Source organism: Leptopilina heterotoma, unplaced genomic scaffold (genome assembly GCF_015476425.1).
Source record: "Leptopilina heterotoma isolate Lh14 unplaced genomic scaffold, ASM1547642v1 Lhet_245, whole genome shotgun sequence".
Classification (NCBI taxonomy): domain Eukaryota; kingdom Metazoa; phylum Arthropoda; class Insecta; order Hymenoptera; family Figitidae; genus Leptopilina; species Leptopilina heterotoma.
Genome location: NW_025110961.1, coordinates 817071 through 1105428, shown reverse-complemented (window position 1 = coordinate 1105428; position 288358 = coordinate 817071). Strand labels below are relative to the sequence as shown.

The following is a 288358-nucleotide window of genomic DNA, read 5'->3' as shown; positions in this document are numbered from 1 at the left end:
TTTGTTTTTATGAATATATTTTATACATTTTACTTTTATTTGTAAAGTAAAAGTAATATTTATTTTATTTTAATAATTCAAAAATTTATTAGTTAATTTTTAGTACATTTTTTAAATAAAATGTTTTAAATTGGTAAAATTAGATGATTCTGTTTCACAGTAAGTAACGAATTTTATATTCTTAAAAATTATTGTGTATATTTATCTTGTGTTGTTTTTAAAATATGTTCATTTTGTTAAATATAAAACAGTATCATTATATGCAAATTTTTTATAGATAATATTTAATTTTTACTATTTTATTTTTGCAGATTTATACAAAATAAAAAAAATTACATGTAGGGGAGAATGGGGCAAGGGTAGTTAGGTAAGACCTTTTCGGATCTAGCTGCTAAACTTGAATATGTATCTACAAACGAAAAGTATTTTTGGAAAGCCTGGTTAGTTTTTTTTTCATCTCATCCAAACGATTTACATGAGATCTTAAAGTTTCGAAATTTAAATTGAAATCCTTCGCTGTTTTCGAAATTGAATTTCCATTTTTCACAGCTCTTATCGCTTTTGTCAAAATTTCGTTATCAGTAGGCTTAGTTTTTCTCTGATAATTACGAACCATTATGTATCAATCTAAAAAGGACAATAAAAAAATTCGTTTATAATTTGTAATCGCATTAGCACGGTCGTGCCGTGCCGCCTAACCTCTAACTATCCTTGCCCCGTGAGATCATTTTTCAGTTTTCGCTAAATATCGTTAAACAAAGTAAATGAATTTGAAAATAAATACGATATTCGTGTTCAGCAGGAACTTTCGCCACGGGAAACACTTACATAAATAAATATTTGAAAGCTTTAATATAAAAAACAATACGATAAATAGCACGTTTATATTTTAGCAAAACATATGTTTTATACAAATTAACTCGTAACTTCTGTAGATCGTGGGAGATTGAGGTACTTAATCTACTCGTCATTAAGTATTTAATATCAAAAGTTTGTTTTAAGTAGTCAAATAGTTCCAAAGTAGCTTTAAATGTTACAGTTAAACCTACAAAAGTACTTTGACTTAAAACTGCATGCTTTTCCACTTTAACTCCCTGCTTCCACAGTTTCAAAAAATGTTGAAAATTTGTTATTGCATGAATAAAGAAAATTAAAAGAAATATTATTATAATGGACAAAATGTAAATTAAAATAAATTATTACAGGTCAAAAAATTTATACCGAAAAATCGAAAAAAGTCCAAAGTACGAAAAATCAAAAATGAAAAAATTCTTTACAAAAATTAAATTATATTTGTAACGAATCAATAATCCATTAATTATAAATAAATTTTAAAAAAGGAGAGAATCCCTATTATAAGAAATATGCAAACAAATCAACTAAATCATTTTCTGAAATGAGCTCGTATGTCAATTGTTACACCAACCAAAATACTCTGTAATGACATTCCTCCTTAAAATCAGAATAAGTGCAATTACTTATTGCTGCAAGGTTGTTAACCCTAAGGACACAAATATACAAAGATTAATAATGATTGCCAAATAATGAAGCAACAATTGTTGCAAATAATTTCGTTTGACTTTGGCAATCATGAATTAATATACTATGGACTTGCTTAACCCTTTAACGCCCGACTTTTTTGTAGCAGTGCAATTCACGTCATTGCCCGTATATAAAGGCAAATGTAGATTCATATTTTATTCGGATCGCGTTGTCATGTTAGGCTTTTGTTTTCCGATTTTCACAAATATAGTCAAGCATTTTAGATTGATTTCGTCTTTGCGTTAGGCATTTGTTTTTCTGATTATTACGAATATAGAAATGAATATTTCATTAATCATTATGATGCCGGTTTTGCGTTAGGCAATTGTTTTTCACATTGTCACGAAGGTAGACAAACATTTTATTCTGATCTCGTTTTTATTTGGACATTTTATACACTAAATTGAAACCGCTATTTTACATTTTAAAAAATTAAAATCAAAATCGTAATTAGCGACCCTGAAAACCCCCGAGTAACAATTTTTAGGCAAATTGAATCAATTTTTATAAAAGATGTCCGACATATTGGATACGCCATTTTAAATTTTTTAAATCTGATATCAAATTCGCAATCAGCGACCCCGAAAACCCCCGAGTAACAATTTTTTTGGCAAATTACATCAGTTTTTAGAAATGACATCGGCCATTTGGATCCGCCATTTTAAATTTTTAAAATCTGGCATCAAATTCGTAATCAACGACCCCGAAAACCCCCGAGTAACAATTTTCAGGCAAATTGCAATAGTTTTTAGAAATGATGTCCTCCATATTGGATCCGCCATTTTAAATTTTTAAAATCTGGCATCAAATTCGTAATCAGCGACCTCGAAAACCCCCGAGTAACAATTTTCAGGCAAATTGAATCAGTTTTTAAAAATGATGTCCGCCATATTGGATCTGCCATTTTGAATTTTTAAAATCTGATATTAAATTCGTAATCAGCGACCCCGAAAACTCCCGAGTAACAATTTTCAGTAGCTTTGTTTCCTTTTATTTTCGAATTTGTAATTTTGTTGCAAATTTTGCAACAAATTTTTTTTTATTATTGTTGTAATTACAAAATTGTTAATTATTTTTAAAAATTTAAATTTTTTTAATAAAGGTTTATAAATTTGTGGGTCGTGAGCGTTTAGAAATCAAAAATATCTGAATTTTTGTCAAAGTTATAGATTTTAGAAATCAAAAGTGGTTTCGATCGAAACTGCTGGGCGTTAAAGGGTTAATTCAAAAGAAAGCAAAGTCAGCAAAAGCGATCCAAAGGGGTACTCCTTTGAAATATAGAAATAATAAATTATTTCAACACGGGACAACGATCCCTGAGGAATGTCAGAGTTGCAGATTTTCCCTCCAACAGAAATATAGTTTCTGGTATAAAAATTGACATCACAGTTCGTTCAAGGCAGTATTAATCGGTCATTCATAATAAGAAGACGCGTTCTTAACTGTCCCTTAATTAGTTTTCTACACTAATTAAGGCAAGTTTTAACAACTCGGTTAATCGATAGTGGTGAAAAAGAATCAACACAAACGTAGAATTAACGCGAGTAAAATCACGGGCGTAAGAATTGTGTTTAAAATAATTGACATCTCAAGGGATCAAGCGAAGAATTATTGAAAATTACAATTGAGGTGATCAACACTAAACAATTAAACAAGGCCCATCTCTACGAAGTGGAGGTGGTAGGATAAGTTTAGCGGTAAGCGAAAATATAATTATTGTAATGTTTACGCTTAAATTTTAAAAAGAAAAGGGAAAATAAATTTAAAACTTATAAGGGAAATAAATGCTTATTAATTAAAAACAACCTATCCTGCAACCATTTTTAGTTACTATTTTCTAAATTCTAAATTTTTAGTAAATTAAACGAGGAAAAACGAATATCGCATTTTAAACAATCAAGGATAAACCCTTGATTGGTTGTTGCAATTCGAAGAGGAAAACGTTAAAGAAACATAAAATAAAAGTAATTATTATTATTTTATCAATTTTTTTAAAACAAATGTGGAACAATATTCATATATAAAAAAATTCACTACACAAATTAAATTATTTTCATAAATAAAAAAATTTCTAGAAAAATTCCAATTTTACTTAACATTTTTATTATATCTATTACATAACTTGCAAGTAAAATTACTAGAGTTTAATTTGTACTTTTCAAGCATTTGCTGAAAAGCTCCAAAGCAGTACATACAATTATTGTTAACTTTGTCTGATTCTAATAGTAATGTATGAGCTATATTGAGTCTATATTCTACTGGATCAAAATTTAAATCAAATTGAATATTATTCACAATATTATACACACCACAGTTACTACTATCACTTTCTTTCTGATATGGTCTATTTACAACATCCACTCTTTCCCATTCTATGCCTTTTAATTTATAAAAGCTGCTTGATTCTTTTAATTTATTGTTTATAAACTTACAGAAATCTGTAAATACTCTTTCGGTATCAAAGGATTTACGCTTTGGATCTAAATGTTTAAAACTTTTTTCTTTTTTGTCTAAAATTATTATTAATGCATAATGGCCATAATAGCAATAAGGTATTATTAATTTGGTCTTTAGTGCTGTGCAATTCGTTAGTATTCCATTCTTTGCATTATTTGTTCTTTTTTCTAAAAATTCTCCGATCACATAAGCAGATAAATCAAAAAGCATATAAGAAATGTCATTCCACTTATTCATGTAAGTAGCGCAAAAACAGTCAATTACTACAGATTCAACCAAGATTTTTCTGGAACAATATCACTAATCTCATATGCATTCAATCTACATTCTTTAATTTTTAAACATATATCATTGCTTGATCGATACAAGCCCATTTTTACAGATCCTGCATGTGACACTACATAATAAATAAAAAATAACATTATTGGAGCATACGATAACAATTGTCTTACTAAATATTCACCAAAATTATATGTTTCTGAACCGTCGTCATTTAGCACTATTACATAGTTGGAATTAGTTACATCTTCTATATCACTTACATCACAAGATTCTTTAATTCTGCGCCACAGCTTCCAAAAATGTTCATAAAATAAGCTCTGTTCTTAGGTCGTTTTCGTATATCTATGTGCATATATGAAAAGATTTCATGTCGATTACTATCGTCAGTTTTAAGGAACATTTGTTGTATGTTTTGTTGACATTTGTTTTCTCGTGATTCTAGAATGTTTAAATGTAAGTTAATATTATCCACATTTTTAGTATAAAAAATTGTGAAAATGTCTATCATCAATTGGTCTAATTCACTCATACTTCTACATAAGATTATAAGAGCTACACTTAAGCAAAAACGTTGTCTTTTCTTCCAACTCGGGCATATATTCTTTAATACTCAGATGTTATAAATTGGAATCTATTGTTAGATTCTGTTCCATCAGTGAACAATAAATGGCTTTAATGTAATAAATTTTACGAGGCTTTATTAATTGCTTTATTTCTTTTTAAATGACTAGCTTATTTTCCGAAAACAATACCTACAATTCTTATAGGTATAGCAACTTCTTAAAGTATTTGATCTTTAAAATGTTGTACTTAAGAATAATTGCATAATATCTCCAATACCTTTTGAGAGTAGGAGTCTCTCTTCACGTCGACCTTCTTATTTTATTTGATCTAATACGTTTAAACGTGTTGCATTTTGTGTGTTTCCTTCATGTGCAAGTTCTATGTCAATATTTCAAAGGGTTATTTACTGAGATCCGCGAGATCCAGGGACGACGCAATCTTTTTTTTGTTTATTATGATCTTTTGTCGTCCCGAGTCTCTAGCACGTCAGGTTAAAGAGAAGAAAAATGTTGAAAATCCTCAAAAAAGCGTTTTTGGGGTCTTTACCCCCACTTTTCTCAAAATCCTGACGTGATGGGCAATTTTGGAATTCGGGATCGTGTTCGGCGTCCAAAAATACATCGGAAACCATTGCGATACCTTATAAAAAAAAGTAAGTCTTTTTTTGTTGACCTGTGTAATTATGTTTTAAATCTGCATCGGTATTTATGTAAAGTCCGGTAAATTGCAAAATTAGAGAAAAATACAATTTTCTAGGTACAATATGTAAAAAGTTAGTAATTAATAATAATAATAATTTGTTTAAACAAATAAAAAGAAAAATTGAATTCGGTTAAAATTTACGAATTATAGGTGATTTTGAACATTTGTTTGTATGTAGAATATAGCCCGAAAATGTACTTTTTACGGTTGCGCACAAGGACAAAAAATGCAATATCTCCTAAAGTTTCAGACCCTCCATCAATTTTTTTTTGAAAAATACTCGTGAAATAAGTAGAAATCAAATCATTGTTATTAAATGCAAAAAAATTGCACTTTTCAAAAAATTGTTTATTTAAAAATATTTTTTAAATAATTTGTTTTAAAAAAAATATTTTTTCTTACGAAATATTTTTCTAAATTGTAAGTAAATAATAAGCATTTCCTAAAAATTTTATTAAATTTCATTTATTTTTCTTTGAGATATATCATTTTCAAAAATTTAAAAACCTCGTAAATCCAAAATTTTTCGAAATCGATTTTGGGCTTTTTACTGGCAAGTATTCCACTTTAAAATTTTTAAGTTTGAACAAAATCGAAGAACTAGGGGACAACTTTGACTTTTTAGGCATGGACCTACCCAAAATTAATTTTCATAAAAAACTGATAGCGCCATTCGATTCTACGCAAAAAACTACTACAAGAACGTATATTACATAATTTTTAAAAAAGAGCTATTGTTGTAAAAATGTTATAAACAATTAGCCTGCATTTATACTGTATGAGGTATAAGTATAGTTTTTGACGGTAAAAGTTTTGTTTAAAAAATTTTTAATGTCAAAAACTCATAACACAGCCACACAAAAAAAAAAGTTCTGATCTGGGAGTCTCACTATGTAGACTTTATGTTTTTTTGGTCGCTGAATCCGAATCCGAGGTCCATTTAACCCCATCAGATCAAGATTTTGACATAACCTCAAAAAACCAATATGGCGGACACATTTTTGGAAAGTTCATTAGATTCGCTTCAAATTCGTTACTCGGGGGTTTTTGGGGTCGCTGATTACGAATTTGAAGTCTGATTTCAAAAATTCAAAATGGCGGATCCAATATGGCGGACACGTTTTTGAAAAATTCATCGGATTCGCTTGAAATTCGTTACTCTGGGGTTTTTGGGGTCGCTGATTACGAATCTGATGTCGGTTTTTCAAAATTCAAAATGGCGGATCCAATATGGCTGACACATACATATTGGATCCGCCATTTTGAATTTTTGAAATCTGATTTCAAATTCGTAATCAGCGATTACGAATTTAACTTCAAAAACTATCCTTATACCTCATACAGTATAAATGCAGGCTAATTGTTTATAACATTTTCACAATAATAAGTCTTTTTTTAAAAATTATATAATATATGTTTTTGTAGTAGTTTTTCGCGTAGAATCGAATAGCGCTATAAGTTTTTTATGAAAATGAATTTTTCTTCATTTGTTTATAACAAATTGTTGAAAAAATTTTTTTAACATTCCTTTGCCTATAGGCAGAAATGGGTTAATGTAAAAAATCTTTTCCTTAAAGCATTTTTTCAGTTAGTAGAAAATAAAGACACAATAACGTTTGACTTTTGATCCATTGAAGACCATCAAAATCTAAAATTATAAATATAAGCCTGGGTAAACTGTGGAGGAAAAGATTTTTTACATTAAAAAATGAAAATAATGTTTATAAAAATGTTTAAAATATGTTGTTAAACTGTTTATAATAATAATATATATACGTATATAATTAATAAATGTATTAGAGGCGAACAGTAAAGGTCACATCGTCTTTTAAAACACACTGTTAAAGCCGCTGATAGGATAGCGTAACACACAAAGACTCGTAGCGTAAACTTCAAAATTTTTTTCTCAAAAACATCAAAAAGCACGTCTTCAAAAATTTAACCTCTTATTAATGTAACATGCACATTATCGGAACTTTACAAGATTTTATAGAAAAGACTACTTTACGTTCATGTTGTTTAAAATGTGTTGCTCCTGTATTAGGATGTTTCAATACATCGAGATATTTCGAGTTCGAGGATGTCGTGAGATAGCTAGAGGGAAAACAAACAGACGACACAATGCAATTTCCATGAGAGGTAAAATTTTTGCATTTTCTTTTCAATGCTTTGCAAGTTTAATGGATTTTAAACACTTTCTATCTACATATGAGATATTCTCTGAAAAAAAGCCACTTAAAAAAAAGTGCTCAGTTTTTTCGGCAATAATATGTCTTTTAGTACTTTCAAAATTACTTCAAAATATTCCTTTTTTTATTACCTTTTCATCCCACCAAAAGAAATTTTGGGACAGCAATATTTGTATGAGTTACAAATTTAAAACTAGCTCAGCGCACTCTCTCAATTCGAGAAAATGCTCTCGCGTATAGAATTCGAGTACCCAAAAATGCCACTAGGTGGCACTGATGAATGCTTTCTGTGGGGATTTTGGAGTAATATATACGAAATAATATAGATCCCCAAACTATAAACAATATTCCTTAATGCCACCATAAATAATCAAATACTTCAATTGTATAAAACATCATTTATTAACTTTAATTATAATTTAATATTTTTATATACATAAGTATATGTACTTAACAGCGTGCCAGTTAAAGCAGAACTGAACTCCCTCGTGCAGTCTATGCGAACGCTTAGCCTGCATAGCAACCGTTGCTGAGGCTCGCGCCAGCTCATGCTTATAACATATCTGAGGGGAAAGGAAAGTATTCCTCACATACTCCTCCCCAAATGATAATGATATATGTATAATAAAAAAATAACAACAATATAAAAATTATGTGAAGAAAAATAACAATTGTAAAAGAAATAATGATACTGTAAATTACAAATAAAAATATTAAGCTTTGATTAAAAAAAAATTTAAATAGTTAAATATTTATCACATTTTAGCATGGCTGGTAATAATAATAATGTCTAATTTAAGTTTATAATTAATCTATCTGAAATATAATACTGTTTAATTTTACGCAAACACACATTCATATCACACATTGAAATTTACCTTTTTCTTACGAGAGTAAGTTCTTAATGTCGCTGGTTTATTAAAATTAAAATATACATGATCACTAACCAAAGTCAGTGCCACATCAGAATTCGACGAAGATGTTTGATTTTCAGTCGAGGTGCTCGGGCCCTTTTTACAGGATTTGCTGAAGAATTATTTACATTAGTCTCTGCTTCTCGTGCGAAATATGCAGGCTTGAGCAACTCCACCGAAACATTGCGTGAAGATGCATTCACGTCGACTTGAAAAACACGATCAGATTTTCGTTCAATGATTCGATGTGGACCAGAATAAGGAGGTTCTAAGGACTTTTTTATATGTCCGGCTCGCAAAAATACATGAGAGCATGTATATAAATCTTTGAACACGAATGCTCTCTTTTTATGACGATGCTCAACTGGTATGGGTTTGACCTTCCTCATTAACTCGCGGAATTTCTCAAGGAAAACTTTAGGATCAGGGGAAAAATCGTCATTGACGACAAACTCGCCAGGAATACGAAGCGTTGTGCCGTATAAAGATTCGGCCGGAGAAGAACCGCAATCCAGGACATTTGATCTTAATCCGAGAAGGACTGTAGGGAGAACACGGGTCCATTTGCGAGTAGCGTGACACATAAGAGCGGCCTTGAACGTTCTGTGCCAACGCTCTATCATGCCGTTTGAGGATGGATGGTAAGGAGTAGTACGAACACGTTGGAAACCTATGAATTTAAGAAGACCTTGAAACAGCATCGACTCGAACTGACTTCCCTGGTCAGTAGTTATAGTTTCGGGAGACCCAAAACGTGAAACCCAATTATCCATAAATGCACGAATAACTGTTGATGCTTCCATATTTTGCATAGGAACAGCCTCAGGCCACCGTGAAAACCGATCGATTATTGTTAAACAATATTTGAAACCTGAATCGACAGGAAGGGGACCGACGATGTCCATGTTAATATGGAGAAAGCGAGAATCCGGAGCAACAATCTGCGAAGGAATAAGACCGACATGCCTAGATGTTTTTGAACGTTGGCAATCAATACAATTCTTACATAATTTAGAAATGTCTATGCATATTAGGCCATACGTATCTTTTCCGGATAACACGATCTGTGACCCTGGCACCTGGATGTGCTGGAGAGTGAAGCAAACGAAAAACACGATCACGCAAAGAAGCGGGAACGAACGGACGTAAAACCTCGCCAGAAAGGTCACAAAAAATAAAATCGCCTCCCCTACCAAACATAATTTTCTTTAAATTTAATGATGTATTTTTATCTTGTAGAAAAGTCTTCAACTCTGGGCAATTACTTTGAGCTTCGGCAAATTCAGCTAAAGTGATCTCGGAAGGAAACAAAACAGCATCCACCCTGGACAATGCGTCAGCCACGACATTCTGAGGACCTGAAATATACTCAATTTTTGTAGTAAACTGCGACAAGAACGATAATTGATTTAACTGTCGAGGTGAGGCCTTATCAAGACGTTGTTTAAACGCACAAACAAGAGGTTTATGGTCAGTAACTATCTTGAAGTCTCGTGCCTTGAGGAAGTATTTGAAATATTTTACCGCCTCAAACATCGCAGTCAGCTCCCGATCATAGGCACTATAATTACACTGGGCAGTAGTGAGCTTACGAGAAAAAAAAGCAATGGGTTTCCAATCATTCTCGATCCTTTGTTCAAGAGCCGCTCCAATACCGATGTTAGAGGCATCAGTAATTAGCCGGGTTTCAGCATTGATAGAAGGATGAGAAAGCAATGCAGCATTTGCAAGCTCGTGTTTAACTTGCTCAAAAGCTGCCTCAGACAACGAATCCCATGGAATGACGCGCTTATCATTTTTTCGTGAATCTCGAAGGAAGTTGTTAAGTGGAGCCTGAATTTGGGCGGCATGTTTTATATTTCGTCGATAAAAGTTAACGAAACCCAGGAATCGACGCAATTCGACGATAGTCTTGGGACGTGGAAAATCGACAACCGCCTTAACTTTTTCAGAAGTTGGTCTAATACCTTTACTGTCCACCAAATATCCTAAAAACTCGAGTTCAGCCCTTCCGAAAAAACATTTGTCCAAATTGAGATGAAGATGAAACTTTTTTAAGCGTGTAAAAACTTCATGGAGATGAGACTCATGTTCAGCAAAAGAGAAAGAAGCAATGAGTATATCATCAACATAGGCATAGACATAATCAAGATCTCCGAGCGCCCGAGAGACATATCTTTGAAAAGTCTGCCCAGCATTACGGAGACCATAGGTCATAACCGTAAACTCAAATAACCCAAAAGGGGTAATCACGGCCGTTTTCGGGATATCCTCAGGGGCGACGGGGATCTGATTGTAAGCTTGATGGAGATCCAATTTGGTAAAAATGGTTTTGCCATTAAGACTTGATGAAAAGTCATATAGATGTGGGACAGGGAAGCGATCAGGTTCCGTAACACTATTGACGCCACGATAATCACCACAAACTCTAACTCCTCCATCCTTTTTATTAACAACATGAATTGGAGACGCCCATGAAGCACTAGAGTATCGACACTTGCCTTGAGCCATCATCGATTGAAAAAAAGCTTTTACGCCGGATAACTTTTCAGGAACCAAACGTCGAGCACGCGCAGCGATCGGAGGACCATGAGTGATAATATGATGTTGAACGTCGCATGTAAGATCAGATAGACCCTGCGATGGTCTAGTAATTTCTGGGAACTTCGACAATATGTTTGAAAACGGTAAAGATGTGTCAACCGAACTAATACCGTGAAAATTAACCTCTTTGATTGAACAACCGGCAGAAATATGCGTTAAAGGATCTAACAATCTACGCTGACGTAAATCAATAAGAAGACCAAAATGAGCAAGCAAGTCGGCTCCGATAATTGGATACGGTGTTGCTGCTAGGCAAAAGTCCCATGAAATGTCACGTCTAAGATCGAGATTTAATTTTAAATGTTCAATTCCAAATGTAGAAATTCGCGTATTATTCGCTGCATAAAGGACAAGTTCCGAGGGTTCACGATTTTTCGAATTAGATATTGGTAATAACGACACATCTGATCCTGAGTCAATCAGAAACACCAAACCAGATTCGCGGTCTCTTATATGGAGACGCTTTGATGACATGTCCGATTCGACGGTCTCAACTCGAAACGGCTCAACTAGTTTTTCGAATTCCCTTTATCCACTTAAGAACAAGAAGGTATGCATTTTGATGCAGATTTTGAAAATTTCTTATGATTCCAACATAAGTTTGATTTGTTTTTATTTTGAGAATTATCACGAGACTGACTGCGAGATTTATGAGATCGAGATCGTGATTCCGAACGATTACGTGAACGACGATGACTATTTCTAGATTTATCAAATTTTGACTTTAAAGATTCAAGTTGAGAAGTAATTGCATTCAATTTTGATTCAATAATACTATCGATTAAATTCGAGGGAGAAATAGTAGCAACATAATTGTTTGATTAAATAGTTACATTTGAAATTTTATCTGCAGTAGCAGCGAGATCATCTAAAGTATTAAATGATAAGGAAGCTAATATTGCTTGGTGCTGAGACGTTAACTGATCAAGAAAGATAGTTTTAAGGATGTCATCAGAACATTTACCATTACTTAAATGACGAATACGTGCAAAAATCTGCGAAGGTTTTCCAGAATTTAAAACTTCTCCTTTTAATAATTTTCGAAGTTGAGCTTCTGAAGAAGCTGAAAATGTCGAGATAAGTCTAGCTTTAATACGCTTCTAAATATCATTTGGAGTTTCTGCCAAAGATAATAAGTCAGCAATACACATCGCGATATCATTCAGCGATCACGAAGTCAGCACGAGATTTTTCTGCACGAATGTTGTTGTTTCTAAATACCGCTTCGACAATATTGAACCAAATAACAGGGTTATTTTGGTAAAACCCCGAAAGCTTAATTCGGCGTCTACATGCGTCGACATGAGCATCGTTGTTCGGGGGATTCTGAGCCTGGGTAAGCAATGCATCCGCATTCTTACGAGCAACTTCCGCGGCCTCGAGCTGTTCCATCAAAAGGCGAATTTTCTCCTTAAGCTCCTCCATGGTTACCGAAAAAGAAAAAGATGAAAACCAGTAGTGAGCTCGAAAAAGGAAATAAAAAATTTAAAAAAAGAAAAAAAAATTTATTGATAATATTAAGGTTCTAAAATTTAAATGTCGATTATGCTGGACCATTAAAAAAGACAAAATGTAAAACAAAACAATAATCCTGTCATAATTTGTAGCATTATCAAAATAAAATTTTAAATAAGAGAAAAAAATTTAAATTTCAGAGCGCTGAAAGAAAGAAAAAGTACAATTATAATTCTTTAAATCACACTCAATACCCACACAAATACGCGCGGAAAGTTTTACAATACGCTGAAACGATTATACGTAGCGTTTAATTTCAAAAATCATAAAAACGACGAAATAAATTTCTCTGAATATACACATTACGATATAGCAGTGAAAAATTAAAAATTCAAGCAATAAAAGACCTAACATGAACTTAATATTGCGAAGAAACATTTTTAAAAACAATAAATTAAATTAATGTTTGAATAAAGTGTTAATACAATAGAAAGAGAAACAAAAAATTTTTGGTTTATTTTTAAATTATAAAGAAAATTTCTTAAAAAGAAAATGATTTTATGTTGAAAATAAAAATTTCTAAAGTAATCATCGAAAGAAAAATCTTGATGATAAATTTAAATAATAAGATAAGCTACAAATTTATAAGAGTAAACACTCTCCTCAACAGCTAATGATGACATCACATACGGATACTTAACTTTTATAAAGTTGAAGTACTTCGATTCCTTGAAGTGATTGGTGGTAAATATCTGGCATCAGTGGAAAGTGTTGACAGGATGGAGACTCTTCATACTTTAAAAACAGGAAGAGAGCATCCAATTGCTCATGCGTACTGGTTTGATAAAAATGGCTTCCATCAATAATTTTGGCGGAAATTTCCCGGCGTCACATGGTTACCGGCATGGAAAAATAATTCTTGACAAACATGGAAAAAATATGCCTGGGAGGTCCACAAAAATCCAAAAAAATAGTGCGATTAATTCCAGAAGTCTCATCCGAAGAAAATTTTGACATCAACTCGTTCACCGAGAAAATCCTTGGCGGTAATTGGGTATGAATGCACTCTCCGCACGTGGAAAAAAAATGTCGCTTCCTTCAATAGAGAAATCCCATGTTTTAGGCGCAGTTTTCGGACTTGTAGTATTCCAAATCAACAAATATTATTGGAAACTCATGAAAAGATTTACACAATTTTTTGCAGAATGATAATATGGTGCATTATTAGATTCGATTATTCGAATTTGAACTGATTCGAAGAACTTGTTCTCGATAGTCGAGGGTCACCAATGTGGGGATTTTGGAGTAATATATACGAAATAATATAGATCCCCAAACTATAAACAATATTCCTTAATGCCACCATAAATAATCAAATACTTCAATTGTATAAAACATCATTTATTAACTTTAATTTTAATTTAATATTTTAAAAATATACATAAGTATATGTACTTAACAGCGTGCCAGTTAACGCAGAACTGAACTCCCTCGTAAAGTCTATGCGCACGCTTAGCCTGCATAGCAACCGTTGCTAAGGCTCGCGCCAGCCCATGCTTATAACATATCTGAGGGAAAAGGAAAGTATTCCCCACATTTCTTACAACCGAGTTTATTTACGCATATTATAAGTATCGCGACTTTTTGTACCTGTAACATTTTCTACTATTAATGAATGGTAACTTTTTTCACAGTAAGTACATTTATAATTTTTTTTTCTTTACTATTAATTGTCTAAGTTTTCTAAAAAATGCCTTTTGTTGAATGTTTTATTCCATTTTAATTTAAAGACCATAAAAATAAAAATGTACGGAAAATCAATAACTGCTAAATTATTGGAGTACCTCAAAATTTGTATTTGTGCGACAAATGTTGCAAACAGGTTTCCACAGAAGGTTGGCCCGAGATTTTAACTGCTGTACCTAAACATTCTACTTCTTCAGGAAATTTGAGTGAATTTTAAGTCGAAAACGAATTTGAGGAAAATAATAAATTTGACTCTGAAAACGAATCTAATTCAGATTAAATGTATGATACGGTCAATAAGTCTACTAATGAAAGTAATACTTCTGCTGATTTTTTCAAATTTCCTGAAGAAGTAAAAGGTTTAGGTACAACAGTAAAAATCTTAGGCCAACCTACTGTAGAAACCTGTTTGCGACATTTGTCGCACAAACACAAATTTTGAGGTACTCCAATAATTTGCTGTTATTGATTTTTTGTACATTTTTATTTTTATGGCCTTTGAATTAAAATGGAATAAAACATTTAACAAAAAGCATTTTTTAGAAAACTTAGACAATTAATAGTAAAGAAAAAATAAAATTATAAATGTACTTACCGTGAAAAAAGTTACCATTCAATAATAGTAGAAAATGTTACAGGTACGAAAAGTCTCGATACTTATAATATGCGTAAATAAACTCGGTTGTAAGAAAGCATTCATCAGTGCCACCTAGTGGCATTTTTGGGTTCTCGAATTCTATACGCAAGAGCATTTTCTCGAATTGAGAGCGTGCGCTGAGCTAGTTTTAAATTTGTAACTCATACAAATATTGCTGTCCCAAAATTTCTTTTGGTGGGATGAAAAGGTAATAAAAAAAGGAATATTTTGAGGTAATTTTAAAAAAAATCGAAGGGGGCATAAAGGGTTAAAAATTGAAAAAAAAAATTTCAAATGTTTTCTATGAAATATAAATTAAAAAATTTTTGGTTATACATGGTTTTAAAGTTTAGGTAATTCTGCAGAAAAAACTCTCTAGGCATTTTGAAATCCATTCATTTTTTTTAAAGTTATAGCGCACAGTGGGACGAAATCACCAAAACGTGGCCAAAATTAAAAAAAAAATTTGTTTATTTTCCACTATAAATGGTATGATTTATTGCAGTGATTATCCGAGCTTTAATACCCAGAAGGACGATATTATGTAAGGTTTGATTTCGCTAGTGGATCATCTCAAAGTTCACTTTCTTTCCGCGTCCACATGACGCGTTGCACTAGTTGTGATTTAGGAAATTTTAAAGTGTAGTGAAACAAAGTTAATTCGTGTTTTTAAATCGCTCTCAAAATGGAAAATCTTCCTAATGGTATGTATAAACATTTTATATAAAGTTAATATTAATTCACGTTTACGTAAGTGTAAATATATATACGTATATATATGTATCTCTATAAATAGTGAATGAAGAAAAGACTATTTTAAAAAATGTTTTTAAAAAAACTTATGCAAACTTATGCTTTTATTCTACCGGGGATTTGAACCTTATAATATTACTTTTTGACTTATTTTAATGACAGCTGCCATAAACTGCCTAACAAAGAGTAATAAGAATTTTTGTGCCTAAGCGCAGTGGTACATAAAAATTAATGAAAAGTTAAAATCTAAAAGCGATTTCAAAATCAAATGAAACTTATTGCTTAGAAGTTTTTAAGGTCACAGATTGGAAATATGAAATCGAAAATTAAAAAAACAAAATGGCGGATCCAAAATGGCCGAAATTTTTTTTAAAAAGAACTTGTTAAGGGGTTTTTGAGGTCGTAGGTTACAGATCTGAAATCAAAAAGATTTAAAATAAAATAACGGATTCAAAATTGCCGCAAAATCTTTAAAAATATTATTAAAATCAAAAACAAATACATGTTAAGCGGTTTTGCAAATGGACAACAGTTTTTTTAAATTATTTTAAAACTAGAAATAAATATTTGTTAAGTGATTTTTGGGGTTGCAAGAAAATATTTTTTAAAAAGAGTTTATTCTTTAGCAACTATTTCATTAAGTTAGTTAAAAAAATATGTGTTATTAGATAAGCTCTTGTATCGTTTTGTTAATACAGTTTTATAATTATATATTTGTTTTCTGTTTTACGGGTTCTTCCAATACAGAATTAATTTTTTTAAGAAAGGATGTTTTTATAATGATAAAAGAAAACCTAAAAGACAATATTCAAGAAATTATTACAGTGTTACAGAAATCTATTTTAGAAAAAAGTGGTAGTTCTATAGATGTACGAAATGATTTTAAACAAACGTTGAATATGTTACGTTCTGAAATAAGATAAAAATGGGCAGCGTCAAATAGAACAGAAACGGTGTTTCTAAAAAATAATGAAGAATGGCTAAACGGTACTGTGCGATTTCTGACGTTTTCTGACAACTCAAGTCCAACATTGAGTTTAGTAGAATCTATAAAAAAGCGTGGTCGTCCTTCACAATCCTTTGATGATTGCAGCGATAGATCAAAACGACAAAAGACTGAAGAATCACGTAACAATCACATTGTTGAAGAATTAGCATATGCAACTCAAATGTCTCTCAGGTTATCAGGGCATTTACAGGCTGCTAAGGTTGTAAAAGATGTTACTATGAATACGTCAAAAGCTTCGGAATATGTTGCTGCTGTAAATTCAGAAAGTGAAGAAACATTATCTCCCGATGAAGCACTTTCGGTACTAATCGAACATCGGCTTTCTAAGTGCATTTACCAGTCAATGAGAAATATAGGTAAAGAAAATAAGTGCAAATTGTATCCTTTATATATCAAGGTAGTAAATGCAAAAACACTTTGTTCTCCACTACCTTCTACCACCACTGTAACTGAGACTTGTGCTGAGGTAAAATTACAGGCCTTACTTGACCATACGACAGAGAAACTTTTACTCTTTCAAAAAGATGTAATTAATTCTTTAACTTTGGAAATTCTCGAGAATGTAACATTGTACTGTAAATAGGGTTGTGATGGAAGCTCTGGGCAAAGTGTGTACAAACAAAAATTTTCTGAAGACGGAAAATCTGATGAAAGCGTCTTTTTTTGTTCACTTGTACCATTGCAACTCATAGGTAAAGACGTACAAACAAATAAACAAATTGTCATATGGAAAAAGCAGAGGCCATCATTGAACACGAAAATGTCCAATCAACAGTGAAATTAATGACATTGAGGAACAAATTGCAATTCTTCAACCTTTTACAAAAGAGATTTCTGGAAATTCCGTATCAGTGACCTATACAACATGTCATTTACGATGATAGATGGTAAGGTTTGCAACGCCGTTACTGGTACTAAATCAGCGCAACGCTGCTTTTTGTGCAAAGCTACTTCAAAAGAGTTTAATAAAATCGATGACATGATTAAAAGGGAAATAGATATAAACAATTTAAAATTTGGTATTTCGACATTACATGCGTGGATACGCCTCTTTGAATGTGTTTTACATATATCTTACAAGCTCGATAGTAAACAGTGGCAAGCACGTAAAGAGGATGTAAAAAAACAAATCGCAGAACGCAAACGAGATATACAAGAGAAATTCAGATCGCAATTGGGACTTGTCGTTAATCGTCGAAAGCCAGGATATGGAAGTTCAAACGACGGTAACACAGCACGTCGTTTTTTCGAACATCCAACTACTTCTGCTGCAATAACAGGTATCGACGAGTCTTTAATTCATCAGTTTCACATTATTCTACAGACTATTTCGAGTGGTTATGCTGTAGATTGTGATAAATTTAGAGAATATGGTTTACAAACTGCACGAAACTTTGTCGAATTATACCCTTGGTATTACATGCCGACTACTCTTCATAAAATCTTGATTCATGGGCCGGAAATTATTTCCCATGCTCTACTACCGATTAGGCAACTATCAGAAGAGGCCCAAGAAACACGAAATAAGGACATAAAACGATTTCGTGAGAACTTTGCGCGCAAAAGCTCTAGAGTAGCAAATATGCAAGACGTTTTCAACCGCTTGTTAATCACCTCGGATCCATATATTTCTAGCATTCGAAAATTGCCTCAGAAACCTTTAAAATCTTTGTCACCGGAATGTGTTGCATTGCTAAAACCACCTGAAGTTACTGCTGACCTTTAAAGCTGAGTCCAGAATGAGAGAGTCTGTGCACCGATGTTCATAGCTATAGGTATACTACAGCATGTTTAGTATATCTATAGATATGAACATCGATGCGCACCCTCTCTCATTCTGGACTCAGCTTAAGATCCTAGTTCACTAGATGTTTTAAATTTGTCTGACGAAGATACCGATTCAGTTGCAATGTACTCTTCTGATGAAGATGAAGATTTTTGCTTTTAAAATGGAAACAGTGCAATCGTAATTATTAATAATTTAAAATTTTACGATTTTAAAATTGTCATCTGCGACTTTAAATATCTCTTAACAAGTATTTGTTTTTACATTAAATAAATTCTTATTTAAAATTGTCGTCCATTTTTGATCCGCTATTTTCTTTTTTAAATTTTCGATTTTAATACATAATCTGCTACTTCAAAAACCCCTGAAGAAGTATTTATTTTTAATTTTAATAAATTTTTTATAAATATTGTCGGCCATTTTGGATCCGCCATTTTGTTTTTATAGTTTTCGATTTTAGATTCATAATCTGCGACTCTAAAAACACCTTAACAATTTTTTTCTTAATTTTAATAAAATTAAAAAAAAATGTCGGCCATTTTGGATCCGCCATTTTGTTTTTGAAGTTTTCGATTTTAGATTCGAAATCTGCGACCCTAAAAACCCCGAGTAATAGGTTAAAATTGATTTGAAACGCGTTTTCATATTTTGGCCACGTTTTGGTGATTTCGTCCCACTGTGTAGCGGTTCAAAAATTATTTTGGTTAAAAGTTTGACCCCTGACAGTATGGCAACCTCGCATTGCACGGACCTAAAATCATGTTTTTTCTCTTATTTTTTAGATGTACTAAAAGACATATTATTGCCGAAAAAACTAAGCACTTTTTTTAAGTGTCTTTTTTTCAGAGAATGTCTCATAATATGTGATTAAAACGAATTCCATAAAATAATTGTATAGTGAAATTAACAGTTTACACTTTACAGGAACTTGAAAATATGCAAAAATGTACGTTTTTAGGTTAACCCTTTAAGGACAAAATGTACAAAAATTTTATCCGAACTTTGGGAGAAATTTTTAGTATGAAAACGGATTGCTAATAATTTTGCAATAGACATTTCTTAAAGCTCAGGAACTGCTTTTTCGAATACTGCAATAAAAAATATTGGAAATTTATAAATAAACAAATTACATACAGTTATTTAAAAAAAAACACAATTTTTTAAAGATTTTTTTTTGAAAATCCAATTTTTTTTATTATTTATGGCAAAGGAATACGTCTCAAAGGTAAAAATATCGCGTCAAAAATGTCTAACCTAAAATGTTGTAAAATAAAAATTAAAAAAAAATGGCGGATCAAAAATGGCGTTCAAAGTTGACTTTTTAATAAATAATATACTGCAAGTGCACATTTTTTAAAAACCTCACAGATTCGCTTAAAACTGGTTACTCGGGGGTTTTTAAGGTCGCTAATTACAAATATGATAATAGTTTTCAAAAATTCAAAATGGCGAACCCAATATGGCAGACACTTTTTCAAAACTTCCTCGGATTCGCTTAAAACTTGTTACTCGGGGGTTTTTGGGGTCGGTAACTACGAATATGATAATAGTTTTTAAAAATTCAAAATGGCGAATCCAATATGGTGGACACTTTTTTCAAAATTTTAACGGATTCGCTTGAAACTGGTTACTTAGGGGTTTTTAAGGTCGCTGATTACGTATATAATAATAGTTTTAAAAAATTCAAAATGGCGAATCCAATATGGCGGACACTTTTTCAAAACTTCATCGTATTCGCCTAAAACTAATTACTCGGGGGTTTTTGGGGTCTCTGCTTACGAATATGATAATAGTTTTTAAAAATTAAAAATGGCGAATCCAATATGGCGGATCTTTTTTTTAAAACTTCATCGGATTCACTTGAAACTAATTACTCAAAGAATCTTGGGGTCTCTAATTACGAATATGATAGTAGTTTTTAAAAATTCAAAATGGCGATTCAATATGGCGGATACTTTTTCTAAAACTTCATCGGATTCACTTGAAACTAATTACTCGGTGGTTCTTGGGGTCTCTAATTACGAATATGATAGTAGTTTTCAAAAAATAAAAATTTCGGAGCATATACATTATTCAGGTTAAAAATTATAAAAATTTAAACCAATTCAATATGGCGGATACTTTTTTTAAAACTTCATCAAATTTAAACAATCGATGTAAATAACTGGAATACATCTTTTTAAAAGTAGAATTGTATAAACAATTGTTTAAAAAGAACTAACACTTTATCTTTATTTTTATAAATGATATTCATTTGTTAATTAGTTTTTATAAATAATTATTTATAACACGTCAATTTATCCAAAATACTTCATATTGGACTTGTTGGATGCGGATTTTGTAATGTTTCACAGTAGTAACTTCAGAATTGCGTTAACTTTATTTTGTTGTAAAATATTTCAATTTTTATTAATTAATTAATTAATTAATAATTCGAAAAAAAGCGTCTTTTTTTTCCTTTGAGACATTGAAAGTACACATCTTAAGCTTTCTTTTGGTACAAAAAAAAATTAAAAAAGGGTCCTTCTTGAAAAAAAAATCAAAAAAATTTTATACCAAAAACATACTTATAGGTAAATTTTTTTTTTACTTTATTGTATAGAAGCTGCGATTGTTTAGAAAACTCACTGTTCATACTTATCCAAAATCTTCAACCCCCTTCTCCTCACTACAATTTTTTATAAAATCTTATATTACTTGGTGGTTAATTAGTCATACATATTACTAAATACTGTGAAAATATTAGCCCGATCCAACAACTTGCAATTTTGACTTTGGTACACTCGAGAAAATTTGCCCCTTAAACATTATTAATCTTTAATTATAAGGATTCAAAGACAGAAAAAACTTGTTAATAACAAAGAACAGTTCCTATTAGTATTATTATTATAACAAAGAAATAGTTATGATTAGTATTATTATTATTATGTTTAATATATTACTATTATATTTTACACAAATTATTTCCTTTCTTAAAAACGAGGTGCGTAAGATCGACTAACTTCAAGTGTAGAACTTTTTCTTGATTGGCTATTTTTTCAAAATCCTTTATTCCTTTATTTTGATTGGATAAAATTCAAAATCCTTTATTTTGATTGGATATAATCGAGACGACATTACTTACTGATGTCAAAGCAGCTAACTTCAAGTGTAGAACTTCTTTCTCATTGGCTGATTTTTGGCTGATTTTATAATGAGTGTTCCTCATTGGCTAAATTTTATAATGATAGTGACCTCACACTTTTAAATTTTCGTTTTTCTCTTTTTTAAAATTAAAATAAATTAATTAAAATTTATTTATTAACTAAAAGTTAACCAAAAGTAGTTTAAGATAAAAATAATTTTTATTTATGATTTGGTTTGTAATAAATGAAAAGTTTTTTAATAATAAAATATATTTAATTTTATGATTCATTTTAGACGCTTCAAAATTGTTGCGCGCGCATCTTTTTTTCCAAACAATTGTTTGTTCGCTACGTAACCTCACCTCAGTGTAAAACGCATAGTTTTTTTTGGTTGGTATGAAAAATTACAAAATATTACAAGTGTCAGCAACTGTCAGCCATTTGCAAAGTGTGACAAGTGTATCGTTTCGATAAGAAGTATTGGCTGTTATTTGCTGAGTGATTTTTTTCTGAAAGTGTTGATTGTGAATTTTGTGGTTTTGTTTTTTTGTACATTTGAAAAAAGTTAAAGTACATTGCATACGTTACGTACGTAAGTATTAAAATTAAAATAAATGTAAATAAGGGAAGTGTTCCGGTTGTGGGCACCTTTTTGTTTTTGCCTCATAACATTTTTTCATGTGCATATTATACAAATATATGTGTACGAATTTAAAGCTAGAGGTCTAAGGTGACGGTCAGTGAAGTAATTAAATTTATTCCTTTAAATAAAAAAGTTTTATTAGAAATTTAGTGAAATGGGAATTTTTTGACTAAAAAATTTTTGTACCCGGTTGTGGGCACCCTTGAAAAATCCGCTAAAAATGGAAAAATATTAAAAGAAACCAACACAAATAAAGAAGAAATGAAAGTTTCTTTATTTTAAGAGAATTTGCCGGGATAAAGAACAAAAATGATGACACGTTTTCACACTATGCTCATCGCTAACAGAAGCATAATGCTTGCATGTGCAGTAGCTAGTACGCATAACATAACGCATTTCGAATGCACTGAACGACTATATTCATTGCATTTAATGGAGTTTGCGGCTGTCACTTTCCTTGGCAGAAAGTTTAGATAGATGAGACAGTAGTCCTCATCATTCTCAGATGGTAGAGCTTCCTTAACATAAAGGTGCCCACAACCGGGAATGACAGTCATTTTTTAAAAAGACCAACACATTTTGTGATGCAGGATTTTGGTTAAACACGAAGGTAAATCACAAAATATAATGACAACACTGCAAAGAAAAAATTTAACCCTTTTTTCTGAACGAATCTACACCAATATGTTGCTCTTTGAAAACAATACAAAATTACTTTTTTATTTATTTAATGCAAATTTTCTTTATCATGCTCACAGCTATTACACAAATGCATATATTTGTTTCGTTATCAATACGAAAAGTCCGTATTGTCAACGAACACGACTTGCAATACTTAGTTCAGTAAAGTCTGCTTGCCGTCGAAGTTTACGTAGGGGTGCCCACAACCGGCGCACTTCCTCTACAAATTAAATTTTTTGTTAATATTATTTGTATATATATTTATTAGGAAGAGTTTATAAATATAATGTGTGAATTATTTGATTTATTAATTTAAAGGATTTAATTAATTTTATTAATTAAAGTTAAAGGTTAAAGTTAAATACATTAATTTAATTAAAGTTAAAGTTTTAAAGTTAAAGTTTAAAGGATACATTAATTTAATTAAAGTCAAAGTTTAAAGGAATAAAGGACATTTGCCTGTTATTTTGATTTCTAAATGTAGAATATTGATTTTTTAAATTCTGATGTTTGTAGGGGAGTCTCCAGTTGTGAGACGGGTTTTATTTTTGACCCGTAAATTGTAAGCGGGTAAACGAAATTGTAAATAAAATACACCGTTCGAAAGGTAACAGAAATACGCAACTTTTATTAAAAGAAAGTATAGTGTTTCAATGAACTCAAAAAATTTTACGATACATTTTCCGAGCACATCGCTTTTTTCAAAAAAAAAAATGTCTCCAGTTGTGAGACACTCATTAAAAATTGCTAAAATTTAATAAGTTTGACATAAAACGTTATGTTTAGTAGAAATAATTAAATATATTAATAATATATATTATTATGTACTGAATAATAATATTTATTCGCCAAAATATGACTACCAAATAAACACAATTTAATAGCTTCAACAAGAGTATTAAAATTGATTTCTTCTGAATCAATTGACTTTTTTCCACTTGACATGCCCAAAAATACTAGAAAAAGAAATCAAAACAACATTTAAATAGTATGCCTGCAAAGTCGTATTTTTTATGCTGCCCAAATGGGTGTTGACACCGTCTCACAACTGGTGATATGCTGTGTCTCACACCCAGAAATTGGCGCTATTTTGAAAAAGGAAAATTAAATTATTTTCAACCGTAGATTGGAACAATGCAATATTGCATCACAAAATATAAGGAAAACACTAAAAGAAAATGCATTACATTTACCTTTTCCAATTAATTAACTTGGAAAAAAATTACTTTGCATTTATTGAAAAAACGCTTTTTAGTCGATTATCACACACAGTGTTGGTATTTATCAAAAACAGTTTATATATCCGCTTCGGCGTACACGAAAAAGTTGGCTCATATAAAAAGAAATGTTTTCATATAAACCAATCGGCTTTTTGATATTGCATGTTAAAAAATTGACTGTCTCACAACTGGAGGTGTCTCACAACTGGAGACTCCCCCTACATAATTATATTATAGTGGTAATAATTATTATTTAATATTGATTAATATTTGTTTTTTTAAATCTTAATTATTGATTTTTTAACATTTTGTTTTTTAACATTTTGGTAGTTAGTTATTATTTTGGAAAAAACTTTATGAATATTAAAGATGTACTAAAAATAACATGTGATTACGAGATACCAGATACTTGATAAACAGAGATTTAGTCAAGAGGTACTAGATTAACAGATACTCTATTAACAGATACTAGATTAACAGATACAAAACAGAAAAATTTACCAAAAATATACTTATATTTAATAATATTAATAATATTAATAGATAAAGATACATTCTTTACATTCTTAATAATCTTCAATAAGAAAGGATAAGATAAAAATTCCAGTTACTGTTAAATGTGACAATAGTAACATTATTTACATGTGTTCTGAATTAATTAATTTTATAAAAAACTATTTTTTAGAAGCGATATCTTTTCAATAAATTGAAAGAAATCATGTCGAACAAAGAAGGAACTGTTAATTTAAGTGTTACAGATTTTAATATTATACTTACTGAAGAAGGAATGTTAAATGATACTCATATTGATAAATTTGAAAAATTATTGAGAAGGGAATCAAATTCTGCTTTTAGCATGCAAAGCACTTTGTATTTTTATACGCTTGAATTTATTAGTCCGATTGAAAAAGGGAAAAAGCATAATCAAATACTTTTTAGTGGACCTATCAAGAAAGGTCATTGGATTTGCACTTATTATGATGGAATGAGACTTTATATTTATGATAGTCTTAATGAAGGATGTTTAAATGAAGATCAAAGGAAATATTTAAGTAGATTATATCCTTTTAAACCTCCAGTAGTTTTCACAACTGTTGATCAACAACCAAACAATAGTCTTGCTTGTGGAATATATGCAATAGCATTCGCAACATCGATATTTTTTAATATTATGCCCCACTCTGTCAATTACTATTATTATAACATGAGAAATCATTTAATGTTAATGTTCAAAAACAATCGTTTAAGTAAATTTCCGCCAGTAAGGTCGACTAATATTAGAACTATGACTGTTGAATGTAATTGGGAGTGTCTTCTTAGGAATCGAGCTAGAGAAAAAAGTTTCCAAAATGAAGAAAATAAAATTGTTGACAATAATTTATCATCGTTGAATTCAATCAGCAATGTTTGTAAAAAAAATTTTGTTGATAGTTGTTTAGAAGATTTGCCTTTAATTTCAGCAAATGATGTTAATAATATTTCTATTGATTCAAGCAATGGAATGAAAGATACAAGATTAATAACAACTGAGAAGCAAGGAGAAAAAAGAGCTATGGTTCATTTTCCTGAAGAAGAGGAAAAATATAAAATCATAAAACATCAAAAAAAAGCTGCTTATCAAAAAAAATATCGATAAAAAAAGCGAGAAAATACAGAGTAAAAGTCATTCTATTCTCCGATTACCTGTTCATTTAATTAATCGGCATACTGTAACCATTAGTAAAGAAGCAAATGATGATGCTATAAATGAAACTTTACAGAAACGGACTATGTTATTAGAATATTTCGATTTAAATAGGCGTGATCCACAAGCTAGACAATATACATATGCAGAAATTCCATGTTATTATGTTTTTAAGAAAGAACGTGGTGAAAATGCATTAAAATGGGTGAAGCGTAAAGGGTCATTTAATGTCATTGGACGGATGTATTCAATTTCGCCCAGTCAATCAGAACTGTTTCATCTTAGATTACTTTTAATAGTAGTTAAAGGCGCTACAAGTTATGATCATCTGCGAACTGTCAACAATATTGTACATGACATTTTTCGTAGTGCATGTTTAGCATTAGGCCTTATTGAAGATGATGGAGAATGGGAACGTGCTTTGACAGAAGAAGAAGTATGGATGATGCCACAACAATTAAGACGTTTATTTGTGCGTATTTTAATTTATTGCCATCCAGTTCATCCAAACGAACTTTGGGAAAAGTTTAAAGAGACTATGTCTGAAGATTATCAGAAAAATTATCCATCTAATGAAGCTCATAAAAGAGCATATAATGATATAATTAACTTTCTGTTGCATGAAGGATCAAATATTCGCAATTTTCCTGAAATGATACAGTTAAATGAAATAAGTATTGAAACAGAAAATCAAGCGAACAACGAAATGTCATTGCAACAACATAAAGAGATTGGTGAAATGCAATATGTGAAACTGAATTCCAAACAGAAGGATATTGTTGATGAAGTATTAAATGTAGTTATTTAAGATAAAAGAATACCATCTTCTTCATGTTATTACATTGATGGACCAGGTGGATCCGGAAAAACTTTTCTTTATACAACTTTATACCATTTGTTAAGAAGTAAAGGAAAATGTGTTTGTACTATGGCATTTACAGGCATTGCCGCAATATTACTTCCCCGTGCTAAAACTGTACATAAAACATTTGGGATGCCTGTTCCATTGTTCTATGATTCTACATCAAATATTAAAAGTCAATCTTAGGAAGCTACATTTTTGAAAGAGGTTGATGTCTTTATTTGGAATGAAGCTCCAATGGCGTCAAGATATGCTATGGAATTAATTGATAGAACATTACGCGATTTTATGAATGTTGATATGCCATTTGGTGGAAAAACTATGCTTTTGGGTGGTGATTTTAGATAATTATTGCCTGTTAAAGTTAATACTACTAGAAGCAAATTAGTTAATTTATCTATTAAATCTAGCACATTATGGAGTCATTTTAAGGTGATATCATTAACAGAAAATATGAGAACTTTACCTGCTGAAAAAGAATTTTCAGAATATTTATTATCAGTTGGAAATGGTACTTTAAATGATAATGATAATAATATACTAGCACCAGAGCAATGTGTAGAAAATGGTGATATCATTCATAAAATATTTGGAGAATTAATTATCAATAATAAATACGATGATTTAGCAAAAGTAGCAATATTGTCTGCTCGAAATGTTGATGTTGATGAAATTAACAACAAAGTACTCGAACTGTTTGATAATAAAAGTGAGCGAATTTATACAAGTGTTGATAGTACCGAAAATTGTGATAATGGAAGTATAAATGATGCTATTTTACCAGAGTCTTTGAATACTTTAAATCCATCAAATTTCCCGCCTTATGAATTACGATTAAGAGCCAATTGTATTGTCATGCTACCTCGAAATCTTAGTATTAATGAAGGTTTATGTAATGGAACGCGAATGCAGGTATTAGAATTATCAAACAATCTGCTACGTTGTCGTATTTTAACAGGTGATAAGGTTGGAGATATTGTATTTATAAATCGTATTACGCTGTATTGTGAGGATATTTATCCTTTTACTTTCAAACGACGGCAATTTCCTATAAAATTAGCATTCGCAATAACAATAAATAAAAGCCAAGGACAAACTTTTGACAAGATTGGTGTAGACCTTCGTAAAAATGTATTTAATCATGGGCAAGTATATGTTGCATTTTCACGAGTTAAATCTTGGGAATCATTAATTATATATTTAGGAAATCAAAGACCTAATTTACTAATCAAGAATTATGTTTACACTGAATTATTGAAATAAAAGTAAATATTTTTTCTATAAAAATGTCTGAGTCGTTATATATTTTTTTTCTTAAAAAAGGAGTGTGTCTCAGTATGGCTGTCTTTACGCGTAAGACTTTCTTCGACGCTTCTTATTGGTAAATTACGTCATTTTTTTGTAATAAAATTCACACGTAAGATTTCTTTACACGTTTCTTTCTTATCAATTGGTCAAAGACGTTTTAATTTCCTAATTTCAAATAATAGTTCAAACTTCAGATAATTAAGACACTTATTTGTACGTATTTTAATGTACTGCCAACCAGTTCATCCAAATGAACTTTGAAAAAAGTTTAAAGATAATATTTCTCAAGATTATTAACGAAATTTTGCATCCCATGAATCTTATAGAAAAGCATATATTGAAATAAATTATTTTCTTCGAAATGACGGAGTACTTACATTTTTTGTATAATATTTACAGAAACCACACTTATATTTCTTTTTTATAGCAAAAGTAGGAACGATTTTAAGAAACAAAAGTAAATTTTTAATTCAATATCCTCTGTTTATGGCTTTCTTTGACAGTAGAGATGTTTTTTTGCTAGCTAAGTGAAAAATAGTTAAAAATTGTTTATTTAGTAACGTTTTTCTTTCATCACTATTTTTTAAAATATAAATTTACTATGGAAGATTTTAAATGTTACAAAATTTAATTAACAAATAGATTACTTTGATTATAAAAAGGTTTTCTATAACTTCATCGTACAAAACTTTTTATAAAATGTGCCATTCTTGAAATATACGCTTTTCTTTAAGCAAAGAAAAGTGTTGTTTTTTTTTATCAAAAACATAAACTTTAGAAATGATACATTTAGAAACAGATAAAAACAGAACTATAAAATGTGCCATTCTTGAAATATACGCTTTTCTTTAAGCAAAGAAAAGTGTTGTTTTTTTTATCAAAAACATAAACTTTAGAAATGATACATTTAGAAACAGATAAAAACAGAACTAGAATTGTAAAGGTATAAAAAATTGTTTTACGCACAACATAGGCTATTATTTTATTAAATTGAATAATATTTAAAAATTCCCATTATCAGAAACTGTCACTCAAATTGATACCTTAACAAACAAAAGACTGTAATTTAAAGAATAAAAATGCAAGAGAAAAAACGCGCGCGCGGCAGCGCGCGATCGTTCTCGTGAAAGCAAAAAACGGTTTAAATTTTTATAATTTATAACCTGAATAATGTATATGCTCCGAAATTTTTATTTTTTAAAAACTACTATCATATTCGTAATCAGAGACCCCAAGAACCCCTCCTAATCAGTTTCAAGTGAATCCGATGAAGTTTTAGAAAAAGTATCCGCTATATTGAATTCGCCATTTTGAACTTTTGAAAACAACTATCATATGAACCGTTCGCTCGAATAACGGCTTAAGTTGATTTAAGCCGTTTTTCAAAATACGCTTACCATCCTGTTAATTAACATCTAAATTATAATGTTTGATTAGAATTGTTTAAAGCAAAACCTATTAAATTATATAGTAATGCTTTAAATTACTTATAATTTATAAATTAGTGTTAATTTTAAGATTTTCCAAAATGCCTCAAAACAGTTAAGCCGTTATTCGAGCGAACGGTTCATATTCGTAATTAAAGACCCCAAGAATTCCCGAGTAACCAGTTTCAAGCGAATTTGTAAGGTTTTTAAAAAAATGTGCACTTGCTGTATATTATATTTATTAAAAAGTCAACTTTAAACGCAATTTTTGATCCGCCATTTTGTTTTTTTAATTTCTATTTTACAACATATTAATTTAAAAAATTGTGTTTTTTTTAAATAACTGTATGTAATTTGTTTATTTATAAATTTTCCACATTTTTTATTGCAGCATTTGAAAGAGCAGTTCCTCAGCTTTAAGAAATGTCTATTGCAAAATTTTTAGCAGTCCGTTTTCATACTAAAAATTTCTCCCAAAGTTCGGATAAAATTTTTGTACATTTGGTCCTTAAAGGGTTAAGAACGCTTGTTTACAGCTTTTTTTTACATAGAGATAATAGTTGTAAACAAACGTTCTTAACCTCAAAAATATACATTTCATCATATTTTGAAGTTCTTGTGAAGTGTAAAGTGTTAGTTCAATTACAATTATTTTATAGAATTAGTTTCATTTGCATATATGTAGAAGAAAATGTTTAATATCTATCAAATTTGCAAAACATTGAAAAGAAAATGCAAAATTTTTTCCACTCATTAGAATTGCATTGCGTTGTCTGTTATTGTTATCCTTCCAGCTATCCTTCATTTAGATAACAGATTTTACCAGCAAGATGAATCTCCTGTAAAATGATAAGAAAAAAGTTGGCAGAATATCTACCCGTAAGATATTACAGTTCCTAACGAAAACCTAGATAGCACTACATACTTGTAATACGGCATGTGGATTACTACCTTACCCGCTGAACATTACATTATCAGTATATTGATTATTCTTTTTTTAATTAACTAACTATCAGTTCATTAATTATTTATAACATCCACATTAATTTTTATTACTAATGTAAAAAATTAATCGTTATTAAAATTAAAACAGGACCAAAGTACAGATAGTGCTATTTTAAATGTTTAGGGAAATCCTTATGTCACAGGTCAACAATTTGCATAGAAGATTGTTTGTAACTTGACTATATGAAAAACTATGGATAAAGTTATATAAGATGTCGCACAGTAAGACTTTAAAGATTATGTATCTTAAATAATTGATGTATGTACCCATACAGTATGATATACATTTTCTATAAGATCTTGCAAGGGACCATATATAAGTATAGGTAGCGGTTATTATCAGTACCCTTTTCGCATACCTAACGTGTAATATCGGTACATAACTTGACTTATCGGGACATTAGCAAAATCAATTTTTCGAATAAATCACAGTGTCAAATATGTCTAATAAGATGTCCATTGACTGTCACTGTCACTCAGACAATAATATCAGCTGGATTGAAAATTTACTATTGAAATAGACGGTGTCCGATGGTCTCTTAAAATTGTAGAGCACTATCCCGTATAAATTTCGCAAAATTCATAAGCAATAATTTTCCAAAAATATTTCTTATACACATAAACACTTTAAGAAAATATACTCACGAGCCATCGACACGGACATATCTTCAAATAACCTAAATCCCAAAACTTTTTTTAAATTAATACAGAGACGCACTTGCATTATTTGAATAGTTGTTTATTAGGTACTTGATTAATGTTACATGCACATTATCGGTACTTTACAAGATTTTGTAGAAAAAATACTACTTTACGTTCATGTGTTGTTTAAAAATGAGTTTGCTCCTGAATTAGGATGTTTCAATGCATCGAGATATTTCGAGTTCGAGTATGTCATGAGATAGCTAGAGGGAAAACAAACAGACGACACAATGCAATTCCTATGAGAGGTAAAATTTTTGCATTTTCTTTTCAATGCTTTGCAAATTTAATGGATTTTAAACACTTTCTATCTACATATGTGATTAAAACGAATTCCATAAAATAATTGTATAGTGAAATTAATAGGTTACACTTAACAGGAACTTGAAAATATGCAAAAATGTACGTTTTTAGGTTAAGAACGCTTGTTTACAGCTTTTTTATACATAGAGATAATAGTTGTAAACAAACGTTCTTAAGGGGACTTTCTGGTTTAGAATTGACAAAAAAGGAAGGTTTTAAAACTTTTATTGTAAGAACAGTATTAAAGAAATTGTAAAAACTATTTTTGGACATTGTAGCACATTGCGTAGAGAAAATTTAAAAAATATGTTTAAGTGTATTTAGTTCAATTTCATAGCTGTAGGTGGCGTCTTCCAAAAGATACCTTTTTTTTGGTACGTTAGATTCCGGGCAACCTGTAATATATAAATTCAAGTTCCAAACGGGAATCTCTTCATAAGGATTTATTCTTGTGCCTAAACCTCAAAAACGATTTTTTTTAAAGGTTTTTTTATTTTATATGTACATTTTTCTCAAAAACTCGCAAAAACGCCGTGTTTTTGGGTCAATTTACCTCCATATAAAAACACAGGCGGTAGAAATATGAGTTTTTAGAGGTTTAGGCACCAGTTTTTTAAATAAAGAATCGAAAAATTTTTGTGATTTCAAAATCGGTTCGGTAGATTTCGAGAAAAGCTCTGTACCAGTTTGAAAAATGAGTTTTCGAGAAAAACGCGTTTAAAGTTTTCATAACATAATTCATTGAGTCATGAATATCAAACAACTTTTTATTACAACAGAACTTCGTATCCCGCTGTTTTTGGGGTCGCTGATTACGAATTTGATGTCCGTTTTGGAAAATCCAAAATGGCGGATCCAATATGGCGGACGAAAAAATAAAAATTCAACCGGATTTGCTTAAAACTTGTTACTCGGGGGTTTTTGGGATCGCTGATTACGAATTTGATGTCAGTTTTTGAAAATACAAAATGGCGGATCTAATATGGCGGACGAAAAAATAAAAATTCAACCGGATTTGCTTAAAACTTGCTACTCGGGGGTTTTTGGGGTCGCTGGTTATGAATTTGATGTCAGTTTTTGGAAATTCAAAATGGCGGATCCAATATGGCGGACTAAAAAATAAAAAATTAACCAGATTTGCTTAAAACTTGTTTCTCAGAGGTTTTTGAGGTCGATAATTACGAATTTAATCTTAAATTTTGAAAAATATGTTTGTCAGTTAATTAAGTTTATTAAAATTCTAATCTATAAAGTTTTTATATCTTCTTTCTTACCATTAATCGGCCATTCCCGGTGAATATTGTAAATCCTCAACCTCAGTCAACAGTTGTAAACGGTCCGCCAATGCCTTTTTCTTCTGAATTCGGCCCTCTTTTACTTTTACTCCATTAAATCAAAATCCAATTAGAATTTAGGATATATACACTGAAAAAATGCTATTGAATCTAAAGCATATGCTATTGCGAGCTACCAAAAGAAGATAATGTTAAATTAATAGCATATATGAACAATTCGACAGTATTACTTTCAAAATTGATAATGAAGTATTTGATTCAAACGCAATGCTTTAAGATTTTGAACATATGCTATTCATTCAACAATATCTGTTTTTGGCAGCCCGCAATAGCATATCTTTAGATTCTATAGCATTTTTTTTCAGTGTATATGTATTTAAAACGTTCCTAGAACGTTAATGTTTTGTGCCTATATTCATAACTAGCAATCTCAAAAGGCCACAAGTAACCATTTTCAACTAAATTTAATTAATTTCTTAATGTTTGTCCGCCATATTAGATCCGCCATTTTGTATTTTCAAAAACTGACATCAAATTCGTAATCAGCGACCCCAAAAACCCCCGAGTAACAAGTTTTAAGCAAATCCGGTTGAATTTTTATTTTTTCGTCCGCCATATTAGATCCGCCATTTTGTATTTTCAAAAACTGACATCAAATTCGTAATCAGCGACCCCAAAAACCCTCGAGTAACATGTTTCAAGCTAATATCAATAAAAGAGGAACGCCAAATATGTAAATAAGATAACTGTAGATTGTTGTTGAAATACATACCGTCATAAATATTGTTATAACTTTTGTTTTTGTACATATTTTTTAAAAATCGTTTTGGGACAGTAATTCTATGATACTAAGGAACATTTTTAAGCAAAAAAATAAAAATCGATTTTTTTGAAATTCTAAACCAGAAAGTCCCCTTAATCTTAAAAATATACATTTCATCATATTTTGATGTTTCTGTGAACTGTAAAGTGTAAATTCAATTACAATTATTTTGTAGAATTAGTTTCATTTGCATATATGTTAAAGAAAGTGTTTAATATCCATCAAATTTGCAAAACATTAACCCTTTAACGACGAGATATGCTACTTTTCAACATGAAATTCAATCTCTTACAATTAGTAGAAAAAAGCCATAAAAGTTTTTAAAAGTCCATACCCTACTATTTTTGGGGTCGCTCTTTCGAATGGTGTGGTCAAAATTTTCAAAAAATGATATTTAACCCTTGTTTTTTCAAAAATACTAAAAAAAGTCAAGTTTTGTTAATGTAATTTTTTTCAAAAGAATTTTTTTCTGTGTCTTAACGCTTTTCAAATAGAACAAAAAGTATCAAAAACGTGTTACCGATAGTTGTACTTGAAAAATATTCATTTCTAAATTTTATTTTTTTCGATTTTGAATTTAAAATGGCGCTTGAAGGACAAAAATTTTTTCTTATTTTACGTAAGATGACAAACTTTTTCAAAATTGCTCAAATCTGATTAAAATTTGTTGCTCAGGGGTTTTCGTGGTCGCTGATTACGAATCTGATGTCCATTTGCCAAAATTCAAAATGGCGGATCCAATATGGCGGATGACTTTTTTAAAAAATTGATCGAATTCGCTTGAAACTCGTTACTCAGGGGTTATCGGGGTCGCTGGTTACGAATCCGATGTCAGTTTTTCAAAATTCAAAATGGCGGATCTAATATGGCGGACGAAATACAAAAATTGTTCAGATTTGCTTGAATCTTGTTACTCGGGGGTTTTTGGGGTAGCTGATTACGAGTTTGATATCAGATTTTCAAAATTCAAAATGGCGGATCCAATATGACAGATGACTTTTTTAAGAATTAATCGGATTCGCTTGAAATTTGTTACTCTGCGGTTTTTGGGTTCGATAATGACGAATCTGACGTTAGATTAAAAAAATTCAATATGCCGGATCCAGAATGGCGGACAAATTTTTCAAAATATCTCAAACCTGATTGAAACACGTTACTCGTGGGTTTTTGGAGTTGCTGGTTGCGAATCCGATGTTAGTTTTTCAAAATTCAAAATGGTGGAATCGATGAGGCAGACGAGGTGTAAAAAATATCCTTACCAATTCTTCTAGCTATTTTATACCAAGCATTTTGAATTTTTAAAAACGAACATCGGATTCGCAATCAGTGGACCCGACTACCCTAGAGTAACAAAATTCAAGTGAATCCGACTAATTTTTTAATTTCGTCTGCCATATTCGTTCCGCCATTTTGAATTTTGAAAAACTAACATCGATTTTCTCATACCATAGATCACTTTTAAATTTTCCTGTCACATATTGTGAAATATAGATAAGTTGATACTGGTAGAGTCAGAGCAAAAAGAGTATAATAATTCCGCCATTTTGAATTTTTGGAATGTGACTTCATATTCGTAATCAGCCACCCTAAAAATACCACACTAACAAATTTCAAGCAAACCTGAGTAAATTAAAAAAATTAGTTTTTCATTATACTTTGGCCACTTTGAATTTGTTGAATCTAACGTCAGATTCGTCATTATCGAACCCAAAAACCGCAGAGTAACAAATTTCAAGCGAATCCAATCAATTTTTAAAAAAGTCATCTGTCGTATTGGATCCGCCATTTTGAATTTTGAAAATCTGATATCAAATTCGTAATCAGCTACCCCAAAAACCCCCGAGTAACAAGATTCAAGCAAATCTGAACAATTTTTGTATTTCGTCCGCCATATTAGATCCGCCATTTTGAATTTTTAAAAACTAACATCGGATTTGTAACCAGCGACCCCGAAAACCCCCGAGTAACGAGTTTCAAGCGAATCCGATCAATTTTTTAAAAAGTCATCTGCCATATTGGATCCGCCATTTTGAATTTTTGAAATCAGACTTCAAATTCGTAATCAGCGACCACGAAAACCCCTGAGTAACAAATTTCAATCAGATTTGAGCAATTTTGAAAAAGTTTGTCATCTTACGTAAAATAAGAAAAATTTTTTGTCCTTCAAGCGCCATTTTAAATTTAAAATCGAAAAAAATAAAATTTAGAAATTAATATTTTTCAAGTACAACTATCGGGAACACGTTTTTGATACTTTTTGTTCTATTTGAAAAGCGTTATGACATAGAAAAAAATTCTTTTGAAAAAAATTACATTAAAAAAACTTGACTTTTTTTAGTATTTTTGAAAAAACAAGGGTTAAATATCATTTTTTGAAAATTTTGACCACACCATTCGAAAGAGCGACCCCAAAAATAGTAGGGTATGGACTTTTAAAAACTTTTATGGCTTTTTTCTACTAATTGTAAGAGATTGAATTTCATGTTGAAAAGTAGCACATCTCGTCGTTAAAGGGTTAAAAAGAAAATGCAAAATTTTTTCCCCCATTAGAATTGCATTGTGTCGTCTGTTCTTGTTATCCTTCCAGCTATCCTTCATTTAGATAACAGATTTTACCGCCCGGATGAATCTCCTGTAAAATGATGAGAAGAAAGTTGGCAGAATATCTACCCGTAAGATATTACAGTTCCTAACGAAAACCTAGATAGCACTACATACTTGTAATACGGCATGTGGATTACTACCTTACCCGCTGAACATTACATTACCAGTATATTGATTTTTTTTTAATTAACTAACTATCAGTTCATTAATTATTTATAACATGCATATTAATTTTTATTACTAATTTAAAAAATTAATCGTTATTAAAATTAAAACAGGACCAAAGTACAGATAGTTCTATTTTAATAATAAAAAATAAATAAAATTAAGATTTTGCTCCAAAATTACTAAATTGCGATTATCTCGAAAACTAGAACCGACAATATGGGCCCTTTTCATGTGAACGTCCACATATTCTGGATTTGCCTTTTTTACTTTTTTTATTTTTATATTTTCCATGGTTAATTTATTAGATGTTAAATAACAATTTTCAAAATAAAAAAATTTAAAAGAAACATATTTATAGAAAATTATAATTATATTATAATTATGACAATTTTAATACTTTTGGCACCTGCTGTAAAATATTTAATTTCATTTGAAAAATCATAACTAACAAATTCTAAACTTTAAATTTTGTCGACATGATTTATTTTCTGTTCTTCTCGAACAATTGTAAACTCTAATTTGAATCACTGCAGCAAGAATGAAAAAATTTTTTTAACCTGTAGATGTGATGGAATTCCTGTAAATCTTTCTTTTACTGGCGTAAATGGCCTTATTTCTTTAACCAAATCTCGAGTTGCAATTCTTGATAAACTAGTTTTTAAAATTATTATTAAACATAATTTTCAATTTTTAAGTTATATTAAAAACAATACATTTTTTTACTATTGATTAAATTAAAATTAATGTTTTATGTCAAAATATCAATTTTGTTAATTACAATTATTAATTAAAAAATAAATGTAAAAAATAATAGAAAATCATAAGAACGATATGATAAAATAAATAAATTGGTGTATAAAAAATTAAAAATAAAGAATTATATAGAATTTTTAATTGCTTGCCGATAAACTCTTCTAAATTCGTTTTCTGGTAATTCAAAGGGATTATTTTGATCTCTTAAACGCCGCCGAAAAAGGATTATATTTTGCTTTTTGTATTCATTCTGTCGTTGAATATCTAAAAGCAAAAAATATTCTTCCATTTTTTCAAGTATGAATAAATAATTGTCACTATTTTTCTGACTGAAAATTGGTTCGATTTTTTAAATAATAAATAATTAACCTAAAAGGATAAATTCATTAATATTTAAGGACTGGAAAGCAGTAATTATTTTAGCTTTAGCAATTTTATATATCTATTAATTTTATATATTGACATTAACATTAAAAATTATTACAATTAATTTGCAGATCTTCTTATTCGAAAAAATGATAGAAAATCTTTAAAAATTGTAATATTTATTAAATAAAAAAAATTACTTTTAATTAGTAAGTTATTGATAAATAACTTACTTATTACTTAATTATTGTTTCTTAAATAACAAAATATTTGTTCTTTATTTCTTCAATAAACTATGTTTATAACTTCTAATTCTGTGACATTCAATGCGATTTAATTTTTTTTAAAAGCATATTCTACTATATGAAGTTATATAATTTTAATACTCAAATATAGTGCATTTGTTTCTTGTCGCCCGTTAAATGAAATTGACAGTTGTCATTATGATTTAGAAGAAATCATTTAACCTAGACTCAATAATATTGAAAAATAGGAATATTTGTCAATAATTTAATTTGATGAGAAGCAACTGCTAAGTGGGTAAAATACTGAAATAATTAATTTTAATCTTTTAATTGTCAATTAACAAAAATAAATTTTTTGGTAATCTTATTTATAGTTAATATTTTCATTTCGAATAGAAATGTCAACCGATATGTCTGTTTTACAACGGGAAATATTGTTACGCTTCATGGCGAAGAATCGCAGTTTGCAGATTAATGATAAGGGGAAAATTACTGTTTCAAATCAGGTTTGATATTCTATGAATTAAATTATGTTTTTAACCCCCCTTCTTCTCTTGAAATTTCAAACACTCTTGATCGGCACCCTTTCTTATGACCATATACACTGCTGTAATATTGCGTCAATATAGTAATAGTTTTAAAAAATTAAGAAAATATATTTATTTAGAAAAAATTATGGAACATTCTAACCACTGTATTGAATATGGATTCGAATGGTCAAATCAATACATTAGAATCGTGGATGAAGGTAATATTAATATTATTTATTTTTTTATTTTTACATCTGAAACGTAAATAGTAAACTTTTTATATAAAATAATTTATATTATAAATAAATGTTAATATTTTTATTCATTTCCGAACAAAATTGAAAAAGGACACTTAATTGTTTCTATAAAAGTAAATTATAAATTGAAGTATTATTTTACTTTCTGTCAGGAGTATTATAAATTTTTTTAAACGATAAATTTATATTTAAGTTAACCAAACATATATTTTTTTAATAAAATAAATGACTATTGAAAATGACAATTGAATAAATCATACTATTTATTTGTTACTCAGGGTTTTCACAATATTTCTATTTTTAAATTTCCCAGACTTTTCCCGGTTTTTCAAAAAAATACATGTTTTCTGAAAAAAATAATTATAAACTTAAGTCAAACACTTATTTATAAAAATGAAATCAAATAATAGTGGAAATCTTTTATGAAGAATAATAATTTTTGTTTTCTGAAAAATTTTCTTTTTAAAATTCTTTATAAAAAAATATTAAAAATTTTTTTTAAATAAAATTCAAATAAAGTTATAATAAAAAAAAATAATTTAAATTGCAGTCATTGATTATAAACAGAAAATTCAAATTCGTAATTTTTAATCCCATTTTCTTAAAAAAATAAGTCTCATTTTTAATTTAAAAAATTGCCAATTTTTAATTTATTTTTCTACATTTTCAACAAGAATTCAAGATTTTTTTAAAAAAATATTTTAAAATAAGGCCTGGAAAATTTTAAGGTTGCGAAAAAATTGAAATAAATAAATTTTTTCGACATTTTTATATTTTTTGAAAATACAGACTTTCACCATTTTTAATTTTACATAGTTTTATTGGAAATAATATCGGATCTTTAATATCAAAAAGAACCAAATTCAATTAAAAGTTATGAAAATAAGACTTAATTTCGAATGTGTTGAATATTTTGTATTATCTTTGCAAAAAAAGTATGAACGATGAAAGAAAAGAGAAAAAGTTTCTATATTTTTCATCGTTTCATTGATGTTTTCCAGAGTTCTCTTTGTTTATTAGATTTTTGAAAACCCTGAATTCTTTACTAAACTTTACTAGAGTAATTTGAGACCTAATTATATAATAAAAAATAAAAAATATTATTACACAAGTAGAAATGTAATTTAATATTGTAACAAAATAACTTTTAGATTTGGAACAAATGGAAGAGTGACAAGGGTAATCTCTGTGAAGAGATACCAGGATGCACTCCCTTTGCGGAAACTTCCTGCTATCTTAGAGAGAAACATCGACCTCCACGTCCGAACATACATGTTCACGTGCCCTTGGATATCATAGACGTCGCATCAATGCTCCGGCAATGCTATAACGTCTATGTAACTAACGGAGGCGGTTCAGGGCCTATCCTGGCCAGATGGTAGTACCCTGTTAAGGCCCGATTGTCCCTCAACACGGGACAAAGAATTAAAAATACAAATGAAATGGACAAAATTTTAAACGAAATATTCCAAGTGGGTACCTCGAAAGAGGGTAATCGCACCACCGATTTTCGCTCCAAGGATTTTAGAGGGAGCCAAATAGATAGCCAGCTGACATGCTACGAATCAAATGTCGCAAATCAGTTCCTGGCTATTCCCGGGATTTTTAAGATAGTACACCAGGCATTCAAGAGCCAAATGCACGTCAGTCGTGACATTCAGGATGGCGTGGCGGTTTTGGAGAGTGCGTTCTATACAATGAACCGTTCAGGGATCAGGAGCCACGGACTCCAGCTGTAGGAACTCCAAGGCAAACGATGAGTGCTGCTGCAACTTTGGATAGTGCAGCAGATACAGATTCTAATAAGGAAAATAACGTAAGTAAGCGCCCCAGAGAAGGTGTTAGCCCGGATAAGAGTCCTTAACAAGCGACTCGGAGCAGAAAGAGGATTAAGCGAAAGGATGCTCCAACGCTTAATTCTGAGTCGCTAGTTGGAGCAAAAGAGGCGTTCTCAAGTAGTCCCAGCCAGACGTATGCTGAGACCGTCTCGAAAGACGGACCGGACAATAAGGACGGCTTTAAGGTTGTTGGAAAGAGAAGGGAACGGGCTCCAAGAAAAAAGCCCCCAGGCGGGAAAAAAGATCTCCCAAAACACCCTTTGAAGCTTAGAACCACAGAAGCGGTAAAGATCACGGCAAGAGACCTAAAATCTTATGAGGGTATCATGCCGCTGATAAAATCAAAGGTTAAACCAGAAGACACTGGTACCGTGATTCAAAAAATCAGGAGAACCTTTAAACAGGAGGTTCTCCTGATAGTGAAAAAGGGTGAAGCGACCTTAAAACTTGCAGAGAGTCTGTCCGTGGCCCTGCATGGCGAGGCCGAGGTCATACCTTTAGTAAATAAGAGGTCTCTAGAAATTAAAGACCTGGATGAAGCCACTACAGAGAGTGAGGTGACTTCAGCATTGAAAGAAAAGCTGGGTAAATCCGACCTGACTATGGAGTGCAAATTATTGCCGCGCTACAGAGGAACTAAGGTTGCTCTAATCCGCTTGGCAGAAGCAGAAAGTGACATACTGCTTAAACTTGGCCGAATAAAAATCGGCTAGATAAATGCTCAAATTCGCGAGCATGTTGAAGTAGCTAGGTGCCAAAAGTGCCTAGGTTACGGACACAGAACCCTATCCTGAAATGGAACAATTAACAATTGGCACAATTAATTAATTGCAATTAACGCAAAGTCGCCAGAGAAGGGTGAGACGAGACTCGACAAGAGAGGAATTCGTATTGGAAAAATAATCTCCAGAAACGACTTATTGGCTGTAAACCGAGGCAATACATGGACTTTTAGACGAGGTGCGATCGAATCAATTATAGATCTAACGATCGCATCGTCTAAACTATTTAGCCGCATAAGCGACTGGCGGGTCTCTGAGGAATATACCGCAAGTGACCACCAGTACATTAAGTTCTCAGTCTCGATTGGAGACACGCGAAGAGAAAAAAGACAGGATGTTCCTAGTCGCAAAACCTCCTCGTGGAATATGAAAAGACTCGACAAGGAAAAGTTCAGCCGGTCCCTTAGAGAAGCCCTTTTAATTGAGGACTTGGGCTGGGTGAAGAGGCCGAGCAGTCTGGAATGTGAGGTGCGAGCGGTAAGGAACATGATAGTCACCGCTTGCAATGCGTCAATGCCACGCAAAGGCGCCACTCCCGTAAGAAAATCCTTGCACTGGTGATCAGAGGAGCTAGCCTCCTTGAGAAAGGAATGCCTTAAAGCAAGAAGGACATATACCCGATCTAAGGGAGATCCCTTGCTGAAAGAGGCTTTCAAAGAGGCGAAAAAGGACCTCAAGAAGGAGATCCGCAAGTCGCGACGCCGTAGCTAGAAGGTATAGACCTTATATAGTTATGAGCTCCCACGAATCGTGATAGACGGATTCGAGGTCAAGTGGAGTAAGCAAATTAAATATCTTGGTGTGGAGTTGGATAGAAGGTTAAACTTCCACCACCACATGGCTACGGCGTCAAATAAGGCGATCGAGTGTGCGGCTAATCTTTCACGGTTAATGCCGAACGTAGGCGGACTCCGTGAACAAAAACGGAGACTGGTGGCGAGTGTCGCCCACGCTAAAATGCTCTATGCAACACCAGCGTGGGCCCCATCCCTGAGGAGTAAAAGATGTGTGACCATCTGTGAAAAGGTACTGTCGGCGCAGAGATCGATAACAACGCGTATCATCTCTGCATATAAGACGGTATCTACGAGTGCTGTGCAAGTCCATGCAAGTGTCCCGCTAGCAGATCTTTTGGCTAGGGAAGGGAAGAAATGTTTCTCTTTTCTAAAGAAAGCAGTTCCTTGGATGAGGAAATAAGACCAAGCAAGGGCTTGATCCGCAAAGAAGCGAGGCACAGGCTAATAGAAAGATGGCAAGAAAGATGGAATAGTGAGGAAAAAGGTCGATGGACTTATCCCTTTATCCCGGCACTCGCCACCTGGATAAATAGGAAACACGGTCAGGTTACCTATTATCTGACTCAGGCGCTCACAGGTCACGGGTGTTTTAACTCGTACCTGTGCCGCTTTTATATTGAAATAGTTATAAATTTTTAACTATTAACGCAGGATAACCGCAGAGTAAAGCAGAAAGTCGCATTAGCGACAGAGTTGGAGCGCTACCCTCGAAGGCTAAAGTCTTATGACAGTACCGAGGGAGGGTAAAGGGCTCCAAAAAAAGGGTTAAGGGTTTTAGTGAGTCGGGCTGGCAGTAGGTCGCCAGTTTATTAAATTTACTATTTTATATATTTATTTTTCTTTTTTTTTATACTTCCGTTCGTTTTATTATACCAACCCCACATAACCTTATAATGCGGAATCCAAGGTATCTGTAGGCAGATTTCCCAAAAGTCCCTAAGCAAAATAATAATAATAATAATAATATTATAATAGTTATATATAATAATATAATAATAATAATATTGGTTTTGAAAATGGCGGATTCAATATAAGAACAAAAAAAAAATATAAAAGAAACAAAATATATAAAAAAGTGTAAAATCCGACCGCATACTTCCACGTGGTAAACTCTGGGGTCGTAAGTAAAGTAGTATACTTAACAACTGACTGCGATGGAAAATTTTGTATTTATTATCGTTTTAAAAGTTTTTCGTAATTAGCGAAAACCCTCTAGTAATGAGTTTCAAATGAATCCGATGAATTTAAGAAAACTTCATTCTCCATATTCGATCCGCTAATATGAATTTTTTAAATCTGAAATCGGTTTCGTAATCAGCGACCCTGAAAACCCCCGAGTAACAAGTTTCAAATTAATCCAAGGAATTTTAGAATTAACTTTTTCTCTAAGAAAGTAAATAATAGTAAGGTTATTAAAGGTTTTTAATTAATTCAGTTAACATAAGTAAACGGTCCCTAGGTGGTGAATATATGCATCAACTAAAACCCTACAAAAAAATCTAAAAACAGTTAAAAAACCCCCAAAAAAATTAAAGTTTCAGTTTTTGTGAAATAACTTGCTTCCAGTAAATCTAAAATTACTACTATATGGGTTTTCTGCAGTTTTTCTCTCCCTTGGCCAAATGTCCACGCGAATACGAGTACTCCTAACCTAAGTCGGCTGCAGCCGCAAAAGTAGGGACCCCAAAGAGAAAAGTTTAGTATTGATGTTGAGGAGATTGTAAAGGCCCGAAAGGGCATACAATGAAATCATACTTTATTAATTAATCATTGGCATTTAACCCGTTGTCTGTTTCCGACCCACTGGTGGGTCGTGAAAAAGTTTGGCCATAACTGTTTCCGACCCATCCGTGAGTCGTGTTCATTTTCACTCAAAATAAATATTATAATTTGTATATAAATTGATAGATATTTTTCTTTATATCAATATTATAAGACATTATACGGGTCATTATTGATATTTTTTACAATAATTGAATAATTAGTTATAATTTAAATATATTATACTATTTGTAAAAGTATCAGATTCCGCTGGGCATTTTGGGACAATCATGTTGTATTTTTCTCAAACAGTTAAAGGATTAAAATTAAAAAAGCGGATAGATGCCTGGCTCGGTGGGCGGACCAAGGGTACTTGGTTTGCGCCCATTAGCCTGGGATTTTTCCGGCACGTGAGATAATCTGAGCGGGAGGTTTGACGTCGAGGTATAATGATGTGCACTGTCGATTATTGTCCAGTACACACCGTTAGAACTCGGCTGTCGATAAACCGGTTGTACTCAGGAGAGGTTTTCTACAGTTTCCCTCTTCTCTGGCGAGAAAACCTATTGACGGGTGGTCCAGGCAAATGCGAGTACTCCTAACCTCAAAAAGTCGTTCTGTAGAAACGCAAAACTTGTTGGTATATAAGTGTGTGTTCTGACAGTTGGCCTAGCTTCAAGTCATTTAAGAAGGAAAAAAAAGGATATTATTTTGAAATGAGAATCTTATTACAAGAGCCATATGTGTCATTTGTGATTTTCATAATAATGTAAAAGAAGATAATAATGTCGAAAACACACAAAAACGCATAATGTAAATAAGCAACAAATTTGCTTGTTGTGCTTTGGTAAAACGAAGAGAATGTTTCCGGTGATTAGACAAGGTAAACTGGAAATTATGGTAACAAAATTTTCATTATGCATTTTTGGGTGAGTTTTTGACATTACTAATTTTTTTTTACATTATTATGAAAATCACAAATGACACATATGACGCTTGTAATAAGATTCTCATTTCAAAATAATATTGATATTCTTTTTTCTTAAATTTTCAGTGATAGTGATTAATTAATACAACATCGTTATACCAAAGATATTAAAAATGTAACGTTATTGAAATAAAAAGAAAATAATGTATTGTGATAAATTTTTTATACTTTAATGGTCATAAATTAGACAGTTTTAAAAATAAATCTGTAAATTTTTGCAATTTACAGATATTTGCATAAGCTTTAATTTTTGTGAGGATCTTTACCAGGTTAAAATGCAATGGAAGGGAGTAATTTTTAAAAAAGCAACTTTCTAACGGGCTTTTTATAGATTTTTTACAGCGTTTTAGTTGATGCGTATATATTAAACACCTAGGGACCGTTTCTTAATGTTAATTAAAGAAATTTTAATCTATAATAAAAACATACTATTATTTACTTTCTCAGAGAAAAAGTTAATTGATATTTTCAAAAAATCAAAAAATGACTTTTTTCAAAAATGGCCTAAGCGATTTTTTTTTATTTTGGGGTTAAAATTATCAGGGGACATCCTAGAAAGGAAATCAGAAAGAAATTTTGATACGCAAGCATCTTTGGGTTGAACTTCATTCAAACCCACCGTGCTGAGTAACAAGTTTTAAGTGAATCCGATGAATTTTTGAAAATGTCTGCCATATTGAATTCGCCATTTTGAATTTTTAAAATCTGATATCGGATTCGTAATCAGCGACCCCGAAAACCCCTGAGTAACAAGTTTCAAGTGAATCCGATGAATTTTTGAAAATGTCCGCTATATTGGATCCGCCATTTTGAATTTTTAAAATCTGATATCGGATTCGTAATCAGCGACCTCGAAAACCTTTGAGTAACAAGTTTCAAGTGAATCCGATGAATTTGGGAAAATGTCCGCCATATAAATAATTGTGCGAATGTGCGAAGAACTTTAATAAATTTTTATAGTTTCGTTTAATTGTGCCGAATCAGTTACGTCTTGACATAACTGGGTTCTCTGTCGAATCCAAGAACAATATTCTTCAATAATTTCAATATAAGTTCTTGCACATAAAAATTTCAACTGGCCACAGTTTCAGTAAGTTTTAAGCTTTCATTCTATGTACTGTTGAATTCATTTTATTAAGGCACTCTTGAAATATCTGCAAGTACGTTTGCAGTTACGGTCCTGACACGAAAATAAGGGAAATTTTTCAAAATTAAATATCTTTACTTTCGAAATGCGTATAATTTTCTAATTACTTTTAAAATGATCCTTAGATATTCATTTACATTTATGTATTCGTCGTTCTATTCTATTTTGATGTGCCAGTAGTATAGCTTTACCACTACGAGCTCATAGTTCCTGCGGCTGCCACTAGATGGTGCCACTGTCGCCTACCTTCGGTCGGTAATTACCCTCAGTCGGTAATGTAGATTCATATATTATCCGTTGTTGGTAAGGTAGGTATCTACTGGTAAATTTACCTCGGTCTGTAGGGTAGTGATCTGTTTTACTGACTGATCGGACACTTGTACTACCCTTGGTGGGGGGACTTTTGATTTAATTTTCCATTAAATATTTATTTAGTGGATTTGAATTTTCGCGCCAAGTGTTAGCTCCCTCTGTCGGAAGAAAAATGAACTACCCTTGGTAGAGGGCTTTGAAATTAATTTACCATAAAAATATTTTTTGGACAATGTAAATTTTCGCGCCTAGAGTCGGTAATGGGTTACCAACAAAATCTTAACTATTTAGTTTCAAGCACCACCGCAAAAGAGGAAATTGATGTGAGTTTGTTTGGTGATTGGTGGGGATTTGCCTATATTAACGGCAGCTGAAGCAAGACCTGGCATCATTTGGAACATCAGCAGTTCAGAATGCAGCAGCCTGGAAGTGAAGCGGACACGCTTATCCTAATCTCCGATGATGAGGGCGTAGATGACCAGGAATCCAACTCCAGGAGTCCTACGTATTATGATTTCACAGATGAATCAAATATTGTCTGGGTTCGTAATGCGTGGACTCACACAGATGACAGCGACTTCGTGGATATAAATATGAGCCAAGCAGAAATCGAAGATCTTTTTCGACAAGCGGGATTCATCCCAAACGAAGTCCAAAATTTGGAAAATGAAAATGTAATTTAAAAATATTTTTTTTCTTAAAATATTCAATAATAATAGAAGCTTATTTAAATTAGAAAAAATAATAATTTATGATAGAAACTAAAATTTTTTTAGTATTATATATATATATATATATATAATTTATTATATTTACTCTTTATTATTATTATTTATTATTTATTTATTTCCATTCATTAAAATAATTATAACCGCAATACATGTGGGATTCTTGATATAAATAATTTAAAAATGATGTTAAAATCCAAAGAAGGGAATCCGCACAAGATACGTGTACTTAGGTTAAAATCGTAATAATCAAAAGATGTAATTTTAAAGGTTAAAACTTTAGATTTATTTGATCGCCATTCAGCGTGTGTAACAAGCGTGGTTCCAGACGCAACTGAACAAATTGTCGCGTACACATAGATTTTTGGCACGTGCACACATTCAAACATACCCGCGCATTTTCTCCTCCATTCGCTGTGTGAGAGAGAAGTTAGTCTCCCTTAATGTAAGAAAACAGAAACCACACTTATCCTGCTACGATCCCCACAGTACTCCCCCCCCAAGTGAAACGATTATTCTTCAAAATCAAAGAAAATTAATTTCCCAATTCAAAAAAAAACCAACACAGTGAGGTTAAGTATTTGTGTGATCGCAGCCCGACGAAAATGTGATAATACAGCAAAATGGTTAATAAAAAGTTTAACAAGAAAAATAATAATTAAAACGTCGATCGACTATCTTTTACCATGGTAAGTTGTAAAAAAGAAAATATATTACATATCATATAAAAACAATTTCTTAATAAATAAATATTTTTCGCATGCTAATAACAATGTTTAAGTATAAATATATCAATATAATTTAAAAAGAGATATCGCTCAAATTAAAATAATTTATCGGAGTCATATCAGTCTTTTTTGTTATTTGTTTAAAATATTGATAAATATAATATTCTATTTTTTAAAAGAGACCTTTTTCTTATTTACATATGTGCGTAACACTGGTCTCACATTTAAATTAACATTATTCTGCAACGTTGATGGTGCAGAATTTGTCGGCTTTGTCGTATTATAATTTGCTTGTGCATTGCTCGTTTGTGTATTAATATTTATATTATCATTTCCCGCGAAAAATGCAGGCTTTAAATTTTCTACAGAGATTTGTTTAGAAATCCCGTTAACTTCTACTTCGAAGACTCTGTCCGAAGTGCTTTTTATTATTTTGTGTGGGCCAGAGTAAGGACATTCCAGAGCTTTTTTGATAGTACTGACTTTAACGAAAACATGAGAACATGTATAAAGATCTTTATAAAAAAATATCTTTCTTTTATGCTTATGTTCTACCGGTACTGGTTTAACCAACCTCATGTTTTCTCTAAATTCCTCTAAAAATATTTGTCAATCCGCGGAAAAATCCCCTGGTAAGACAAATTCGCCGGGAATTCTGAGGGTGGTTCCGTATAGATATTCGGCCGGCGACGCCCCCGAGTCCAAAACGTTATTGCGTAATCCCAACAAAACCGTCGAAAGTGAATAAACCCATTTTCTGTCGCTATGGCACATTATCGCGGCTTTAAGCGTACGGTGCCATCTTTCGATTAGCCCATTGGTTGCCGGGTGATAAGGGGTAGTTCGTATTCGATTACAACCGGTTAGTTTAAGTAGCGCAGAAAAAATCCGTGACTCGAATTGACTACCTTGGTCCGTTAAGAGCGTTTCTGGAGAACCAAAACGAGATATCCAAGAATTAAAAAATGCGCGACAAACGGTCATTGCTTCGATATCTTTAAGCGGAATTGCCTCAGGCCAACGGGAGAATCGATCAATTAAAGTTAAGCAATACCTGAACCCATCGCATGCTGGCAGGGGACCGATAATGTCCATATGGACATGGCGGAACCGACTATCAGGTGCTACGAATTGAGACGGTAATACAGTCGTGTGTCTTGATACTTTCGCGCGTTGACATTGTAAACACGATCTACACCAATCTTTAATTTCTTTATTCATAAATGGCCAAACATACTTTTTTCTTATTAATCTATCAGTTATTTTTCCCCCGGGGTGAGCGGAATTATGTATTAAATTGAAAATTTTTTTGCGGAGAGAACACGGAATATAGGGACGGACATTGTCTCCCGAAATGTCGCAAATAAGTGACACGTTATTCCAGTCAAATCTTTTCAACTTTAATGACAAATTATTATCGTTTGAGATCAGTTTCAATTCCTCGTCATCTTTTTGAGCTTGAGAAAGCTCTGCTAACTCGATTTCTGTCGGAAAGGTAATCGCATCGGCACGAGACAAGGCGTCGGCGACGACGTTGTCGTTGCCGGGAAGGTACTCGATCGCGGACGTAAATTCCGAGAGAAATGAAAGCTGTCTCTGTTGACGGGGTGAATCCTTTTCGCTGCTTTTCTGGAAGGCGTAAATCAACGGTTTGTGGTCCGTGCATATTTTAAATTCGTGACCTTCCAAAAAGTAACGAAAATATTTAACCGATTCGTAAATCGCGGTTATTTATAAATTGTTGGAGAGTTGCTCCCATCCCTAAATCCGAAGCGTCTGTTACTAAACGTGTAAGTGCGCTAGAGGATGGAAAAGCGAGCAAAATGGCTTTAGCCAACGCGTCTTTAGTTGCTATAAATGCTCGTTCGGCCTCTGGTGTCCAAGCGATTTCACGTTTATCATTTTTGCGCGTGTCGTGAAGAAATGCGTTTAGAGGTTGTTGCAATTGTGCAGCATGAGGGATATTGCGGCGATAAAAATTCACCAGGCCCAAAAAACGTCGCAAGTCCTGGATTGTACGAGGCTTCCCGAATTCGGTCACGGCCCGTATTTTTTCATAGTCGGTCTAAAACCGTCCTTGTCGAGTAAGTGACCCAGAAATTCTATCTGGTCCTGCCCGAAAATGCATTTCTATAAGTTTAATTTAAGAGAATATTCTTTTAAGCGATTGAAAACAATATCGAGATGATTCTCATGTTCGTTAACGTTGGGAGAAGCTATGAGAATATCGTCCAAGTAAACAAAGATAAAGTCCAAATCGCCATGAGCCTTAAACATGTACCTTTGAAATGTTTGTCCTGCATTTCTCAAACCAAAAGGCATGAACAGAAACTCAAACAATCCAAAGGGTGTTGTAACAGCGGTTTTTGGAACATCATCCGGGAAAACGGGTATTTGATGGTATGCCGCATGCAAGTCAAGTTTTGAAAATATTTTTCTACCGTTTAAGTTAATCGCGAAATCGTGTAAAAATGGTATTGGAAATTTATCCGGAATTGTTGAAGTATTTAGTAATCTGTAATCACCACAAACTCTCCACTGGCCATCGTTTTTTAAAAACATGTGGATAGGCGAAGCGTAAGCCGCGCTCGAAGGTCGACATTTATCTGCTTCCGTTAAAGTTTTAAAATGAGCTTTTGCTACTGAAAGTTTCTCGGGCGTAAGTCGACGCGGTCGTTGAGAATTTGGCGGTCCTTTTGTCACGATGTGATGGTATACGCCGTGTATTTTACTATTCCCCTGTTGTGTTAAATCTATTATTTCCGGATATTTACTTATTATATTATAAAAAGGTAAAGATTTATCAATAGAACTAATGTCAGTGACTGAAGCTGTTTTGAAATAACAAATCGCGTTAATCCCGGAATTTAAATCTATGATTTTACGATTTTTCAAATCCACCGATAATCCAAAATACGTAAGAAAATCGGCACCGATTATAGGATACGGAACCGAGGCAATACAAAAATTCCAACGTACATTTCGACCAAGTCCAAAATCAATGGATAATTTACGAGTTCCGTATGTATTTATCTGTGAATTATTCGCTGCATAAATGACATAATCGGAAACTTTCGCGTTGCTATGGGAATTTACTGGAATTATTGACAAATCCGACCCGGTGTCTATTAAAAATTTTAATCCGGTTTTACGGTCTTGAATATGTAATCGTTTAGAAAAAGAAAGATTATCAATAGTATTGACTTGACGCGGCTGTTTTAGTTTCCCGAGGAAGTACTAGCCTGAAATGCGCAAGGTGGAACGCACTTGTGTGCTTTATTACCGAATTTATCATGATAAAAACATAATTGACTATTATTTCTCGGGTTGTTATTTTGATTGTAAGTTCCTTTTCTTTCATTTGTATTTTTGTTAACATTATTGTTATTATATTTTTTATTGTTGGACGACTTACTTCTGTTCCGATTATCGTAGGTACCGGAGCGCTAAGGTGGACGAAATCTATTTGTAGCGGAAATTGCATCAATCTTATCGGACAACGTCTCGATCATTTTCAACAATGCATCGTGGGAATTTTCTACTGCAACTGCGGTAACTTGAGAGGTACTACTTTGACCCGCGGCTTCCACGAAACGATCTGCCAATTCTGCCAATTTATCGATTTCTTTAACTTCGCTTAACGCTAAGGCTGCACGACAATTGTTAGGCAATTGTTCCAAGAAAACTGTTTTTAAAATTTCGTCTCCGCATTTACCTTGACTAAGGATTCTAATTCGGTTAAGTATTAATGAAGGTTTTCCTTCACCCGATAATTCCCCCTTTAACAGCTGTCTCAAACGCGCCTCGGATGAAACTGCAAAACTGGAGATAAGACGTTGTTTAATTTGTTCGTAAATATTTGCCGGTGGGGTTGCTTGAGTAATTATATCACTTACAGTCATTACTGTTTCAAAATCCAGAGCAGCCAGTACTGCACCAGCCTTGGTTTTTTCCGTGGAAACTCCCGCATAATCAAAAAGCAATTATATTTCCGCGAACCATACGCTCGGTTCTTTATGAAAAAAACTCGGTAATTTTAACATTTGTCGAAATCTACGGCTTCTTCTGGAGGCGTCGACGCCCCCCCTTTCATGATCGGAACCATCGTCAGTAATGTATTCGTCACTACCCACGTTTGTCATTATTTTTTAGGATTAGCCCCAGTAGAACAATACAATCCAGAAAAATAAAACTTTTTGAGCTTAAATTCGAACTAAAAAATATTAAATTTTATCTACTCAAATAAGCTATAAAGTGTTTCGAAATAAAGTGAAATTTACTATAATTTTTTGATAAAATTCGAAAAAGTGATGTCAAGTTTTTTAAAAATTGAGAAATAAGAATTTATTTATACAAATCACATTCGTTAAAATTTGAAATTTAGTTACATCGAAACAGCAATGCACCAGCAAACTAAACTGTCACTTAATAAATTAAGACGAAACAAGTGTTGAACTTTGAATATTTACGACATGGACGCTATTACCGAAAAAAAATAAAATAAAAAGTTCCTGACAGAGTATGTTACACAAGGGAGCAAAAAAAATTTTATTTCTTTTTTTTAAAAGAAGTAAAAAAAATTTTGATAAAAAAGAAATATAGAAGAAAGAGAAAAAATTACATATAAATCTCAATTGAAGAGACTAGTAAAATATCACAGCTTTTGTAAAAAAAGATAAAATTACAATTTAAAAAAAATGAAACTATAAAATATAACTTTCGTTAATCGTTCATAAAATCTACACCGAAGAAGGTCGGGAACCACTTACGTCAATACTCACAAAATTAATAATGGACCCGACATACACAACGGAAGGTGATGTCGATAATGCTCCTGTGAATATGTTCCTTGACACTTCCTGACTGCTTCCAGGCCTTCAATGACAAGAGTGAAACGCAGCCTTGGCGCCTTATGGCTTGTTCCGTGTTGTCGTATAGAGGTGGAACAGCATATGAAAATTTTTCTAAATTAATGGGAGGAAAACTGTTACTGGGGTGCTATTCTGTAACTTCACTTCACATTCACTTCACTTTCACTTCACTTTCACTCCACATTCACTTCGCATTCACTTCACATTCACTTCACTTTCACTCCACATTCACTTCACATTCACTTCACATTCACTTCACATTCACTTCACTTTCACTCCACATTCACTTCGCATTCACTTCACTTTCACTTCACATTCACTTCACATTCACTTCACATTCACTTCACATTCACTTCACATTCACTTCGCATTCACTTCACTTTCACTTCACATTCACTTCACATTCACTTCACATTCACTCCACATTCACTCCACATTCACTTTACATTCACTTTACATTCACTTCACATTCACTTCACATTCACTTCACATTCACTTCACATTCACTTTCAATGTGAAGTGAATGTGAAGTGAAAGTGAAGTAAATGCGAAGTGAATGTGGAGTGAAAGTGAAGTGAATGTGAAGTGAATGTAAAGTGAATGTGAAGTGAATGTGAAGTGAAAGTGAAGTGAATGTGAAGTGAATGTGAAGTGAAAGTGAAGTGAATGTGAAGTGAATGTGAAGTGAAGTTACAGAATAGCACCCCTGCATCAGGTAATAAAAAGCGTTACGCACCTGTTGCATGGGCTCAGAATATCCTGCCCATGCGCCGTTCTCCAAAGCGTTTGTTTAAAAAAATTTCAGCTTTTTAGGAAGCAGGTGTCTACTGCTTGGCGTCAGGAACAGCAAGTCTATCAGTCGATAGAAAAAAAATAAGGAAATGGCTTCAATGAAGTATCATAAAAATAAGATGTCCTTGTTCAGGATAGACAGGATGTGCCTTAATGTATTTTGAACATCTTCCTAAGCGTCCAAAGTTGGCTGGAACCAGGCTGTGAAAAGTTTTAACAATAAGCGCAAATTCAATTTTTAAAACTCATTTTTTATATAAAAAAATGAAGGAAAAAATATATTTTGGAAGGTGGACTGATAATAAAGTAAAAATTTATATTAAAATTGGTAAAAAGGAAGAGATGTGTCGAAGCGAAAATGATGCCGTCTCCACTGGTGTGCGATGGCGTGGCGTCTCTCGAACATGTGCTTCAACGTTTTTTCTCAACTCCAGTCCAAATATTCACTTTTTCGTCGAACTTTTTGCACAACGAAATTCGGATATTTTTTTAAAAAATGTTCACTATCCACCTTCACTTTTATTGTTCACGATGACCACGATATTTTTCGATTTTTGTCCTCACATGCGACGAAATCACGTCGTGGTCACCAATGTGGGATTCTTGATATAAATAATTTAAAAATGATGTTAAAATCCACAGAAGGGAATCCGCACAAGATACGTGTACTTAGGTTAAAATCGTAATAATCAAAAGATGTAATTTTAAAGGTTAAAACTTTAGATTAATTTAATCGCCATTCAGCGTGTGTAACAAGCGTGGTTCCAGACGCAACTGAACAAATTGTCGCGTACACATAGAATTTTGGCGCGTGCACACATTCAAACATACCCGCGCATTTTCTCCTCCATTCGCTGTGTGAGAGAGAAGTTAGTCTCCCTTAATGTAAGAAAACAGAAACCACACTTATCCTGCTACGATCCCCACATACATACCTATTATGGTTCCATCTATTAACAACTTTATAAAATTCACTTTTCAAAATTACCGACATTTTAACTTTTTCACTAACGTTTCACGTCTATATAACTTGTAAATCCAAAAGCTTTAGTATATAGTCTGAACATTGTCAATAGTGGTAAAAAGAAACTAGGGTAAAACGATATTAGGGCGATTTGACAGAATATCCTTAAGCGTGAATTTTCGCATTCTAATATTTTTTTGTTAATTTTTAGTAAAAAAGGAAGGTTTAAAAATCAAGTTTTGCAATTACAAATTTGTTTTTAAACAAATTTGAATCTCAAAATGTGTATGTAATATATAAGGGGCAAATTTTCTCAAGTGTACCAATGTCAAAATTGCAAGTTGTTGGATCGGGCTAATATTTTCACAGTATTTAGAACTATGAATCAGTACTTAAAACCACCAAGTAATTATGAAATTTTATAAAATAATGTAGGGAAGAGGGGGTTGAAGATTTTGGATCAGTATAAACAGTGAGTTTTATAAAAAATCGTAGCTTTTATATAATAAAGAAAAAAAATTGTGACCTATATGTTTTTTCTGCTCTATCAAATGGTGAGAATTTTTTTAAAAAATTCAAAATTTAACTCTTTTTTGAAAATTAAAAATTTTTTTTCTAAAAAAGCCCTTTTTTCTTGTACCAAAAGAAAGCTTATGATGTGTACTTTCAATTTATCAAATGAAAAAAATGAAGTTTTTTTGAATTATTAATTAATTAATTAATTAATAAAAATTGAAATATTTTACAATATGAAGTATTTTGATTAAATTGACGTTTTACAAATAAATATTTATAAAAATAAAGATAAAGTGTTAGTTTTTTTTAAAACAAATGTTTAAATAATTCTACTTTAAAAAAATATATTTCAGTTATTTGCAACGATTGTTTAAATAAAATATTCAACACCTTATGCGTGTATGACGCTTGATATTGATATTAAAATAATAAAAAATTATTCAGATAAAAAATAATCATCTCTTCTTACATCAAAAATGTAAAAATTAAAAAAATGTACTTTAGAAAATGTCAAAAAATATTAAGCCGGGAAGTATAATTAAAAAAAAAAAAAAATTTCAAAAAAATTTTTAATTTTTAAAAGAAGGGTTAAATTTTGAATTTTTAAAAAAAGTTCTCACTATTTGATAGAGCAGAAAAAAACCTACCAAAAACATATAGGTCACAATTTTTTTTCTTTATTATATAAAAGCTACGATTTTTTATAAAACTCACTGTTTATACTGATCCAAAATCTTCAACCCCCCCTACATTTTTTTTATAAAATTACATAATTACTTGGTGGTTTTAAGTACTGTTTCAAAGTTCTAAATACTGTGAAAATATTAGCCCGATCTAACAACTTGCAATTTTGACATTGGTACACTTGAGAAAATTTGACCCTTATATATTACATACACATTTTGAGATTTAAAATTGTTTAAAAACAAATTTGTAATTGCAAAACTTGATTTTTAAACCTTCCTTTTTTACTCAAAATTAACAAAAAAATATTAGAATGCGAAAATTCACGCTTATGAACGTTTGGTGCACATCTGAGGCGTGTTTACGCGAGATCAAAATCTGTGCTTCTCGAGACAAAAAATTCGATATTTCGGTTAGTCTTAAAGTCTCCAGGGATTTTTTTTTGCAAAAAATTCTGGAGAAGATAACGAATTCAAATATTATAGTTACAAAAAAATCAAAGGGGAGCTTATGCCCGAAAAAATGAAATCAAAATTTTTTTTGACTTTTTTTCCGGGCAAATTTTGGATTTTTTTTTCTGTAATATTGCACTTTAAATTGTTAGATAACACAGGCACACAAAAAAATAAAAAAGTCAAAACCCAGAGGTCACACTCCCCTATCCCCATGTTTTTGGGGTTGCTGATACCGAATATGACATTGAAAATTTTTTTTCATTGGCTATTTTCCCGCTTCCACCCCCTTGCACCTGCTCCCGGGGGTTGGAATTTCAGTTTAAAAAAAAGTAGAGTAGGGTGTCTATTCCTATGTTTTTTGGGTCGCTAAAACCAAAAAAGACTACCAAAAACAAATTCTTCCCTCCCTTAACCCCTTACAACCCCGGGGTGAGGGGTCGAAATTTGAATTTTCACGAAAAGTCGATTACGGTGTCTAAACCTACGTTTTTTGGGTCGCTGAAAACCAAAAAAGACTACTAAAATCAAATCCTTTCCACCCCCGGCCCCCTACAACCCCCTACAATAATGTTTTTCAAATAAAACAAACCGATTTTTGGGAAATTGAAAATTAAATATTAATTATCAAAAATTATTGCAGGGGGTTGTAGGGGGTCGAGGGTGGAAAGGATTTGATTTTGGTAGTCGTTTTTGGTTTCAGCGACCCAAAAAACGTAGGTTTAGACACCGTAATCGACTTTTCGTGAAAATTCGAATTTCGACCCCCCACCTTTCGGGTGTTAAGGGGGTTGTAGGGGGTTAAGGGAGGGAAGAATTTGTTTTTGGTAGTCTTTTTTGGTTTTAGCGACCCAAAAAACATAGGAATAGACACCCTACTCAACTTTTTTTAAAACTAAAATTCCAACCCCCGGGAGCAGGTGTAAGGGGGTGGTAGCGGGAAAATGGCCGATGAAAAAAATTTGTCATGGTCATATTCGGTTTCAACGACCCCATAAACATGGGGATAGGGAGGTGTGACCTCTAGGTTTTGACTTTTTTATTTTTTTGTGTGCCTGTGTAATCAACTATTATTACCTTAAATATAAACAAAATCTAACTAAGTGGATATAAGTTATTCGTTTTTCAAAAAAATGTGCTTTAATGTTTCATGCCCGGTAAAATCCACAATTTTGAAAATTTTTAAAAATCTTTTTTTCCTAAAATCTTCTGTCATAAAACACTACCTTTATACGAAGTTTCACAAAAATTAAAAGACCCATGACCAACTTTGATTTTTTTGAGAAAATTTGACCCTATAGTCAAACACTTGAATTTTACGCGATCTGAGACTCTGTTGCTCTCTGCGCAAGCGCAGAGCGTACTAAGAATGCATTGACAGCACCATATGGAAGTGCACATTTTCTTTTGAATGAAACTTAGTTGTTTCCTAATTTTTTTCAGCTATGCAAGGCGTAGTTACCAAATAGAGTACGTCAGTTCAGGGGTTACATGGGTCAAAACGACCTGAAAACGTATGTTTTTTTAATAATTTTTTTTTCATAAAATAAATAAATTTTTTTATTTGAACACTTTGGTATCTGAAAGTACACTATTAAATGAGAAAGATATTAAGTTTTTGATAAAAAATATTAAAAATCAGGCCCGTAGCAACAGTTTTTCGGGCCCCTTTCAAAAAAAATTGCTTTTGCGGTGGTCAAGATATCTTTTGACTGCTTCATCTAAAATTAAAATACAAAAAATTTTCTGTTAGTGGGTGAATATATCTCGTGATTGAACGAAGGGTTTTGAAAGAAATTGAAATTTGGATGTTTGACAGTGTCTTTTATCAAAAGTTAAAATTTTTAGAACCTTTAAGACCATGTAAAATCGGTTCTAATCAACAAAAAAAATATTCCTTCGTTCAATCACGAGCTATACTCATCCACTAACAGAAAATATTTGGTTTTTTGATTTTCAATGAACCGGTCAGAAGATATCGTGACCACCGCTTTTTTGGAAGTGTTATCAAAGATCCTGTAGGTACGGCCCTGATTTTAAATATTTTTAACGAAATTTTTACAAGTTACTCTTTTAATAGTGTACTTTAAGATATAAAAGCACTCAAATAAAAAATTTATTTATTTTATAAAAAAAAATTAAACAATCATACATTGTCTGGACGTTTTGACCCATGTAACCCCTTCACCATTTTCATAAAGAAAATGTGAATTTATATTTATGTACGAAAATGAGACCTCGTACAAAAATGCTTCAAAATAGCGAATAGTGAAGCATTTTTGTACGAGGTCTCATTTTCGTAAATAAATATAAATTCACATTTTCTTTATGAAAATAGTGAACTGACGTACTCTATTTGGTATTTAGCCTTGCATAGCTAAAAAAATTAGAAAACAACTAAGTTTCATTCAAAAGAAAATGTGCACTTCCACATGGAATTGACAGCAGTCAATGCATTCTTAGTACGCTTTGCGCAGAGAGCAACTGAGTCTCAGATCGCGTAAAATTCAAGTGTTTGACTATATCAACCGCACGGACGATGAAGAAGTTTTTACCCTTTCTCTTGTAATTTCAAGGAGGAAAGGGAAAAATTTCCCTTTCCACATGTTGAAGGTCCAGTCGCTGACATGAGACTTCTTCATCGTCAGTGCGGTTGATATACTCAAACAGTTTATTTTTCGCGACGCGTCAAAAATGCTATTTTACTGGTCATTTTAATTAGTTATTTTACTAATTGCTTTTTATTGCTTATAGCAAGAAATTTTAAAAGTTAATAAATTTGTCTAAAAATATATATTTTTGTGAATTTTTAAAGTTATTGAATAAAACAAACAAAAAACCTAAAAAGATTGAGTAAACATTTTTGAAAAATTCGTCAACATGCAGAAAATTTGTTTGCCATATTGAATCCGCAATTTAGCATTTAGAAAAACGAACGTCAAATTCGAATTTAGCAACCCCAAAAACCCTCAAAAAACGAAGTTTGATCTAATCGCATCAATCTTGAAATTATCAGCCATATTGAGTCTCCATTTTGGATCCGACATTTGAATTTCGAAAATTAGACATCATATTCGTAATCATCGACCCCGAAAACTCCGGAGTAATGAGTTTCAAGCAAATCTGAATTTTTTAATATTTTTGTAGTCGCTATTTTGGGTCCGCCATTTTGAATTTTGAAAAACTAATATCAGATTCGTAATCAGCGGCTTCGAAAACCCCAGAGTGACGATTTTCAAGAGAATCCGACTGATTTTTAAAAAAATTTGTCCGACATATTGGATCCACCATTTTGAAAACGCAATATCACATTCGTAATCAGCGTCCCCAAAAATCCGCGAGTAAGCATTTTAAAGCCGAATTTAAAAAAAAATGTATATCGAACAATAAATTTTAAATTTTTTAGTTTTTAGGCGCCATTTTCAAAAATCAAAAGTTTATTTTTAAAAGGACGATATATATTTGGAAAGTGTAACAATCGAGTGCACGATTTATGGAAATTTGAACCGTTAAAAAAAAAATTTTGACATTTAAATTTAAGATTAAGGGGACATTCCAGTTCAAAATGTCAAAAAAATCGATTGTTTTTTGTTTTTATTTTCGGATTTCTTATAGTGTCAAGAATACTCTCCTAAAATATTATTGCAAAATTCGAAGTAAAACAAAAGTTATGCATATACATCCTTATTCTTCGCCATGTCAAAGATTTTTTTGTATGCGGATAAGCAATCGAATGATTTAAATGTTTTCTCATTTGCATTTTTTAAAAAAGATAAACAAAAATGTATTTGGTGTTGCTGATCAGAAATTAGATATCAAATTTTCAAAATTCAAAATGGCGGATCCAATATGGCGGAAAATAAAATTTTTTTATTTTAATTTTTTTTCGTTTAATTTTTTTTTCGTCCACCATATTGCATCCGCCATTTTTAATTTTGAAAAAATGATGTCATATTCGTAATCAGCGACCCCAAAATCCCCCCCGTAACGATTTTCAAGCAAATCCAATGATTTTGAAAAAAATGTCCGCCATATTGGATCCGCCATTTTGAATTTTAAAAATCTGATTCCATATTCGTAATAAGCGACCCCAAAAACCCCCGAGTAATGATTGTCAAGCAAATACGATGATTTAAAAAAAAATTTCGATACTTATGAACAAAAAACTTTAAATGCGTTTTTCTCAAAATGTCTTTTTTTGATCTGGTAAGAGTGATATCTCGAGTTCTTCTGAAGCGATTTTAAAAAATCAAACGGCTTTTGATTCAGCGTCATCATGCCTATAAGTGGAACCTCAAAAACTGGAAAATTTTTAATTCCCTTTTTTTATAAGAGAAATTCTGAATAAAAACACCTTTTTTTGCATATTTTGGGGAAAAAGTACTCTTTAAAAAAAGGGGGGGGGAGAAAATTCCACTTTTTTCAGGTTCCACACCTAAAGAAATATCTAACGAAGAGAATGGCACTTCGTTTTTGGTTTTATCTGTTTTAGAAAGTTTGGAATCGATCTTACCACAAAAAATGGGAATTTTCGAAAATGGCGTATATCGCCGCCATTTTAAAATAAAAATAAAAAAATTTTGTTTTACAAATTCTTAAATAAATTATTTATTACATGTAAAAGAAATTTTTTAAATAAATGTCATAGTTATTTTAATAATATATACTAAAAACGTCTTCTTTTTGCCTGTTTTGAACTGGAATGTCCCTTTAAAAAAATCATTAAAAAATCGTGCAATTTTTTTATTATATGCAAAAAATGTCATTTTTGATCCTACTAACTTTGATTTTTCGATGTTGGATTCTGAACTTAACGATACTCTATTTTGGTTGACTAGAATATATGATGGACAAAAATAATAGTGGTCGAGCAGGTGGATGCAAATTTTAATTTTCACTAGGTGAAAACCGATAGGCAGAAATAATAAGAAATTTTTTGTTTTTGTTTATTCTTTTCTCAAATAAATTCTTACAACTTTAAAAAGTTAAAATATTTCAAATTACAAAAATAAATGTTTTAACATAACTTAAAAAATATTTGTAATGAGTTCTGCCATAAATTATATACTTTTGAAGACCAAAAAAACATATGAACATTGAAGGACACCACTGACATTTTTGAAAGATTTCACTGATAATTTTTTTTGAATAGTGAGAATAAAATCAGCTTATAAATTACAATCCATTATCAAATCTTCATTAACTGCATATAAGAAGTAAATTTACCGGTCAAAATTGAGAGACCACCCATTTTCAGATGATTAAAAAACATTTTCAAACGTAAAATGTATGTAAACTATAGTATATTAAGCAACAAGAGGATAAAGGCAGCCATTTCTTTACGGTGATTTTTGTGACACGAGTGAAGGTCGAGGGCGCCAACGGCGCCCTCGACCTTCACTCGTGTCACAAAAATCATCGTAAAGAAATTGGCTGCCTTTATTCTCGTGTTACTTACGATATTTTTTATTCCTAATGCACAAAAGCGGCGATTTCAGATAGCAGACGACAGGGAGTAAAAGTCATTCACTTGTTCGATTTGTATGAAAATGGCGGCCGATTTCTCCCTCGGGCAAGAAAAATGCATGTGAACAGCTAATTTTCTTGCCCTTGGGAGAACACGGCCGCCATTTTCATACGATCGAAGAAATGAATGACTTTCCTCCCTGTCGTCTGCTATCAGAAAGCGTCGTTTTTGTGCATGTGGGATACAAAAATTTTTTTCTTTTTATTTTTTGAAAGATGTTAAAATTTTGAAAAGAACAAGATCTTTTAGAAGTCATTTGTCCAATATTTTATTTAGATATTTTTAAAAAATCGTAATTTTCAATGTTTTACAAAAATTTGAATAACTTCTAAAATAATGAACGCTTTTTAATGATCTTAGGCTTATTTTAAAAGTCATTTGTTACACTATAAGAATTACTTATAGGCATTAACGTGTAATTTTTTTCTTAGAAAATGCAGACCGTCAAACTTGGACCAAAAAAATTCAAAAAATTTGGAGCATTCTTATTAACAGAAAAATAATTTTTAAAATTCAAACATAGTTTTTTTATTAAATTTCCTTGAAAATTGTACACCATATGATATTTTATATATTTTCTAGAATAGTTTTTAGTACAGAAAAATTGTTCCAAATTTTTTGAATTTTTTTAGTGCAATTTTAACGGCCTGCATTTTCTAAGAAAAAAATTACACGTTAATACCTATAAGTAATTCTTATAGTGTAACAAATGACCTTTAAAATAAGCTTAAGATCATTAAAAAGCGTTTATTATTTTAGAAGTTATTCAAATTTTTGTAAAACAATGAAAATGACGATTTTTTTAAAATATCTAAATGAAGCGTTTTGTGCAGAAACAGCATAAGTCCATAATTCGAAATTGTTCAGGAATCAATAAAAACTGTTTTTCTCGTAAATGTTAAGATTTTTTTTAATTCGGCTTTTTGCATTATATTCTACTAACCTATAAGTTAAAAAATCCAATATGATTAATTAATTATCTACTTAATATAAAAAATTGAAAAATAAATTAACATTTGGACTTATGCTGTTTCTGCACAAAATGAAATGAAAAACACAAAAAATTTATTAAATCCAGTGAAATATCAAAGTTTTATGAAATATTTAATAACATTTATTTAAAATATTAAATTTGGATAATTTTTAGTAACATTCTATAAATAATAAAATTGTTTTAAGAATAAATTTAAACAATTTTCAATATTTTCTAATTTTAAAATAATTCAGTCACCACTGTCACTTTTTGCTTCCCATGAGTGTTTTTATTTATAATATAAACTGTTTAATATAAATTATTAAAATACGTCAAGAATATCACAAATAAATATAAAACTTATCATGGACTTGTGCTGTTTCTGCACAAAATGATATTTTAATTATTTTTTTTAAGGGTTTAGAGTTTAGTCACTTATGGAATATTTTACCAGATTGAAAAGCTTCATTTGAAGATAAATTTTTAATAAAAAAGTAATTTTCGAAAAAAATGGACTTATGCGGTTTCTGCACAAAACGCTTCAAATGAATTATTGGCCAAACAACTTCTGAAATATCTTGTTCTTTTCAAAATTTTTTCGTCTATCAAAAAATGAACAGAAAAAAATTTTAGTTTCAATAAATCTTATGTTTTATAACGTTTATTTTTCGCCTGAAAATGGGTGGTCTCTTCACAGAAAAAACTTGGGCTCATTTTTGTTGCAGCTCAATTTGAGTAGGTATCAAATTGAGTAAATGACTAACTTCATGTTACTCAAAATGATCCCAACAGTAATTTAACATTTTTAGATTTTTGGGTTGGCATCATTTGGAGTTTTCTCCATGATGCGCCATCTCACTAAAAAAGATTAATTTGAAATTGTCAACGTAACCTCAATATGTCATGGAAAAAATGTAAAGAATTTGTTAGAAAAATACAATAAATAAAATATCTTTTACCAAAGTCACGTTTTCATACTGGTTTAATCATAGAAATATTATTTAAATACAGTGAAAAAGAAGAAAATTTTCTAAAAACTGATTTATGTCGTATTATTAATACTCGAGAAAATTTTAACTTTATAAAACATTTTACAGAATGTGCTTCAAAATATTAAAATACATATAATATTAAAAAAAAATTCACATAAAAAATAAGGACGCTAAACACCCTGGTGCTTATTACTAAAGAGAAGGATGGAAATAGCAATATCACCAACAAATTATTTTTACAAAAATCAAAGTCAATATCTTTTAAACAGAAATTTTTTTCCAATTATCAATAAATCAGTAAACATAAAATTTAATAAAAATAACAATTTTTAAAATGAAGATAAGTTACTTCTTAAGTAAAAGAACGTGATTTATAAAAACGTCAATTTTATTAAAAATTGTTTAAAATGTGATAATTTTAAAACGTCACATTATTGTAATACTAAAACAATTATCTATAACACTGATTTGGATTTTTCATTAGCAAATCTTTTTTTAAGAGCACTTAATTGATATGTATACATTCTTAAAATATTATATTCCTTGAAATGGTTTTCTTATAGAAAGTAATAATAAAAAAATGATTTGTTCATTAACAAATATTTTAAGGTTATTTTTAACGTTTTAATATTATAATATTTACATATTGTATTATAGACATATGTTAAAGAAAACATAATTTTTTATATTATAAAATCACAAATATTACTAAATCTTGTTTTAGTAATTAGTTATGCCTACTTAAAAAGAAATAAAATACAATTTGTATTTGACAACTTTACACTTTTAGAATATAACGACTGATTATATTCTTACAATTTTGAACGTACAAATGAATGAAATTTATCATATTTTTAAATTAAATTAAATTATTATTATATTAAATTTAAGTCATTATAAAAAAATAATTACAAAAAAAAAGTTTTAAAAGTAAAATTTTTATTTGTTATTCCTATTAGTAATTTACAAAAATATTTTTAATTATAACTATTTTGTTCATTTGATCGTTCATAAATGGATCATTATATTTTTGATTCTTTAGGAAGTTCTTTAACAGTAGACAAAGTTGTCACATCTTTTGTAAGAATTTGTTTCGGTTTTTCCCTAAAAGAATGTTGATAAAAAGACTAGCTAGATAAAAGGACTAATTTTGAACAATCAAATGAACGAAATATAATATTTATTTTTTAATTAAATTTGTGTTACAATAATTTTACATCATTATAAACAAAATCATTTCAAAGTTTCGAAAATAAAATTAAAATTTTTATTTGTTATTACTATTAGTAGTTTACAAAAAATATTTTTAATAAAAAAACAATGTTGATAAAAGGACTAGCTGCTTTTTTAAATCTCTTTCTCGATATATATTTAAAAAAACATTTCTTATATAATAAAATCACAAATATTGTTACTAAAACTTTGTTTTAGTAATCGGTTATTCCTACTTAAAAAGAAATGAAAGGAAATTTGTGTTCGAAAATTTAGAACTTTTAGAATATAATCTTATGCTCTTTTGATCAGACAATTTTGAACGATCAAATGAACGAAATATAATATTTATTTTAATAAAAATTTGTATTAAAATCATAAATAAGGAATGATTATTGAAAATGAGGTTTTTAAAAATTTCCAAAATATTCCTATTGATAGAATTTTGAGTTCAATATTTTATTTTAAATCTTTAGAAGATCGAATATAAACATAAAAAATTTTATAAAATATTGAATTGCTTAGATGAAAATTTATTCTCTGTAGTCAATTTCTGAAGCATCGATTAAAGTTTTGCGCGAATAGTAAATGTAGACAAAATAAAAAATTATATGAACAATTTGAATCTATTACACGTATGTAACCTAAAGAAAAAACATTCGTCGAGAAAAGAAGTCAATATTTTACAAAACTAATGTTTTATCGAATTGACGTTTTAAACATTACAGAAAAGGAATGCATATCAGAATTTTAAAATTTAATTGAAATTTTCCTATTTAAAAATTTGTTTACTTGAAATATTACTGATAAAAAAACTAGGTTGCGGATATATTCATGTTAAATAGAATTCTTGGAAAATAAACTTTCGAAAATTTTCTTGCGCCCTTATTAATAACAACTATTAAATTCTAATTCATTTTAAAATTTAAACCTGAAATGGAAATTGTTTAAAAAAATTTGAATCATAAATTCCTGTGTTTTTAAATGAAACAGTATACTTACAGCATACATTTTTAAAAGAGCTTTATCTGTTGATTGTTTGCTTGGTAGCAATTCTGGAAGTATTAATATGTATAAGAAGTTATCAATCCTCCAAGTCAATCAATAAAAAAAGGAAAAAGAAAAAATCTTTTTTTAACGTTTCGACAGCACAGCCGTCCTCTTCAGAAACTGCAAAATTTATTATAAATTACAAACAAAAAAAATAAAACAAAAGAATCACAAAAATACCACCAAAATTTACACAAATAAAAAATATATAAAAAAATTTTTTTGTTTGTTTACCGTAAAAAAATAATAATTAAAAAAAATTATTTATAATGACATAGTACGAGCATTATCACTCTTCGAACTCAACTGACAAACTAAAAGGCGAATAGAAATTAAACAAATTGAAACACGTGTAAATTTGAAGTCAATGAACTCGTTGCAGAAGTACATAAATATTTACAAAGGCATACAAATATATATATATATACACCTAAATGGTAAAGACCGATCTCAGAGATATTGCTATTTAGTATTAATTGAGAAAATAATTTTAACAAAACAAATCAAAATTTATTAGAAAAGAAATTCAAATATTGTTTATTTAAATATTTTATATCATCTTTTTTGTTAAGAGGTTTTTGTTGTAGTCCAATATGAATCATCTCAGAGATCAATCTTTTCCGCCACACAGGTTCGTTGTCAAGAATTGAGAAACCACTCCAATCGAAATCGTGGTTGAATTCGCGTTTATGAATGGCTATGACATTAAAAATATACTAAAAAGTTACAATTGTTAAAGGATAGGACAAATACTTATGAAATAAAAACTTATCCAAAATGGTTTAGGAATATTTCTGATTGTGAAATCCCCATGGATATAGTTAATATTGTATCATTGGGTGAGAAATTTAATTTTGTTAATGACATTTCAACGAATATGTTTATTGACTATATAAAATCTATTGAGTATTTTTTTAATTATAATGATTTTGATCTTGACATTAGTAATGAATTCAGACAAAAAATGTTACACATTTTTTCATTGAGTAAAAAAATAACTAATGAACATTTGGACATAAATAGTCGAATAATTTTAAAGAAACTTGACGACACGAAGAAATTCCTAAATAATAATAAAAATGTAATGTTCACACCGGCTGACAAGGGAAACACTACTATTGCAATGAACATAAGTGATTATAATGCGAAGATTGAGAATTTGTTATCTGATGAGGAAACTTACATGATTGTTAATGATAATCCGTTACCGAAATTACGTAATGAATGTTATAAATTGTTGCAGTTTTTGAATGATAATGAGCTTCTTGATAGAATTTATAATAGTAAAGAATTGACTCAGACTAACACTAATTTATCAAAATTTTATGGACTTCCCAAAATTCACAAGGAGGGTGTCCCAATGAGACCTGTTGTTTCGACGATTGGTTCTCCTACTTACTCGTTAGCAAAATGGTTACAGTTGACTTTAAAGGAATCGTTAAAAAATCCAAAATCACATGTTGACAATAGTTTTAATTTTATTAAAAAAATTGAAAATTTAATAATTCCAGACAATTATGTTCTTATTAGTTTGGATGTCAAATCGTTATTTACTAATGTTTCTTGTGAATTAGTCTTAAAGAGTATTGAAAGAAGATATTCTTTGATATCAAAAAATGTTAACATTTCATTGGACGATTTATTGAATATTGTTCATTTCCTTTATGACCACACTTTTTTTCAATTTAATGGTAAATTTTACAAACAGATATATGGAACACCTATGGGTTCATCAATCTCGGGATTGTTTGCTGATATTGTTATGAGTGATCTTGAAGAGGAGTGTTTAGATGTTTTATCTTTTACACCAATATTCTTTTGTCGCTACGTTGATGATATTTTAACTTGCATTCCCGAAAATAAAATTGATGAAACTCTGAACATTTTTAACTCCTACAATGAAAGTTTACAATTTACTTATGAGATCGAAAATAACAATTCTATTAGTTTTCTTGATGTATTGGTTATTAAAGAAAATGGTATTTTAATTACGGACTGGTTTAAAAAACCTACTTTTTCTGGACGTTTTTTAAATTTTCATTCTCACCACCCTTTTTCACAAAAAATTGCTATTATATATAATTTGATCGATAGAGCAATGAAACTTTCCAATGTTAGGTTTCATCAGAAAAACATTGATATTGTTAAGGAGTTATTAATAGAAAATGGTTATCCGTTAGATATTATTGAAAAATATGTTAAAAAACGACTTCAAACTATTAATTTAAACCAAAATGTCAATAGTAAAAAAACGCACTATTCAGGTGTTAAAAAAATTGTTATGCCTTTTTCGGAAAAGATTTATTATAAGTTATCAAATTTATTACATGAGTTTAACACTGTAGCGATACCTAAAATAAATAATAATAATAATAACAACGTAAGAAAAGGCAAAGATGCAACTAAAAAGACTGAGAAAACAAACTGTATTTATAAAATTAATTGTAAGGATTGTTCTGCTAGTTATGTGGGTGAGTCAAAGAGGATGCTTGGTGTGAGAATTGATGAACACAAAAAATCAAAAACTAATGTCATAGCCATTCATAAACGCGAATTCAACCACGATTTCGATTGGAGTGGTTTCTCAATTCTTGACAACGAACCTGTGTGGCGGAAAAGATTGATCTCTGAGATGATTCATATTGGACTACAACAAAAACCTCTTAACAAAAAAGATGATATAAAATATTTAAATAAACAATATTTGAATTTCTTTTCTAATAAATTTTGATTTGTTTTGTTAAAATTATTTTCTCAATTAATACTAAATAGCAATATCTCTGAGATCGGTCTTTACCATTTAGGTGTATATATATATATATTTGTATGCCTTTGTAAATATTTATGTACTTCTGCAACGAGTTCATTGACTTCAAATTTACACGTGTTTCAATTTGTTTAATTTCTATTCGCCTTTTAGTTTGTCAGTTGAGTTCGAAGAGTGATAATGCTCGTACTATGTCATTATAAATAATTTTTTTTAATTATTATTTTTTTACGGTAAACAAACAAAAAAATTTTTTTTTTTATATTTTTTTATTTGTGTAAATTTTGGTGGTATTTTTGTGATTCTTTTGTTTTATTTTTTTTGTTTGTAATTTATAATAAATTTTGCAGTTTCTGAAGAGGACGGCTGTGCTGTCGAAACGTTAAAAAAAGATTTTTTCTTTTTCCTTTTTTTATTGATTGACTTGGAGGATTGATAACTTCTTATACATATTAATATAATTTCACCAAGTGATAAATTCAATAATATTAAATTCTGGAAGTATATTCAAAAGGTGTAGAGTCATTCCATTTTTGCTGAACCTCATTAGGTCTTCATCAGTCATGAACAAACTACATATCTTTGGTAGTGCATCGAACCAATTTTTTTTTAATATGGAGACTTCGATATTGACTAGCTTCGCGAATTCCCAGAACATCTAAAAACCGAGAATAAATGTTATAACAATAATAATCATGTAATAATGTATTACATTTCATTATCAATATATTTAAATCTTAAAAAATAATTTACGAATTCTTACTAAAATATCTTTTTTTAAAGCAGGATATTTTTGCAATGTTTCCTTTGCTGATTGCTTGCACGCCTCGACTTTCGCTTGCTTCGAGTACAATTCAACCACGTCTTTAATAACGTGATATTTTGCTTCCGATCTGATTTCTCCATTTCCTTCTTCATCCCCTCACACGACTCTGAAACGCTTTGCTGTATTGCATCATTTTTCTCTGTATTGGTGCAGGCTCTATTCGCATTTTTTATGCATCTTCTAATCTTAGTCTCCATGTCCTTCCAAAAATTAAGGTAAATATATACTCCTATAATTCAATCTTCATATTTTGTAGTTTACCTGACGAACATAATAATAAATAATAATAATGATAATAAATAATAATAATTAATACTTCAATGGAAAAAAATTTGATTTAAATAACCGTTTACTAGACTATTATAGAATAATTATTTACTGTAATCAAATAATTTTTATTTGAATAAATTATTTTAGTATTTAAAGCAAATAACGTTCAATTGATTGAATTAGTAATGATTTGATGTAAACATTTACTTAATAACAGACAAATAATCTGTTATTTGAATCAAATAAACATTTTTTTCAGTGTTTAAATTACAAAAAGTTTAGAGAGAAATTATAATAAGCATATGAGTTGTTCAAAAGTTAACTCAAAAGAAAGATCTATTTGATCTGATAGATTATAAATTCGGTTTTAATTTTGAGCTAACTTATTTTTATTTGAAAGAACTGAAATAAATTATGCGACATTATAGTTTAGAATTAAATTTAAAATTTTGTCGGAGCAAATGAAATACTTCTATTGAAAGTAGGTTTGGTCAATTATTCTTACATAAAACAGTCTTAGGTATTATGTTTTTAAAAAATTATAATAAAGAAATTCTTACAATTAATTTTTAACAAATACTTATAATTTACAATTCTAAATAATTTTTCTCTGAAATGTTAATAAGTCTAAAAAAGTAAATTTTCATAAATTTTTATTTACTTTGTTCGAAAATAATTGAATCTTAAAAAATTATGAAAAAACAATTCTAAGAATAAGTTTTTAAAAAATTTTAATGTAATTTATCGAAAATAATTGAATATTAATTCACATGATTTACTTATCCAAAATGTTTAAAAATTATTAAGAATTTTCGGAAATTTTCAATCGAAAATACTGCAAATAATGAACTTTAAGAAATTAGAAGCTAAATTTGATTAATTTTCATGTTTAAAGTACATTTAAAGATTTTTCATTAAAAAATTATTCAAAAATAATTTTTGAAATATTTTTTATAGTTATTTTTTGTAATATAAAAATCAAAATAAGTTACATATTTAATACTAAAAAATATGTTTTTTTGTTGCAATATTTGAGAAAAGTAGAAAAAGTCGCAATTTCTGAGAATAAGTAGAAAAAAATCTCTTTTTTTTAATTTCCTTACAAAAATTTTTTTTCTTGTGATTTTCTTGACACTGAAAAGAATGTTGTTTTACTGACATTTCCCTGACTTTACTCACATGTGGCCACCCTCAAAATTTAGATCTAATAAATAAAAATTCTTACATTTTCAGTTTTTCTCAAATCTTTATTTTTCACTGCTTTTGAAACTTTCTTCAAATCTGTTTTGTCCTTTGACGATCCAACACTTGTTGGAGAGACTTCCCAGTAAAAAAAATTCGATACACGGACCGCGGAGTTCGTATACGAGCTTGGTAGCTCGTATGAGAAATATGAGAAAACTCTCATACGAGCCTTTTCCGTAATGAGAAGTGTATAGATGCTTGTATACGAGGTGACTTTTAAAGCATTTTTCTTAATATAACACTATTTTAAAGTAAATGTAGATAATAGAAAAGAATTTTCAAAGTAAAACAAAGCTAAATTTATAAGGGAAATGAAGTTTAAAAAAAAAAGTATAATTTTATTCAAAAAATTTATTCACACTGAAAACAGGTTAGAATTTGATAATTCCTTGTTACTCTAACTAACCGACATTAGATATTTCTCGTATACGGTAAGCAGATTTTGTATTAAATTTAATTATTTTATATAAGAACATTTATATAATAAATAAATAATAATATATTATTAATAAGTAATGAAAAAAACTTATTAATTCTACCGCCAATACAAAATCGTGCTTACCGCATCCGAGAAATATCTAATGTCGGTAAGTTAGAGTAACAAGGAATTATCAAATTCTAACCTTTTTTCAGTGTGAATAAATTTTTTGAACAAAATTATCCTTTTTTTCTTAAAACTTAATTTCCTTTATAAATTTAGCTTTGTTTTACTTTATAAATTCATTTCTATTATCTACATTTACTTTAAATTAGTTTAGTTTACTTTTTAAATTTCCTAATGTAAAAAGCATTTTTATTTACATTCTTCACCGAAGAAACGCAAAAAATAGAACATTATGTTTGTGATACTTGTAGCTTAATCAAAAGTTTTTCTGTAAATTTGGACAATATAATCGAAATCAATTGATAATTAATATTTCATATGTGAAGAAGGCGTAAACATCTTTTTGTCTTTTAAAAAAATTAATATAAATCTTTATAACATGTTGCTAAGGTAGTCTTCTTTAGCACATAACATTTTAAAAATTTTGCGATTTGTATATTAACTAATGTATTAAGCAGAAATAAAAAATTTAGATAAATGAAATTTACTTACTGTTTTAAAATTACAATTTTCTTCCTCTCTTATTTCTTTTTTATAAATGTGATGACCACGAAAAACACACTGTTGAACAACAACGGTAAAACACATTTTCTCCATGTTCCTTTACAAAGAGCATGAACTTACAACAAAGTCACGAAATCGCATGTTGAAATAAGAATTTCTGACATTAAGGTTCAGTCCACAATAGTCTAAATTAAATTATCCTTAAGACGATTCTATGTGCAGTAGTCCCATAAGGATGAGTCCATAATAAAATAAATTGTCTCGATTTCGATGCGCAGTAAACAAAAATGTATGTACGCGCATCGAATCGTCTTGAAAGTCGAGACGATTTTTAGCTATTCTTGAATCAGCCTAATGAATGCACGCGCATCGTCTCGTCTTAAAAACGATACGATTATCGATTATATTATATATATTATTAATTCAATCTTAGAAATATTATTTATCTTCATTTTGTTTCACTTGTTGAATACACAGCGTTTTCAAATATCAGTATGATCTAACCCTTAGGATACTTAAGGCTGGTACACATGTAATAAATTGTTGAACTATATACTATAAGGCGAACGCACAATAGGTTCGCGAACGAGATGAATGATTTAGAAAATTCCACAAAGATATCTCTGTCCGTCTGCGTTTGCGTCGAGTCCTTTTTGAAATGAGCCTTAGTCCTATAGGAAATGGCATTTAAAGGTCTTTCTCTAATAGGTTCCTAAAAGTATATTTCTTAAATCGCACATCAACGCAACGCAGTCATTCGCAGTGCAACACAGGCTCTTGGCATTCTATTAGAGAAAGGCCTTAATAACGATTTTGACTTTGCGATTATCATCAGCTTTTTCTGTTTGTGTACACAAAAAGTTTTACCATTTTCATTTTGGAAGTGAACACACAATATTGTTGAAAATATAGGCTATTAAACTATGTGTGGAATAATTATTTTTGTTTGAAAGTTCATGATTTAAATGGTAAGTATTGTTTAAATCAAATAAATATATGTACTAAATGCTTTTAAATATAAATACTTTATCATCATTCTTGAAACAAATTTTTAGGTTATATTATGTGACTATTTTTATATAATTTAATTAGAGTTTATAGTTTACTTAAATACATTTTTCTATTTGACGTGACATTGTTCTACATATCAGAAATGCAAATTTAGGAATTTTAAAACATAACCAACACTTCAATTTTATTAACAGTGTTTTCTAACTTTAGTAAGAAAAAATGGTAAATGGCTGTCATTTTACTTCGAATTTATGTTGAAAGATTATTTTTTGTTACAACAATTTATTTTGTATTTCTTAAAAATTTGAACCTAGAAGGAGTAAGATTTACTTACTCATAGAGCATATTTTTTCAATCAAAAATGTCCCTGAAGCTGCAATCGGTGCTCGACATCGAACAATATTTATTTCATGAAACTAAAAAATCACTCCATTTTTCCCATGATTTAAGATTAAAAAGTGTTTTATTTCCTAGGTGAATGAATGAAGTAAAATCATTAAAAGTTTTATAACTAAAAAAAAGAAAAAATATTTTTCGATGCTAAGCATCAATGCTAACTTTAAGAACCTAATCAAGAAAATTCACTAAATTAATTGTTTTCAAAAAAGTAGTTTATGAGAAAATTTTTAGCCATTACTTATTTTAGTGAATTGAAGAAAATGATCTACAGAAGACTTATTTTAATTTTCTCAAATTTTATTGTTTAGTAAAAAAGTAAGAAATAGAAAGATTATAATAATATTACGTGAAATTATAAATTTATTAATAAATTTTCTTTTTTTCAGAAACACAATTTATTTTCTATGCTTTAAGCAATTTGTCGGAGGAGTAACCTGAAAGTGAACCCTGCGTTTATTTTTGAAGTGGGTGTATTTAGTAACAAGGTCTCTGAAGTTGCCATTGATACTCAGCGTCGATAAATATTTTTCTCTCGATAACAAAAAACATCAACTGAAATTTGTTACATTTTTATCACTAAAAATAAGAAAAAATAGTTTTCAATTCTGAGCATAGATGACAACTTGAGGCACCTTAGTAAGTTGGCGTTTAATTTTATAGCATTTTAACTTGTATGTAATAAAATGTTTTATTTCAAAACTATTCTTTATTATATTTATTCTATTAATATCTTTATTTATATACTTGTTATTCATATATTTATTAAATATTTATAATTTTTAGACATCAACCGAAATGGATATTCGGAGACATCAGTGTCGTTATTGCTAACTATCATTTGAGAGCCAGGAAATTGAAAATCACATAAAAAAGAGTCATAGTCATCACCCAGAGTTTCAGATCACTTGTGGAATAAATGGCTGCGAAAATACATACAAAAATCAAAACTCTCTTCGATCTCATAGACACCGACAACATTTTCTTCCCCGCAGAGCTAATAATAGTAAATTATTTTTTATTTGTTTAAATTATGTAGGGTAATGTCACCTTGAGTGGACCGCCTAAGCTTTTTTTCAAAAAAATTCTTTATGAAAGCAAATTAATCGGAGGTTTCTATTCCATGCATTAGTTTAGATCCCTAGGTAAGTGTTTACACCATAATAGCTTTGTTTTATTTTTATTTGGAAAAAACAATTGACTTTAAAAAAATAGCTAATTTTTAAGGAATGAAAAAAGTGTAACCTTGAGTGGACCACTCCTAAAAAATTGTAAAAGTTATTCTATTTTCTTTAATTTATTTAATATTTCTGATATATTAAAACAAAATTTATGCTTATGCAGCTTCAGACCATGATTGTGTCGCAATGTTTACAAGTGAAACCACTTTTAATAATTTTGGCACATATCACATCAATATCACAAAAAAATTAATAAAGAACATAAAACATAGTTTTAAACCAATTTATTGTCAATTTATTTCCTTAAAAATGGTAAACTGACATTAAAAATATAAAAAAACAGGCAGTCCTCTCATGGTTATAAACAGTGGTCCACTCATAGTGAAATACAACTTTTTATGGCAGCCACCTTAATTTTCTTTGAGTCAAAATTATCACTTAATTAAACTAAGACAATCAATTGCAATGTCCAAAGTAGTAGGAAAAAAATAAGTTACCTTTTAAAACTTAAATTTTACACTACTTTTACACTTCTAAATCACTTTACTCATTGTAAGAGCGACTTCTTTTTTGGTTTGTATTCTTAAAAATGCGTTACATCAAACAATAACGTACATGTTTATCGCGGAACTTAATTTCTTATGGTTTCTAGGTGCGGTGCTGCTATTCGTTTTATTTATTTCATGTTTCCGCTGTCAGATAACTTAAAAACTCAGGTGGTCCACTCAAAGTGGCGGTCCACTCAATGTGACATTACCCTACTAACAAGAATTATTTTAAAAATTACGGAATTTAAAAAAACTTTTACTTTCTGCATTATTAAAAAATAGTAATTGTAAATAAATTTAATTACATAAAATAATGCAAATAAAAAATTAAATTTTTTAAATTAATTAATTAATTGAAAAAGTTCACCATTTTAAGTTAGTAGACTGTAATCACGATTGAGATTTATTATATTCAATTTTTCAATACAATTTATTTTTAATTAGATACTAAACAGAATTATTTTTAAAATTACGGAATTAAAAATACTTTTACCTTCTACATTGTTATAAATTAGTAATTTTAAATTAATGGAATTAAATAAAATAATGCAGATAAAAAATAAAATTTCTTAATTAATTCGAAAAGTTCACTATTTTAAAATAGTAGACTGCAATGGCATATTTAACATTTTGTCACATCAATAAATATATTTTTCAAGAAAATTCAAAACTTAAAAAATGTAACTTTAAAAATTTCCCGCTATTATCAAGGTCATTTGAAAGTGGCGCCGATAATTATATTTTTTGGTTGGTATTGTTCCTGCTGTCAGAACACATGTTTCTGTATTTATAACCTAAAAAATTGATTCTTCTTACTTACAATTTTATAAGATGATTAGAAGCAAATATCTTTAAAAGTAATCAATACATTGAGTTGTAATATGTAAGTTTTAAGTGATAATTAAGGTTTTCAGTGGATTTGTACAAAACTATTTCATATTTAACTTAATTTTTCCTGTTTTATTTTCACTCAAAATAAACCTTACCTAGTTCATTTTGAAACAAATTAGTATATGCTCAAAACGAACCGAGCAGGTTCATTTTTGTTGCGTTTCAACTTGAGTAACCTACGTTACTCAATTTAAACCCAAGTTTTTTCTGTGTTAATTGTGACCGGTAGTGTAACACAAATTTATTAAAAATAAAATAATAAGATGCAAGAAACAGAATTTTAAGGGGACACCACTGACAAGGGACACCACTAACATTTTGCTTCATTTCTCAATTTCGAAAAAGAAAGACTTTATTTTTAAGTTAAAGTCGGTGCGGTTTTTAAAGTACGTGTAATACCTGAAAATGAGATACAATAATATTTAAAAAATATTAATATTATGAACAATTTTTCAATGGGGACACCACTGACATGGTGTGCTCGACAAACTGATACTTGCTTTCTGCCACCAACCGTACAAGTTACAGATGTGATAGAATGATGTAATGTTTTTTCTTTAAGAAGCTATGCATATCACCAATACTATTAACGCTTAATAAGGCAATTATCTGCACTAGGTTATTTAAATATCAGGTATGATATTCAAAATTTTCGATAATTAGAGTAGAGGGGGGTAATGTAGTGCACTGGCTTTACTGACTAAACGAATGAATTGAATTACTTGCCGTTGGTATGGTAGGGTTAAGGTATCAAATTATAGTAATGTATATTATTTTGGCTTTATTGTGCTTCTTCTAAAAGAAGTTGTGGCGTCACTTCAAAAACACTAGATTTCGAAACCATATTTCCGTTTTTTTAGTGACTTGAAGAAAATGTAAGGTTCGTTAAAAAAGTATCAGGTAAGTGCTTTTTCCATGTAAAATTTACTTCTAAACACTAGTATTGTTTTGGGGGTTGGGCGCAATGTAGTGCAATTATACAGAGTACCGTAAATATGAATTATTTAACCATGTTTGCTTTTTGCAAATTTTTGCAGTTTTCTTTCAATTTTATCTAACACAGGACCAGAGAAATCTCTAGTTTATAGTGCTGTCCACGAGACGAGATGATATTATGCAAAGTCTAGATCTCGTCTCGGTTTTTACATGCAAAGTCTCGTCTGGTGGGCATCACTACTAGTTTATAGTTTTTTAAGTTTCTTATGTTCCTAATATTATATCTAATAAAATAAAATCGTTTATAATATATTCTCTGCTTTTTATTTCACTAATAAAGTGGTGCACTACATTGCCCCACAAATTTTAGAATCTCGAAAAAAAGTGCCTTCAGTTTTTTGGATATAGAAAGCTCCATCTACATCTACAAAAGAATAATGTACACCATAAATGTAGCTAGAAGCATTGTCTTTCCAACGAGTCCTTATTGATCAAAATTGGTTGAAAATTGCGACCACAGGAGTCTTCAAAAGAAAAGTGCACTACATTACCCCCTTCTACTCTACTTAAAAATATTAAACTTACGGACAGGCGATTTTTATTTTTTTTTAGCACTGGATGAAAATTATTCTGTTAGCATAATTACTATATAAAAATATAGACTCTTATCTGTACAACATAATTTTTCTGGTACTAAAAATGTGAGAATCAATATTAATTTTTGGGCAGGACATGAAAATGACATTTTAATTTTAATCACCCTAGGGGTGACGAGTACTAGTACAAAAGTTAGATTTTAACGAAAAACGAAGTTAACAATAGTTAAAATCTATTGCAATAATTGTCATTTGACAAATATTAAGATGTTGCACAACTCCCCACTCTTCCCTACAAAATGTAATAAGTGTTACGAGCGACTACCATCTCGCTCGTTAACTTTCGATATATCGATTTACGAGTTATCGAAGCGCGAATTATAACATTTCGTTAATAAACTTAATTATTTTTAGTATTTTCTCACGACTTTAGACAATTATTGACGAGACTAAACAAGAAAGTTTGACTATTGTAAAATATAATACTTCACGGTTTAATAGTTTCTAAATTCTGAATATGTATTTGAAAATCAACATTTCTTAGAATTGTCATAAATCAAGTAGAATAGCGAAAGAAAATGTAATCTCTAGTTTCTTTAGAGTCATAAAACCGAGAAACCCTCGAAAGAATATAAAAAATATCTCAAGTGTCCTTTTCCATAGGACAATGCAACATGTGTTTACCATACTTGTGACCACAGAAATGGCTTCGAAAAGTCACGTACACATAGACTTTCATTATGCGACGAACTTTAATTATCAATTGTATAATATGAACATTATGAACAATTGACAATAATATTATATTGTTGCTAATTATGCAATATGAATGTATTATTTGAAAATGATATTATTAGTAAACTTCATCTAATTGAGTGTTGTAATATTATGGTATTGAATATAAATATATATTTGTAACGTATTAATATAATAATAATATTATATTATGATATATTATCAAATTGGTTATCGTTGTAATTGTTATTTATATTTAAATATGATGAGTGCAGTATAAGAGATTTATTGTTACTAGATATGATGTAAATAATTAATAATTGTGTAATTAGTGTGAATGAAAAAGGGTTATGTTCACTTGTTGTGATACATGTTTTCAATACGTAGAGTATGTTTATACGTGTATTAGTGCAGTGCAGTGTTGGTGTTGTGATTCTGAACACTCCATAGACTTTACAAACTCTATAACAGGGCATGCGCAAAGATTTTGCCATGGACCAAGGGCTAAATGCTCCCTCACGAATTCAGTTCTACTTTGGAGTTCTTTCGTAATGTACTTCAGAGTAGTCCCAAAAATAGTCATAAGAATAACTTCGACTTGTGTAATGTTTTTGACTTTAATAAATGTATTGGGTTTACTGCGAATTTAGTTGGATTAATAATTAATTAATATTATTAATTATTAATTAATATTATTAATTATTAATTGATCCTTCTTATTCGTGAGGTTTTTCCCTCCGTTTTAACGGAAATTAACTTGTTTTATTTGAATATTTCCGCCTTCCTTTTCAAAGGATTAAACCAAGATTGAACATCAAATCAAATCGCGGATCTTACGCCTGCGCGTAAATAACGTAACTCCGCACGTAACATAAGGACAAAGACAGTGACGCCTGTAGTGATTATGGTGGAACCAATAAATCTGTGAAATTAAGTGATAAACAGACAAAGTCGGACGCACTCTCTGTTCCTTCATCTGTAACACCCGATCTTCTTTCAGCTGTCATCGATGCTATTCGGGTAGCAGTTGCGAAGGGGGAAGTTAGTGCCTTTAATTCTTTTTAAAATCAGTTGGCGAAAATGTTTACAGATTTTTCTAATAAACAGCAAGAGTTTAATTTGGAGCTTAATAATACTGTTGCTACTCTTAGAGATAACATTAATTACAACAAAAATAAAATAAATTCTCCTGAAATAATTGTCGAAAACAAAATAAAATTACTTGAGTGTCCGTCACTTTCGCCAAAAATGCAACTTTTTAATTTTGTTTTTCAATACTTATTTCAAAAATTATTTTCAAATTTCGAGAATATTCTTTATCAGCATGCTTTCCTCTAATTATCTTAAGGTAGGGGAGACCGGGGCTAAACCGGACGGATTTGGACTTTGACCAAAAAACTCATAGAAACAAATATTTTTTGTTAAAGAGTAATATACCATTTTGAAGCTTGTTCCTTCACCTACAAATCGCACTTGTTCGTTTTTAAAAAACTACAATAGCTTTGGAGATATATTGCTTTGAAGGTGGCTACCTCAAAAACGAAAATCTGAAAATTGGTGGGGCTAAACGACATTTTTATATAATTATTAACGGCAACTATTATTACAAGAAAAATGACATGTCCCTAAAACCTCATGCAATATATGCTTCACGAAATAGCGCGTTCACAGGTTATTAACATTATTTGAAATTCTTCATGGTTTCGGAAATATTTGACTTGTCCGGTTTAGCCCCAGTCAAAATTTTTTCTTAACTCCTTTATTATACATATGTAAAAAACTTTTTTGCCTATCTTAGTACATATTTGGAGAATAAAAATAATGGTTTGTTTTTAATTTTTATTTAATATCATAATCTGCAGACAGCATCCAGATCAAATCTCCAAAAAGTTAATTGTCCAATTGCGGACAGTTTATCTCAAGATTGACAAATCGGAAACAAAAAATCCAAACTGCTTTTTAAAAAGGAAGGTGTTTTGCATAGAAATCCTACACCAATAAAGAAAAATCGACTAAAGTAAAAAAATAGCAGATGTTTCAATAATTTGTTTCAAAATACACTATGTTTTTCACTATTTCTCTAGTCTGCAAAAATGTTTTTTTTTTAATTTTTTGACTATTTTCTGTTTTAAACCTTATATGTATAGTAAGAGGCCATCAATAAATTACCTAAAATTCTTTTGCAAATTGAAACCCCTCCACTTTTTTATATCAGACACTGTTACATACATTAGCACTAATGTTTCTACTGGTCATAACTAAAAGCTGGACCCCACCATCACCTTAAAGACTTACTTAATTTGTCAATGGCTCTTTATACTTATTGAATACTTTTTAAAAAATTTAGTTTTATTTTTTACAATTGGTTATGAATACTTTAGGAGGTGTTTTTTGAAGTCTTAAGGAGTTAAAAAATAAAATAAAACGACACGCGGGATATTTATCGAAATAATAATAAAAAAATAAAACAATTTCCATTTAACCCTCCGTCACACACCTTAGAAATAATAATAATTACACCATTACACACGTTTAGAGGAAATCCCTCACCACATTGTAAAATAAGCGCCATTACAACATAAACGAAGGAATCAACAAAAATTTAGTTTTAACATAAACTTACAAATATGTAGTAAATTATTCTCAATTATAAAATTAATTTTCGGTCTCAAAAATAAACATTAATTACACGAATGCACATCTTCGAAGGAATTCAACTTTACATGTAAAAATAATGTAACATTAACAAATAAGCAAAAAAATTATTAAATAATTCATTTTAATTATATATTTATAGTATAATTTTGTCATTAACCAACAGTGGAATAAAAAAGGTTTTGAAAAGTTGATTTTTTTACTTAACAAGACCTCAATTTTTTCGAGTTTTTTCTGCGGCTTTGAATCCTCATAACACAGGCACACAAAGAAAAAGTGTCGTGGCCGAGACACTACACTAGTATATTCCCATGTATTTTTGTCCGCTGAATTCAAATGCGAAGTCCGAATGCTGAAATTGGATCTTTTTTTGAGATAAACTCAAAAAACTGAATTAAGATGAAAAAATTTTTTTATGACACTACACTACTATATTCCCATGTACTTTTTCCCATTGAATCCGAATTCGCAGTCAGAATTGACAGATTTGCTCAAAATTTTAAGATAAGCGCAAAAAATTGATAAAAATGCAATTTAAAATGAAAAAAGGAAATTTTTTGCTATGACACTACACTAGTGTATTCCCATGTATTTTTTCACTCTGATTCCGAAGTCAGAATTTTCAAAGTGGCTCAAAATTTTGGTTTCATTAAAAGTGCTCAAAAACATGCATGTAAAAGAGAATTTTTGTCATAACCTTGTTATAATAATGGAGGGTTTTGGTATTCAGTACGAATCTAGAGTTACCTCACTCAAAAGCAAGAAAAGTAGAGTTCCTTGACTTTAATTTTTGTAACTTAACAGATTTTCTTGTGTGTCTCAAAATTTTAAGCTATTTGAATAATTCTGACTTCAAATGCGAGATCCGAGTGTAAAAATATATGGAAATACTGTAGTGTAGTGTCATAGCAAAAAATTTCCATTTCTTTATTTTAAATCGCTTTTTTCATCAATTTCTTGAGCTTATCTCAAAATTTTGAGCAAATCTGTCAATTCTGACTGCGAATTCGGATTCAGTGGGAAAAAGTACATGGGAATATGGTAGTGTAGTGTCATAAAAAATTTTTGTATCTTAATCCGGTTTTTTGAGTCGCTTTTTGAGTTTATCTCAAAATTTTGAGCAAATCTGTCAATTTTGACTTCGGATTCAGTGTGAAAAAATACATGGGAATATTCTTTTGCAGTGTCACGGAAAAAATGTTTCATTTTCGTCATTTTAATTCGGTTTTTTGAGTCGTTTTTGGAGTTTAGTTCAAAATTTTGAGTACATCTGTCAATTCTGACTTCGAATCCGGATTCATCGGGAAAAAATACATGGAAATATGCTATTGTTATGTCACAAATTAAAAAATTTTTTTTTTGTTAAAATTCTTGTTTTGAGTCGTTTTTTGAGTATAACTCAAAATAAACAACCAATTTGAGCATTCGGACTTTGGATTCTGCGCACAAAAATACATAAGAATATACTAGTGTAGTGTCTCGGCCACGACACTTTTTTTGTGTGTGCCTGTGTAATTAAAGATTAATTATGTTTAAACTAAATGTTGTTTTAGAAATGTGTTGAGGAGAAAACCGTCGAAAGGTATAGAAACTGATTTTATTTTGGAATGAGGAAAATAAAAGTTATTTAAAAAATACTGAAACCAAAGAGGGATTCCCTCGCTAGGTGTGTGACGGGGGGGGGGGTAAAAACAATTTTTGAACAATATTTTTGGTTATTTTCAAATAGGGTATAGTTGCACCAGTGAAAGAATTGACACCAGTAAAAGAACAAATTGATTATCATTTATCACGATATTATAACTTTTGCACTATAAAGAAAATATTTTTTAGTTCCTTATTTCTTTAAAATATAGTTTATGATAAAAAATAAATTCAATATGCAAGTTTATATCTGAAAATAATTTTTTTAAATTTTTGTTAGGTTTATGAACATAACAAATGAACGAATTACATAAACAGAAAAAAGGTTACATGTTTCAGGTGCCATTGAATAATATTTCTTCAAATTCTTTAGTTACCATTCTCAATGGTAAAAAAGGCATGAAGTTGGGGAATTTTTTTTTCATATAAACAAATATTTTTCGAATTGCGGTTTTTTTTAATTAAATAGTACATAATTATACAAACTGTTTACATATTTATATTAAAAAAATTAAAAATGGCGGCTGTAGTTTAATTTATATAGAAGACCCTGCGCGCCGTATTTTTCTTGCGCTATACATTCCACAGCCTGGCTAGGTTATCGGAATAAAAAATTCTTGATAAATTATTAAAATAGGATAAATTTAGGGGGCCATATCGTTTTGCTTTTTTCGAAAAACGTTTTTTTTGCAAAATGGCGGCTATTTGAAGAAAAAACTCAGTTTTTAACCTGTTATTTTTTACGTTATGGGTCAAAAAAAGTATTAAAATTTTTTTTTATCCCACATGCACAAAAATGTAGCTTTTCGATAGCTGACGACAGAACGTAAAGTCATTCATTTGTTCGACCGTATGAAAATGGCGTTCAATTTTTTCCTAGAACAAAAAAAACAGCTGTTCTCATGCGTTATTTTTGTCCTAGGAAAAAAATGAACGCCATTTTCATACAAGTCGAACAATTGAATGACTTTTACTCCCTGTCGTCTGCTATCTGAAATCGCCACTTTTATGCATTTGGAATAAAAAGTATCGTAAGTAATACGGAAACAAAGCCATCCCAATTTCTTTACGATGATTTTTGTGACACTCGTCTCGGTCTCGGGGCGCAAAACATTAAGGCCCCCTAAATTTATCCTAGTGATCCGGGTTCAAATTTGAAATGTTTGAGATCAGGTTAAAACTTTGCACAAACAGTAGTCCTATTAGATACAATGAAAAATACCAAATATTATTAATTTATTTAAACAAATGTAAAAACTGGAGGAGGTCAAAGTTTAAATTTTTGGTCATAAAGGTGAGGATTTTTCTAAAAAAAATGTATAGGTCAAAACGTAGGACTAGAACTTTTAACTGGTCAAATTAAGTTTATAATTTTTTTAAATCAAAGTTAACAAATTAATACACTTTTTTAAAAAAGGACGTTTATTTTCTTATTCCGTTGCTGCACATGATCTAAATCAATTCAAATTTATCGAATATGATAATAATACTGACTTCAGATTCATGATCAGCGACCCTGAAAACCCCCTAGTAACAAGTTTAAAAAAAATTTAATAAATTTAATAATTTGGTCCGGCATATTGGATCCGCCTTTTTGAATTTTGAAAATTTGATTTTAGATTCGTAATCAGGGACCCTCAAAGCTTTTTAGAGAAAAAGAATTAACAAAATTAGTAAAGAATTATCAAATCTATCTACAATTTGTTAAAATTCAATAATTTTTTTGCAAAGATTAAGACCGTGCAAAACAATCTACGTAGCTTAAACTGAAATGATCGCACCTCTGTCCTATACCCTATTATATAAGCTGTATTTTAAGCGCAGTCTCTTATCGATGCGATAAAAATTACGCCGGAGAAAGAATTTTGACGTCATTTTTGTCATTTTCGCCCACTGTGTGTTACATCCCGAGATATAACTTTTTTTTAATTATTCAATTAAGACGAAAATGATGATAAAATGTTACTTTTAATGACAATATAAAACATGGTATATATATATATATATATATATATATAACAAGTGCAGAAACCCTGCACGATAAAATAGCAAGTTGCGTAAACGAGTTACCATCTACGACAATTGAAATTATAATCGACTTGTGTGATAAGTGGGCGGCGGTCGGTTCATTGCCTGCACTTATGGTAAATAATCGGTTGTCGCTTGCTTATCATAAACGGCTATAAGTAGTGTGAGCATAAGAAAGTTCGTAATTCAGACACTAGAGTCTTAGATTTAAAATTATAAGTAGGAATGCATGTAAAGATGACTAAGTATATGAAAGTTATAACAAATTATTGAAAAAGCGAGTGTCATATTACTTGTCTATAATCGAGCGATTAATGTTAAGGAAAAATGATCCAACTCGTACGTGCTTTCTACATTTTAGCAAAAGTACGTGACTTCTACATTTTCGCACGGGTACGTGCCTTTTGACCGTTTCACCCCCAATCAAGTAGACTTTTAGCTACTATATAAACCCCTATCTTTCTTAGAGCAGTTGTCAAATACTCCGGCCCAAGCAAAAATTTCTGTCAAATGCCAGTATTCACAACAGGCGCAGTATTGCACCAGTACTGGCATGCCAGCAGTTGGCTTGCCAGTACTGGTTTAGTACTGGCATCAATAAAATTTTTGTACTGCGCCAGTACTGCCCTTTAATACTGGTATGCCAGTACTATACCAGTACTGTGCCAGTATTGCGAAAACAATACTGGCAAACCAGTACTGGTGCAGTACTGGTACAATTTTTAACGCCAGTATTGCAGAAATATTTGTGTAAGTGAAAAAAGGTCTTATTTTACTATTTAATTTATATAACTATGATATATATATATATATATTTTTTTTTTTGTACAACCAATAGTTTGAGGACAGCAATTTTTTTAATAAATACCAATAGGGCCGAGCCCCTAGAGTTAAAATATGCAAAAAATTTTGTTTATAAGGCAAAACTATGAAAAATTAGCTCTTTTTGCATGTGAATATATAGTTTGAGGTTGTATGCAACAAACGATATATTTTGAGGACATTCCTTAAACCATAGATTGGACATATAAATTGTAGTAAACATTGCAAGTCCTCAAACTATGCATTAGATTTTTACGTGATTTATATGCCCAACACATAGTTCGAGGACATATAATATAAACACAACCTATACTTCAGAGACAATATGAATATGAACTCAGGTTAGATTTATATTAGTGTAATGCGTGGTTGCTGTACTTTCAGGGGCTAACTTCTGTTCTTCCTCAGTTCTAACTAAATATATAGTTTGAAGTCTTGTGTCTCAATGAGTACTGATTTCTATACGTTATTCATGGTACTAAATAGCTAAATAAATATTTTAGGTTAAAATTATTAATCTTTTAAGTCAATTAATGGTTCTAATTTTAATTATGCAACATAAAAAGAATTATTATTTAAATAATTCTGATTAAAAGAATTTCTTGAATCTTTACAGAACTTGGTATTTAGGTGTTTTTAAGGTCACTGACCAGGAATTCTTTTGTGGGCCTGTATCCAGGGCAATTCCACGTTGTAACGGCGGGCAACGGAGTTATTTTGTTATATGTCAGAGTCCAAAAACTCACAGATACTAAGTTCTGTAAAAATTCAAGAAATTTTCATAAATCCGACTGCTATATTTGATCCGCTATTTTATATTTTGATAATCTGCCTCTAAGTTCGTAATCAGATACGTATTTTGAGTTTAGGAAAAATCGTGTCGTGATGGAGCAAAACGGACTTTAGATTCGTTTTCAGCGACCCCAAAAACATATAATACACCAGGTTTGATCGAAAGAACCTTTCAACGAATTTTTTTTGTGGACCTGTGTAATCAATTGTTATTATTAAAACATTCTGCTCTTCATACAATATGATGACATAAATATCAAAACATAATTAATTGTTTTTTCATACTTGAATTTTGACAATTGCAGAAGCATTATCAACACTTTACCAATTTTAATTAAAATACATTTTTAGGTCATGTTCTTTTCAAGTATACATTAGGGTTATGCATATTTTGAGGACATTTTTTTCTAAATATATTGTTTGAAATCTTGTGTCTAAATAAATACTAAATTCTGTATCTATTCATAGCACTAAACAGAAGCTCTAAGGTCAGATTTCTTTAAATTTTTACAAGAAATAAAAAGTATTCTTTTTTTAATAGAAATGTTAGAAAAACAGAAGCTCTAAGGTCAGATTTCTTTAAATTTTCACAAAAATAAAAAGTATTCTTTCTTTAATAGAAATGTTGGAAAAACATTTTTATTTGGTTTAAAGAATGTGTCCACCAAAAATAGGAAAACATTTTTTATATAAAAGTTATTGCATAATAAATTTTTTTTGCAAGTTTTATGCAAGACTTTATTTTTCCTAACTGAATGAACTGATTTAAATGATCCTGATGCTTTTTCAAGTGCTTAATCTCATATCTAAATGCACATCTAAAAGTGTGTTAATTTTTTTAGGCTAAGTTTGCTTTGTTAGACAGTTATACAACGAAAAAAATGCCTAAGACTCATATACTAGGAATTGATTAGGTTTTCTATAGGAAACTATAGTTACGAGAGGAACCCACTATAGAATCCTAGTCAAACTAATAAAATTCAAGCCTACTTAAAGTGACCAGGAAATTCGTCAAAATGACTAGAAGAATAATATTAGATTTACACTGTGTATCATAATTATTTGAAATTGCTAATCAAATTCTTATTATCAAATAAAAGAGAAAAACTAATTACAATAAAAAAAATTAATCACTGTATTTGAACATATTTATATTTGACTTTATATTTATATACCTTAGAATTAATTTAAACTTATGAAATAAATATAATTCTCTTAATACCTGAATCCAACGAATACACACTTTGAATCCCGGAACGATAACCACTACACTAAACACGCACATGGTATCTTCACTTTTTAAGATATACATAGAAATATACATAGAAGAAATGCATATTTCAGGGACATTTTATGTATTGAATATATAGTTTGAAGACAATCTTCAGAATAAGGACAAATTTCTGTAAGATACCTGTCATACTGCATCCAAAAATAGACTTAGCTGAATAAATGTTTCAGGTTAAGAGTTCTAATGATTTGAAGAAAGTTAAAAGTTGTATGCGATTATAAAAGCACTCAAGTATTTTATTGCAAGACTTTGAGAAGAATTGATATTAATAATTTTACAAACAGAAATAGGAACACCATAGTAATCAGTAAGTGCTATTTATGTAAAAAGTTTAAGGGTTTTTAAATAAAATTAGGACACAGAGAATATTAAAAAACTTTTTAAAGTTATCCCGTGTAGAAATTTCCCCATTTGTCCCTATCTCTAGTAGGGACCTCGCTAGATTATCTAACTAGAATTATTATTATCAATTATTATTATTATTATTTAATTATTATTATCTGACTAGAATCTCTAGTCTAGAAAAACTAGTCGGGCTTCAATCAAATTCTAGTTAGATAATTCAGACTGGAAAAAACTCACTAGGACCTTATCGATTTCAAACTAGACAAACTAGTGTAAAAGTATGACATACATAAATTATCTTTCTATAGATATAAATAATTCAGATTAATAGATAGAAAAACTTACTAGCATTATTTATTAAAAAATTTTGCATATTATTTAATTATTTAATTTTTTAACATTTTTTAAACAAAATTTTAAATATTGTAGAATATTTTTACAAAAAATTCCAATAAAGCAATTTTATTAAATAAAAATCTTTTATTTAATATGTAAATTAAAAGAATAAAACATAAATAAATATTAATTATGTGGGTATAACTAATTTTTATTACCTAAATATTGTAATATTATTCGTAAAAATAATTTTTTTTTAAAAAGATATGTATGTGCAATTATACTTTAAAATGTTTTTCACAATTAATGCAAGTATTTAATAATAATTAAAAAGATGCTATAATATTATAATTACAATAATAAATTGAATAATATAATTATAATAATTATAGTAAATATAAAAAGCACTGCAATTAGTAATGTTTAATTTTTCAATAATGTCATAATTAATTATTATTAACTATCATTAGGAATGCAGAGTTAAATAAGAGTGATGAATAATAACTCCCTAAAATTCAAAATATTATGAATTAATTATATCTATAACGTTATTGAAAAATTAAACATAACTAATTTATTACATTACTTTTATATTTTTATATTTACTATAATTGTTTTAATAAATAATAATAATAATAAATAATATAATAATAAATAATATATTACAATATTTAGTTAATAAAAATTAATTATATCCACATAATTAATATTTATTTATGGTTTATTCTTTTTTAATTTACTTAATAAATAAAAGATTTTGTTTAAATAATTAAAAAATTAAGTAATCAAATAATATGCAAACTTTTTTAATAAATAATGCTTGTAAGAATCATCTAACTAGAATTAGATTGGAACCCGACTAGTTTTTCTCGACTAGAGATTCTAGTCAGAATCTAGCGAGAGCCCTACTAGAGATAGGGACAAATGGCGGAATTTCCAAACGGGATGTACTTTAAGCGGAAGTCCATCCAACCTATCATGGCCGAGAGGTATGTGTATCCGTCTGGTGTCCCCAAGGTCCAAGGTTCGAACCCTCATAGGCACGAGATTTTTCGTGTGCAACAATCATTAATAATGTTAATATGAATGGAGAATTCAATTATAAATAAGTTAAGTTGAAAAATAATAATTTTTAAAACCGGTAGAAGTGAACTAGAACTTCTAGTCGGGGCCCTATCAACTAGAGCGTGACAAAATCGACTAGAACCCCACCAGTTTCTCTAGTTGGAGCCCTTTTTCAAATGGGGTAAACTGGTGAGGTCCCCACTAGAACCCGACCACCATTTCTACACGGGATGCAATACCGAAATATACAAAGAAGAAATGCATATTTTAGGGACATTTTATGTATTGAATATATAGTTTGAAGACAGGCTGCGGAATAAGGACAAATTTTTGTAAGTTTCCTGTCATATTGCATCCGAAAATAGACCTTAGCAAAATAAATGTTTTAGGTTAAGAGTTTTAATGATTTGAAGTAAGTTAAAAGTTATATGCGATTATAAAGGCACTCAAGTATTTTATTGCTAGACTTTGAGAAGAATTGATATTATTAATTTCACAAACAGAAATAGGAACACCATAGTAATCAGTAAGTGCTAATTATATAAAAAGTTTTAAAGTATTTAAATCAAATTAAGAAACAGGAAATACTTAAAAACTTTTTAAAGTTATGCAGTATCGAAATATACATAAAAGAAATGCATATTTTGCAGATATTTTTTGTATTAGGTGTATAGTTTAAGGGGACATTACAGTTCAAAATATAAAAAAAATCGATTTTTTTGTTTTTATTTTCGGATTTCTTATAGTGTCAAGAATACTCTTCTAAAATATTATTGCAAAATTCGAAGTAAAACAAAAGTTATATATCCTTATTCTTCGCCATGTCAAAGATGTTTTTGTCTGCGGATAAGCAATCGAATGATTTAAACGTTTTCTTATTTGTATTTTTTAAAAAAGACAAACAAAAATGTATTTGGTGTTGCTGATCACAAATTAGATATCAAATTTTCAAAATTCATAATGGCGGATCCAATATAGCGGAAAAGAAAATTTTTTATTTTAATTTTTTTTCGTTTAATTTTTTTTTGTTCACCATATTGCATCCGCCATTTTTAATTTTAAAAAAATGATGTCATATTCGTAATCAGCGACCCCAAAAACCCCCCCGTAACGATTTTCAAGCAAATCCAATGATTAAAAAAAAATGTCCGCCATATTGGATCCGCAATTTTTAATTTTAAAAATCTGATTCCATATTCGTAATTAGCGACCTCAAAAACCCCCGAGTAACGATTTTTAAGCAAATCCGATTTTTTTTTTAATTTTGAAACTTATGAACAAAAACTTTAAATGCGTTTTTCTCAAAATGTCTTTTTTGATCTGGTAAGAGTGATGTCTCGAGTTCTTCTGAAGCGATTTTAAAAAATCAAACGGCTTTTGATTCAGCGTCATCATGCCTATAAGTGGAACTTCAAAAACTGGAAAATTTCCAACTCCCTTTTTTTATAAGAAAAATTTTGAATAAAAACACCTTTTTTGCATATTTTGGGGAAAAAGTACTCTAAAAAAAGGGGGGGAAGAAAATTCCACTTTTTTGAGGTTCCACACCTAAAGAAATATTTAACGAACAGAATGTCACTTCGTTTTTGCTTTTATCTGTTTTAGAAAGTTTGAAATCGATCTTACCACCGAAAATGGGCATTTTCAAAAATGGCGTATATCGTCGCCATTTTAAAATAAAAATAAAAATTTTTTTTTACAAATTCTTAAATAAATTATTTATTACATGTAAAAGAAATTTTTTAAATAAATGTCATAATTATTTTAATAATATATTCTAATATATTCTTCTTTTCGCCTGTTTTGAACTGGAATGTCCCCTTAAAGTCAGGCTACGGATTGAGGATAGATTCCTTTACTCTACTTATGATACTGCATCCTAAAATAGACCTTAATAGCTGAATAAATATTTTAGGTTATGATTTTTAATCGTTTGAAGTCAGTTAAAAGTTATATGCTTTTATAAAAGCACTCTCTAGTATTATATTGCAATTCTTTGAGGAGAATTGATATAAACATTTTTACAAACAGAAATATGAACAACATAGCAGTACAACAAGTAACAAGTAAGAACAACATAGTAATAGTTGCCACTTAAAGTGTTTATTCTCACACCTAAATGTAAAGCTAAATGTGTGTAAATTCTTTCTTAGGCTCAGTTTGCTTTTTTAAGATAGTTATACAGCAACAACAGAAAATATTGTAAAACTTTTCAGAAATATGTTAAAGGCGAAATATATATAGAAGAAATGCATATTTCGGGAACATTTTATGTATCGAATATTTGGTTTGAAGTCAAGCTGAGGATTGAGGACAGATTTCTCTAAGCTACTTATGATACTGCATCCGAAAATAGACCTTAGCTAAATAAATATTTTAGGTTAAGATTTTAAATCGTTGGAAGTCAGTTAAAAGTTCTCTTTTAATAAAACAAATTATAAACAATTATTATTAATTAAATATTTTTGATTAAAAAAAGCTTTAAAGTCTACGTGTTATTAATATATATTCCTCCCCTCTCTACATTTTTGTACTGCAAAAAAAAACATAACCAATACATCTTATGCTAATATTTGCTTCTTAAAGTGTTTATTGTCATATTTAAATGGAAACCTAACAGTGTGTAAATTCCTGTTTAGGCTCAGCTTGCTTTGTTAGATGGTTATTTTTGCTTACACCGGCTAGTTTGTGAATTTTTTCTGAACATACTTGTAATAGGAAAAATTTTTTAGAATATTTTTCTAAAAGGTTTTTTCGTCCTCTTTCAAATGGTGAATTTTATTTTTTAATATTTTTAAAATTTACCCGATCTTTTGATAAATAATAATTAATTTTCAATTTACCAAAAATTGGTCCGTTTTATTTGAAAATAAATTATTGCAAATGAAAGCTGAGGTTTTTTTCCTATGGTCATGTACGGAAGGGTGCAAAGATGCCTTCTTAGTTTGAACGTGTCACACTCATATGTTTCCATGGAAACATATCAGTGCGACACGTTCAAACTAAGAAAAAAAAAAAAAAAAAAAAACTAGGAAGGCATCTTTGCACTCTACTGTACATTTTCAGAATGCCCTTTTTTGTTTTTAAGTTATTAAATTTCAAAGAATAAATTGCTGCGCGCTGCGACGCGATGGCACTGGGCCGCGTGGCACCAGGCGTGAGGCGAGGCGCCCCACAGTGGGACCAAACTGCAATTTACTGTTCATAATGGTCTAGAGCCTTCATTTTTTTAACCGATTTTACTAAACTTTGTTTTAAATGAAAGATTATTAAATTTGGAAGAGATTTGTCGAGGCCGAATTTTAAATTTCAATTTGTTTATACAGTAGACCCAGCTGGAAGGGTTTCCGGAAAACTTCCGGAAACTTTCCGGAAGAGGCTTCCGGAAGTTTTCCGGAAAACTTCCGGAAATTTTCCGGAAATTTTTTTTTTTTCAGAAATTATTCGGAAATTTTCCGGAAATTTATTTTTTTTGTACGGAAATCTTCCGGAAAATTTCCGGAAATTTATTTTTTTTGTACGGAAATCTTCCGGAAAATTTCCGGAAATTTATTTTTTTTTTTACGGAAATCTTCCGGAAAATTTCCGGAAATTTATTTTTTTTGTACGGAAATCTTCCGGAAAACTTCCGGAAATTTATTTTTTTTTACGGAAATCATCCGGAAATCTTCCGGAAAATTTCCGGAAATTTATTTTTTATGTACGGAAATCTTCCGGAAAACTTCCGGAAATTTATTTTTTTTTTACGGAAATCTTCCGGAAAATTTCCGGAAATTTATTTTTTTTTTACGGAAATCTTCCGGAAATCTTCCGGAAAATTTCCGGAAATTTATTTTTTTTGTACGGAAATCTTCCGGAAAACTTCCGGAAATTTATTTTTTTTTACGGAAATCATCCGGAAATCTTCCGGAAAATTTCCGGAAATTTATTTTTTTTTTACGGAAATCTTCCGGAAAATTTCCGGAAATTTATTTTTTTTGTACGGAAATCTTGCGGAAAATTTCCGGAAATTTATTTTTTTTGTACGGAAATCTTCCGGAAAATTTCCGGAAATTTATTTTTTTTTTACGGAAATCTTCCGGAAAACTTCCGGAAATTTATTTTTTTTTAACGGAAATCTTCCGGAAAACTTCCGGAAATTTATTTTTTTATTACGGAAATCTTCCGGAAAACTTCCAGAAAACTTCCGGAAATTTATTTTTTTTTACGGAAATCATCCGGAAATCTTCCGGAAATTTATTTTTTTTTTACGGAAATCTTCCGGAAAACTTCCGGAAATTTATTTTTTTTTTACGGAAATCATCCGGAAATCTTCCGGAAATTTATTTTTTTTGTACGGAAATCTTCCGGAAAACTTCCGGAAAACTTCCGGAAATTTATTTTTTTTTACGGAAATCATCCGGAAATTTATTTTTTTTGTATGGAAATCTTCCGGAAATCTTCCGGAAAATTTCCAGAAATTTATTTTTTTTGTACGGAAATCTTCCGGAAAATTTCCGGAAATTTATTTTTTTTTTACGGAAATCTTCCGGAAAATTTCCGGAAATTAATTTTTTTTTGTACGGAAATCTTCCGGAAGTTTTCCGGAAAACTTCCGGAAATTTTCCGGAAATTTTTTTTTTTTCAGAAATTATTCGGAAATTTTCCGGAAATTTATTTTTTTTGTACGGAAATCTTCCGGAAAATTTCCGGAAATTTATTTTTTTTGTACGGAAAATTTCCGGAAATTTATTTTTTTTTTACGGAAATCATCCGGAAATCTTCCGGAAAATTTCCGGAAATTTATTTTTTTTGTACGGAAATCTTCCGGAAAACTTCCGGAAATTTATTTTTTTTTTACAAAAATCATCCGAAAATCTTCCGGAAATTTATTTTTTTTGTACGGAAATCTTCCGGAAAACTTCCGGAAAATTTCCGGAAATTTATTTTTTTTTTACGGAAATCTTCCGGAAAACTTCCAGAAAACTTCCGGAAATTTATTTTTTTTTACGGAAATCATCCGGAAATCTTCCGGAAATTTATTTTTTTTTTACGGAAATCTTCCGGAAAACTTCCGGAAATTTATTTTTTTTTTACGGAAATCATCCGGAAATCTTCCGGAAATTTATTTTTTTTGTACGGAAATCTTCCGGAAAACTTCCGGAAAACTTCCGGAAATTTATTTTTTTTTTACGGAAATCATCCGGAAATCTTCCGGAAATTTATTTTTTTTGTACGGAAATCTTCCGGAAAACTTCCGGAAAATTTCCGGAAATTATTTTTTTTTTACGGAAATCTTCCGGAAAACTTCCGGAAATTTATTTTTTTTTACGGAAATCATCCGGAAATCTTCCGGAAATTTATTTTTTTTGTACGGAAATCTTCCGGAAAATTTCCGGAAATTTATTTTTTTTGTACGGAAATCTTCCGGAAAATTTCCGGAAATTTATTTTTTTTGTACGGAAATCTTCCAGAAAATTTCCGGAAATTTATTTTTTTTGTACGGAAATCTTCCGGAAAACTTCCGGAAATTTTTTTTTTTTTACGGAAATCATACGGAAATCTTCCGGAAAATTTCCGGAAATTTATTTTTTTTGTACGGAAATCTTCCGGAAAATTTCCGGAAATTTATTTTTTTTGTACGGAAATCTTCCGGAAAATTTCCGGAAATTTATTTTTTTTTTACGGAAATCATCCGGAAATCTTCCGGAAAATTTCCGGAAATTTATTTTTTTTGTACGGAAATCTTCCGGAAATTTTTTTTTTTTTACGGAAATCTTCCGGAAAATTTCCGGAAATTTATTTTTTTTGTACGGAAATCTTCCGGAAAATTTCTGGAGATTTATTTTTTTTTTTACGGAAATCATCCGGAAATTTATTTTTTTTGTACGGAAATGTTTCGGAAATCTTCCGGAAAATTTCCGGAAATTTATTTTTTTTGTACGGAAATCTTCCGGAAATTTTTTTTTTTACGGAAATCTTCCGGAAATCTTCCGGAAATTTTTTTTTTTTACGGAAATCTTCCGGAAAATTTCCGGAAATTTATTTTTTTTGTACGGAAATCTTCCGGAAAATTTCCGGAGATTTATTTTTTTTTTTACGGAAATCATCCGGAAATTTATTTTTTTTGTACGGAAATGTTTCGGAAATCTTCCGGAAAATTTCCGGAAATTTATTTTTTTTGTACGGAAATCTTCCGGAAAATTTCCGGAGATTTATTTTTTTTTTTACGGAAATCATCCGGAAATTTATTTTTTTTTGTACGGAAATGTTTCGGAAATCTTCCGGAAAATTTCCGGAAATTTATTTTTTTTGTACGGAAATCTTCCGGAAAATTTCCGTAAATTTATTTTTTTTGTACGGAAATCTTTCGGAAATCTTCCGGAAAATTTCCGGAAATTTATTTTTTTTTTTACGGAAATCATCCGGAAATCTTCCGGAAATTTATTTTTTTTGTACGGAAATCTTCCGCAAAATTTCCAGAAATTTATTTTTTTTGTACGGAAATCTTCCGGAAAATTTCCGGAAATTTATTTTTTTTTTTACGGAAATCATCCGGAAATCTTCCGGAAAATTTCCAGAAATTTATTTTTTTTGTACGGAAATCTTCCGGAAATCTTCTGGAAAATTTCCGGAAATTTATTTTTTTTTACGGAAATCTTCCGTAAAATTTCCGGAAATTTATTTTTTTTGTACGGAAATCTTCCGGAAATTTATTTTTTTTTTACGGAAATCATCCGGAAATCTTCCGGAAAATTTCCGGAAATTTATTTTTTTTGTACGGAAATCTTTCGGAAAATTTCCGGAAATTTATTTTTTTTTTACGGAAATCATCCGGAAATCTTCCGGAAAATTTCCGGAAATTTATTTTTTTTGTACGGAAATCTTCCGGAAAATTTCCGGAAATTTATTTTTTTTGTACGGAAATCTTCCGGAAACTTTTCGGAAATTTTTTTTTCATGGAAATCATCCAAAAACTTTTCGGAAATTTTTTTTTTCGGAAATCGTTCGGAAACTTATTTTTTTACGGAAATCTTCCGGAAATTTATTTTCTTTTATGGAAATCATCCGGAAATTAATTTTCTACGGTAATCCTCTGGTAACTAATTCATCTGTCTTTGGTGCAAAGTTTGTCTTTTGATGAACAAAAGACATTTTGTGTATTCGAGTATTTTCGGTAATATTCGTTCTGCCTCGTCTCGATAAAAGTTTCCCGCGCAGTATCAATGCATATATGCATTTTTAGGTTATGTATCGATTCCAGCAGTAAATTTCATCTGAATGAAGACACTTTAAGCGTCTCCAAAATAGTCACATTTAACGTCTTCCTAAAAGACATCCCAAAACGTTTTAAAAATGAGGACAAAAGTGTCTCAAATATGGACACCTGTTTTTTCAGTGTCTTCACTCAGTGGTCACTTTTGCTTTCCCCTATTCCCTATTTAATAACTTTAACAATTATTTTCTAATCTGCTTCAATTTTTTCCACAATTAATATTCAGCATGTTTTTTATTAATATTATAAATTTATAATCGAAAAAAAATTTTATTTTAAACGAAAGTTATAATTTAATTGGAAATTACACAAAAGTGCACTTTTCTCGATTTTACACAAAGAAGTCATAAAGTTTAATATGGTATATTTTACACAAAGTTTATTTTAATCTATTTTAATCTAGTTTTTATTTCTTCCATTCGAAAGTTCATCTCAAATAGTAAGTTTTCTTGTGTTGTTTCTCAATTTTCGTTAATAAATTTGTGTAAAAATATTTTTTTAATACTTTCCCCACTATTTTTTTTTGGAATTGGAGTTTACATTTTAAAATGTAAACTCCAATTCCAAATAAAAAAAACACATTATGAATAATGTGTTTTCTACTTTTCTATATTCACATTCTTATTTCGATTTTTCTTCCAATTTATACTATTAAATTTAAAAGTTGTATTTATGTTAAATTTGGATAAAGAAATATCATTTTTAGACTTAAAACTATAAAAATTACTAATATTTTAGGGCGTATTTTAATGATATGTAAACTCTAATTCCGCGACAATTACTGAATTCTTAACCAATAAAAAAAATAAAAATAACAGTGATTTAGAGTAATCAAATCTCTTTAATATTGTTTAATTTTATTCATTTTTATAGCTTTAATAAATTTTTTTTGCTTTGTAAACTCCGGTTCCTGTAAACTCCGGTGCTTAATTTTAATTGGCGTAATAAAAATGTTTTGTTTTTTATGAGAAATGTTATTAACCTCCAATATATAAATAACAGGTTTGAGTAAAAATAAGTTTTTTATTTATTAATTAAAGTAGTTACAATAATAAAACAAATATTAAACATTTTTTTTGTCGAGACATATTTATTTCTTTTGAATTTAGGCGTTAGTTTTAATAATTATGTGCTACTTTCCAATATTAGTGTTTATTTTTATTTGAAAATTTATTTCTTTACCACACATCGTTAAAAATTGTTTTGTGTTAAAATGTTTTGTAAAATTACATAATTGTCGTTTAATAAGCTTGTTTAGAATATAATTTATTTGTTCTTTACACTATTTATATTTTTAATGGACAAAACATGATTTTTTTAAACTTATTACTTAACCTCTAAACGAAAATATTTTCAATTGTTTATGGCTGTTTTCGGCACTCACCCAGGGTTACCCCGAGTTAAATATTATCTAATCATCAAAAATATTCTGTTAGTCTAACCTGTTACCATTAACCCGGAGTTAACTCGGGGCGAGTGCCAAAAACAGCCTATATAAGATTAAAAGATAAATTTAATTTCAAATATGTACAAAATAATTATTTTCAAGCTTTATCATAAATGATAAAGATCTACACACGGAAAAAAATTGTATGACGCTAACGAGCAATTTTGGGAATATAATTAAAATAAAAGACGACATAACCAACGTTGTGAATTGAGGCTCCGGATCTTAAAAGGGCACACGCGCGAGCACACGGCAAATAAGTTGGCCCCTTTAGATAAAATTTTGAAGTTGTTCAAAATGAATTTTAAATTATTGTTTCTTGTACAGAATTTCAAGGCGAAACTTTTTTTCTAATAAAAATTTTTTATATAATTTCTCGTTTTCACGTAAATTGAAAAAAACGTGATTTTTTGAGTTAAGAAATTTTAATGAATTTTTGACTTCAACTCGTGACTACTTCGTTAAATATTAATATTTCTCCACGAAATTTACACACAATATTCTTCAAACTATTCCAAAAGTGAAACAATATTTGGAAATTTAAAAAAAAATTGTATGTCAAAGTAAATAATTATTTAAATAATTTTGTCGGAGAAATGATTCTCCTATTTTCAATTGAAAAAGTTGAGTGACGAATTTTCGTTTTCGGAAAACTTTCAGCGACAAAAATGTTCATTAATATGTTAGGAAGTTTTTTGGAAAATATCTCGCTATTTGATAATAAATTAAAGACAATAGAGCAATTTTAACATCGTCGCGCTCTGCTGTAAACGTAAACAATGTCTAACTATATACATTGGTCTTGTAATGGCGGCCATGCTACACGTGTGCCGCCACGCCGCAATTTTACAGCAGAGCGCGACGATGTTAAAATTGCTCTATTGTCTTTAATTTATTATCAAATGGCGAGATATTTTCCAAAAAACTTCCTAACATATTAATGAACATTTTTGTCGCTGAAAGTTTTCCGAAAACGAAAATTCGTCACTCAACTTTTTCAATTGAAAATAGGAGAATCATTTCTCCGACAAAATTATTTAAATAATTATTTACTTTGACATACAATTTTTTTTTAAATTTCCAAATATTGTTTCACTCTTGGAATAGTTTGAAGAATATTGTGTGTAAATTTTGTGAAAAAATATTAATATTTAACGAAGTAGTCACGAGTTGAAGTCAAAAATTCATTAAAATTTCTTAACTTAAAAAATCACGTTTTTTCAATTTACGTGAAAACGAGAAATTATATAAAAAATTTTTATTAGAAAAAAAGTTTCGCCTTGAAATTCTGTATAAGAAACAATAATTTAAAATTCATTTTGAACCACTTCAAAATTTTATCTCCAGGGGCCAAATTATTTGCCGTGTGTTCGCGCGTGTGCCCTTTTAAGATCCGGAGCCTCAATTAAGCTTCACTACATTAGCCGAATGTTTAGCCAATTCAGTGAAAGTGAGCTTCAGTTGAGTGCAATTCATCAGCTATATTGAAAATATATGGAAAATTACCGCTCTTACCAAGAAATATCTCTGACAGCATAAATATATAAACTTTTGTGTTTTTTCAGTGTTAAAACTGTATTAATTTCAATAATTTACTTTCAAATGGTTGTAATTTGAAACATATGATTGAAAAAAATTAAAAATGCGCATTTTATTTTACTTTTTACATAATTTTAATTGTGTCTCTCATTCTAGGGTTAGGTTGTCTTTTAAATAAAATTGAATATGGCGATTCTGCTGATAATGCTAATATCGGTGGCTCGTTTTTGACGAATTGTTTTGCTGATATGGCGAAAAATTTCTTAAATTCAGTTGTACTTTTTATCCATGCATTGAAAATTTTCAAAAAAATTAAAATTTTTAGATAAACGCTACCGTAGTTAAAAGTTACTTCTTAGTGGAGAATCACCTATATAACACATTATGCATAATATGGGAAAGATCGGTAGCCTCTTTCGTTTTTGCCCTCAAGGTATCACATCCCCTGTAATCGGAGTCAAAAGTTTGTTGCCTCGTAATGCTATTCAACGCACTATATTGTCCTCCTCAAGTACTCATACTTTTAACTCAACCTGTACTTACTACTACAAATATAGTTGTACATGTGCTAAATCACAGTGATGCGAGGGTGCTACATAATACAAATAACGGCATAAAGTAGAAGCTTTAAATTATAATTGTAAAAAAACAAAATGGTAAACTATAAATTTTTTTGTACATTTTGGTTCGAAATGCATTCGTGTATTATATATTAGTTTTTTGAAAAAAACTATAAACAATTTATGTTTATATTTATAAAAATGTTGTACCCCCCATCCATTACTCACGTTTTAGATGCAAACACCGCAACTTTGATAGTGAATATCTCTGGTTCCGTGCTGTAAAAATTCTTCAAATTTTGCAAATATTTCAGTTGTGTAAAGTTTAGCAAGTGTTAACTTTACATGACTAAATATTTCAAGAATTAAAATAAGAACTTATGGTCAAATTTTTAAAAAAATTTATAAAAAAGCATCAAGGGATGTGATACCTTAGAGTAGAGGCTTTGCTCATCTCAGATCAGATAGTATGAAACCTCGCAGCAATATTGCTGTAAGGTTATGTGTTATCTGGGAGTGTTGAAATCGTGATAAAAATATTCGCCTGACCGTAAACCATTTATATCCCATATGCGCACGTTGACTGAAAAACTGCGGAGTTTACGTTCTCTTAGTGTGTTATAAAATTGTAAATCGTGCATGTACGATGAAAGAATATTTAGTTTATCAATAATGAACTAAATATTTCGTTTAAATTTACAAGTTTTATGGATCATCAAAATTTATCAAGAGATATAATTTATAAATGCTTAAGAAGAGACATAATAAAAGATCTTATTTCTTTTCAACGTCATTTGCAAATGTACATATGTAATCCTGCACACGGAGTATTTTTGACAATATTCTTGAAACTGGAATAGCATGAATGCAATATGAATCATATACATGTTGTATAAATTCATTAAGGGTAAACTTAAGTTCTCTGTTTTTAATTTCTTTAGATTTATCCACAGAAACGACAGCTTGGCGCACTATTGCGTATATATTTCTTTCGATTGTTATGAAGTACTTGATAACACCGAAGAAAATTGCATTGTCATTTTCCCATTGCACATGGAAATTCGATCGTTTCTTTTGTCTAGTATATAGTTGAGATGTATAAATTTCATTCTTTATTGAGCATCTGCTAAAAATAGAAATTTTTGCTTCTAGCAACTGCTGTTTCGTGAGGTGTGTAGTATGCATAATTGCTTTAAGATCGCTCTCCTCTATTTCTACAGAAATTGGTGGACCACATGTGTGCCATTCATGTTCCACAGTCTGTCTGTTTTGATTCATCAAGTATTTTATGCTTTGATAAGCATGGATAATTTTAATTGTATTTGACAATTCGACATCAACATTTTTAGTACCATGTGCCATTCTGATCAGTTCTCCATTGTGGTCTTCTGATGAGAAGGCTGACCAAGCCCAAAGAGGTCCCCACATTCTGACGTGATGTGTGATATGCTTCAACTGATGAATGTTGTAAGAGCACTTGTTAAGACCGTATAGTCTTTCCACATCTATTAAAAAGATGTGTAATAGAGTATTTGCTAAATTTAGTTCAGTAGTGGTTATTTCTTCTTTTGATAATAAATAAATTGATCGGGAAAGCAATAGAAAGTGATCATAATGTGCAGCATTTAAATTATGCTTTAAGACGATTGGTGCATAATATAAAAGAAACCCTCTAAGTTCTGAGGCTTTCCAAACGTTAAGATCTGAAAGTTTTCTTGGTGTACGCGTAATATAATCTGGTGGCGTTATTGACGCTAGAATCTGATCAATGTTATTACGCTGCTCTTTATTCAAATAATAATCTTCATCACTATTAGTTGTACTGCACCACATCGTTAATAACATGTTCATTACACCAAGTAAAACAGCATGCATGTAGTCAGGAACAAATCCATTGGCTCTATCGAAGTGAGGTATTTGAGTAACTATCGAACTACCTTTGACTCCTTTAAAATGCTTTAGATGTTGATATTTTTCTACAATCGTGGTTTGTTTTTGCATTCGTTCAGCAGTCCTTAGAGGAGCAATATCATGAACTATTGGGAAAACCCAATTTGATCCACTTCCTGTTTCAGAACTTTCTCCTTTTTCTTCACAGCTTCCGCAACTATTTTCTCCGTTATATTGCATTGTGTTTTGTGTACCTGCTTTTGCCGGAGCATCTAAACAAGCAACAGGAGCTACAACTTTACTAGTTACGATACGATTCAAAGGTTTATTGTTCCATTCAAATCCATTTTCATATAGATGTTGTAAAGTGGAAACGAAAGGTTGCAAAAATGAATTCATATCTGGTTTTTTACTAGATCGATTAGTATAAAAAATTCCACAAACAAATTGAAAGTTTCTTCTATGTTTTGGTGCTACATTTACTACTTGTGCGTAAATGGGCCACATATGACTCTTTCCACTCTTGGATACTTGTACTCCATCTGTAAACCAAAGTAGGAACAAGTCGTATAACCCTGGTATAGCGTCTATTTTTAGACGACGAAATTCAGAACCTGATGTTATATCGTATAATTTTTGTTGATCTTGATTTGCACATTGATTTCGAAAATCATCCATTAAAACGTGAAGGTTTTGTGTTTCAAAGGCATTTCGAAGTTGAGATTCTAAATTAAGTTCTAAAAAAAAACTGTCAAGTTTTTTACTATTGCAACGTATACATTGCCCTACAGGCACATCTGACCATTTTCCCGAATACAGAAAACATTCTGTACAAATCCTGTGCTTTATTGTGAAATCTGTTTGAGAATTAGCTAATACTTTATCAATTAAAGACAATAATTTAAATTTTGATGTTGGTATTGTATGATAATTAGGTATCAATAAATCAATTAATGATAAAATATCGCTCAAGGCTTTCTTGCTTAATCGGTTTGTAACGTATATCTTTAGTATTTGGTATAAAGCATCTCCGCCATTAATTGTTGATCCTGTATATATTGGTCGATTAAGCCAACTATTTATGTTTTCGTCATTATCAATGTCATCATTCATATCTAATGAAAATAATGACGCAGTACTTAAGAGTGATTCAGAAGATGAGTGCAGGGAAAAATTAAATTCAAAGTGACTTAAATTTGGCGAAGATACACTTTCGATGTCCATTGGTAAAATTTGTTCGTTTACTTCATTATCTTCTCTTTCATCTTCTGAAGAATGTTGATAAAATTATTCAAACTGAAAATCTTCATCATTTAAACTTGATGAAGATGGAATATTTGCAATATCCATTTCTAAAGATTCTGTTGAGGACAATATATTGTATTCAACTTCCAATTCAGGCGGAGTTAATACTCCGGAACTATTGGAACTATTGGAACTGTCGGAACTATTGGAATGTGTTGATGATGAAGATTCATCCATAACGTCATCCTGATCAGAACTCTGAAAGCAATGATTTTATATAAAACGGTTTTATAAATAAAAATAAAACGGTGTTTAGAATTATTCGTAAAACTTCTATGATTTTTTTTGTTATTAAGATTAAATAATTCTTTTAAAAACAGTTAATAAAATTAAATATTACCATTTTAATATTGTTAGTAAACTTCTGAATAGATTTTTTGTCAGTCCAATAATTGGCTCAAAATTTTAACGTTGATTAATCTTATTCTTGCTTGTAGTATTCCAATCAAACCAAAACAATCTGAAATTATATTAGCTAATAAATAAAAATCAATTTCAAATACTCGAATTCAAGTAATAATTTTCATAAAAATTTATGCACAGTCAAATTATGAGAAAATATGCGCTTAATGTTTTAGAAGTTGTATACTTTTTTATAATTTTGGTGCTCATTTCATGAACACTTTGCTTCCTCATAAAGATAATAATAATAGAAATATATGAATAACTTTTTATAAATATGGTAAAAGTGATCAAATCTTGGCTCAATCAATGTATTTTTAAATACCCGATAAGATAGTTAAACAAAAATTTTCGAACAACAAAGTTGAAAAAATGTCATTCTCCACAATTTTTTGTTTTTAAACTATCAATAATTTCTAAATTTATTATCAAATTATGTTCAAAAATAGGTCAATCGAAGCATTTTTTAATGCTCTATAAGATGGTAATGATAATTTTAAAATTACTTTTATATTTTTCAACAAAATTTTTAAAAAAGTATTTTTTTCCAAAATTTTTGATTTTTAAAAGTTTAATATCTCCGGTCAATATGGACGACAAATGGATATGGATCACAAAGTACTCTTACTTTATGTCCGCAGGTGAGATATACAATTTAAAAAAAAATTCAACCCAAAAACTCTTCATGATTTCGAGATATTTATGAAAATGTGATGTTTACGCACACACATAAAGATTGACATTTTTTAAAAATGTCATTTTTGAACTCCTGAGGTCTAATAATATAAAGATATGTCAAAAAATCGAACTCGAAATATTTTGGTATTACTATACTTCCTCTATGAGGAAGTAATTACAATTTTTCGAAACTGTAATGAATAGTTTTGTCATGGTAGGCAAGGTGTTGTCTTTAGCGAGGGTTCTGCCATTGTAGACAAGATGGATTTTTCAGACAGGGTTCTACAATGGTAGACAAGATGGGTTTTTCAGCCAGGGTTATCCAAGGTTCTGCGATGGTAGGTAGGATGGTGCCTTTAGCCTTTGTTAGGCCATGGTAGGCAAGTTGGTATCATTGGTATCAACGTTTCGAAATTTAGACTTGCAGGTTGACCCACCTTGAAAAATTGATAATAATATGGAAAAACTTAAATCAATTCACGAAAGTTTATTAAATTTTACTTACTTTAATGTTTCTGAACCTATGTGGGGGGAGAATAGGGAGTTGTGTAACACCTTAATATTTGTCAAATGGTAATTATTGTAATAGGTTTCAACTATTGTTAACTTTTTTTCATTAAAATCTAACATTTGTACTAGTACTCGTCACTCAAACAAGCATTTATATTGCTGTATTTCGTATATTTGCACAAAGTTTTTGAAGGTAATCAAAAAGATTAGTATACCAAAATAATTAGAAGTAATAACCGGTCAGTTGGGTTTTTTTGTCTATAATATTGCATTTATATAATTTACAATAACAACAAACATAAATAATCATGTAAACAATGGTTGTAATAATGTAAATATAATAATACAGTATTGAATTTTAATGAAATAAATAATTTTTTTAGTAAAAAAAATGTTTGAAATTATCAGGAAAACAATATTAAAGGGTCTAACTTTCATTAAAAGAGAATTATTTTTCATTAAAAGTAAATATTTTTGGAAAAAACATTCTAATTAATAATAATTTTCGTGAAACTTTGATACAATGAAAATATCCTATGACCGGTTTGCCCCACAGGCCAATTTTGAGAATTAATATTTGTTTAAAAAAACGCTTTGCAAATTCATCAAAGTTTTAGGTGGTAGGGGAGACTAGATGCGGTTGTTACGCTGTGCAGTTGTTATAAATGGAATATCTCAGAAACAGTTATGTTATAGAGATCGGGTTCCAAAGAGAAAAATGTTTAGTTTTTATGTACGAACTTACTGCAATATGGTTAAAAATTAAATGCAAGCTTTACAAGTAAAAAAATAGGCACATTGGTTTTTAGAGGCCAAAAGTAAATATTTCCCTGTCTGATATTTTTTAAATAATTACTCAGGAAAAAAGAACGCATGATCTAATTTATTTAATTGGAAAGGGATGTTTCTTAAATAAGAAATTTTCCCCATCGATTGCGTAGCCGAGAAGCTTAATGTAAAAGCGTGCGATTTATAATTATGCGTATATTTAGTTGTATGGTTAGGTAGGTGTTCCATCCCGTATGATTGTAAGATTTTCCGATGCATTTAGTTGTTAATTGTAAGTATGAAGATGTGGGAAGAATAAAACTTGTGAATTAATGAATATGAATATATAAAGAGTAGTACATTTAACATATTTTTCTTTTTTTAATAATTGGTTATTGTTTTTTTTATATAAAATTGACAAAGTGAATAAAAGGAAACACTCGTTTCGCGTCGCGACGGACATTTATTTTGACAGGTTACGCGCCTGCGTTCCTTTATTGTAAAAGTTTCGAAATAGAGGACTGAGTCCAGTTTCTCTACTATGCACACTGCAGCGCGCCTTATAATCTTCGCCTTTGTTTCAATACTCTTTAAAGTGAAATTTAGAACTAAGACCCTCTATACACTATACGCATCACCCTAAGATGCTTAATGGAAATGAATTAATGTACTTTTACTGGACTGAATCCTGTTTTTTCAATATTGACTCCCAGTTTTTCAAACCCCATTTTTCTCCGTGAATATTTAACATTACACATTCATACATACAATCGTAATACATTTAAATAATATTGATTTGAACTTCCTTATATACAAAACTGATGAAATTATCACCGCTTGTGAGAGAAAAAATTAATTTTTTAAGTAGACATAAAAAATATTCACTGGAAAAAAAATTTAATTACCTCATTTTATAAATCTTCTTTAATCTTTATTTTTATCATTGTTAAATAAATAATTTTTTTAAAGTTTAAAACATGATATTTTTATATGAAATGCAATTGCTATTAAATATTAGAAATATGTTTTCATATGGAAAAATCATTTCAACAAAACAATACCTAACATCTTTAATTTAAATAAATACACAGAGAGAAAAATCAAGCATTTGTAGTATGGACAGTTAACCTTATTTCGTAAAAGAATGCACATGCGCAATAGGCGTAAAATGTGTGCTGTATTTGTATCAATTTCTACGTTACCCGTGTGGAAAAATTTTAGGGCGCTGACCAAGCGCTTAATAGACTGTCTAACGTCTTTCTAGACCCAGGGCAGACGGTCTTGTCGAGCGGCTGTTCAGAATTGAAACGAAACTTCCACGCTATAGTCTAGAATAGACCAGCGTTTCTGGTCTGATCAGCAGTGCTAGTAAATTCTAATCTACGTCTATTCAAAATTTCTCATTATATGTTATGACAACTATTCTTAGAATGATAAAACTTAATTATATTTGAAATAATTTTGATGACTTTTTTTTACATAAAAAGTATAAAAAAATATTTTAATTTTCTGTATTTTTCACTTCAACTTTCTTTAAGCGAAAGGCTTTGTGTCCCTCCCAATCTTTGGCATTGGAGATATAGTAGTCTTTTTGTAAAATAAAATTTACTGCAAATCAAAACAGCCGGATGAAACTAGCAGTCGTACTCAGCACCAATCTTTAGGCGTCAACCACTAATTAATGAAATTAATAAATAAAAACTTACTAAATTTGCTATTTAGTGTACAATTTATTCTCAAATAACAATATTCGATGGTTTTTTAAATCATTAAGTATTACTAAATTTGAAGGAGAGGCATATTTGTAGATGACGCCTAAACATTGATGCTGAGTACGACTGCTAGCTTCAGCCGACTAGTCAAAACACATAGAAACACATCAAAATCTATTTTTTTCAATGCACATTTAAAATTAAATTATACAGAAAACAGCAACAACATAGCACATTATTATTCACATAAAACAGAAACCACAACGAATTCTAAAATTCACAAAGAAAATGTACCATACGCTGACTGATCTAACGACGCCAAACGACGCGACGCCATTAGGCGCCATGTTACTTAACAACTGGGCATACATCGACGCATGCGCATATAACATCCTAGACCAAATCTAGACGGTCTTAATAACACCGTACTAGACGGACATATTTGACTTAGATTTTTTCTAATAAGCCAATCTGTTAAGTCACTGATTCGGGACTTGATGGACCGTCTAGAATTAGACGGACTTGATGATTGCTAATCGGGAAATCATTGGACTCTAGACTGCCACAATATTTTTCCACACGGGTATCAGCATAAAAGTTCTACCTTTAACGCATGGGACGTCAGTATACTACGATTGCAAGAGAACCATGCTTTTTTAGTATATGTTTCATGCAACTGAGGTATAAAAACATGCCTCTTTAGCAGGACGTTCATACAAAATTACCATAGGAAGTCTCCATACTACAAACGCTTGATTTTTCTCTCCGTGTATGACTACAATTTTACTGCACGGTACAGTCAATTTTGTAGCATGGCACTGTAAATTCTATAGCATCTGTTTTTGAACGTATTTGAATACATATTTTGTAATAACAAAAGCACATGCTATTGATTCAAAAGCATATTTCATCGTCTAAAATATACATCTATATAAACTGTAAATACTATTTAATAGAGATGTGCAAAAAGCTCGAAATGTCGATCCGAGCCAAGCCGAAATGTTTTCGAACCGAGCCAAGCCCAAGCCGACTCGATGTATCGAGTACTCGAGTGACTTCGAGTACTCGGGTAAATTCGATTACTTGATTAAATTCGAGTACTCAAATTCACTCGAGTACTCGAAAAAATTCGAGTACTCGAATTTTTCGAGCTCTTTACACAGCTCGGTTCGAACTCGAACTGATTAGGCTTGGCTCGGCTCAAAAAATGAAAAGCTCAAAATAGCTCGATCGAACCTCGAGCTTCACACTTTTTGCACACCTCTACTATTTAATAATTTAACAAAATTGTATTTAAAATAATTGCAAAAATTATTTCAAACTAACTACTATCCGTGAGAAAATGATAGGCCCCTGAAAAATGTTTGAGTTTGACTTAAAATATCTCTGTTAAAAAAATTATTTGAAAAAAAATGAGAAATATTTTTTAAAAGCGTGGAATCTCATATGTTTGTATACGAAAGGCCAATATTGAAAACAAATGTTTGCACCGTACAGGTGCAAAATTACATCACAGTGTACCCAATTCTTCGACATTTTCAAAAATGGTCGACTTTGGTACAAGATTTTACATGGAAGCGATTATTCAAAAAATTCGAAAAAAGAACTATTTATTAACTGAATCTGTCCAAACGAATTTGCTTTATAATTATTAAAAAATCTTAATTATTATTTGTATTTATTAACAATAATAGGATACAATGTTATCTTTGGTTCTAATAGTCTAATTGAAATAAATCAAATTGGAAGTTGTAATTTATTAATCTTTTTATTATCTTAGCTCATTAATTAAAGAAAACGAAATTCTTCTATTAATTACATTTTTCAACATTTATTTGAACAGTTTTTTTTTCTTCAGAACAAGTATAAAACGGTTGCAAAAACCCAATTTTTTTCGACAAAATTCTTACCCTGTCATAAATAATACTACGAACTTCTCCAAAATGTGGCCTCAGAATATAGCTTAGAATTTTTTTCACATAGGCTCTACAGTGCATGCCAGATTTTTATTTATGACAGGGTTAAGATTTTGTCGAAAAAAATTGGGTTTTGCAACCGTTTTATACTTGTTCTGAAGAAAAAAAACTGTCCAAATAAATGTTGAAAAATGTAATTAATAGAAGAATTTCGTTTTCTTTAATTAATGAGCTAAGATAATAAAAAGATTAATTAATTACTACTTCCAATTTGATTTATTTCAATTAGACTATTAGAACCAGAGATAACATTGTATCCTATTATTGTTAATAAATACAATAATAATTAAGATCTTTTAATAATTATAAAGCAAATTCGTTTGGACAGATTCAGTTAATAAATAGTTATTTTTGCGAAGTTTTTGAATAATCGCTTCCATGTAAAATCTTGTACCAAAGTCGACCATTTTTGAAAATTTCGAAAAATGGGGTACACTGTGATGTAATTTTGCACCTGTACGGTGCAAAAAATTTTTTTTAGTATTGGATTTTCGTATACAAACATATAAGATTCCACGCTTTTAAAAAATATTTCTCATTTTTTCCAAATAATTTTTTTAACAGAAATATTTCAAGTCAAATTCGAACATTTTTCAGGGGCCTATCATTTTCTCGCGGATAGTAATATTTTATTAATAAAATTGTATAAACCTTACATCTCAATCAGTTTACATGTTTTATTAGACAACATTATGCTTCTAGTTCTAAATGATAAATTAATATATTTTAACATAAATATTTTCTTAATTCAATACACAACATTACAGTGTAACATTGTAATAATATTAAAATTTCCGCCCCAAGGTAAAATACTACATGTAATGTTACAGTAACATTACATGGTAATGGTAATGTTACTGCAATGTAACACTGTAATGTTACTAACATTACATGTAACATGGCTGCAACATTCCAATAATGTTACGTGCTACTTGAGTGATGCATTCTGTTTGAGATTTTCAGTGTTTATTGGTGTTTGAGTTTTACCTTTTAGTAGTTTATCGCAAATAATGGTAATTATGAAAAAAGGGAGTGTTCAACTTGTTACTTCTTACTTTTAAAATTTTTAATTCTTCAAAAACTAGCTAAATGATTAATTCCTTCTTCTGCATAATTACCTAAATAATAATGTATTATGTTGTTTTCTCTGCAAAATATAATTTGTTTTCTAAATGTACACTTAAAAAAATGCTTTTGTATGTTGATTTATATACTACAAAATTGTTTCAAAAAATGTTCTTAAGCTAATTTAATTTCGAGAAATCAATAAAAGGAAATTTTTGCAATTGTTTTCTTTATACCTTTTTTGTTTTATCTATTCCTAATCCAAAATCATTAGTTTATTTTTAACATTCATACACGGAGAAAAAGATCAAGCGTTTGCAGTATGGATATGGTTCATACTTAAAAAGCACGGCGCTGTTTATCTAGATTTGTAAAAATAGATGTTGAAAGAGTAGAAATCTATACTTTTTTAGCATAGATCTCTACAAATCGAGTATAAACAGCACCGTGCTGTTTATACGCTGTTTAAACGTTTGATTTTTCTCTCCGTGTAAATAAACAAAAAATAATTCCTCAAAAACGTTTAAAAAATACTTTTTTTTTCCTTCATAATTTTTTAATGTTCAATTCCATTCAATTCCGTTTATTTCTAAGTATGAACTGAAATATATAAAACTTAACATTTTCTTATGTCTGCCAGTGGAAAAAAGGCTCAGAATTAAAATTAGGAATTTCTAAGACAAGTCCTCAAACTACAAATCCTGAAATATTGCGTACGCATTCCCAATCACAATCTTTAAAACTTTGTTGATACTTTACAAAAGTAACATTTAAAGGTTAAATTATTCATATTTAAAAAAAATTAATTTTCGAGGTTAAATTATCTTGAAATAATTACTTAAAAATAAAAAATAAATTGAAAAATAAATTTAAAGTCATGAAAAAATGTGAGACTAACTCTGCTTGGGCTCGAAACCCAGGACCTATCAATTGCCGGTTGATTGCTCTTCCACTGAGCTACAGAGGTCCACCTCCAAAAAAAAAAAAAAATAAAATAAATATTTCCGTAGTTCGTCATATTTTTACCATGCTCGGAAAAAATCCAATTTTTAAAAATTGGGTCATATTCCAGAATATTTAAAAATTATTTTTAAAATCGGTGAAATATTTATATGAATTTTTTGTAATGGGTATCAATAGTAAAAGTTTTACTTACCTTTAGAAAAGATGATTTATATCTTAATAGCTGCCTATAAGAATCAATTTCCACAATGAGTTTAATTACTTTACAAAATTTTAACACTTGAGTTTGATTTTTCGCAATATAATAAACTTCATGAATATCAAATAATATTAACTACAAGTGTGACTGAAATCCGACTGATTTCCTTAAAAAATAGATTTCCGGAAAAATTCACGATGTTTTCCGTAAAATAAAATTAATTTCCAGAAAGATTCTGGATGATTTCCGTAAAAAAATAAATTTCCGTAAGATTTCCGTACAAAAAAAAAATTTCCGGAAAGTTTCCAGATGATTTCCACAAAAAAAAATAAATTTCCGAAGATTTCCGTACAAAAAAATAAATTTCCGGAAGAATTGCGTAATGAAAAATAAATTTCCGGAAAATTTCCTTAAAAAAGAAATTAATTTCCGGAAGATTCCAGTATAAAAATAATAAATTTCCGGAAGATTTCCGTAAAAAAAAATAGATTTCCGGAAGATTTCCGTACAAAAAAAAATAAATTTCCAGAAGATTTCCGTAAAAAAAAATAAATTTCCGGAAGATTTCCGTACAAAAAAAATAAATTTCCGGAAATTTTCCGGAAGATTTCCGGAAGATTTCCGTACAAAAAAAATAAATTTCCGGAAAATTTCCGAATAATTTCTGAACAAAAATAAATTTCCGGAAGATTTCCGTACAAAAAAAATAAATTTCCGGAAACTTTCCGGAAGATTTCCGTACAAAAAAAATAAATTTCCGGAAATTTCACGGAAGATTTCCGGAAGATTTCCGTAAAAAAAAAATAAATTTCCGGAAATTTTCCGGAAGATTTCCGGAAGATTTCCGTAAAAAAAAATAAATTTCCGGAAATTTTCCGGAAGATTTCCGTAAAAAAAAATAAATTTCCGGAAGTTTTCCGGAAGATTTCCGTACAAAAAAAATAAATTTACGGAAATTTTCCGGAAGATTTCCGTACAAAAAAATAAATTTCCGGAAATTTTCCGGAAGATTTCCGGAAGATTTCCGTAAAAAAAAAATAAATTTCCGGAAGTTTTCCGGAAGATTTCCGTACAAAAAAAATAAATTTCCGGAAGATTTCCGGATGATTTCCGTAAAAAAAAAATAAATTTCCGGAAGTTTTCCGGAAGTTTTCCGGAAGATTTCCGTAAAAAAAAATAAATTTCCGGAAGATTTCCGTAAAAAAAAAATAAATTTCCGGAAGTTTTCCGGAAGATTTCCGTAAAAAAAAAATAAATTTCCGGAAATTTTCCGGAAGATTTCCGTACAAAAAAAATAAATTTCCGGAAATTTTCCGCAAGATTTCCGTACAAAAAAAATAAATTTCCGGAAATTTTCCGGAAGTTTTCCGGAAGATTTCCGTACAAAAAAAATAAATTTCCGGAAATTTTCCGGAAGATTTCCGTACAAAAAAAATAAATTTCCGGAAATTTTCCGGAAGATTTCCGTACAAAAAAAATAAATTTCCGGAAATTTTCCGGAAGATTTCCGTACAAAAAAAATAAATTTCCGGAAATTTTCCGCAAGATTTCCGTACAAAAAAAATAAATTTCCGGAAATTTTCCGGAAGTTTTCCGGAAGATTTCCGTAAAAAAAAAATAAATTTACGGAAATTTTCCGGAAGATTTCCGTACAAAAAAAATAAATTTCCGGATGATTTCCGTAAAAAAAAATAAATTTCCGGAAGTTTTCCGGAAGATTTCCGTACAAAAAAAATAAATTTCCGGAAGTTTTCCGGAAGATTTCCGTACAAAAAAAATAAATTTCCGGAAATTTTCCGGAAGATTTCCGGATGATTTCCGTAAAAAAAAAAAAAATTTCCGGAAGTTTTCCGGAAGATTTCCGTACAAAAAAAATAAATTTCCGGAAATTTTCCGGAAGATTTCCGGAAGATTTCCGTAAAAAAAAAATAAATTTCCGGAAATTTTCCGGAAGATTTCCGTACAAAAAAAATAAATTTCCGGAAATTTTCCGGAAGATTTCCGTACAAAAAAAATAAATTTCCGGAAAATTTCCGAATAATTTCTGAAAAAAAAAAATTTCCGGAAAATTTCCGGAAGTTTTCCGGAAAACTTCCGGAAGCCTCTTCCGGAAAGTTTCCGGAAGTTTTTCGGAAAACTTCCGGAAACCCTTCCAGCTGGGTCAAATCTCGCTATAACGACCTTCTCTATAACGAGCGCTCTCTATAACGAGGGCTCTGTCTCTCGGTATAGCGAGAAAAATTTCCTTCCTATTACCCCCACTATTTATAAACAAATGCACATTCTGTTGATTTAAATTTGGTTAAAATCAATTTTATTTATATCACAATGAGCATAAAAAGTCACTTCTTTTTTTAAATTATATCCATGAGTCGAATATCTTCAAAATTTTAGCTTATATAAATTTTCTGTCTGTTGAAGTTTAAATTAAACTAGGTTACGTTTGTAATTTTGACATTACGTAGATTGTAAACACAAAAAAAATGAATGAAGAATCTTAAAAGTGGGGATTTTTCATTTCTCCTCTTGCGCTCGTAATAGAGGGAGACTTGACTCCCGAACTTCTCGTTATAGCGAGATTCGAGTGTATTATTTTTCTGTAACTCGATTCTGTTCCAAACTACAGCGATTTTACGAAAAAAAATTTTTTTGATGTCGAAAAAAACGAGGGGCGTAACTATTCTTGCAGCTATTAATGATATAATACTAAAAAAATATGAAAATTAATTTGTTAATTGGAGGATTTTTTCTTCCAATTTTTTATCATTCTAACCTGGAAGCAAGCACAAAAAATACACTGTTTTGTAGTTTTTGCTGTTATCAGTGGAAGAATAGTTTTGCCCCATCCGCACATTTTTTTAAAAAACACTTGTAAAATTTTTGAACAATAGAATATCAAAAATCCATTATGATATTCGTGTTCAGCACTAAATTTGACTTTAGAAATAATTTTTCCGACCGTGAAAACTAGTAAGCGAGTATATCAAAATCACATTTGAGTACCTAACTCCTATGATAGATGGCGCCAGAAGCTCAAATGTGGCGTACAATATTCATTTTACATGACAAGTATACAGTGTAAAAAAAACTTTAATCGGATGATTAGTTTTCTCTCCAGGACTAAGAATAGTTACGCCCCACTACTACATTTTAATAAAATTTTAAAAAATAATTCAATTATTTAGAAAAAATTTTTGAAAAAATTCTATGGAAACATTTAATCATTTTTTATTAATAATAAAATTTTTATAGGAATTCAATTATTCGGATAAATTCAACTATATTAAAAAATTTATGAAAATTTATAATAAAATTCTTCTGAGAAATTTAATTATTTTCAAAAATTTTATTGTATGAATTTTTATAAATAATTGAATTTTGAATTGTACGAAAATTGTACGGGAATTTTATTTTACACTGCAAGCGGAGCAAATCCAGTACCGAGCCAGTACTGATGTCAGTAGAAACGCGGATTCGAAAGTCGGAGTGTAGCCTGTACCGCGCGCGGCGCCGGTTGCAATTCGACATCCGAATCGATACGGACTATCAATCTCAGGGATAATATAAGTAGAATAGGCAAGGTGTAGGCGGTAGCAAGAGGGAAGAGTCCTGACATAATTTATATTATCTCTATGCTATCAGTACTGGCGGTCTGAACAGGCGTGGATCCCAGCCGGTTGAAAGTTCCGACTTTTCCGCCTGGGACTTTTATTCTTGACAAATCGTGAAATATCATCGTCTATATAATTATAAGTATTTTCTTACAACATTCAATAGTGTTTTATGAATTTCAAGAGTTTCGGGGCCCAGCACAGAAATTAATATAATGAGACCAAGAAGATGAGACTTTGATGTCCATCCGTCGCGTCGCACAGTGGGGCTAAATGTTTACTAAAACATTCTTGAAGTAAAATTTTTTATATAATTACACTTTTATTAAATAAACAATACGCTAATTAATTAACTTTTAGAAAAAAGAACATGATTGAAAAAATTCAATTTGTAGTATATTTTTTCGAGTTTTTTACCCCAAATTTAATAGGTAATTAACATATAAACATTCAGTAGGGTAATGTCACCTTGAGTGGACCTCCTAAGCTTTTTTTCTAAAAAATTCTTTATAAAAGCAAATTAATCGGAGGTTTCTATTCCAAGCTTTAGTTTAGATCCCTAGATAAGTGTTTATACCATAATAGCTTTAATTTTTTTTATTTAGAAAAAACAATTGACTTTAAAAAAATAGCTAATTTTTGAGGAATGAAAAAAGTGTAACCTTGAGTGGACCACTCCTAAAAAATTGTAAAAGTTATTCTAAATTCTTTAATGTATTTAATATTTCTGATATATTAAAACAAAATTTATGCTTATGCAGCTTCAGACCATTATTGTGTCGCAATGTTTACAAGTGAAACCATTTTTAATAATTTTTGCACATATCAAATCAAAATCACAAAAAATTAATAAAAAACATAAAACATAGTTTCAAACCAATTTATTGTCAATTTATTTCCTTAAAAATGGTAAACTGACATTAAAAATATAAAAAACAGGAAGTCCTCTCATGGTTATATACAGTAAGGAGTACGTTAATTTACTCACCCTCTAAGGAGTAACTGGGGTGTCCCGACACCCCACGCTTTAAACTTGTTTTATAGGGTTTCTATTTGACGTAAAAAAAATTTATTATAATGAATTGTTTGTTTTTTTAGTAAGGAATACAATAATATTATTCATGTTTTGATAAATTAAAAAAATTTTGAAAAGAAACCGTAAAAACCCGAAAAAACACCAAAAAATTGAAAAATTGACTTTCTTCACAAAAAACGTTGTAGTTTCTTAAAAATTTGACTAATTTAAAAACTATTTTAGGTTTTTAAAGTTAAATAGATACACTTTTAGGGGAAAAAATTTCCAAAAATTTCCAAAAAACTTAATTATTTGAACATCTGAAGTGAAAGAAATTAAAGACAATTGACGAATAGTGAAAATCATAAAAATGAACTATAAAATGGACTTAAACAATTAATATTTACTAAAAATGGTGTTATAAATTTAAAATTTTACAAACTTAATATATCTGAATACATTAATATTAAAATTAATAACTTATGAAATGATTCTGTAAATTAATATTTAATCAAAGTTTTAATTATCAATTCTTAATATCTCTAATATATGTTAAAATATTATTAACAATATAGAATTTATAATTTAAATTTGACTGTCATATACTACATTTTTCTGTATTAGAATTTAATTTCTGACTGTAGAGAGAGCACAGAAATTTTTAATAAATCTTAACTGAAATTTCATAAGTTGTTACACATAAAGAATGTCTATTTTTCATAAAAATAGAATTTTTGTATAAAAATATTTCTTTTTTATAAAATACAACTTTTTCATGCATAACCTATCAATTTATACTTTATTAGATGATTTTAACTGATTAAAAACGATTTTTTAAAAAAATTTGAATTTACTTATCTTGACAATTTTTCTAACTTTAGGGAGTAACTGGGGTGTCCAGACACCCCAGACGTATTTTAGCAGGAGATAGAGCTCTTCCTAGAGCAAAACTTTTAGCGGCACATACAGGTGTCAAAAGATAGAGGTTTAAACTAAATTATCAACGGGTTTTGAGCGTAAAAAAATTATTGGTTAAGCCATGGGAATACTTTGAATTTTGCTTGGGGTGTCCAGACACCCCAGTTACTCCTAGGGTTAATTAAACTAAGACAGTCAATTTCAATGCCCAAAGTAGTAGGAAAAAAATAAGTTACCTTTTAAAACTTAAATTTTACACTACTTTTACGCTTCCGAATCACTTTACTCATTGTAAGAGCGACTTATTTTTCGGTTTGTGTTCTTAAAAATGCGTTACATCAAACGATAACGTATATGATTATCGCGAAACTTAATTTCTTACGGTTTCTAGGTGCGGTTCTGCTATTCGTTTTATGTATTTCACGTTTCCGCTGTCAGATAACTTAAAAGCTCAGGTTGTCCACTCAAAGTGGCGGTCCACTCAATGTGACATTACCCTATTAATTTAATAAATTTTTAAAATGTTTAAACAATTCTTTATTGTTAATTGTAAATTTTTTCAACATTGACCAAGAAATTTTTTTTTACATTTCTTAACATTTTACGCAGGAAATAATTAAATACAAAAAAAAGGTATTGGGTAAGTATTTAACAATTGTTTAAACAAATTAATTATGTTTTTTGTTGAATTTTATTTTAAAAAATTAAAATTTCGATTTTTTTTATTCCTGAAATTTTTTCTATTTAAATGAACTAAGCTCAAAAGTGTGGCTTGCAAATGATAATTTTTATAATTATTTAAACAAATTATTAATATCTTTAACTTTTAATAGAATCAAGATACTAATTTACATTTTGTCTTGATTTCTAAAACATTTATATTAAGAAATTGTAAAAATATGTAACTATGAAAATAATTTCCATATATCTAATTTAAAAATTGTTTGAACAAATTATTTTTGTTATTTTAAAAAATTTGAGTGGCTTAAAAAAATAAAATTTTCATGTTTTTCAGTTTTTATATTTTTTTCTCAGTAAGAGCTCGAAATAAAAAAAGAATTAAAAATTTTTTCTATTTAATGTATGTAACATGCAATTCTAAATTCTTTTTTTATTTCGAGCTCTAACTGAGAAAAAAATATAAAAACTGAAAAACATGAAAATTTTAATTTTTTTAAGCCACTCAAATTTTTTAAAATAACAAAAATAATTTGTTTAAACAATTTTGAAATTAGATATAAGGAAATTATTTTCATGGTTACATATGTATTCTTACAATTTCTTAATATAAATGTTTTAGAAATCAAGATAAAATGTAAATTTTGAATCTTGATTCTATTAAAAGTTAAAAATATTAATAATTTGTTTAAATAATTATAAAAATTATCATTTGCAAGACACACTTTTGAGTTTAGTTCATTTAAATAGAAAAAATTTCAGGAATAAAAAAATCGAAATTTTAATTTTTTTAAAATAAAATTTTACAAAATACATAATTAATTTGTTTAAACAATTCTTAAATACTTACACAATACCTTTTATTTCTGTATTTAATTATTTCCTGCGTAAAATGTTGAGAAATGTAAAGAAAATGTAAAAAAAACATTTTAAAAATTTATTAAATTAATATACTGAATGTTTATATGTTAATTACCCATTAAATTTGGGGTAAAAAACTCGAAGAAATATACTACAAATTGAATTTTTTCAATCATGTTCTTTTTCCAAAAGTTAATTAATTACCTAGCGTGTTGTTTATTTAATAAAAGTATAATTATATAAAAAATTTTACTTCAGGAATGTTTTAGTGAACATGATTTCTAATGTACTTAAAAAATTTTTAAACGTTAAAAACTTTATGTTATAGCAACATATCGATTTTTTCATATTTTGTTATAAACAAATAAATATAAATAAACAAAAATTAAAAAATCGGTCTTGAGGAATCGATAGAGAATTTAGTAACGAAGATTTAAAAAAAAATTTTTTAATTTGAATGAAAATTGTGACCTCTAGACTGATTTTGACACAAAAAGTACATTTGGCCCCACTGAGCGTCGTTCATAACCAGTAGCTGTACTTCCGTAGTTAATGAATGGCTATTTAGTTCATTTTTTCGCAGTTTTATTAAATTTTTCAAGAATGCCCATAACCGAACCACATTTTTTTTTTAGAAAAATGATCACTTTATTAAATTTTTAATAAAATTTTTCTAGTCAACGGAGTCATTTTCGTTTCTTTGCCAGTAGTTTACATATGTAAAATCCAATTCTATAATTAATTAAAACAAGGGATACCAAAGTAAGAAATTTATGCTACAGAAATGGAATCTAGGAAATTTTGCTGAAGTATTTAAAGGTACTAAATTCAATTTTTCGATAAAATTTCAATTATTATTAAAATTGACAAACTGGTTTTTTTATTTTTCTTATTTAATTAAAATAAAATATTAATAAAAATAAAAGTACCTTTCCACTCGAATTGCAAATATAATTAATAAAAATGTAAAATAGAACTTTTTTATTTTTAGTATTAAAATTAAAATATTTTGCCTTGTGATTTCAACCTTAAGAACTAAGGCAAAAATTGCCTTTTTTAAAAGAAACAATTGCTTTGCGTGCATTGCTTTTGTTCTTAGGCAAAAATAGACTTAGTACACGAAGAAAAAAGAATAATAAAGTTTACCATGAGGAGTGTCAAACTTGAAGAAGTTGATACTCTTTTGTGTAGAACTTAACCTGAGGAATATTAAATTTACATTTCTTATAATAAGTTTAATTATCCTCAATTACACAGGCACACAAAAAAATAAAAAAGTCAAAACCCAGAGGTCACACCCCCCTATCCCCATGTTTTTGGGGTCGTTGAAACCGAATATGACCATGACAAATTTTTTTCATCGGACATTTTCCCGCTACCACCCCCTTACACCTGCTCCCGGGGGTTGGAATTTTAGTTTAAAAAAAAGTTGAGTAGGGTGTCTATTCCTATGTTTTTTGGGTCGCTAAAACCAAAAAAGACTACCAAAAACAAATTCTTCCCTCCCTTAACCCCCTTAACACCCGAAAGGTGGGGGGTCGAAATTCGAATTTTCACGAAAAGTCGATTACGGTGTCTAAACCTACGTTTTTTGGGCCGCTGAAACCAAAAACGACTACCAAAATCAAATCCTTTCCACCCTCGACCCCCTACAACCCCCTGCAATAATTTTTGATAATTAATATTTAATTTTCAATTTCCCAAAAATCGGTTCGTTTTATTTGAAAAACATTATTGTAGGGGGTTGTAGGGGGCCGGGGGTGGAAAGGATTTGATTTTAGTAGTCTTTTTTGGTTTTCAGCGACCCAAAAAACGTAGGTTTAGACACCGTAATCGACTTTTCGTGAAAATTCAAATTTCGACCCCTCACCCCGGGGTTGTTAAGGGGGTTGTAAGGGGTTAAGGGAGGGAAGAATTTGTTTTTGGTAGTCTTTTTTGGTTTTAGCGACCCAAAAAACATAGGAATAGACACCCTACTCCACTTTTTTTTAAACTGAAATTCCAACCCCCAAGAGCAGGTGCAAGGGGGTGGAAGCGGGAAAATGGCCGATGAAAAAAAATTTTCAATGTCATATTCGGTTTCAGCAACCCCAAAAACATGGGGATAGGGGAGTGTGACCTCTGGGTTTTGACTTTTTTATTTTTTTGTGTAATATAGGTAATATTACTCCGTGTAATATAGGTTCGTAATATAGGTAATATAGGTAATATAGGTTCGTTAATATCTACTTGGGCACAAGTTATTAATCAAAAGCAAAGGGTGCCCACAACCAAATCTACTCCCCCAAATATTAATTATTATTTTTATATGTTAATTATTTTTCTAAAAATCTGAATTAGCTTGGAAGAACCGATTTTATATAAGGATTTGAGAAGAAACTTCAGCCCTCACAGCATAAGATATTGCTGGATATCCAGATTATATCCAATGAATATCCTATATATGTCCCACAGATATCAGAGGGATCATTTTAAGATATCCGAAAGACCGGAAGTTTGGATATCCTATGAATATCTCATGGGTATAAAAGGATAACTTATAGATATCTCTGGGACATTTTGTGGATATTTTTTATACACTCTCTAGATATCTTTGAGATATCCTGTGGACAACTTATGGATGTTAGTTACATAAAAATAAAAAATTGGGTGGATTAAAGAATATACTTCCGAAAGCAACATAGCTCCGATTTTGTTGAAACTTGGTATACTTACGTAATTTTGTGCCCTGATTACGAAAATCATAGTGAAAATTGGCGACTAGGTCATCTTCATGGTAAAAACCATAAAAAACACCATAAAATGTGGTTTTTTGCGTTTAACTCGCAAAAAACGCAAAATTTCAAAAAATGTTATATACAAAAGATATAGATTTTACAAAAATGAACAGTTTTTGTTGTGATTATTTTCCCCTAAAATTGTTAGTTTTCGAGAAAAATGCAAAAAACCATAAAATACCATAAAAATTAGTTAAAATATACTCTCAACTAAAAGGACATGTAATTTTAACAAAATAAAGTTTCTTTATGTATTTTGGTACGCTAATTACAAAAATCATAGTGAAAATTGGATACTCGGTCATATTCATGGTAAAAACCATAAAAAACACCATAAAAATATGGTTTTTTGCGTTTAACTCGCAAAAAACGCAAAATTTAAAAAAATGTTTCATAAAAAAGTTGTAGGTCCTAGAAAAACACATCTTTTCTCTCCTATACGTTTTTTTCAATACTAAATACTTTTCGAGAAAATCGTAAAAAACCAAAAAATATCATAAATTTGTCTGAACCATAAAAAATATCATATGACTGATGCTTTATAATACATTTACCGACACTAGCCGTAACCCAGTTCAAAACAGGAAACCAGTTAAAGGCTCAGTCTGGCTTAAGCGTGCTTGATCAAGACCTGGTGGGGCCAAACTCAAATTTTGATCAAACTGAAACTTAGTTTTCCTGGCTCCGTGATGTTCCGTCCCACCAGGCACTTTAAAAAGGGCTTTTTTAAAAGGAAACGTTGGAAGGGCATTGGGTCCGGGTTGAGTACCTTCTAATACCAACAAGAAAGTTAATTTGACTCTCTTTCTTCGTAAAAAAGGACGAGGACAGGTGCGAAGCCGGGCTTCGCCCGGCTCTGAGATGTTCCGTCCCACCAGGCACTTTAAAAAGGGCTTTTTCAAAGGGAAACGTTGGAAGGGCATTGGGTCCAGGTTGAGTACCTTCTAATACCAACAAGAAAGTCAATTTGACTCTCTTTCTTCGTAAAAAAGGACGAGGACAGGTGCGAAGCCGGGCTTCTCCCGGCTCCGAGATGTTCCGTCCCACCAGGCACTTTAAAAAGGGCTTTTTTAAAGGGAAACGTTGGAAGGGCATTGTGTCCGGGTTGAGTACCTTCTAATACCAACAAGAAAGTCAATTTGACTCTCTTTCTACGTAAAAAAGGACTACGACAGGAGCGAAGCCGGGCTTCGTGGTGTTCCGTCCCACCGGAAAAAGGGCTTTTTTAAAGGGAAACGTTGGAGATGTTGCCTCTTTCCATTGGTTTCGGTAAAATTCTACTTACTCACGCACTTCACCACGAGAAGGTCGGAAAGAGGATTTAGAAGTGCAATTTTTTTGTATTTTTTTTTGTATTTTTTTTGTTTTTTACTTTTTTTGTTTTTTATATTTAACGTTTTTTAAGGTCTATATACAAGTAACTTATAATATAACGTCCATTCTATGGACTAAATATGTCGAATGTCTAACGAACGTGATATCTAACGAACATAGCCAGGATAAACTGTTTTTATGTCCCGGATCAATTGATTAAATGGGTCTGCAGCTAATTTCTTAACTCGGCGTCGCCACAAGAATTCACACAAGTGTTCATCCAGCTTGTCTTTGTGAATTCCACCCCAAAATAAGAAACGTCGCATTGACCGCCATGAGGATTCTATATTTTGGGTATGTGCACCAGTTTCACTATTTACAAACTCAACAGAGTGATTAACTGTTAAATGCACATACCTATGAGCTTCAAGATCGAAGTAGCCCTTCCAACAATCAGTATGGATCTCTGTCCCTACTAACACATGTTTCTTAATTAATTCTAATAAGGTACCTTTATCCCTTTTGTTTTCAGGACAGATCTCCAACCGATAGTTTTCAGGACTACCTCGCTCTATGAAGCCTAGAATCCAGGATCCTTCGACAACAGACTAATCTGTTTTCGTATAATGTCATGGTTTTTTTATGCTTAGGGCAGTATCACTATGTGGGTATTAACCCAACAGCACGAACCCATCCCAAACTGGATTCCCGATTTAACAGAATACGACCTAATTTCACTAAATTATACTTCTCATCCATTCTGCTTTTCAAATAGAAGGAGAATCAGCAAATGACACTATAATCAATTATAGAATTTAAGAAATATAAATCTAACTATGCAGGTCGACGGAGCATCAAACGCCACTGAGGTAAGTATGAACAGTAATGAATTATGTAACTGAAATATACATATACTTTAATTTTTAGATCGACGGAGGAGCAGCAATCGCCACTATGGTAAGTATGAAAAACTGAAATAAACATATACTCTAAATTTCAAATCAACAGAGGAGCAGCAAATGCCACTATGGTAAGTAAGAAGAGTAATCAATTATAAATCTGAAATATACATATACTCTAATTTTCATGTCGACGGAGGAGCAGCAAACACTAAGTTTCAGTTTGATCAAAATTTGAGTTTGGCCCCACCAGGTCTTGATCAAGCACGCTTAAGCCAGACTGAGCCTTTAACTGGTTTCCTGTTTCGAACCGGGTTACGGCCAGGGTCGGCAAAATGTATTATAAAGTATCAGTCATATGATATTTTTTATGGTTCAGACAAATTTATGATATTTTTTGGTTTTTTACGATTTTCTCGAAAAGTATTTAGTATTGGAAAAAAACGTGTAGAAGAGAAAAGATGTGTTTTTCTAGGACCAACAACTTTTGTATGAAACATTTTTTGAAATTTTGCGTTTTTTGTGAGTTAAACGCAAAAAACCACATTTTATAGTGTTTTTTTATGGTTTTTACCATGAGGATGACCTAGTCGCCAATTTTCACTATGATTTTCGTAATCAGGGCACAAAATTACGTAAGTATACCAAGTTTCAACAAAATCGGAGCTATGTTGCTTTCGGAAGTGCACCCTTTTTTTTATTCATTAAAGGTTATATCTTTTAATAATATTTAATTGTTAAAAAATTATGATTAAGAAATATTTTGTGGATAATTTCTATTTCTCAATGAAAATATTGTTCGCAAACTCATTCTTTTCTTTAGGGAATATTCCGCTTCTTAATATTTTTGTAAAAAAATTTTAATTCATTTTTTTTTAAATTTTTTTAAAATTTTCATAAGAAAATAATTTGCATCATTTTTATTTCTTAATTGAGCCTTCCAATTCTATAACTCGCCCGACGCTCCAGCCGGTTTCTCTATAACGACAGTCGGGGCTGTGAAAAAAATAAAAAAATGAAAGTTGAAATTAAAAAATTTTAATTACACTACCATACAAAACATAAAAATGCACGACTTTTTTTCCTTTGACATTTTTTTCTAGGAATTATATTGTCAATAATAATGGACAAACACTAAAAAATTGTGATTTTTCAATTTAATTAAATTTTAAAACATAAATCGTCATATTTTGAACAAATCTGCATGAAATTAATTGATATTTGGTACACTTACTCATTTAGGTCTACAGATGACTACAAAATGATAAAAAAATTTTAAAAAGCTATTGTTTTTTTTATTTTATAATAAAAATGGTGGTGTGTCGGTAAAAATGATTTCTCAACTTCATTGAAAAAAAGTATGCGGGGAAGTTTAAAGTTAAAGGAACTTTTAGTGATTCATTCAAAATTAAACGAAATATGGACTTTTTACCAAAATGCGCCACGCCGCGTAATGACAAATTTCTTCGCTGTGTTAATGGCGTAGTCAACTCGGCGTATTTGTCAACACAAAACATGTGACAGTCAAGAAATTGTTTTAGATAAAATACTACAAGGTTTTCAAATTGTGCTTATTTTATGGATTTACAACAAAAGTTTTTAGTTTTCATGTTTCTTTAGTGTTTTGTTTTCGTGGCAAAAGGATTTACAACGAAATAAGCTCAAAGTATTTGCACGTACGTTTTGCATCATGTCCAACTCGAAATTTTTGGATTGCCGAAGAAAAGGAAATGTAGATTTATGGGAAAAAATGTTAAAGAACTTAATAAATATATGGGGCAAAATGCCTCAACTGTCCAGGTCAAAAAATGAATTTTCTCTAAACTTTGCTAAAATGTTACTATTATTAGTAGAAGTGTAAATATAAATTTTTTTTGAATTTGATAAAATATTTTTTGAGTTATGGAGTTTCAAAATTTTGATTTTTTTGAAAATATATTTTTTTCAATTTAATATATTGATAAGTAAAATTATCAAATTTGAAGTATGAATAGTGATTTTTAAAGGGGTTTTCACGGGCTATAAGCTGGTGATGAAAAAAAAAGTTGTTTTCTTTTAATTTGACCTTAAAATTCAAGGTCAAATTCTTAATTTCAATATATCTCAAAATCGATGTTTTTTATTTTTTTCTAACCTATCCCAATCGAAAGCTTATCTTTTTTCTTATGAGCCATGTAAAAATCAGAGTGGGACAATGGAAATATTTTAGGAAAATAATAATTTATCATTATTTTACATAGAAAATGATGATTTATAATCAATTTCTTCAAAAATTTCCATGGTCCCACTCTGATTTTTACATGGCTCATAGAAAAAAAGGTAAGCTTTCGATTGGGTAGGTTAGAAAAAAATAAAAAACATCGTTTTTGAGATATATTGAAATTAAGAATTTGACCTTGAATTTCAAGGTCAAATTGAAAGAAAACAACTTTTTTTTATCACCAGCTTATAGCCCGTGAAAACCCCTTTAAAAATCACTATTCACACTTTAAAGATTAATTTTACTTATCAATATATTAAATTGAAAAAAATATATTTTCAAAAAAATCAAAATTTTGAAACTTCATAACTCAAAAAATATTTTAAATAATTTTTAAAAAAATTATATATACACTTCTACTAATAATAGTAAAATTTTAGCAAAGTTTAGAGAAAATTCATTTTTTGACCTGGACAGTTGAGGAATTTTGCCCCATATATATTTTTTAATTTAATGTAATAAACAAATAAATATAAATGAATAAAATTATAAATACTAAAATTAAACATTAATTTTTTTATTAATTTCATAATTATTCAAAAATTATTATCAAAAAACAAAAATAAAATAAATTCACAAAATTAAACAATAAAACCTGAAATCATTAAATTATTATTTACGTAATATTATTACCCTAAATAACTGTTCGGAGTTATGTGACATTCTGTTTATTTTTGTGGTGTTCATATTTAAATTTTTTTTTCACCCTACTTTTGAAAATTTTTTCGTTAAAGAAAATATTAACTTTTAAGTATATTTTTTGCATTTATTCTCACCGCGATTTTTTAAGTTCATTATTTGGGTCCCCTGAAGAGATACCTAAAGGAATTTGCTAAATATCTTTAGTCAGATTTTTTAAATAGTTTTAGTAGGCTAAAAATAGAATTTAACATTTAACCCCAGCATGGGGCGAAAGTTAAAAAAACAAAATTTTCAAAAAAGGACAAATGATGTATTTTATGCGAAAATATCAGAAACTTTTTTATTAAAAGTTGTAGGGGACAAGTTGCCCCACAATATTGATACATAAATATTTGCATCTAAGCGGATTATATTGTCGAAAAAAATCATTTATGCGAAATTTAACCTTTCGTCCCAGTCTCCCCAACATTATATTTTATATATATCACAGAAGAATATTAAAATATAAGGAAATAAAATATAAGGTTAAAGATTAGTGCAATAAATTTAAGCTTAATGAATAAAATTTCTAAATTTTTATATAAAATTTATATTCTAACTTTTCATTTAAATAAACAGATTTTACAAAATTATTTGCTAAATTAATTTATTACAAAAATTTGTCATTATGAATAACAATAATGCCAAATGCAAATAAGTACCGAATAATTACATTACACCATTAAAACAAATACGAGACTTTTATACATAAGAACATTATTTAAATATTTACCAGAAGAATAGTAAAACAATAAAGAATATTTCAAGATACAGTAAAAAATGCTTCATGTCAATCATACTCAAAATTGAGATTTGCATATAATTAAAAAATGACAAAAAAGTGATGTTACTTTTTGTGAAATGTGAATAAAAACAATAACAAACCAACAAGATGATTGGTTTTACCAAGTGTTACGTATGAAATCGTAACGATTTATTTTTTTTTTATTATTAATTTAAAAACAATTATTTAAATTATATAAATTCTTTTAAAACTGGTAAGTCTGTAATTAGAATTAAGAATAATGTATAAAATGGTAGTAGGTCGATACACCTATAACACATCAAATTGATTATGTAGTTTTCTGAATAGATAGTTACCTATTTGTTCTATTCATGTTTTAAATAATAAATTTATATTTTGAAATTGTCTCGAAAGTAATGGACAAAGCACATGTTGCAAATTTTTGTATTTCAAAACAATCAATTTAATAAAGACTTTGGAATGTATATCACCAATATTAAGAAACAACACACACCAACATATGGAAAGTGAGGAAAAAGATCATTGAACTCATATCACGCCACCGCAGGAATTTGCAAGCTTGCTAAAAGCTTGCCTGGCAACAAAAGAAGTTCAATGAGCTGTGTGCAACAGCCCTCCCCACTATTGATATTCTATATGATTTCAGGGTGTGATCAATAATGAAAAGCAAAAATCGAGTCAGTTCTTGATTGACGTCTCTTATGAGACAGTCAAATTAATTTTGATTGATTTCGTATTAAACTCCAAAGTGGAGTTTTTCTTATTTTAATTGATTGCAAATTGAAAGAAAAGTGTCCATTTTTTTTAAATAATTTCAATATAAATTTTAACAGTCATTAATAATTTCTATTATCAATATTTGATAACAAAAGTCAAATTTAAAGAGTGAATTTTAAAGCAGTGTTCAGAGTCGTTATATGTTTTGTTGAGATATACAAATTTTTGTGTTAATTAACTTTAATTCGAATTTAAGTTCGGTGACCCCGAAATTTAAGTTTTGAGTTAAGGTATATAAAAATTCAAACGAAAGAAAATAATATCAGCAAGGATTTATCACATAAAAAAAGTTATTATTCATTGAGGAAAAAAGGTGCAATACGGATATTAAAAAAATAAACGAAGGAATATACAAGACAAAAAGGGTCACTATCTTATAACAGGTGTGGATCATAAGACACCTGACTCAACATTTTCTTACTATCAAATTGACATAAATATAAACTTGGTGAGTCGAGTTATTACCATTTGTACTTATATATATATATATATATATATATATAAACACATTAAATAAATACACAAATACATTATCAATATACGCTTTCAATTAAGGAGACACTAATTCATAAAACAAGTTGTTTTGTTTACTGGGAATAAAATTAATGTAAAATAAAATTCAATAATGGGAAAGAAATAAATTATATTATAAAATAAAACTTCAAATATATGAAGTTTAGAGGAATCAATCTTTTGTATCGAAAAAATATTATTGTACTCATCAACCAATTCATTAATACAGAATAAACTTAATGTTATTGTAATTGCTTATATGTTTTTTTTGCTGAGTGTATTTTTCATCCTTTACATTCTATTCTTTATAAATACCGTCTACTCGGAGACGCTGAATAATAGTGGACTTAAGAAAAGTGTCCACTACCTTTATTTAAATCAATGAACTTATTTTATTTTATTTTATTTAACGAAGAATATAACGTTATTTGAGAATGAATTATTTCAATTTTAGTCAATGTACATTAAAGATGAGATTAAGTTAAATATCTAAGTTGTCGAAATTCTTTATAACAAAATTATCATTTTTAATAATAAATTGAATAAATAATTAATTCATATCTAACACCAAGAAGCTTGTGTTAATTTTATTAAATTTGTTTAACTTGTCCAATGAAGTTCGCTTTACCACCTCTCACTAGTTATCAAAATCAAGTACAAAGTAAATTCAACAAAAGTCATTTCAACTATCTTAAAAAATAAAAAGTATATTCAACTTTACAATTTTAATTCATATTGCTAAAAATTTAGTTAATATAAGAATATGACTACAAATATTTTAACTAACGATAAATTGTTAATTTCGTATTGAATTTTTTTTAAGTGAATAATTAACAAAAAAATTATTCAATTTATGAATTTTTAAATTAAGTTCTTAAAAACATATTTACAGTAAGGTTATGTCACCTTGAGTGGACCGCCTTAGCTTTTTTCTTTAAAAATTCTTTATGACAGCAAATTAATCGGAGGTTTCTATTCCAAGCTTTAGATTACATCCCTAGTTAAGTGTTTATACCATAATAGCTTTGGTTTTTTTTATTTGGGAAAAACAATTGACTTTAAAAAAATAGCTCATTTTTAAGGAATGAAAAAAGTGCAACCTTGAGTGGACCACTCTTAAAAAATTGTAAAAGTTATTCTTAATTCTTTAATGTATTTAATATTTCTGATATATTGAAACAAAATTTACGCTTATGCAGCTTCAGATCATGTTTGTGTCGCAATGTTTACAAGTAAAACCATTTTCAATAATTTTGGCACATATCACATCAAAATCACAAAAAAATTAATAAAGAACATAAAACAGTTTCAAACCAATTTATTGTCAATTTATTTCTATAAAAATAGTAAACTGACATTAAAAATATAAAAAACAGGCAGTCCACTCATGGTTATAAACAGTGGTCCACTCATGGTGACATGCAACTTTTTATAGCAGACACCAACATTTTTTTTGAGTCAAAATTATTACTTAATTAAACTAAGACAATCAATTTCAATGTTCAAAGTAGTAGGAAAAAAATAAGTTACCTTTTAAAACTTAAATTTTACACTACTTTTACACTTCCGAATCACTTTACTCATTGTAAGAGCGACTTCTTTTTTGGTTTGTGTTCTTAAAAATGCGTTACATCAAACGATAACGTATATTATTATCGCGGAACATAAATTCTTACGGTTTCTAGGTGCGGTGCTGCTATTCGTTTTATTTATTTCACGTTTCCGCTGTCAGATAACTTAAAAATTCAGGTGGTCCACTCAAAGAGTGGCGGCCCACTCAATGTGACATTACCCTACTAAGCCGAAGTTTACTTGCCAAGATTTGGCATTACTATGGCGAAAAAATTTATTCTGTACTGTGCCAAGATTTTCCTGACAAGGTTTGGCATAACTGTGGCGGAACCATTTATTCTGTCCTGCACCAAGATTACCCTGCCAAGACTTGGCAAAATGCTGGAAGAACAAATGCCCAGGCGGAAATTTCCAACCGGCGCGGATCCTAGCCCGTACTGACGCCGGTGTAACTGTACTGGCTCGGAACCGCCTGCCAACCGAATGTGAACGGGCATTCTACCGAATAGTGACTAGGCCAGGAGCGCGCTGGCAACCGGCTCGGAACTGGCATTCTACCGCCCGCTGACCGGCCGGGAGAAGCCGTTCCGTGTATAATTCAACCGGCTGGGATCTGGCAGTCTACCGACCGCGGATTTTTCATTTAATAGCCAGCTGAGGGCTGGCATTCTACCGACTGACAACCGGGTCGGATCCAAATGATAATTTCAACAAATATCAATACAAAAAATAATAATTAATTGCAAAAGATAAATACCAATGACAATTCATTGACAGTTCACTTTACACATTTTTTTATACACTTAAACGCAATTTTTTATTACATAGACATTTGAAAAATCCTAACGCTTGGGGGTACGAACCTACGCCTAACCGAATATTTACGCACCGAAATCTCGCACGCTTACCACTATGCTATGCTCGCATGGGACTCTCAAATCTTAAATACTCTTAAGTGTCACTAGCTCAAATAAAACTTGCAGAATTACTACGCGTCAATGATGCCGCTATATTTTCAATACTTTATTGAATGTATATTTAGGACTATTTCAATGTTTCGTTAAAAAAGAAACTTGTTATATTTTTATTATTATATAATATATATATTGAATAATTGTTTTTCAATATAATAATATTGAACGTAATAATATTAATAATTTTAATTAATATCTCAATAATAATAAATTTATTATTATTAAGATATTATTAATTAACATTAATATTATTGAGAATTAATAATAAATTATCAATATTAATATTAATTAATAATATATCAATAACAATAAATTTATTATTATTAAGATATTAATTAAAATTATTAATATCATTACCTTCAATATTATTATATTGAGAAACAAGTATTCAATTATTATTGAGATATTATTAATTAATATTATTATTAATATAAATAATTTATTATTAATTCTCAATAATATTAATGTTAATTAATAATATATAATATTAATTAATAACGAATTTTTTTAATTATTTAATTTTTAAAAAAGTCTCAATAAATAATTACTTAATATATATTGATTAGATTTATTTATTATTAATTATTTTCTAAAATAATGCAATTACACGGAGAGAAATTTATAGTAGTGGGTAACATAATTGTGGTTAGGGTGACCATCTTTAATGCTACGTATACAGACAGCTATCTAGATAGTCACCGTTACCATCAATATCATCAGGAGTAACATCTTGGTAGTACGGGGTAGCATAACTATATTTTTTTTAGCATCTGTGATGGTTGGCAGTAGCATAATGATAGTATCGTGTAACATCATCTTTTTAACATCAAAATCTGACTATCCATTTCTCTCAGTGTACTTGTAATAATTATTTAATTTATAATGTGACAATAAATGACGAGATCCGCAGTCGGATCCGCCCCAGTACCGAGCCAGTACAGACTCAACATATCCGTCATTCTTCCGACGCCGCAGAAGAATAAGATCCGCCGGCGGAAGAAATCCAGTACCGAGCCAGTACTGACAATAGTGGGAAGACGGTTCCGACAGTCGGAGCATAATCTGTACCGCGCCGGTTGCTTTTTCAGATCCGAATCGGTACAGACCGTCGGTACTTGCGGTCTGTACGGGTGCGGATCCCAGCCGGTTGTAAACTCCGAAGTTCGTCCGACTTTTCCGCCTGGGTGGTTATGTCCTGTGCCATTTGGCATTGTTGGCATTGTACAAAGATTTCCCATTAAGTATATGCAATAGCTCCAATTTTGGAACATTTTTTTATATAAACGCTTAAAAAAATGTGTTATAGTTAAATATATGAACAACATGATGGAAATGTTTTATTTCATTCAAAATAATTCTTACCTTAAAAAAAAATTCGCGAAAAACGGTTAAAAACAGCGTTCTAATGTGGTTTCCCCCCTTAAGAGGAAGCAAAATTTAAAAAAATAAACAAAAAATATTATTGATAAATCTAAATTATGAAAATTTCTTACCATATTTTATAAAATAAATAAGGGAGACTGGGGTAAACCCGCTCACTAGTGATTTGACGCTATGAACTAAACTTAAGATGGACATATTGATCCTGTGAATATTACTTAACATTCAACTTACATTAACAAACTTTCGTTAAGTTTCATGAATTCAACATAGAATCAGAGGCGATCAAATGTTTTTAGAGGTGTCAGAAAAAAAACGTTTTTTGGATTTTTAAGTTTTTCGATCATTATTTTTGAGTCTTAATTTATTTGACAAATTTTTTTTGTTGATATTGGATGCTTCTTCGAAGTATATATGGGCAATTCCACATGAAATTTTAGTCGACCTCTTAAAATCGGCCAAAAATATTTTTTTTCTATTCTGTATCAAAAAAAAAACGATACGTATTTTTTTATTTTTGTTTAATTGTCCAAATTTTCGAGTTGTGAATTTTCCAAATTTTGGTCTTTTAATTGTATCCCAAGTGCGAAATGCCAAGACTGCAAAAACGGCCCATCATTGGTGCAGTAATGTCTGCCGAGAATTGGCAGTAGTTACTGGGCCATTATTGGTAACCAAAACGTCCCATTACTGGGCCAATGATGGTGCCGATGGTCAGAATTTCAAATTTTTTAAGACTGGGCTAGCTCTCGGCCCAATAACGGCACATTCATGGCAAAGTTTATCAATGTTTAATGTCAAAAGACAATTGCCAGTGATGTGCCGACCATCGGCCCAGTAATGGCTCATTATTGGCACTTTAATGGCAAAAAATTTGTATCGTTCATGGCAAATTATAATTACCAGTATTGGGGAGTAGCTTGGCTCAGTAACGGCATAATATTGGCAAAGTTGATCAATCTTTAATGGCAAAATTCAATTGCCAGTGATGTCACGAAGATCGGCCCATTAATGGCACATTAGTGGCACTTTAATGGCAAACATTTTGTATCTTTGATGGCAAATTATAATTGCCAGTATTGGGGCGTAGCTTGGCCCAATAACGGCACGTTATTGTCAAAGTTGATCAATCTTTAATAGGAAAATTCAATTGCCAGTGATGTGACGAAGATCGGCCCATTAAAGGCACATTAATGCCATTTTAATTTGGTATAATTTTTTATAAGAATTGAAATTTAAGAAACATTCAGGTATTCAATAAATTATTTATTTTGTATTTAAATAATTGAATAAGCTTGAAAAGGATTCAAATTAAAATATTTGAAACTTTGAATTTTCTATATTTTTAACTGTCAATTTTAAAGAATTAATTTTTTTGAAAAAGTTTAATTAAGTATTAATTTAAAAAAGAAGTTATTAATGTTTTCATATAATTTTACAATTAAAGAAATTCGTAAATAAATGTTACAGAAACCTTTTTTTGAGTAAAATTTTTCCTTTATTATCTAAAAATTAAGAAATTTTCAATTTCACTTTCAATTAATATTTGCAATTGACAAATAGAATTTATAAACATTTTTTTCCTTCATTTTTTAAAAATCTTTGAATTTTTCTTAAAGCAATTGTAATTAAGAAATAGAAATGATGCAAATTATTTCCTTAAGAAAATTTATTGAATAAATGAATGTTTTTTAAAATTTAATTCTCATAATTCAATTTTAAGAAACATTTAGTTATTCAATAAATTATTTATTTTTGCATTTAAATAATTAAATTCTCGTAGAATTTTGTAGTAAAAATTGATTTCAAAATGGATTCTAGTCAAATTTTCAGATAATAATTAAATATTAAAAATATACCATGAATTATGATATTAAAATTTTTTTAAATTCAATCGCCAATGATGTGACAAAGATTGGCCCATTAAAGGCACATTAATGGCACTTTAATGGCAAAAATTTTGTATCTTTAATGGCAAAATATAATTGCCAGAATTGGGGCGTTGCTTGGCCCAATAATGGCACATTCACGACAAAGTTGATCAATCTTTAATGGTAAAAGACAACTGCCAGTGTTGTGACGAAGATCGGCTCATTATTGGCACTTTAATGGCAAAAAAATTGTATCTTTCATGGCAAATTATAATTGCCAGAATTGGGGCGTTGCTTGGCCCAATAATGACACATTCACGACAAAGTTGATCAATCTTTAATGGTAAAAGACAACTGCCAGTGTTGTGACGAAGATCGGCTCATTATTGGCACTTTAATGGCAAAAAATTTGTATCTTTCATGGCAAATTATAATTGACAGTATTGGGGCGTAGCTTGTCCCAATAACGGCACATTCACGGCAAAGTTGATCAATCTTTAATGGCAAAATTCAATTGCCAGTGATGTGACGAAGATCGGTCCATTAATGGCTCATTGTTGGCACTTTAATGGCAAACATTTTGTATCTTTGATGGCAAAATATAATTGCCAGAATTGGGATGTAGCTTGGCCCAAGAATGGCACATTAATGTCTATCATTTTGTATCTATGATGGCAAATTATAATTGCCAATATTGGGACGTAGCTCGGCCGAATAATGGCACAGTATTGGCCAGTGTAGTGTAGCTTATAAGAACCCTTTTGCTTCCTCGACTTCAAGTCAGAGTAGCAGAGTGGTCAGAGTGTTAGGCTGTGGAGCGTCAGGTTCAGGTATCGATCCCCGCGAGAGGTAAGAATTTTTCAAATATTTGTAAGTTTGCGTTTAAATTAGGGAAATAAGCCGTATAAATGTTATAAATTAATTAGTTAATTGAATAAAAAAAAATTATTTTTATTTTTTTCTAATTTTGTCAACACTGGGGGAGTAATGGCAGCCAATATTGGGCCATTAATGTCTGCTGAGATCTGGCTGCCAATAATGGGCCATTAATGTCTGCCGAGATTTGGTGCCAATATTGGGACAGTAATGTCTGCCGAGATCTGGCTGCCGACGTCCAACCGCGGTTAACACCACAAGAGTCGGCGCAAAGTCGGGCCAATATTGTCTGCCAAGTCTCGATGCCAGCTTTGCCAATACTGGGCCAGTGTTGGGCCGCGTTGGTTTTCGCACTTGGGGTAGATCTATATTCAGTAGCTTATAAGTCCGAAAATATTGAGTTTAGAAAAAAGTTGTAAAGAAATAAAAGTTTTAGTTTTCTTTCAACTTTTAAGAAATGTAAACAAAAAATTTTTTTAAAAATTTTACGCTGTAGACAGTTTTAAAAAGTTAAAATGTAAAAAAATTCCACTGTGATGCTTGCAAGTAATTTTTAAAAATGTTTTAAAACTCATTTAAGACATTAGGCCCATTTCAAGACTTTTTGGAAAATCTTCTCTATATTATAAGGTATAAATAAATTTAAAAAAAATTTTTAAAATCCGGCCCAAAGTTAAAAACAATTAATTTATTTATAAAAAAAAAATTTTTTTTAATAAAAAATTTTAAAAAATTTTTTGTTTACATTTTTTAAAAGTCGAAAGAAAACTAAAACTTTCATTTTTCGACAACTTTTTCCTAAACTCAATATTTTTAGACTTATAAGCTACTAAATATAGGTCTACAATTAAAAGTCCAAAATTTGGAAAATTCACAACTCGAAAATTTGGACAATTAAACAAAAATAAAAAAATACGTATCTATTTTTTTTCGACACAGAATAGAAAAAAAATATTTTTGGCCGATTTTAAGAGGTCGACTAAAATGTCACGTGGAATTGACCATATATGTATAGTTTAGTCTTATTTCAAAAAGACCTAATTAAATTTATTCTGAAATGTGAGGAATACACTCGAGGTAAAGCCGCTCACTTATTTTTAAATTTAAAATTTAGAATAAAATAATTTTACGTATTATATTTTAACAATAAAAAAATTTATGACTTGTTAAAACCAAAATTATAGCTACATTTCACTTTCTCTTAATAAAATATAACATTATTTTAGTCCATAATTGTAATTCATGAAACCTATATTCATTATTTATTAAATCAATTTGTTGTTTATAGAATTGTTTATAGAACTCATAGTTTATCAATAATAAATCATACTTAAGACGGGAATAAGACGAATTTGAATATTTAAAAAATAAAACTGTTCCGTCTTGAAAAGATAAAGTGAGCGGATTAACCCTGTAAAATTGTGATTTCGAAATTTGCTATAGGGGTATTAAAAAGTTTCTCTAAGTAAAACTAAAAAAGATGAATCAAAAACTCTTTTTTATTTTTTAGTTGAAATCATAATAAGCTTTCAAGTCATATAAATTAGCTTGGATTTAGAGAATAATTTTCTAGATTTTTACCGATCTGAAGAAAAGTGAGCTGGTTTACCCCAGTCTCCCCTATCTTTTAAATTTTTTTTCTTCATAAAGAATAAAAAAATGTGAAGAATAAAAAAATCGAAAAACTGTATAACTTCGAGCTGTCAGGCAAAGTGTTCTGAAAAGGAAAAAACAAAAGCTAACACAAAAACTAACTAACTAACAAATTCAAACATCTTTGAAATTCAAGAACTTATAAGAATATTGTATTTTGATGTTTCGGTTGTTTGGATTAAATATATTACAAGAATATTATTATAAAACATGAAGATATCGATTACTCCGTGCGGTCTTCAACTCGGAGTAATGCATTTCTTCATGTTTTATAATAATTAAAGATGACAGAGTGATAAAATCATTATTTTATATTTTAAAAATATTGTTACTGTAACTTCTTCATAATTATTTTCATTATTTCAATTCAATTATTATTTTCTACAATTTTTAACTAAAATTCGTCTCTAAATAAATTATTTTGAAAAATTTTTGAAAAATGTTTTTGAGAATGTTCAAATCCATTTATTTACAGTTAAATTTTACAAAATTTCGAATATTCGGAAATTCTTCAATTAATTATATTATAAAATAAAAATTTCAAATAATTTCAAAACAAATTTAAATTTAACAAAAATTAATTCTACAGAACTGTCAGCTAAAGTTTAAAAAATTTAAATTTCCAAAGATTTTAATTTGAAATCTCTTCAATTTTCAATTCTTCCTAAAAATTCATGCTTTAATGCTTTTAAAATTCAATTGTTATATCTAAATTTTTAAATATAATTTATTTTTAAATGAAGTTTTATTAGAAAATTCTTCTATAAATCCATTATTTTTAATAATTAAATGAATATTAAAAAATTTAACTAATTTGAAAAGAATTTAAATTAAATTAAAACCTTTCGAAGTTTATCTATTTATGAATATTGTAAACGCAAGTCTTTTAAAATCCAATTAATTTTGAAATATTTAACCCTTAAAGCGCACCCTGGGTGTGATACACCCATATTCTAGCTTTTTACTTTAATATTACGTTTAAATTCGTAAAAATCAAACATGTATCGCTATTGGACGGTACATTCTGTACTTAACTTTATGTTCCGTGAGTGACATTAGTCTCCCAATTGTCTTTATGTATTTTATAACTTACACGGAGAAAAATGGAAAAATGATTTATGCAGTCAGTGTAGTGCTCCTTTATAGAATAATATGTGAAAGGTACACACTATAGTATTAGAAGTTTCATAACTGAACACTTTGGGACTCAACACATGTTATCCCATTCATCAGCTTAAACAAGACTGTTTATATAGTCTAAGAGGGAATAAGAGTATAAAAAAATTGGAATGAGAAATTACTTTCTCATGTAATTGTTAAAAAACGTGGCAATGTACAAAACACAAGTCAATAATAGAAGCGAATATTGAACAACTAGTACTCAGTCCAGTTCTTTCGAAAAATGAACGCCGTGCACATAAAGTAGATACCTACTCGAAAACCACAAGTTATTCTCTCTCTCTCTCTCTCTCTCTCTCTCTCTCTCTCTCTCTCTCTCTCTCTCTCTCTCTCTCTCTCTCTCTCTCTCTCTCTCTCTCTCTCTCTCTCTCTCTCTCTCTCTCTCTCTCTCTCTCTCTCTCTCTCTCTCTCTCTCTCTCTCTCTCTCTCTCTCTCTCTCTCTCTCTCTCTCTCTCTCTCTCTCTCTCTCTCTCTCTCTCTCTCTCTCTCTCTCTCTCTCTCTCTCTCTCTCTCTCTCTCTCTCTCTCTCTCTCTCTCTCTCACTAATGGTCGTTCACTTATCTTACCGTTTCACTTACTCTTACTACTCTCAACTATTATGCAGAGCAGTTAAGTTAATTAAATTATTAAATATTGCTGTGAGAATAATTAATTATACATTTCATTCAAGGTCAATTCACTATTTTGTACCCGAAAAAAAAGAATAATCAAATTTACCATGAGGAGAGTCAAACTTGAAAAAGGTTAAGAAAAAATTAATGTTTTTTATTTATTTATTATTAAATTCTAATAACCGTATCAAATTGAAACTAGTTGACAATATTATTTATTCAATATTATGAATATTGTAGACATACATACTTACATTAATTACAAAGTAAAATCCACGCATGATCTAATTTATTTCATTGGTAAGGGATGTTTCTTAAATAGGAAATTTCCCTCATCGATTGCGTAGCCAAGAGGCTTAATGTAAAAGCGTGCGATTTATAATTATGCGTATATTTAGTTGTATGGTTAGGTAGGTGTTCAATCCCGTATGATTGTAAGATTTTCTGATGCATTTAGTTGTTAATTGTAAGTATGAAGATGTAGGAAGAATAAAACTTGTGAATTAATGAAGATGAATATATAAAGAGTGCATTTAACACATTTTTCTTTTTTTAATGATTGGTTTTTGTTTTTTTTATATAAAATTGACGAAGTGAATAAAAGGAAACACTCGTTTCGCGTCGCGTCGGCCATTTATTTTGACAGGTTCCGCGCCTATGTTCCCTTATTGTGAAAATTTCGAAATAGGGGACTGAGTCCAGTTTCTCTACTATGCACACTGCAGCGCGCCTTATAATCTTCGCCTGTGTTTCAATGCTCTTTACATTGACATTTGGAACTAAGGCCCTCTATACACTATACGCAATACCCTAAGATGCTTGATGGAAATGAATTAATGTACTTTTACTGGACTGAGTCCTGTTTTTTCAATATTGACTCCCAGTTTTTCAAACTCCATTTTTCTCCGTGTTTATGAAGTTGACAGTGAAAAATTTCTGAGTGGCTGACACCCAGTTTTTGGTTTTAAGTAATTTCAGTAGTTATAAAAAACTTTTTTTTAATTGTTAAGATTAAATAAATTATTATAAATCCTATTTTCCTTCAAAATAGATGTACTGAGCTACATAAGATAATTTTCCTAAAAGATAATATCTTATTCCAGCTTGGAGAACACACTTTAAAGTCCCTGGGACTTTAATGGATTCGTAAGTGTGCGCTTTAAGGGTTAAGTAAAATTATCCATTACATAATTTCTAAGTAATAATTTGATGATAGTTCTTTAAGAATTAATTTATTTGAAAAAAATCATTGTCAGAATTATAAAAATTTGAAGGTCCTGTATTTGAATTCATGGTAATTTCATAGTTTATGTGTCAAAGAAAAAAGACACAAAAATTCAGAATTTTCTTATGAATTTTAAAAATGTAATTTTTCTAGTACCTACTTTTAATAAAAATTCCTGACTTTTCCCTGAATTTCCTATCTCAGAATATATGATTATTCTATTTTATATAATATATTTATTTTTATAAAAAAAAATTTAAATGAAAAATTTTTAACCCTTAAACCGCATACTGGGTGTGCGACACCCGGGGACTTTTAAGTTTATTCTCCAAGCTGGAATAGGATATTATCTTTTGGAAAAATTATCTTATATAGCTTAGTACATCTATTTTGAAGGAAAATAGGTTTCATAATGATCTATTTAATTTTAATAATTAAAAAAGAGTTTTTTAAAACTACTGAAATTACCTAAAACCAAAAACTGGGTGTCAGATAAGCAGAATTTTTTTGCCGTCAACTTCATAAAGTTATCAAATACACAAAGACACTTGGCAGACTAATGTCACTCACGAAACATAAATTAACCCCTTAACTGTTTGAGGAATATACAACATGATTGTCCCAAACTGCCCAGCGGAATCTGATACTTTTTCAAATAGCATAATATATTTAAATTATAACTAATTATTCAATTATTTTCTAAAATATCATTAATGACCCTTATAATTTCTTATAATTTTGATATAAAGAAAAATATCTATCAATTTATATACAAATTATATTTATTTTGAGTGATAGTGAACACGACCCACGGGTGGGTCGGAAACAGTTATGGCCATACTTTTTCACGACCCACCCGTGGGTCGGAAACAGGCAACGGGTTAAAGTACAAAATGTACCGTCTAATATCAACACATGTTCAATTTTTACGAATTTAACCGAAATATTAGAGTAAAAAGCTGGAATATGGGTGTCGCATACCCAGGGTGCGGTTTAAGGGTTAAATTCTATTATTTTTAAAATTGTTGATTTTATTTAAATTGAATTTTATTTAAAAAATGAAGCAAGTAGTTAGCTACTTAAAATTAATATTATTCAGTTTCTTATTAGTGATGTACATTGATACGAGATTCTCAGATGTCTCATCGATCTCGATAGATTATTATGAAGTAGGTATGTATTCTTATAATCAAAAATCTCGTCTTTTATTAATACTTTTTGATAAAAAAGTTGTTTAAAATGTTTCCAAAGAGGAGAAAAACTGTTCTATAAATTGTTTCTCTAGTATTTTCTTTATTTTTTGATAAAAAATTGATAAATTATTTTTTCCAGTGGAAAAGGGATCTAAATGACAAATTCACTTAGATCATTTTTCCACGATGCAAACATTTTTTATTTATTAATTATATTATTAAAGTATTAAAATATTCAATACCAAATGGTTTTTTATTATTTTTATAATTATTAACAAGTAGGTATAAAAATTCCTTTTTCGAAGCATTTTATGAAATATAGTTTTTTAAAGAATATTTAATTTTCAATTTATCACTTTGGCACACTGTATTTTGTTTTCACTACTGAAACATTTGCAAATTCTTTAAATTCTTATAAAATTCATTTTAAATAAATTTTATTTATTAATTTTACAAAACCAATTATTTAAATATTAAATTATTTTCATTTTGAAATTTGTGAATCTTTGTTTATTAACAATAATTTGTGATAATTGAATAAAAAATTTAGCAGATTTTTATATTTTTTACAACAAAATTATATGGAAGTAATATTATTTTTAAATTAAATACCAAATTAAATTGGTAATAAATTAAAAACAAATTAATTAATCTGAATTTAGTTTTTGCAATAGATACATTTTTTAATGTTTACAATAAAGTAAATAACACTCCTTTTAGATAGATCCATTTTCCACAATGTTTTCACTATGGAGTTAAAAATAATTTTCTCTTTTTTGACTTTTCGCTTCAAGATTCTTGACTGTATAGAATCTAAAAAAATTTTTCTTTCATTATTATTCCACTTAGAAGGTTTTCTCTTTCATTTTCAAGACATTAATAAAGATAGTAGTTCAAATTAAATAAAATACTTAGAATAGTTATTTTAAAAAACATTTAAAAAAGTTATTGGTTTAAATAAAATTTATTTAATGTAAATAAAAATATTTGATTCAAATAAATTTTTTGTTCAAGGAAAGAATAATAACTTTTTTCTCCAAGAGTTGGCAAGTTTTATTTTATTTTTATTTGTTTGCAAAATAATAAAATAATATAAATAAATCCTAAATTAATAAAGGGAATGTAAACATTATAATTTGAAAAAAATGTATCAAACGAAATTGAAAAAATAGTTTTTGGGCCACAAACGGTTTAAACAAATAAGTAAATATTTAAAATTGATGTTTGCCACATACGATCCGCTATTTTCAATTTTTGAAATCTGACATCAGATATTCAAATGTTTGACTCACAAGAGGTTAATGTTTGAGATATTAAACGATTTGAGAATAGTAATTTATGAGATGAGACGAGACGAGATGAGAAAAAGAAACAAAAGAATAAAGTCTTTCTCAATATCGCTCATTTCTCATATTTCTCGCTCATGTTCATCAATATTTCTTATGTCGATAAGAAGATATCCTGTGTCCAAGTCTGATATTTTATGGATATCTTTTTGCTGTGAGGGAGTAAAAGCATAATTTAAATATAAAATGCTTTAAACAACTTAAAGAAAAATTGACAGTTTTACAAATAAAGTAAACGTGTACATACTACTTCAGACATACAATGGTGCGATTTCTACACGGACTATGAAATAATATTTTTATTCCCATGTATAAAAATATTTCCGGAAGTGACTTACGGAAAACTTCTGGAAACGAGAGTTTCTTATGAGAGTATTGTGCTTAAATCTGCTAACCTTGGATTCTGAACTCCAAGGTCACGTGGGGTTGGTATGTAAGATGTAATTGAAAAAATAAAATAAAGGAATAACACAGCGACCTACTACCAGCCCCGACCCACTGAAATCCTGTACCTGTAAAGCAGCATTTACAATACAACAAATTAAAGAAAAATATATTAATATCAAAAATATATTAATATCAAAAATAAAATAAATGTCAATTTTAAAAAGCAAAAGAAAAACAAGAATTAAAAACAAAAATTTATCAATAAAATTTTTTATGTATAAGTATTTTATGTAAAATGTTGGTTTATCATTTATATAAAATTATTAAAAACCATTTATATCAACTAACTTTTTTCCTCTGTTCTGTGGAATATGCCAGGTATATGGCGGGAAGAAAATTTTTTTATATTTCAGAATATCTTATGCTGTGAGAGTAAAACTAAAGAAAGATAAAATATATATTATCGTATACATAATAAATAAATTATATAAAAAATTCCGCTGTTTATATGCAATTAATATTAATACTATTATTATCATTACACAATACGAATTTCAGGTTGTAAACGAATTTGTAAATCACATTGTGGTCGATTTTTCTATCAATGAACGTTTACAGTCTTTGAACATAATTTTATACTTTTGTTATTCTTTGCTTCTTAAATTAAAAAAAATGTCTGTTACTCCCTTTTACCTAACTTATTTCTTATTATCATTCAGATAATGAAACTTGTATATCATCTGAGTCCAGGTGTGAGACGTTGTTGTGAAATGTGGTTGTAGAGTAAGGGAAAACTATACAGAAAAGGAGTCCAGGAACAGGAGCACGGGGCCTTACCTGTTGATGGTGGGGTGAATGGAACTAAAGTGATCGTTAGTAGGTTACTAGGACGTGACTCGTTGCGGAAACGAGTTCCTCTTGCTTGTCCAGTCAGTCTTCGTCGGTCACGAAAGTTACTTTTATTAAAAGTTATTAACTAAAACTTTATCTATTTTGATGATGCGGTACTAAATCTCAATAAACTTATTAAAGACGGAGTGATTATTTGTTCAAAAAATTAATATTACACGAAAGGAAATCAAAATTAATTTAAATCTTCTGTAAAGTGAAAAAAGGTAAAGAGTGTTAATTTGAGAAAGTGACTTTTTGAGTGTATTATTGGATGTTTTAGAATAGTGATACAGAATTATATATATTCATTTTTAACATAATTCTTTCAATTATTAATTTAAAAATTGATATATTGTACACAGCCTGATTGTACACGAAAAGCAGACTTATTTTAAAATGTTAATTTCTCTTTGAAACAATGCAGTGTATAAAAATTATTTCCTACTTTTTCATAAATACTGTGCGCTTTCACTTCTTATACGCTCTATATATAAAGTAGTGAAAATTCATACCGTTAATGGCTGTCATGAAAAAGGAAAGAAATACTATTATATTATTTATTTTATTCAAATAATTTGTCTTATTGTAAATTGAAAATTCACAATCATACGTATTCCTTCTGTCTACAAATTTCTGTAATAATTTTTTTTAAATTATATATATATATATATATATATAAAGTCTAACGTCTATGCTAAAAGTAACTTGTTAAATTAATTGTTATTTTTAAATTCTTATTCAGCTTGAAATATTATATATATATATATATATATATATATATATATATATATATGTGTGTGTGTGTGTGTGTGACTTTGTTCAGACACTTAGAATTTAAATGCAAATAGAATAAATTATTTATCTATTATATTAAAATGCTGAATCCATAACTTAGAAAGAATTGAAATATTCCATTCTCTTAGCAGTGTAATTTAAGGATATTTTAAAGATATTCTTATTATCCGAATTCTGTTAAAACTACTTTTAATTAAAAGATGTGTTTTTCTTTTAAATGTTATTAAATGACTGCTTGAGATTAAAGGTTTTAAGATGAAGCTAGCACCTTGTTATCAGCATGAATGTTAGTTTTTTTAGGAAATTAATTACTAGTGTTACTATTGCAATCAAATTTATTCTGATATAAAAAAATTAACTGGGTTCTAATTTCATATTTCACTAATATTTGTCGATTAACTTATTGCTGATTCACTTTAAGTGAGATTCCATAGATTCAAATTAAGAAAGTTAACTTTCTAAATCTGAATCACCGATGAGTGTACCACTAATTCCAAACCCGTATGTGAGCATTGATACATTAACAAATTAATACATTACGGATATAAATATCCGAATTGATGATACTTTCTTATTTTATTTTTAAAAGAGGAAAAAGTTTTTTTTCATTTTGATTTTTTATTCAGAATTAACATTTTCACTGGTAATACAATGCTTACAAATAAAACAATTTTAAAAAATTGTATTCTCCTTCTTGTTTTTTTTATTTACAGCAGCACGTGTTCAAATTATAAACGATGGATAAGACGATATCAAGTAAACGGGAGAAGATTCTATTGGTCTTTCTGTCCTGCTTTTTATTAGTGAGTACTATCATTTTTATTTTTTCGAGACATCTTGTTTTACATCCGTATATGATATTCAATTAGTTATTAATGTTTGCTATCCGGAAGTTAAGGTTAAATTTTTAAAGCTCTACTTTCTAATAATAAATGAATTTTTTTAGTCAAATCAATTAATTAAATGATATATATTAAAAAAAAATTTTTATAAATAATAATTAATAGAATCAATGTGATAGAAATATGAATAAATTGAGTTAAAACGTTTGGAAGTAACATTCATGAAAGAGCTGCATGTTGAAGAAGATCCTGGAGAAAGTTGTTGGATTCAGGAAATAAAAAATAGAATACTGAAACTTGACACAACTAGGTCATGTGAAAAACTGGCTGTGAATCAGTGATGAATTCCACTGTACAGAAGACCTTGATATGTTGGAATATGTAATTTTGAAATGAGACCATCGAAAGTTGCATATGTATTCTTGTGTTATAACCCAATAAAATATCCTGTTAAAACTTATGTGAGCGGTTATCACATAACAATTTCTTGAAAACTTATTAGTGTTGTTAGTTATTATAATTTTAAATAATTAATAATATAATGATTATAAAAGAAAAATAAATAAATAATTGTAATATATTTATTTTTTAGTTAGTTTTTCCTCCTCATTGGAAGGAAAAACGTGTTGAATTTTTTAATAATATGTACATTTTAGAGCCAATTGAATATATGACTATTTATATTATTATTATTTGTTAATAATTCGATATAGACTGCACCCTTGTATACATGAGGTCCTCTATAAGCGTTACAAATTTTTATATTAAAATAAGAACATATTAAGCTATATTTATTTATTTTTTCTATTTGTTCGAAGTTAGTATTCAAACTTTGTGTGTATTCTTTTCTATTGTTAAGTTTTGATAGATTATATTATAATTTTTTATTTTATAATTAATTCAAAATTTATATTTTTAATTAATTTTAAAAAAACCTTATTAATTTAAAAAAATTTGTTTTTATTTATTATTTTATTGTTTTTTGTTAATACGTCGAGTTTTCAGATAAGGTACAAATTGTACACATTCGTAAAATAGAAATTCTGTTTAATGAAACTTAAAAAATATTGTGAATAAATTGTCATTGAGAAAAAACAAATTATGCAAATTTTTCTCCTTTAAAAATAATTAATCTTTTTTACAAAAATTGTAATTAACAAATAAAAATTATACAAATTCTTTTTAATTCTATTTAAAACATGGTCAGGAAAAAAAAATTTTTGAATTGAGAAAAATTGGGATTTTTTTCAACTTATTTTCAAAAATTGGGACTCTCTGACTTTTTTTCCAAATATTGCACCAAAATAAATTTTTTTGGATTAAATGTAACTCATTTCGATTTTTATAGTGCAAAAAATAACTATAAACAAATTTTTCAATAACTATTTTTGAATCATTTTTCTATTTAAATTTTCGAAATAATACAATTAAAAAGATTTTGAATAATTAAAATTTAGTAAAATTTAATTGAAAATAATTAATTTTTTTCAAGTATTTTGTTAGAATTTTTTAAAAATCAACTTTTGAAGATATTTAATTGCAAATTTTTAATGAATTATCAAAAAATTTAATGAAAAATCTTTAAACATAAATTTAAAAATGAAAATTAATTAAAGTTAGCTTATAATTTTTTTAAATTTAGTATTTTCAGTACTAGCAATTACATATTTTCGAAAATTCAAATACATACAAAAAATAATAACATTTGTTCAAAATGTTTCATTAAAATTCCTCAAAAAATTAATTAGTTATTTTAAATAATACAAAAACTCTTTTAATAAATTCAATTGTTTCTGAAAAATTATATTAAAATATTATTAAAAACTGCTTAATTCTTTGAATTCTTCTATCATAATTTTTTAAGATTTAATTACATTCGAATAAAACAAATAAAAATTTATTTTATAGAACTTATTAAGACTTCGGAGTAATCATGGTCATACCTATTTACAATTAAAATTCTTCAAAAATTTGATTAGTTTAATTTTTTGAAAATATTATATATTAATAAACTGAAGCAAAAAAACATGGACATATTTTCCTGTAAAAAGAATTTTGTCAGGGAAAATAATTTTATTGTCAGTAAATTGTCAGGGAAACTGATAAACTGAAACTTGTGACCATCCAAAACTAAAGTTTTGTTATTATAATTTTGTTTTACAAAAAGAAGCAAAATATTTGCACAACTTTAATTCACTTTTCTGATTGTATTCATGTTCTTAGTAAAAAATCTATTCTAAACAGTCCTTAAGAGAAAAATTATTTGTAATTTTAGCTTTTTTAAGCTATATTTTTAAGTGTCAAAAATGTTTGTTTAAAGTGATATAATTTAATCATTTCCAATAATTAAATTGTTTACAATTACTTTTAATAAATTAGGACCTTAAAAAATTTCTTCTATAAAAAGTCAATCTTTATAATTTTACAATTGATGTAAAACGAAATTATAATTTTTTTTAGAAATAAGTGAAATAAATAAATATAATTTTTATTTCTTAATCACAATTTTCATTCAAAATTCTCAGTTATTTGTTTTTGAACAAAAGAATTAAATTTGCATCATTAATGTCTTTCACAAAGTTTAAACAAAACTAACAGTCTTTTTAGAAATAAGTAAAAAATTTGCTAGTTTCTATTCCATCATAATTCGGTGAATCTAGTAAAGTTGACATAAAAAAATCTATACAAGTAGGAAGGTCATTAGTCTCTCTACTAAGTCTATTGATTATTGAATGATATTCGTAATTAGTTCTGTGATATAATTAATAAAAATATATTTAATACAAATAGACATTTGGAATATATTTAAATAATACTGCACGGAAAAAAATTAATCTCTAAATTAGAGATTAAATCTGAGATTTAGGCATAAACTATCACTGGAATCGGATGTAAGATGTAAGCAGATCACTAAAACTGAAATTTGGTATTATATCTAATCCGAATATTAGTATTGTGAAGAACACGTATTTCTTATGCCTAAAAATGATATTAGGAATCTCAAATTTTATGACATATGGAACATATGTTCTAAACTATCAACTTACTTGAATAAATTCAAATCTAATATATTATTTGAATAAACAATATTAAAAATTTTAGTCGTATATTTATATAATTCTTATTTTTGTAATAACTCGATGTAATAAGAATTTATAATTTATCACAATTTAGAGTGAGAATTATTCACAAAATATTTATATTGTTTTCCCTGTATGAACTATACATTGACAAGTATAAAAAAGTAGTTGGATATTTTTAAAACACAATACGAATTTTATATTTTTATTTCATTTTTTTGTTTTAACGGCGTTGGAAGGTCTGTAAAAATTGTAGGTTACAATTATCGCCCGACAAAATACGACACTGACTGATTTAAATGACGTGAAATAGGTGAATAAATATTTTTCAACCACTTTTTCTCTAAACACAGACACTTTTTACAAAATAGGCCAACATACAACGAGTAGGAATCTTCTTAATTACCTAAATTCAAAAGATGGTTTAAATTCATGCAGAAACGCGGTTGTAAAATGTAAAATTGGAAAGTGATGTAATGCTAAGAATATAACAGCTGGACCATTGTGCTCTCTGCATGCTTCTGCCCTCTTCTGGCGACTGGCAGTAATCCGCTTCTTGTTGTCTGTCATTACATTACTTTCCAATCATTTCCAATTTTACATTTTACAACCGCTTGACAACCGCGTTTCTGCATGAATTTAAACAATCTTTTGAATTCAGGTTATTAAGAAGATTCTTACCCATTGTATGTTGGCCTATTTTGTAAAAAGTGTCTGTGTTTAGAGAAAAAGTGGTTGAAAAATGTTTATTTACCTATTTCACGTCATCTAAATCAGTCAGTGCCGTATTTTGTCGGGCGACAATTGTAACCTTAAAATTTCACAGACCTTCCTTCACAGACCTTCGCTTTTATTTGGATATTTGAAAATAAAATTAATACTTAATTAATTAAAATGGTTTAAATCATTTTTGTCACTGATTAACTTAAAACACAATGTACCTAATTCATATAAAAAAAGTTGCGAAATTAACAAATCTCTAAATCAGAGATGTGAATTTATGGCGTTTTCTGGTATAAAGTTTGACACAATCAAACACATCTTATCACAGTAATTGTGACTTTAATGTTTAATTTAGATACACTTATATTTCATTGGACTTCAAATTAATATTATTTCAAGTTTAGAGATTAATTTTTTTCCGTGTGAGCAACTTTCTGTTTTTTAATTTGTATTTAAGAAATACTAAAAAGAAATTAAACTTTGTTTTATTTTATAAGAAAATTAGAAATACTTGTAGATATTATTGCTAAAAATGTATTATTGACATGAAAATCAAAAACTACACGCACGATATTTTATCTAGTATTATAATAATTCTCTTATACTTAAACTTAAATTAATTAAAATTAAAATTTTTTGCAGTAAATATATGAAATGGCATAACATGACAAAACTACAAATGTTATCAACCCAACGTTCTAAAAATATTTATCGACCTGTAATGCTTATTATTTTTTGAGCAACTTGAAGTTAGTCGTTTGTCCAAATAGAGTATACTACTCAAAATGAGATACACTCAAATCTCGCTATAACGACCTTCTCTATAACGAGCGCTCTCTATAACGAGGGCTCTGTCTCTCGGTATAGCGAGAAAAATTTCCTCCCGATTACCCCCACTATTTATAAACAAATGCACATTCTGTTGATTTAAATTTGGTTAAAATAAATTTTATTTATATCATATGAGCATAAAAAGTCACTTCTTTTTTTAAATTATGTCAAGGAGTCGAATATCTTCAAAATTTTAGCTCATATAAATTTTTCTGTATGTTGAAGTTCAAATTAAACTAGGTTACGTTTGTAATTTTGACATTACGTAAATTGTAAACACAAAAAAAATGAATGGAGAATCTTAAAAGTGGGGATATTTCATTTCTCCTCTTGCGCTAGTAATAGAGGGAGACTTGACTCCCGAACTTCTCGTTATAGCGAGATTCGAGTGTACAACAAAAATGAGACCAAGTTTTTTCTATGTAGCTGCTACTCTTACAAAATATTTAAATAGTTTACCTACACCCATAAAAAAGATATATTTGACTCAGAAGCAACTAGTTTTCTTAATTTTGTTTTAAATAAATATTATTTGGCTGTAATAAAATTTTATTTGCTTCAAATAAGTTTTGTTTGTGTTAAAATATAATTTGTGTTTAAAACAAATAAACAATTTAGTAGACTCTGGAGACAAAATATACTTTTATTTAGCTCAAATAAGAAATAAATTATACTTCGTTGAAATAAAATTTTTCTCTGAATGTAAATTCTCATCACCTGAAGTGAAAGTTTAGTAAGTTCTAGAAAAAATGCAGGAAGCTGGTTAGGCCCTTTCATTTTTTCAGTGACGCTCAGATCTTGTTAAAAGTTTTAAATAGGAAATTACATATAGTCATATGAGCACCTTACGACGGCCTAAAGAAACTTTCATTTGACAATCATGACTTTATACTACTTTGTACCCAATGGGAAATGCCAGTGTAGTGCTGATTAGGCCAGGTAAATGACGTGGGTTGGGTGGGTAATTACCCACCCGGAATTCAATGGAGTTTTTTCTATCCCGTGTAGAAAAATTGTTAGGTTCTAGTGTGGTGCCAGAAAGACAGTCTATTCTCTAACTGGGCGCTGAAAAGACTGTCTGACCATGGGCTAATCAGACCAGTGACGATCGAACCACGCGTTAGTCCAAAATGGACGTGCTAATCAGGGCTAATGAGCAGTGCTAATATTTAAAATTTTAGGTTCGATTTCAATATTTCAGTTTTTTCATTTTAAATAATTTACCTAAATTTACTCGGTTCTCACGTTTATTCAATGTAATGTGAAAATATGAATTAATAATAATAATATGTAAATATTATTGTTATTCATATATATGTGTGTATATGTATTTAATGACAATAACTTATTATTATAATAATTATATTATTTTCAAATAAATAATATACTGCACTAACAGTAAATATCATTTAAAATAGTAATATTGAAAAATAATTTTAATAAAAAAACAATTTGCGTTAATTGGTACATTTTTTAAATTCATTCTTTAACAGGCCTTTAACATTATTTACAAACATGTTTACAATTTTAATTTATAACACTTATACAGATTAAATATAGTAATTTTATTATTTTATATAACACTTACAATGAAAAATATCCGCTCGCATGTGGGATCGAACTCACGCCCCCCACCCTTGACGACCCGACGCGAAGCATTTAAACCGCACGGCCACTGAAGTCTGGGTGTGAACTCTCCTAATTTACTATATTAATGCCAGTGTCATATATTCTGTTGCTTATAAGGACGATGTGAAAACTATGACTAAAATTATTACACATAATAATCCCGAATTATATTAATTATTATATATGAATATTTAAATAAATAATTCTTACTGCAATTATAATCATTAAACAATTTTTTAAAGTATTACTTTTAGTTTTTTCAAAATTTTTTTAAATAATTGAATTCTTATGACGAATTTCAATAGAATTCTTAAGTATAATTATACACTTTTCGGAGAATTCGATTGAAATTGTATTAAAAATAATTAAGAAATTCTGAGATTAACTAAGAAATTTTTTATAATAAAAAAGTTCTAAAAATTTTATTATTTATAAAAATAATTGAATTAATGAGAAGAAACTTATAAAAAATTTGTAAATACTTATTGAATTTTTGTGAAAGGTTTTTTACTTATGAAAGTAATTAAATTTTTGCTTACATTTTATTTTGCCAAGAATCTTGTTAAAAATTTGAAAAATAATTGAATTTCAGAAAACTATTTTATTATTTATAAAGATAATTGAAATTTTGATGAGAATTTAAACAAATTTTTGAACATAATTGAGCACCTGGATCGTAGAAGGGCACGTAAATTTTTCTCGGCCGAAATCGAAATCCCCTGGACACTCAAAATTCAACTTCTGAATTTAGACATTTTAAATATACATCTTTATAGAAAATTTCATTGCGCATCTTTTTTTCTTATGAAATTTTTTTGTATCTATTACTGTTTTCGAAATATTTGAGAAAAATTGATTTTTTGAAAACTGCAAATTTAATGACATTTTTAAAGTTAAAGTACAAATCAAAGTACCCAGGTAGAAATTGACGACCGGGATGGTACCGGCCCGGTACAAACGGCGGATTATAAGTGCCGGGGCGGTACCGGCATAAGACCGTAATTTTCACCGCCTTGGTACCGGCAAATTGCCGGATGATAACTGCGGCAGGTATCCGGCATACGTACCGGGCCGGCACTAATAAATATCTGACGCAGTACCGGGCCGGCACTAAAAAACAACCGGTGTGGTACCGGGCCGGTTAAAAAAATTATATTTCAGTCTGATTAATTGTTTAATTATTATTATTATTATCAATGTTATTATTAATTTTAAATTGGAAACAGTAAATATATTAAATGCTGAAACAGAGAAACATAAACAATTATAGAAAAATCTGAAGACTCGAGGAATTGAACTCCGGACCCTGAGGCTGCAAAGTCGACACCACATCCGCTAACCTAAACCTGCATATGGAAAGCAAATGCAAAGTGAGCTTATAAAGTCCAACCGACATTCCACCTGGCAGCAGTACCGGGCCGGCACTAATATTCAATCGGTGCGGTACCGGGCCAGTATTTGTATTTCTAATTTATTTTAATTTAATTTAAATTATTAAAAATAAATAAATAAAAATAGTAATTATAAATAATAATAACCGCCCTATTCACCGGTTAAATACCGGGCCGGCACCAATAAGCAACCTACTCGGTATTAATATAATTGCCGGCACAACTAACTAATTAATTTATTATTAATAATTTAATTAATTAATTAATTAATTAATTTTCAAATTTTTTTTCTTTTCTTTAATTCTTTTTCTGATAGTTTAACATTGGCAAACAACTGGGAGGACACTGGGTTAGTACTAATATTTTTGTCGCCAAAACTTCTGTGCCAGTAGAAAGCATTAAGTAAATTTTTGTGCTGGGCCGGTGCTGGGCCGGCACAAATATTATCACCGGAAAATCTCCTTCGTCCGTATAAAAACAAAACCAAATAGTAGTACCGGGCCGGTAAAAATATTATCACCGGCAAATCTCCGTCGGCAGTATAAAACAGAGCGAAATGACAGTACCGGGCCGGTGATACGCCGGTGCTGGGCCGGTACAAATATTATCACCGGCAAATCTCCTTCGGTGGTATAAACCAGAGCGAAATGACAGTACCGGGCCGGTGATACGCCAGTGCTGGGCCGGTAAAAATATTATCACCGGCAAATCTCCTTCGGCGGTATAAAAACAGAAGTAAATTATAGTACCGGGCCGGTGATACGCCGGTGCTGATCCGGTACAAATATTATCACCGGCAAATCTCCTTCGGCGGTATAAAAACAGAAGTAAATTATAGTACCGGGCCGGTGATACGCCGGTGCTGGGCCGGTACAAATATTATCACCGGCAAATCTCCTTCGGCGGTATAAAAACAGAAGTAAATTATAGTACCGGGCCGGTGATACGCCGGTGCTGGGCCGGTACAAATATTATCACCGGCAAATCTCCTTCGGCGGTATAAAAAAAGAAGTAAATTATAGTACCGGGCCGGTGATACGCCGGTGCTGGGCCGGTACAAATATTATCACCGGCAAATCTCCTTCGGCGGTATAAAAAAAGAAGTAAATTATAGTACCGGGCCGGTGCTGGGCCAGATATTTTTAATCAACCGGCCCGGTACACACTACCAGTACCGGTAGAAATCCACATTTACCACCGGGCCGGTACTGGGCCGGTATTTATTTCATATCAGGCCCGGTACCTTTTTGCCGGTACCGGCATATGTCCGACTTTACAACCGGTTCGGTACCATGCCGGTCGTTAGTGCTGGCACACCTCCAACTTTTCTGCCTGGGTACAATCAAGACTTTAGTGCCCGATTTGTCGGTCTTCTTTGAATTTATACATGGATTGTCACTTCAAAATTCAATGGAATAATTTAGTCAATCTAAAGAATCGTTCAAAAATAAATATTGTAGGTTTATATGAATTATTATAAATAAAATTTTCAATGAATTTAATTAAAAATTCTAAAGAACTTAGATTTTTGAAAAATGCCTAATAATTCAAATTCTCCTGAAATTAGATAAATTTTTTAAAATATTGTATTTGATTAATTATTAAAAATAATTTATCTGTAGAAGAATTTTAGTTAAAAACACTATAAACAATTGAGTGTTGGAGAAGTTACAGATAACAGATACAGATACAGATACAGATACAGTAGAAATTTAATTATTTTCAAAAGTATCCAAATTCTACACAGAAATTCAATTGAGCACCTGGATCGTAGAAGGGAACGTAAATTTTTCTCGGCCGAAATCAAAGTCCCCTAGACACTTAAAATTCAATTTTTGAATTTTAATATTTTAAATACACATCCTTATAAAAAATTTCATTGCGCATCTTTTTTTCTTATGAAATTTTTTTGTATCTATAACCGTTTTCGAAATATTTGAGAAAAATTGATTTTTTGAAAACTGCAAATTTAATGACATTTTTCACTTCAACTCGCGATAATTCAGATGATTTTAAATATTTTTCAATGTAACAAAAAAGAAAATACGTCTAAAGATATTCTACGAATGATAAAAAAGGAAAAAATTTATTTTCTTTATAAACAAAACTGTTGTTAATTTTTTTCTTTATTAATGTAAAAAACATAAAATACAATCTTCACGGCTCTCGTTTAACGGGCGAATTTTAAGTAACAAAGAACTTTCAGTGAGAAAGTTGTTCATTATGGACCAAAGAAGTTTTCTGGAAAATCACAGGGTTAATAATTTATTAGTGTTGAAATGGTGAATGTTTAAAGTTGATACTGTCCGAATGTGTAGCACGCGTCACTCGCCACAGGTGCTTAGGAGGCTTGGGAGGGTCGTTTCATAGGTTATGGCCATCGCGCATGCCACACGTTTGGACGGTATCAACTTTAAACATTCACCATTTCAACAGTAATTAATTATTAACCCTGTGATTTTCCAGAAAACTTCTTTGGTCCATAATGAATAACTTTCTCACTGAAAGTTCTTTGTTACTTAAAATTCGCCCGTTAAACGAGAACCGAGAAGATTGTATTTTATGTTTTTTACATTAATAAAGACAAAAATTAATAACAATTTTAATAACAATTAATAAACATCTATGTTAATAACAATTTTGTTTATAAAGAAAATAATTTTTTTCCTTTTTTATCATTTGTAGAATATCTTTAGACGTATTTTCTTTTTTGGTACATTGAAAAATATTTAAAATCATCTGAATTATCGCGAGTTGAAGTGAAAAATGTCATTAAATTTGCAGTTTTCAAAAAATCAATTTTTCTCAAATATTTCGAAAACGGTAATAGATACAAAAAAATTTCATAAGAAAAAAAGATGCGCAATGAAATTTTCTATAAAGATGTATATTTAAAATGTCTAAATTCAGAAGTTGAATTTTGAGTGTCCAGGGGATTTCGATTTCGGCCGAGAAAAATTTACGTGCCCTTCTACGATCCAGGTGCTCAATTATGTTCAAAAATTTGTTTAAATTCTCATCAAAATTTCAATTATCTTTATAAATAATAAAATAGTTTTCTGAAATTCAATTATTTTTCAAATTTTTAACAAGATTCTTGGCAAAATAAAATGTAAGCAAAAATTTAATTACTTTCATAAGTAAAAAACCTTTCACAAAAATTCAATAAGTATTTACAAATTTTTTATAAGTTTCTTCTCATTAATTCAATTATTTTTATAAATAATAAAATTTTTAGAACTTTTTTATTATAAAAAATTTCTTAGTTAATCTCAGAATTTCTTAATTATTTTTAATACAATTTCAATCGAATTCTTCGAAAAGTGTATAATTATACTTAACCCTTTAAGGACCAAATGTACAAAAATTTTATCCGAACTTTGGGAGCAATTTTTAGTATGAAAACGGATTGCTAAAAATTTTGCAATAGACATTTCTTAAAGCTCAGGAACCGCTCTTTCGAATGCTGCAATAACAAATATTGAAAATTTATAAATAAACAAATTACATACAGTTATTTAAAAAAAAACACAATTTTTTAAAGATTTTTTTTTGAAAATCAAATTTTTTTTATTATTTATGGCGAAGGAATACGTCTCAAAGGTAAAAATATCGCGTCAAAAATGTCTAACCTAAAATGTTGTAAAATAAAAATTAGAAAAAAACAAAATGGCGGATCAAAAATGGAGTTCAAAGTTGACTTTTTAATAAATAATATACAGCAAGTGCACATTTTTTTAAAAACCTCACAGATTCGCTTGAAACTGGTTACTCGGGGGTTTTTTGGGTCGCTGATTACAAATATGATAATAGTTTTTAAAAATTCAAAATGGCGAATCCAATATGGCGAACACTTTTTTCAAAATTTCATCGGATTCGCTTGAAACTGGTTACTCGGGGGTTTTTAAGGTCGCTGATTACGAATATGATAATAGTTTTCATAAATTCAAAATGGCGAATCCAATATGGCGGACATTTTTCAAAACTTCATCGGATTCGCTTAAAACTGGTTACTCGGGGGTTTTTGGGGTCGCTGATGACGAATATGATAATAGTTTTTAAAAATTCAAAATGGCGAATCCAATATGGCGGACACTTTTCAAAACTTCATCGGATTCGCTTGAAAATAATTACTCGGGGGTTCTTGGGATCTCTAATTACGAATATGATAGTAGTTTACAAAAAATAAAAATTTCGGAGCATATACATTAATTTTTGTAATGTTTTACAGTAGTAACTTCAGAATTGCGTTAACTTTATTTTGTTGTAAAATATTTCAATTTTTATTAATTAATTATTTAATAATTCGAAAAAAGCGTCATTTTTTCGTTTTAGATATTGAAAGTACACATCTTAAGCTTTTTTTGGTACAAGAAAAAGAAAAAAAGGGTCCTTCTTGAAGTAAAACCGTTCAAATTACAACTATATTATGCTCTAATGATGAGGAAAAGTGATATTTAACATTAAAAAAACAAAATCTTTTTCTTTTAAAACTGATCTTAAAATTGCACAGTTACGTGAAAATCACCCATATATAACCTAGAAGATAGGACTATAGAGAAAATTAAAAATTAAAATGGCGGCTCAAAAATGGAGTTTGAAGTTCAATTTTTTTTCAAAATTTGATTCGATAGTACGAAATTGTTAAAAGTGTTTAGATTAGCTTAAAATTTGTTACTCAGGGGTTTTAGGGTCGCTGGTAACGAATCTGAAGTCTAATTTTAAAAATTCAAAATAGCGGATCCAATATGGCGGACAATTTTTTTAAAAACTCATTAAATTTGCTTGAAACTTGTTATTCAGGGGTTTTTGGGGTCGCTGATTATGAATCTGAAATCCAATTTTCAAAATTCAAAATGGCGGATCCAATATGTCCGACTAATTTTTAAAAACTCATTAGATTCGCTTAAAATTTGTTACTCGAGGGTTTTAGGAGTCGCTGATCACGAATCTGGAGTCCAATTTTAAAAATTCAAAATGGCGGATCCAATATGGCGAACAATTTTTTTAAAAACTTATTAAATTTCCTTGAAACTTGTTATTCGGGGGTTTTTGGGGTCGCTGATTATGAATCTGAAATCCAATTTTTAAAATTCAAAATGGCTGATTTAATATGTCCGACAAATTTTCAAAAACTCATTAGATTAGCTTAAAATTTGTTACTTGGGGGTTTTAGGGGTCGCTGATCGCGAATCTGGAGTCCAATTTCCAAAATTCGAAATGGCGGATCCAAAATGTCGGACAATTTTTTTAAAAACTCATTAAATTTGCTTGAAACTTGTTATTCGGGGGTTTTTGGGGTCGGTGATTATGAATCTGAAATCCAATTTTCAAAATTGAACATGGCCGCTCCAAAATGACAGACGAATTTTCAGTTGCAATTCGATAATCACGTTCTTTAGCCATTAAAATACTTAAAATATTTTTAATGTTTGCCAACTTTAACCACGTGAAGGTAAACGCGAACTGGTAAGTCTTTTTTTGTTATTTTTGAACTTTATATTTTTATTCTTTTTTATTTTTTCATTTTTTGTGTGTTTTTCTTCTTTTTATTTGTTATTATAATTTTTGAATTTAAAGGTAAAAAAATGGAAATGTATGTGCTTTATTTTAATCATTACTTATTTCAAGGTCAAATTGAAAAAAACAATTTTTTTATCTCCAGCTTGCAGCTCTTGTAAAACCTTTCAAAAATCATTATTCACAGTTTTAATTCGAATAATTTTACTTATCAATATATTAAATCCAAAAAAATATATTTAAAAAAAGACATAATTTATTTGAAAAATAAAAAATCAATGAGAGAAGCAGGCGCAATGCGCCTAAATCATAGGGTTTCGTGGCCTACAATGACAAAAAAATAAATAAATAATAATTTATTTATAAATTTGTTATGTACTTAAGATTGTACATTTTTTTATTACTATAGTAACAGTTGCTATGGCAACTATTACTATATCAACGGTTGCCGCGGCAACGGTTATTTTAGCAACCATTAACATTGCAACGGTAGCCATGGCAACGGTTGTTATGTCAACCATTAACATAGCAACGGTTGTAATGTTGTCTTAAGACTTAAGACATAAGACTTAATACATAAGACTTAAAACTTAAGACTTAAGAACTTTTTATACCGAAGTCTCGCTATAAGACTTGAGACTTAATACATAAGACTTAAAACTTAAGACGTAAGAATTACGGACGGAAGTCTCACCGAAATTTTTTTGAAAAAAAAAAAATAAAAAAAAAATAAAAATATTAATAATAATAATAATAAATATTAATATTAATATTAAAAATAAATAATAATAATAATAATAATAATAATAATAATAATAATAATAATAATAATAATAATAATAATAATAATAATAATAATAATAATAATAATAATAATAATAATAATAATAATAATAATAATAATAATAATAATAATAATAATAATAATAATAATAATAATAATAATAATAATAATAATAATAATAATAATAATAATAATATTAATAATAATAATATTAATAATAATAAAATATTAATATTAATATTAATATTTATTATTATTATTATTAATATTTAAATATTAATATTAATATTATTAATATTAATAATATTTTAAAAAATTTTTTTGAAATTTTTTTCGGAATTACACCGAAGTCTTGCTTTAAAGGTTTTGGCCCTTGGCAACGAAACCCTAAAAAAAAGACTTTTAGCGTTTCACTTGGTGAAAGTTGGAAAACATTAAAAAATTTTTAAGTATTTTAATGGCTAAAGAACGTCATTATCAAATTTCAATTAAAAATTTGTATGTCATATTGAAGCGGCCATGTTTAATTTTAAAAATTGGACATTATAATCGTAATCAGCGACCCAAAAACCCTCGAGTAACAAGTTTCAAGCGAATCTAATGATTTTTTAGAAAAATTGTCCGCCATATTAGATCCGCCATTTCGAATTTTCAAAATTGGACTCCAGATTCGTTATCAGCGACCCCTAAAACCCCCGAGTAACAAATTTTAAGCTAATCTAATGAGTTTTTAAAAATCAGTCGGCCATATTGGATCCGCCATTTTGAATTTTGAAAATTGGATTTCAGATTCATGATCAGCGACCCCAAAACCCCCCGAATAACAAGTTTCAAGCAAATTTAATGAGTTTTTAAAAAAATTGTCCGCCATATTGGATCCGACATTTTTAATTTTTAAAATTAGACTTCATATTCCTGATCAGCGACCCCTAAAACCCCCGAGTAACATATTTCAAGTTGATCTAAACACTTTTAACAATTTTGTACTATCGAATCAAATTTTGAAAAAAAATTGAACTTCAAACTCCATTTTTGAGCCGCCATTTTAATTTTTAATTCTCTCTATAGTCCTATCTTCTAGGTTATATATCTATGTCACGTTATTTGTAACATTTGGAATTATTTTTTCTCTATTTCATAGTAGAAAAAAATTGAAAATTAAACAAAAATTTAAAAAAATTGGACTTTTTTTATAAAAAACATTAATAACTTTTTTGTTTATAAATTTTTGACTTTTTTTAACGCCAATCGATAGAGCGCATATGAAAACATAAGAAATGATTATTCGTGAATTTTTCTATTGATTTTTAAGTACCGAAATAAGTCCTCAAACTTCATACCAAAATTTTGTCCATTTGGGCGTTAAAGGGTTAAGAATTCTATTGAAATTCGTCATAAGAATTCAATTATTTAAAAAATTTTTGAAAAAACTGAAAGTAATACTTTAAAAAATTGTTTAATGATTATAATTGCAGTAAGAATTATTTATTTAAATATTCATATATAATAATTAATATAATTCGGGATTATTATGTGTAATAATTTTAGTCATAGTTTTTACATCGTCCTTATAAGCAACAGAATATATGACACTGGCATTGATATAGTAAATTAGGAGAGTTCACACCCAGACTTCAGTGGCCGTGCGGTTTAAATGCTTCGCGTCGGGTCGTCAAGGGTGGGGGGCGTGAGTTCGATCCCACATGCGAGCGGATATTTTTCATTGTAAGTGTTATATAAAATAATAAAATTACTATATTTAATCTGTATAAGTGTTATAAATTAAAATTGTAAACATGTTTGTAAATAATGTTAAAGGCCTGTTAAAGAATGAATTTAAAAAATGTACCAATTAACGCAAATTGTTTTTTTATTAAAATTATTTTTCAATATTACTATTTTAAATGATATTTACTGTTAGTGCAGTATATTATTTATTTGAAAATAATATAATTATTATAATAATAAGTTATTGTCATTAAATACATATACACACATATATATGAATAACAATAATATTTACACTCGACTCTCGGATCTTTTGCATCAGATCTTTTACACTCTCGAGTCTTTTGCAATTTTTCTCCCGCACCTTTTACCTTTTACATTAAATAAATAAATGACTATCAGAGTGTCAAAATATTTATTTCACGATAACTTAGGTTAACTAAAGTGAATTATAGCAGCTCCTCCATTATGTGATTAAAATTACATTAAAATTTCAATTACTATAAATGTAAATATTAAATCTAAAACATAAATAATGTCATTAATTTATATATTTGGTTATACATATTGTTTTGTTTTGCGTTACCATGGCATTTGTTTTGGTAAAAAATATAAGAGGATTTGGTCCTATAAGTGCAAAAGATCCGAGAGTCGAGTGTATTATTATTATTAATTCATATTTTCACATTACATTGAATAAACGTGAGAACCGAGTAAATTTGAGTAAATTATTTAAAATGAAAAAACTGAAATATTGAAATTGAACCTAAAATTTTAAATATTAGCACTGCTCATTAGCCCTGATTAGCACGTCCAGTCTAGACCAACGCGTGGTTCGATCGTCACTGGTCTGATTAGCCCATGGTCAGACAGTCTTTTCAGCGCCCAGTTAGAGAATAGACTGTCTTTCTGGCACCACACTAGAACCCAACAATTTTTCTACACGGGAAAGTCTTGATTGTACTTTGATTTGTACTTTAAAAATTTTGAATTCTAGTGATGCCAATGAAGTCCCATGTAGCATACAGTTAGAAAGTCTACATTAGACCGTCCAGAAAAATCCCATATAGCATACAGTTAGACCGTCCAGATTAGACCGTCCAGATGCGTCTAGTGGGGGCAATCACTGGACTCCAGACTGCCCCGAAATTTTTCTACACGGGTAACTGTAATATTTGGCGGCGTCACAGAAAACAAATTCAAAATAAAAAATTTTTGCTTGGGTATGGATACATTTCACAGGTATATATAAAACCTATTCGCAACCACAAATATGTACTAATAGATATATTTTTTGATAAATTGCGGAATTCCCTCCAAAATTTCAGCTCCGTGGCGTATCAGTTTTTTAAAATTTTAAGTTAAAATGCAGAAATTTTATTGAAAACGCCGAAACTGAAAACGAGAATTTTTGTAATATGAATTGTGTATATAGGTGAACAATTTCTACATAATATAATGCATCTTCTAATACTTCTTATAAAATTATAAAATGTAAAATAGTTTTGTCCACAAATTTTTTCAATTTTGTAATAAGATTTTTTTCCCTATAATTTAACTTTTTATGGCACATTTTAATGTTATCTGAGAATTACAATCTAAAATAAGATCCATTAGCAACAAATATCAGTAAAAAAAAGGTTCAAAAATTGCAAGTTCTACACTTAAAAATAATTTTTTTTGTAAAAATGTAAAGTTCACAAAAAAGTGGTCAGTATCGTGGTATTACTATTCTTTTAATCTAAACACTCTCTGTGGTAATTATTACGATTTTTTTGAAGATTATATTAGAAACAAATTATCTGCCCAAAGAAAAGATTTATTTTGCAAAATTGTCGGAGTTAGGTTAGTTTAAATGTCAAATGTCAGCTCCGTGGTGTCACATAGAATGTCAGTTCCGTGGCGCCTGTGGCGTACAGTGTGAAGGTGCAAATTCATGGATCAACAGTTGCTACAACAACACATATTATCGAGCATATTATAGAAGAGGACAGACATAGTTGTGTCCTTTTATATTACAGTGCTTCGGCAACCGTTGACTTATTAAAAAACACCTTAATATTAAAAAAACACGCCTTTACAACAACCAAGCAGAAGCACAGTATAATTACTGTTGATCGTAACGCTCTTATTTGTGAATACTTTTCTACAATTAGTTTTATACGCTAATTTCGTAATGTTATGAAAATGAAATTCTCTGGTTATGTCAAGCTGATAGTAAATAGTAAATATTTTTGCTGAGGCTATTTTGTGCATGAAAATGCTTTTTTTAACTAAGCGATTTATTCAAATTCAGAATTAAAAGAAAATCAACATTTGCACATGTTATACTTCCTTCTAAAGGTTTCCTATGAATTATTCAATGAAATAAATTTTTTTGTCGGAGTTGTAGTCATTAAAAGTTGTGCACAAAATAGACTCCGGGATGGGGGCTACTCTGTGCATTGAACTTTGTGTTTTTATAATGTTGCATAAACATTTTTTTGATCCTTTCTTATTCATTAAATCTTTTGTGTAGAATTTCAGAGTAAATTAAAAAAGAATAAGATATTAAACAAAATATTTTGTAAATATTATACAACAAAATGTAAAATAAAACACTAAGATTTTGCTAAAATCATGATTTATTAAAAATTAACAACCTTTCTTCCAATTTTATATTACTCAGAAAATAAATAACACTTTTTCTTTTTAAATATACATTTTACAATAATACATTATGATAATTATAAAACTATCATTTAAACACATGTAAATAACTTTGAATCATCATTTTAATAGGAGCTTTTTTAAACGTTTTGAATATGATATTTTTTAAAAACTTGAAATTTATATTTTAAGGTTAAATGAATAACAATTTAATATCTAATACACTTTTCCAGTTATTTTAAGAGAAACGAGAGAAATAGTTTTAAGACTAAATTTCAAAAAATTGTAAATATTAATTAAAGTTAATTTTTTGTCGTTATGCTGCTCACCGGTTGAAATTTTAATCGTTTTAAGGATTTTAATTATCTTATTTTTGGTTTTTTAACAAAGAAGTTCTTTTTAATAATTTTATATATTAAATACCTCGCGTACATAAAGTAGCCCCAGTTGACGGCAGTATTATTCAATGCATATATATAGGGTGGTCAGCTCCGTGGCAGACAATTTTCGAAAATTTGTTGTAATTTTTTTATAATCATAGCTGTAGTAAAACCGTTCAAATTACAACTATATTATTCCCTAATGATAAGGAAAAGTGATATTTAACATTAAAAAAACAAAACAAAACAAAATCACCCATATCCATTGTTAGTCTTCCCAGTGCTGTCTGTCAGCGAAGCTGCCAGTTGTATTTTTCCCATTGGGTACATGGAAAGAAAGTTACTATCAAATTTTATAAAAATATTTTATATGTCAAAGGTAAATTTTGATATCAGACCACAGTGGGGCAGAATGTTAAAAAAGTTTGCATTAAATGTATTTTTTATTATGAAAATTATTAACATTAAAGATTTTAAAGATTTTTTGTTATAGCGGATTATGAATTAATTATTAATTAACTATATTAATTTGAATGTTCTTTCATTGTTTCATTCACTTTTTCTGTCCCTCACACTCTGAAGTTGTCTTTTATTTATACTTTTGTTTTTTTGTTATCTTTAGATAGATTGTATATTATAATATTTATTACTAGAAAATTTTACGCGCGGACATGATATTCAATTTATTATTGTTATGGAAATTACAAATATTTTTAATCTTCAATTATAAATTTTTAAAATAATTTAATAATCAAAATTTAAAAAATTCACTTATTAAGTACAAGATTAATTAATTCTGTTTATATTTTCAAAAATTTTAATAAATCCTTCGAAAAAATTCAATTATTTTTATAAATAGTAAAATTCTTTACAAGAATTAAATTATTTTTAATCAAATTTAAATAAAATTACATAAAAGAATTTAATTATTTTCAAAAATTTCCATAAAATGCAATTTTAACAAGAATTTAAAATTTTCTAAAAATAATTCAATTATTCTTAAAATATTTTAAAAAAATTCTATATAAAAATTAAATTACTTTCAATGGCAATTTTTAAATATATTCATCAAAAAATTGAAAGAATTCAATTATTTTTAAAAAATAATAAAATTCTTGTGATGAATTAAATTATTTTGAATATACATAATTTTAATAAAATCCTTTAAAGAAATTCCATTATTTTCAAAACAAATTTCATTAAATTTTTTGAAAAAATTTTCATTATTTTAAAATATTTCTATAAAATTCTTCATAAAAATTTAATTATTTCATAAATTTTTTAAAAATTCTTGCGAAACATTTTAATTATTTTTATAAATAGTAAAATCCATCTGAACAATTCAATTATTTTTTTCAATAATAAAATCTTTGCAAAAATCCAATGCATTTCAAAACAATTTTAAATAAATTCCTCGGATGAATTCAAATATTTAAAAATATTTCCATAAATTTCATTTATATATGTCCAAAAATTTTAATAAATTCTTCGAAACAATTTTTATAAATAGTAAAATTCTACGCAAGAATTCAATTATTTTCAATTCACTTTTAATAAAATTCTTCTTCATAAAATTCAAAAGCTTTAAAAATTTTCAAATAAAATTATTAAAGAAACTCCATTAGTTTAAAAAAAATCAAAGAAATTCTTCAAAAGAATTTAATTAGAATTTTTAAAAATTTTAATAAAATTCTTTGCAAGAATTCAGTTATTTTCCTAAATAATAAAATTCTTTGAAGGAATTCTATTATCATAAAATTTTTTGATAAAATTCTTTGCAAAAATTCGATAATTTTCAATATATTAATTTTAAAATTGAAAATATTTGAAAAGAAAAATTATAAAAAAGTTAATAATAATGCAATTTATTTTGTATTATTTTCATTTATAAATCACAATTTTTTTAACAAAATTATTATTTTGTTTAAAAAAATGAGAAATATATTCGCAAAATTCCTATTTTTTAATCTTCTTTTTGGAACAGGATTTTCAACAGGAATTAAGACATTCAAAAATTTCAAATTCAAACCTTTTTTAAATTAAGCCAAGTAATAAAATCATTATTTTATATTATTATAAGAATATTGTTACTGTAACTTCATTAAAATTATTTTCATCATTTTAATTCAATTATTATTTTCTAGAATTTTAAATTATTATTCATGAAAATAATTGAATTCCTTAAAAGAAATTTATTATTTAGAAAAATAATAATTGAATTCCTCTAAAATTTTTATTATTTATGAAAACAATTAAATATTTGCATACAATTTTATTAAATTTTTTTTAAATAATTGAATTTTTTTGGGAAATTTTATTAAAATAGTAGATATTAAAAATCATTGAAATTAGAAAAATGCATTTTATTTTTGAAAATAATTGAAATTAGGACAAGAATTTTTTTGAGATTTAGGAAAATAATTGAACTTTGGAGAAGAATTTTGTTATTTATAAAGATAATTGGGATTTTTACAAAAATTTTTTTTCAAATTTTGTACATAGTTGAATTTTATAAGAAGAATTTTATTTTATTTTTTTTAAATAGTTGAATTTCTGCAATTATTTGTAATTTCTCCAAAATTGAATTTTTTTAGTGTTTTCAAAAAAAAATTAAATTAGAAAGTTTTCAAATTCTATTATTTTTAAAATTGTTAATTTTATTTTAAAAAGGCAGTAAGAAGTTTTATTAATATTACTTTTTATTTTATTAATTAAATATGTTGAACATTTTAAAATAAAAATCTTATTACGTTTAATTTTTAAAGGTTAACAGATTTTCTCAAAACAAAGTACATTCATTATTATAAATACATATTTCTGTATTTTGCAATGTGTCCAATAAATCACTTTTTCTCGAAAAATCGCAAATATTGGAAAAAATTTCAAGCAGATTCTGAAACTTGGTATCAAAACATAATAAAATATCCAAGAATTAACGCTTGAACTAGCTTGAAACATAACTAAAATAATTAATGTTTACAGAAAATTTTTTCATATTTTGAATTTCAGAACATCGTTTCTTTTAAGAATTTTAATAAATAAAATATTATAAAATATGATTTTATCTTTTCTATAATATAATTGAGGGGCTGGATGCTATAATGTGTTACGCGCCATTCATTTAACACGGCGCGTAACACCTTATAGCATCCAGTCCCTCAATTAAATACCTGAATTTGAAGATTCCATGATAAATAATTCAAAATCTATCACATTGCACTTTTTAATCAGGTTACAAACCTGACCTTGATAAATAAACAAAAAAGCGCGAACATAACCGTTGAAAATAGGTTGACTTTAAATCATGTTTATATGAAAATCGTCAGTTAAAAAGATCTAAAAATTATATTTCACCAAACTTTGACTTATTGTTTATTAAAATAATATAATTAAAAGTTGGAATTGAATTTTGTATTTTTTGCTAAATTTTTATGCATTCTGCTCCACTATGCAGAAGTATTAAACTTTAAAAAAATTATATGATATATAGTATAGTTATATCAAGTATCGAAAACTTTTAACAAATTTTAATATAAATTTACTAAATTTTATATAAGCTTTTAAAGTTTAATTTGTCTGATATCAAAATTTACTTTTTTTGACGCATTTTGTTCTACACTTGTAAAATACTTTTATAAAATTTAATAATAACATTTAGGAAATTTTCGGTAAGGATGGGATGAAGAGGCCTAGACTGACGGGTTAATTAAAAACGTCTATAACTAACATTTGCCAACAAGCTAACATCAACCTAAAAACAAATAACAATTATAGACTTTATTTTCTACGGCAGTAGATATGGTTTTGTAATAATACATACTGAACTAACTAGTTAACAACTACTATCCGCCAGAAAATGATAGGCCTCTGAAAAATGTTTACATTTTATTTGAAATATCTCTGTGAAAAAAATTATTTAAAAAAAATTAGAAAATTTTTTGGAAAGAGTGGAAACTCATATGTTTGTATACGAATGGCCAATATTGAAAAAAAAATGTTTCTGCCGTACAGTTGCATAATTACATCACAGTGTACCCCATTTTTCGCCACTTTCAAAAATGGTCGACTTTGGTACAAGATTTCACATAAAAACGTTTATTCAATAAATTTTTAAAAATCACTATTTATTAACTAAATCCGTCTAAAAGAAATTGCTTCAAAATTATTAAAAAATCTTAATTATTATGATTTTTAGTAACAATAATAGGAGACAATGTTATCCCCGGTTCTAATTGTCCAATTGAAATTAATCAAATTTGAAGTTGTAAAAAATAAATCTTTTAATTATCTTTACTCATTAAGAAAGACACAATTCTTGTATTACTTGCATTTCTCATCATTTCTTTGGATAGTCTTTTTTTCTTGTGAACACTTGTAGGACCCAGTTAAGAAATTTTAGAGAACATATTACATATGAATTTGAAATATTTGTTATAAATAACTTTTTTGGTTTATTTACAGATATTGTTTTTAATAATATATATATATATATATATATATATATAAAAAATTTAAAATAAAAAATATAAAAAATTTAATGGGATAATTTAATGTTACAAGCTACTTCATTTAAATTATTTACAAAAATAATTGCAATTAAGAAACTTCGTTAAATGAAGTAAATATTTTATTAATTAAGATATTAAATAAAAATTTATAAATTGTTTATATATATTTAGTAGAACGCTTTACAATTACCTATAGGTCGTAAACAACAACCACTTAAAAAATTGCATTCAAATATTTATTTTGGGCGTTCATGTTTTTATTGTTTTTACAAAGATTGTCAACAATTACTTAAGGGGGAGTGACACCTTTGAGGTGCCTTTTGAACCTGTTTTTTATAAATTTTTTTAAGACACAGGAATAAAATAAACAAAATTTGGTTTGGAGGACTTTTTTTTTTCTCTTGCGCATTATTTTTTTTAATATTTTAATTTTTTTAATGAAAAGTACTTACAATGAGAATAATGGCGCAAATATAATAAATGTTTTAAAGAAAAATTGAAAAAGAAATTTTTATGAGAATGATAATCAAGATCACCATCAGCAGTTGTAGTACAAATTGCTGCAACTTTATTCACACTTTGTAAATTATAACGTCTACTATCCATCCCAGGCTTTAATGGAAATAATAATAGCATCTCAGGCTCAATTTCTGCATTATTTTCAGTCATTGTTTTTTTAATTTCTTCATGCATCATACGGTAGGACTGTGCAAATAGGTTACAATCCAGAAGAGCTGTATCTATTCCATCAACAATATCTCGGTTTAATTGAACATTATTCTTACAACGAATTTCGGAAGCTTCGTTTTGATCAACAATAAATAACTGTCCAAATGAAGGAGTATCGTTTCTTTGAGACGCATGCTTATTCCCGAAATCTTTTTTAACCAAAAAGTTATTTGATATAAAACTACTTAACTTAAAATTCACATAATATGCACATTATTTGACATAAATTTCATTGCACACAAAAACCATTTAACATAAATATCATTTGTCATAGAATTTATTAAACAGAAATATTATGTTACATAAAACTCAGATAACTTAATTCCCATTTGACATAAAAATTATGTAACATATATTTCTACTGACATAAAAATCATTTAACATAAATTTCTTTTGACATAAAACTCATTTAACGTAAATTTGATTTGTTATAAAATTCATTTGACATCAATTTCATTTGGCATAAATGTCATTTAACGTAATTCTCATTTGACATAAATACCCAGTAAAAAAACTAATTCAAACGGATTGAAATGAATTAAGATTTTTGTAGAAAGCGGGATTCGTTCAAGCTTTTTGTATATTCGATTGAATTCGATTCAATTTGCCTGAAGTTGTGCAAACGAATTCGTAAGAAATGACCAAGGCATGCATTGAATTCGTGCTGACGAATTGAAAAAAATTAAAGGCCCCAAAACTTGTCCATTGAATTAGTATGAATAGAAGGTTTGGAAGTTCAATACAGTTTGACGAATTCAGGAAAATTGCAGCATAGTTCCAATTCGTATTTGTCACAAAGCGGGATTCACTGAAACTCTTTGTGAATTCTTTTTAATTTATTTCAATTAGTTTTTGTTTACTGGGTATCATTAGACATAAAATTAGCTTGACATAAATTTCATTTGACGTGAATATCATTTAACATAATTATTATATAACGTAAAATTAAATTTATATAAATTTCATTTAGCATAAATTCCATTTAATATAATTCTCATTTGACATAAAATATACTTGACATAAATTTCATTTGGTATAAATCTCATTTAACATAATTTTCATTTGACATAAAGTTCACTTGATATCAATTTCATTTGACGGATAAGTCATTACACATAATTCTCATTTGACATAAATTCAGATGTCATAGATTTCATTTTACATAAAGATCATTTGACCTCGAAATATAGGCGCGAATTTCAAAATTGACGAATCACAATGTTGTTGATAATATCTAATTTGTTACTTTTAAAATTGGCGCCGATATTTTTATGTAAAATGTAATTTGTGTGAAATGATTTTTATGTCAAATGAGAATTTTGTTAATTGACCTTTATGACAAATGAGAATTGTGTTAATTGTCTTTTATATCAAATGAACTTTATGTCAAATGAAAATTATATTAAATGGGATTTACACCAAATGAAATTTCTGTGAAATAAATTTTATTTTAAATGAGAATTATGTTAAATGGTATTTATGCCAAATGAAATTGATGTCAAATGAATTTCATAACAAATAAAATTTACGTTAAATGAGTTTTATGTTAAAAGAAATTTATGTTAAATGATTTTCATGTCAATAGAAATTTATGTTACATAATTTTTATGTCAAATGGGAATTAAGTTATCTGAGTTTTATGTAACATAATATTTCTGTTTAATGAATTCTATGACAAATGATATTTATGTTAAATGGTTTTTGTGTGCAATGGAATTTATGTCAAATAATGTGCATATTATGTGAATTTTGAGTTGAGTAGTTTTATATCAAATAACTATTTGGTCAAAAAAGATTTCGGGAATAAGCATGCGTCTCGTTTCTTTCTGCATACAAAGATGTATTGATTTGATAATAAACCTGACCATGTATTTTGAAACAATATGGTCCTAGTCGTCTATTGTTAAAATTAACTAAGTTAGCGTTGAAAGAAGCAAAACCAAATGAATTATTGTTAGGTCGTATATTATGAAGAAAATGCCCAGATAATTTGTGGGTGCCATCAAATAAATTTTGTAATATGAGTGGAGGAGCAGGTAGATCTTTAAGAATGACTTCGCCATGTTTAAAACAATCATGAAATGAATTTTTTTTATTAGATACTCTTTCTGCTTGGAAATGTTTAGCATTACAATGCTCACCTGAAATGTTCATCGCACCAGCAAAATGTTCTTCTATATGCGAGACTGAAATACTGTCAGAGAAATTTTGATTCTCTGCAGAATTCCGTTTTTTTGGCGATGAGTTCTTTGATAAGCTGCATTTTTTTGACGAACAGAAATATTAGTATTTAATAAATTTGCTGTAACAGTTACATTATCTTTTGCTAAAGATTTATTAACAGTTGTAGAGGATTTTGCTGAATTTATATTTGGTTTAGCCACTGTAATAATACTATCCTTTGTTTGGATTGATTGAGGATTAAGAAATCTATTATTATCTTGTTTTTTTTGTCGAAACTTTCTTTGAAAAGCAGCTTTCTTTTGACGTTTCATGACTTGATGTTGTTCTTCTTCCTCTAAAGAACGTATTATTATTCTTTTTTTTACTTGATTTTCATTTTTTAAATTAGTATATTTTGTAACATTTCTTGAATCAATACGATTATCTAATAATCTCGAAGTCATGCATTGTAATTGTCTATTATTAAAAGTTTCCTCTGAACTGTTGATTTTTAAATTAATTGTTGCATTGTCAATAATTACATTATCTTTGTCTTTATAATTTTCTTTGTGTGTTACTTCTCCTGATGTACTATTATTATTCTGCGCTGATGTTGAAGGCATACTTTGCAAACTTCTGTTTATAATAATTTCTCCCTCATTTCTATTAGTTTTTGATTTTATAAATAATTCACTGTTAACTTTATGTTCACAAAGTTTTACATAAGAATGATCACGTGTAATGTTCATTTCATTACAATAACCTGTCTCTATATGTGACTTTGAAATAATATCAGACTGATTTTGTTTTTAAACAGAAGTATGTTTATTTTGTCGGTGCTTGTAAGCAACATTTCTGTCACGAATTGACGTTTTAACTTTAGAAGTAGAAATATTTTCTTCTGCTGATGATAAAGCTGTGGATATGCTTTGGGGCCTCGTATGTAAAGTTTGCTCTGCACTAATGAATTCATTAGAATCCAATGATTCAGAGCGAACAATTTTATTATTTTCTCGCTTTTTTTTCGATGTTTTTTTTGATAAGCAGCTTTTTTTGACGTTTTATGATTTTATATTTTTCTTCTTCTTCAGAAAAATGAACCATAGCTCTTTTTTCTCGTTGCTTCTCAGTTATTATTAATCTTGTATCTTTCATTCCATTGCTTGAATCAATAGATATATTATTAACATCATTTGCTGGAATTAAAGGCAAATTTTCTAAACAACTATCAACAAAATTTTTTTACAAACATTGCTGGTTGAATTCAACGATGATAAATTATTGTTAACAATTTTATTTTCTTCATTTTGGAAACTTTTTTCTCTAGCTCGATTCCTAAGAAGACACTCCCAATTATATTCAACAGTCATAGTTCTAATATTAGTCGACCTTACTGACGGAAATTTACTTAAACGATTGTTTTTTAACATTAACATTAAATGATTTCTCATTTTATAATAATAGTAATTGACAGAGTGGGGCATAATATTAAAAAATATCGATGTTGCGAATGCTATTGCATATATTCCACAAGCAAGACTATTGTTTGGTTATTGATCAACAGTTGTAAAAACTACTGGAGGTTTAAAAGGATATAATCTACTTAAATATTTCCTTTGATCTTCATTTAAACATCCTTCATTAAGACTATCATAAATATAAAGTCTCATTCCATCATAATAAATCCAATGACCTTTCTTGATAGGTCCACTAAAAAGTATTTGAATATGCTTTTTACCTTTTTCAATGGGACTAATAAATTCAAGCGTATATAAATACAAAGTGCTTTGCATGCTAAAAGCAGAATTTAAATCTCTTCTCAATAATTTTTCGAATTCATCAATATGAGTATCATTTAACATTCCTCCTTCAGTAAGTATAATATTAAAATCTGTAACACTTAAATTAACAGTTTCTTCTTTGTTCGACATGATTTCTTTCAATTTATTGAAAAGATATCGCTTCTAAAAAATAGTTTTTTATTAAATTAATTATTTCAGAACACATGTAAATAATGTAGTAACATTATTTACATGTGTTCTGAAATAATTTGATAATAGTAATTATCACATTTAACAGTAACTGGAATTTTTATCTTTCCCTTTCTTATTGAAGGTTATTAAGAATGTAAAGAATGTATCTTCATCTATTAATCTAATTTCGTCTTATCTCAAAAATGTAAAGAAGGTATCTATTCATCTTTTCATCTAAATTTGTTATGTATTTATTTATACTTTCTCAACAATAAATATAAGTATATTTTTGGTAAGTTTTTCTGTTTTGTATCTGTTTACATTTTTTATTTTTTTATCTTTTATTCTAGTATCTGTTAATCTAGTAGCTCTTGGCTAAATTATATATTTTATCAACAATAAATATATACGTATTTTTTGTAAGCTTTTCTGTTTTGTATCTGTTTTGTATCTGTTTAGTATCTGTTAATCTAGTACCTCTTGACTAAATCTCTGTTTATTAAGTATCTGGTATCTCGTAATCACATGTTATTTTTAGTACTTATCTTTAATATTTATAAAGTTTTTTCCAAATAATAATAACTAACTACCGAAATGTTGAAAAATCAATAATTAAGATTAAGAAAACAAATATAAATCAATATTAAATCACAATTATTACCACTATAATATAATTATGTAATGTACAAACATCAGAATTTAAAAAATCAATCAATATTCTACATTCTGAAATCAAAATAACAGGCAAATGTCCTTTATTCCTTTAAAATTTAATTAAATTAATGTCTTTAACTTTAATTAAATTAATTAAATCCTTTAAATTAATAAATCAAATAATTCACATTATATTTACAAACTCCTCCTAATTAATATACAAATAGTATTAACAAAAAATTTAATTTGTATTTACATGTATTTTAATACTTACGTACGTAACGTATGTAATGTACTTTAACTTTTTTTTAATGTACAAAAAACAAAACCACAAAATTCACAATCAACACTTTTAGAAGAAAAATCACTCGGCAAAAAACAGTCAATACTTCTTATCGAAACGATATACGTGTCACACTTTGCAAATTGGCTGTCAGTTGCTAACACTTGTAACATTTTGTAATTTTTCGTCCGAAAAACTTTGCGCTTCACACTGAGGTGAGGTTACATGGCTGTAGCGAACAAACAATTTTTGTTTGGAAAAAAGATGCGCGCGCAACAATTTTGAAGCGTCTAAAATGAATCATAAAATTAAATATATTTTAATATTAAACTTTTAATTTATTACAAACCAAACCATAAATAAAAATTATTATATTAAACTACTTTTAGTTAACTTTTAGTTAATAATTTTAATTAATTATTTTTTTAATTTTAAAGAAGAAAAACGAAAATATAAAAGTGTGAGGTCACCATCATTATAAAATTTAGCCAATGAGGAACACTCATTATAAAATCAGCCAATGAGGAAAAAGTTCTACACTTGAAGTTAGCTGCTTTGACATCAGTAAGTAATGTCACGATTATATCCAATCAAAGTAAAGGATTTTGAAAAAGAGCCAATCAAGAAAAAGTTCTACACTTGAAGTTAGTCGATCTTACGCACCTCGTTTTTACGAAAGGATAAATTTTTGTGTATTTGGCAGCTGTTTGATGAAAAAAGTCGACTTTTAGGGCGAAATTTTTTTAAAATATCTATTCCAAAAAAAAACAAACAAATTAAAAAAAATCCTCTACGTACTCGAAAGCAACTTTGTCCGAAGTCAATCCGATCAAAACTGTTCTGGCTAGACTGTCCACCGTTTCGAAAAATGTCATTTCGAGAAAAACGCATTTAAATTTAAGTAATGTGAAAACATGGAAAATGAAACCACTGTTAATCTACGATGCCTGCACCATATAAGTGACTTTCTACATTAATATTTCCTTCATTTCCATCCTTTAGAGCAATTTGAAGCTGTCTTCAGTATTCTTGAGCTGCTACGATAAAAGAAAAGATAGCCAATGGCGCTAAAAAGAACTCGAAGCGCTCTTGGACACCTTTTACAGAAATCGATTTTTTCACATAAAATAACATCGAAATTACTTCTCATGACATAATTTCTATTCTACACCTCATAAAGTATCGTTTAAGCAAAAAAAAAATAAAATAAATTTTTTTTCGGGCCAAAGGTGACACTCCCTCTTAAGGAAAATATTTTTTTAATTATTTTGTTGCATTGGTAAACAAAAAGAAATTTTGCATATAATTTAAATGAATAAATAATACAAAGCTTTTTGTAAAATGAAACATTTACATTTAAAATGTATATCTAATAGAGTCTATTTTACTTGTCCAAATTGTGATTCCGATTAATTTCATTTTCTTACTTTTTCATTTATAATTTTAAACTAATACTTATAACATGTATAACATTTTTAATACTTCTAACCATTTAATAAATATATTTAATCGTTATTTTTTATTTTAAACTTAATTCAGGCAGTGTTGCCTACAATTTCCTATTTTTTTAAATCATAAAAATGCAATTTTTGGTAAAACTCAAATTTCTTTTAGGTAGGGATAATTTTAAGAAACTGACTATAATATATGTTAGGTTACATAATTATATCCTAGTGACACGAAAAATTTAAAAGAAAATTGTTTGTGTAAGATATTGTGCTAAGTAAAAGTGAGTCCCACAAAACCCCAAACTCCCCTATATAATATAATAATTGAATATTAATTAATAATAAAAAATTTATTATTGCACATGTAAATTTTTGTTTTATTATTTAATAAATAAATAATTAATTATTGACAATAATAATTTTTGCATATTGAGGTTAATCCGCATTTTATGATCATATTTTAACCAAAAATTCTTTAAATTTATGTTTTAGTCACTACTCTATCTATATATTTTTTTATTTAAATTAATTTTTTGTTCGTTTACATTTTCTTCTTAATATGTTCCCTTTTATGTAAAAAAAATTTTAGTTAATAAAAATATATTTATTTATTTATTTATTTATTCAAAATACACTCCCGCAGTCCAATTTTGGACCATAAATGGGTATCTAAAAAAACATAAAATAATTAAGTAACAAAATAATAAAAGTAAACGAAAAAACAGTTATAAATTTGCAACAGAAAGTTATTCTTTTAGTATACTTAACCATTTTAGGACAAAAATATTTCAAGGCTGCTCACGTAGGCCGATTACATATTTTTTTGCACAATCAGCAAATTTAAGTTGCGAAGCCATAAACAAATCCACATTTGGGTGGAAGTTATTATACATATTATTAATATGGTAACACGCATAAAAAATCGGAGATGTTCTAATCAACCCTAAATCATCACTATTTATATAAAAAGGTAAATTAGTACGGGATGACAAACGAGGAATCCTAAAATTAATTACCTCCAATAATTTTTCACAGTCAAAATGGTAATTTATAATTTTAAACAAAAAAATCATCGCATTAACTATGCGTCGCTCTGCTAAAGTTAAAATTTAGCTAATGATATACATATAATATCATTAGAAAAAACATATTGGAAGAAACCCCCGGTTTGACCAGACTCCTTCCTTAAAATAAAGCATATTGTATAATTTTCGAAAAAACGATTCTACTGTCAGTCTACGGTGTAGCACAGATTTTTTTTATGACAGGGTTGAGATTTAGACTATTAGAACCAGAGATAACATTGTCTCCTATTATTGTTAATAAAAATCATAATAATTAAGATTTTTTAATAATTTTGAAGCTTATTTGTTTAGACAGATTTAGTTAACAAATAGTGCTTTTTCGAATTTTTTAAATAAATGTTTTCATGTGAAATCTTGTACTAAATTGGATCATTTTTAAAAGTGGGGAATAATGGGGTACACTGTGATGTAATTTTGCGTATTAAGATTTACTATAACTACTGTTATAGTAAAACATTTCTGGTAACTTTTACTACTTTCGGTGTAAATTTTGCTACGTTCGAAGTAAATTTCACTAATTTTTTACAAATATGTTTTTAGAACGTAGCAAAATTTACTCCGAAAGTAGTAAAAGTTACCAGAAAAAATGTTTTACTATAAAAGTAGTGAAAGTTACTTTATTTTTTTGTTTTTGTTTACATTATTAAATGAATTGAAAAGTATTATCACAGTTTTAGTTCATTACAATGAGTATTTGAATCTTGATGGAAATTTATTTACTTTCGGAAGTATGAGTTATTTAAAGAACACATAATATTGTTTCATATTCTTATTTCTTGTATCGAATTATCGAGAGTCGACTGTATTGATAATATACAAAATTTTCATTTTAATTTTTAGCTTAGCGTTATATTTTATTTTTGAGAAAATTACCAAAAATTCTTTAAATTTATCCTTTTCCTCTTCTATACGATTTTTACATTTTTTTTCTTTAAAATGTGTGTTGTGTTTTAAATTGTTAAACCCATTACAGTTTGTTGCAATCTGTTTAATTTGAAATAACTTATAACTTCGTTAGTGGAGTCCCTTCACACCTGGATGAGGATTTCTAGTAGCAAAGTTAATAAGGTATCCTGTGCTATTTAACAAATTAAATTTTTTATTTTTTTTTAAATTTGTTAAAAAAATTAAGATTGCAATCGTACCTTAATGAAATTTCATTGAAAAGATTATAGTTATTAGCTTGCAATGTTCAGAACAATTTTTTGTCTTTGAAACAACAAACAAACAACAACAAACAACAAAGTTATTTTCAAAGTAAAAAATGTTTCAAAATTTTTTTAATGTAAATATCTACCAAAATAAAAAAATCACTTTCAATTCTCATGATATGAGAAACATCTGAGCCATCATATGTTGTTTTCAAATGAAACTTCCTAAATATACTTTGACTAAAACAACTAGACGGGCAAGATTTGTTAAAAAAACTTCAATGGATTATTAATTATTCACTTAGAATGCATTTGACAGTATTCCCATCCAGAAGACAAGAAACAGGTGTAACTTGACTGATTTGCTACAAGGAAAAGTGAAGCCACATTGCCACATTCTTTACAATCTGAAGGCATATTGTCAGAAAAGAGTACCTTCTTTAGAAGCCTACTGCACATCCAACTCTCTCTCTGCTTTCGTTCTCCCCGCTCCCTCTAACGAAAAGCCCACGTTTATATGCATTTGTTTTAATTTTAATGCCTTCTGTGTCAGGTACTTTAAGCTAGCCTTCCGGCTATACCACTATTTCACTCATCCCTACCAACTGTGTTACAACTCCTGTTTCACTGCAAAAAGAATTATCTCATTTTAACATGTTTTGTTAGTAACTTTTAAAACACTTAAAGTACATATCTTAATTTAAGACATTAATAGTATCTTTTCGTGAGATACATTCTTTTCAATAAATGTAGAATACAGAACCTAACTTATAACTCTGATACATTTACACCTTGAGAAATTCTACGCCAACTGATCATAATAAATTTGGATGACTTTAGCAATATTAAAAATACTATCTGAATTTGTTCCTTTATATACATAGAGTAAAAATGTATAAAACTTTCTTCAAAATTTTTTGACTTCAGCGCGTCGCAAGGTTTGTTTCAAATCTCTGTACGGGTCACAATTCTTTACCAAAACGCCTTTTCTTTTTTTCTAAATCTTCGTAATTTGATTATAATTAAAAAAATAAATTAATGTTATTAAATAACAATAAGTATTAAAAAATCGTGAAATAAATTTTTTTAGCATTATTGACTAAGAAAATTAATCAAAAAACATATGAAAAAAATATTTAATTGATAAAAAATAAATGATTTAGTTAAACATTGGTTAAACAATTAAGTTATTATTTTTGTCATAAACTGTACTTAGGACTAGAAATTTGTAGTTTATTCTGCATTGTGCATTTTTTTGTAATCAAAACATTCAAGTATAAAAGAATAACTAAAAATCAATTATTTAAACATTTATTTTGTAAATTTTTATATTTACTATAGTTAAAATTAGAAATTCTAAGTTTTTCTTAATATTGTGCAATTTTTTATTTATACAACAGTGCTGTATTATGGAAAATCAATTGCTACAAATGGGTGAATAGTAGCTTGACTATTTGTGCAGTGATAAGTTTGAGTTCAATCTTGAATGAGAAATTAATAATTTTCATCGAAGTTAAAAATTACTAAAAATTCTCTTTCATTTAATGAATTTTTCATTTCTTCGAGAAATTTGATTTGTTCTCTCGCAATAAAACTATGTAAAATTAATTTCTTTGTTCTTCTACAAGATGCTCAACAAACTCTTCGGTACATTTTTTGACTGTCGTAAGATTAGAACGGTCAACTTGAACCCACTGTTTAAAATTTATAGTTTCAATACTATTTTTTATATATGCCCATTCCAAATCGTGTTTTAGTTTTGAGTTCCCTAGACAGGCGGTGGACAAGTAGAATGATAACATTCTACTTGTGGTGGATTGCAAATAGATTTTGCTATCCAGTGTTGATATGTGGGAAATTCCAAATTGTCACTTGGCTAAAATATCTATCTTTCCACCTGAGAACATTATATGAGCCCCTGGATTCTATAACTGCCGCTGCGCGCGGTTTGGAAGGGATAGTACCAGTCAGGTAGCAGTGAACCCCTCTGGGCCGTTCACTGCTACCTTCCCCCTTTAATATGCGCTCTTTAGATTTAAGTCCTGAAAATTTCGAAAATCCTATTTTTCACCTGGGAAAGAATTTTTAAAAGATTTATGCAATTCTTTAAGATTGCACAACATTTATCTTTTTTGTTCCTTTACTTTTTCTCCAGAACACGGCTGTTGCTGTCGTTTCTGTAAAAATCGTCAACTAACTGAGTTGTTGCTACAGAAATAATATTTCCTGCTGCTTTTGGTTAAGGTTTCGCTAAAAATTCATTTCTAGAAATCATTTCTTTAGGTTTACGTGCCATTCGGTTAGAAGTTCCAAATGTCTCTTCTGTTTTTTCAATAGACCATGAATTGGGTAAAGTTGTAAAAATTTTTAACTGAACATTTTTATCAGCATGCAATTCTTTGAATTTCTCTTGTAAATTAATTAAAATATTGTGATCATCAGGAGTTGAATCATCGATTTCAAAAAGCCTTGAATTCAAGACAGAAGTTATTTTCTTTAATAAATTTATTTTTTTAATGTTTGTATACAACTTTTTAAAATCAATAGTTGATTCGCCAAGGATAGATAAACATTCATTTAAATGAAAAATGCAATTTCTTTATCAATTGCAGGAAACTGTACTGCTTCTGGTGTGTCAATTTCGTGTTCTACAATATTTTCCTTCATATTGATGTCATTATCTGTTACATAATTTTCATTTTCTTGATCGTCATTCAAGCCTTTTTTATAAAAATTGGTAATTTTTTTGAACATAATTTCAAAAGTCTTTCTAAATTTTTTTTTAAAAATTATTGTGATTAGGCCTTTGAAAGGGGTTATAGCAATCTTATTTAGGGGTTGAAACTACCCTCTTAACTTTCGAGTTACTGAGGGTTACCCGGGGTGCCACATGCATTAAATAATGTTGTAATGTCTGCTTGTTATTTGCATCAATCGCATCGTGATTTTAAGTCACTGAACAAAATTTTATTTACTTTCGAAAAATAAAAAAAATTAATTTTTTTACATTTGTTCTTATTTATTTATAACACTTATCAAAGTATGTACAAGACCTAGAAAGTTGAAGTTTTTTCCTAATTTTGCAATTTACTAAACTCTATTATAATTACAAACAAAGAATAAAAATTGAATTATTATTAAAACAATTTTAAAACAAATTATTACTGTTATTTACAAACTTTTTACAGAATGCACCTAGAAAGTTAAAGTTTTTTCTAAATTTTGCAATATACTAAACTCTATATGGGTGATTCTCCAAAAACCGGTCACTTTTAAGTTGATAAAATTTTTTTTTTAATGTTTAAAAATTGAACTTTCTTTTATTAATTACTGTTCATTGGTATTTAAATAAACTATATTTGAAGTAGGTACGCTACAAAACTATTTAAAGTTTAAAAATAATATTAAAATTATTTAAATTTCACCAGGATCATTTTGAATTTTTTCACGTCGCTCTTTTTCGACATTTGCTTTTTTCTGTTTGTTTAATTATTCTTTTATGTTAGACAATCCATACCAACTATATTTATTTTAAATTACATTTATTAATAAATATTAGTTTTCGTGTAATTAGCACTTTTCGCGTAATTGAAATGAGATGTGAAAAGTAAACAGGAAAACTAACCTCATCAGAGGCGTATCATCGAGGGGCACTGAAATTCATATTTCTTCTATATAGGTATTATTAATTGAATTAAATGATTTATTTTTATCATTTTTAAAATTATATTTAAAAATATATGAAAAGATTAGATAAATTTCAACTTTATTACCCATTTTAAAAAAAGTTTTAGGCACGGGCACACTTTTTACTTGTTTCGCACCTACCACGTGCAAATGTTTTGACACGACAAAGGACTCCACGACAATGGAAATTTGTACGAAATCCATTAATACATATTTTAAACAAAAGTAAATAAAAAAATGGCTAGGTATACACTTTTGTCCTACCAAACTGTAAGTTTTCATCCGTTTTTTATTGATATTTATATTGAAATATTAAAGTTATGACAGCGCACGACAAAGGAATGAATAAAAATACGCAGTGTTTTTCTAGTGTTTTTTCTTAAAAACATGAAAAATATAATTTATTTTCCAATTTCTCTTGGAGATTTGAAAAGTGACATGTTTTTTCTTTAATTTCCAATTGATTTTTATATAAAAAGTGCACGTCTTATAGTTTATTTATACACGTTTATCCTTTGTCGTGCCAGCATGGAGATTTTTAAAGATACTTATATTTTAATAATTATCAATAACTATATTGATGTATTAAAAAATTTCATCGATAAAAATTGAAGCTTTTGAGTTAATCTTTCATAATATTTATTGAATAATTAAAGATAGTTCTTTTTTTATAAGTAATAGTACTTTAAAGTTTGGTACTCAGAGGTAAAGACATATTGAATTGCTGTTTTACAGCTGTTAAATGTTGTTTTTCACTAAATTTGTGTTAAAAAATTATCGTTTTTTATAAAGGGTATAATAAGTGATGTTTAAATAATATGTTTGTCCAATGTTAATATTTAAATGTTAAGTTGTTTAGAAGATATAATTCAAAGACATGAAATTGCCCACTTTCAGGAGAATCACCCATATATCATTTAAACAATCTTTAAACAAATTATTGTTAATATTAACCAAGTTTTTACAGATTGCAGTTTTTTAGAGAGTTACAGTTTATTCCTAATTTTGCAATTTATTTATCCTTTTATAAATACCGGTACAGAATAAAAACTAAATTCTTATTTAAAAATTTAGAATATTTTTTTTGCAACTTAATCATCATTTTTGGAGTTGCTGATAACGAATATAAAATCAGTTTTTAAATACTCTTGTTCACTTGCTCTTTGCCGTACACAGGAATAACTAACGTGAAGGTGGCGAGGATCTATTTCTTTTTTTTTAATTTTTAAACTTTTTTCTGTAGATTTTTATTTTTTTTAATGGTTTTTAAATATTTTAATTAAATTTGTTAAGGGGTTATACTACTCAGCAAAAATTTTTTTTTCATTTTTTTTATGCGATTAAATGATGCATAAACTATCTAAGAATTATACGTAAATACTATTTTGCCAGGGAAAATCCAATAAACTACTTTTAACATGATAGTTTAAAATTTTAAACGTATTATAGTTTGTTGATAATTTTTAAGGGTACACGGAAAAAATAAATTCTGTAAGAATTCCTGAATTTGTTCCATAATTGAGGATTTGTGCAAAGTTCCAGAAATTTTTAGAAATTCAATGTAAGTATATCTGAATCGTTCCGAACTAATTACGAAACGGTTCTTGTGAGACTTTCAAAATCAGCATTGTAAATAAATTCCTGGAGAAATACAGGACTGGTCTATAATATTATCGAAATTTTGTCGTAAAAATTATATTTCTTCTAAAATAGTATTTGCAAGCGTCTATTCAAGGAGAACTCCAGTTTAAATTTCATAATAATTCCCGAACTTTATCGAAAGAAAAGATGTGCCGACCCCGTTTCTCACAAGCGCTGAATAAAAGTAAAGTCTAGTATATAAGAGACTTCCCAGGTCCCTACAACCAGCGTGCGATTCAATGCGTCGTGTATTTGCGTTTATTTGTGTATAAATTATGTGTGCGTTAGAATATATGTAGGTAGCTATAAGTAAAAGTAAAAGTAAAAGTAAAAGTTCGTAAACAAATGAACCCCAAACGGCTTCAATCCGAAATTCTATACAATATCGAACGAATTCACATAATTAGAAATTTCAACGAACTTAGACCCTTTAATAATTCCAACAATTCAAAATCTTCTAAAACTAGTTAAATTCACCAATATATATTTAACAATTTATCAAAAATAATCGATTTACAGAAGAATTTTAGTTAAAAACACTAAAAAAAATCGAACCTTGAAGAAGCTATAATACAGAAATTCAATCATCCTCAAAAGTAACAAAACCATCATCACATACATTATGTATGTATGTATGTGTGTGTATCCTCCTCAACCAATCACAGTTCGCCTTGCTTGACGAATGTCGATCAAGTATATACGCGTATACACAACTTCTTTTTTTTATTTTCTTTGCTACGGAATTGTTCCGGAACTATTCTGTAGCCCTTATAAGAGCTTCCTCATATATGAAGCGACCCTCTGAATTTTTCCCGAACTCATCGGAAGTTCTACCGTCCAGACTATCTGAAATACTCAGCCGCTACATTTCGTAAAAACTATCACATAAATACCGAGTTCTTACCATATAATTCCTAAATATCTATTTTGAAAGTTCGACATTTCTTCCATATAACAGCTCTATAATAATTACCGACTTTTGCTCATATCCTCAATTTCGGAACGAATTCAGGAACTATTTCCGAATTATTTTTTTCCGTGTTTAATAATTTTTCACTTCGTGTTCCGACATTTTTAATTTGTTCCTCTCAGTTGTATAAATATTTAAAACTTGGTACCTTTTTAAATTTGTGTTGAATTGTTTCGAAACTTTTGAGCTTCTTCTTTCCAGAACGCCAAAATTCAACTGCTTTTTTTAAATTCATTGTCAATATCGAAACTCACAATTAATTTTTGTCTTTTGCGGTCACATTCAAGAACTTAAGAACTATCGTCAATTTCTTCATCGATCATTTTTGCTTCTGGACATACGCTCCTATCATTATATGTCAAGCAATTATAACCCCTTATAGAAGGAATCGATTGATCACGATTTGTAACTATTCACAGTTAACAGTTTGTTTATTGTTTTTAATCGTCGCTAATTGAATTAAAATTTTTATGAAAAATTTCAATAGTTTTCAATCGTATTAAAATTGTAATACAGTGAGTTCTCGCGAGTCGTTCAACTCACGAGTTGTTCAAACTCGCCAGTCGTTCAACAGCTGATCAGTGTCCGATTCACGAGTCGTTCAATTTCTAGCATGCGCGCGGTGCTCAGTGCTGTGTAATTTAAACGGACCAAAGTCATTGAATATTGTGTCTTTCGGGGCGATAAATATGTTTCACACATCCCTGAAATCGCCTTGGAGGCGTGGCTTATGCGTTGAACGACTCGTGAGTTTTATGATCTTGAAAATTTTCGAGAATTGAACGACTCGCGAGAACTCACTGTAGTATATTAAGCAACAAGAGAGATAAAGGCAGCCATTTCTTTACGGTCATTTTTGTGACACGAGTGGAAATCGAGGGCGCGCCGAGACCGAAACGAGTGTCACAAACATCATCGTAAAGTAATTGGCTGCCTTTATTCTCGTGTTACTTACGATATTTTTTATTCCCAATGCACAAAAGTGGCGATTTCAGATAGCAGACGACAGGGAGTAAAAATCATTCACTTGTTCGACTTGTATGAAAATGGCGGCCATTTTCTCCCATGAGCAAGAAAAATCGCATGGGAACAGCTGATTTTCTTGCCCATGGGAGAACACGGCCGCCATTTTCATACGGTCGAAGAAATGAATGACTTTCCTCCCTGTCGTCTGCTATCAGAAAACGCCATTTTTGTGCATGTGGGATAAAAAAGTTTTTGTTGAATTGTTTTCAATTGTAAACTTACAATTGATAAATATATACTCATATAATCTTATATGCGCATGCGTCGATCTTTCAGCTATTATAAGTGTCATGGCGTAGAGGCAGTAAATCAAAAAGCGTGTGTTTTGCACTGTATGATATTAAGGGTTTGTTTAAGTTTAAATTTCACAGTTTTGTAGTTTATTGTAAATATATTTAACCAATAAATATTTATCAGTAATAGACAACATGAATCAACCAAAATTAGTTTAAACCCACACAGCAAAGAAACTTTCCTAAAAATTTATTAACGATATACTTGCAAACTTCAAAGTATTTGCTTGCAAAGTTTAGTGAAAATTGTGTAAAGATTTAAATGTCCCACTTAAATAAATGTTTAGCGTGAAACTTTCCTGAAAATTTTCGCTAATAATAGAGTAGACGAAAATGTTATTTAAATGTTCAGGAAAATTTCAAGCTAAATTTTCAGGACAGTTTGACGATAAACATTTATTGAAGTGGGACATTTAAATCTTTACACAATTTTCACTAAACTTTGCAAGTAAATTCTTCGAAGTTTGCAAGTAAATCTTCAATGATGTTAAGAGACATTTTATTCAATCTAACTAATGTTTATTAAATCACAAAAAAATTAAATAACTTTGATATTAGTCAAATAATCTTTCATTTTTTCAAATCATTTTTTTCTCATTCAGGTTATAATTTAATAATGGTTTTTAACATTCCTGACAAGAAATCCTTCTACCACTCGATATACCTACAATCTATTGAAAACAATTGGGGGCGATTAAAGGCATATTTATAGTAATTCATAATGAATTGGAACAACCCGATTAAGAAACACAATTAACAATAGAGAAAGTTTTTAATTGAAATTAATCGATTTTTTCATAAGGATTTCTACAAAGAATTGACTGTCAATGGAGTCTTTTACCAACTCTTTCAAATGAAGAGCAAGACATTTTTCTTCGTCTGTAATGATTTCACGTCGTATTCTGGACCATTGAAATTGTCGTTCAACTATTTTATAACGTTACTGGGATTCATTGACATGCAAAAAAACTAGATAATTAAAATATACTGACTAATTTTATCTACAGAGAACAAGAAAAAAGTAATAAAAATGTCCTGATCGTAAAAAAATCTTGAAATTATAGGAGTTTTACTGTAGATAAAATTTCGTTCAGTGACTTAAAATCGCGATTCGATTGACGCAAATAACGAGCAGACATTACAACATTATTTAATGCTTGTGTCACCCCTGGTAATCCTCGGTAGCTCGAAAGTTATGATGGTAGTTTCAACCCCTAAATATCGTTTTAGGCCGATATAAAAATTACGTGTCAAATATTTTTCTATATAGTACATGTTCACGGAGTTTCAAACTTTGGTTTCCACTTTGTGTGAGTTTCCACTTTGGTGGAATTTTCACCTTCTTTTGAAAATTTTTTTCATAAGGATTATTTGCAGATACAACAATTGTGAATGGTGGATCGCGAGAAGTTTTAATTAATTTCACGTATTTTTCAGGTGTCTTAATTTTTTCCATTTTTTTTCTGTGAATACAATCCAAAATTCAGGTCGCACTGACAATAAGAATGCCCGCGAACAGGAATAATGTGTCAGATTTCTACATTAAGCTTTACACGGAGAAAAATGGAAAAATGATTTATGCAGTCAGTGTAGTACTCCTTTATAGAATAATATGTGACAGGTACACACTATAGTATTAGAAGTTTCATAGCTGAACACTTTGGGACTCAACACAAGTTATCCCATTCATCAGCTTAAACAAGACTGTTTATATAGTCTAAGAGGGAATAAGAGTATAAAAAATTGGAATGAGAAATTACTTTCTCATGTAATTGTTAAAAGAACGCGGCAGTGTACAAAACACAAGTCAACAATCAATAGAAGCGAACATTGAACAACTCCCAGTGTGCACGTACTATAACTGTTCAAGACCAAAAAAGAACAGTGTTCTAGAATAAGTGTTACAATTTTATTATAGAACAGTTCTAGAGCTTTGTTCTAAATTTGTTCTGGAACAGTTGTTCTGTATCTGTTCTATAACAGACATGTAACATTTGTTCTAAATTAGTTATAGAATTTTGAAGTAACATTGTTTCTACAGTGTTTTAGAACACTGTTACAAAAATTTAATATAACTGTTCTTTCACTATAAACTCGTGTTTATCTTCACTACACGGAAAAATATTATTAAATTTTATATAAGTATTTTACAAGTGTAGAACAAAATGCGACAAAGGAAAATTTTGCTATTAACAAAACTAACACAGTAAATCTTAATTTAAGATCGGTCTTAAGTTCAGCACTGTCTGCTATAATATTAAAGGATATACAAAAATGTTGTATCTTAATATAAGGCTGCTTTCCTGCTTTAAAATAAGACTTTCTTTTTACTGTGAAACTTTAACGAAACGTACCTATATAAAATTTAGTAAAGTTATATTAAAATTTGTTAAAAGTTTTCGATATTTGATATAACTTTACTAAATATAGTATAATTTTTATTAAAGTTTAATACTTCTAATATAATAACTTTCTTTCCGTGTAGAGTGCAGCCGCGTTTTTGCATGAATTACAAAAAATCTTTTGAATTTAGATACTTAGAAAGACTCGTATCGATGATTCGTGAAAAATTAAATAATTTTTCACTGTCAGCTTGCATAAATTTTCAAGATTTTTAAAAACATTATTCACCAACAATAACATCAAATATTTAATTAATTTATCATCAATTATTAATTAATAGGTATATCATAAAAATACAATAATAAATTATTATTATTAACTAATTAATTAAAATTTGTTATTATTTGTAGCATAATTATATATTATTATTTGTAATAAAAGAATTTATATATATATATATATATATATATATATATATATAAAGTTACAAGTTCTGTAACTATGGTGAGGAACAGGCAGGTCAAAATGTCGTCCCCCTGGAGGCACAAAATAGAAACCAAAGTCTGTAACAATTCTAGAACAAAACTAGAACATTGTTTTAAAACAAATATATAACAATTCTATAACAAAAACGATTTATCATAAATAATACCCAAGCAGAAAAAATGTTGTAAATAATAGGAACCAAAGTCAAATTATAAGTCCAATTTGACTTTATATATATATATATATATATATATATATATATGGGGCATTCCAGGCCAATTCGGAAATTATTCTGCTTTTGCATCTCAAAAATATTTTTATTAAAAACTACGTGTGAAAACAAAACTTTTCATTATCAAAACGTCCAATTTGATCAATTTTTGACCGAGTTATAAGGATTTAAAAAAAATTTACGTAAAAAACGTCATTTTTCATAAATCTGTATCTCCTCAACCGCTTTATGAAAAAATTTGAAAAAATTCAAGGTAGCTCATTTCAAAGAGTACTAAAAGAAAAAAAAAGTTTAAAAAAAATTGGAGATGCAAAAGCAAAATAATTTCCGATTTGGCCTGGAATGCCCCATATATAGTTATTTTTTTATTAAGTATGTTACATTTCAATTTATAATTTTAGCACTGCACATAACGGTCCCACAATTCAAAAGGAAGTTGAAGTAAATTCACTTCCAAGCTGGCGTGGCTATGCGGTATGCGTATTCGACTTGTGTCCTGCACGGAGAGAAATTTGAACCGTAAAAGACAGTGTCTAATTCAGAAGGTTAAAAGAGGGGGAAAGTTCACGGTAAATCTGAGTGATTTCACCGAGTTTTTCCATTCACGAATCGCAAGTGGCAGTGACAGTAACCGTCAGAGAGCGCTACATCTTGTAGAAAATTATGATGAGTTTCCATTCATCGCCTAAGACTCTGATCACACCGTGATTTTACGTTCAACCTTCTCTCCGTGTGTAGGTCTAGGTTTCGATTTTCCGTGCGTGCGTGCGAAATTTTTCATTCTTAGTTTTAAGTGTTCTGTGTATAATTCTGAATATTGTTACATAAAGTATAAGTTTAAATAATTATTAACAATGATAATAATAATTTAGTCATTAATTTAAATAAATAAGATAGTCTGTTTAAATTATTAAAGAAAATAAGAAAAATATTTTTTAAAAACTTATTGCAAAAAAAGATATTCTATTAATTATTCATATTTTTATTCATACTCATAAACATTTATTTGTTCTATGCAACTATTAAATTTCTGCTTGGGTATTATTTATGATAAATCGTTTTTGTTATAGAATTGTTATATATTTGTTCTAAAACAATGTTCTAGTTTTGTTCTAGAATTGTTACAGACTTTGGTTCCTATTTTGTGCCTCCAGGGGGACGACATTTTGACCTGCCTGTTCCTCAACATAGTTACAGAACTTGTTCTTTTTGTTCTGGAATAGTTATAGAATTATTCTGTAACTTTGCACACTGGGCTAGTACTCAGTCCAGTTCTTTCGAAAAATGAACGCCGTGCACATAAAGTAGATACCTACTCGAAAACGAGAAGTTATTCTCTCTCTCACACTAATGGTCGTTCACTTATCTTACCGTTTCACTTACTCTTACTACTCTCAACTATTATGTAGTGCAGTTAAGTTAATTAAATTATTAAATATTGCTGTGAGAATAATTAATTATACATTTCATTCCAGGTCAATTCACTATTTTGTACACGGAAAAAAAAGAATAATCAAATTTACCATGAGGAGTGTCAAACTTGAAAAAGGTTCAGAAAAAATTAATGTTTTTTATTTATTTATTATTAAATTCTAATAACCGTATCAAAATAAAACTAGTTGACAATATTATTTATTCAATATTATGAATATTGTTGACATCTATACTTACATTAATTACAAAGTAAAATCCACGCATGATCTAATTTATTTCATTGGTAAGGGATGTTTTTTAAATAGGAAATTTCCCCCATCGATTGCGTAGCCGAGAGACTTAATGTAAAAGCGTGCGATTTATAATCATGCATATATTTAGTTGTGTGGTTAGGTAGGTAATCAATCCCGCATAATTGTAAGATTTTCCGATTCGTTTAGTTGTTAATTGTAAGTATGAAAATGTGGGAAGAATAAAACTTGTGAATTAATGAATATGAATATATAAAGAGTGCATTTCACATATTTTTCTTTTTTTTAATGATTGGTTATTGTTTTTTTTATATAAAATTGACGAAGTGAATAAAAGAAAACACTCGTTTCGCGTCGCGTCGGCCATTTATTTTGACAGGTTCCGCGCCTGCGTTCCCTTATTGTGAAATTTCGAAGTAGGAGACTGAGTCCAATTTCTCTACTATGCACACTGCAGCGCGCCTTATAATCTTCGCCTGTGTTTCAATGCTGTTTACAGTGACATTTGGAACTAAGGCCCTCTATACACTATACGCAATACCCTAAGATGCTTGATGGAAATGAATTAATGTACTTTTACTGAACTGAGTCCTGTTTTTTCAATATTGACTCCCAGTTTTTTAAACTTCATTTTTCTCCGTGTATGGACATTGCTAATAAGAATGAAAATACCGTGTATTTTCGATTTTGACCCGGGCATGCATCTGAAAAAAGAACAATTTTTAGATTACTTTTTTTTAAACTCATTATTTATAACGTAATGAAGGAAATTGCAGACGGTATTTGCACCCTTTTTAACTGTTCCTTCTAAATACGAGAACATGTTACTTTCTTCTGATGCAAAAATACGTTATTTTCCGATAAAACCTGCTTTTTTAGTTCATGATATTCTTTAATTTTTTTGTAATGAACTATTTCTTCAGATTCTACTTCATGTGTTTGACTTTCAAAACAGTCATTACAAACGTCTGTACGCGGCATCTTAAAACTGAAATTTAAATTATAATTAAAATACTTTCTGTAAGTAGACTCATCAATCGGAATTTCTGTATCTTGCGTTACAGCTGCATAGAAATCCAGAAATTCTACATACATGAGTTTTAAATCTACCTCAGAATTTAAAAAAAATAATTTAGTTTCGTCGATTCTCTTGAGTAGTGTGATTGTTGGTGAGGTACTAATTCACTGTGGAGTTTGATTAAACTTTTAAGATCTTCAATTTTTTCACGTGATGTCCTCTCAAATCATCGAAAGTGACAGCTTCTAATTTATTTTTTTGGACAACATTTAATCTTTTTTCCAATGTTCAGAACTTCGTAAACAAACTTTCTACACACACAAATATTCAAGTCTTCAAGAGGAAGAAAGTAACTCCAAAATATATATTGTGGTCGAATTTTTAGATCAATTTGTAGGGTCACTGTACATTTCATTATTGTACTCAATAAGACACTTTGCTGACCGAAATCACTTAAGTTCGAATACGTTTCAAATAATTTTTTATAATTAAATTCTTCGTAGAATTAAATTAATTTTTATAATATCATATCAAATAATATCAATAAATTAAAGAAATTTTTCAAAAAAATTCAATTACTTTCTAAAATTTTTTAATAAAATTCAAGAATTAAAATGCTTAATTTCAATTATTAAGAAAGAGGATTATTATAAAAACTTGAAAGAAATTATTCATATAGAATTCAATTACTTTGAAAACTTGTAATTAAAATGATTAAAGAAAGTCCATATTATTTTAAAGAAGCTCAAAGAAATTCTTCAAAAGAATTTAATTAAGATTATGTAAAATTCTTCCTAAATTCAATTATTTTCATAAACAATAAAATTCTTCCAAGAAATTCAATTAGTATCACATTTTTTGATAAAATTTTTTGCAAGAATTCAATGATTTGCAATTTTTTACGCATTAATTCACTTGTTTTCATAAACAATAAAATTCTTCGAAGAAATTCAATTATTATCAAATTTTTTGATAAAATTCTTTGCAAGAATTCAATCATTTGCAAATGTTTTATAAATTTCGCAATAATTCAATTATTTAACAAAAAAATTAATAAAAGTTTTTTATAAGAATTTAATTATTTTTGAAAATTTTAATAAAATTCGTTGCAAAAATTCAATTATTTTAAAAATCTAATCTAATCTATCAACCGAGATCGAGCTGGATTTTCCACAAGAGGGGAAAGTAAGCACCTAGGTTATAAAATCTCGCTCGTTTATAGCAACCCCTCCAGTACCTCTTCTATCGATAGGTTGCTCACCTGCTTAGGGTCAGTAATTGCTTGACCCCAGCTAGATAGCCTGATCTTAGCTAACGCTGGGCATATAATATGTAATGATAATATGTAAGTCGAAGTTTCGTTACTCTCCCCACACAGTCTGCACATAGGTGAAACTTGTCTGCCTATTTTATGCTGATAGTAATTCAATAGTCCATGACCCGTAAGTAGACGAACTACGGTTCTCTGATCTTATCGAGTTTTAGGAGATCGCTCGCTCGCCTCTTGTTGAGTGCTAGCCCCAACAGAGTTTTCGCTGGCCTTCCTACCCAACGTTCGCCCAATACTTCTCATGCTCCTTTTGACCCCATCTTTCTATGGCTCCCTTAACCAAGCACGGCATTATTGCCACTGCTGGTTCAGGACCTATAAATTCCGTCTCGGAACCGATTTTTGCCAAGACGTCTACTCTTTCATTACCCTTGATTCCCGAGAGACCCGGTACCCAAATCAATGAAAGTTTATTTCCTGAACCCAACTCATCTAGTACGCTGCGGCATTCCCAGACGAGTTTTGATTCTATTGTGGGATTTTTCAGAGCCCCTAAGGCCGCCTGACTATCTACACAAATACTAATCTTCTTGCCCTTTGTTCCATTTCGGATGGATATTTTGGCGCAAGTTAAAATCGCACAGAACTCTGTCTGCCAGACCGTGGCATATTGTCCTAGTAACTCAGCCACTTTAATGCAGCCAGTTTTTCGATAAATTCCGAAACCTGCACCGCAGTCCATCTTGGAGCCGTCTGTATACCAGACTTCATCCCCAAGTGGAAAACCTTTCTTCCAGTCCATTCTGGAAGGTGTAATGATCTTAAAGCGGGGTTTAAATTTCACCCTCTTGATCATTCCATCTTGCACCATACTTAATTCTGGTATTGATAGAATGGAGCGTAGAAGCTTGGTGTGTATACCACCAACCTTCCACCTTACCTGCGCGGTGAACCTGCTCATAGTAAGAGCCGCCTTTTTTACCGCGGCAATATGCAGAGGTACTTCGGCTAGCGTGAATCCCAACGCAGCTGTTGGCGTGGTTCTTATAGCTCCCGTAATACCCCTGAAAATCATTGCTTGCAGTTGGTCCAGTTTCTCTTTAACCGTTATCAGTTGAGTCCTAGACCACCAAACAACCACCGCGTGAAGAAACCTGGGTTTTAAGATCATCTGATAGAGCCAGTTGACCATATTAGGCCTTAGTCCCCACGATAACCCTATTGCCCTTCTACACGCCTAAAAAGCAGTACAGAACCTTCTATACTGATATTCAAAATGTTCCATCCAAATCAACTTTTTATCCAGGATTGCTCCCAGATACTTAGCTGATTCAGAAAAAGAAATTTCTTTTCCATAAAATATCGGTTTCTTCAAACTCGGTACCTTATATTTTCTTGTGAAAACTAATGTATTCGTTTTCTCTGGGTTTACGGAAAGTCCAGTCAGATTGCACCAATCCTTGACAATCCTAAGTGCACGTTCCGTAAGTTCTAAGAGGGTCTCAATTGCGTGCCCTCTTATAATTATAAGGAAATGATCCGCATAACTTTGGGTATAATATCCCTGGCTATTGAGGTTTCTAATTAATTCATCTGCCACTAAGCACCACAATAAAGGAGAGAGGACTCCTCCCTGTGGGCACCTTTTTGAGACAAGGCCTGTTACCTTAGCCTCACCATACTCCGCTTCGAGGGCCCTTTCGCGGAGCATGATGTTGATCCACTTAAGTAGCACACCTCGCATCCTGGCTGCCCTACAGATATCAAGAAAGGTACCAACCGCATAGCCACCACTGCTAATTTGTCCCTCTATTCTGCCTACTGCCGAATGGAGGGCTGTTTCTACTGAGAAGCCTGCTCTATATGCATGCTGTCCCTGATGAAGGGGAAAATCTCTAAGACATTCCTGTCTAATAAAATTATCCACCAGTTTCTCTAACGTCTTTAATATAAAGGAAGTTAATCTGATTGGCCTGAAGTCCTTCGCCGCAGTATACCCTTACCGACCGGCCTTCGGAATAAACACATCCCTCGTCTTTTTCCAAGACTGCGGTGTATAACCAAGAGCTATACATGCTTTCATAATTTTACACAGGGGTACTCTAATACAATCCAATCCCTTTTGCAAGAGAACCGGATATATACCGTCCCCCCCTGAAGCCTTAAATGTTTTGAAAGTGCTTATTGCCCAATCAATTCCTTCCGGAGTTACGACCCTGGCTGCTAGATTTCAGTGTTCCCGATATCCTTGGTTCCTACCTGGTCCTATGCCATGGCTGTTCTCCAAACCTTCTCTGAAGTCCTAGAAGTTTACTTCCATCAGGTGCTATAGACATTCCCTTTTATCCTGGGTATACTGCCCATTAGGCAGCTTAATAGTAGTTAATTTTGCCATTGGGTCTCGAGCTAGTACTTTATGAAGTCTTGAAGCTTCTGGTACACTCTCGATTCCCTCCCAAAAACTTCTCCAGCTGACACCCCTTGCCCTCTCAACTTCTTTCTTGTAAGAATCGCGAGCGGTATGATATTCATCCCATGCTCGCTGATGCCTACGTTTCTTGGCTTTATTAAAAAGCTTTCTTACAGTTTTCCTATGTTCCTCTAAACGGGGGGTACACCATTTACCGCCTCCATTGAAGCCCATTTTTTTAACTACACAGTTCCTTTCAAAGGAACAGATAATAGAATCTCGCAGATATTCTGCTACAAGCTCTAACTCCTCCCTCGTTCCATAAGAAGTAGGGAAGCATGCCATGGAGGCCTTGAGGTCTTCACTATATGAAGCCCAGTCGGTAATCCTAGGATTACGTCCCCATCCTGTTCCCGATCTTTCGATTCCAATCTAAACGTAACAAGCCTGTGGTCCGAGAGGGAATCTTCATCAGACACCCTGCAGTCCCTCACGCCATCACACAAAGACTTGGAACAGATCATAATATCCAACACCTCTTTTCTGTTAACAGTAACGAAAGTCGGCTCATTACCCTGATTTAAAATATTTAAATCTGTATCTAACAGAAAATCTAAGAGTCTTCTGCCTCTGTCATTAATGTATGTGCTACCCCAAACGACATGGTGCGCATTAGCATCATACCCTATTATCAAAAGAAGTCCTTGCCTTTGGCAGTAATCTACCAACCTCTCCACCTCTCTTGGTGGTGCAGGTTCATCCCCTGTTCCCGGAAAGTAAGCGGACGCTATTACCACCTCCCCTTTATTTCCGTTCTTTTCCAAATACTTAGATTTAACTAAAGCTAAGTCCCTAGTAGTTAATTCCAAAAGAGGGAAAGCGACTAGACCTTTATAGATCAGACACGCCCTTGGAACTAGTTCCTGTGGTAAACTAACCAGCTCCCCACAGCCGTTGAGACCTCTAATTCTCCCTTTGAAAACCCAAGGTTCTTGAATAAAGGCTAAAGCTGTCTAGTCTGCATCTTTGTCAAGCTCTTGGCTAAAATCGCCGAAGCGTCCTTACAATGATGCAAATTAATCTGCGTACAATGAATCCCGGAAGCATCCATTTTTTAAGGCTGATTCACGGTCTTCTCAGTCGCTTCCCCCCTGGGTACCTTGCCCAGCAGCTGTGCCAGTACCTTGCCTCGCCACTCTTAGAGTGATTTGACCTAGCCCAAAACACAGTTTCAACTGCCGGGCTTGGAGAGCTTCAATGTCGCTCTCTGGTACTCCTAGCGCGAGAGTCCAGCCCACAGCCGCAGCTTGGTCTTCTCTCCCCTCGCCTCGTGAATACACCCTCCACGCGGATGTATCCACCCCGGTATTTTGTCTACCGAGGTTTTTAAGGATTGAAGCTTGGTTCACTCTAGGACCGGGTACCCAAGCCACAACCCTTACCAGCTTGATCAGCTCAGCCGGGTCAACCACCTTGATGGTAAGACCCCCTAACGCCTGATTGAACCTAGGTATACGGCTATTTAGCCATTTCCCAGATTCTGAGTCCAGGCACTCTACTAGGATCGCTCCCCTAATGAGGCGAACCTCTCCGAAATGAGGATAGGGTCCAACTTAGTCCCCCCAATCTCATCATGAATTGCTACCCTTAATTGGTCAAGATTAGCTTCTTGGTCAGACTTCCACCAGTAAGAAGTCTTCGGAATGGACCCGCGGTTAAGCCTCTGTCCATCCCGTCTCTCTCGATATCCCTCTAAATCCCCGTGCCCTGGGACACTGCCTAACGAAACACAAAAGATTCGGTTTTTGTAGCGGCCGACCCATTTTAAAGGGTTCGCCTACCCAGTCCCCACGAGAGATATCGAGAAGTAGCCTCCCACTGGGTAAAGCCCCTCGTGCACCTCCCACCAACGGCAAGGTCTTGAAACCCCTAGGGAGGGTTATTTTAAAAAAGTTTGATAAAAGTCTTCGAATCAATTCAATTATTTTTAAAAATTTTGAAAAAATTCTCGGCAAAAATTTCAATTATTTTAAAAAAAATTTCCTCAATTCAATGATTTTTATAATATCTACTAAAATTTTCAAAAGAATTCAATTATAAAAAATTTTATTGAAATTCTGCGCCAACATTTGATTATATTCATAAAATAATTAAAATTTCACAAGGAATTCAATTATTTTCATAAATAATAAAATTTTTTAAGGAATTCAATTATTATTTTCATAAAAAATTATTTAAAATTCTAGAAAATAATAATTTAATTAAAATGATGAAAATAATTTTGATAAAGTTACAGTAACAATATTCTTATAATGTAAAATAAATGATTTTATCTCTCGGTCATCTTTAATTTATTAGAAAACATGAAGAAATCGATCACTCCGAGTCTTCGACTCGGAGCAATTGATATCTTCATGTTTTATAAACAATACTTTTATAAGTTGTTTAATTTAAAAAACGTTTGAATTTTTGAATGTCTTAATTCCTGTGGAAAATCCTGTTCCAAAGATAAGATTAAAATATAAATTGTGCAAATATTTTTCTTCTTTTTCTAAAACAAAATAATAATTTTCTTAAAAAAATTGTGATTCAAAAAGAAAGTTATGGAAAATAAATAATAATACCAAATATTTATTAATTATAATAATAATTTGTAAAACACTGAAAGATTGATAAAATTTGACCAATTTTTTAGTTGTTTTTTTCTGATAACCATTAATTTTGTCATTGACAATAAGTTAATTTTAACTGATTGCAGAAGTAAAATGTCAGTCATTTATTGTTAGTTAACCCAGTGATTTTTAACTGATTCAAATTTAGAGAGCACAATCAAAATATAATTGTTCTTGTCGTTTCACGAATATTTATATTTTATATTTTGTGACCCTTATAATGCAAAGCATTTCCTTCTGCATGCTTTTTAAAATTATTTTATTAAACAGTTGGTTACTTAATGAATCTATTGGACTGAATTCAGATTTATAATTGTGTAACCTAATATTAGAAAATATTTACTCGGAAACAAATCCCTGTATTTACAATAAATTCTATAATTATTATTCTACACAAGTAATTTATGCTTACAAATTAAAAACCGAGAAATCTGAAAATGTACTATATAAACAACTTTTGGGAATTTCCCAAACGTAGCATAAGCGCGTAAAGTAACCCTGAACCGCAGGGGTTCTAACTATCTTTTTTTCGGGTTTCAGCAAGTGAGAGAGAGAAAGAGAGTCTATTTGCTCTGCTTTTTGAATGCAATTTTTCTCTAAGCCCAGATTCTCAGACCTCCGAGATGGTCGAGCGGTTAAAGCGTTTTATCTTCTTAATATAATTATAAGCTACGACTTTAATAAAAAAAATGAAATACTGTGTTTAGGAGTGTGTATTTGAGTAGTTCTTCTAGCTTAAAATAAAAAAAAAAATTGGACAAGTGCGAGTTGTACTCGCACTGCAATGGCGGGTTCCGTACACAAATATTAAAACAATACTTGCAACATTTATCGGTAATTAGTAGAATTAAAATAAACAATTAAAAAAATATATTGAAATCATTTGAAAAGAAGAAATAACTAAAAAAAATTAAAATATTGTATATCTAATATTGTAAACAATAATAAGTAGAGGAACTATAATAAATTTTGAAAATTTTGTTCCTCTGCTTATTATTGTTTACAATATTAGATATATACAATACTTTAATTTTTTTTAGTTATTTTTTTTATCAAATGATTTTAATATATTTTTATAATTGTTTATTTTAATTCCACCAATTACCGATCAATGTTGCAAGTATTGTTTTAATATTTGTGTGCGGAACCGGCCATTGCAGTGCGAGTACAACTCGCACTTGTCCAATTTTTTTTTATTTTTAGTTAAGAAATTAAAGTCAGAAAACAATCTCTCATTCATTCTCTTAAAATTTCACTCTCTTCCTTAAAATATTTAATGCCACGTGTTTAAACTAAAAAAAATTTAAAAAAAATTTTTTTTTTTGAAAAAAAAAATTAAAAAAAAATTTTTTTTGATTTTTTTTCAAAAAGTTTCTTAAATAAATTTTTTGTCGTCAGACTGTAATAATACACTAGGATACCAATTTTCAGCTCATTAGGTCAAATAATGTAAAAGTTAGGAAAAAAATTTTTTTTAAAAATTTTTTAGTTTTTCCTTGACAACGCTATGGCCATCATTACATATCAAGTTCTCTATATTTTTCCTGTAATATTCGAGTAAAAATACACCAGCATGCAAAATTTCAGTTCTCCATGTCGAATAGTTTAGAAGTTAAGGGGGGGGAATGGTCACATTTTATGCATTTTTGGCCAAAAATCTTGTTATTTCCTTGACAACGCTATGCCCATCACGTCCAATCACATTCGCTATATTTTTCCTGTAATCTACGTGTGAAAATACATATCTGTACCAAATTTGAGCTCTTTAGGTCAAATAGTTTAGCCGCTAGGGGGGGGGACACGATTTGGCTACGGACAACAGAGTCTCACCAATAGGGTTCCGCCGATACACCGTAGGTGTACGGAACCCTAAAAATAAACAATTTAAAACATTTAAATTTAACTTAAATTTTGCTTTTTGTAATTTATTTTAAAACAATCTTATTCATTTGAAAAATGCCTATTTTATTAATTGCAAAAGATAAAAATATTATTATTGTATTTAAATTAAATATATTTTCAACTAAAAACACAAATTTTACAAAAAGCAAAGCTATTATAATAAAAAGCAAAGCAATGACCAGAAAAAAGCAAGAACCCACGCTAGGTACTGTCGAACGCCTTGTTACCATACGAACAACAGAGAAAATCAAATCTGGTTATATACACGTTTCAGACATGTTCCGCGTTTCAAACCTGCTTTGGCACAGACTTGGTTACCAGATCTAACCAGATCAGTTCCAGACCTGATCTAGCCTTCAATTGCTAACCGGGTTTTTATGATTTATGTATAGTTAAAAAAACTATTTCTTAATAGTTGCAGAGAAAGAAAGAAATTTATACTGTTTTCATACAGTAAAATCAATTTTTAAATAGTTATTTTACCTATTTATGCAGTTGAAAAGATCATTCTTTTCTACACAGAACAAACTTGATTGGTAAAAACATCCACATATGGGGCAAAATTCCTTAACTGTCCAGGTCAAAAAATGAATTTTCTCTAAACTTTGCTAAAATGTTACTATTATTAGTAGAAGTGTAAATTTAAATTTTTTTTGAATTTGATAAAATATTTTTTGAGTTATAAAGTTTCAAAATTTTGATTTTTTTGAAAATATCTTTTTTTCAATTTAATATATTAATAAGTAAAATTATTCAAATTTAAAGTATGAATAGTGATTTTTAAAGGGGTTTTTACGGGCTATAAGCTGGTGATAAAAAAAAGTTGTTTTCTTTCAATTTGACCTTGAAATTTAAGGTCAAATTCTTAATTTAATATATCTCAAAATCGATGTTTTTTATTTTTTTCTAACCTATCCCAATCGAAAGCTTACCTTTTTTCCTATGAGCCATGTAAAAATCAGAGTGAGACCATTGAAATTTTTTAGGAAAATAATAATTTATCATTATTTTACATACAAAATGATGATTTATAATTAATTTCTTCAAAAATTTCCATGGTCCCACTCTGATTTTTACATGGCTCATAGGAAAAAAGGTAAGCTTTCGATTGGGATAGGTTAGAAAAAAATAAAAAACATCGATTTTGAGATATATTAAATTAAGAATTTGACCTTAAATTTCAAGGTCAAATTGAAAGAAAACAACTTTTTTTCATCACCAGCTTATAGCCCGTAAAAACCCCTTTAAAAATCACTATTCATACTTTAAATTTGATTAATTTTACTTATCAATATATTAAATTGAAAAAAAGATATTTTCAAAAAAATCAAAATTTTGAAACTTCATAACTCAAAAAATATTTTATCAAATTCAAAAAAAATTTATATTTACACTTCTACTAATAATAGTAACATTTTAGCAAAGCAAATTCATTTTTTAACCTGGACAGTTGAGGAATTTTGCCCCATATGTGCAGTTAAAAAAATGTAGTTAAAACTACGATATTTAGCAGCATTTTAACAAAACTTTTATAGTTAGTGGAACTAAAATTGAATAGTTGGTTTTATGTTCTTAAAATGACTACTACACGTTATGATTGTGAATGAATCAACAATAGTGAAATAGTATAAACTACTGTTAAAAATAGTTATTTTCGGAATTTGTGAAGTAAAAGTATACATTTCTTGTTATTTGCAAAATAAATTAAAACTTACTGTTTTCATACATTTGAATTAAATATATTATTTCTTTAAAGGAACCAAAAAATATGTTTGAATTAAACTTAAATATGTTTGACTGTACAGCAAAGATATTTTAAGTTCGATTTAAACATAATAGGTTTGAATCAAATAAATCGTTTTCTCAGTGTAGAGTAAAAACAACTGCTGGAAGTTGAAAAATATTTTACTAAATTCTATTTAAAAATTGTGTCCTAAAGTTTTAAAATCTTAATATCAATAAAATTACTGTCTAAGTACTGAAAATTTCTTCAAAATATTTAAAAATGATAACTGATAAAATGCCCGTAGATTGGACGTCGTTAGAGAGTAATTTTGATTTTTTTCCATACATTTGCGATATTTCTGGAGTCTAGTCAATTGCATAAAATTTTGCAAATCTAATCAGCACAATTTCTATAATTGCGTATTATTTAATTTTTAAATTATATTTAAATATTTTTTCCAGGTACCGTAAGCTGGGGCTATTAGGAACAGATTTCAACTTTAAAGTCTTGCAACTTTTTTGTGTATTAAAATATTGCCTTAATTTTTTGTTTCTTTTCTTAATCTTGGCAAGCACATTGAAGGGTTAAATAATTGCCTTGATCAAAGCTGGAATTTTAAACAAAAAAGACGAAAAAAACGAATTTTTTCGAAATTATAAAATGGGGCTATTAGGAACAAGGCTGTAAAAACCATTAGAAAACGTATTTTAAGTTAAAGAAGTTATTTTTTATTAATCGAAAGTAAACACAGAATATAAAACAAATGTAAAAACAAAACTAAAAGAGCGAATGTGTGTTTTAATCGTTGCTGGTATTATAGTAGAGGTCGATGATGGAATCACTGGTCGTTTTTTGCGACTTGTCGGTACCAACACTCTTTTACAATTTCGAACCATCTTTGAACACTAAAAACCAAACTAGATGATAAAAAAAAATTGGACAAATGCGAGTTGTACTCGCACTGCAATGGCGGGTTCCGTACACAAATATTAAAACAATACTTGCAACATTTATCGGTAATTGGTAGAATAAAATAAACAATTAAAAAAATATATTAAAATCATTTGATAAAAAAGAATAACTAAAAAAAGTAAAGTATTGTATATATCTAATATTGTAAACAATAATAAGCAGAGGAACTATAATTTTGAAAATTTTGTTCCTCTGCTTATTATTGTTTACAATATTAGATATACAATACTTTAATTTTTTTTAGTTATTTCTTCTTATCAAATGATTTTAATATATTTTTTTAATTGTTTATTTTAATTCCACTAATTACCGATAAATGTTGCAAAGTATTGTTTTAATATTTGTGTACGGAACCCGCCATTGCAGTGCGAGTACAACTCGCACTTGTCCAATTTTTTTTTATTTTTAGTTAAGAAATTAACGTCAGAAAACAATCTCTCATTTATTCGCTTAAAATTTCACTCTTCCTTAAAATATTTAATGCCACGTGTTTAAACTAAAAAAAATTTAAAAAAAAATTTTTTTTTTAAAGTTTCTTAAATAAATTTTTTGTCGTCCGACTGTAATAATACACCAGGATACCAATTTCCAGCTCATTAGGTCAAATAATGTAAAAGTTAGGGAAAACAAATTTTTTTAAAAATTTTTTAGTTTTTCCTTGACAACGCTATGGCCATCATTACATATCAAGTTCACTATATTTTTCCTGTAATATTCAAGTAAAAATACACCAGCATGCAAAATTTCAGCTCTCCATGTCGAATAGTTTAAAAGTTATGGGGGGGAATGGTCACTTTTTATGCATTTTTGGACAAAAATCTTGTTATTTCCTTGACAACGCTATGCCCATCACGTCCAATCACATTCGCTATATTTTTCCTGTAATCTACGAGTAAAAATACATATCTGGACCAAATTTGAGCTCTTTAGGTCAAATAGTTTAGCCGCTAGGGGGGGAACACGATTTGGCTACGGACAACAGAGTCTCACCAATAGGGTTCCGCCGATACACCGTAGGTGTACGGAACCCTAAAAACAAAAGAAATTACGAAAAACTTTTTGACAACACACTAGCAATTCGGAAGAAATAATTGTGTTCCTTATATACCCGCCGTTTGTGAATTTTGGTTTTTTTTCTAAAATCTTACTGTAAATACAAAATAAACGTATTTATTACATAGTGAACTCAATAAAGTTTACCATAAGAAATCCCATTAATAAAAAACAACCACTTTGAAAAATTAAAAATGAAACAACTTACCTCAGCAATCAAATATTTTCCACGTTTGAAACTTCACTAAAACACATTAAGTCACTTACAAGCTACTATTGTTCACAAAATAATTAATAATCATAATTATTGCATTGAAAAGTGTTGCCAGTTACCGAAGCAACAATTTTTCAAAAGCAAGTAACACAATTTATCGATAAACGGCGCCGATAGCATCAACTCCACCCGAAAACAGAATTTTGTTCCTAATAGCCCCGGTGTTCCTAATAGCCCCAGTTTACGGTACTTTATTTACTGTACCTATTTGTACTTTTTATCTTTAATACAATTTAATTAAAAAACAAATATATATTTGAAAAAAAATATTAATAAAATTTACTCTTTTGTTATTAAATTATTAATAATTTATATTTACACGCAGTATTTTGTCAGTGCTAACCAGTGTCATCAATTCAGTGTCATAGCAGTACTGACAGTGCTGGTACAGTACACGGAAAAAATAAATTTTGGGAATATTACAATTAAGAAACAAATATTTTTTACATTGTTTTGAATTATTGTCTTTAGTGAAGTAAATAGAGTAAATATGGCACTGAAAATTAAACATTTAGAAAAAATTCTTTTTTATCTGAAAAACCTTGGTATTTTATCAAAATTTGTGTTCTAGAAACAAATATTCAATTAATTTATTCAAAAGTATTATAATGACGTAATTATTTAAGAAAAATTTTCTTTTAATTGAATTTAATTTTTCACATTAATATAATTAAAAATGATGTATTAACCAAAAATTTGCCTCATTAAAAAACATTTATGAAGAAAAAATTTAATTTAAAGTTATTGGCGTTTTTTTCTATATTTTAAAAGTGGATATTTTTTAGAAATAACTATGATTAAGAAACAAATATTTAGAAGTTGTTTATGAAAATTATGATTAAAAAACAATTTTTTTTCTAATATTTCTCCCTTATATAAAAACTGTTCCATATACTGTAACTAATTGTCATCGAAAATTAAACATTAACCGCATATTTTTTCTTAAAAAAGCAATACAAATTTTCTTACAGTTTTTTTGATAAATTATAAAGTAAATCCTATAAAGAAATTTAGTAATTTATAATATGATGATATTCGAGTCAATAATAAACTCCCGCATATATTCAAGAATCCAGAAATAGTTTAGTATAAAATAGTGAACTTTTATTTTCCGTGTACTTAGCCAATAAATTGTACTTTTCCCATTGGCCTAGGTAATCTAAGTTCCTTGCAAAACATTTTCATTGGAATAACAAAAAAAAAAGAAAAAGTTGGTGAAGGTAATAAGTGCCTTGTAAGTTAAATATTTTAAAACATTAAAATAATCATGTTTAAGGAGAAAATGGTATTTTATATTGCTTTTATTTGTTTAACCCTTTAAAGCACAGTGGTCCCCAGTGTACCACCTTTTAGATGCAATATTTATATTTTAAATTAGCAAATTACGAACTTTTATGCCGAAATTTGTCAAACCACTGTTCCAAAAATATATTATCAAGAAAAAAAATGTAAAATTGTTAAAAATTAATAAATATTTTACTGCTAAAACACAATGAAAAAGTGTTTATTGAAAAAGTTTTACAATTTTGTTTTATTTTTTTGTATATTAATTTATATTTTTTAGTATATTATTTGTACCTATATTATTTTTATATTTTGTTGTCTATGATTTATATTTCTTTTTATATTATTTTATATTTTTTGGATATTATTTAAATTTTTATAGACTCCCTGAAGAGGAAATCAGATAGATTTCGAAACGTTGGAGTAAACTAATTTTTAAAAACTATTTGTCCCAATGTTTTCGTTTTATTCTCCTTTATTACAATGAAAAAGCTAATAATATTTAAGGTAAGGGACCGTACACATAATACGTCACGCGATTTTTGACAATTTTTAACTCCTCCCTCCCCATATGTCACACTTCGTCACAAATCTTGAACCCCCCTCCCCTACGTCACGTCACACACGTAAATTTCACTGTAAATTTTATACATTGGACATTATATATTATATCCTACACTCTAAATTATTGAATCAGTTAAAAATAACTGATTTAGAAGCAAAAAATCAGACACTAATTCAAATAGTAATATTTTTTCTGACAGATAAAAATAACTGATGTTTCAATACAATTTTTTTTATTAATTCAATTAGTCACGTTTAACTACCTACACAGCACCGAAACTTTTCTAACAATTTATTAAAGATTTACTCGCAATAAGTTTCAAAATATTTAAATGCAAATTTTAGTGAAAATTGTGTAAAGATTTAAAGATCCCACTTTAATAAATGTTTAGCGCGAAACTTTCCTGAAAATTTAACTTAAATTTTCAGGAAAATTTTCACGTAAGTACAGTCGAAAATGTAATTTTAATGTTCAGGAAAGTTTCAAGCTATATTTTTAAGAAAATTTGACGATAAACATTTATTGGAGTGAGAAATTTAAATCTTAACACAATTTTAACTAAACTTTGCAAGTAAATTTTCGAAGTATGCAAGCAAATCTTTAATATACATATATTTGGAAAAGTTTCGGTGTTTTGTGGATAATTTTTCAGTTATATTTTGAACTGATTCAGAAGCAAAAAGTCAGTCACTGCTGATGGTCAGTTAAAACCATGATTTTTAAATGATTCAAATTAAGAGAATATATTATTTATCATATTATAAATAATATACCAATATATAGATGTTAAACAGGTACATAATAGATATTAAATAGTTTAAAGCATTTTTAACTTGTTTTATTTAGAAAAAGTGACATTGTCACATACAATTTCTTATAATCTTTGAATTTAAAAGATTGTGACGTAACACATGAGTTCACCCCCCTCCCCATGTCACACTTAGTCACAATTCTCAGACCCCCTTCCTCCCCCTATCCCCATGTTTTTGGGGTCGCTGAAACTGAATATTACCATGACAAATTTTTTTCATCGGCCATGTTCCCGCAACCATCCCCTTACACCTGCTCCCGGGGGTTGGAATTTCAGTTTAAAAAAAAGTGGAGTAGGGTGTCTATTCCTATGTTTTTTGGGTCGCTAAAACCAAAAACAAATTCTTTCCTCCCTTAACCCCCTACAACCCCCTAAACACACGCAGGGTGGGGGGTTGAAATTCGAATTTTCACGAAAAGTCGATTACGGTGTCTAAACCTACGTTTTTTGAGTCGCTGAAACCAAAAAAAAACTACCAAAATCAAATCCTTGCCACCCTACAACCCCCTGCAATAATTTTTGATAATTAATATTTAATTTTCAATTTCCCAAAAATCGGTTCGTTTTATTTGAAAAAAATTATTGCAGGGGGTTGTAGAGGGTTGAGGGTGGAAAGGATTTGATTTTGGTAGTCTTTTTTGGTTTCAGCGACCCAAAAAACGTAGGTTTAGACACCCTAATCGACTTTTCGTGAAAATTCGAATTTCGATCTCCCACCCTGCGCACAGTGTGTTATTTTTCCATTTTCGCGTTCAAAACCTAATTTCTCTTGAAGGAATTGACCAAAATGAATAAACCTTGGACCAAAATAAAGCTAAATAAGTGTAGAATAGAGGAAAATTATAGAGTATCCTTGATCTAATATTTTGAGCTCCTGGGAGTTGAGTGAAGTTAGCATTTTTTATGAAAAAATGACAAATTAGAGTATAAAAACCTGTAAATCATGACAAAACTTAAAAAAACAACTTTTTTGTAATCATTCAGGATCACTGAATACAAAAATAGAGTTGCTGTTTCGAAATTAAAAATGGCGAATTCAAAATGGCGGATGAAATTTTCAAAATTATAAAAAAAACTTCTAATTTATCCAAATTGTGGTATTTTAATGTTTTCAAAGTCTCTGAATTCAAATATGATGGTAAAAATTCAAAATGGCGGACCCAACATGTCGAACAAATTTTTTTTAAAATGCTTCGATTTCAATAAGACTTGGTACTTTTACGTTTTTGAGGTCGCTGAATCCAAATATTAAGGTAAAATTCAAATATTCAAAATTGCGGACCCAATATGTCAGACAAAATTTTTTTTATCTTTTAATTCGACACATTTTAAAAGTAACAACTTTATTTTCTTACACGCCAAGCGCAGTCAAATTCTAAAGTTAACTTTTAAAAAAAGAATAGCGGAAAAAATGTTAAACAACTGCAATTAAATTTACAAATAAGCACATACTTTCAAGGAATTAAAATATATTAAAACAATCAGTGTAAAGTATTGATTTTAATAAAAAAACACCAATTGCACTATTTTCAATAGCCACAAAAAATTAAATTTTGGTACAAATCGAATCTTAAATAGTACAAAATCATGTCAAAATCTAAGCATTTTTAAACATTTTTTGTCCGCCATTTTGAATTTTAAAATTTCACCATCATATTTGAATTCAGCAACCTCGAAAACATTATAGTACCAAGTATTATTAAAATCGAAGCACTTTTAACCAATTTTGTCCACCATCTTGGGCACGCCATTTTGAATTTTAAAATTTTACAATCATATTTGAACTTTATTTTTGTATTCAGTGATCCTAAATGAGTACAAAAAAGTTGTTTTATTAAGTATTATCCTGATTTACAGGTTTTTATACTCTAATTTGTTTTATAAAAAATGCTAACTTCACTCAACTCCCAGGAGCTCAAAAAATTAGATCAAGAATTCTCTATAATTTTCCTCTATTCTACATTTATTTAGCTTTATTTTGGTCCAAGGTTCATTCATTTTGGTCAATTCCTTCAAGAGAAATTAGGTTTTGAACGCGAAAATGCAAAAATAACACACTGTGCTGCGGGTGTTAAGAGGGTTGTAGGGGGTTAAGGGAGGGAAGAATTTCTTTTTGGTAGTCTTTTTCGGTTTTAGCGACCCAAAAAACATAGGAATAGACACCCTACTCCACTTTATTTTAACTGAAGCTTATAATTTTTTACTTTTTTACTTTTTAATTGTTTAAATTACTTTTCTCTTATTCTGGTTACATTTTGAACATTTATCATGGAAATCAGTGCAGTTTTCATGTAGCCAAAAATTTCAAATACTGCACTGAATCCAATCTTTAATCAATGTCGTTTGATTGTAACTTTCGACTCAACCTACAAATAGATCTCCGTTTCTGGTGTCAATTAGATTAATCATTTTGCTCTCAGACATTTTTAATTGGTTTTTCTTTAATATTTCTTAAGTTTCTAACATTAACATAACAAATTTCAAATAAAAGTCATTATATATATTTGTATAATATGCACATGGACAAATGTTATGAGGCAAAAACAAAAGGGTGCCCACAACCGGCACACTTCCCTTATAATTATTTAACTTTTAGACCACCTGAAAGCCTAAATACATGTAATAAATAAACACATGTGACTGCAATTCTGTATATGATAAATTTAAGATTCAGACAAATTATTTTAAGAAGTTTTTAAAAACAACATAAATAACGGTGTACTAAAAATGTTCAAAACTTTTCCCTCTTTCTGATGTACAAACTATTGAAAACTTAAAACTTAACTTTGCAGAATGTAAAAGGAGAAGCTACGTTGGTGGATAGCAGTGCCCTTCCTTTGGAACACAGATCAGTATATGGATCACCATCAAACTTTGGAAATTCAATATCACATGGAGCAGAAGAAAATTGGCCATTAGCATCACCTGATACACCACAAATTAAACACTTGCAAGTACAGTGTGAAAAAACTCATATGCGAGTGAACATTGAGTTTGATCGACCTTTCTATGGTATGATCTTTAGCAAAGGTCATTACTCAGATAACCATTGCGTTCATTTAAAACCTGGAACAGGACACTTGAGTGCAACTTTTGAAATCTTTCTTAACTCTTGTGGAATGAGTTCTTCAGGTAATCACAATCTTGCTGCATATGGTGCACCAACTCCATCTGGAAGTTATGTGGAAAACACTATAATTGTACAATATGATCCATATGTTCAAGAGGTTTGGGATCAAGCCAGAAAATTGCGCTGTACTTGGTATGATTTTTATGAAAAGGCGGTGACATTTAGGCCTTTCCAGGTCGATATGTTACATGCAGTTACAGCAAATTTCTTAGGTGACAATTTGCAATGCTGGATGCAGATCCAGGTTGGTAAAGGACCTTGGGCATCAGAAGTGTCAGGGATAGTAAAAATTGGACAGACAATGACAATGGTACTAGCAATTAAAGATGATGAAAACAAATTTGACATGCTAGTAAGAAATTGTGTTGCTCATGATGGAAAGAGAGCACCCATTCAACTCGTTGATCAATACGGTTGTGTAGTGAGGCCAAAGATTATGTCTAGGTAATTATTACTTTTAAATAATTTACTTAGTAAAGTGGTTCCTATTAACCAAATTTAAGATAAATATTGAACCCCCCTTTGTATTAAATCTTTGACTTAGGGCCAGTTTCATCTAACTCTGATTAAAAGTTAATGAATTATTAAATCATTCATTAACTGACATAAAGTGAGCGTTTAAATTGACTTTAATTCTACTGATTAACTTTAAATCACAGTTGGTGAAATATGACCTAAAAATATGAAAAATTTATTTCTATTTTGATTACCTCTCTCCCATAAATGTCTAAATTTTCTTTGTCAATAACATTGGTTTTTTCAGTTTTCGGTTTTTCAAAATAATTATTTTTTTGTTTTTATTAAATCGATTTGAAGAAACCCTAATATCACTTGGATAACACAGGCACACAAAAAAAATTTTGAGTGCGAAGAGTGACATATGGTGGATTCTCTTCCTCAGGGTGTATGTAAAGAGAAAAAAGTTTGATGCTAGTATTTTTTTACACGCCTTGTAAGGTGGTGAAGTCTGAGAAATTTATTTGCATGGGAATTTATTTAATTTGTATATCTTAAACAGACTTTTCGCATATTTTCACTACCGTAAACTGGGGCTATCAAGGAACAGATTTCAACTCTAAAGTCTTGCAACTTTTTTGTGTATTGAAATATTGCCTTAATTTTTTGTTTCTTTTCTTGATCTTGGCGAGCACATTGAAGGGTTAAATAATTGCCTTGATCAAAGCTGGAGTTTTAAGCAAAAAATTCTAAAAACACGCAATTTTTCGAAATTACAAAATGGGGCTATTAGAAACAAGTCGGTAAAAACTGTTGGAAAACGTATGTTAAGTTAAAGAAGTTATTTTTTATTGCTCGAAACTAAACACAGAATATAAAACAAATGTAAAAACAAAACTAAAAGAGCGAATGTGTGTTTTAAACGTTGCTGGTATCATAGTAGAGGTCGATGATGGAATCACTGGTCGTTTTTTGCGACTTGTCGGTGCCAACACTCTTTTACAATTTCGAACCATCTTTGAACACTAAAAACCAAACTAGGTGATAAAAAACAAAAGAAATTACGAAAAACTTTTTGACAACACACTTTAACAATTTGGAAGAAATAATTGTGTTCCTTATATACACGCCGTTTGTGAATTTTGGATTTTGTTTCTAAAATCTTACTGTAAATACAAAATAAACGTATTTATTACTTAGTGAACTCAATAAAGTTTCCCATAAGAAATCCCATTAATAAGAAACAATCAGTTTGAGAAGTTAAAAATGAAACAACTTACCTCAGCAATCAAATGTTTTTCACGTTTGAAACTTCACTAAAACACATTAGGTCACTTACAAGCTACTATTGTTCACAAAATAATTAAAAATCACAATTATTGCATTGGAATGTGTTGTCAGTTACCGCAGCAACAGAAAACAGAATTTTGTTCCTAATAGCCCCAGTTTACGGTATTGATTTGAATTCCGTGACTGTAATTACATAAAAATTGAATACATAAAAAAAATTAACAATGGCGGTTACAAAATGGCGAGTTTTTAAAAAAAATTCTTCGGATTTCCTTGAAAATCGATGCTCGGGGGATTTCTGGGTCGTTAATTACGAATTTGAAGTCAGTTGTTAAAAATTAAAAATGTCAAACCCAATATGGTGTCAAAAAGTTAGAAATTAATCAGATTCACTCGAAAATCTTTACTCTGGGGTTTTCGGGGTCGCTGAAAACGAATATAATGTCGGTTTTTAAAAATTCAAAATGTCAAATTTAAAGCAGTTTTAATCTTTGTTTCTTGAAAATCTTATCCTCTTTGATTCAGATGATCTCCGGAGAGGAGCTCTTTTTTCCTCTTTGTATTTTCGGCCTCTGGTATGTCTTTTATTAGCGTCCAACAGTAGTCGGCTAACATGTTTTTCTTCCATTTTCCTTGGTAGCAATTTTCCATGACCTTTATATCTTGGTGAAATCTCTCCCCTTGTTCCTCGCTAAAATCACCAAGATTTTTGGGAAACTCATAAATATGGGAATCTAAAAAGTGGACCTTATAACTCATTAATCAACCTAATCGTTTGTAATTGTCCACCATTTTTGCCACAATTTATCTATATCTGTCGCTTTTCTTGTTTCCCAGGAATTCTAGACAAACATTTACCATCTTTATCCAAGGCTTTTACATATTGCTTCAATAACCCGAGTTTGACGTGCGATGGTGGAATTAACATTTTTTTTCTATTAACTAAAACTTTATGTACAATATTCTTTTTCCCGGGTTCCAACACACACAGTTCTTTTGGGCCATATCTTGCGTGTGTAATGATTTGCTCCATCTCTGCGGTTCCATTCGCACTTATAACATTGAAATTTGGTGAATCCACTTTATTGTCCGAGTAACATAGTTATTATTTTCAGATCCCCGCAAATCTACCACTCATGATCTTTATATTTAATTTATATTTATATTTATATTTTTATATTTTATTATTATATTATTATTATTATTTTATATTTTTTTATATTTTTTTATATTTATATTTATATTTAATTTATATTTTTTTTCAATCATTTTCAACGAAAATTATTTTTGTTATTAGGCATGTAGAAAATTTTCGGAATAACATTTTCTTACGTATTTTTTATCGCTCTTTCAGAATCTGTCACCAAAATTGCAAAAAACAAAAATTCCAAAAAGTTATGGCCACTTATTTGGAAAAAAATGCAAATTTTTGACATTTTTGATTCAAAAATGATTTTTTTTCATATAACCAGTAACCAGAAAAATTCTTCACCATAAAATATCGCGTCCACAATATCCAAGCTTCAAAGTAATGGACCATAAATTTAAAAATTTCAAGATGGCGGATCCAAAATGGCTCCTTTTATCTATATAAAAAAAATACCTGAATGTTTTTTGGGTCGCTGATTACGAATATGAAATCAGATTTCAAAAATTCAAAATGTCGGATCCAATATAGCGGTCGATATTTTTAAAAATTGATCGGATTTATTGGAAAATTTCTACTCGGGGGTTTTTGGGGTCGCTGATTACGAATATGAACTCAGATTTCAAAAATTAAAAATGTCCGATCCAATATGGCTGCTATTTTTTTTAAACTTATCGGATTTGCATGAAACTTGTTACTCGGGGGCTTTTAGGTCGCTGATTACAAATATGAACTTAGATTTCAAGAATTTAAAATGGCGGATCCAATATGGCTGCTATTCTATTTTAAAACTTATCGGATTTGTATGAAACTTGTTACTCGAGGGTTTTTAGGTCGCTGAAAACGAATATAAAGTCAAATTTCAAACGTTCATAATACCGAATCCAATATGGCGGTAAAAATTTTAGAGAATGATTAAATTGGTTTAAAATTTTATACGTTCTTTAGCTATTGAAAATATTTTTATGTTGTTCGACTTAAACCATGAGAAGGTAAATGTACTGTGAGCAATCTCCTTCTCTTTGTTTTTTTTGTATTAACAATAAATTTAATATTTAGATAAATGCATTGTCTTTCTTTTGGTTTTTGCAGTGGGTTGTCATTTGTTTTACAGCAACATTAAATTTCATTTCCTTTAGAAACTATATAATTTCTTACTTAATTCATTTAGCTGAATGCATTGTCTATCAATGCACGAGGAGGTACGTTTACCTTCTCGTGGTTTGAGTTGGATATCATAAAAATAATTTTAATGACTGAAAAACATAAAATTTTAAACCATTATAATTATTCTCTAAAATTAAGACCGCCATTTAAGGTTCGGTATTTTGAACCTTTGTAATTTGACTTTATATTCGTTTTCAGCGACCCTAAAAACCCCCGAGTAAAAAGTTCCATGAAAATCCGATAAGTTTTGAAAAAATTAACCGCCATATTGGATTTACCATTTTGAATTTTTAAAATCTGACTGCAGATCCGTAATTAGCGACCCCAAAAAACCCTGAGTAGCAATTTTCAAATAAAACCAATTAATTTCAAAAATATCGACCGCCATATTGAATCTGTCATTTTGAATTTTTGAAATCTGACTTGATATTCGTAATCAGCGACCCCAAAAACCCCCGAGTAGCAATTTAGAAATATATCCGATCAATTTAAAAAATATCGACCGCCATATTGGATCCGCCATTTAAAATTATTGAAATGTCAGTTCATATTCGTATCAGCGACCTTAAAAAACATTCAGGTACTCCTTTTTATATAGATAAAAGGAGAATTAAGAAAAGCGTCCACAGAGTGTCAATTTTGTGAAAAAAAATTTTTTGCCGCTATTTTGGATCCGCCATCTTGAAATTATTAAATGTATGGTTTATCACTTTGAAGCTTGGACATTGTGGACGCGACATTTTATGGTAAAGAATTTTTCTGGTTACTGGTTATATGAAAAAAAAATCATTTTTGAATCAAAGATGTCAAAAATTTGCATTTTTTTCCAAATAAGTGGCCATAACTTTTTGGAATTTTTGTCCCGGCGTTAAAGGGTTAACCTTTACTTGTAAACTTACCTTGACATTTACTTGTAAGCTTATCATAAGGGCGGAACTTTAAAGTTCACTCTATGTTTACCACAAGTATTCCACTTAAGCTCACAAACCATACGTTTAATCCACACCACAAACTTGCAGCAAGACATTGTGCTATATGGGAAATTATATTATATATTTTGAAATCATCTAAACGACAAAAAATAGTCTGTTAAAATTATAAGTTTTACAAAACTTATTTATTAACATGTTGAAAGATGAGCTTTGAGAAAATTACGTAAACAGTAAACGTATGTACAACAAAATTCAAAACTATAAATATAACACAGTCTGCCAATGTGTTAGCAATGTCCAAATGATCTGCCCTAGTATATTTTGATTCAGAATTATATAAGGAAAAACATATTAAAAAATTAAGCTTAAGAAAATTACGTAATTTTTTTTTATTTTTGTTTTTCTGTTACTCAAAAACTCGAATATGCAACATCTACAGACCGGCAGACTGTTAATTTCTCCGTCAGATGTATTCAAAGGAGAGGATAAGCATGATTTTAAGCATAAGAAAATGACGTAAGTTCACAAGTTGTAGGCTCTTAGTCTAGTATTCAATGATGTTTTTTGCATTAGCAAGTTAGTGTCTGAAGGAGTGGTTAATTTATTATTGGACTTTACACTGGACGCAAATTGGTCGCATTTGTTTATCAAATGTTATATTGTTTTGAAATTATTTAACAAACAAAAATGTCCAATTATGCTTTGATTTGATTCATTTAGATTGTATATTGAATAGGAAGTTCCGTAATAGATTAACTGCTCCTCCAGCCGCTGACTGTTTAATACGCAGTACACTGGAACTCCCGAACTTTGGACTGCTTTGTAATGGTGTCCAATGTTCGGAGGAGACACTTTGACGACTGAAAGTATAAATATTCAGGGCCGTATTCTTCATTAAAACGAAGATGCGCTTAATGAATATTACATATTTAATGACAATTTTTTTTGTCATTTATTAAAACGTAATTAAAATTATTTTTCAATTTTTAATATTTATAATTAACAACTGATTAACATGATTCAATTTATTAACAACTTTTTAGAAAGAGCCACAAAACGGTACACTTTATGCAGACGCTACTGCTTCTAGTTAAATGTTTGTCTGTGATTCCCACCGACCCCTCACTCTAGTTTGTCTATACTCTATGTGAACACAATCCAAAGTTCGGGAGTCCAAATCTCGGGAGTTCCAGTACCTCATTGAATGCCTTTTATTTTTTAATAAACTTGAAAAAAATATATTTTGAAATACTTCAAAGGACTTTCCTCCTTCATTTTCGCCATAGATTCCAACCCTTTTACATGTACATTCTCAACTAAAACACCCTGTAAATGTAATTTAATAATTGTTGCGTTAGTAGTTAAATAATAAGTTTAAAAAGTCAAGTTTTTTTCATTAATGATATAAATAGTCTAAAAAACAAGTAAAACATATTCTGACCAAGTTTACCAAATGACAAGTAAGATTTTTTTTATAGTCGGAAGTGAAAAAACTGCAAAAGATCAGATACTTAGACTTACTAAAAACCACTCCCTTCTTATTCTGAACTATTCTTCAACAAACGAAACTACCTATTGGCTTCATACTTCGTGGGTAAAGGTCCCATTAAATCACTCATTCTCCGTCCTTCTTCTGCAATATTTATTTTCAGTTGTTATGAAAGTCTGTTTGTCCTCCTGAAAACCAAACTAAAGACTCCACATATATAACTTTCTGTGACATAGTTTACATTAACTTTGTCACTGTAATTTTTTTTACACAAGAAGCAGCTTGGGCTTCTTTTACACGAGAAAAATATGAGCCTCCGGAAAGTATAACCAAACATAAAATTCTAACCGCCATGCTAATTCAATGGGCGTCAGAATTTTATGTATGGTTATACTTTCCGGAGGCTCATATGTGACTGGCTTTACTGCACCGAAAGCACGCAGTAGGGTTGTTTGACTTCACCAGAAAGTCGACTTTCGACTTTTCGATCGACTCTGTTTGAGTCGACTTTAAAGTCGACTGATCGATAAGAAAAAGTCGACTTTTTTCGACTTTTCGACTTTTTTGGATAAAAAACTGTATTATGTTGTGCAATTAACTTATTATATTTGTAATACATATAATCAAACATGTAACATTTATTTATAAACATTATCTTTTTAAGTACAACTAATTAAACCATTTTTCGTCCAAACTACGCATAAATACTAGTTGATCTAGGTGCTTTCCAGAAATTCGATTTCTAAGTTTTGTCGCTATTAGCCCTGTATGAGAGAAAAGTCTCTCTGCTGGAACAGAGGTGGCTAAAACCGGTAGAAATTGAAGCGCCACTTTATATACATGAGGATATTCTCCTTTTAAAACAGCCCAGGCAGCTAGCGGGTTAGGATTTTCTATACGATTAATGATGGGTCTATTTAAATATTGTCTCATTTCCACTGGGATTCCACCAGCAACATCTTGATCAGCGTTTAAGACCTTATCTTTCACTGACTGGTCAAATTCAAACCAAAGACTGTCCTCTGAGCTTGAAACTTTTTGAGAATTTTGAACTAGATTTCTAGAATCAACTCCAATACATTCTGATACCAATGAACCTGAAATTAGTCATTTTTTTATAAAAACACACTTAAATCTTGTATAGTTTAATGTAGTAGATAAAATTGAGTTCGATTTTTAAAACAAGTAATTTTAAATATTTTAAAATCAATATATTTTTGAAGAACTTTATATCTATTTTTCGAGTTATACGAGTTCTTAGATATAAAATTTAAATTTCTTTTAAAAATTTTTATTAAATTTATAATTTTGTTATTTTTAAAAATAATATTTAATTTTTTGATATATATAACTGCATTAATTGGATTACTAAATGACAAAAACAACACATCAAATCAAGTACCTTCTTTGCCTATACATACATGCATACATTACTTTTGTTTTAAAATAGAATAATTAAAATAAAAATATTTCTTACCAATATGTGTTACTGCTTTTGATGCAGCAACTATGTTAGTGAATACGTCTTTTTTAAACCTTGGATCAAGAAGAGTCGCAGCTGAGTACGGTTTTACAAACTCTACGTTTGAAAATTTTGCTTCAACTAAAGATTGTAACTTTTTCTTAAAATTAAAACCGTCTTTAGTTCTTGTCTCGATTCCATTAATTTTCTGAAAAAAAAATTTTAATTTACTAGCATATTACTAATTTTCATTTTACATTTATATATTAAGTTGTACTTACGCATCTCATTGCATTGATCAGGGGTATGCATTTGCTTAATGTTACAATTTTTTCGGAAGACATTTCAAGTGTAACCTGCCAAAGTGGTTTCAACACGTCTTTTACCTCCTGCATAATTTCCAACTCTACAGCAGTCAACATGATAGGAGGCTTACTTTTTGAACTTCTGTTTCGCTGAAGATTCATCAAAACAACAGTGACAAATCCTGATAATAAGAGGAACCTTTCCAACATATCATAACAAGAGTTCCATCTTGTTTTTACCTCTTGAATTAATTTTAACGTTGTTTTATTTTCAACGTTAGACTCTATTTGCAGTTTCTCTAATTCGGAAGTAGCAATTTCGCTCTTTTTAAAAAATCGTACAATCCGCTTTACTTTTAAAATAATCTGTTTTATAAAATTGTTACTCGTTTTCGATATTAAATCAGCTAATTGTTCATCATTAATTTCATTGTCTAAGTCCTCTTCATTATCAGGAACTTCACTGTAATTCGTTTCTTCCGAAGGAAGCTTCTTCTCATGAAGATCAATACATGCTTGACCAATATTATTAATCTTATGAGCAAGACAGCTGATGTGCTTTGATGCACCAAACTCTTCTTGAACAGCTCCAGCAATATTAGCTCCACCATCGGTTAGAACAGCCACAATTTTGTCATAATTAATTTTCCACTCTTGGCAAATTTCTTTGAAAATGCATCGAAGGTTAACGATTGTTTTTCTATCTGTAATAAGCTTTGCACAAAGGTCAATTGACTGCATATCCATACCTATAACAGATTTAGAGATATAAACGTTAACACAGAGAAGAATTTAAATATTTTTAGTTTAAATTAAAATAGTTTAAAAAATTAAAATAGTTAAATTAAAAAAAATAAAATTAAAATAGTTTTAGGATAATATATCTAAAAATAACTCTTACCAACTAAGAAGTGAGCTGTAACTCCCAAATATGATTTCATTGTACTTGAGTGAGTCCAAATATCAGCAGTTAAACAAATTGATGGTGATTGAGACAAAAGACAAGAAAATTGTTCTCGCAATTCACAATATTTATTTTCTAGTCTTCTTGTGAGAGTCGATTCGGATGGAATTTGAAAAAGTGGTTGTAATTTTTTTACAAAATATCGAAAACCAGTACGCTCAGGAGTACGCAATGGCATATCATCTTTAGCGATCATAAAAATCAATGCGTTAGTAGCGGCAATATCTCTGTATCCACCAGCTAAAAGAAAGTTATAATTGTCTATTATTATTTTTATTATTTTATTACTATTATTATTATTAGGATTATTAGTATTATATTTTAAATGTTATTATTAATTGCACAACTGTATACAAAATTCTAAAATTACGAAAAGAATGATACCAGGACAAGTGTGCTTTTTGAAGCAAGGGAATTCACACGAAACTTGTCCATTACACGCTAACAAAATTGACTCATGCTTTAAGGTTTTTCATTTAAAATCAGTAAAATCAGATTGTGCTTTTATACCTGAGAATGATAATACGTTGTTCATACACTTATTCATTGGTCCTGGAGAAATTATTGGTGAAGATGTAGATGTAGATGCTTTCTTAACTATTTCTTGATTGAAATCCGATTGTACTTCCGAACAAGCTTCAGACGCCATAACCTACAAAAATTTATTTTAAACGTACACTGTAAAAAAGTATAAATTTTGCTGTTTGAACAGTATAATTACACGATTCTTTAACGAATTTCGTTACAAATTTATGTAATTTTACTCCAGTCAGTGTGGCAATAGATTTTGAGGTTAGAAATACAAGATTCTATAAATTTACAGTACTGAGAAGAGCAATTTTAAATCACCCGGTGAATTTCGCAACGCCATTTAAATTTACCGTACTGTGAGATGGTTTTCTTCTCGCAAATTGAAAATGTCATTTTTACAGATTATTGGGAATTGAATAATTAAATTTAAAATTACTCCTTTCAGTCGTGTAAATTTACTGTTCTATATGAGATCAAATTACAAAAATTCTGTGAAAATGTCACGCTTAGAATAGGTTCTTTCCTTCGCATACACAGCATGTAAAATCACATTTTTAAGTGTATTTTTTAAAATTAATTATTTGTAAGGTACTGAACTGTTTAACAAAAACTTTCTTGCATCAAATTATTAAAGTAAATATGGATATCTTACCTCCTTATTAACTGAAGATTGAGAAGACAGAGGATTAACATTTATGTTTGCTTCATCTACAGAAGAGAGCCGAATTCTTTTTACATTTGTAGGAATTTGTCTTTCAATGGTAATTTTATGTGCTGTTCTCAAGTGATTTGCTAATGTTGTTGTGCTATTGTTAAAATTCATTTCTTTACCACATTTTCCGCATTTCACTTTAGTGTTGTTGTCAATTTTTGTAAAATATGTCCAAACAGCACTCGGTGCCATTGTTTAAAATTATATTTTAATCTTTATTTCTAAGACGTTAGGCTATTAATTTATTCACTGCACATGATAAATATGTTTACTTTTAATTGTTCACTATACGACACTCTTTTGTTTAAGATTTTTCGCGATTCGCGGCAGAAACTTCCTTAGGTCCTATTTTCAATGTAACCTAAAAGCGAGCGAGTGGTCAGGGTGCAGTTACTGATACTGGGTTGTAGAATAATGGAGTAGATTTGACCGACCAATCAGAGTAGTCTCTCTCTAGCAGTATAGACAGATATTATCTCTCTCCTTTTCTAACTCAACTTTTCCGAACCCGTTTTCGTATCCGGCGTCATTTTGCTTTGGTTTTGAAAAAAACTTAAAAGTCGAAAGTCGACACTGCAAAGTCGATTCTAGTCGACTTTATTAAATTGAAAGTCGATCACTAAAAGTCGACTTTTAAAAATGGAAAGTCGACTTTAGTCGAAAGTCGAAGTCGACTTTGCCATCCCTAGCACGCAGTCGATCTGTTTACCGCCTCAAAAACTCTTCCTATATGTCCGTAAAAAGGCACCTATTACACGTAACAACCAAACATCTTCTTCTGATTGGACACGACATAAAGTCCACCTGTATGCGTCCCAACTTTTCAACTTCTTCCAAGTTAGTGACTACAATAACCATCTTTAAACCACGCTTGTTTGGCTCTAAGATCGTTACTCCTCTACTAACTGTCTCAGTAAGGCAATACAATACCACCTGCACTTTACTGAGCTCTGGAACAAGCATTACCAAATCATTACGCCGCAAGGACTCCTTGTTTTTACAATCACTCATTATCAACTTCGACGGTTTACAGTGCAAACCTGCTAACTCCACTTTTTATCGAATTTGAGATTCTTCTTGTATTTGATAGATAAAGAGGTGATACATCAGCCAAGTAAAACAGTTTGAAGAAATTATGTCTATAAATTGCTAAAAAAGTGTTGTTAGTAAAACAACTAACTCCATACCTGTCAAATTGCACTGCTAACTCGACATAATATATTGTATTGTATTGAAATGTGTCTATATTTTGAGTGAAAGAGATATTAATTAAAATATATTTCAAAAGGAAGTACTTATTATTATTAAGTAGCATTGTGTTATTCTATTAATAAAATAAATATACTGAAAGTTTTGTTCTATAAGAATATAACCTAAAAATTCTTATAATTGTGAATTAGCAGGTTTGCACTCTAAACCGTCGATTTGCTGTCTCTGGTTTTCCTTTAGTGCTAAGCCCATCCACCGCGACAAGGTCTTCCGAACATATCCATGATGTACTTGATGTTTGGTCGAAGAAAACAGCTGCCCAACATGTCCATATGTCTATGATATTGATGATGTTTGTTAGTGGACAACTATGGGCGGAGCAATTAACTAATATTCCAAAACATTTTAACAAAAAACATTTTTTAACGTTAAATATGTATTGATGAAACAAAATTGTCTCATATTCGTTTTCTTATTCTTAACTACTTCAAATACCTTTTCTCGAAGTGAATCAGAAATTAAATGACCTTAATTTGTATCACAAAATAATTTGATCTTTTTTGGGCCCAAAACGAACTTCTTCAGTCTAATAGACCATTCTCAGTTGAAAATTGCTTTTTTAAACCATTATCAGATTGAGTTTCTGCGAGCTCGGACAGGTAAATTTTGTAAGAATTATTATTTACAGTTTCCATACGAAAGATATTGGTCTTCCCACGAGATTAGCAATGAAGTCGTGTGAATGGGGAATTGGGTATCTATCTGATTAAGTCACGGCGTTAAGTTGAAGCAGCCCGGGAAGTGTTTAAACGTCGACAACAACGTCTCTAGAGAGAGGCGACAAACGCGCTCAGCAAGAGGGGATCATTTGTCACAACATGATAGTAAATATCTTCAGTGTTGTTTAAATGTCCTGCTCAGGCCCTATAACTTTGGGATATTTGGCTAAAATCTCGGCAAAAGCAACCTCATAATTAACGGTAGAAACACTACATGACAATACCTTTCGAACCTCACAATCCCTCGCCAAATTAGTACTGCCGGTAAACAGAAATTCCAATTCATATCTCTCATAAATACAATAATTAACGACAAAAGTTAGGATTTTCGAATGATTTGCAGCGTAAAGAATAGATTTAGTCCGATAAAGCTTCAAGTTCTGCTGTATAGAGATAATGGATATGACAGACCCGGTATAAATGAAAAAAAGAAATACAGATTTTCTAACGCGAATGTGGAGACGTTTAGAGTTTACGTCAAAACCAATAGTTTCCGAACGGGGATTGGTTTTTAATTTTCCGACTGTTTATTGTTGCTATTCGAGCCAGCTGAATAATAACACATTTTTTTGCATTTCGTCGCCTTTTCACTAAATTTATGGTGATACTAAAAATTACATTTTTTATTAGCAGAACACGAACGATTTCTGAAACTCTTTTGGTCATTGCGAAAACGAGAATGATTATCCAATTTATTAATTTGACTCTCAATTTGTAGATATCTCCCTTAAAAAGTTGCCCAAGAAGTTTTATTTCTTTAGAAACAGAATAATTAGCAATTATCCGATTTTTAATTTAAGTAAAAATGCTCGCAGGCGACGGTCGAATAGATGAAATGTATCGAGCAAAAATCAAAATCTCGGGATCTAGTTTAGCGATATATATGAAACCTATTGTTCTTTAAAATAGATGTATTGAGCTACATAAGATAACTTCATGCTGCTTTTTGCCTATAGCTTCTAATTACATTAAGGGGACTTTCTGGTTTAGAATTGACAAAAAAGGAAGGTTTTAAAACTTTTATTGTAAGAACAGTATTAAAGAAATTTAAAAACTATTTTTGGACATTGTAGCACATTGCGTAGAGAAAATTTAAAAAATATGTTTGAGTGTATTTAGTTCAATTACATAGCTGTAGGTGGCGTCTTCCAAAAGATACCTTTTTTTTGGTACGTTAGATTCCGGGCAACCTGTAATACATAAATTCAAGTTCTAAACGGGAATCTCTTCATAAGGATTTATTCTTGTGCCTAAACCTCAAAAACGATTTTTTTTAAAGGTTTTTTTATTTTATATGTACATTTTTCTCAAAAACTCGCAAAAACGCCGTGTTTTTGGGTCAATTTACCTCCATATAAAAACACAGGCGGTAGAAATATGAGTTTTTAGAGGTTTAGGCACCAGTTTTTTAAATAAAGAATCGAAAATTTTTTGGGATTTCAAAATCGGTTCGGTAGATTTCGAGAAAAGCTCTGTACTAGTTTGAAAAATGAGTTTTCGAGAAAAACGCGTTTAAAGTTTTCATAACATAATTCATTGAGTCATGAATATCAAACAACTTTTTATTACAACAGAACTTCGTATCCCGCTGTTTTTGGGGTCGCTGATTACGAATTTGATGTCCGTTTTGGAAAATCCAAAATGGCGGATCCAATATGGCGGACGAAAAAATAAAAATTCAACCGGATTTGCTTAAAACTTGCTACTCGGGGGTTTTTGGGGTCGCTGATTACGAATTTGATGTTAGTTTTTGAAAATACAAAATGGCGGATCCAATATGGTGGACAAAAAAATAAAAATTCAACCGGATTTGCTTAAAACTTGTTACTCGGGGGTTTTTGGGGTCGCTGATTACGAATTTGATGTCAGTTTTTGAAAATACAAAATGGCGGATCTAATATGGCGGACGAAAAAATAAAAATTCAACCGGATTTGCTTAAAACTTGCTACTCGGGGGTTTTTGGGGTCGCTGATTATGAATTTGATGTCAGTTTTTGGAAATTCAAAATGGCGGATCCAATATGGCGGACAGTATTACTTTCAAAATTGATAATGAAGTATTTGATTCAAACGCAATGCTTTAAGATTTTGAACATATGCTATTCATTCAACAATATCTGCTTTTGGCAGCCCGCAATAGCATATCTTTAGATTCTATAGCATTTTATTTCAGTGTATATGTATTTAAAACGTTCCTAGAACGTTAATGTTTTGTGCCTATATTCATAACTAGCAATCTCAAAAGGCCACAAGTAACCATTTTCAACTAAATTTAATTAATTTCTTAATCTTTGTCCGCCATATTAGATCCGCCATTTTGTATTTTCAAAAACTGACATCAAATTCGTAATCAGCGATCCCAAAAACCCCCGAGTAACAAGTTTTAAGCAAATCCGGTTGAATTTTTATTTTTTCGTCCGCCATATTGGATCCGCCATTTTGTATTTTCAAAAACTGACATCAAATTCGTAATCAGCGACCACAAAAACCCCCGAGTAGCAAGTTTTAAGCTAATATCAATAAAAGAGGAACACCAAATATGTAAATAAGATAACTGTAGATTGTTGTTGAAATACATACCGTCATAAATATTGTTATAACTTTTGTTTTTGTACATATTTTTTAAAAATCGTTTTGGGACAGTAATTCTATGATACTAAGGAACATTTTTAAGCAAAAAAAAATCGATTTTTTTGAAATTCTAAACCAGAAAGTCCTCTTAAAATTCAAAAATTTGAATTTAAGTTTGGTTTCGCATACCAGGGCTATATCTACTTTTTGATTCACCAATGACTGTTGCAAGTTATAGCATCTTGAGTTGTGAGTTAATGAATTTATATTTATTTCCAGAATTGTCAAATTAAAACCGGGGCTAAAATTGTTGCTGGATGAATTTATAAATTTTTTTTAGCTAATCTTGTTTTTTTGTAATGATCCGTTTGTTTCTGTTTGATTTTATCTGCTGTTTCTTTATGCTTTGGGTAATCTCTGTATGAGGTGGGATGCACTGGGGCTTTTTTTCTTATCTTTCCCATGTAACAGTTTGATTTGCATTGATTTTTAAATTTATTAGATTTGATATGTTACTATTTCCTGACACTTGGATCAAGGATGCATTTCGCCCCCTTTCCGCACGAAAAAATGTTTTCGTATTTATTTTTTTGACCTTAAGCAATTTCCTGGGAGATTTGACAACCGTCGGGTAAACCATTGCCCAAAGTTAGGACAACCAACAAATTTTTAATCTTCTATTATTATTTTTGACAAGTTTTTTTTAAACTAAGTTCCTCGGAGTTTTGCCAACCATCGGGCCAAACATGGCATAAAGTTTGACCAACCGAAACTTTATGTATTTTAAACTACAACAACCATTTGTTGTTACCACTTGTAACAGCCAGTTGGACAAATAAATTGGTTTTTTAAATAAAAACTACAATGATTTATTATTTATTTCTAGCCAAATGTTAATTTTTTTAATATTTTAAAAACCTTGACTTTCAGATTCCAGAAAATAAAAAATTTTGGTCCTAGTGCATCTGTTGTAAGCTTTGCTTACTTTCAAGCATTTAAGTTTCCGGATAGCATGAATGTCCATTTCCAATGTGTGATACAAGTATGCCGTTATAATTGTCCGGAACCCAAATGCGGTCATTTGGGTATTGAATACGGTGGACAAGTAGCAGGCATTCCTCATGATTATGGAGCACCAGTACCACAAGGACTTTCTGCTGAGTACGGATCACCACCTGTACCTGAATACGGTGTTCCTCCTGCGTATCCTGATCCACGGCATCCTAGTGGGCCAGCAGGAGCATACAGGTAAAATTAAAAAATTTTAATAAAAGTGCTGAAATACTATTTTTTCTACTAAAAGAAATGGTCTAATAGCTCAAGAGAAAGTACATATGATTTTTCTAAAGAAAACAACTTGATAAAACTGATCTACTAAATGATTAACTCGTGTTCTAGTATCTTATTTACACTACACTAAAATAATATATTAGGTGTCTCAGTCATGCGTGAACATATTTATGGGTTGAAATCTGTGTCAAAAATAAAAACAAAGAATCCATTGAGCTTCATTGATGCTTTTATTTATTAATAACTCGAAAACAATAAAATATTTTAAAAAACTTCAAAAGAATTTTCGTTTTTATTTTTGACACAGATTTCAACCCATAAATATGTTGCGGACGTCCATGCCGTAGACTTTTGATAAAGATACTATTTTTTTAAATTACTAAAGTGAAAAGTTACAGGAATAAAAGAAAAGTGAATGAGGACCACCGTCAGTTTTTCACCTTTCAGCGTAATTAACTGTCGCTGGAAACGAATTGGATGTCAAATTGACAATTCTACGTGCTTGACAGCTGCCAAATAAACTATCAAATTTTCTGAACAGTGATTATTATTTGTAGCAAAAATGCCAGTATAAATATTTGTTGGATCGCAAAATAAGAAAATTATGTCAGATGGATACATACTTAACCCAACCACTAGGTTTGTGTCAACTATCGTATATAAACAAAATTATCATTTGTTATATGACTGCTTTGAAGTGTCAATTTGACATAACATTCGTTATCTGCAACCTTACAAACCTTTATACTGTCATTTCTATTAAAAATAGTCACTTTTTAAGAAAGTTAACAGTTGATTTAATAGTTGTCAACTGTTGACTTGTCATTTTGACATCATATTTGTCTGTATGTTTGGGACTGTACTGAAGAAAACAACCTAAACCTCATTTAAAAATATTAATATTAATGAAGTTTACAGTTGTTTTTATAAGGAGGACAAATTCAATCAGTTTCATGTTAGTTTTTATGAGCATCGAAAAGTCCTACGCTATTTACTCTTCCGAGTTAACCTGCAGAAAGTTATCCGAGTAAATTTTTTGAGAATATGTAGAGAAAAGTTCATGAAATATTAAATTGTTAGATATTAAATTGTTAAGATAATTTTGCTAGGTAATCTTCTGTAAACCTATTTCAGGTAAGTATCCTAAAACATTATAAGCTAGTTTATAGTAAACGTCATTAGATAAGTTGCAAAAATTATGTTTGACAAGGACTCTATTAAAACTGATAAAGTTTAAGTTGTTCATATGTTATTATAAAATTTTGTACAATGAAAAAACGAGATTGAAATTTGAAAATTGTCAACGCAAATTTTCAAAAATTGAGTGAATTAGACATTTCATATCCGCCATTTTGAATTTTTTAAATCTAAGTTACAATTTATCATTAGCAACCTCAAGAAACCTCAAGTAACAAGTTGCAAGCGAATCCGGTTAGGAACAAAGATCGAATTTAAAAAATTCCATTATTTATCTTGATGGTTCACAAGTTTCGTTTTCATTAGAAAATTCGATGGATTCGAGACTGCGTTTTTGGGAAAATTTTTCGGTAAAAGTGACATTTCTTGATACCTCTATTCGTCTTTCGTTTAGTAACCATATTCGATATGCCTTGGATTTGAGGATATATTCAACGAAATGCCTTTGCGCGACCGTGGTTCCAGTTTTCCAAGAGCAGGAGATCTGTTAATTACGAATACTTCACTTCCGAAACGTTTGGAACTTGAGACATCGTGAAGTTGTCCACTCCAAACAACTTTAAGCGCTTAGGGCTGCAGATATCCGTATGGATTAGATAATTAATTTTGATGAACATTGTTTTAGATTTTTTCAATCAGGATTATCTCGGTGCAGCGGATGACCGCAGAAAACAAACCTTCGCGCTTCTAGGAACTATTCGCCCACGTAGCACAGTATATTTCAGGAAGTTTACAAAGTTTGGAAATTTTCTTTGTTAACTTCCTGAGAAATACTGTGCGATGTGTGCGGGTAGCCAACAATAAAAAATTTGTAATGACTGATCGAGTTTTGCATCAATTTAATAGTAGATTTTAAGTCATTTATCGAAATTTACATTGTTTACAACAAGTATAGAGCAATATGTAAAAGCCTTAAAAAATTAAAATCTTTTTTGCAACATATAAATAAAAAATAGTAGTTACCCCGGGTAGCCTCTGATAGTCTACATACAAAAAATTACCTGGTAGCACGAATGTTGATAGTTTAAAATCTACCATCGTCGTAATCACCTATTTTGCGCCTTTAATACGAAAATAACTACTCAAAATTTTGAAAAAATGGTAAAAATTTTTTTTGGATGTATTTGAAAATCCTCGTGTCGGATTTGAAGTATTAATGACTGCAATAAGCCTGAAAAATTTTAGAACAATTCATCAAAACGTATCCAAGATAATTTGTACACAATATTTTGACATATACATAAATCTAAACATTTACTCAGAATTTTATATACATGTATTCTAGATAAAAATGAGTCCATGTAACCTTTTTTTAAAAATTTAAAATCGTCACAAAAGTAAAGTTGTTCAAAAATTGAACAACAAGTAATATAAAAAACCCACAATATTTTATATTATCCGGTACCATCATTATGCTACTGAGTACCATCAAAGATGTCAGAAAAATATTGTTTGTTAACCACTGCAATCAAGATGTTTCTCATTGTCAGTACAACAAATTTTTCTCTCAGTAAAGTGAGTTCTTATTAGGAGCCCGTCTTATTTTTCAAAATTTTAATTAAATATTAATTAAAAATTTCATAATTATCAATGTTAATTATTAAATATATAAATTTATCTTATTCAAAATTTGCAAGTAAGGGAAAGGTGTACGAGATGAACCCCTAAGGGAAAGTAACCATTATTTAAATAGATATTTTAAAAATACGAAAAATTACGGTCGAATTTTATAAATTTACTTGAAATCGCTTGAAACTTGTTACTCGGGGGCTTTTGAGTCAATAAAAGGGGTAGTTTCAACCCTTAAATCGTCTTCTTTGCCAATAATAAGAAATACGTTTCTTTTATTTTCCGAGTTCTAAGCATGTGCCAAGTTTCAGCCAAATCAATTACTGACACTTAAGTAGGTTTACTTGTTAGTAGTTTATTTTGGTTAATAAAATTAATTTATTTATAAACTCTTATACTTACTTCTAATATTTTTGTTTATGTTTTCTGATCGATTATAGGAAGAGTAATAAATAAAACACTTATTTTACTTGTGCAACGTTTCGATGGCTTGGTTTGACACCATTTGTAACTGACTAAACACTGACATTTCTTGCGAGTGATAAAACAAAACTTCTAATATTATTGTCATAAACAAGATATTAAATATAACAGTGTTTTCACATAACTTTATTTATTATACATTGAAAAAATTCATTTGATTCTAATAATCAATTAGTTATTGTAAACTAAATATTTATTTAAAACAACAATATTTTTATTTAAATCAAATGAACTATGTTCTAATAAAAGATTTTAGTATTTAATGCAAAACACTATTTAATTGAAAATTGTTACACAAAACACTGTGTACAAGCTTTTCTGATGAGGTTGATTGCTGGTTTCGCTACACTTGAGCATGAACTAACAAACTCGTCGGAAAACAGCTCCTTTCCGCACTTGGTTCACAATATACTATTACTTAACATAAATTAGTTAATCTATTCTTTAAATAAAATAAAATGTTTTTAAGTTTAATCAAAGTCTTAATGAATTTTACAAAATTTTTATTATCATCAAATTAAAATTTAGATAATTATTATTTAAAATTTCATAACAGTCTTCAAAACATAAAAACTAAACTCTTTTCATCAAAATAAAACATTAAGCTTTGGATAAGATAACTTTATATTATATTTAATAACTAACATTGATAACACTAGCCTACGAGATACGACTTTTTTAATTAGATAGAGTCAGAAATAATTGATAAGTTTAATGAATTTTATATAAGATTTTTCTCCGAACTTATTAATTTGAAAAACACACACTTCATGTGTTAGAAAATAATATTCTCACAAATTTAATTAAAAATCTTTGAGGACTAATAGAGGCACTAATAGAGGAATTTATTTATTTTCTAGCGAACCTAATCCTGATATAGTACCAGTTCCTCAAGCACAAACTTCTTCATCGTCAACTATCTCTACACCAGGAGATGTAACTGCAAGTAGTTCTCCTCAGAGTACTCAAGATATTATTCACCTTCCGCCTCCACCATTGCCAGGACACTCAACAGGAGCTTACCATACTGTAAAGAGAAAAGGAACAGTAGGTTCTGAAGAACATGAAGGTAACTTGGTTACTCTTGGAGGACGACCAAGATCAGTTGAAGGACTTCCGGTGGAATTACGAGGTGCCAGAAAACGAAGAGACATTGTAAATGATAATTATATTTCTGTAAGTATAGAACATATAAGGCATTCTCTAACATTACCATTACCCAAACCATATTAATGGATTTTAAAGTTATATAAGTGTTTTTAGTAGAGAATCTTCCAAACTTTTAAATAAAATTACTAATTATTTAAAAAAATGTAGTTTCATAAAAAAAATTAAATTTTTTTTTCAATTTCCCCCCTCTTTCCCCCCTTCAATTTTTTTCAAAAATACCCAAAAATTTTCCTTATTTTATAAGCTTTTTACCCCTCAAAAGCCATTTTTGGACATTGAAATGCGTACAAGCTACAGATGATTTTGTAACCCGGTTCAACTCATCAATTTTGCCCTTATTTATTACCATATTACCCTTATTTTTACCATAGTGTTGTGCAGTGACTGTCAATTAGGAATTTTTTAGTAAAATATATTGTTTGGAACATGAGAAGTAGGTGTGACACCTTGCATTATTAAAAATTCATTATTTAAAAAAAAATTTAGACTTCACTCTCTAAAACTGAATCAGTGAAATTTGACTTTCAATATGTGTGACAGAAATTTTCAATAGTTTTTTAATTGGCGAATCAGTGAAAAATGACTGAAATTTCAGTTATTTTTAACCGATTTTCTGTGAAATTCTAATGATTCAAATCGCGAGAATAGAGTTACTGATTCTCAGTCAAATTTCACTGATCTTCAGTGGAATTTTACTGATTCAGATTTAGAGAGCAAATCTGTGTTTAATTACTGTAAAAAATACTGAATCACCATATGTATTTTACTTATTCATAACACTTCATGTGATTAGAATAGCACTGCTTTTATAGAATTTCGTTAATATCAGTTGATTTTTACACAGTAAATAAATATATTTACTTTACTCTTAGTTGTAATAAATATACTAATTACTCGGAATATCATAAAAAAGTCACTCTTGCTTTCACTTTTCTGCTTGTTTAAGCTCATTTCCTACACTTGCATCCTATTACGCTGCATCTATATTTTGGTTTGCTTTTTACAACACCGCTTTTTGAGGTGTCAGAGAATTAATATTACATGATATTCAGTTCTTTATCTATTTGTAAAGAATAATGCCAGTCGATAAATGTTTAAATCCTTTGAAATTCGCCATCCATAAAATTTAACCATTTGTCGACTGGCATTATTTTTTACAAATATATAAAAAAATGAATATTATGTAATATTAATTCTATGACACCTTAAAAAGCGGTGTTGTAAAAAGCAAACCAAAATATAGATGCAGCGCAATAGGATGCAAGTGTATAAAATGAGTTTAATCAAGCAGAAAAGTGAAAGCGAGGGTGACTTTTTTATGATATTGCGAGTAATTAGTATATATTACAACTAAGAGTAAAGTAAATATATTTATTTACTGTGTAAAAATCAACTGATATTATAAACGAAATTCTATAAAAGCAGTGATATTCTAATTACATGAAGTGTTATGAATAACACAGCCACACAAAAAAAATAAAAAGTTCTGATCTGGGGGTCTCACTATATAGACTTTATGTTTTTTGGGTCGCTGAATCCAAATCCGAGGTCCATTTATCCTCATCAGATCAGGATTTTGACATAACCTCAAAAAAGCAATATGGCGGACATGTTTTTGAAAAGTTTATCGGATTCGCTTGAAATTCGTTACTCGGGGGTTTTTGGGGTCGTTGATTACGAATTTGAAGTCTGATTTTAAAAATTCAAAATGGCGGATCCAATATGGCGGACACGTTTTTGAAAAATTTATCGGATTAGCTTAAAACTCGTTACTCGGAGGTTTTTGGAGTCGCTGATTACGAATTTAAAGTCAGATTTCAAAAATTCAAAATGGCGGATCCAATATGGCGGACATGTTTTTAAAAAATTCATCGGATTCGCTTAAAACTCGTTACTCGGGAGTTTTTTGGGTCGCTGATTACGAATTTTAAGTCAATTTCAAAAATTCAAAATGGTGCATCCAATAAATATGTTCTTTTAAGGAATTAAGAACTTGAGTTATTCAATTTACAAGGAATTACTCTATATCTTACGTGTGCCTGCATCCAGGGCACCTCCACGAGGTGACGGTGGGCAACGGAGTTTTCCACTATCCGGCTAAGTCACTGGGTAATGGCTTCGATGCCGTCATGGCAGACACACGTAGAAAACGTGCTACGATGCAGGGACTCGGAACCCCAGTATCGGCGGTTGAGGGTTAGAAAGCAGGCTCTCAGGCGTCGTCATCCAACAACATAGCCGGATAGCTGACAAACTCCGTTGCTCACCGTTGGTGCCCTGGATGCAGGCACACGTAAGATATAGAGTAATTCTGGGTGAATTGGATCACTCAAGTTCTTAATTCCTTTAAAGAACATATTTCGATGGGTTCTACGAATTCTGAACTATCGTTTTGTTACCGATACAAAAGGTACTATCTATTCGATGTAAGTTCACAATGATCTAACTATTTGTTCCCGATAAGAAAAGGTTTAACTGCATTTTTTGCATAATTTAATTATTAATGTCAAATGATTTAGAAATTTAAGTTCTTTCAAATTCCGCTATACTTAGTTTTATATAAAATGTATTTAAAAGAAGAAACTTAAAATTAAATTCAATAATTTCTCATTCATGACATTTTTCCAACGAAAAGTGATCTATCTAAAAAAAATGAATATCGAGCTTGCGCAACACGATCAAGGTGAGATTTTTGGTTATTAACAATATTGACAATTTTTTACATTTATAAATATTATAAACATGACAAAGAATTATCATATTGTCTCACCTAATGAAAATATAAAATTGTATACAAAATGGATTTTAATGACTCCAATCTGGACAACAATTCCGACGTTGAAAGTAAGTATAAAACAATAACATTAAATATTGTTAAGCCATTGGTTTTTAACTGCAGAAATTTTAACCTAAATAATTCTATCTCTAATATTTTTAAAATTAAAACATTTATTAAATAAATTTTTTTTTATAAATATTATTACAATTTAAATATTTATCTATAGTTAACAACAAATCGTAGAAAAACTTTTTTTATAAAACTAATATTTTTTACAGATAATTCACTTTTACAAAACGTTCCGTTTGAAACTGATGCTGAAATTCCGGAAAAGTAAATTATATAATATTTTAAATTATTAAAAAAATTAAATAATTATGTTACTAAAATGAAAGCATTTAATCAGGGTGTCTACTAACAGGGAAATAACCAGGAATTTTATACCAAACTGGGAATTTTTTCACAAAAGTTAAAAAAGTTTTATCATTTTAATTTGTTTTTAAAAATTCACTTCTTATTTCAATTTTTATAGATATTTATATTATACTGTTCTCTAAATTTAAATTAGTTAAAAATAATTGATTTGATAGTAAAAACTTAGTCACCAATTCAAACATATTATGTAAATAAATTAAAAAAAAATTATGGAGTTAATAGAAATATTGTGAAATTGGACTAAAAATATGTAATTAAATTTGTTAAAGAATTTCATTAGAAACTTTTCAACAAATAGAATTTTCAAAGTATTTGAATTTAATAATTAATTAATAATTGAATTTTATAGTCATATTTTTTGCTTATAAAAATTATATTAAATTCTATTATTATTCAATAATTATAATTATTGAACTTCTCTTAAATTTTTATAATTTCAAATTTCTGAATGTTCAAATAAATGATATTTATTTATTTCTTGAGCAAATTAAATGATTATTACTTATTAAGTGAATAATTAATTATTACTGCTTATTATTTTCAAAAATTTTAATAAAATTCTTTACAAGAATTAAATTATTTTTATAAATAATAGCATTCTTTAAAAGGCATTAATAGCATTCTTTAATTATTTTTATAAATAGTAAAATTCTTTGTAGAAATTCAATTATTATCAATATAATTTTAATAAAATTGAAAAATCAAATTTTTAATTGTAATTATAAAGAAACAAGATTATTTTTAAAAAATTTAAAAAATTCTTTGTTTAATTAAATTATTTTCCAATTTTTCAATTAAAATTATTTAAAAAATCATTATTTTCAAAAAATTTTAAGATTTATTTATGTTCGAAGTCAAATTTAAATTTGATGAGAAAAAAACCGGGAAAAAATTAGGATATAGCCGAGAAATCCGGGAATTTTATTAAACGAAAATAGTAGACACCTTGTTAATAAAACTATATATTGAAATTTAATATATTATTTCATTTTTAAAAACTGTTTTATTATTAAAAAGTATAAATTGTTTTTTAAACACAAATAAATAAATAAAATAAGTAAATAAAATAATTGAATATACGTTTAGGTCTGTGGATAATGTAACGGAAAATCAAGTCAATTCATCTGATGTTCAATCTACAAGTAAGAGAAAGAGACGACGAGAATCACCGTCTAATCACAACGTCCGAAAACGTTCGGTTAATCGAAGTCGATGGATAGATGTTGTAGCGAAAAAATCAAGACAAGCCGGAGAAGCATATACTAATCGTCATGGACGAGAAATTGGATCTCGAAATATGAAGGAAGGATGTAACGCTAATTGTATTTTCAAATGCAAAGCTAATATTCCCGATAATGAAAGACTTGAAGTGTTTAATGCATTTTGGAAAATACCTACCCAGGAAGAAAAATGGAATTATATTTTGAGACACGTTAAGCAAAGTGAAACCAAAACGAAAACGACCAAAGAGTGGACAAGTCGAAGAACATTCAGTCGACAATATTTTTTAACTATCAAAGGCAATAAAATCCGAGTTTGCAAAGCTACTTTTCTAGACACACTAGGAATCAGTTGTAAATGGGCTTTCACAGCATTTAAAAAAGTCAATAATAGCGGAACCGTTGAACCTGATATGCGCGGAAAATTTGCGAAAAATAGATTTAAGATACCAGAGTGTTTAAAAGACGGTATTAGAGAGCACATTTCTTTGTTTCCTAAAGTTCCATCTCATTATTCAAGGAAAGACTCGAACAAAGAGTATTTAGAAGAAGGCCTATCTATTAGAAAAATGCACTCATTGTACCTGGAATGGGCAAAAGAAAAATTTGAGAAAATTGCTACAGAGCGACAATACCGAGATATTTTTAATCGCGAATTTAACTTGAGCTTTCATCAATCAAAAAAAGACATCTGTGATCAATGTGCAATTTGGGAAAATAGTACCGAAGAACAAAAAGAAAACACTCGAGAAGTCTATGAATCGCATATTAGAAATAAAGATACTGCAAGATTTGTAAAGGATACAGCAAAAGAAGAAGCCTTAAAAGATAAAACACTCTGCGTTGCCTGTTATGATCTACAAAAGGTTTTAGTCATTCCACATGGAGAAATTTCAGGATTTTATTATAAACGCAAGTTTTCAATACACAAATTCACAATTTATGATTGTGCTGACCATGAAGGATTCTGTTTTATATGGGGCAAAAACATAGCTAAAAAGGGATCCAACGAAATTGGTAGTGGTGTATTAAAATTTATTGAAAATAAAAGTCAAAAAGGGGTTAGAGATATTCGACTATTTTCTGATAATTGTGGAGGGCAGAATAAAAACAGATTTATCTTCGCCATGTATTTGTACGCTGCAGTCAAATTTGGTGTTAAAATAATTCACAGATTTTTGGAAAAAGGCCACACTCAAAACGAAGGGGACAGTATGCATGCTTTGATTGAAAGACGAAGCAAAAACCAACTCATTTGCGAACCACAGGAGTGGATCAATCTAATAGCAAACGCTAAAGCTTCGTCGAAGCCTTACATTACATATGAAGTTAAAACCGAAGACATTTTAAACTTCAAACCTTTGGTACAGGCTCAAAATTGGGATAAGGATGTCAATAAAAAGAAAATATCATGGGCTCAAGTACGCGAAATAAGTGTCACTCCTGAAAAGCCGCACACAGTCGAATTAAAATACCATTTTATGGATGAGCCTGTAATTTTAGATGTGAACAAAAAGATAGGTCGTCCTGTAAACTTTCAAACCTACAAATTTCCTAAAGCTTACACTGGTGGCATCCCGATAGATAAGAAAAAACTTAAGGATCTTTTAACGTTATGCGCGAATGGAACGATTCCTTCTAAATATCACGAATTTTACAACTCACTAAGTTCGACACAAAATCCTGCTATTGTAAATTACTCAGAATCTGAGGAAGATGAAGATGAAAGCAAAGAGGAAGATTGAAGAATACAATATTTTATATTAAATTGAATTTTTTGAATTGTGTTAATGTTATTTCAAGAATTTAAAGATATGTTATTTTTACAACAGGAAATAAATTTTTAATTTGACATTAAAACATGTTTTTATTTTTTTCCAATTTTTCAAATTTAATTTATATTTCATTTTTTCAATACTTTTAATATTTTAATAATTGTTATGTTTATTGTTATTTTCTACTTTATTAATCGTTTAAATATTTATTAATATATTTAATTATATTTATTATTATTATTTATTTTATATTTATATTTAATTATTTACAATTTTTCAAATTTAAGTTATATTTCATTTTCTCATTACTTTTAATATTTAAATAATTGTTATGTTTATTGTTATTTTTTATTTTATTAATCATTTAAATATTTATTAATATATTTAATTATATTTATTATTATTATTATTTATTTTATATTTAAATATTTACAATTTTTCAAATTTAATTTATATTTCATTTTCTCAATACTTTTAATATTTGAATATTTGTTATGTTTATTGTTATTTTTTATTTTATTAATCATTTAAATATTTATTAATATATTTAATTATATTTATTATTATTATTATTTATTTTATATTTAAATATTTACAATTTTTCAAATTTAATTTATATTTCATTTTCTTAATACTTTTAATATTTGAATATTTGTTATGTTTATTGTTATTTTTTATTTTATTAATCGTTTAAATATTTATTTTCATGTATTATTTATTTACTGTTTCATATTTATATCATGTTGAAAATTAGAATTGGAACATAACCAAAGCAATATATAGAAACTATTACTTTTTCACATTTATATTGATGTGTACATGTTTTTTTATATATATTTCATTCAAATTACAAAATAACTTTTAAATTTTTGAAAATTCACTAATTTATTTAGATTCCTCGATTTGATTAATGGATTTGAAATTTCAAATTACTGTACTGAAAAATTTCATTTTTATAGTTAAACCTTTTCTTGTCGGGAACAAAAAGTTAGATCATTGTGAACTTGCATCGTATAGTTAGTACCTTTCGTGTCGGTAACAAAACGATAGTTCCGAATTCGTAGAACCCATTGATTTATTAGATGCACCATTTTGAATTTTTAAAATTGACTTTAAATTCGTAATCAGCGACCCAAAAAACACCCCCGAGTAACGAGTTTCAAGCGAATCCGATGAATTTTTTAAAAACGTGGCCGCCATATTGGATCCGCCATTTTGAATTTTTGAAATCAGACTTCAAATTCGTAATCAGCGACCCAAAAAAACCCCAAGTAACGAGTTTTAAGCGAATCCGATAAACTTTTCAAAAACATGTCCGCCAAATTGGATCCGCCATTTTGAATTTTTGAAATCTGACTTTAAATTCGTAATCAGCGACCCCAAAAACCCCCGAGTAACGAGTTTTAAGCTAATCTGATAAATTTTTCAAAAACGTGTCCGACATATTGGATCCGCCATTTTGAATTTTTGAAATCAGACTTCAAATTCGTAATCTACGACCCCAAAAACCCCCGAGTAACGAATTTCAAGCGAATCCGATAAACTTTTCAAAAACATGTCCACCATATTGGTTTTTTGAGGTTATGTCAAAATCCTGATCTGATGGGGTTAAATGGACCTCGGATTTGGATTCAGCGACCCAAAAAACATAAAGTCTACATAGTGAGACCCCCCAGATCAGAACTTCTTATTTTTTTGTGTGGCTGTGTAATTAAAATACATATGGTGATTCAGTATTTTTTACAGTAATTAAACACAGATTTGAAGTCTAGAATTTTTTTTAAATAATGAATTTTTAATAGTGCAAGGTGAAACACCTACTTTCCATGTTCCAAACAATATATTTTACAAAAAAATTCCTAATTGACATTCACTGCAGAACACTATGGTAAAAATTATAATAATAAGGTCAAAATTGATGAGTTGCACCGGGTTACAAAATAATCTGTAGCTTGTACGCATTTCAATGTCCCAAAATGGCTTTTGAGGGGTAAAAAGGTTATAAAATAAGGGACATTTTTGGGTATTTTTGAAGAAATTTGAAGGGGGGAATGAGGAGGGGAAATTGAAAAAAAAATTAATTTTTTTATGAAACTACATTTTTTTTAAATAATTAGTAATTTTATTCAAAAGTTTGGAAGATTCTCTACTAAAAACACTTATACAACTTTAAAATCCATTAATATGGCTTGGGTAAAAGATATTGCCATTTGAAAATTATACTGAATAAAATTGAGCCCCTGATAACATGGCAACCACGCATTACACAGACCTAAAAATCTACTATACATACTTGTTTTTATGTATACTTTAACATACTTCATTTCCAAAAAGAAATTTTTTTAGGGTGGCTTTTATGTTAGAGAATGCCTTATATAAATTATTTTTTTATATATATTCAAATTATTAAATATAAATAAGTATTAAAAATTCAGTAATATATGTCTGTTTAAAATCTTTTTAGGACAACTTTCTTACACTAACGATTGTTACACCTCATGTTCATAAACGAGCTGCTCAAGAAATGACGGATGTAAATACATCTCGCACAATTCAAGTTGTAGCCCCAGGTGACGTTAATTTTGCATTGGGTGCATCAAACCCAATCAATGATACTACAGTTGTGATACAAAACACGAATTCACATACAGATTCTGAATCTATTTGTATGTCTTTAGCTGGTTTCGTAGGAGGCCTAGTTATGCTTCTCTTAGTAGTAGTAGTTGCATCTCTTGTGGCAGCGTTTCTGTTTGTTCGAGTGAAAGCAATTGATCGAAAAAATTCAAGTATAAATAATATTAACTATGTACATACACCATATATTTCAGAAAAGCCAGAAATTGTAAAACTTGCTAATTAAAATTTTAAACTTTTAAATTGGAAACCAAATTTTAAATATTGTTCCCAGTTGACGCAAATATGTATTAATTATACATATACTTGTTGTACAACAGTATGTAACATATTCTATCATAACCTTGTAGCGAGTTACAAGCAGGTTATATAAAATGTCAGCGTTGAACGCTGTAACAAATATGTAACAAATATGTAACTCAAATAATCTGTAACAATTATATTACAATAATATAATATACACACATGTCTTTTTAGTCATTATAAAAAAATTATTATAAAAATAAATGTAAGCAACCAACCAATTAATTTTGGCATTAATTTATTTGTAATTGATTAATTCTTGTTTTGCTTCATAAGAACTTCATTTTGTTGTTTTAACCCTCTTCTGATGCTAACGTCATTTTAGACGCCTGATGGGGACTATGGGAGCCACATTCTATGGTAATAGAGTAGGGATAAGTTAGCATCAGCAGAGAGTTAAAATGTAAACATAATAAAAGAAAAATGCTACATGCAATAATTTTTTTTTCACCAAATCTTAGTACTAATTTATAGATCAAAAAATTATTATTTAAAAACATTAATTCTATTTAATATTTATAATATTTTTAATACAAGTCTTTTGCTAATGATACGATTTGAAATGGACTGCTGCATATGTATAATAAATAATAATATGATAAGTTATATTTAATATCCTATTTATATAATTATTATATTGTATTCCATTGTAAATTTAAATACTATTTGAAAAACAAAATATGTTACACTTCAATTGTATATTAAGTCATGAAAACTGTTACGTAACCAATAATCTTCAAGTTTTTAAATGTAATCTACAATAAATTGCTTATTTATATTATCATATTACATTTATACTATATTATATTATTATATATGTATAATAAGTATTAATAATATGATAAATTATTATACATATCATATTTATATAATATATTATATACTATATTTTTTGAAAATCTAAATTCTTTTTGCATAACGACATATGTTACACTTCAATTGAATAATAAGTAACAATTGTTACGTAACAAATAATCTTCAAATTTTTTAATGTAACCTACAATAAGTTTGTTACGCTGTTATTTAATGTCTTTGTAACAATCTTATGTCACTCTTCAAAACCTTCCCAGTAACGACTTATTGTTATAGCATAAATATGTAATACCATTGTAACTAAACTACAGATTACTGCTTTCTTCCTGTTACATATTTATTTTATATTAATTTTGTAACATTTGTTACTCATAACACTGTTACTCAGTTTGTAGAACAGTCATAGAACGTGTCATCTGGATAGCGATAAAAAGTGGTCGAGATGAGAAAGACACAATACTGAATGGCGAAGTTGTTGATGTTTGTAATTTATAATACATTACACTGAAACTCTCAAACTTCTGAACTTTGTCTGTATAAACATTCAGATTCGACAAAAAAGAGACGAATCGTTACTTATTACTGGCGGACGATAGACTACAATAGTCATGTTCTCTACTTCGAAATTTAGACACCATTACAAAATGATATAAAATTCAAATATTTAAGAAAAGTTTCGAATACAACGTCCTAGACAAAAACAAAACACGCTTAGAATTGCGCTTAAAATATAAAAAAAATTGGTACTCAATGTATATCAAAATAGTCTGTTTAGAAGAATAAATTAAAAAAACATTGTAAATACTCTGGATTCTCCAAATGTGACAGTAGATAATGGAACAGTGAGTTAGGGAATAGGAAATAAAAAAATTCAAGGAATAATTGCTTCAGACATACTACGAAATATTTAAAGGTTGTTAAAAGTTGATAAAATATATAAAAACATTTCTTAAATTTAATAAAAATTCGTTCTTAAATTAATTTTTTAATTTGAAGATCTTTCTGATTTTCAATTTTCATTTAGAAATATTTGGTAACAGATATAAGAAGACACGGAATTTAACTGAAGTTCAATGGGTACTAGCTAAAGACCATTAATGATAAGCCAAACCATTATTACTCAGTGAAAAGAATTAAAATTTTCTTTTTTTTATACTTTGTTGTTTATTCACACGTTTAGAGTATTTGATTAGTCTCCATCGAAATCAGGTTTACCCAAAACTGGTTCCATTCCTTGTCTCTTAAATTTGTTAACAAATATTTCTTATTCAAAACTTAAAGTCAGAATGATCTAGAAATTAAGTAGCTACATGCAGAAAACTCTCCAAGCGCGCGGATGAACTCTATACTACTAGTTATTTAATTTAGTTAATTTAGTTCTAAAGAATTCTTATTAAAAAGATTAAACGTCAAAAAAAACCTTTAAATTCTAAAAACAAATTAAAGGAATTTGTTTAATCCAGCAAATTGTTTTGTAACAACTTATAACATTTCGTAGTAACCTTGCACAGTGGTTTAAAATTGAAAAACTTAGTTTAAAATAGCGTGGAGCATGTAAATCCTAACCGATTTTTATCTTCTTCTTTTAAAACAGATTTTTTAAAAAAATTATTAAATTCCTAACAAATCGTTTGAGGACGATTTAAAAAAAAGCTTTAATTTTTTTTATTTATTTATAAACATTAAAAAAAAGAATTTTTTCTATAAAAATAGTACTTCATCTTTATGATAAAATAATTTATTTTACTTTAGTTATTTTTATTATTCTTCAGTCAATTTATTAAATTATTATACATTAATTATTTAATTTCAATTATAATATATTGCAAAAAGTGATAATCGAAATGGAAAATTAATTTACTCTAAAAGCAATTGAATGCATTGTTTCAAAGATCACTACTTGTAAGACAAGTACTTATGTACACCTGAAAGATATATATTTATTAGGTTGGCATTATTGTACTTACACTTAAATATATATTAAGCAATAAGGGGATAAAGGCAGCCATTTGTTTACGGTAAATTTTGTGGCACGAGTGGAGATTCACTCAAGCCACAAATTCCGATCGCACAAAAGTGGTGATTTCAGATAGCAGACGATGGGGAATAAAATTCAAACATTTGTTTAACATGTATGAAAATAGGGTTCATTTTTCACTTTTGTCAAAAAAAAACACATCGACCCATGCGTCATATTTATGGAAAAAAGTTTCCGCAATTTTTATACTGTCGAACAAATAAATAACTTTCGGTCGTTTGCTGTCTAAAAGTTCCAATTTTGGGCCTGTGGGACAAGCAATATTTATAAGGAATATGATCATCATTTTGATTTACTTTCTACAATATAAATATTAAAGCCACATCCTTCTAAACGCCATATACCCATAGATATTTATTAAAATTACCTCTAAATAGTGTCAAGGTCGTTTTGCAAAGATTATATTAGACTTTGCTACTATCATATTCGGAGTTTCCAGTGTACCAGAATTTTATTACTCTGTGATAATAAATTTCTTACAGTGCAGAAAATGATTTCGAGTATTAGTGGATAATGAAAATGCCGTATTGCTCAAATCTTGAGTTTTTGTTAAGATTGTTTTTTAGTATTGAATTGCGGTTAGAAAAAAACAAAATTCGTTGTTATTTTCATAATAAACGTGATATATTTTTTAAGGAAATTATTACATTAAAATTTATGCGACGCATTTGGAAACAAATTTTATAACAATAAAAATACTTCTTTGAAATTGAAACATACTAAATTTTAAGCTATTATATTGTTACAAACAACTGTTAATTAATTAACAATAAATTGTTATCTGGATTATTAGTCCTGAACTTATCTAACCGAATGAACAACATGCATTTAAAAATATTTTCGTACATTCTTTATATATTGTTAGTTTTTATTAAATAATTGCCTGTAAATTTTGCAAAATAAATTCTATATTACAATGATTTTAAAGTTGGACATACTTAATTTTATAAGTTTATATCTCATAAAATGTGTTACTTCCGAAAATACAATATAGATTTTTAACTTTTTGCTTACCTTAATCACAGTTTCAATACAACGTGTTTTTAAATTCTAGTATTTTCAAATTATATTTTCAAATTTAAAAAAAAAATTTCTTGAAAAATTACATTTCTATTTTTTTAAATGGAATTACTTTCTAAAATTTGTATTCATTTGTTGAAAAGATTTATTTATTACATAAAACATTTATTAAAAAGTTTAATAATTTTTTTTTACAAATGAGTATTTAAATATTTATATTGAATATTATTGATGGGAGTTTTTTGAAGTTTTAAAATTGAAAAATTTTGAGATTTAATTATTGTTATAAAATGCTAACTAACTAAAATTTCTAACTACCTGTTAGCTAAGTGAACTTCTCTAACATTTAATTACTTCATTCAATTGTAAATTGAAATTTATTAAATCAATTATTTTTAATAATTTTTAAATTTTTATCAACAGATTTTTAAATAATTTAATTTCTAGACAATTTTTATTATTTATAAAAGTAATTAAATATTTGTATAGAATTTTATTAAAATTTTTGAAAATAATTGGTTAAGAATTCTTTCTTAAAAAACAGAAATCAGAAAATATCGAACAATCGAATAGAACTCGTCTGTTTGTTTGTTTTGTTTTAATGGCCTCTTGTAATAACAAATAGCCAGTACGTAAAATAGAACTTGACGAACTCAAAAAATGTTCATTGCTATTACGCACTTGATTGGCGAAGGTGGAAAGATGGCCACATATGGCGCGCTTATTCAAAATTTTGAAAAATAAGAACACGATTTTCAGTGAAATTTCACTGATTCAAATCGTGAGAATAGAGTCACTGATTCTCAGTCAAATTTCACTGATTCAGTTTTAAAGAGTGGTCCCACTCTGATTTTTTACAAGATTTATAGGAAAAAAGGTAAGCTTTAGATTGGGACAGGTTAGAAAAAAATATAAAAAAACGATTTTGAGATATATTGAAATTAAGAATGTCGTCCGTGTATTTCCGTACTTCATCGGTCAGTCGTTTGACTTTTATCAATTATTCATAGTATCGTATACATATACTCATTGTACATTCATATACGCATGCGCAGTAGTTTTCTATCACTCTAAAGCATGCGAAGAACATTCAGAACTTCAAAATTTAATTTTTTAATTCACACACGATCTAAAAATTATTTTTCTACAATACATAATTTCCAAAATATGAAATTTCCAAAATAAAAAGTGTTGAATTGTAGTGTAAGTAAAAAGAATTAGATTACACAGGTCAACAAAAAAAGACTTACTTTTTTTATGAGATATCAGAATGGTTTCCGATCTATTTTTGGACGCTGAACACGATCCCGAATTCCAAAATTGCCCATTACGTCAGGATTTTGAGAAAAATGGGGGTAAAGACCCCAAAAACGCTTTTTTGAGGATATTCAACATTTTTTTCTCTTTAACCCTTTGACTGTGGATGACGTGTATACACGTCAGGAAAAAAACTGGCCCAAACAGTGGATGACGTGTATACACGTCATGGCCCAAACAAGAAAACATCTTAACGTATATTCGCAAAAATTCTTACTCGGGGGTTTTTGGGGTCGCTGATCACGATTCTGAAGTCAGATTTTCAAAATAAATAATTTTTCATCCAAAATGGCCGCCAAAAATTTTGAAAAATTTTAAAAGTCGATAAATTCTTTTGAAAATTCTTACTCGGGGGTTTTTGAGGTCGCTGATCACGATTCTAAAGTCATATTTTCAAAATAAATAATTTTTTATCTAAAATGGCCGCCAAAAATTTTGAAAAATTTCAAAAGTGGATAAATTCTTTTAAAAATTCTTACTCGGGGGTATTTGGGGTCGCTGATCACGATTCTGAAGTCATATTTTCAGAATACATAATTTTTCATCCAAAATGGCCGCCAAAAATTTTAAAAAATTTCAAAATTGGATAAACTCTTTTAAAAATTCTTACTCGGGGGGTTTTTGGGGTCGCTGATCACGATTCTGAAGTCATATTTTCAGAATACATAATTTTTCATCCAAAATGGCCGCCAAAAATTTTGAAAAAGTTTAAAAGTGGATAAATTATTTTAAAAATTCTTACTCAGGGATTTTTGGGGTCGCTGATCACGATTCTGAAGAAAGATTTTTAAAATGAATAATTTTTCATACAAAATGTCCGCCAAAAATTTTGAAAAATTTCAAAAGTTGATAAATTCTTTTCATAATTCTTACCATTTAAACTTTGAAAAACTAATAACAGATTCGTAATCAGCGACCCCAAAAACCCCCGAATAACGAATTTTAAACGTATTCAATGAATTTTTAAGAATCGTGACCACTATTTGGAATCCGCCATTTTGAATTTTAAAAAACTAATGTCAGATTAGTAATCAGCGACCACGAGAACCCCCGAGTAACGAATTTTAAGCGAATCCAATGAATTTTTCAAAATCGTGTCCGCCATTTTGGATCCGCCATTTTGAATTTTAGGAAACTAATGTCAGATTCGTAATCAGCGACCACGAAAATCCCCGAGTAACGATTTTTAAGCGAATCCAATGAATTTTTCAAAATCGTGTCCGCCATATTGGATCCGCCATTTTGAATTTTTGAAAACTAACACCGGAATCGTAATCAGCGACCCCAAAAACCCCTTAGTACCTAGTGTCATGAAAATTTATTCACAAGAAGGTCTTACACATTTTGGGACCATTTTGTTATATTTTAGCTACACACTGAAGGGGTTAACCTGACGTGCTAGAGACTTCCACAAGGTCTTAAATTAAAGCTTGTAATGTGCACTACAAGACCCATATCCATAAAATAAAAAAAATTCAAAGCTTTTTCAAAAAATGGGGTTGAAGACACCAAAAAGGTGTGTTTTTGGATTGCTTTAATCAGACCGGTGACACTGCTTCACAACTCGTGGCAATATGCTGACTGGCGCCGCATGGCGGCGCTGATTGACTGTAAGGCCAATGAAATATGCGAAATATGAAATTCCCCTGTACTTAGCCTTATATTGTCACGTTTATTTGGACCGGTTATAAGTATTCAAATAGTTTTAAAACTTTTATACTTTTAAATACTTCTATAAAAATGTAGAAAATTGTCTAAAAGATGTAGAAGTGTTGAAAATTATTTGAAAATCTTTTATTCCTTTTATTTAAAGAGTTTATTAGCCATATATTTTAGTTATGTGAAAAATTGAGTTTGACAGAAAGTGTTTTACAAAAATGGTAAATAAGTGTGTTGTTTTTGGATGTACTACAGGATATTCTAAAAATCCTGAGAAATTGCAATGCTTTTATGCTCCTAAAGACACTGATATAATGAAACAGTGGGATGTCGCCATACACCGAGACAACTTTGTATTAAAATCGAGTCATGTAGTTTTTGCAAAACATTTTTTGCCAGAAGACATTTTAAGCGAACATTTAACGTTAGGACCTGATGGATCTGTTCTTGGAAGAGTAAGCTATTTCATTTTTTTAAATAAAAATAGTAATATAATAAATATAATAAAGTAGAAAAACTATTTTTTTTCGTTTAGCAAATGGTTTTGAATTGAGTTTGTTCCTAATTAATTTACTTAATTCAAAATACAGTGAATTATTTATTTTACAAAAACCATATTTTGAGTATTTTATTTATTCATTAGTTTATCATGTTTATTATATTTTATTAAAAATTGTATAAAATTTTTTTACTTAAAATACTTATAATTAATATGTAACAATAGTTTACTATTAAAAAAACATATTAAATTTAAAAAATTGTTAAATCTAAGATAATACTATTGAAATGAATTCGATGTAAATTATAATTTATTACTTAATATAAAATTTGTAAAGTATTTGTAATATGTAAACTTACGTTATTAATTATTTATTTCTTATTAATAATTATTATAATTTTATATTATTGTTATTATCATTATTATTGTTCTTAAACGAACTAAATTACATTTTTGGGATTAAAAATAATTCTTTTTCTTATAGAGTCAACTTTCTAAACCAAAATTGCGAAAAGGTGCGATTCCACAATTACTCATGGGACGACCAGATAAAATAGTAAGAAAACGTCGATTGCTTATTCGTAAAAATGATGAATCTGATAAGTCAACAGAAAATAAAAAACGCAAATTAAATAATGACGTCTTAAATAAAGAGGAAATAGATTTAAATAATGACGGTAATAACAATGGAAGTACTGACACTAATAATGAATTGGATTCCCCCGAGAACATCTTTCGACAACTGCATGAAGACCAGTGCAATATTACAATTTCAAATTCTTGGCGCAGAGTTCCAATTGTTAATAAAGTTAAAGCTGTATCTTTTATACAGCTTCTTGCAAAAAGAGGTCAGAATGATCGTATTGATACTGTCTGTGCAAAAGAACTAATTATAGATGAAAAATTACAATTTGAGATAAAAATATGTGGTAAAATAGTGGACAAAGAAAAATTCGATATTCTCGATAAAATTTGTTCAATTAAAGATGTTGAAAATATAATCGAGAAAATTGATAAGCGTAAAGTTTGCCAAGGTGTTTTAGGACTAAGTGTCAACTCGAGTAATGAACGCCTCCTTCAAAATTTTACTTTTTCTGACAAAATGGACATTTTACGACATAAGAAATGTTTACTACTTTTACCTGAAAATAATGACGAAAATAAAAAAGAGCAAAGTCACTGTAAATGTTGCAAATCCGTTAAAAACGTATTAAATAAAAAAATAATTCGTTTTCAGCGTAATTCGAATATAAAATATATAAAGCTCGATGGATTGAGCCCGAAGAGACGGCAAAAAGTGGATGCTTTAAGAAAAAGGTTGAGAAACGCAAGTAGATTGCAACAAAAAGCAGAAGCCGACATACGCTTACTAAAAAGTAACTTAATATATACCCAGGAAAAAATAAAAACAGTTGAAAATAGTACGTTAGAAAAACTCTTAGCTGAGGAAACTAATATAAGTACCAATGAAGCTACAACGGTAAAAGAAATTTTGAAGGCAGCTAAAGTGAATGACCCAAGAGGTCGGAGGTTTTCGGACGAATGGATTTTTCTTTGTATATTATTGCATATGCGTTCACCTAAAGCATATAGATTTATTTTAGAAAATAAAATCCTACCTTTACCGAGCGTTCGGACAATTCGAAGGTAATAATAATAATAATAATATAATAATTATATTTTAAATAAAAAATTTTTAAATATAATTTTATTTAACATATTTTTAATTGTTTACAACATAAAATTATATATAATATATAAGGGAAAATTTACTGCTGGACACAACGACGATGACCTATAAAGGTCTTGAAGATTTTGGCGACAATTCGACAAAAAATGTTGATACAGAAATGGCTAATAATGGCCTTGTATTAATGTTTCAATCTCTTTATGACGATTATTCCCAACCTATCGCTGTTTTTGTTTCTCATGGACCAGTAAAGGGTGATAAATTATCCGTATTAGTGCTTCAAGCTATTGCTCTGTTAGAGAAAGCTGGAGCAAAAGTGCATGGAGTTATAGCGGATGGAGGAAAACCAAACCGAAAAATGAGGACCGAATTAGGATGCAGCGGGAAATCAGACATATTTAAGAACAGTTTCGAGCACCCTCTAGACATTTCCGATGACGATAGTACTGAAGATATTTTTAAGTTTAAGCGTAAAGTGTTTTTGTTCTCTGATGCTCCCCACCTAGTCAAAACTATACGGAATCGACTAGCAAATACAAAAAAGCTCAAAGTAATAAACTTAATTTAGTGTAATGTAATAAATGATAATATTTATTGTTGTTAATGATTTTATTACTAATTATGTTAATTATTCTATTAATTTTTATTCGGTTAGATTCATCCAGATGATGATTTTATTGAGTGGGAGCATTTTCAGATTTTGCATCAAATTGACTCAATGCAGCCAAGTGGCAGAAAAATTTGCCCGAAAATAACTTCCGATCACGTACACCTAGAAAATAATAGTTTTCTCAAGATGCGAGTTTCTCTTTCCCTTCAGGTAATTCATTGTAAACGTTTAATAAATTAAAATCTTGTCTTTAAAAATTTATTTACAGCTTTTCAGTAATTCTGCTGCCAGAGGTCTACGTTTTTATAAAGATTACGACTCGAGGCTGAAAAGCTGTGAATCAACAGCACAATTTTGTGTCATTATAAATAAAATGTTCGACGCTTTAAACAGAACTTCTGTTGCTTCCGGTGTTCGACTTTCGAGTACTGACATTGAGGTAATGAATTTTTTCTATTAATTGTTCTTAAAAACGATTTAATAATATTATAAATTATAAATTTATAAATAAATTTTTGGAAGGTAATACGTGAAACATTACAATGGTTAAACGAATGGGAAGAGCGAGTCAACAAAGGATTGATTCAAAAAATCCATTTTATTACTCCTGATGCTTGCGAAGGTCTTCGAATGACTCTAAATTCGACTTTGGATCTATTACAGTATTTGCTCGAAGATTTAAAAATTGATTATGTCTTAACAGGAAAAATCAACCAAGATTGTCTAGAGGTATTGCGTATTACAAATTGCTTTCTCACAAAAACTACTGAAATCAAGGATTCACTTTTCCGTCAATTTATATTTTTGAATGCAAAATATGTGGAGAACTAAGATATAATCATTTTAAATAGTTATTGTTAGTACATTTTTCGATAATCATTTTTGAAATACTAATTGTTGTATGACATTATTTTTAAACTCGCGTTTCGTTAATTTCAATTATGATATTACAATTATTTTATTCTATTTTAAATAAATAAAATAAAATAGGTAATTTTTGTGAGAATAGCAATCAGGAAATAAAAAACATCAGTAGAACTACAGTATATTGTGTCATGTCCAACGTATTTTATGTTATTATTGTATTTACTAACAATATATTTGATATTATTTTATTTAGTTTAATGTGTAGAGTAGTTTGTGATCCGTCTAGTAGTGTATTTAGTTATATTTACTTGAATTTTTTCTTATTTTTGACTATAAATAACAAGTTAATCATTTCAGACAATATTATTGTTTTGAAATTATTTTTTACATTTTCTAATAAATATTTTTCTACTTTGAATATAGAGATTTTTTGGAACAATCCGACTCGCAGGAGGTACGAACGATCATCCCGCTACTCCAACCTTTTTACAAATTTACAAAATCCTATCCATCTACAGTGCCATAAGCCCTCCAAAATCTGGAAATTGTTCAATTCCAGACACTCCTCAAACTTCACTTATTTCCATGACACGGTTAAAAGAAATATATCAATGTAATAAACAAAATAAGAATTCGATCTTAAAAGAAATCAAATCAAATTTAAATATTCTAATTCAAAACGAAAATAGCACTTTTACCGATTTTATCGATTTTACCGATGCCATGGATCATGATTATGATCTTCCTATAATAAATGATTGTTTAATATATTTCTTAACAGGACAAATTTGTTCAAAATTTTCGAAATTTCGAGAGTGTGAGGTTTGCCAATCTACATTTTCAAATTCTGAAAATGATAGTAATTCAAATTATTCTTTTTCTCGGATAATTACTTATGAAGATAATTTCCTCCAACAACCGAATCATCATATTTTTCAACTTTTTAAACAAATTGAAAAATATTTCGAGAAAAATTGCAACAAGAGCAATCTCTTTGAATTAATTTTAGAAGATTTGAGAAATGATATTATAAAGTTCCCTTGTTCAATTCATGCCTTAGATATTTTATGTTATCTAATTCAAAGTTATATTGAAAATCGAATGCGGAATTTAATAAAATCAAAAATATGTGATAAAAAGAAAAAAAATTTAGCAAAGAAAAAGGTAGCCAAATTAGTTGAATCCTAAGTACATGGTTTGTACATATACAATATTGTTATGAAATGTTATTATTTTTATAGATTGATATTTAACATAAAAATAATTTATATTTATTACATATATGTATATTTATTTATAGGTATTAAATGTGCATAAAATATAATGTGATAATAATATATAATTAAAAATAAAGAATATATTACACATAAATAATATTTTATTATTTTAAATATTCTATAATAATTAATTAAATATTATAATATAAATAATTAATTATATTATACTATTATTATAATTATTAATTAAATAAAAAAAATTAAATTAAGATAACTCATTATTTTTAAATGCTTAGTATTTTTCTTTCTAATATTCAAAAGATTCAAAATATAAGCCTTAAAGTATGACAGCGCCGCCACGCGGCAGCAGTCACATCTGTGCCACGATATTTCTGACTCTACTACAGAAGTGTCACCGGGCTGGCTTTAATAGACTTCATGCAATTGCTTGGATTCGCTTAAAAATTGTTCCTCGGGGTTTTTGGAGTCGTTGATTACGAATCCGAAATTAGTTTTCAAAAATTTAAAATGGCGTAACCAAGATAGCAGATGTAAATATTAAGAATTGCTTGGATTCGCTTGAAAGTTTGTTACTCCAGGGTTTTTAGGGTCGCTGATTACGAATTCGCCATTTCGAATTTTTGAAAACTAATATCGGATTCGTAATCAGTGACCCCAAAAACCCTAAGTAACCATTTTCAATCGAATCCAAGCAATTGCATGAAGTCTATTAAAGCAATCCAAAAACACACCTTTTTGGTGTCTTCAACCCCATTTTTTGAAATAAATTTTAATTTTTTTATTTTATGGATATGGGTCTTGTAGTGCACATTACAAGCTTTAATTTAAGACCTTGTGGAAGTCTCTAGCACGTCAGGTTAAAGAGAAAAAAAATGTTGAAAATCCTCAAAAAAGCGTTGTTGGGGTCTTTACCCCCACTTTTCTCAAAATCCTGACGTAATGGGCAATTTTGGAATTCGGGATCGTGTTCAGCGTCCAAAAATAGATCGGAAACCATTCTGATATCTCATAAAAAAGTAAGTCTTTTTTAGTTGACCTGTGTTATTGAGTATTGAGATTTCACAATTCTATTTCTGTGTAAGATATTTTTAAAAAATCATTATTTTCAATGTTTTACAAAAATTTAAATAACTTCTAAAAACATGAACACTTTTTAATGATCTTAGGCTTACTTCAAAGGTTATTTTATACAGAATAGGAATTACTTGTAAACACTAACGTGTAATTTTTTCTTAGAAATTGCAAGCCGGCAAAGTTATATACAAAAAATTCAATTTAAAATAATTTTTTTGTACAAAAAACTATCCTACAAAAAATATAACAGATGATATGATGTAGATTTTTCAAGAAAATTTAGTAAAAAAATGTTTGAATTTTAAAAATTATTTTTCTGTTAACCCGTTGTCTGTTAACGACCGTTGGGTAGTAAACATCTTAGCGCAAAATAAATGCAATTTCTAATGTAAATTATAAAATAAATTCTTTTATATCATTATTAACACACAATTGATTGAAAAGATCCTAAATTAAGTAATAAATAAATGATTATTTATTATTTTTAAATAATATAACAATTTAAAAACAAGTAAAATTTATGAAAATTTATTCTTAATTTATGTCACATTTAGTGTATAAGGGTTTTTGGAGTCAGTGAATTCGAATTTAACCTTAATTTTAAAAAATTCAAAATTGGGGAAAACATTTTTAAAATTCATTTGGATTTTTATCAATTTCAGTATCTAGGGGTATTTTGGGTCGCTGAATTTAAATTTGTCTTTCAAAATAAAAAATAATGAATTCAAAATGGGGGATGTAATTTTTTTAATTCATCTCGATTTTTATCAAATTTTGTACTTTATTCTATATCCTTTGCATTAGCTAATAAAACGAATCATGACCCCAGAATGTGCCGCGTGGAGGCTGCAAAGGTTTTACATTACACTTTCTGTTCCCAGGCAGAAATTTTCGTAAACAGCCGTAGTTAACGTCTGATCCACTACTAATATAATACTATTTGATAGTACTGATTTTCCGTGTAACTTGTACTATTAGGAACTCCGTCATTTTATTGGCTCAGTACGTGCAATGCGTTAGTGAAACAGCTGCTATTATGACTGTTTTGAAGTTAAGCTACTAACATACAGCCCTTGATAAGTTGATATGATTTCATTAAATAGAAATAATTTAACTATAACTTTAATTTATTATTTAATAACATTCTATATTCAATTCATTAAATATGTCAATGTTTTTCTAATCCCATCATAGTTTAGAAATCTGTAAATTTAATTCGGTAGAAAATTTTTACAACCTATTACCGTTTCCAGTTATAGATAAATTATTATTTAACAAATATATATATTACAAAATAAATGGATTCAATTTCAATTCAAATTTATTTGTTTTTTGGATGTTACCAGTACAAATGTTACATATAAATTACAAATTTATCTCAGTCGAAACCAATATAAAATAAAAAATCAAAGCAAATCATAAGTCACACAAAACAAAAATCAAAAGAAACACACAACTGAGGACCAATTACAAATTTCCTAAGTTTCTAAAATAAATGTTCTTAGACGCAGGACAGCAACGACAAAATTTGCCAATTTACACAAATCCTCGGGTGAGTTAGAATTCAACATATGAATCCAGTATTGAGGGTCACAAACAACTTCCGCTGGAAGGTGGAAGACGGAAGACCGAATCCCTTTATACATCGGGCATGCAATTAACAAATGAAATAGACTCACATTCCCCCATATTGCATACTTCACACGGCTTAAGTGGATTATAATTAAAAAAATATTTCCCAGAGCGAATGCAACCACGAAAAGAGCCTAACAGTCTGAGCTGTGCTATCAGCCTTGGAACGTACCTTGGCAACTTAATAGAGAAATATGACTGTTCAGCCGGAGCCACTGTTAAACACGGAAAAACCTGTAAACTATTAGAGTGCCGTGCTTTTAGCAGGTCCGACTGTCTCAAAAAATCAAAATAATTTTTCAAAATCTCGTTTTTGTTGGTAGCAAGATTCAAAAGATTCGTACCCGGCCAGAGGGAAAGAGAGTCACCATCAATAAAAAACTTCTTCACCTGAAGAACCCAGTAATACCTACTCCCACCCTCATTTTTATCCGCTAAACCAATCAACTTCTGCAAGCATACCCTCGGATATCTCCCATCCTCCATATTCAATACTCTTTCATACCAATTCAATGCTCTCTTAAACACTCCATACGCTATTTGGATGCTTTCAGATTCAATTCGAATTGCCCAATTCGGTGTGTACATTGGTATACCTAGAACTCTTTTTATAAAAATCGTTTGAATTCTCTCCATTTGCTCTACATACCTCAGGCCCCACACTTCTACAGCATAAAATAGGATGCTAAGCGCAAGACTGCGAAACAAAGCTTTAATTGATTTTACCACACTCAATTTCGAAGAGGACACAATTTTCAACACAGCACCCATTGCCATCCTTGCCATACTTAATCTTAGATCCACTTTCCTACAAAAAACACCTGATGCGTAAAAGGTCACCTCCAGATACTTATATTCATTAACAATTTCCATCTTGGAACCCGACAATGAAAAATCGTAATTCTTAACCCTTCCCTTATGAAAAACAAAGACCTTTGATTTACAGATATTAATTGTCAACTTATTGATAGTACAATATTTAACTAATACATCAATTGCCCGCTGCAAGACGACCCGAGAACCGGCCAGCAGCACGATGTCATCGGCATACGCCAATAATAAGATATCAATTAGGTGATTAACTGTAATACCAAAAATCCCATGACTCCTCAAGAAGTTTTCTAAATCACCAATAAAAATTGCAAAAAGCAGAGGACTAAGGGTTTCGCCCTGCATCAGACCCTCAGAAACCTCCACCGGAGTTGTCAAGCCATACTGCGTTTTAATAGACATTTTATCCGAATCGTACAAGCTTTTCAAAGCCTGGACAATTTTAGTGCTCACTCCCAATTTTAAAAGTTTAGACCAAAGTAAGGAGTGTAGGACTGAAGGAAATGCCTTTTTAAAATCAATAAAAAATGCAAACACTTTATGTAGGCCTTAGGCCTACTTAATTGAATCTGAATCAGGGAGGTAAGCGAAAAAATTTGATCAACACAGCTACGACTCGTCCTGAACCCAGCCTAATTCTCCGGCAAAAGTTTCTGATCCTCTGCCCAGCTTGTCAGCCTCCTCGACAAAATGCGAGTAAATATTTTTGTGACTCTATTGAGTAGTGTTATTTCCCTGTAATTACTTGGATCGCTTATGTTCCCCTTTTTATAAAGCATTGATACAAGGTTATTTCCCCAACTGTTAGGAACCATTCCCTCTTCCCATATTTCATTAAAAAGCGACAACAAATACTCCAGCCAGCTCTCAGGCAACTCCTTAAAAAACTCGTTTGGTATGCCATCCGCTCCTGGCGACTTATTATTTTTACATTTAAGCAGACTAAATTTCAATTCCGCCATTGTGATGGGAGCATCCAACTGCGAATTACAATTAACTATCGGGTCGAAAGTACAAAAAAACTTAGGGGGGAAAATGGCGTTGGAATATTCTTGCCATTTTTCAAGCGTAATTACATCATGTGAAAAACTTCTTAATCTAAATCTATTTACAGCCGCCCAAAAGGATCTAGAGTCATTACAACAAGAAAGAGCACAAAGCAGTTTATCCTCATAATTTTTTTTCTTGAGAACGATTGTTTCCTTAAGTAATTTTTTTAAACGCTTATATTCGCAATTGTCTACACATTTGAAATTCGAAGATTTACATTTCATGAGTGCCGCCTTTACTTCTCTTTGCAAATTATCGCAGTCTCGATCCACCCAAGGTTTCCTATACACAGACTTATTACATGCTGTAGAAGCCATATTAAGTTTGCCTGCAGCATTTCAAATAGAAGAAGACAAATTTTCGTTAATGCTATCAATATCTCCCCCTTCCTGAACCAAACCCTCTGAATTTGACATAGACTGCACGTAATCTTCACCAAACTCAGCTTTCCATACCAGTTTTTTCAAATATAATCGCTTTTTTCCGTTATTTCCCACCATCTCATCATCGCTAAACAAGGTAATTAACACTGGGAGGTGATCAGCTGTAGTTGGGAGCGGAAGTACATTTAAGTCTACCACAAGGTTCAAAGAATTCAAGAAACAAAATACAAGATCTATGACGCTGTTACCTCGGTGCCCCACGAATGTAAATTGGGCCGGGGAATCACTAGGAAATCTCCGATTCAAAACCGCCAAATTAAAACTTTCAAGACACTCCAAAAGCGCCACCCCTCTCGAGCTTATCACATAATCCGATGACGAACGATTATAGGACGAAATACAATTAGAAGGAAGCGAAAACCTACTCAGCTGATTCAAACTCGCAATTCTTGCATTGAAGTCCCCACCCATATATAACGGCAAATCAGGATAGTCACTGCAAATTACATTGAGTATATCATTTAAACGTAGTGTCATCTCCAGACCATCAACCGACTGAGGAAAATAAACCACGCCCACAATGAAATGAATATTACGCAAATTACATTTTATAAAAATCCAAGAACTGGTAATAGTGATTGTTAAAAATTTTAAAATCTCTTCATTAATAAAAATAACCAAACCTCCTGAAGGACGGCCTCCTCTCACGTTGGTTGCTGCACTTACAACGGGAGTATGACTCTTCAGCCATACGCCATTGACGTTCCAAAACAGCACTCTGAATGAACCTTTTGATAATGACTGTTATTTTACTGCTTTCTGAAACCCAATCGACTCCTGCTTAGATGCAGAATTCTTTAGAAATGCATCAATACGTCCATCTGTGCGAATAGAAGATACCGACTCACTGCGAGCATGAGATTTTAGTTTCTTTTTCGGGGACACTGATTCACTACGACCCATCATGGCCTTTCTTTTCTTAGGGGACTTTTTCTCCTTCTCTTTTCCACTATCATTCTGCTCTCCGCTCGCCGATTGAAGCAGCTCTTTAATTTTCCGGGAGGAAAGAGGGTAATTGTCCATACAGAGCTTCCCACCTCTTACACTTGTAATTACTTCCACCTCCTTCAATTTGTCCTTAGTCTCGAATAAAACTTTTCTCTCCCTTCTATTTTCTAATGACATATCATGACTCAGTCCCAAGTTCAGATTCAAAAACTCAGGCTTCTTATTAATTATAAGCTGTTTTTTTATATTTGAATCCAGCTTTATTAATATTGGTCTCTTACCCTGTATCTTTCCCAATCTAAATGTATCCAAGATATTTTCTTCCTTTAAAGACAACCCAACATCGACGAACACTTTCAAAAGATACGTGGGAAGATTTTCGTTCACTTCTGCTGTATCTGGGACATTATGTAAAATTAAATTATTCGCGCGAACATTCCTTTGGAGAATAGAAATTTCCCTTTTCAACGAGAAGATCGTGCTTTCAAGAAGTGTATTTTTCTCTTCTAGATCCAAGAGCCTTGGTTTAAGAAATTCATTGTCCTTCTTCAAAATAGCAACATCTCGCTGTAATTGCGCTGTGCATCTGTGAAGTTCACTCACTTCGGTTTTTGTTTCCTTCGTATCAGTCTTAATCGAATTAAGCAATTCTATAATTTTTGGGTCTGAGTGTACTGTTGACATAATGAAACAATACAGCTGACACCACTACAAATACACATAAATATCACAGAAAAATCAACTAAGGTTCCTTAGAAACAAGTACAAATTCCAATTGGGAAAATGAAACCACAGGTGAAACAAACAAAACCTCACCAAAACTATTAAATTATGCACAAAGAACGCACTATTTAAACAAAGACCGGTACTTGGCACAAAGAACTATCCAGTTATAATAAGTTAAATTCCAAAAACACAAAAATCGACATTTCAAGTTCATGTAAATACATAATTATTCTTGTTAACTAATATCAAATTACAGACTAAATCCTTAAAAGTAAATTTTATTTTTTATTTCAAAATAAAATTCCAACTTCCTAATTTGTCTATTTCTAATTTTTCTTTCCAAATTTTAGATTTCGAAATTATATAGTGAATGTTTAGGGGTTATGTTTCTCCAGCGCAGCATTGCTTTACTACTGGTCTACTACTCTGCCGTGTGATATAAAAACTTAGTCAACTGACATTTTTGTGGTGAAAAATGAGTTTTTGGTATCAATGAACTCGTAAGAAAAAACTGCGTCTAATAGTTATAGTTTAAATATTTTTTGCAAATTATTGTTTGTAAAAAATTAATATTAAAAATCTAAGAAATTGCAGAAAATGAAAGAATATTTGATAAAAAGTTAAGGAAAGTACTTTGCGTTGTCCAAAAAACAAACGAGGCTACGAGCTCGAATGTAAGATTTAAAGGAAAAACTTAGTTAAAGGCATTTGTGTGTTTTTTGTATCAAATAAGTAGTCGAGACAGAGCCGAACGACTATACTTAACTGCATTCGGCTAAACTCGGTTTGTCCTCGGGTCGCAAGCAGCAAGCAGCCGTCCCCTTACAACATGACGTCACTGTCAGTTAGGTAAGTTTTTACATCAAATCAGAGGACCGAGCTCGCGTACCTTTTTGTTGAGCACTACGCAAAGAACTTTACCTAACTTTCGATAATTCGGAAAAACACGCAAGTGCATTTTTCCATATAATTTGTTTAAATAATTAATTTTTTATTTCATAATTAAATAGAGCACCATCATTATACCCAGTATGTAAAGTTAAATTGAACAATTTTTTAATTTTTAATAGGGTTCTGAAAGCAAACAATTTTTCCTTATTTTCTCGTTTCGATATGAATGTCAGTTAACTAAGTTTTTATTTCAAACGGCAGATTACTGGTCGGAACAGAAAATCCGTACTATTACATTACTGATTTTCAGTACTTAGCCCAAGCCAGAGGCGTTACCTGCCGATGTTGGACACGTAATAGGCCAGTATGAAAGTCAATACTGGTTGTCATTTTCCCGTACTGAACCAGTAATGTGCCTATAGTCAATTTCTACCTGGGTTCTTTGTTTTTTTTTGTTTATAATATCTGTTTAAAATTTAAAAATTTTGTCCGACATATTGGATCCACCATTTTGAATTTTTTTGATGTCATATTTATATTCAGCGACCCCAAAAACCCTTGTATACTAAGTTTCATAAAAATTTATCTACACGGAAAGAAAAACTCTGTCAATCATTAATAGACTAGTATATTACTTTGAGACGGGACACAAAACCATTGAATGGATAACATTCTTTGAGTCACAATCAATGACGAGTTGCTTGCTAAAATTTAGAAAACTGTCTATTAAATTTCCTATGACTATCAAAAGCATTCAATAAATTCAACTTCTTTTAGAGTTATCCCTAATTTTAGACACTATTTGGTACAGAATGAACACATTTTTTTCGTTGCACAGTTCTGATATTTTATTTACACTCTTAGACGCTTTAGACCAACACATTTTCGCATATTAACGCAAGTAACCTTAAACTCAAGACTTACATATATATTCGCATACTTAATAACTACACGTAGAAACGCACACTTATAACACTTTAAGTTTAGATGCGAACTGTTCTTATATACCAAATAACAAAATTTTTCACAACTTGTGAGAAATGATTTTGCACTAATAACTACCTTTTAATAAGCGAGAAATATAAAAGAAAATATATTTTCATCGAGGTCAATTTCAAGACGCAATTCAACTGCAAATTATTAGTTAACCCTTTGAGTCAATACATTTTTCATTTCATTGAAATCTATTGAAAGTGGTTACTCGGGGGTTTTTGGGATCGCTGAATACGAATCTGGCATCAGATTTTCAAAATTCAAAATAGCGGATCCAATATGGCGGACGCGAAAATAAAAAATGAACAGAATTTGCTTGGAACTCGTTACTCGGGGGTTTTTGGGATCGCTGAATACGAACCTGGCATCAGATTTTCAAAATTCAAAATAGCGGATCCAATATGGCGGACGCGAAAATAAAAAATGAACAGAATTTGCTTGGAACTCGTTACTCGGGGGTTTTTGGGATCGCTGAATACGAACCTGGCATCAGATTTTCAAAATTCAAAATGGCGGATCCAATATGGCGGACGCGAAAATAAAAAATGAACAGAATTTGCTTGGAACTCGTTACTCGGGGGTTTTTGGGGTCGCTGAATACGAACCTGGCATCAGATTTTCAAAATTCAAAATGGCGGATCCAATATGGCGGACGCGAAAATAAAACATGAACAGAATTTGCTTGGAACTCGTTACTCGGGGGTTTTTGGGGTCGCTGAATACGAATCTGGCATCAGATTTTCAACATTTAAAATGGCGGATCCAATATGGCGGACAAACAAACAAATGACAAACGACAGACTTACACGAACGATTCTCTCCACACGTAAGTACCGACTTTAATCAAACAAATGACAATCGACACAATTAACACAAACGATTTCCTCCACAGGTGAGTATAAGCTACAATCGGACAAATTACAATCAACAGACTTACACGAACGATTATCTCCACAGGTAAGTACAGACTTCAAACAAACAAATGACAAACGACAGACTTACACGACCGATTCTCTCCACAGGTAAGTACCGACTTTAATCAAACAAATAAAAATCGACACAATTAACACAAACGATTTCCTCCACAGGTGAGTATCGGCTACAATCGGAAAAATCACAATCAACAGACTTACACGAACGATTATCTCCACAGGTAAGTACCGACTTCAAACAAACAAATGACAAACGACAGACTAACACGAACGATTCCCTCCAAAGGTAAGTATCAACTTCATTCAAACAAACGACATTCGAGAAACTATTACTAACGATTCTCTCAACAGGTTAATATAGCTTTTAGGTTGAAAGAAGGTATTTTGTTGAGTAGAAGCAGTATTATTGTATGTGTTTTTTACTTCACATCCTGCATTAAGTTTGACATTTTCAGTTACTTATCGGTTAGCAATTCTTTACTAATATCTACAGTTTGTTCAATCGGATTGTCAAAAATGGTACATTATATTCAGTATCCAAAAATTAATTCTTTTTTTTATAGACAGAAATACTATAAAGAGGATTTTACGTTAAACGAGTTACCTGACTGTGGATTGTCAGGGTTCATTCACTTTTGTTTTTACTCTTTAATTTTATCCGAACGTTTTGAATCTTCTAAGTTTATTAATAAATTTATTAATACTTATGCCAGATTCGTATTCAGCGACCCCAAAAACCCCCAAAAAAACGAGTTCTAAGCAAATTCTGTTCATTTTTTATTTTCGCGTCCGCCATATCGGATCCGCCATTTTCAATTTTGAAACTCTGATGCCAGATTCGTATTCAGCGACCCCAAAAACCCCCGAGTAACGAGTTCCAAGCAAATTCAGTTTATTTTTAATTTTCGCGTCCGACATATTGGATCCGCCATTTTGAATTTTGAAAATCTGATGCCAGGTTCGTATTCAGCGATCCCAAAAACCCCCGAGTAACGAGTTCCAAGCAAATTCTGTTCATTTTTTATTTTCGCGTCCGCCATATTGGATCCGCTATTTTGAATTTTGAAAATCTGATGCCAGATTCGTATTCAGCGATCCCAAAAACCCCCGAGTAACCACTTTCAATAGATTTCAATGAAATGAAAAATGTATTGACTCAAAGGGTTAACTAATACAAATTCCAATTGGGAAAATGAAACCACAGGTGAAACAAACAAAACCTCACTAAAACTATTAAATTATGCACAAAGAACGCACTATTTAAACAAAGACCGGTACTTGGCACAAAGAACTATCCAGTTATAATAAGTTAAATTCCAAAAACACAAAAATCGACATTTCAAGTTCATGTAAATACATAATTATTCTTGTTAACTAATATCAAATTACAGACTAAATCCTTAAAAGTAAATTTTATTTTTTATTTCAAAATAAAATTCCAACTTCCTAATTTGTCTATTTCTAATTTTTCTTTCCAAATTTTAGATTTCGAAATTATATAGTGAATGTTTAGGGGTTATGTTTCTCCAGCGCAGCATTGCTTTACTACTGGTCTACTACTCTGCCGTGTGATATAAAAACTTAGTCAACTGACATTTTTGTGGTGAAAAATGAGTTTTTGGTATCAATGAACTCGTAAGAAAAAACTGCGTCTAATAGTTATAGTTTAAATATTTTTTGCAAATTATTGTTTGTAAAAAATTAATATTAAAAATCTAAGAAATTGCAGAAAATGAAAGAATATTTGATAAAAAGTTAAGGAAAGTACTTTGCGTTGTCCAAAAAACAAACGAGGCTACGAGCTCGAATGTAAGATTTAAAGGAAAAACTTAGTTAAAGGCATTTGTGTGTTTTTTGTATCAAATAAGTAGTCGAGACAGAGCCGAACGACTATACTTAACTGCATTCGGCTAAACTCGGTTTGTCCTCGGGTCGCAAGCAGCAAGCAGCCGTCCCCTTACAACATGACGTCACTGTCAGTTAGGTAAGTTTTTACATCAAATCAGAGGACCGAGCTCGCGTACCTTTTTGTTGAGCACTACGCAAAGAACTTTACCTAACTTTCGATAATTCGGAAAAACACGCAAGTGCATTTTTCCATATAATTTGTTTAAATAATTAATTTTTTATTTCATAATTAAATAGAGCACCATCATTATACCCAGTATGTAAAGTTAAATTGAACAATTTTTTAATTTTTAATAGGGTTCTGAAAGCAAACAATTTTTCCTTATTTTCTCGTTTCGATATGAATGTCAGTTAACTAAGTTTTTATTTCAAACGGCAGATTACTGGTCGGAACAGAAAATCCGTACTATTACATTACTGATTTTCAGTACTTAGCCCAAGCCAGAGGCGTTACCTGCCGATGTTGGACACGTAATAGGCCAGTATGAAAGTCAATACTGGTTGTCATTTTCCCGTACTGAACCAGTAATGTGCCTATAGTCAATTTCTACCTGGGTTCTTTGTTTTTTTTTGTTTATAATATCTGTTTAAAATTTAAAAATTTTGTCCGACATATTGGATCCACCATTTTGAATTTTTTTGATGTCATATTTATATTCAGCGACCCCAAAAACCCTTGTATACTAAGTTTCATAAAAATTTATCTACACGGAAAGAAAAACTCTGTCAATCATTAATAGACTAGTATATTACTTTGAGACGGGACACAAAACCATTGAATGGATAACATTCTTTGAGTCACAATCAATGACGAGTTGCTTGCTAAAATTTAGAAAACTGTCTATTAAATTTCCTATGACTATCAAAAGCATTCAATAAATTCAACTTCTTTTAGAGTTATCCCTAATTTTAGACACTATTTGGTACAGAATGAACACATTTTTTTCGTTGCACAGTTCTGATATTTTATTTACACTCTTAGACGCTTTAGACCAACACATTTTCGCATATTAACGCAAGTAACCTAAAACTCAAGACTTACATATATATTCGCATACTTAATAACTACACGTAGAAACGCACACTTATAACACTTTAAGTTTAGATGCGAACTGTTCTTATATACCAAATAACAAAATTTTTCACAACTTGTGAGAAATGATTTTGCACTAATAACTACTTTTTAATAAGCGAGAAATATAAAAGAAAATATATTTTCATCGAGGTCAATTTCAAGACGCAATTCAACTGCAAATTATTAGTTAACCCTTTGAGTCAATACATTTTTCATTTCATTGAAATCTATTGAAAGTGGTTACTCGGGGGTTTTTGGGATCGCTGAATACGAATCTGGCATCAGATTTTCAAAATTCAAAATAGCGGATCCAATATGGCGGACGCGAAAATAAAAAATGAACAGAATTTGCTTGGAACTCGTTACTCGGGGGTTTTTGGGATCGCTGAATACGAACCTGGCATCAGATTTTCAAAATTCAAAATAGCGGATCCAATATGGCGGACGCGAAAATAAAAAATGAACAGAATTTGCTTGGAACTCGTTACTCGGGGGTTTTTGGGATCGCTGAATACGAACCTGGCATCAGATTTTCAAAATTCAAAATGGCGGATCCAATATGGCGGACGCGAAAATAAAAAATGAACAGAATTTGCTTGGAACTCGTTACTCGGGGGTTTTTGGGGTCGCTGAATACGAACCTGGCATCAGATTTTCAAAATTCAAAATGGCGGATCCAATATGGCGGACGCGAAAATAAAACATGAACAGAATTTGCTTGGAACTCGTTACTCGGGGGTTTTTGGGGTCGCTGAATACGAATCTGGCATCAGATTTTCAACATTTAAAATGGCGGATCCAATATGGCGGACAAACAAACAAATGACAAACGACAGACTTACACGAACGATTCTCTCCACACGTAAGTACCGACTTTAATCAAACAAATGACAATCGACACAATTAACACAAACGATTTCCTCCACAGGTGAGTATAAGCTACAATCGGACAAATTACAATCAACAGACTTACACGAACGATTATCTCCACAGGTAAGTACAGACTTCAAACAAACAAATGACAAACGACAGACTTACACGACCGATTCTCTCCACAGGTAAGTACCGACTTTAATCAAACAAATAAAAATCGACACAATTAACACAAACGATTTCCTCCACAGGTGAGTATCGGCTACAATCGGAAAAATCACAATCAACAGACTTACACGAACGATTATCTCCACAGGTAAGTACCGACTTCAAACAAACAAATGACAAACGACAGACTAACACGAACGATTCCCTCCAAAGGTAAGTATCAACTTCATTCAAACAAACGACATTCGAGAAACTATTACTAACGATTCTCTCAACAGGTTAATATAGCTTTTAGGTTGAAAGAAGGTATTTTGTTGAGTAGAAGCAGTATTATTGTATGTGTTTTTTACTTCACATCCTGCATTAAGTTTGACATTTTCAGTTACTTATCGGTTAGCAATTCTTTACTAATATCTACAGTTTGTTCAATCGGATTGTCAAAAATGGTACATTATATTCAGTATCCAAAAATTAATTCTTTTTTTTATAGACAGAAATACTATAAAGAGGATTTTACGTTAAACGAGTTACCTGACTGTGGATTGTCAGGGTTCATTCACTTTTGTTTTTACTCTTTAATTTTATCCGAACGTTTTGAATCTTCTAAGTTTATTAATAAATTTATTAATACTTATGCCAGATTCGTATTCAGCGACCCCAAAAACCCCCAAAAAAACGAGTTCTAAGCAAATTCTGTTCATTTTTTATTTTCGCGTCCGCCATATCGGATCCGCCATTTTCAATTTTGAAACTCTGATGCCAGATTCGTATTCAGCGACCCCAAAAACCCCCGAGTAACGAGTTCCAAGCAAATTCAGTTTATTTTTAATTTTCGCGTCCGACATATTGGATCCGCCATTTTGAATTTTGAAAATCTGATGCCAGATGCGTATTCAGCGACCCCAAAAACCATTGAGTAACCAGTTTCAAGCAAATTCTGTTCATTTTTTATTTTCGCTTCCGCCATATTGGATCCGCCATTTTCAATTTTGAAACTCTGATGCCAGATTCGTATTCAGCGACCCCAAAAACCCCCGAGTAACGAGTTCCAAGCAAATTCAGTTTATTTTTAATTTTCGCGTCCGCCATATTGGATCCGCCATTTTGAATTTTGAAAATCTGATGCCAGATTCGTATTCAGCGACCCCAAAAACCCCTAAGTAACCAGTTTCAATCAAATTCAGTTTATTTTTAATTTTCGCGTCCGCCATATTGGATCCGCCATTTTGAATTTTGAAAATCTGATGCCAGATTCGTATTCAGAGACCCCAAAAACCCCTGAGTAACCAGTTTCAAGCAAATTCAGTTTATTTTTAATTTTCGCGTCCGCCATATTGGATCCGCCATTTTGAATTTTAAAAATCTGATGCTAGATTCGTATTCAGCGACACCAAAAACCCCCGAGTAACGAGTTTTATGAAAATAGGTTTGAAATTTCATTTGAAATACTTTTATTTTATAAATTATTACAAAAAATTTTTATTTATTATTAAAAATTATAAAAAAAATTTCAAAAAAGTAATTGTAAATATAGTTTAGGATTTAATTTGTAAAGAAAAAAAATTATCATCTCAAAAATTAGTAAGGATAAGTAGAAAATAAATTTTTTCTAAAAAAGAAGCATTATTTTTTGTTATTTATTTGTTTATAATATTTTTATTATTAACAAATTGTGAATCAACAGTTTGCTTAGACTTGTTTAGGTATGAGGAACATGTCCGGAAAAAAACCCTAAATTTATTAATAAATATGCCATAGAAATACTGAAAACTGAGAAGGAAAAGGTGGGTCGCTGAGAGACCCACTGTGACGCAAAGGGTTAAGTTAAATATTCACATTACACATAATAGTATATAGGGATATGTATAGCAGACAGCAAAAACACATAGACTATAGAGAAACCGGAGGAAATGCGCATCGGTACACTGCGCAACAATGCGCTAGTGAAGAGCACCGATTTAGAATACGAGTCAACTAACGTTTCCCAAACTTTCACTAATGATTCGTAAACATTTAAACAGCCATTGATAACAATTTAACATTAAATCTAAAAGAATTGGTCACATACTGGCATTCTAATCAATCCATGACTCGTTTTTTAAACTTTTATGAAGTTTTTCAATCGTTAAGTAAAGTTAAGTAACCATCAACGGAAAAAGAGTCCCGTCTCAAAGTAATATACTAATCCATTAATGGTTGACGGACTTTTTCTTTCCGTGTACCAGATTTTGCTGAAAATTTTGGGCCAATCATATGATTATTTTTCCAAACAGCGAAGGGGTTTATAAGATTGTTTAAAATTTTTTAAATTCTTTTGGTCTAAGTTTTCCAACCTGCATTTTCTAAGAAAAAAGTTTTGTATATTCGCATAATTCAAGTTATTTAAATCAAATAAATATATAGATAAAGAAAATTATTTGAATGAAATAATTTTTTTTTGGTGTGCTAATACTTTTACGTATGCAAATGAAAGAACATTAACTTATTTATTATAAATTTGGTATTACGACTACATAAATAATTATTTGACACAATTAAAGAGATATTGGTCTAAATTAAAATAATTAATTATAAAAAATAATTGCATATTTGATATAAATAAGGGAAATTCCACGTCAACACGGACAGAGCTTTAAACAAAAATTGCTTTGATGGATTTAAACATTCTAGGGCTTAAAAGATTTCTACATTTATGTAGAAGATGGGATTTAAAATACCGATCCAATATGGCGGAAAAAATTTCAAATTTGATCCGATTCCCTTAACCCTTTGCGTCACAGTGGGTCGCTCAGCGACCAACCTTTTCCTTCTCAGTTTTCAGTATTTCTATGGCATATTTATTAATAAATTTAGGGTTTTTTTCAGGCATGTACCTCATACCTAAACAAGTCTAATAAAACTGTTGATTCACAATTTGTTAATAATAAAAATATTACAAACAAATAAATAACAAAAAATAATGCTTCTTTTTCAGAAAAAATTCATTTTCTACTTATCCTTACTAATTTTTGAGATGATAATTTTTTTTCTTTACAAATTAGATCCTAAACTATATTCACAATTACTTTTTTGAAATTTTTTTTAAAAATTTTTAATAATAAATAACAATTTTTTGTAATATTTTATGAAATAATAGTATTTCAGATGAAATTTCAAACCTATTTTCATAAAACTCGTTACTCGGAGGTTTTTGGTGTCGCTGAATACGAATCTAGCATCAGATTTTTAAAATTCAAAATGGCAGATCCAATATGGCGGACGCGAAAATTAAAAATAAACTGAATTTGCTTGGAACTCGTTACTCGGGGGTTTTTGGGGTCGCTGAATACGAATCTGGCATCAGAGTTTCAAAATTGAAAATGGCGGATCCGATATGGCGGACGCGAAAATAAAAAATGAACAGAATTTGCTTAGAACTCGTTTTTTTGGGGTTTTTGGGGTCGCTGAATACGAATCTGGCATGAGTATTAATAAATTTATTAATTAACTTAGAAGATTCAAAACGTTCGGCTAAAATTAAAGAGTAAAATCAAAGGTGAATGAATTCTGACAATCCACAGTCAGGTAACTCGTTTAACGTAAAATCCTCTTCATAGTATTTCTGTCTATAAAAAAAAGAATTAATTTTTTGATACTGAATATAATGTACCATTTTTGACAATCCGTTTGATCAAACTGTACACGGAAAAAATTTCGGTCCACCGGTTGCGCTGCCTATAGTACACCTGTTGTACTAACGTTCAGATGTAAATGATATCCCGGATTCCATGCATCATATGCGCCGAAAACAGGGACGTATATTGTCCCCAATGTTGAAGACAACACTTGAACGTTAACAGAGACAAATGCAGTGAATCAAGAAAATAACTACAATTTTGAATCTCAGTTATTGAATTTTGTGAAGAAATTCTTTTAAGGATTTAAAATAACCGTGTATATTAATTTTATAATTGATTAATTAATATTATAAATTCAAATTATTATTTAAATTAATCCAAAAGACGAAAATATATATAAATAACTTTATAAAATTATTATTATGAAAATTTTTAGTATTATATTATTATTAAATTACACTGCAAAAATAAGTATCTTATTTGATATTTTAAAATAAGATGTAAGATGGAAAAATAGTATCTTACATTTTAAAATAAGATGTTTTCTAAAGTATCTTACTGATTTTTAAGATGCTTTATACGTCTTATTTCTTCTATCTTAAAAAAGTAAGATACTTCCTGTAAGTTTTTTAAAGTATCTTAAATTAAGATGTTTCTGTCTCAATAAGATGTTTAGCTATAGGTTACTTGTGAATTGTAAGATGCGAAAAAAATTTAAGTTACTAAAACCTAAGATGCATAAAATGTTTTACATATAAGCCCATAGTTAACCTCAAAACTTTTTTCCCAAAAAATATGCTGAAAATGTGTATGAAGATGCTTTTAACATCTTAAATTAAGATATTTTAAATGACTAAAAAGTGACTACCATAACATCTTAGAAATGACTACCAAAACATCTTAATTAAGATACTTCTTTTTGCAGTGTATATAATTTTACTTAAATTTTTGTTATTAAAATTGTAAATTATTTCTGAAAAATTTTTTAAATTTCAAAAAAAAATTATTTTGTTAAATAAGAATTAGTATAGAAATAAAATTTTTGAAATGTTTAAAAAGTAAAGTTAAAATAAAACAAAGTAGTTGTTTAAAAAAATAGTAAAAATTTTTTTTTTGTCTACATATGTTTTAAATGCCTACACTGTAATTATTATCTTTATAAGATAATAATAATGCCATTTTTTCAACAAAATCATATACGCGACAGCGCATGTACAATATAGCACTGGTCCCAGATTTGGAGACAAATGTTAGACTCCATTCAAAGTTCAACGCTTGCGCAGCATTAACACGACTGACGCACCGAAACAGGGACAAAATATGTCTCGGTTTAAGGGATAAAATTTGAATCGGCTACTAACACAACGGATGTACCTTAACGTACAAACGGTGCACCAAAATTTTTTCCGTGTAGATATTAGTAAAGAATTGCTAACCGATGAGTAACTGAAAATGTCAAACTTAATGCAGGATGTGATGTAAAAAAACACAAACAATAATACTGCTTCTACTCAACAAAATACCTTCTTTCAACGTAAAAGCTATATTAACCTGTTGAGAGAATCGTTAGTAATAGTTTCTCGAATGTCGTTTGTCTGAATGAAGTTGATACTTACCTTTGGAGGAAATCGTTAGTGTTAGTCTGTCGTTTGTCATTTGTTTGTTTGAAGTCGGTACTTACCTGTGGAGATAATCATTCGTGTAAGTCTGTTGATTGTGATTTGTCTGATTGTAGCCGATACTCACCTGTGGAGGAAATCGTTTGTGTTAATTGTGTCGATTTTTATTTGTTTGATTAAAGTCGGTACTTACCTGTGGAGAGAATCGTTCGTGTAAGTCTGTCGTTTGTCATTTGTTTGTTTGAAGTCGGTACTTACCTGTGGAGATAATCGTTCGTGTAAGTCTGTTGATTGTGATTTGTCTGATTGTAGCCGATACTCACCTGTGGAGGAAATCGTTTGTGTTAATTGTGTCGATTGTCATTTGTTTGATTAAAGTCGGTACTTACCAGTGGAGAGAATCGTTCGTGTAAGTCTGTCGTTTGTCATTTGTTTGTTTGTCCGCCATTTTGAATTTTGAAAATCTGATGCCAGATTCGTATTCAGCGACCCCAAAAACCCCCGAGTAACGAGTTCCAAGCAAATTCTGTTCATTTTTTATTTTCGCGTCCGCCATATTGGATCCGACATTTTGAATTTTGAAAATCTGATGCCAGATGCGTATTCAGCGACCCCAAAAACCCCCGAGTAACAAGTTCCAAGCAAATTCTGTTCATTTTTTATTTTCGCTTTCGCCATATTGGATCCGCCATCTTTAATTTTGAAAATCTGATGCCAGATTCGTATTCAGCTACCCCAAAAACCCCCGAGTAACGAGTTCCAAGCAAATTCTGTTCATTTTTTATTTTCGCGTCCGCCATATTGGATCCGCCATTTTGAATTTTGATAATCTGATGCCAGATTCGTATTCAGCGACCCCAAAAACCCCCGAGTAACCAGTTTCAATAGATTTCAATGATATGAAAAATGTATGACTCAAAGGGTTAAAACGTGTTACTCGGAAGCTTATGGGGCCACAGATTACAAATATGAAATCACTTTTTAGAAATAAAAATGGCGGATCCAATATGGTGGAATTTTTTTTTTAATTTGATCAGATATAATTAAAACGTGTTACTCGGGGGTTTTTAAGGTATCTGATTACGAATCTGAAATCACAATTTAAAAATTGAAAATAGCGGATCCCATATGACTGAAGGAAATGTCCAATTTTAATATATTTCGCTTAAAGTTTGTAATAATAACAAATTGTTTACATTACAGAACAGTATGAAGGTAGAATTTTTTTAAAAGTAACTTCAAAATCGTAATCAGATACGCTAAAAACCCCCGAGTAACACTGTTTAATATGCAAAATACGACAGTTAATACGTTAAAGTTATTGATTCTAAGTGTCAATTTGCCTTTCTTGCAGCTTTTACAGAAAGAAACTTGTTTCTAAGTGAAAAACAAAGTTGACTTGCACGATAATCGCGATTTGATTAAAGAAAGAATACAATAAAAATGTGTAAAAACTGAAGGGTTGCTCTACAATGACTATGGGTCTATAAAACCGCACTGAAACTTTTGACAATTTGTGTTGAAAAAGCTTTGGCTTATATACTGTAACGTTGATTTTAAATAATCACGTTATAAAAACCGAATTGAGTTTTCGCCGAAACTTATTCAGTTAATTCTTGATTAATTATTAAAAATTAATTGCGGTAGCCAGAATCGAACTCAACATTTTACTTTATTATTATCTTGTTGAATTGTATAGAATCAATATAATACAAAAATGTTGAGTTGTATAAAAATCATATTGTTTATCTCAAGAGAATTCCACACGTTTTGGTTGATTAGAAAACACAATGTTATTTATTGTTATTTAATTATCAACCGACCGAAAATGTGTCAACAATTAATATTAATCGGCACAAATCTACTGTCAACTGGCAACCACCTGTCATAGATGTTGGGCCTGTTATCATGCTGCTGGGGCGAACCCAAGGTGCGCATGACATATATACGGGACCGAAGCAGGATGTCAATTAACCTAATTTCGACAGTTCGTGCCTGGCTGCCGATTGATAATTACGGTGACACCGCGGTTGATCAGTTCTCTTCCATTAACAAAATATTAAAAGATGGATTTCCGTGCTCGTCTGGACCGGATCAAAGGTTAGTGTCCAGTGCACATCTTCCTCGTTGTCTTGGGAATATCACCGGTGTACGGTGTGACCGAGAAATAGTATCGAGAAGGAAGACCTCATGGCAAGCCGATAGGACGCCGCCATTTTCGGTCGACCGTCGCAATCACCGGCGTGTGGAAGTTCTCAGTTCTCTTCACAAAGTTCAAAGTTAAAATAAAAAGAAGAGTGATTTAAAAGAAAATAATATGCTTGTGTGTTCTTATAATTTTCTTTATTCATTTGTTTTATTTGTGTGTTAAATTCAACTTGTCTCTCTCCTCTGTGTGCGGTACTCGCGCCCTATTATTTCAATATAAAACGTAACTTCGTAAATAAAATATTGAGCTCGGTAAGAGCTAGTCCGGGAAAGTTCTTTGTTTTGTTACAGCATCGTGATCCGGGTAGTTTACCTACCTGGCGCCGGGGAAGTTCCCTAAAACGGGTCATCGATGGTGTATTATAAGTTCGAAGTGTGGAATTTATAATTCGGCAATTTGGAATCCGTAAATTGCCATTTTTGTAACGATTCGCGGGTAAGATCCGCAAGTAAACGTAAGGATCGTTACAACAGTGGCACCCAACTTAAGGGCCGTGACAGACGAGAGAGATTATATAAGGATTTTCAGTGTGTTAGTGAAGTGAGAGAACGAAATGAGAACCTTCACTGCTGGTGAGTAATTGAATTTTCTTTTCTTTTCAAATTTATTTTTCTTTTTCGATCTGACAGGTACTATTTATTTTTTCTTCTGGGGAAAAATTTGAAAATTTATTTTTATAATAATTTTGTAGAAAAATGATGCTTTGAAAATTGTTTTTGTTGTATATTTTTTTCAGCATGAAAGAAGATTTTTTTTTGTACCTGCAGTGTCTCCTACCACCTTCGAGAAAAGTAGAAAAAGTTTCTTTTTAGAAAAAAAAAATTTTGGTAAATAGTAAATAGAAAAATTACCAAAAATATTTTTTTTGAATTTAATTAAGAAGTTTATTGAATTTCTCGAAGACCGAGGTGAAGGAATAAATTTTGAAAATAGAATAATTGTGTAGAAAAGAATTTTCTCGGTTGTTTATTTGGAGAAATAAACAGTCACGAACTCAAGTAAAAGTCCCTTTATTTTCATTTCAAATATATAATTTGTAGTAGGCTGAAATATTATATTATTTGATTAGAAAATTTATTGTAATAAAAATTAATGGTAATTTACCTAACCAGGTAAATAATAATTTTTAAAATAATTTTCCCTTTTTCGACATTGGATATAAAAGAGAAAATTACCAGACATTTTGGAAATTTAAGTAAACGTAATCAAATTTCCAGAATAGTTAGAAAAAATTAAAAATTAAGCAATTACAGGTAATTTCGATCTCCGATAAAATTTTTTAAGTAAATAGAGAATTTTTTTATTCGGAAAAATTACCCCGTAATATTGGGAATTTATGAAATTTTGGAAATATTCCCAATTAAGTTAAAAATTTAGTGAATTGAAAGAGAAAATATTTCTCAACCGACAGTAGCTAAATTTAGAGTTAGGAAAGTTACTCCAAGAAGGAAGAAATTTACTGGTAACTTAGGAAATTTTGCAATATTTCGTGTAAAAGTTGAAAAATTAATTTATTGATAGAGGAAATATTTCTCGACGGACCCTAATTAAATTTTTCAAGTAGGTAATTTACCGGAAACTTTGGGAAATTTATCGGTAATTTAGGAAATTTAGGAAATTAACCGATAATTAATTCCCAAAAATAGCAAAATTTACAGTATAACAGAAAACAATCGGAAACTAAACAGTAAATAGCAGTAGTTTCCGAGAATTTTAGGAAATTTATCGGTAATTTGGGAAATTTAGGAAATTAACCGATAAATTATTCCTAAAAGAGAAAATTTTTCAGAAATAGTGTAAAATAATCGGAAACCGAATAGTGAATAGCGGTAATTTCCGTAATTTTTTTGGAAACTTATCGGTAATTTATGAAATTTAAGAAATTAACAGATAATTAATTCCTAAAAAGAAATTTTTTTTTAGAAATAATAGAAAATAATCGGAAACCGAATAGTGAATAGCGGTAATTTTCAGAAATTTTAGGAAATTTATCGGTAATTTATGAAATTTATTAAATAAACCGATAATTAACTCTGAAAAATAGTGAAATTAGTAGAAAAGTTGGAAATCAATCGGAAACAGAATAGGGAAAAGCGGTAATTTCTGGAAATTTTGTGAAATTTTCGGAAATATTGGAAATTTTTGAAATTTTTTTTGCGGAAGCAGAGAGAAATTTTTGATTTTCTTGCTAGCGAAAATATTTTAAAGAAAAATTGAATTTTGATAATTTTCAATAAATTTAAATATTTATTCTATTAATTTTAGGAAAATTTTGAAAGGTTTTGGAAATTTTCGAATTTTTTACGAATTCTAAGAGAAAATAATAAAAAGAGAAATTAAATTTTGATAATTTTCAATAAATTTAAGGAATTTTTTTTTTCTCTCCTTATGTGAAAAAATTTTTTTTTCTTTTCTTTCGTAAAATAACAGCTGACTTTGAAAATTTTTCAATAAAGATTGAAATTCAATTTATTTTGATTACCAGTCTTTCTTTTGTATAAGTAAAAATTAATTTTCGAAAAATGTCAGACAAACAGAAAGACCCTAATGACAGTACGAGTAGGGAATCTGACGAAATAATAACTGCTGAACAGACAGACAGTTTTGAAACGATAGTACAGATACATCAGTCCGAAAACCATGAGTCCAATGAAACTAGGGACCAATCGAATCAAGGCTCAAGTCTCGCAGAACAGCTAGGAGGGGGCGTACGCGCTTTTGAAGAAATGAAACGCCAATTAGAATTAAACGGTTGTAGTAGTTCCGGTAGTTTTGCGACAGTTCAATCGAGAATAGAAAGACTAATTGCAAGAATGCAAGGCAACACAGCAGTACCGTGGTACGACACCGACGAGGCGCTTCCGAAATTCGGTAACGAAGTACAAACGTCCACCCCCAACACACCAGGCTCGGCCAGAAATTTTGACTTACCCGAAAGTCCGGTTATTAACCCAGGAGAAACGAATTTCTTAAATAAAAATCCTAATGACATTAATAGAATCTACAGACCAGAAAATTTTCAAACCAGCTTTCCCCCACCCAACCCAGCGTACATACACGTTAACACAAATCCGAGAAACAGGGTGACAATAGATCCCCGATTTGAATTTTCCGACAGATCTGAAACCCAAGAATTGCGTGAGTCAATTTTGCTTATGCAAAAACAAATTGAAGCACTGACGACACTGGTACAGAAACAGACAGAGAAACCAACGACAGTGACAAGTACATGTCCAACATGTCATACGACAACAACTGTCACAGGACAATCTGTGACGGGGTACCAATCGTCAACCAACAGACCAACTGACACGTACGGTATACCGAACCCGAATACTGGAAACTTTTATTCCAATATTCATACAAACGTATCAGTTCCACACACAGTTCAGACAACAATCCCATACAATAGAGACTTTCAATTTCAGGGATTAAGTTGGAGTAAAAATGAGGGACGAGGTAACCCTCTAAATCCAGTAGACAATAGTTTCAGATACGCGCGTGGACAATCAGATTTCAGGCATCAACAAGGAGCTTGGGGTTACCAACCGACTGTAGACCGGTATCCCCAGGAACCGTTTGGACACCCGACAGTTGAGTCCAATCAGTTATTTCCTCAAAGTCATAATTACCCCGTAAATAGTATGTTTCCACACGCGAATCCAACAGTACCTACTGTGTCAAGACCGACGACAAGTACGTACGATTATAATAGACAGTCGACACAATACGGAGAAAGAAACGACACAGAATACCGTAACGCGTTTCAAGATCCATATTTCGAGAACAGACAAACGGGATTTATCCCAGACCCAACTCGACAATGGGAACCAGCCCCTAGATTTTCCCAAATGTCGAACGCTCAATTCAGACCACCGAGAGATGTCGCGAGAATCGTTCGGAGTTGGAACATTAGTTTCGACGGACAGAAAAACGCTAGTGTAGACAATTTCTTATGGCGAGTTGAGGAAGGTAGGGCCGCGTTCTTTCTAACAGACGAAGAACTACTCGTAGCAATACCACTTCTTTTGACAGACATAGCAGCCCACTGGTATCGTCAAAACCGACCATTTTTATTTTCCTGGGAAAATTGTAAAAGCCAGTTTAGAAACCGCTTCGGTGACGCTAGGTTCCAAGATAGGCTCGAAGAACAGATTATTTCGCGAAGACAAGGTCCTGGTGAACCAGCGATCGATTTTCTGACCTGCATGTATGGTTTATACCAACTATCTATGCGACCAATAGACATGACAGCTCAAATGGATCGGGTTTACACGAATTTAAGAGCAGATTATCGGAGATCAATAAGACGACACGAATTTTTCGATTATAACGGTTTAACCGAGTTAACAAACGAATACGAGAGAGCAATAATGACGAATCCCGACGACGTACTCCCACCCGCACCGGAAAAATCGCTAATTCCGGAATACGCGTTTAAAGGAGCGGAGAAAAGTACTATCGACTCGAACAAAGTTGCGGCTATCGATTCAAAACCGGATCAAATCGGAAAATCGTGCGGAACGGACGAACCGAAAACAGTCGGTGAAAATACGTAAGAAGTTTGGTCAAAGACAATGGACGCGTTAGTAGCAGCGTTGCTAGGTAGTAAGATACAGTGCCTATCAGACAATCAGAATAACGCGAATAAACAAAATGGCGGAGGTTCGAAGTGGAACAAGAAAAAGAACTCTTCGCCACAGAAAAATTCGGATAGTAAGAAAGACACAGCCAAGCCCACATCGAGTTCTCAAACCGGTAAAGAAAACAATTCTAATCAAAAAGAAGTAGTTTGCTGGAATTGTAAGAAAGTAGGACATTTTCAAACAGGTTGCGCTCAACAAAAACGAAACGACTATTGTAGGCGTTGTAGTAAAGAGGGAGTGACAACAAAAACGTGCGAAGGTTGTCCGGGAAACTTGAAAAAGGAGGAGAAGTAAAGGTCAACTCTTCCTCCTTAGAAAAAGAACAGACCTCAACAACAGTAATAGAAAAAACCGCGGAACAATCCGAACCCGTACTCATAGAAAACCGGAAATCCGTGGAGACCGTTAACAAGAAGTCGAAAAACCGGAAGGCCACCAGTAAATTCGAGGCCAACCAAACTGTCTTGCTAAACGATCGCGTTGAGGGAATAAATGGTGCATGTCCTTGGGAGAAAAACCAGGCGATTATGTCACTTTTGAAATCGGACATCGAACCGAAGTTAGTACCAGAACAAAAACCGCTGCGATTAGAAATTAGGGAACCGCCAGCGGAAGACAAAGGTTTTAGTTTAAGAGTATTCACGAATATACGGATAGGTAATACCCATAACGTACAAGCCTTGATAGATAATGGTGCATCGCGCACAGTATTGGGAGATATCGGTTTAGCAATTGCCGACAAGTACAAAGCGGAATTGCAACCGGCAACCGAAAAAGCAGTCGTGACAGCCGACGGTACGGTTCGTCCAGTAAAAGCAGTCTGCTATCTCCCAATAGAGGTCGATCGGGTATCACGCATGATGAAGGTGCTGATCGTCCCAGGAATGGGTGAACAGGTATTCCTGGGAGTGGACTTTATTCACACCTTTGGCGTGGTACTGATGGTAGTCAAAGAAAATGGTACATGGCCGACTACCCAGACACGGTACACCATTATACAGAAGAGGGTATAGAAGCAATTAAAGTCACAGAAGAAAACACCCCACCAGAAGTAGATCAAGTAAGCGGGTTAAAAGTAATCTCTGCCGAAGAGAGAAACGACTTAGAACAATTTATTTCTTCTATACTTAGATTAGTACCAGATAACTTACCCGCGACAGACCGTGCAGAACACGTAATTGACGTACAGAATCACCCAGCTATCAAACAACGGTATTATAGGGTATCGCCGAAAGTACTGAAAGCGATGCACGACGACGCGTTAAGAATGTTAGCCGAAGGAATAATAGAACCGTCAAAAAGTGGTTGGTCGAGTCCGGTAGTTATGGTCCGAAAAGCGAACGGAACTTACCGATTATGTATAGATTTCCGGAAGCTTAATAAAATAGCCAAAACCGACGCGTATCCGCTACCGAAAATGGACATGATACTGGAAAAGCTCAGAAAAGCCAAGTATATTACAACCTTAGATTTGAAATGGGGTTATCATCAGATCCCCCTTTCGGAAAAAAGTAAAGAATATACTGCTTTTACAGTTCCAGGTCTTGGACTTTTTCAGTTCACTCGTATGCCATTTGGGTTGTCAGGTGCCCCAGCGACATTTCAGAGAATGATCGATTCTCTGATCGGACCAGAAATGGAACCATACGTATACACGTATCTAGATGACATAGTAATAGTGACAGAGACTCTAGAAGAACATAAAGAATGGCTCAAACTAGTAATAGATCGTTTACAAGCGGCAGGTCTTACAATTAATCCTGAGAAAAGTAAGTTTGGAGTAACATCCACAAGGTATTTAGGATTCATTGTAAACCACGAGGGTTTACAAGTAGACCCAGAAAAAGTAGAACCCATCCGCACGTATCCCGAGCCAAAAACGGTTAAACAACTAAGACGATTTTTAGGAATGGCGTCATGGTATAGACATTTCATTCCCCAATTAGCCACCTTAGCAGAGCCCTTAAACAAATTGTTGAGGACAAATGTTCCCTGGGAATGGGATGAGAGCCAACAAATCGCGTTCGACAGTATTAAGGAACAACTCGTGACAGCTCCAACTCTGACATACCCCGACTTTACGTTACCGTTTGAACTACACACCGACGCGAGCGATTTCGGTATTGGTGTAGTTCTTACCCAAGTACAAGAAGGGCAAAATCGAGCAATAGCTTACGCGAGCAGAACGTTAACAGCAGCCGAACGAAAATACTCGGTCACCGAAAAAGAATGCCTCGCGGTAATTTGGGCGGTAAAGAAGTTCCGCCATTACCTCGAAGGGTTTCATTTCACGGTCATTACCGATCACAGTTCACTACGCTGGCTCCACAACTTGCATAATCCGACTGGACGGTTGGCCCGGTGGGCGTTAGATCTCCTAGAATACGATTTCGACGTAGTGTATCGCAAAGGTTCAGAACACTTGGTTCCTGATGCACTATCGAGAATGTATGAAGAGGAGATGGCGCTACCGATAGCCGCTATGGAACCGGTGGAAGATGCATGGTATTGCCAGCGTGTGAAGGAAGTAAATGAAACTCCGAGAAAATTCCACGGATGGAAGGTAACCGACGGTAAACTTTATCGTTATCGCCCAAACCCGTTAATTGATTCGGTAATCGACGACCTCGACGCGTGGAAATTAGTCATTCCTAACGAACAGAGAAAAGAAGTGTTTAACGAGACACATTGCGAACCCCAAGCAGGTCACCTTGGGATAGAAAAAACGTACAGACGAGTATCTGTACAGTATTACTGGCCAGGTATGTACCGCGATATCAAAGAATGGGTAGGAACATGCGACACTTGTCAGAAGATCAAACCCGATCAAAGACCCGCGGCAGGACTCATGGGAAAAAGGGTAATACAAACACCATGGTCAGTAGTTGCAACAGATGTTATGGGCCCATGGCCAAAAAGTTCGCTAGGATTTCAATATTTAGTAATTTTCGAAGACTTATACACTCGTTGGATAGAATTAGCCCCGATGCGCAAAGCAAACGCGGAAACGATAATTAAAGCTTTCGAGGACTTAATTCTCAACCGATGGGGAGCCCCCCAAGTATTAGTTTCGGATAACGGTACAGAATATGTAAATCAAGCGTTCGAAGGGTTAACCGAAGCGTACGGAATCAAACACGCGTTTACTCCAGTATACCACCCGCAATCCGATCCGGTAGAACGGGTAAACCGAGTAATTAAAACAATGATTTCAGCGTACGTTTCCAAAAATCACACTAAATGGGACGTATACCTAAAAGATCTTAGATTTGCGTACAACACAGCAGTGCACGGTAGTACTGGTGTAAGCCCGGCATTTCTAAATACGGGAAGGGAACCTAGGCCGTACAATAATTTACGGTACAGAACGGAAGAACCGACAGAATTCGAGACGACAAACGAAGACGAATGGTTAGAGCGAATAGAGAAACTAAAAGAGTTACAAGATCTCGTCTCGCTACAAATGGACAGTGCTTTTGACAGACAGAAAGTTCACTATGACAAAAGACGTCGAAACGTAGTATTCCAAATAGGAGACAAAGTCATGTGCAAGAAACAAGTAACTTCATCCGCTAGCAAGAAAATCACACGAGCGTTCGGTGGTAAAAATCAGGGACCGTTTACAGTAATACGAATTTTAGGACCTTCCGTATACGAAATCGCGACAAATGAAGGTAGATCACTAGGTAGGTTCCCCATAAAACTCTTGGTCCCCTACAGAGAACCTAGGGATGGGGGAGAAAGAGATAGTCCATAAAAGGAATCTCTTGTAAATAGAACATGTAAATAAGTAACGTAGAATAGGCATGTTAGTTAAGATTTTGATAATTATTATAAGAAAAAGAGCAACAACGTCAACCTTCTCAAGAGAGATACCAATCTTTTGGTTTGTTGTTGTTTATATTTCAAATAATTACGTTTAGTATTTTTTTTCTCTTCTTAAAAGTTTTCAATTGAATAATTAAAAATTGGAATTTTGTTGTTGTGGACCATTCTTGACCTATCGACTCACCTTTGTCATCGAGAAACACACTAAATATTTGTTAAAAAGAAAGAATCCGAGGACAACGGCACCTAACGGTTCAAATTAAAAACAAAAGGAAGGTAGAAAGGACATTGTACGTAATAAGGTAATAAATTTGGTAAAATATAAATTTCCAAAGCATCACGTACCATGTCAGATCGATAAAGGTTTAAGGGTTGTTAAGGGTTTAATAATCAAAGAAAAAAAAAATATGGATAACGAGTGATATGTGTTCTGGTCATAGACCCGAGGTTCAGGGGTATGTTTCGGCTAGGCCAAGGGGAGTTGTAACGTTGATTTTAAATAATCACGTTATAAAAACCGAATTGAGTTTTCGCCGAAACTTATTCAGTTAATTCTTGATTAATTATTAAAAATTAATTGCGGTAGCCAGAATCGAACTCAACATTTTACTTTATTATTATCTTGTTGAATTGTATAGAATCAATATAATACAAAAATGTTGAGTTGTATAAAAATCATATTGTTTATCTCAAGAGAATTCCACACGTTTTGGTTGATTAGAAAACACAATGTTATTTATTGTTATTTAATTATCAACCGACCGAAAATGTGTCAACAATTAATATTAATCGGCACAAATCTACTGTCAACTGGCAACCACCTGTCATAGATGTTGGGCCTGTTATCATGCTGCTGGGGCGAACCCAAGGTGCGCATGACATATATACGGGACCGAAGCAGGATGTCAATTAACCTAATTTCGACAGTTCGTGCCTGGCTGCCGATTGATAATTACGGTGACACCGCGGTTGATCAGTTCTCTTCCATTAACAAAATATTAAAAGATGGATTTCCGTGCTCGTCTGGACCGGATCAAAGGTTAGTGTCCAGTGCACATCTTCCTCGTTGTCTTGGGAATATCACCGGTGTACGGTGTGACCGAGAAATAGTATCGAGAAGGAAGACCTCATGGCAAGCCGATAGGACGCCGCCATTTTCGGTCGACCGTCGCAATCACCGGCGTGTGGAAGTTCTCAGTTCTCTTCACAAAGTTCAAAGTTAAAATAAAAAGAAGAGTGATTTAAAAGAAAATAATATGCTTGTGTGTTCTTATAATTTTCTTTATTCATTTGTTTTATTTGTGTGTTAAATTCAACTTGTCTCTCTTCTCTGTGTGCGGTACTCGCGCCCTATTATTTCAATATAAAACGTAACTTCGTAAATAAAATATTGAGCTCGGTAAGAGCTAGTCCGGGAAAGTTCTTTGTTTTGTTACAGCATCGTGATCCGGGTAGTTTACCTACCTGGCGCCGGGGAAGTTCCCTAAAACGGGTCATCGATGGTGTATTATAAGTTCGAAGTGTGGAATTTATAATTCGGCAATTTGGAATCCGTAAATTGCCATTTTTGTAACGATTCGCGGGTAAGATCCGGAAGTAAACGTAAGGATCGTTACAATACTAATGAATTATTAAAAAGTGTGAAAGTTCGTGTACAATTATGGGGGTAAAGTGTGTTGTCTCCTAAGAATTCAGTTGTTCATCTTAAATCTATTTATAAGTTGTTTTAAAGAAAAAATGCGACTCTTTGACAACTGACCTGAATGTTTACCTCATATATAGAAAAAGTGAAGCTCAAGTCATAGGCAATGATTCATCGGACACAGGTTGCGAAAAGAGGTCATAGCCGGCGAGTCCGAGCTTACATGAGTAAGCTTGATGCTACGCATTGTTCTCTATTTTGGTTAATTTCTATCTCTTGTTTTGTTTTCTTAACATTATATCAATATGTAGGACAAAATGTGAGATTTAATTTGCAACTTCTATCTCAATTTATGAATTTTAAAGTCTTTTTAACACGAGTATTATGTGTCAAAATGACGATAATTACATTTCTTTAGCGTTTTTGTTACATCGCTTATACATAAAGACATATTTCCTACACTCTTATCTAAAATAAAAATGTATCTGGGATGTAACAGAGTATATCAATAAATAATTGGGATAAACTGGAGGAAAATCACTTACCACAAAAAGAGGCACTTTATTCAAAATTAAATGATTCACACATTTCAGAAGATGATTACTTACAAGCTTGTAAAGTTTGGACCATGTTTAAATTAAAAACATTAGAAGATTATTCCGACTTGTATTTAACCTTTAAAGTGCTAAGTGTTGAAAAATCACGTTCAGTGCTAACCCCGGTCTGTCAGACCGCTATTCCCTTTTGACAGTTTTTTAGTCATTTATAATTTTTAAAAGGCAACTATTATAAATATTTTTTACTTTTTAACAAAAAAAGTCATTTCTGTATTATGCATTTATTTATTTTATTTATTTTATAAATGCAGTCTATGAGAACTGTCAGTAGAACTAGCTGCGCGTCAAGTTGCGCAGACGTCACTCATGGGAATATACTGGAATATACTTTCACTTAAAGCTAACCCCGGTCTCACAGACCGCTATACTTCAAATATTTATTTATATTACAAAATTTAACGAATAAAATTTTTTGAAAAAGTTTTCTCCTAACAGATTTTCATAAAATATGAAGCTACTAAAAAGTTCAAGTTCTTATTATACTTTGAAAAAAAGTTACAAGCAAAGAAAATTTTAATAGCGGTCTGTCAGACCGGCATAGCACTTTAAAGGTTAAAAACGGGATTTATTTAAGATATTTAATTTATTTGTGTTGATTGATTCAGGAAAATTGTTAACTTCTTCAAATTTAATATTTAATAACCGAATGATAAATTCACTTTCTTCAATTATAATTGCCTATGAATTGTTAAATTAGGATTATCATCTTTAAGAACCTTCCTACGTTATCATTAAAATAATGTAGGAAGGGATAGTATATTTCAAGGAACTCGGAGAGTCTCGGGGTGCATGTAGCTCAGTGGTCAGAGCAGTCTACCGGCAATAGAAAGGTCGTGGGCTCGTATCCCACCATGCTACCGTTTTTTCTGAGTTCTTTGATAATTTTGAAATTATTAATTAATTTCGAAAATATTTTTCAAATTAAGCAGGTTTCTGTATTAGGGCAGCTGCGCTGTCGATACATTAAAGCCCATGAGCTTATCGAGATTTATTTAAGATATTTAATTTATTTGTGTAGATTGATTCGGGAAAATTGTTAACTTCTTTAAATTTAATAGATCCAAATATTATAATTTGGTAATTATAGAGCTTAATAGACTAAAAGTTAATCCAAATTTTTATGAGTACATTAAACGAGATTAAAAATTTTTTGATACTTCTGATTATCCACAAAATAATATTTATGGAATTTCATTAGCAAATAAAAAAATATTTGGATTAATAAAAGACGAATGCAATGGAAAAATTGTAACTTAATTTATAGGTTTACACTCTAAACTATATACATACAAAATGAATTAGGGGAAAGAAAAAAGCTAAGGGCGTTAAACGTTTGACGCTAAAAAACATTAAATTTCGAGAATATAAAAAAGCACTTTTAAAATATAAAAATCTAAGAAAATTGCAACATTTAATAAAAAGTAATAAACATTTAGTGTATACTTTAAAACAAACAAAAAACGTTATAAGTTGGAATGATGATAAAAGAATGCTTTTACTAAATTGTATTGATACATTACCCTGGGGCTTTAAAAACTATTAGAAAAAAATAATAATTGTAATTAAATAAAAAGAGAAAATTGCATCGTTAAAAGACAGTGCTTGTAGCGTGCTTTCAATTATTATTTGGAATTTTTAACCATGCACTTTCTTTAAAAAAGGTAAGCTACTAAATTTTAATTCATTTTTTTCGATTTAATAAAATTTTTAATAAATTTTTTTTAATAATATTTTAATTTTTAAAATATTTTTCATTATTTGTTTTCTAAATTTCAACTTTACAATACTTTTAATTTGTTATATTATTTTAATATTTTAACCATAAATTTTTTTAATAATTTAAATTTGTATTAATTGGACTTATTAAATGTATGTATTTACTAATCAAAAGTCTCTTAAAACACTAAACAAAACATTAAAACGAAAATATCTGTATTCTGTATGTGTACGCATGTTTTTACTAACTTAAATTCTTTAATCAAATATTTGTATTAATCAGATTTCCTAAGGGAATGTTCTATTTAACCTCTTTCTAGATCTTGTATCGTATGTGTGTACTTACTAAAACATTTATACAATTTTTAAAATTTATATTAAAATTTTGTATGTTTTTGTGTACGTTATAACTAAAGAATTAATCCAGATTATGTCTCAAACATACTAATCAAAATCTTGTTCTACGCCAAAATCAATTGTGAATCTAAATATGACACTTCCCTTTCAGTAATAAGTTTTGATAGTACTATGAATTCGAATTCAGAAATTGTTCAATTTCATTTTCCAATTTCCGAATTTTAAAGAGGGGAGGTGTCACGTCATCGCGACGTATTTTATATTTATAAAATAATAGTTCGTAAAGTTAGAATCTGAATCCTCCATTTTTCTTGTAACCCAGACACATCAATTTAAATGTGTGTCATCTTTTTTTTTTGCTTAGGGACTTTTGGGAAATCTGCCTACAGATACAACAAATATAAAAAATTTGACTAAAGATATTTAGCAATTACCTTTAGGTATCTTTTCAGGGGACCCAAATAATAAAGTCAAAAAGTCGCGGTGAGAATAAATGCAAAAAATATAGGGGAAGTGCGCCGGTTGTGGGTACCCCTACGTAAACTTCGACGGCAAGCAGACTTTACTGATCTAAGTATTGCAAGTCGTGTTCGTTGACAATACGGACTTTTCGTATTGATAACGAAACAAATATATGCATTTGTGTAATAACTGTGAGCATAATAAAGAAAATTTGCATTAAATAAATAAAAAAGTAATTTTGTATTGTTTTCGAAGAGCAACATATGGGTGTAGATTCGTTCAGAAAAAAGGGTTTAAATTTTGTTTTGCAGTGTTGTCATTATATTTTGTGATTTACCTTCGTGTTTAACCAAAATCCTGCATCACAAAATGTGTTGGTCTTTTTAAAAAACGACAGTCATTCCCGGTTGTGGGCACCTTTATGTTAAGGAGGCTCTACCATCTGACAATGATGTGGACTACTGTCTCATCTATCTAAACTTTTTGCCAAGGAAAGTAACAGCCGCAAACTCTATTAAATGCAATAAATATAGTCGTTTAGTGCATTAGAGGTGCGTTATGGTATGCGTACTTGCTACTTCACATGCAAGCATTATGCTTTTGTTAGCGATTATGAGCATAGTGTGAAAACGTGTCATCATTTTTGTTCTTTATCCCGGCAAAGTCTCTTAAAATAAAGAAACTTTCATTTCTTCTTTATTTGTGTTGGTTTCCTTTGATATTCTTTAATTTTTAGCGGATTTTTTATGGGTGCCCACAACCGGGTACAAAAATTTTTTTGTCAAAAAATTTCCATTTCACTTAATTTCTAATAAAACTTTTTTATTTAAAGGAATCAATTTAATTCTTTCACTGACAGTCACCTCAGACCTCTAGCTTTAAATTCGTACACATATATTTGTATAATATGCATATGGACAAATGTTATGAGGAAAAAACAAAAGGGTGCCCACAACCGGAACACTTCCCTTACTTAAAAGTTGATATTTTCTTTTACGAAAAAATTTTCAAAAGTAGGGTGAAAAAAAATTTAAATATGGACACCAAAAAAATTAGCAGAATGTCACATAACACCGGACATTTATTTAGGGTGATAACACCCTTCTATTATTAAAATTGCAATGCTCTAACTATTTCTGTTCGAAAGATAATGAATTTTAACTGTTTTCACAATTTAACTTTTCGCTCCAGTCTCCCCTATCCCAATGAATTATTGTTATTCATTTTTGTTTCATTTGATTGTTTCTTTCAACTTTAATCCTCGAGATGGTGTTATTTTACTTTTTTTAAACCTCATTTATACTGTTTCAATTAGTTCCGGTAAAAAGAAAACTTTTCTGAAAAAATAATAGTACATTATGCAACAAGGGAGGTAAGTCCGAGTTTATGTACCGAGCACAATATTAAAAAACTCGTCTTCGCACTCGCTTTGCTCGTGCTACGACTCGTTTTTCAATATTGTGCTCGGTACATAAACTCGGACTTACCTCCCTTGTTATATACTTTGCTTTATACAACAAAGGCGTATTATGGTTACTCTATGCTACCTGCACCGGTGCATGCTGAGTTCTCCCATATAACCCAGCTGGTCAATAAAGTAACCATTATTGCCCTAGGGAGATAAAGGGTATATTATTGACCGCTCACAGTATGGAACAAGGGAGGTACGACTGAGTTGTATAATGTACTATTATATTTCTTTATTTAGCTGTCGGTTTTTAATCCTTATATTTGTGACTTTTAAAAAATATTACATATGGTAAAAACAGCAATATTAAGAGAATAAGAAGGTAAGAAATAAAGCAATTTGAATTGTTTAAATACAATTTTATATTCGTTAACAACATCCTCAAGAACCCCGAAAGACGAATTTAAAATTAATCCGATTAATTTTTGAAAAACCTTTATTAATAACCATGAGCAATGAAGATTTTGACAATTTTCGTCTAAAAAATTAAAAATCAACATTACATTTAAATAACCATATGTTTAGAATCGCTTAGCAAATTCACTTTTCCTGCATCTATACGCCGTCTGGTCTGCGAATGACCAGGGTTGCGTTGATTTTAGCATATGTTGCCATAGCAACCTACGCAACTCAGATTTTAAAAGGAACCTATTGGAGATAGGTCTTTACAAATAATTCTACAATCAATGCAACGCATTTGCGAATAAGTGTTCAAAAAATCCAGTTAACTGATTGGACAAAACTGTTCCACTATTCTACTATTCTACTATTCACTCTGACAGAGTAATTATGATATGAACCGCATTAAGGGCATCCGGGAAAAATCGCCCCCTAAAAGTGTTTTCCCGCGGGTCTTCTCACTCCTAAATAATTAGAGATATTTAATTTCAATTTATCATGAGATAATTAGGGGAATTCATGATGATAAAGAATATTCTCGAAATTTGCAAGTAATTTTTAAAATTAATATTGAAAAACGAAATTACAAAAGTTTGATTTTTGGCGAAAGTGACAAACAATATGGTGGCGAGCACACAGACAAGTGGATCTATGTGTAAATAATTTCCTCGCAAAATTATTGCAAAAACGGAGAGGGCCGCTCCTCGGAGAGTCTTCCTCTATCACCCCTCCAAATATGAACCTGAAATATTTTATCCTCTCAAAATGAGATGTCTATACCAAACCGTTCATAACCCCTTTTTTCCGTATATTTAAACAATTTTTTCAATAATAATTTATCAAAACTTTTCTAAATTCCGAGAGCAGCGCGGGTCCTGGAGCATTTCTCTATATTTACCAAAAAATCCCGACTCAAAATATTCTTCTCTTTTTAAATGAGACGTCTATCACGAAACCATTATTTTTTCCCGGATGCCCATAAGGCAGTTGTACACTTTACCAATTCTGACTATGTCCCCTTCGTGCAAGCAGTTTTCCAAGATTGAATGAGTTTTCTAATCAAGAAAACCAACTTAGA

The 288358-nt window shown here is 29.9% G+C and overlaps 2 protein-coding genes and 1 long non-coding RNA gene across 6 annotated transcripts; 2 read left to right on the top strand and 1 right to left on the bottom strand.

Annotated features, from left to right (window-relative positions):
- The first annotated feature begins 78051 nt into the window (after window positions 1-78051).
- LOC122503123 lies at window positions 78052-78903 on the top strand. The gene is made up of 2 exons (XR_006301708.1): window positions 78052-78110; window positions 78194-78903. It is a non-coding gene; the product is annotated as an uncharacterized LOC122503123 (long non-coding RNA).
- Window positions 78904-128344: 49441 nt separating this feature from the next.
- On the top strand, window positions 128345-239630 carry LOC122503118. 4 transcript variants are annotated; one of them, XM_043613556.1, is made up of 6 exons: window positions 128345-128517; window positions 145249-145338; window positions 209199-209980; window positions 225481-225798; window positions 229950-230265; window positions 238933-239630. In XM_043613556.1, exons 2-6 carry the CDS (start codon window positions 145273-145275, stop codon window positions 239326-239328), a joined length of 1878 nt encoding a protein of 625 aa, XP_043469491.1. In that variant the 5' UTR covers window positions 128345-128517; window positions 145249-145272; the 3' UTR covers window positions 239329-239630. The 4 variants fall into 4 exon arrangements, with proteins under 4 accessions (XP_043469491.1, XP_043469492.1, XP_043469490.1 ...); XM_043613557.1 differs by lacking the exon at window positions 128345-128517 and adding an exon at window positions 143721-143964 and having other exon boundaries at window positions 229950-230244; XM_043613555.1 differs by lacking the exon at window positions 128345-128517 and adding an exon at window positions 143723-143964 and having other exon boundaries at window positions 145252-145338.
- On the bottom strand, window positions 216595-223690 carry LOC122503119 (zinc finger BED domain-containing protein 4-like). The gene is made up of 5 exons (XM_043613558.1): window positions 219932-223690; window positions 218686-218988; window positions 217761-218533; window positions 217495-217687; window positions 216595-217114 (listed from the first exon to the last, which is right to left on the bottom strand). Exons 2-5 carry the CDS (start codon window positions 218942-218944, stop codon window positions 216687-216689), a joined length of 1653 nt encoding a protein of 550 aa, XP_043469493.1. The 5' UTR covers window positions 218945-218988; window positions 219932-223690; the 3' UTR covers window positions 216595-216686.
- Window positions 239631-288358: the final 48728 nt, after the last annotated feature.

What these genes read in the sequence shown, in the direction of transcription:
- LOC122503119 (XM_043613558.1), bottom strand. Translation starts at nt 218,944, where the DNA reads ATGATCGCTAAAGATGATATGCCATTGCGTACTCCTGAGCGTACTGGT. An exon ending in TACAGCTCACTTCTTAGTTG is followed by an intron (nt 218,534 to 218,685) that starts GTAAGAGTTATT and finishes AATCTGTTATAG; the next exon opens with GTATGGATATGCAGTCAATT. An exon ending in AAAAGCAGTAACACATATTG is followed by an intron (nt 217,115 to 217,494) that starts GTAAGAAATATT and finishes GACTAATTTCAG; the next exon opens with GTTCATTGGTATCAGAATGT.
- LOC122503118 (XM_043613556.1), top strand. Translation starts at nt 145,273, where the DNA reads ATGGATAAGACGATATCAAGTAAACGGGAGAAGATTCTATTGGTCTTT. An exon ending in AGGCCAAAGATTATGTCTAG is followed by an intron (nt 209,981 to 225,480) that starts GTAATTATTACT and finishes CTTGACTTTCAG; the next exon opens with ATTCCAGAAAATAAAAAATT. An exon ending in GGGCCAGCAGGAGCATACAG is followed by an intron (nt 225,799 to 229,949) that starts GTAAAATTAAAA and finishes TTTATTTTCTAG; the next exon opens with CGAACCTAATCCTGATATAG.